Source organism: Rissa tridactyla, chromosome 9 (genome assembly GCF_028500815.1).
Source record: "Rissa tridactyla isolate bRisTri1 chromosome 9, bRisTri1.patW.cur.20221130, whole genome shotgun sequence".
NCBI lineage: Eukaryota > Metazoa > Chordata > Aves > Charadriiformes > Laridae > Rissa > Rissa tridactyla.
Genome location: NC_071474.1, coordinates 26,572,960 through 26,816,752, shown reverse-complemented (window position 1 = coordinate 26,816,752; position 243,793 = coordinate 26,572,960). Strand labels below are relative to the sequence as shown.

At 49.4% G+C, this 243,793-nt stretch overlaps 4 protein-coding genes and 1 pseudogene across 9 annotated transcripts; 2 read left to right on the top strand and 3 right to left on the bottom strand.

Moving 5' to 3' along the window:
* The first annotated feature begins 1,902 nt into the window (after positions 1 to 1,902).
* On the top strand, positions 1,903 to 5,100 carry LOC128914970 (serine protease 23-like; annotated as a pseudogene).
* A 3,821-nt stretch (positions 5,101 to 8,921) lies between these two features.
* On the bottom strand, positions 8,922 to 11,954 carry LOC128914675 (nuclear cap-binding protein subunit 2). Its single transcript, XM_054214052.1, has 4 exons — positions 11,740 to 11,954; positions 11,365 to 11,546; positions 10,403 to 10,541; positions 8,922 to 9,684 (listed from the first exon to the last, which is right to left on the bottom strand). Exons 1-4 carry the CDS (start codon positions 11,824 to 11,826, stop codon positions 9,586 to 9,588), a joined length of 507 nt encoding a protein of 168 aa, XP_054070027.1. The 5' UTR covers positions 11,827 to 11,954; the 3' UTR covers positions 8,922 to 9,585.
* A 63-nt stretch (positions 11,955 to 12,017) lies between these two features.
* Positions 12,018 to 53,927, top strand: TEX11 (testis expressed 11). Its single transcript, XM_054214053.1, has 31 exons — positions 12,018 to 12,178; positions 12,256 to 12,440; positions 14,550 to 14,634; positions 15,798 to 15,877; positions 16,296 to 16,376; positions 16,460 to 16,579; positions 18,056 to 18,136; positions 20,673 to 20,758; positions 22,210 to 22,267; positions 23,767 to 23,862; positions 26,108 to 26,189; positions 27,936 to 28,014; positions 28,757 to 28,908; positions 29,611 to 29,696; positions 30,869 to 31,006; positions 31,781 to 31,883; positions 32,956 to 33,080; positions 33,849 to 33,934; positions 34,581 to 34,634; positions 35,351 to 35,391; positions 36,669 to 36,755; positions 38,131 to 38,201; positions 38,757 to 38,873; positions 39,753 to 39,825; positions 41,295 to 41,444; positions 42,447 to 42,555; positions 43,558 to 43,678; positions 45,417 to 45,581; positions 46,612 to 47,316; positions 47,420 to 47,604; positions 52,942 to 53,927. The coding sequence occupies exons 1-29, from the start codon at positions 12,148 to 12,150 to the stop codon at positions 46,684 to 46,686; spliced, it is 2,817 nt and encodes a 938-aa protein (XP_054070028.1). The 5' UTR covers positions 12,018 to 12,147; the 3' UTR covers positions 46,687 to 47,316; positions 47,420 to 47,604; positions 52,942 to 53,927.
* A 423-nt stretch (positions 53,928 to 54,350) lies between these two features.
* Positions 54,351 to 135,157, bottom strand: DLG3 (discs large MAGUK scaffold protein 3). 6 transcript variants are annotated; one of them, XM_054214047.1, is made up of 25 exons: positions 135,102 to 135,157; positions 132,903 to 133,034; positions 125,251 to 125,399; positions 122,879 to 123,034; positions 94,054 to 94,107; positions 86,462 to 86,512; positions 83,313 to 83,437; positions 82,660 to 82,829; positions 82,153 to 82,289; positions 81,698 to 81,842; positions 81,381 to 81,540; positions 76,642 to 76,798; positions 76,160 to 76,262; positions 70,553 to 70,667; positions 66,796 to 66,972; positions 66,041 to 66,116; positions 65,341 to 65,440; positions 62,443 to 62,484; positions 61,717 to 61,767; positions 60,702 to 60,803; positions 60,371 to 60,543; positions 59,688 to 59,797; positions 58,586 to 58,677; positions 56,715 to 56,844; positions 54,351 to 56,623 (listed from the first exon to the last, which is right to left on the bottom strand). In XM_054214047.1, the coding sequence occupies exons 1-24, from the start codon at positions 135,115 to 135,117 to the stop codon at positions 56,738 to 56,740; spliced, it is 2,700 nt and encodes an 899-aa protein (XP_054070022.1). In that variant the 5' UTR covers positions 135,118 to 135,157; the 3' UTR covers positions 54,351 to 56,623; positions 56,715 to 56,737. The 6 variants fall into 6 exon arrangements, 5 of the variants coding, with proteins under 5 accessions (XP_054070022.1, XP_054070021.1, XP_054070023.1 ...); XR_008468389.1 differs by having other exon boundaries at positions 54,353 to 54,680; positions 54,826 to 56,844; XM_054214046.1 differs by having other exon boundaries at positions 54,353 to 56,844.
* Positions 135,158 to 135,818: 661 nt separating this feature from the next.
* On the bottom strand, positions 135,819 to 152,755 carry GDPD2 (glycerophosphodiester phosphodiesterase domain containing 2). Its single transcript, XM_054214545.1, has 16 exons — positions 152,684 to 152,755; positions 144,330 to 144,472; positions 143,098 to 143,201; positions 142,931 to 143,024; positions 142,665 to 142,724; positions 142,197 to 142,295; positions 141,714 to 141,807; positions 141,115 to 141,260; positions 140,528 to 140,610; positions 139,840 to 139,990; positions 139,070 to 139,285; positions 138,046 to 138,197; positions 137,531 to 137,678; positions 137,230 to 137,312; positions 136,746 to 136,774; positions 135,819 to 136,442 (listed from the first exon to the last, which is right to left on the bottom strand). Exons 2-16 carry the CDS (start codon positions 144,435 to 144,437, stop codon positions 136,390 to 136,392), a joined length of 1,620 nt encoding a protein of 539 aa, XP_054070520.1. The 5' UTR covers positions 144,438 to 144,472; positions 152,684 to 152,755; the 3' UTR covers positions 135,819 to 136,389.
* Between the last annotated feature and the right edge of the window lie 91,038 nt (positions 152,756 to 243,793).

Genomic DNA, 243,793 nt, shown 5'->3' with positions numbered 1-243,793 from the left:
TGGGTGCTCCAGCAGTGCCCTGCAGAGGAAGCGTGGAGGGGAGCTGCTCTGCATCCATGTGAAAAGATGTTGATTTCCCAGATTCTGATCTGGTCTAAATTAGCCCTGATGGATAATTTTGCAAAATAAACTAATTTAGGGCAGATAGATCTGGCGTAGTTCCGGCATCTCTCCCGGCTTACTGGCAGTGGAGCAGGGTCACTGCACGGTCAGCAGCGAGGTCCCCAAGCCATCAACTCCGCTTGGCCTCCGGGCTGGAGCTGCGAGCCTGGCCCCGAGGATGTGCCCAGGGAAAAAGGGGCTGTGGTGCCCGCTCTGGCCCCACGCCGGGCACTGCCTGCCCTGCTGCCCCGGGCTGGGGTGCCCTTCCAGAGCCCCAGGCTCCAGCCCACAGGCGCAGGCACTGGCTCCTTGCAGGTGCTTCCAGCTTTCCCGCTGGTGCTGGTGCCACACTGTGCTGCGCTGGGTCCCACCACCCCGCCCCATGGGCATCTTCTGGCTGGGGGCAGCACATGGGGCCCCGCTGAGCCCTAAGCCTGCAGTCCCCCAGCACCCATGCACCCGGGTTCAGGTGCTGTTGCCCAAGCCTAGGGGCCAATGGGCCTGTGATACGGCTGCAGCCCTCACCCCCTGCCTCAGCACTGCTGCAGCCCCCCCTTTGTGCCTGTGTCCCCGTGCACGTGTGCATGTCCATGCCCATGGCCGTGCGTCTGTTTGTGCCCATGGGTGTGTCCCTGCCTGTCCCCAGGCCATCCCACGGAGCACTGGCATCCCATCCTGGGCACCCATTGGGGCTGGCAGAGCTCCAGACATGGAGCAGGGTGCTGGAAGCCCTGGGCAGCTCCCACCACGGCACCTCCCACCATGGCAGCTGTCTGGCAGCCGCCAACCCGTGCGGGTGCCGTGCGGTGGGTCGGTGTCGTCCCACTGTGGGCGCTGGCAGGAGCACAGCAGTCTCATCCGCCCCGGGGCCCAGGCCGAGTGCTATGCCCTTGGCTGCCTGCCTGGGGGGGGGGGGCCGCCCCAGGCCTGGGTGGCCATCGTGGGGGGACCCTGCCTCCCTCTCCCCACAGCCTCCTTCCGCCCCATCGGGGCTGGCAGAGCTGCCAGGGGTGGCCCCGCGTCCTCCCCCGGGCAGTGCCTCTGCCTTTCCCGCTGCTGCACATCTCGGTGCATCAGTCGGAGTGTGAATAACACCCAACAGGAGCCCCAGCGTGTTGTCAGCACAGCTTTAACTGCTGCCATGCCAGCCTGCGTGCGGCCTGCCGAGATGCTCCGATAGCTCCGTTGTGTGGAGCGGGGCCGTGAGCGAAGAAGCACATTCCTGGGTGTCAGGGGTTGGGGGGCTGCAGGGTGGGCTTTCCCCTCACGTGCCAGTCTGGAAGGGATCGTTTTCTGGTTTGAGAAAAGGCAGCAAAAAGCAGAACCTGGCTTTTCCGCTTTCCAGCCCTGCACACAGCCGACTGTGCTTTGCCCCCCCCAGACCCGCAGTTTCCACCTGAGAGGCAGCAGAGTGGGGCTCCTGGGCGACTCCAGCCCTGCGGCGCGGCTGGCAGAGCCCTGGGGGGAACCAAACAGGCCTGAAGCTGCTCCGGTGCCAGTGCCGGTGCCGCTGCACGGGCAAGAGCGTGGGCAGGAGCACGGGCTGGGCTGGCTCCCGTTTTGGTGCTCTCTTGCTGGATGTAGTGGCCGGGGAAGGGGGAGGCTCGGGAAGGCCTCCTTGGGCTTGGTTTGTGATCTCCCTGTTGCCACCCCCCCCGGATTTAAAGGGGAGACGGAGGGCTGTTGACTCCAGCTGCATTTGGCCCGAGCCGTGCTGAGGGGGCAGGCAGTTGGGGCAGCACTGCAGTGGAGACCTGGCTGCGGCCACCAGCAGACGGCAATGTGCTGTGGCCGTGGGCCATGCCGGGGATGCAGCACTGTGGGACAGGGTGCGATGGTGCAGAGAGCTGGTGGCTCTCACCTCCCTCCCCGCCTGGCTCCAGCCGGTCCCCTGTGGCTTTCATAACCCCACGGACTGCCACGTGTCCTTCAATCCGAGGAGTTAATGCGTGGCCTTCTTCCCTGTCGGACCAGCGAGCAGGTACCGTCAGATCCTCCTCCCTGCAGGTGACGGGCTGGGGGAGCAGAGCTGCAGCAGCTGCCGGGTGGGACGCATCCATCAGTGGGGCGCGAGCCCTGGAATCCGGCGAATCCACCCCGGGGCAGACAGGGTCACTGGCGCAACAGAGCAAACTCATCAGCTCGTGATATTTCTGCAGCGGCGCTGTGTTGTGCTGCAGGGCCTCACCGGCCAGAAGAGCTCCAGGAGATCAAAGCCAGTGCTGGGTGAGATTTCTATCACTCTTTTACTCACCCGACTCCAGGCAGGTCCCAACCCTTCTGCTCTCTGTAGTAACAGCTTAAGCATGCACAACCCAGGAGCTGGCAGGAGGCTGCGTGCATCCGATAATCCTCCCGGCCCCGAGCCGCGGCAGGTGGCCGGGTCTCTAATCGTGCAGGCTTAATGCTCGCCTTGCTCTGCCTTTGCAGGTCTGGCACGATGACTTGCTGCCAGGTGGTTGCTCTTCTCTTACTCTCCTTTCTTCCCAGTACTGGGGGTGCTGGCAGACAAGAGGCTCAACATGAGCGGTCAGTGTGCACTTGCAGCCCAGAAAACCAACCGCATCCTGGGCTGCATCAGTAGAAGCATGGCCAGCAGGGCGAGGGAGGTGATTCTCCCTCTCTACTCCACTCTCGTGAGACCCCACCTAGAGTTCTGCATCCAATTCTGGAGCCCCTACTACAAGAGAGATATGGACGTGCTGGAATGTGTCCAGAGAAGGGCCACGAGGATGATCAGAGGGCTGGAGCACCCCTCCTATGAGGACAGACTGAGGGAGTTGTGGTTGTTCAGACTGGAGAAAAGAAGGCTCCAAGGAGACCTTATAGTGGCCTACCAGCATCTTAAGGGGGCCTACAAGAAAGCTGGGGAGGGACTTTTTAGGATGTCAGGCAATGGTAGAACTAGAGGGAATGGATCAAAACTAGAGATGTGTCGATCCATGCTGGACGTTAGGAAGAAGTTCTTCACCATGAGGGTGGTGAGACGCTGGAACAGGTTGCCCAGAGAGGTGGTGGAAACCCCATCCCTGGAAGTTTTTAAGGCCAGGCTGGATGGGGCTCTGAGCAACCTGATCTAGTGGGAGGTGTCCCTGCCCATGGCAGGGGGTTGGAACTAGATGATCTTTAAGGTCCCTTCCAACCCAAACCATTCTATGATTCTATGATACTGCAGCTGGTGACCTGGTTCCCGCTCTCGTTCCTGGTCCACGCTGCAACTAGCCACAGTGCGGTTCTTGCCACAGCCCATCCCGGAGCTGACAATGGTCTGTGGTGCTGCCTGTGCCCAGCAGGAGGCCACCCTGGTCCCACAGGACCTCAAGGAGTACCTCTCTTACGAGACAGCGTACCCCAGTGGCACCCCCACCCTCACCATGGTGGAAATGAGTCCCCGGGTGGGCAATGCAGAGAGGAGATGGTGGAGGCAGCGTGTGTGACGCAAGCAGCAGATTTATGGTGCAAACAGGTGGTTTTCCATCAGTGGGAGCCACTTCTTGATAAACTACCCCTATTCTGCCACCATCAAGATCTCTGTGGGCTGCATGGGCACGCTGGTGTCTGAGTGGCAGTTCCTCACTGCTGCCCACTGCATTCACAACAGCAAAGACTACGTGAAGGGGGCCAAGAAGATCAAGGTGGGTTTCCTGATGCTGGTGCAGGGTGCTGTCAACAGGACGAGGGTGGGGAGGCTGGCGATGTGCTGGGCTCGGGTGCAGCGCACGCAGGTGCCCATGGGCTGGATCCGAGGCCCCGGCTCGGTCAGCATGGACTATGATTGCACCCATTTGGAGCTGCGTAGGCCATCTCGGCACCTGCACACGAAGCTGGGGACAGCTCTGGCAGCAGAGGAGATCACAGAATCACAGAATGGTTCGGGTTGGAAGGGACCTTAAAGATCATCTAGTTCCATCCCCCTGCCCTGGGCAGGGACACCTCCCACCAGACCAGGCTGCTCCAAGCCCCGTCCAGCCTGGCCTTGAACACCTCCAGGGATGGGGTATCAACAACTCCCCTGGGCAACCTGTTCTGGTGCCTCACCACCCTCACAGCCAAGAATTTCTTCCTGATATCCAATCTAAATCTCCCCTTCTTCAGTTTGAGGCCGTTACCCCCTGTCCTGTCATTACACTCCCTGATCCAGAGTCCCTCCCCATCCTTCCTGTAGGCCCCCTTCAGGGACTGGAAGGGGCTGGAAGGTCTCCCCGGAGACTTCTCTTCTCCAGACTGAACCCCCACAACTCTCTCAGCCTGTCCTCACAGCAGAGGGGCTCCAGCCCTCGGATCTTCATGACCATCCTCTGTCCCCGCTCCAACAGGTCCATGTCCTTCTTGTGCTGAGGGCTCCAGAGCTGGACACAGTACTCCAGGTGGGGTCTCACCAGAGCAGAGCAGAGTGGCAGAATCCCCTCTCTGGATCTGCTGGCCACGCTTCTTTTGATGCAGCCCAGGATGCAGTTGGCTTTCTGGGCTGTGAGTGCACATTGCTGGCTCATGTTGATCTTCTTGTCCACCAGCACCCCCAAGTTCTTCTCATCGGGGCTGCTCTCAAGCCATTCTCCGCCCAACCTGTATTTGTGCCTGGGAGATGTCTGGGAGAAGGATTCATTTCTCAGGGTTTGACAGTGACCAGCCGGGCAAACTGGTCTACTGCTTCTGTGGGGTAGAGGACGAGATGATCCACCTCATTTACCAGTGCTGTGACGCCAGGCCTGGTGCGTCCAGGTGTATGGCAAAGAGTGGGGCCCCATATGACACAAAAGGTAGAGGAAGGTGATCAGGGTCTTCTCAGGGCACCAGTGGCTGGAAGTGGTTGTGGAGCACCACAACTATAATGTTGCTGTTTGTCTGAGCGCTCTAAAGCTTGCTCAGATTTGTTACTGGACGAAAGGGGACTCTAAAAGCTGTCTGAATGAGAACTGCAGCCTGCTTCTTCCCCTCCCCAGTGCAGATGGCTTTGAGTGTGGTGTTCCTGTGCAAGAGCCCAGCCAAAGGGCTTGAGGAAAAGCAGCGTTTCCTGGCAAAGCTGCTCCACTTTATCCTGTTCTCTGTCACGGAGGAAGAGGGTCTCCACAGATCACAAGGGATCCAGCAGAAACCCACTGGAGCCCAAGTCCTGATTCCCTGGGAAGCCTGAAGAGTGGTTTAAGCTCCTTTGGTTGGTGCTGGCATGAACTCAGCATCAGGGTTCTTTACAGAAAGAGCTTGGCTGTGGGCCAGGGAAAGCGGCCTCCGCTTCCAGCATGTCAATGGCCCACGACGTGGGAGAGGCAGCCACATGCTTACTGTTAAGCTGTACCCGATTTCTCTTGGGTCTGGTCAGGTCTCGGTCTGTTGGCTGCGCTGCCCAGCTTGGCATTGCCCCAGCAATGTGAGGACAAAGGGGTTTCTCTCCTAACAGGACCTTTGTGTGCTGATGAAAGGTGTCTGCAAGGCAGCCCTGGAGCCTGAATCTTCTGGGCACAGAGCGTGCCGTGGCCAGGAGCCCGGCCAGGGCAGGAGGGGCTGCTCCGGGGCTCTGGTAGTCACCGTGCTTGGGAACGCTCTTGGCAAGGACACCTCTTCTGATGGATGCAGCATGGTGCCGTGTGGGTACCTACACGTGCCAGCACGGGCTGAGGGCTGGAAGCACCTACTGACTTGTAAACTTTCTCATCTCTCTCTGGTTCTGTTTGGGATTGCTGTAGAAGGAAGGGATCCTGACATTTACGGCAGCTGTAGTATTTAAGGTGGATTCTTTTAGGCAAATACATGTATTTGAATAAAAGTCAGCACAAATCTCTGCAAAGGTTATGTTGAAAGAGGAAGGGGTGCATAGATTGCTAGCTCTGGTTTGGGACTTGCTGAAGGAGACACTCTTCCTCCAGACCGAAGTGAGTGGGACAGGGAGATCTGAGTAGGGCTGAAATCACAGTAACTTGCAAAAATAGGGACTGAGGCCTTCTCCAGTCACAAAACAGCCCAGGCACCTGACTGAAATGAACATATTTACGCACGTTCTGTCACACCCATAGGACCAATGTGTCCAACAGGCCACACCAGGCTCTTCCACTAGCAAACTGAAAACTCACCTTGGGTTTCCCTTCCTCATACACAAGAGATTCCTTTGCTAATCCCAGAGTTTCACAGCTGATACCTCTCCCCATCTTCCTTAAGTTTTCCAAGTTTCCCTGCTGTGTTTGCCCTTTGTAATTCATATTCTCCACACGGGACCCCGCACTGATGCTGCTTTGCCAGGCTGGACAGATGACTGCTTGTATTTTTTGCTCTTGAGTCAATGTCCTGCTCCTCTTCACTGCGTCTCCGGGTCAGCCCGCATCACAGGCTTCTCAACGCTTTGTCATTGCTGAAACCTGCCGAAAGCTAAACATGCAGTTCCTTCCAGACCTGACAGCTGTACAGGCAGAGCGACCTGACTTGCAAAACAAACAGGTAGGAGGCATTTCAACAAACTAAATGTAACACCCCCTCCCGCTCAGTTATCAAGACTTTGGGGTAATGTGAGGATTAAACTAATTGAAATTGTCTGCAGATGGGTGTGCAACAGTTTCCATTATCTCGGATGAGATAATGCATGAAAAATCATGATTACACGTTACTGGGCAGGGATCAACCCCTATTATTTACATAATACAAACCCAATTTACAGACAGAATTTAACTTGTTCAACGGAATTACCTGCCCGATCTGAAAGGTTCTTGGGGACAGATCAGAAAGGGTTTTCATCTCCCCTGGTCCTTTGTTTGGACCCCGAGAACAGGATAGAGAGTATCAGCCATGCTCTTGAAGTGGGAAGAATGCCTGTCATAGGGAATGAGGAGGGACAGAGATTTTCTTCAAAGTTTTGGAGCCGAGAAGACACTCTCTCCACAGTTGGCACAATACATCGCTGCCAAGCTGTTAGGATGCGACGCTGGGGCACTTTCCTCACATGGCCCATGTGCACAGGTCATTCTCTGTCTCTTTGGAGACCTCATCGTCTAGATCACTGTAGATGACTTCCAGCACTGCTAATTCTCTCAGGCACTGGATGCTTCCATCTGCGGTACTCTACGTTCCCGGGCAGTTCACAAGATCTTTCTGGAATGGGTATCTTGCCATCACACTAAAGAGGAGCCATCTCCAGAGACTGCAAATTGCTGCCTCTTCTCCAATTCCTCTCTCAACTCCCCAGTTTCTAGCAAGGGATCCCAGCTGTTGGGTTCCCCTACCTTCCAATTGCTGACTGCCGGCTCTATTATCCCAGCATCAGAGCAGTCGGGCAGCAATCCACTCACCTGGCTGGCGGCTGTCATCTTTCCACACGTCTCGAAGTTCTGATGAGGTCAGAGACTGGGTAGTTTCTGCCACTTGTCTGAATTCTCTCACTCCTTCCTCCAATTTCTTTGCCAAAGGATCAGCTTCTTGATCAAACCCTTCCTCCTCTTCCTCCTCCCTTACTAATCGCTGATATGGACCCGCTCACCTCCTTGTCCACCGTTTCTTTTTCACTACTGGGGCAACTGTTGTTGTTTGGGTCCCTATCTCTACTATCATGTCCTCAGATGTAGCTTGCACCCTAGGCTCAGTCAAGGTGTTCTCAGAGGTGGTCTGGGTCCCTGCTTTAACCACAGATCTCTGATAGGAGTGAACCGTGGCTCGGTAGGCACAGGCCAAGCTGAAACCAGTACTGCTGGTTTTCACTGGGGTAGGCACGGGACCCTTCGATCAGGTGGCGCATCAGTTTGCCAAGGTTACTTGCCTGTTCAGGTGTAAAGTCCCAGGCGATGGAGGTGATAACCGCCCTAGGCACCTGCCCAAATCCTTCCACACGTCCTGCCACCTGGGGACCGGCCACCTCACCCAAAAGCTGTCTTTTACACCAGGGTGACACCAGATTCCACAAACCCCATAACAGTATTAATTAGTAGTATTAAGCAGCTCATGTAAGGATGAACAAAGACCCCAGGAGTCTGCATAATAAACTGACCCACATCAATCCTGGGTAGGAAGAGGGAGATGTATTCCCTGATCCCCTCCACAAGATAGCTCCCGTGGCACAGCAAGGCCACCAAATGCCAGGACAAAGCACACAGCCATTGTTGTACGAGCACGTTCCCAAGCTCGCAAAATAGAGACAAGCAGGGCAGCCAACAAAATCCACCACCCACACAGAACCTTGCTACTTAATAACTACTACAGCTACTCCTACGCTTCATACAAAACTGCCCTTGTCTTGTGCCCCGTGTTGGGCGCCAAAAAGGGCTGTGGTGGGTTGACCCTAACTGGACACCAGGTGCCCACCGAATCGCTCTATCACTGCCCTCCTCAGCAGGACAGAGGGGGAGAAAATAAGATGGAAAAGAACTCCGGTGTCAAGATAAAGGCAGTTTAATAAAGCAAAAGCAAGGCCACACATGAAAGCAAAGGAAGACTAAAGATTTATTCTCTATTTCCCATCAGCAGGTGATGTCCAGCCACTTTCTGGGGAGCAGGGCTTCAGTAGGCATAGCAGTTGCTCCAGAAGACAGACGTCGTAATAATAAAATACTGGTCCCCACCCCGTACCCCAGCTCCTTTCTCTTAGCTTTTATTGCTGAGCAGACGTCATATGGTATGAATATTCCTTTGGTCAGTTTGGGTCAGCTGTCCTGGCTCTGTCCCCTCCCAAGACCTTGCCCACCCCCAGCGTAGTGGGCAAGGGGGGTGAAATGTTGGAGAGACACCCTTGATGCTGTGGGAGCACTTGCTCAGCAGGAGCCACATCACCGGTGTGTTATCCACCACTACCGACACACAGCACAGCACTATGAAAGCTGCTAGGGGGAAAAATAACTCCCATCTCAGCCACACCCAATAAAACTGTTTATTTAAAAAATTAAAAGAAACTTTTAACAAAATCATGCCAAACAGTGAGGATCTGAAGAGACAGGCAGCACTGGGGGCATCATAAAGAGAAATGCTCTGCAGGCCCTGACCAACCCAAGGGCTAGGTGTGCAGACAAGCACCTCCAAGTGGATGCTAAGACCTTGCTCCACTTCTCTCATCCAAACAGCAATACTGCTTTGTAAGCAGATGAGGTTGTAAATTAGAAACCTGAATCTCTTGCGCATCCCCACAAGGTGCCCAGGGCTCTGATGGTGGTAAGCTTTTAAGAAGTTCCATTTGAGAACAGCCATGGCTGCAGCTGCCGCTTAGAGGAAGCCACTTGCTTCGCTGCAACGTGAAGAGTATGTCATAGCAGAAGGTGTGTGTGACATGCTGCATTTCTTCTTACCCATAATCCTGCAGAGCTGTCCATTTTTTTCCCCTTGTTGCCCTGTAACAGCACAGAACATCCTCTCTAGCCCAGAAGGAAGGGGGAATGAATACGTGTATATCCACAGTCTAAGGAGGGTCACCTTTTGCTGGAACTTGGATCTCCCTCCCTACCCCAATCCAAAACGCGAGAACAGAGCTAGCTCTGGAAGGACAGAGTCCTCTACGAGCTAGAAGCCACGAGGCAATTAATAGATCGCGGGCTGATGATTTGCCTTCTGCATCTGAATGATCTTGCCAAAGCCACCTCTTCCCACGTCATAGTCTGTCCGGTACTCATCTCGCACCTGTGACACAGAAGTAACACAGATATTAGTACCCTGCACTGCCTGTCTGCTGCTAGACTTCAGAATCATCATCCCCTCCTTGCTCAGTTGGTGGGGAACTGAAGTTCAGGTCAGAAGCACTTTGACTCGTTTGAAAACTCTTCAAATAATGCTCAAAAAAAGTGGTAATTGTCTTGAAAATGACAAATGAGGATCTATCTGATGGCTGAGGTCTTTTTAGACAAGAAGCAAAGATCTCTAGAGGTCCCTTCCAACCCCTATCATTCTGTGATTCTGTGAAGACCCCAAAAGATTTTCATTCAGCTTTCCAGTCCAGCTTTCCGAATTGCCAGGACTGGCCTCCAGAACGTTTTCCCCCCTCTCCCCTGGAAATCTGCAAAGAAACCCCACCTTCACACCAGGGCAAACTGCTGTGTTATGAGATTGGCCTAGCAGCTACGCTATGCCCCTCCATTCAAATTCTGTACCATTTTAAGAGTTCTAGCTTGGGATACGGAACATTCTGCTTGCATTGCAGGAAGTCTGGAGTCCTGGACAGAAATGGCCTTAGGTTCTATCTCTAGCTTTTAACATCAGGCATCAGTTACCAAAACAACCTGTGAATGGCTAAAGTTCATTATCAGATCTTTACATTATACACATTTTTCTCTATGAGACAAAACTAGCAAAACAGTTTTAGGGGGATCAAATTCAAGGTATAAATTGGTATTGCCTTTACCTGTCCTCCAGTCTTTCCTCTTCCATACTGTCGCCCTTCCTTAAACCCTGCATCCCAGTCAGTTCGAATGATGCGGTCATCTAGCCGTGTGCCGTTGATAAATCGCATTGCATGTTCAGCGTCTGCTCTTGTGTAGTATCTGAAGCATACTATAAGGAGAATTAAGTGTACTATTTTGTTGGGTACGCGGAAAATAAAAGAAAGAACTATTGTATTTGAGAAGCAGAAAAACCCTGCCTTCCAGCCTTTTCTACTCTTCCTGCTCTCCCTACAGGATCAAAAACTGTGCTCATATAAATCCCAGCTAAAACCAGCCGCCACTCAGAAAGGATGCTGAACTTTAATGGTAGTACCTGCACAGACAAGAAGTAGCTTTGGATCACTTATTTCACAAGCAGATGAAACAAACGTGTTAAAGCCTTGCTAAGGGCAAGAAATCTGTAATATGCCTTTTTATACTGCATAAAACTTGACTGAATTTGACCAAGAGGGGCAGGCCTCACAGGAGAGCTTTGCTAAGATAGTTCATGGTACAACTTGTACAAGCGTGTACCCTGTGCTTGGGAATACTGCCATGGCTTATTCAGGTGTAAAATTAAGGTGAGAAAATTAATATGCGCTCTGGCCACGCAAGAGCTCAGACTGACGATTTTAACAGTTCTCATTTTGGTCCTAAAATCATCACAGAAATTAACGTATTAAAGGAGCTCTCTGCCACCTCCAGAAAGTACAGCAGCGGTAGCACATTTCACCTACAGCACCACTGTACAGTCTGTCTCCCAGTTCGGGCGGTGGCGGGGAAGTAGCAAGGTTTGACAGGGGGGTGCCTGGTAGAAAGCACTTGACTGTCACTCCTTTTCAGGTTTTCCACAGCAGTACGGCTAAGCTCGCTGTGCTGAGAGGAACTAGAGGTGGACACCACACACATGGGGCTGGCAGCAGCAGGGAACCAGAAAAGATACTCCACAAAACAGAAGCCACAGGGGGTTTTCTTGATCTTGTCCAGCCCCATGACAATTCTCTTGACGTCTCCGCACTTGGAGAAGAGCTCCTGGATCTGCTCCTCGGTGGTGTAGAAGGACAGGTTGCCGACATACAGCGTCGAGGAGATTTTCAGGGATTTCTCCTGCAGCTGCCTGCTACCCTGCGGGCAGAGAGGAGCGCGCAGCGGGGTGAGCGCGCAAGCGGGCCCCTCCCGCCGCCGCCGAGACGCGCCGCCCTCCCCGCACGGCCCTGCCCCGGCGACAGCCCTCCCTCCCTCCCCTCTGGCGCTGCTCCCGCCCGCCCCGGCCGGGCCCCGCCGCCCCGGGCCCCGCCGCCCCCGGGCCCGTCCGCACCCGGAAGTGCTGGTCGCGATACTGGCTGATCTCGCAGTAGGAGTCGCTGTTGAGCCCGCTCAGGGTGGTGTGGAGCAGCCCCGACATCTCGCCCGCCGCCGGCCGGGCCCCGACCCCGCGATCCTTCCAGAACCGCCGCGGCGCCCACCCGACGGCAAGCTGAGGAGACGATCCGCCGCGCCGCCCGATTGGCCCCGGCGCCTGCCGCTCGGCGCGGGGAGGCGGGGCGGTTGCGCCGAACAGCCAATCGGAGCGCCGAACTGCCGGGAGCGCCGGGTTTGACGCGGCTGTGGCGCCGGGCCCGGCATGCTCTGCGGCGCTACGCGTGCGCGGTGGCGCCTCCCCCCCCGCCCCCCCCCCGTCGGCCGCTCTCCTCACAGCGGGCGGCGCTGAGGGGCGGCCTCAGGCATGGAGGTGGTGCGGCTGGCGGCTGTGGAGGGTACGGCCCGGGTCCCCTCCCGGTGATCGCCTGTCGTTGGGCCGCACCTGACGCTCCCCTCTCGTCCTGTCCCATAGGCCTGGTGCGGGAGCTGCTGAGGGAGGAGGCGCCGTCCCGCATCGCCGCCCTCACCGAGGAGCTTTTCCAGGCGGCGGGGAGCGTCTCCGCCGAGGGCGGCAGCGCGGCCGGGGGGCCCTTCTCCATCCCTCCCGGGGAAACAGAGGGTCCCGGCGCCCCCGAGTGCCTGGCTCCCCTCGCCCAGGTTGGTGGCGGGCGCTGCCGGCGCGGCCTCCAGCCTCGGCCGCCAGCAGAACTGGGATGTGGGCAAAGCCGTTTGGTTTTTTCATCTTTTAACCCAATGGCGTTACCGTCCAAAATAAAGTGGAAAATGTTACATTTAAAAAGGAAATGCACAATGCTGATCCGAAGTGTAAAAGCATGCATTAGAATGGGAAAAGTTCCTGATATCTTAGTGATGTTAAAGTTTTTATTATTTCCATTCTCCGGTAAGCATCTAACTAATTTTAAGTGAATGCAAGCACAGAACGCTGATGCCTTGGGAGTTTGGTAGGGGCTCAGAGGAGAGGTCCGTCTCATCCTGAGCACACATCCCGATAACCATAGCAGATACTTGAGGAAGAAGAAAATAAGCAAGCACGTCATTTAAGTGCCTGGTGAACCCAGGACATAGTATTAGGGTGGGAAGTACTCATTTTATATATTGTGAAAGTGAATTAGGTAGTTGTTTATCATGTTTTTAAATTTAGGTTTTTTTCCTTTCTGTGTATTTCTTCCAGAGGAGTACTTAAGAAGTAGTAAATATCTACTTTAAAAGGCCTTTTTAAAAAAAAAAGTCTGATGAGTGGGTGATTTTTATTTTTTCTTAATTCCATGAATCTGGAATGAAAACAAGACCAGCTGAGATATTGTCCAGCCTTTTCCTCCAAAATTATGTTTTGAAGAGAGATTTAACTCCTAACGATTTGCATGTAAGGAAGACTGATTTTGAAAGTCCTAAGCTTGTGACAAGTGGCAAGATAGGTTGGCAAGTGTCTCAACAGAAAGTATGCTTAGTGTAGTCTGTAAAGAAATACAGGAGCATAAAACCAGTCTCCTTCAGTTCTTCCTGAATCAGTTGGGCTAAATTATTTTTAAAGAACGGAGAAATCCTTATTTTGTAATCTGATCTCTTCAATAAAAGGGGCTGTAAAATGTCTCCTAGTTAGGCAGGAATGTATTTGTAGGCAAGATCTGCCATGGAAACTAGGATCTGAAGTGATGGAAAGGGCAGCCCGTCAAGGTGGGTTGATAAAGGAGCTTATTGCCTTTATGTAGAACTCCATCATCTTTTTAACAAAAGTATATAGTCGGTACCTGTGTTCTTTGTTTGCTAATATCAGAAGTTTCCTGATGTAGGTATTTAAAATAACTAAACTACTTAGTTTTCTTTTTGATAGGCAAAAGCGGTGAAGCCTTACTATAGATATGTTTTAAAACCTGATATAATTCTTACAGCTCTTTTCCAGTTCCTTCAAATTTTTCAACATCTGTTTAAAATGTACATAATGTATTCTGAAAGCTGCCACTGAGTCAGTTGTATTTTTGACATGGTGATGTGCTGTTGCACAAATTCTGTATCTATGAGTGTTTGTGAGGAAACTTCATCCCAGATGGATAGGGTAAGCGAGGTCATGTTTTGCTAAGTCTGGAAAAGGACTTGGTAGAAACACAGGTTAGGACATTTCAGTAATATGACTGATTAATGGGATTTGTTTAGGAACATATTTGAATATTTCCAAAGTCCATCACTTCACTTACAGAATTTGCTGTTATGCATAATTTGAAACTGGAGCTGAAGGCACTGATGGATGATGTGACATGTATTTGCTATTGGTCATATGATTAATTAGTTCGTTTTAGTTTCACGTCATGTCAGCCTGGGATTTACAGTTATGTTCTTTCTTACCTTGCTTCATCTTAGAAGTGCTCTCATGTTTTCAGAAGATGTGAAATAGCGTTTCATGATACTGAATATATCTTGTGAAATATGCTTGTGAAAAGAGTATATGCTTCCTGCCAGCTGCTTATAATTCCTCTGAAATGATGGATCTATAGAAAGAATGATCCATGCTTTTAGGTGAAGAAATGCAGTGTCGTCTGTTCTGCATGCCTGTTTTCAGGTCACTATCCCAAATCTCCTTGTGGGATGATGTCACAGTTTCAAGGAAAACTCCCACCTTTGACTCCAACATAAAAGGAAGTTCCACAAATGTATGGACAAGTCATTACTGTGATACACATGAGATGGTGTAAATTTCAATGTGACCCAAATCCAGGTCAAAATTAAATCTAATGGAATTCTCCTACTCAGGTTGAAGAGAGTGCAGTAAACCTGTGGAACTGGGCTGTGACCAAACACACGGGTTCTGTTGTCAGTGATGAACAAAGAGCTAAGTGTACGTATGTGTTCTGTACCTTCCTAAATGTGTTTTGTGTGCTGTAGTGGAAAAACTCTGCTGACAGGCATATATGTAGTGCTGTGGATTTGTTAGGGTGTAGCCAGAGGAAAATATACAGCTGGGCTTGTATAAACAGCTCAGGAAGGAGCATGCTGGTGTATTAGTGATCTCCTTGTGACGCAGAGTCAGTGTAGGCATTCTTATCACTCCCCCTTTCTGTGCCAGAGCGTCAGGAAAGGGGTGATATGACCAAAGGAAGCTGTAATTTGCCTTCTATGCTATGGTTTTAATTTAAAAATGTATGGAAACAACACAGATGTAAATTTTAGACTGTTGGTTGCTTAATTTATATCAAGTGAGATTGTTTCTTTAATGTAACAATTTTATCAATGTTTACATACAGAAGAACTCTAAATCCTCTTTTTACTTCCCTGCTTTAGCCAGGTACACAGTTGGTGGGTTTGGTTGGAGCCAGCAGCAGGGCTGGGGGAAAGCATAAGTGAGCTTTTGGTCTTTTCCCTCCATCTGTTCTTTATGTGGTTCTGCAGGATTGCAATATCTGACCTACATTTTTGTCTTGAGGGATTATAGTCAAAATTATGTATAATCCGCATCATATAAATTATGTCAGGTAAAGGGAAAAGGGTAAGTTTACACAAAATAAGTAGTAATTGTAGAGCATAATGTTCTCAGATCTTGTATCACAGCTGAAGGGCCAGGGAGAGGCTATTTTAAATACATTAAGTGGTGTCTTTTCCATCCCTGATGTATAAGGAAGGCCTGAAAATATTTTTGCTTTTTACTTTGAAAATGTAAAGATTATTAAACTTAATTTCTCTATTTTGCTGAAGGCTATTTTGAAGCTCTCAAGACATGTTACTGTAAGCACCTGCAACGTAATTAAGTCTTTGAATACCATGTATTTAACTTAAACTCTCTCTAAAGTGCTTAATAGGTATTTTGATGAGAATATTTTTTTTTCTTACCGCCTAAAAAGCAATTTTAAGCAGGTTGGCTAAAATTCAGGCTCCTGAAGTTTTCCCATTTTCTCTCTTGTAATTTAAAGTGGCAAGCAGTCTTTTAGATATGGCAGGGCCTGCCTTTCTAAAAACAAAGAAGAGAAAAGGGAACTTACGAATGTCTGCGCTGTTTTCTTGCAGTACGGTTTGTTGCTTGCAGACTGGTGTGCCTTTGTGAAGGCATCGATCCTCCAGAGGGAACTATTCGAAGACAAATTTTGGTAAGGCTAATGGTGGGTGAGCAACGAAGTACAGTTGATCACCACGGGAAACCTTCAGGCCCTATTAGGGTTGCTTTGGAAAGGCCGGGGAATATACCTGTAGTTCTGAGGAACAGACATGCTGCAGAGCAACCTGTATTATCACAGGGCTACCTTGCTTTATCATATGGTAAGTTGTTATATGAGCAACAAGTTCATTTATTTCAGTATCTTAGAATATTGTGTAGTAAGGCACCATAAGTCTTATGCTGCATTACGTCTTAAGGGCTTCATTCAGATGTGAGGCGCTTGTCACAAATTGAAGAGCTGAAATACCCCTCTCCTACATTAGATATATGCATCAATGAGATGAGATCTAACATTGCCTTTCTTGAAAGTGACTACATTTTCACAAAGCGCTTATGATTTTCTCCTTCAGATGTGTATGAAAACTGGGAAAGGGTGGATAGATATTGGAAAAGCTGATCTTGCTGACGGATTTCTAGAGATTGCCATGAGTGTAAGTCCTTTTCCAGTTTTAATTTCTTACAAATGCGCTTAATTTGTAAGTTCCATGGGTAATGCCTGTGCTTTGTTTTCCAGAGTATAGAAAAACTGTATGCAAAGTTACTTAAGGGGAGCGATGGTGAAGCAGATATTCACGTGCACAAAGCTGATGTGGAGAAGAACCTCTTCAAAGTACTCTCTTATCAGGCGGAATCAGTACGTGTTCTTCACAGTTTTCCTTATAAGTCTCTAGGGTTATAGAGGGAAACTCTGACCCAGTTATTACATGTATGAATGCTTGCTGTTGAAGGCTTGCTGAGGGATATATTTCCTGCACTTAGATGTAAGATAGCAGATCTCGTGTTTGCATTCAGTGTTGCAATCATTTAATGATTTTTAATTTGCCTAATTTATCACAGTCAGTTCTGCTGTGGTGTTTATATCTTCTAGTTCAGATTTGTTGCTCTGTGATTTGGACAGCATGGCTGTTTAGCATACAAACAGCCACCTTTCTGAATCATGAACGTGTCAGTTCCAAAGGTGTCCTGTGCTTGACTGAAGTGGGATAGGAGTGGTGTAGAGCCTGGGTCCCCCAAACTGCATTCGTGTAACGTGTATACGGCAAGACTAGTCACCTTGGAACGCTTATCATACTGTGCTAGTATTTGCAGCTAGGCTGATTGAAAATATATGAGGTAGTATTCATCATGACTGCAGATAGCCAAGGTTTGTGTCTTAACAAGTAAATATTATAAGCCACATGTGCAAAGTCTTTTGTAACTTAAAACTTTCATGGCTCTGCAAACTCATGAACATCATTAAAGCTGTTAATATTATATGCCATCAGAGATCTTTCTATGCATGAATACCTTTTCTTCCATAACCTCGTGCATGCTGCTTTCCACGTATAAAGGCTTTAAACAGTGGGAGAATCAGCATAAAATGACAAGATCTGGAAATAGTGAGTTCCATGACTTTGATATTTTCTTTAAAGTCTCAAACTCTGGCATCATACAGTGAGGTAGGAATCATGGTGATAATTATAAAAAAATACCTAGCTCAATATAAGAGAAGTTTGAAAAAGTGCTAAAGGTTTTCTAGGGGATCAACAACACAAATTACAATAATTCAAAGTATGTAATTTAGAAATTCTAAGTTTTGTGAAGCATTGTTGTACTTGGCTGAAGTTTCTGAGTACTTTATCAATGCTATAGAGTATTATAAACATATGGGTGTAAATATGAAAAAAATGTAGTTGCCTGCATTTGTTGATAACACCACCAACCTCAGTATCTAGAAGGGGAGTACTATCTCCAAAATACTCAAGAGCTTCCCTAAGCAGTGGCCAGAATTTTTAATTTGATCATGGAGACAAAGGATCACCTTAAATTATTGGAGACGTGGTTTAAGATTTGCTGAACTGTTGTATCATCTTAACATCTGAATGAAAAGGCCTCTGGCCTTTTCACACTACCTAAGGACTGCAGTGCTTTTCTGGATGTCTTTATCATCTGGGAATATGTAGAAATATGCAGAATTATTGTAGCACTGTAAGGACAGATATCTAATCCCAAACCTGGCTTTACTGAACATGAAAAAGCCAAGTGCTATTTTAGAGAATCATTCTTTTAATGAATTTTAAAGACATGTTACTCACTAACGGTTTGTTGGCATGCTCTACTGCTTGCTTAGGCAGTTGCTCAAGGGGATTTTCAGAAAGCGGTGATGTGTGTGCAGCGCTGCAAAGATATGTTGATGAAATTACCAAAAGAGGTAAGTGAAATCATCCGTTCTTTATCATTCCAAACTTTGAAAATCTGCTTTCCTCTGTATATGTTAAAGAATGACATATGCCATATAAAATTTTGAAAAGTAGTCTCAACTACGTATCTTTTCTGTGGTTGGTTGCTACTTTGAGATTTTCTCGCTAAAAATTTTGCATTAAATGGCAGTTTTTTTCTTCAAAGTTCATTTTTTCATGCTTCTCAGACGTTAGCATTTGAAATAGAAGGATAAACTCTTCCTAAAGAATAAGCAAGCAAGGCAAAAAGATTTCTAAATTGAATGTACAACCTACTCTTCTACAGAACTAGCTGCGTTTTACGCCTTGATCTTGTATATTGCTTCTTCACTTGTACCTATGTGAAGTTTTGTCTGGAGCCAGATGGGACAAGAGCAGAGCTGAGTTACTAAGTTTTTGATATGCAGGTCTGTCACTACCCTCAGTACTAATCTTCTTCATGAAGCTACAGAGCTATGAATGGAGGCTTCCCGTTGCACTAAACTGTGTTTTTTGTAGTTCTTGTGTCAGAGAAAAATGTCCGGAGAAAACAGACTCTAGCATATGCAGACTAGTTCTTTGTTTGCAAAGATAAAAGTCTAATATGTTTATATGAGAATATACTTCCCCACATTTATTTTCGTTTACTTTAATGTTTTCCCAATATTTAGGAAACATTTTATTCCTTTATCACCTGTGGTACAGGTAGTAAAATTCAAAGGGGTAGATGTGAATTCTGAAATGAAAATACGGGAAATACAGTTGGAGTTTGATTGGGTTTTTAACCAAATAAACTCCAACCAATTTTAAACTGGTTTTTGTGATCTGCTGGCTTTCTTCAGTGCATCCGAGTGCACTGTTGCAGTCAGTTGCAGGGGTCTAGCTTTGATTTGAATCATAAAAGCAGAGCTTCTTGCTGTGAATTGTTGAAGATGCTCACTGGGGACTTTGCACTACTGTTCCTCATTTCATTTTAAATGAATTTCATGCTTTCTGCTTAAACTCCTCCATTAAATAATATTAAACTTCCCATGATAAATGCTCTTCACAAAGCAGGAGCACTGATGCAAACAAGAAGAAGGTTTCTGATCATGAGAGATGCAATTTACTTCTGCTTTAAAGAGTGGTGTTTAAACAGTAAGAAAAAGGAAAGAGCTAGTGGTTGCTGAGTGACTTCAAAACTTCTGGACCACTGGGTAGCCATCAGTCCTTAACTCTTCCAGGCTCCCATTGTACCAGAGAGCACTTGCAGAGTATCACAAGGGGGTTGTTGCGTTATGGTAGTGCGTGGTACCACAGATCGGCTGGAGAGGATTTGCAGCTTGTGGATCATCAGTGGTCTATGAACCATTACCAGTAACTCTTGCCCTACAGGGTGAAATGCCGGAATTGTTCCAAACACTTGTTGTTCAGAGAGGTGCCAGGTTTATGGGGGTATTTTAGTGTTACACTTGACACCTGGAACACAGTCATTCACTGACATAGTATTTTAATTATCCTTTGAAATAATTCTTTCCCAAGCATGCAAGTAGATGAATGGGGTATGCCACAGTATGCCTACAGCATTATGCTAAAAACATGAAACCCTCTCAATACAGTAAACTTTCTGTGCTGGAAAGAAAAAACTCACAAATGAACTTACCAAAAGTAAGGGTTTCACATCTGAGAGTGATTGGGTTTTTTGTTCATGCATACTGAATCTGTGCATTTGCCTCTGGATTGCAATGAGATAAACAATAAATTTGAAGCAAGATGCTGTGCTACCTCTGTCATTCTTGCTTGAGGATTCGAAATCTGTAGTCACTTGCAGAAAACATCATTTATGCTTGGAAAAGAAAGTACTTAAAAGAAAGTTACTGCAGAGGCAAAATGGATGTAAATATTGGCAGCCTGTTAGCATATAAAATGGCTTTTCTGTCTTTTCTTTGGACAACATGTGACAGCTGCAAATCATTTCAAAGGAAAGACAGGTTGTTATGAACAGATGTTGTCAGGACTGACTGATAAAGCAGAAAGCAACAGTGCTCTGAATAACGAAGCATTCAAAAACAGTTTTTTCCTAAAACTTGTAATATGGATCATCCTTTTTTAACCCCAAAGAGACATGCTTGGAAGAAGACTAGCATGGAAGAGGCAATCCTTTTCACTTAAGTATATAAAACTTTTTTTGTCATTTTAAAAAATGAAGTTATAATATTACAGTTTTTCCTCTCAAGTTTTAATTTTTATTGTTTACTTTACACAGTCCTAGTGCTTTCAGTGTGATTTCATGAGGAACTATTCTGCCTCATGTGTTTCAAGAATCCTGCTGGTTTTTTGTGTGTGCTGGTCTGGTTAATGATGCTTTACTTTCTCACACAATTATTATTCCATTTCAGTTGTGTTCAGTATCCCCTTGTGTAAGGTCAGAAGTGATAACAGTGGATATATCTTTAAAGTAAAATGCGTTTTAAAGAACCTGAGACTGCAGTCCATAGGTCTAATGGTGTTTCTACAGAACATTATAGAAGCAGGAGTCTTTTTTTGCAGACCTGTTACCTATCAATTCTCTGTTACAATTTTGGAGTGGAAACCTACGAATGGAAGAGGTATGAACAGAGCTCCTTCTGGCTCAGGTAATGTGCAAAGACAAAATAAAATCCTGCTTTTGAGATGTAAAAATATGTGTGAATGTGAGGGGGGAGCAAGGGAAAGTAGAGGTTTAATTAAAAATGTGAGAATACAAGATTTTAACGGCACCAAATTAGCTGAGCAGATACTTAGTGACTGTTGTACTCTGTAGCCTGCTTTCCACATTGATTTTCATGTCATTAGAATGAAAGCCTTCTTCCCATGGTTCTTGCCAATACTCTCCCTAACGTTCCTTCCAAAGAGGTTACTGTTAGGAAGAGGCTGTTCCCAGTTCTTGTGCCATTCATAAGTGATAGTGAAGGGATATGAAAACTTTGGAAAAGGGTAGATTAATTCCCCTGACCAGTTTTAAATGGATTTGTTTTAAACAGTATTCATAAAGGAGGTGCTTCATTGAGAGCAAGTCATTGGCTGATGAAAGACACAGACATCAAGGTGAAAACGGAATAGTTAGAGATGGTTTGGGTAGGATCCAAATAAGTATTGTGGTACTACTAAGGAAGAAAAAATGTAGGCTATCAGGAAGCATATCCTCTTGCCAAGGTCACAGCCTCAGCTCAGAAAATTTGTTTTTATTTCTTCTCACTCTTTTTAAATAGTCGGAAGAAAATGAATGGCAACATATCAAATTCAAAATAGTTGTGGTCGCATATGTTGTCAAAGTGGATTTGTAGAAATGCTTAAAATTGATTACAGCTGGTGCCTTGGAGATTATTTTGTATTTTATGCTTGAGGAAAATGAAATACTGAGTCCTGATGACAAAATTTGAGGAGGAAATAAACCTTTGCAAAGTGCAAGTAATTATCTGGAGAAGGAGGTGTAGCTCCATCTAGTGGGTTAAGATTTCCCTGTACTGAGACTATATCAGATCAGGAAACAAATGCCCAGTTATCGTTTTTCTTTCTAACAGTTCTTCATTCACAGCATTTGCAATCGAATCTGGTTTTGTGGAATTACTACTGCCTTTTTTCCTAGGTGGTCCTTTGTGTCATCATTTAACTTTTAGAAAAAGAATGGGGAATCATGACTCCCAGTTTCTTTTTATGTCTCTGCTGTTGATTTGCTGTGATCTTGAGACCAGATCATGTATAACTTTTGTGTATGATGATATTATATGTCAGGTGGGAATGAGAACACTTGCTTCTTCAAAACCCCCGTGGTTAAAACTGATAAAGCGTACTGAAATGTTTGACTAGAAGATGTTACAGAAGGTGGTGCAACAGGTTAAAGAAAGTGATTGAGTACAATTTTTAATGTGAGGATTTAGAAAGAAAACAAAATTTTCTGTTGTGAGTACCGAGATTAGTTTGTGTGATTTATAGGTTTCTAACTGGCTAGAAGTGGAAAAGGATAGGAATGTTGCACATATCAGAAGACTGGCTGAATTAATCCTTGTCATTCCATTTAATTCTAACTTTCACTTATCATTGATAGCCAGAGTTATGACATTGGGAAGACGGACATGAAATATTCTGTTGGCAAAGAAATGCAGGTAAGAAATAGAGAAATTGCAGTTTATAAATAGGAGGATTTTGTTAACCTGACTCTACTGTATCATCTGCCTCCGCTGTGCCAAACCTGACCAGTGATTTCTTGGTCTCCACTTTAATACTTTCTGCTACAACGTTTGGCAAAGTTGCAAGTTTAGTCACTATGAGCATCAGTCTGAGTGTTCAGTCACAAATGGGTGTCCCTAAATCACTTTTGAATATAGTATTTCACAGAAATTAAATTGTAGAAAGTAAGGCTGAAGTAGACCCTGAAAGGCCATCTCTTCTTCCTTCCCCCTCTTCTTTCAAGGCATCATTAGTTACATCTCTGTCATTTCTGATAGACGTTCGTCTGTGTCATTCATAAGCCTATTACTCCTTTTACTACCCTCAGTGGATATGGAGATTTTAATCTCTTCCTCGGTGTATGAATTATTTATACATTTGAAGGCCATTGTCATGTATGTCTTTGGCTTGGTGGTTTTTTTTTTTTCCTCTCACTGAAGTTTGTACCTGCTGTTTCTTCGGTTTCTTCTTTCATTCTTTTTTTTCCAGATCTCTGATTTTCCTTGCTACCCTTCTGTTCTCCTCTGAACTCTAGTTGTTCATGTCCTGTGTGAAGCACAGTGCTGAAGACTGGATATGCTTCAGAACTGAGCAGTCACTTTATATATCTGATATTGTTAAAGGAGAAGCCGCTGCCCGAGCATTCATGCACCATTCATGGTGTCACACACACACACTTACTCCTGGGTGTGCTTCCTTCTTCAGGCTCAACCCTAGGTTTCCTGCAGCAGAGTCTCAGGTGTCAGATTTTATAAAATAATTGATTTAATTGAAAGGTCCAGCAGTAGGGTCAGCCCGCTGCCTCCAAAGAGAGGGACCCTGAACAAAGAAATCCCCAGGCACTTATACCCTTGTGATCCACACACCCGCCCCTCACATGCCCTTCATGCGCTGTCCATGTGTCTTTTGGTCTGGGGTCTTCTAGTTGGATTCTTTTTCTGTGTTCAGGCAGGCAGGCTCTTACCTTGTTGATTTGCAGTTTCAGCGAGGGTTGGAGCCTCTCTGTCTCCTGGTTCACGCTCCTCGTGCACATGCACTCACTGGCACAGCAGCGTGACATCAACATCTTTCCCATACTAAGAGACTAAACACAGCACTGTACCAGCTGCTAGGAAAATTACTAAGAAAAATAACTATCGTGGCCTAAAGGTTCAGCAGATCCAGCTACTCATTCTAAGTAAAGCTAGGCAAACAGCACAAGTCACACCATACTATAATCCAAAGTAATTTATTCTGATTAAAATTTACTTATTTTTGCTAAATAACTAATATCCCTCAACAATACCAGGCAGGCATTCTTTTGACTCCAAGAGATATTATTTTTCATTACCTTAGATTTTAAGTCTTTTGTATTCATATGTATGTTCATGTCTGGCTATTTTTCTTTTCTGCTCTTCAGATGGCATTTAAACTTCCAGTTTGTTTTTCTTTCCAGGCTAAAGTGCTGCGATTGTTAGCTACAGCCTATTTTGAGTGGGATTGCAATCTGTATCTTGAGAAGGCATTGAAAGCTATAAGCTTGGCAAATCAGGTAGTAGTGTGTTCCTGTGTTTATGGTGTGTGACAATCAAAACTCAAGCATTTATTAACATAATAATATGGACCACATTAATCACTGGGGTGTTCTCCTTGATATCAGACGGAGGTGTGTTTTCTTTGCTTTGGTTTTCAGACTCCTAAGTATGTTTTGGTGTTCCCAGCTTTTTTATAGAGAAATACTTCTTTGCATGTAGATGTAGAGCTGTCTTGCTATCTATTAATAGTGATGTCCTTTGATAATGATATTGGTGGATGAGAAGCTCAACATGAGCAGGCAATGCACGCTTGCAGCCCAGAAAGCCAACCGCATCCTGGGCTGCATCAAAAGAAGTGTGGCCAGCAGGGCGAGGGAGGTGATTCTGCCCCTCTGCTCTGCTCTGGTGAGACCCCACCTGGAGTACTGTGTCCCCCTCTGGAGCCCTCAGCACAAGAAGGACATGGACCTGTTGGAGCGGGGCCAGAGGAGGCCACGAAGACGATCGGAGGGCTGGAGCCCCTCTGCTGTGAGGACAGGCTGAGAGAGTTGGGGTTGTTCAGCCTGGGGAAGAGAAGGCTCCGGGGAGACCTCTGAGCCCCTTCCAGTCCCTGAAGGGGGCCTACAGGAAGGATGGGGAGGGACTCTGGATCAGGGAGTGTAATGATAGGACATGGGGTAACAGCCTCAAACTGAAGGAGGGGAGATTTAGATTGGATATCAGGAAGAAATTCTTTGCTGTGAGGGTGGTGAGGCACCAGAACAGGTTGCCCAGGGGAGTTGTTGATAGCCCATCCCTGGAGGTGTTCAAAGGCCAGGCTGGATGAGGCTTTGAGCAGCCTGGTCTCTGGTGGGAGGTGTCACTGCCCAGGGCAGGGGGTTGGAATGAGATGATCTTTAAGGTCCCTTCCAACCTGAACCATTCTGTGATTCTGCAATTCTGTGACTAAAATTTCTGTGGCACGCATTCATGAAAACTGTACAGACAGAATAAACTACAGTGTAGTCCATTTGAGATTTATAGCAGCTGGCTTTTTACATATCAGACCTTTTGTCTTGCTTTGGATTATAATGGATATTTCCATACTACATTTTGAGTCCCCATTTCATTATCTGTACAAATATTTGAGCAAGCGCCAAACAGAGTTCAGTTTTGAAAGCTATGTAGCCATGCTACATTGGTCTTATTTCAGGCAATTAATTTCTCTATTGCACTTTACTAACATGACTGTATTTCTTCTGGAACCTGAAAAATGAGCTGTATAAATATACCAGCTACCCTGAAAAAGTTCATATATCTCTAAGCAGTCACCTCAGTGAGGTCCCTTGCACTTGTACAAATTCCATTTCCCATATGAAGACTTGAATTAATTTTGTGCTTCTGTCTTTTCAGGTTAGTTAGAGTAACTTAAATTTGAAAAAATTACATTTGTCTTTGGTTGACCATTTTAAAATTTCCATTATCTGCTTATACAAAACAAGTTTTAAATACAAAATCCTGTTTTAAATGAAAGCTTAAATTCAGTTTTCTACATACTGTTAAAACTTCCAGACAGATGATGATGCACGTGCTCATGAGATCAAGATATAAATGGCAGTGTATTTTAATCATTCAAATAACATGCTGCTACAGTATCTAAGACCTTTGCAGTTTTTATTGTATTTACTTTTGCAAAAGCTTTTGAGGTGGAAAGTGCTTTTATCATAATTTCTGATAACGTATGTTTTGATATTGTATGAGGATATGGAAAAGTAGAAGAAATTTTTTATTCTGGAGTCTGAAATGTGCAGTGTTTTAGCAAGAGCTGTATTAGACAGTCTCTATTATTTCCATTTGCTCCCATTGTTGTTCTCTCCTAAATTTCATATTATTATAAGCTACTCTGAATTCTGCTCATATTAATTCTTGAGTAATCCAGCCAATTCACACACAGAAAAGCAGGAAATGTTTATGTCAATCAGTATTGTTCAGCTTTTATTTTAAAGTATCGGAAATGGGCCACAGCAAAATAAGAATCTTACTTTCATTGTCCTCATGGTCTTTTGGCAATATAAGAATAAATAATAAAGATATACATTTCATTTCAGAAGAAAATATTACCAGTTACCTACCTATTGCTTCAATCATTAAAATGGAACTGAAGAATACAGTGGAGTGTATGTGATTTCCTGATATTTGTCTGTTTATAAATGTGCTGGACTCTCACAGGATCCATATTTGACAAACAGCTGTCCAAATAATGTATTGTTTTTCATCGTGCAGGAGAATTTGCATCCAGCAGGATGTTTTTTGAAAATCAAAATTCTTCTTAAAAGTGGAGCATCAGATGAAGATATCAACTCAGGTACCACAACTCTGAATAGGTTTCATAATGAGGTCATACTACTCCAAGAAGACAGCCTGTGTTGTATATAGAAAAGAAAAAAAATAAATCCCTTTCTTGTGTGCTTTAGAGGAAACTTCATTAGCTAAACGTTGTTCTGGTTTTGGAGTGTGAGACACAGTAGTCAGTGTTCACAGAGGAGTTATCCAGGTACTAATGTAAGTTTGAATTAAGCGTGATTTAATTTTTGTTGAGAATTTAAATAGACTTGCTGGAAACAGGGAAGGGGAAAGACTCTGAAGGCTGTTAGAATGAAGACAGTGAAAGTATAACAAGGTAAAGGTATGGTTTATTTTAGACATATGCCTAAGGTTATTGAAAAAGGGTGAAGGTGGATTGTCTGTTACGCAGTCAGCATAGAAGAAAGGCTTGTGAAACACTGCTGTTCTCTGTGTGTGATTTTGCAGATTTTGGCCAAGAGACATCAAGTGCTGCCCAGTGCGTTGTTATAAACCTGTGTTACCAGAGTTTGTTTAGTTTACCTAGGGCATATAAACTCTTTTCTCCTTATTCCTCAAACTTGTCATTTGAAGAAAATTGATTTTTCCATTGGCATGAGAGGAGAAGAAAGTTTTGGGGGGGACTTTAATATAGAAAGAGTAATGTATCAGGAGAAATTTATTGCCATAACTAATAAAATCTTATGGAAGAGAGGCTTTGTACTTTTCATGGTTGGAAAGCATCAGATGCGTAATGAATGCTCTGAGAAATAAATGTAGGGTGAGATGAGGAATTTCTTGCAGAGAGCTGAATGGTTTGAATGCTGCCAGACTAGCAGGAATGAAAACTCCAGATTGCTCCTGGGAAATTTCAGCCAGCTTTCAAGTGGACAGTTTTTCAAAACTTACCATTGCAATAGTTGGCTTCTGTTCCGCATTTTGAATTGTGAAGCCATAGTGTTGCCTATTAAAACACACTCCGCTTATATTTAGTAGCACCAAGACTCCAGTCAGTTTTTCAAGCAAGTTTATTAGTGAGTGGATGTCTGTCTTTTCTTGTATGGCTGGCGGAAGAGAGTGTTGTGTCTATGCACTGCAGCTTCTTATTCTTCCGAGTGAAGGTTCCTGCTGAGTTGTAGGCATTTGACTAAAATCTTGTATTGTGCAGTTGTACACAGGTGCCTTAGAAATGCTTCCTTTAACAACTGCTCCTTTGTGTTCCTTCTCTGATCTCATCCAAGCTACAAATGTATAAATCTTGTTATTAATCATTCAGCACAGTCTAGCAGTTTTTAAACTTTATCCGAGTGGTCTAAAACTGATGCATGCTTATCATCACCAGTCAGTTCAACAGCTGATGCTAAAAGTATTAGGCTGAAGTACTTCCCATTGGCATGTGATACCACGCACAGCCTGAGCACTGACCTCAGTCTTAAGTGGTTCCTGCTGGATAAGGATGAGACATTTTGATGGAAAGCAGCTCCAGGCAAAAGTTTGTGCTACAAAAGCCTGTGCTGTTCTGTTTAAAGAGACAGAGGGCTAGAATTCCAGGGCTAGTCACCTTTCTGTAGTACTACATTAATGGTACAGTGAAAGGAAAGTCAAAGCACAATAGGCATGTTTTATTCTTCCTTTTGTTCTTTTGTTTTAGAACTATTATATTGCTTTTTGGTTTTATTTCAAAGAAGCTGTAAGAGATAAATGGTAAATTGAGCAGTTAAGTGTCTGAGTTGATTAAATAATCTCACCTGCTTTGTGTTCTGTCTAGCTGTTGCAGAGTTCCTGCACCATGAGATGTCTTTAGACTTTTGTTTGAATACTGCCAAACTGCTGCTGGAGCATGGAAGGTATGAAAGCATCAGTAAGTGGGGTGAGCATAATATTTGGGCTTTATAGGTGTTCTGTTATAAGCAAAGAACATCTATTTTACAATGACGCTTTATTTTAAATAAAAAATCACAGAGATAGGTGAACAGTTTTGAGAGGGAGCCTGTCTTTTCTACAGCAAGGTGATTATGGCAGCAGCAGAACATGGTGTGACATAATGTTGTGTGGCAACTTGCAATACTGTAGCCTTACTTTGGAATGATAATATTCTCCTTATGTAGTTTTAATATATATCTGGAATAATATATATGTAAGTCTGGAATTATCTGACTGAAATCTGTCTTCCATATCAACTAATCAACCCTCAGAATGAAAGAGTTTGGAGTCCTAGAATTGTTTTTATGAAAAGCAGTATAAGGATGAACAAGTTACTGCAAAATAAATCACTGAAATTTCACACTGTTGAATACTGCATCATGATTACCTATGTATATGCTTCTGTCTTGCAGTAAATTCTTACTCTTTTCATTGTGAGGAGTAAGCTCTCTTGTGAAGACTGTGGAACAAGCATGTGCTAATAGGAAGTTACTGATGAATAGATGAAGTGCAGTAAATTCATACCTTGACTCACTCTGTCAGTGTGATTGTGTGCCAGTAGTATAAATGAGAAACATGTTGCACGGTGTGAATATGTTAGTTTTTAGAATGGAAAATTAACACCTCTTCTTGTGCAGCCTCTTAAAAATGCATCTGTGTGAATAGGGAATCAGTTGGTTTTGATTTTCTGAAATCTGTTGCTGAACGATTTGAATCTTCTCCTGACCTTGGAAAAATTACCCTGCTCCACATCGAGTTCCTGTTGCAGAATAAGAGGGAGCTTCTTGCTAAGCAAAAGGTTGAAGAAATTGTTATAGGTCTGTATCCTTCTTTAGCTGCTGTTTACTGAAAGCTGGATTTAGTTGGCTAAAGTCTTGAATTCTGATTTTCACTATTTTGCTTATCTCATCTTCCTTTCTATGTTTCTTTTGCGTGGCAACTCTCAGCTTCCATAATGAATGACAGTCATGGTAAAGCGCAGGGTTAAAGTCACTTGCTAGAACAATTCCTCCTTCTTAGCGTAGACTGATACACGTGGGATTAGAAACATTTATGAGAAGTTCTGCATAATGTTAATACTTTGTCCATCCAGCCCAATATGTTTTTGTTTGTCAGTATTTAAACAGGTTGCATATCCTTATTTGAGCAGCTGAAGAACAGTTTCAGGTCTGTCGCACCTTTAGCACTGTAGTATTTTTTGACTGTCAGATCTGCAGGAAATCAGACCGTATTTTATGTAGCATCAAGCTAGGTGCAAGAGCCACATTTTTGTTGTTTAAGCATGAAAATATTTATTCTCTTACCCACCGTTTTTGGGGCTTTTGTTTGTTTGGGTTTTTTGTTTATTTGTTTGTTTTTTCAGAAGCAGGATATGAAACACTGGGTCCTGGCTGAAACTGTTGTTGTGTTAGTGCTTTTTGATGTAGGCTATGGGATGATCTGTCTCAGATAGTTCTTAAGTGTTTCTCAGTGTTCTTCTTAAAGTTTTTGTAAAGTGATGATTTGCAATATCTTTTCAGGTCATTATACTGGGAAACAGCTGTTGCCTGAAGCCTTGAACCAGCTACACATCATCTTGTGGGACAGAGCTGCCAAACATTATGAGGTTTGGGACCAAACAGTAGCGTTGTTATTTGTATCGGTGAAAATGAAGGTCTGCATTGTCTGACCCCTTTGGTATGTTTGGTTTTGGTCAGAGTGCAAGCTGTTACTAAGACCCCCACACTAGTTTTGTTTTTATCCAGCTGGGTGCTGTTTTCCATTACAACATCAAGTTTCAGGTAGCCTCATCTCAGGGTTTGTACATGGGAACAGTTACGTCCAGAACTGATCAGCCAAGAAACCTGTGCAATCCATCATTCTGGTTCTGTCCTGGAAAGGGTATCAAAAGCCTGAAAATATTCTTTACATTGTGCTGTTTATTTTACAGTTCTTACCATCTGACGGTCAGTTGTTGCTTTAAGGAGCGTGAAGTGTTATCATTTGTACATTGATTTTCTTTTTAGCCTATATATGAAGTAGCTTTGTATGCTTACATTGTATCTTAGTTCATATACGTTTGTACTGTGAGCATATATAAGTTCTGTTATTCAAAACCAGATACCTTTTTATTCTTTCAGTATTTGGAGAAGATGAGCTTATGTTCTACTCTTGTACTTCTGTCATATGCTAGTTTCTTGAAGACATAAAGAAAAACACACGTGCCATTTTATTACCTATCATCTGTGTAGTCAAGAAGGAATTTTGCTAATGACACAGCTTTCTCCCTTCTCATTTTAAAAGAAATTCTCTGTCCAAATTGGAACTATAGTTGGGAGCACCATCTTCAGTGTAGTATCATCAAGACTCAAGTCTAAATGGGATAAACATTTTTGTCTTTTTCTCTTAGTTTCAGTTGCTTTGTATCGTGAAGAGAGAGATTTTTTTGAAATAATGTTTCTGGTTTGTATTTCGTCCTAAGAGTGTCCTTTCTGGGTCAGATGAATGACCCATCTAGTCCAGTGTCCTGTCTTTGCTAATGGCTGTAAGAATAAGAGAAGAGTAGGAGTAGGTAAAGTGTCAGTTCTCCTAATGAATATTACCTGTGTTGTGGGACCAATGATTGCTCTTCTGGGGGAAAGGTTACACTAGAATATACTTGATTATCTGAATCTTTCATATCCTATGACCTTTTTAAAAAAAAAATTGGGGTAAGGTAGGCAGTTTAATCACCCAAATAAGGGTGTGTTTGTTTTTTGGATTTGTTTTAGTTTGGTTTTTGTTTTTTAAATTTCCTAGGCAAAAAGCTACTCTGAAGCTCTTCACTGGTACAATTATTCTGTCAGCTTCTACACGCCTGGGCAGATAGATCAGAACTTAGCTAAGCTGCAGAGGAACATGGCTTCTTGCTATCTTCATCTGAAACAAATTGACAAGGTATAGATAATACATATGTATAAATATTTATTTATTTGCATTGTTTTTATTTTTGTAGCTGTGTCATTGCGACTTAATTTACACTTTTGTGACTGTACCTTTTTTGCTTTGAGAGAGGGAACTGTCTTTGCCTATCTTGCATCATCTGGCAGAGAGATGTCGTTCATCATCTTAGCTGCTGTGGGGCCCTCTTGTATCACCTGTCATTCAAATGGGGGAAACAGTTCACAAGGTGCGTGACCATGCCTCGGTATATTGGATTTCTTCTCAGATTAGAGGTCCTCCTCTCTTCAAGACTGATGAGCCTTGGCAGGAAAAATGTTTGACTTGTCTCACGAGAACTTCCCACAACTGTGTTAGACCTCACCTCTGCAGAGCAGTTTACCTGCTTTACCTGTCTAGGCCTCCTGGTTTGGGGGTGTAAACTTCACAGCGCAAAGTGACAGAAGGGAGTTTAATTTTTCAGCATTCTAAGGGCTTCTCTTGTTTTCTGATTCTGCAGCTCTAATTTTGAGGAATTGGCTTTTTTCTCAGTCTGGTTCTTGTTGGTCTTTAGTGCCATCTTCTGCTCTTGTCACTTTACTTTCCAGGGAAGATGTTGCCAAACCAAACTTCTCCAGTAATTATAATATTATATCTTGAGTAATTATAATGAATATCAAAAATGTAACTATTAACATTTTGTGTATCTTTTTAGCTCTCTTCTATTGCGAATCATATTACTGATTTCAAGATGTCAGTGTACTGATTTCCATTAATCTCTTCTGTGAATAGGCTAAAGAGGCTGTTAAAGAAGCAAAGAGGTGTGATCCAAACAGCATCTTTACTAAATTCAGTGTCTATAAGATTGCAGTGATGGAGAAAGATACTGATAAAGGTAGAACTTAAAAGATAAAGGGTCCACTACAAGGAGCAGCAGTGCTGAATATATTAGAAAATACTATGCGGATTTGGACTGTTCATCTTGAGAAAGACAATAGAGGGAAGCTAGAAGAAGGGTCTGTAACGTCATCGAAACTGTCAGGCTGTAGATTTAAACTGTTAGAGTGGGATGCTTTTTGCACACAATATGTAAAGTGTGGAGTCCTTTGCCATACCTGATATTGTCTGGATGGAACCTCTGGCTAGGACGTCTCTAATCTTCTCATGGGCAGAAGCTATAGTAGCATCTCAGGGTGAGAATCATTGTATACTTACTGTTTCTAATATTCCTTTGTATGCATATACAATATAAAAAAAAGGATACTGAGCTAAATGAACCTTAATGGAACCATTATTGCTGCTCTTAATTTCTCTGGACAAGTAGAAATTACTGAGATGACTTACAGAATGACATATCCCTGTAGACTCTTTCCTCTTTATAATGAGTTCTGCCATTTCGTATTTTAATGAGAATCTTAGCTCAAGTAGTGGAAATTGAGAAATAGACTATACTTACTTAGAATACAGAGTAACATGCAGAGCTTATTTTCCGATGAGTTCTGTGCCAATTAATTGTTCTCTATACATCTTTTTAATGACAGCATAATTTGTTCACATAATATAGAGTGGGAACCACAGCACAGCATGAACATAAAAGCAGCAGCACCCTTAGCATAAGCCAAGATGTGGGAGCTTGGAATCACGCCCAGACAATGTATTAGAGAAAGTCTTCTGTCTTCAGTGACAAATAGTTATTTAGCAGAACAAGATTAAGGACGTGAGATAGGTTTCATTTGTATGGCATCCTTGTTTCCTTAGATTAGTAGCTTGGAAAACCTTTTGGCACCTCTCTAGGAAGAAATGCGTAATTGTGGAAAAGTGCTGGTATGGTCAGGTTTTCTTGTCTTGGTTTTTCATATTAAAAAAAAAAATTATAGCCTTTCATAAGTCGTTTCTAAAGCCTCATTAAAACACCTTCCAATTGCTTCTATAAAAAAATAATTAATGTTTCCCTATGTATATTTCAGCTGTGGAAACAGTTATTGAAATGGGGAAGCTAGCAGAAAAGTCATCTCAACATGAAGACAAGCTGAGAGTGGATGAAAATACAGGCACTAACCTCCTGAGTTTAGCGGCCCATATTGCTTTAGAGGTAGAGCAGATAACATTGTCTTTGCTTTGCTTTATTGATATAAGTAGGATAGCTGTAACCTTTGTAACTTGGCCTACTTTTAAAATTTCTATGTATTTCATGCATTTCTAAGTATTTTGTGCTCCCATGACCAACGTCTCACTCAAATTTGTTATTTAATGCAAAATGGAAATTGATTTCACATAGGGAGCAATTGTATTTTTTTAATATTTCTTTGAGAAAATAAAGGATTCTGAGTTATAAATGTTGGTATCTGTAAATGACATGGTGTATTTCTTTAAAATTCCCCTTATCAAAATGTTACATGTTTTTCTGCCTCTGGGATTTGATCTTTGACGTGCTAGAGGAAACTGTGTACAAAATACACCTAAGTCAACAATGAAAAGCTGAAAAGTCACTTGTCTCTCCTGTTTGCCCTTGATTGGTGACTTGAGTGATGTCTGAACTGGCTGATTACATTGGCATAATTAGAGGAGGCTTTTGGATGCCCTTTAGGGCTTTGTTCATAGCCCCGTAAGGCGCGAAAGCCTTGCCAACCTGTATGTGTCCTGTTCCTGCCGTAGGCTCTTCGTGCATGTATGATCTCTCCTTATGGTTTTCTCTTCGCTCTGAGGCTCTTCTGTGCAGAGTCCTTTGTTCTTTTTCCTGCTAGTACACTGCGCAGTCTTCTGGAATATGCTGTTGCTTTGGTTTTGGTTTTTTTTTTTATTATTTCACAGTAACTGAGGTAGTGCAGTTTATACAAAACATGTTTTAATTTATTTTCAGAATGAACAACAAGTTGTGGCTATCAAAGCTTTGGAGTATTTGTCTGAACATTTACAAGACTGCCAACAATTATTTGCAGCTTTAAAGTGAGTATTCAATATATTTACAAGGAAAGAGAATTTTTTCTGGTTTCTTTTTCAAAAGTAATTTATTATCTTGAGGAAGGTGGAAAATAGAGTAGATGAAAGATTAGCTATCAGTCTTTTTGATGCTGCAGATGTACCTCAAGCCTGAACTCTTAATATCTACAGATGGTCCAAGTCTCTCCCAAGCAAATACTATTAGTTGCTCTGAATTTTATGAGTACATTGTAATTTGGACAGATGACCAACAGCGACTCTAATGAGATTGCCAACAATATATTTGGTGAAAATAGCAGTTCGTTTTTATCCTCTGATGAAGTGGTATCTTCTTATTGAAATATGCCATCATGTTTATAAAAACAAATATTGTGAGACAGATGCATTTATTCCAATATTTGCTTCAAGTTACTTTGTTAAAGAACATCTATTTGCTTAACTATAACGTGATTTAACAAAGTGGTATACAAAATAAGGCGATAGGGTGGGAAGTGGTATAATCTTATTCTCAGTTTGAAACTTTGAATTCTTCTGTGAGTTCCACGGGCTGATAGCATAAGGAAGAAAAGTGGGATCCTTTCTGGGAAATTAGGACGAAGTAAACTTGGAAAAAAATTCTTGTTTCTTCATTGCTTGTTTTCCTCGTATTTAGATGTTTGGTTCGTCTTATGTTGTCAAAGGTCATGGCAGAAAACGAAGAGAAAAGGTAAGTCCATTTGCAAAAGCATTTTCTTATGGTGGATGGGTTGTACAAATGGTGTAATATTTTCTTGCTGGGCTTATTTTCTTGCAGAGTAATCAAGAGATTAGTTTTTGTGCTAGTAAAAAGTCCACCCATATGACTTCCCAACTTAACCTATGGCATCACATAGGAACATCTTTTCTACTTGTATAACCTTTCCTTTAAATATTTGTTCTTTGCCTTCCTCTTTTATTAATGCATGAGACCAGCAGGTATTTTTGATGAGGAATGTGAGCTAAGCAACGTCTTTTAACTTTGACACTAGGGTGTGATATCTTTCAGAAGTTTTGAGTGGGGCCTCCCTTGCTGAAGGCTAGCAACTTTGCAAATGGTGTGTTGGCTTAGAAGTAGAATTGTACTGCTGGATTTTGACTGTCAAGAAAACAACGTAGTGGCAGTGGGGTTTGAAGTTTAACCTGCAGCCCCAACAACTGAGAAAATCTCCTGCTGCACGTCTAGAATGACCTTCACTGCTGCAGATCAGTAAAACTTTTTGTAGGCCTTCAGTATTCCATTGGCATCTTCAAATATTAGGAGTTTCTAATGCCTGAGATGTTCATCAGGGGAAGAATGATTATATCCATAATTACAGAGATCTTGTATTTCAACATAAATAATGTGTTCTGTTGTAAGAAAGTTAAGCAACAGTTTTCTAAAACTTAATTTTTCCATCATTCTAGGGATGAAGATATCAACTCAATGCTGACTTACTTGACCTTGGGTATGCTTTTGTTCTATTTACATTTTCTGTCGTTCTTCCATCTGTGAACTTTTAATGATTTGATTAGGTCCATACCAGCCATACGTTTAGACTCCTTATTTCATTCTAGGTTCCCAACTTCCCACTGAAATCAGTGAAAATTAACACTGGAGATTCAACAGCGTTGTGAAGTTGGATCTCAGTGCTGCAGGTTTTTGCTGTGGAAAGCTTGCACACTAGTGTTGGAAAAACTGTTTCTAGTAAAGCCTGTGCTTGGGACCTTCTCTCAGACAAAGGGGCAGTTTCTTCTAGGGAGTTTCCCTTTAGTCTCTTGTAAGGCCATGCATGCAAACAGCAGATATGTGTGTACGAGCCACAGCAGATATGTGTGTACGAGCCACAGCCTGGGTGGCCTCAAGTGACAGTCTCCTACTCCGACTGCATTGGCAGGAACCAAGTCAGTATCTTTAGTAGCAGGGCTACCACAGGAGGAAGAATTTTGGTTTCGTAAACTGAATTAACAATGTAACTCTCGACTGGCATTAATTAAATGCCAGTGGTGGTCTTTGCTGTTCTAGCTGTTTAAAAGGGAACATTTTTTAAATTAAGTTAATGCGCTTTTTTTTTTTTTTTTTGCTCTGGAAGGCTTAGAAAACTGCAAGAAGTAATAGCAAATTGCTGGAAAGATGGGAGAGACTTGTCAAAATTGGTTCCCACTTTTAAGTTGTGGTGTCCTTTGGAAAAGAATTGTCTTGTTTGCATTGGAAAAGGTCCAGGAGTTTTACAGAAGACTTTTCTCCATCTGAAGAAATACTTATTTTCACTACATGCTTTTTACCCCTCTCTTCCTATCTTGGACAAGAAAGCTAATGAGATCGTAGAACTTTACACTAGCCATTCTTACTGCAACAAGGAGACAAGAATGAAGACTAGAATTAAATTAATTAAAGGTTCCCTGAAGAAAGGCCTCAAACCTGTTATTAAATTAAAAAGCCCTTTTTGGGAAATTAAGTAAAACTCCTCTGCATTAGACTTCCCTGTCAGTAAACTTCGAAGAGGCAGCATTTGTTGGCAGCCTTACATACCTTAGCTAACATGCTGTTTGAGGTGCTTTTTGATGTTTTTTATAAGCCTCTCTGGTCAAGCATATGAGATTTAAGCTGTGAGAATAACTCTTCATCAGGAATTATACGGGACGTTTGGAAACCTCTGTTTTGTAGTGTAGTTATTAGACTTTGAATTGTTTTTATTCTGCTCAGAAAGTGTTACTTACGGATTGAACAACACATTTTCTGCAGCTCACAAGAGACTTGCTGGGTCTTTCACAGAAGAGAAGTTTACAGGGGACATGAGGATCCTTGACGCTCACTGGTTTAGAAAAGTTGGTAGGTTGCACTCTCAGAATGTAAACTGAATCCCCTCCAACTCCAGTTAGACAGACCTTAAGGAAGAAAGAAGTGTTTAAAGATGTAGTGGATTTATAGAATTTGCCACCTTTGGCAGTCGCTGCCTTAACTAGTCTTAAAGTTCTGCGGCACTTTCTGTCTTCTGAAATTATCTGATACGGCTTGTATTTTAAGTCATTTATCAAGAGAAATAATCACACGTGGTCTGTTTGACTGATGGGATAGCCGATACAGTGTTCCCTTCGCCGCAGGAGTAGCTGTATGTGCCCCGAGTCCATTTTTCTCTTAGGTAGCCCTTCACTACCAAGACTGTGTTACAGAAGTAAAATTTAAGATAGGGCAAATAAAAAGAATAATGGTCAATTCAATGTCTGAAAAAAAAGTGCAATAAACCCCCCCCTTATGCTGATCCTGCACATTCTCATGTAGGCAAAATGAGAATTAGGACGTTCAGATGAGTGTACTAGTTTGATTGGTGCAGGAAGAGCTTACCTCTGCCACCCAGATAGAATGTCTTCATTAGTTCCTTAAATCAGCAGTCCTGGAGTTTGCCTTGAACTACAGTGTATGAAATCTAAACAGCCAACATTATCATAAATAAACAAACACATGCTCACAATGCAGCCATGCTCTAACAGAGTAGCCAAGGAGGGAGAGAAGCAGCAGAGGTCAAATACACTAACACGAGTGTGAATGGAATCTGTGGTGACCGCGACCTTTCCAAGGCAGCATTCTCACTTACGGAATAAACAACTTGGAGACTACAAAAACATGCCCCTGAGAATTAACATGAAAGTTAGAATCTGCAAAGTCACTGTAGAATGTAAACAGATGGGTCAGATTCTCATACATATATCACTTGATTGTCTCATGATGGCTCATCCATTTACTAATCAGAATTGTGTGTTTAAATGCCATGTACAGTGGAGAATGTTTCAAAACTTTGTTGGTTTTTTCCCTTTTTTTTAAATTTGCCTTGGCAATATTGTTCAACTCTTTTATTCAGACACTAGTTTTGTTTATTAACATAAGAAAATGCTTCTTCCAATCCATGCCCTTGTGGGTAGGGTGTGTGGCAGAATGGATACTTGGTTATGATGAAATTATTAAGACACAATTTGAAAACATGAATAAGCTATTTTAACAAATCACTAGTAACAGTATTTCTTGCTAAGCTATTTTAACAAATCACTAATAATGGTATTTCTTGCTGTTATTAAATGTGCTGTTGATGATATTTTGATGAAGAAATTGAATTGTGGAATGTGAACTGCCTATTACAAGAGATTAGAGGGGCATACCCATAAGGTTGAAGATTTTTATTCTAGTCTTCGGTTTTTTATGTCTTTGTTAGCTTGGAACTTAGCTGTACAGTTCAGGGACTACCCTGAAAAGATGAGGGATTTTTTTCTCCTGTCTTTCAAGGTACGTACTCTTGCTAATAGTATCTCTGATTGAGGAATATTGTCATCTGTCTAGTTCTGTTAGAAGTTACATCCAAGTATCAGGTGTCTCTGGGGAGACGTGCTTGTATGCTCTGAAGATGGAGCACTTTTGTCAAGAGGAGATTGACTTGTAATATAAAATGTGAGCATTATTGTCATACTTTATATTCTGTTGCTTAAAAACATCGTAAGAAATTTAGACTTCAATGAGAACTTTCTAAAATCAATGGATTCTGATGTTTGGAAACTGTATCATTAATACAGACATGTTAAGTAGTCGAGTCCTAATCTCCATACAGAACTTCTGCCAACACTGACAGTTTTATATGTGTTTGTAGAAAGGGGACTCCAACACTGATTTACACTTTAAGTGATCTTCTTGTGTGATTGTACAAGTAAAATTGCAATATGAATATGTACTATTCATGATTGATTACTAGAAGTGCCATAGAAGAGACTCAGCAATCATCTGTTCATGAGCAAATTGCTTTATATGGGCAGAATTTTCATTACCTTTTCCTATTTTTGGTGTCAGTTGTCCCAGTTTTGTCCTTCTGACAAAGGTGTTCTAATTGCTCAGAAGACATGCCTGCTAATGGCAGCTGCAGTGGATCTGGAAATGGGGAGACAGCAAGTAACACCTTCTAAACAGGTAGGGCATTGCCCTCTTAACTGCTTCTGTATGTATCAGTGTAGCATTTTTTTTCTTTTGATTTTGAAATCTTAGTTGTTTCACTCGGAACAGGATATTGAGAATGTAAGCATGGGAACCTTTCATAGTTAATTAGAATCAATGCATCTGGTGCTTTCCAGACAATTGTAAATGTTGGAGTTCTGTAAATTAGTTCTGTTGACTTCAGTGGATTTTAACAAATTTATATCAGCAAAGGCTCATGGCAGTACCTTCTCTTAGAGGAACTTCAGTCTACCTTACATATTATGTGAGGAGTCTGCTGCTAAGCATTGGCCAGTCAGGCAGGTAATTACTGCATCTTTAAGATTATGCCATTGCTGAAAGTAGTTACCAGTGTGGTTATGATAAAGCTCACCATTTTTTTTTATTCTTTAGGCATACATCCCTTTTTGGGGGTGTTGTACTTACTGTGGTAAGAAGATTAGGGGAAACATACAGTGGTTATGAAGGAAGTACGGAAGTCTGCTGTACAGTGATTGTTGTAGCAACTTGCTTTTGTGGAGAGCAACACACAGCAATTTCTGTTGTGGGATTTAGCGCTTTGTCAGTCTCAAGAGCACTATTTTATGCTTGGGAGCTAAAATAAATGATGTCCCATAGGAATCCATATGGTTCTTTCTAGACCAATGGAACGTTGAATGTGAAGAGGCTTTGTTTGAGATGTGGAGGTCTTTGAAACACAGAGAGGAAAAAAAACCCACCCAAAACCAGTAACTGGTGTAGATGATTCTTAATTTATGTTATAGTTAGGTATAAAGATCCTGTTAGTTGTGACATGTATATTCCTTTTGCTTTTAAAACTATGACAAAAATAACTTCTTAAATTTTGTAAAATAGACGGAGCTTTTGACTCAGGCCCTTCAGCATCTCCAGGTGTGCAAGGAGATATGGAAAGTTCTGAAATTAACAGGTAAGCTACAAAGTGTGTCTTTTCAGCACATGTAATTCTTAGTCACTGTATTCATGAAAAATACAGGGCATATGGAATTTCTGTCTCAGCCGAAGAGTGTTGAAGCAGATATATGGCAATATGATGAAAGAATTGGCAAAGCCAACTACTATTTTTTGTGTGTCATTGCAGGCTTTTTATTGTATATGTGCTGTGAAGTATGGAACCTTTCAGAGTGAATTTGGGTTGATTGTTCTGTCTTAAATGTTGAGAAACTCCAAGCTTTTTGCTCTAGAGTGGAGTCACTCTTGCACTGTTTTAATGGTTTTACTAGCATCTCCCACACAGAAAGTCCTGCTACCATACTTTGAAGTGCCAAAACCCATCCTCTGTTCCCTGACTATTCCGTGTCAATTTAGGTCAGATATTACTGGAGACTGGCGTGCTTTCAGCTGACAGGTGAGATGCTGAGTGCCTGTTAGCCTAAAGGATGCATGCTTCACTTTTTTGGTAGTATATTGGTAGAAAAAATTCCATTAGGCATTCCTTGTACGGCCTGTGGTTTGCTTTCTTTTCAGTTATAGGTTTGGGACACTGTGGAGTTTCCATCATAAGATCCATTAGTATTTAACTTTTGTCAAGAATTTACTTGCTGGTTTTTTCCCTCCTTAGAATTTTCAGAATATTTCAGGTTCATTATATGGCCTGGTTTTGGGATTCTCTTTGCCCTTTTTGCACTGAAGGCAAGATAACTCAGGAAAACTTCTTCCCTTTTAATTTTCCATCCTTAAAATCGCAAGGGGTTGATTATCTCAGGACAGGGACATATTGGAGTTTCTCTTCCAGAGGTTTGCGGAATGGCTGTGGCCTGGTGCTTCCGTTATGACTTCACTAGGCCTTGGCCGATGTGTGCGCAAGTGTGTTGCTCTGGAGGAAGCTGAGAATGTCTTTTAGATGTAAAAACAAAGGTCTTTGTGATAGTTCAGTAAAGGATTGTTTGGCATTTGTATAAGGTTTACACTTTCCTAGCAGTTGTACTGTTCTCCCACCCTTCTTCTGTGTTTAAGGATTTCCTGAGGGCTTTTCAAGAAAGGGGACAAGTTCTATAGAAAAAATTTGAAGCTGATGATAACTTCTTTCATATGCTGACCTTCTGAGTGGTGGCCTTCTGTTACCTTTTTTACCTGTCTATGAAAATGGCTTCCCTAGTAGCTCTTACCGTGCCTAGGAGGGTTGCATGAATGTAGACAATTACAGAGAATCCAGATTTTATTTTTTTGGGGGGGAGGGGAGGCATGATTGTTGGTGGGATTGTGCTTTGGACATCTGAGGTTTCTGTCCAAGACTGCTTCATATTCCCACTTGCGTTAAATCTGAGAGTACCTTAATGGTTTTCCTGACTGTTGGAAGCAAAATTTACACCTTATGGTACGCCACGTGGCTTTAAGACAGTGAATCATTACAGACAGGCAATTCTGTTTCTTCTGTAGGAGATTTTGCTAAAGACCCAACAGAGACATTGCTGCTGCTTTATGAATTTGAAGCAAGATCCAAGCTGAATGATCCAACACTCCACGACCTTATGGAGTCAGTATGGGAGCAACCACAAATAGAGGTCAAGACACTAGAAATCATTGCATGTAAGGACTGCATTTGTACTTTCTTAGTTCTTCAGGTCATGAAAAACAGCCTTTGTTGCTCTTCCTGTTCATTTGGGGTGACGGGGATTATCATATATTGTGCAGCAAGCAGAAAATGGGTCTAACCTTATGTATTTTGTCATGAAACAAAGATGCTTAGGATATCAGCAACATTAGGGGATCTGTGTTTTGAAATCCTGTATTACGTGGATGATGAACCAGAAGTTTGCTACATCCTTCCGTTTCTAGACGCTGAGACATTTGTATAGGTTGTGAGTCTGGAAAAGATTAGTCAGATAAACTTTTACAAGCTCCAAACTGGCAAAGGCCAGAGAATGACCCTAGCTGATTCATGCCCCAATACAGAAGTTTTAGGATGTGGACTTTGGATAGATACGCAGTTTCAACTTAAAGTTAGTGTAGTTAATTTCACACTTCTCTATACTGTACCATACTTTCGTCACAAATTTCTAGTCATACTTTCTTGAGAATCTAGTAGGATCCAAGGAAGATGAGTAAAAGTTAGAACTGCCATGCCAGGTCTTTGGAGGGGATTCTGTAGGATTGCATAAACACCTCCTTGTCTCCCTTGTCTTGAGGGAGTACACACCTCGGCTTGGAAACACCATACTGACATCCCGCTCCTGCCTGATTTTTCCATCCAAACTTTCGTGTTCAAGGAGACAAACAAAATGATACTCTACTTTAGACTCTCCCGCCCAATATTTTTGGTTACTGCCCCAGAAGTAAACAGCAGTGAGAGTACTTGTAAATTATGAAATCTGCTGTGCTTGTGTCTTGTAGTCCTCGTTGATGAGGTGCACAGTGTAGCGAAGCACTAGCTTGTGACCAGCCCGGGCATCGAGGCATGAAGCAAATCTCTTTTCAGTTATTTATCACAAGGGATCTGGCAAAATGCTGTAGTTTATTTTAGTGACTAATGAGATTAAAGTCTGTCTCCAGTCATTTCTTTCTTCTTCTCTATTTTCTTTTGCTTTTAAGCATTAGCAATGGAATCTCCAGCTCGGTATCCTGTACTGTGTAAGAAAGCTCTCAAGGGTGCACTAAACCTTCACAGAAAGCAGACTGTCATTGATGCTGAGAAATTTAGGTTAGTGCTATCACATAGCTTTGCCATGAGCCTGTGACTGGAAATTCTACCAGGGAATAAAGCCTGCAATGTGAAAAAAGTGGATTTTAGCTTATGTGCAAGGTTCTGCTTCTTGCTGGCCAACCAGTGTACCTCTCAAGTATGACTATCTAATGGATGCATTAACTGCAGTTTGTTTAGTTGGCTTATTTTCTGAAACAGTCCTATTTCCAATAAATGGATCTATTGAGGAAGGAAAATGAAAACTGGATCCTGCAGAGGTCTCTGATTGTTTCTTGTGAGGAAGGTGTTCGTTTCAAATGTTACTCTGCAGTAGTGAACTGGGTATTTCAAAGGCAATGAAGTGGAGGGGAATTAAGGGCTGAGAAGAAAGCCATGAGTTGTAGGTTAGTGATATGATGCCATAGTACATATGTGATTTATTTTGCTGGGTAACTGGCGCTCTTAACAGCTTTACCTTATAGAATCTGAAAAACAAGCTGGTGTGTGTCTTCCTCTCTCACTTGTATCCCATAAAGGAATTTTTCCTCCTTTCCAAGTTTCTTGCAGTAACCACTGGGCAAAGGCAAGTGCCTTTGCCTTTCTCACTTCACACTGAGAGAAAGACCTGTTTTCAGAAACCATGTATTTGTCACTGATTTTCTGAGGACCCTGATGGCTTATTTCTTGTTGGTGAAGTTAGAAAAGGTATTTTTTCCTAGAAAATTTTTCCCTAGAAAATATTATGTCTTTTCTTCTGTGATACTTCAGAGCCCAGCCATGAAAATAATGAAGTACTTGTTGCTCTTGGCTCTCTTTTTGCACAGTTTGTATGAATGGGATCTGATACTAGGAAAATGCATGTTCCTGCTATAAGAATATGGGTGTATATGAGTCCACCGAGGTGGACGTGTCTGTCTGACAATCTTAGAGACATAAGTTAGTGTGCTGCTGATACTAAAAAGTAGCTGTTTGTGCACATAGTATTTAATGTTTCCTCTTCTGCTGTGTTTCAATTCTCAGCAAATGCTTACATAGTTTGATTAGTCTTTCTTTGCCAACTGGATTAACGGACTTGGATGCCTGTGTACTGCAGGAAGTGTGGGACTACTTTGAAGATGCTCTGAGCGTAGTCAGCAGCACAGTAAGTTGAACGGGGAAACAAGAGATTGGGAGATGATTCCGAGTACATTAAAAAAAAAATTCTCATCAGAGTGAGAATAGTTAGTAGACTGAACATTATATAGTGGTAGTTATGGAGCACCTAAGACTTCTTCAGTAAACAATGCATAAAAGATATTTATGACTGAGTTATGAATTTCCCTGGATTTTGTAAAGGCTTTTTAGAGACATTTAAGGCCAAATTTTCAGTGCCTACTTTAGAAACATCTTGAGCTAAACCATCCAACTTTCCTCCTGTTTTCTAAATTCTTATGCTGAATATGGATTTTTAAATGCAGTTTACTTTTCCAGATCAGTTTAACGCCAGCTAAAATTTGGATACCAGTCTTGCTTTTTTCTCAGCTCTGTTTTGCTAAATGTATTTGTGAACTTGCTATGTTACTAGTTTTTCCAAATGACCTAGAACTAGATTCCTGTGCTGTCAGTACTTGTGGCACCATGTGCCTTGTTTCTGTGAGGACAGGTATATGGAGAGTAAAATCTTTCTTTCAGTAAGCATTTCTGCTGCTCCTTTTAGGCCTGAAGCATAATGCTGTACAGTGAAGGCAGGTCACAGAATTAGAATTAGAATTTCAGAATGTACAGAATTAGAATTTCATAGGTAGAAATCAGTTAAGGAGTAGTCCTGTTCAGGATTAATGAAACCAATACTATGTTTCATAGCTTCATTCCATTGCATGGCTGTTTCTTTAGTCAGGTTTGAATGTATCTTTTTTTATAAAAGTGTCATAAAGATACGCTGTTGCTGGCTTCCCACAAAAAAAAAAAAAGAAGAATGTTTCCGCATTCATGCCTGTCTTTCACCAACGTTGTCATCTGTAACTTTGACAACATTCTTGTTGAGGGATACGAATGAGATGTTAAGGTGGACTGATACTCGCAACAGCAAAGTTTCACAGTGCTGGAAGGCTTTCTTTTGCAGTCTTGCTCATGGCAGCAGGTACTAATCTCCATGCTAGGAGAAGGACATTGGGGCATCACATCAGTACATTAGCAGTTAGAAAGCTGGTCCACCACTCATGATATATACCTCCTGTTCAGAACTGGATGCTGCAGTTCTGGGCCCTCTTACTTAGGACGAGACACATCTCAAAGAGGGAAAAGAAGTCCTTCCAGCCTCCCCTTAAGGATTTGCATGGCAAATAAATAATTGCTCGTCCTTCCCTTCCCCAACTGAATCAGTGCCCCACCAGGTTCAAAGTATTGTTGGGTATTCTGGCTTCTGTTCTGCAGTTATAAGGGCAGCTTTCACTCTGGCAAGCCATTGCCACAGCGCATAGAGAAATTCTGAAGACGTAAGAACTGTTCTTCTAATCTGTAGCGAGCAACTGCCCTGCTATTCAGTACTGTGGATAAACTGGAAAGTGTCGCGGCAGCAAGTTCAGTCTGTCTGCAGATGGGCTGTTGGAAAGTGTACTTCCACTCTAGCATCATTACCAGTCGCACAGATTTGTATTTTCAGACCTACCAATAGGTAATTGCAATATGATTTACCATGTTGGAAGCTGTTTGACAGTAGTGCTGATGAACTGTGAAGTACAGGATGGCTCTGAAAGAATTGCCCTTTGCTTAGGAAAAAAAAAAAGAAACCCAGCTGCTTTCCCACTCTAAAACTAAACTCTAACGCACTCTTGACTTGTCAGGTTTAAAGTGAAGAATCTATTTTCTGATGAGCTGCTGCTTCTTGTTTGCTACTCCAGGATGCTTACCCAGAGGTGGAGATCCTTTGGTTGATGACAAGAGCGTGGAATACAGGAATATTTCAATATACTGTTGGTAAATATAAGGAAGCTGAGCAGTGGTGTGGATTAGGAATGCGTTTCCTCAATCACTTAGGATCGCTGAAGAAAAGCTACGAAGGCCATGTAAGTGTAAGCAGATGGATTTGAGGATGTGGGATTGGATGTTTGGTCTGAATTTGAGATACGGATCTGGGTGAAAAAAAACTGTAGATGATCTTTAAGGAGTTTCAGGAGAAGCATGGCACCTAAATATTTTGGGGGAGCTTGATGCTAAAGATTTTTCAAAGTAAGGCCAGAAAAGTTTTGATAGCCTTTAGGAAGGGTAATGTAGTGTCCTTTTACTGGAAGGATCATGTAAATGGCTGACTGGAAATAAACTTCTGTTTGTGGCCATGGGAGAACCCTTGTGCCTCGCCTGCTTTCACTGAAATCAAGGTGCTGTACCAGCTTACTTAAATCAGCTGTTGTATGAATACTTTCAAGCTTGGTTTCTAATAGAATCTGCGTTCTTATAAATAGGGTTTAAGCTGATGTGAATAAAATCATTAAAGCCCATCTTTTCCAGTGTAGCGTTGCCACTTGCTGGGAGGGAGAAATTCCAGGGCTAGTACCCCTGTAGAAAGCAACAACACTTTTTCTTGCTCTGTCACAAGCTAGCTTCTCTCTGCAGTTTTTGGCTGTTGCTTCTACCCTGATTGCAACACAGCGCAGCCTGGCTGGGGTATGCAGTTCATCGTGCATTCTCTTGTGTGCGAGCTGGGCAATCAAGAGCTGGTTGCAACTTTTATACCGTTTTAAGTACGTCTGTTAAGACAATAAGAATTGAGATCATGCCCTTCCAACCTCAGCCATTCTGTGATTCTGTGAATAGGTTTATTCACTGATGTAGGGCTCAGCTATAAACTATGCTTTATGTTAGTATAAATAAAACCACCTTTGTTAGGTTGCACTGATTTAATTATTTTTTTCTTAAACCACCGTATTTAATCTGTGCCAAAATCTTTACATCGATCTCAAATTTTAGGTTTAGAAGCTGGTGGTAGTCTCCCACCTATTCCCTTGCTTCTGTTCCCTGTCACTTTGTTGTATTATCTAGTTGAGTGGTACAACTTTATCCGTCCTTCTTGACAACTATAGTGCTTATATTCTCCAGATGATTGGTCTTTATAGTGAGGTTCTGGACAAATTGGACAGAGCAAAAGGGTTTCTTCCAAATGTAGAAGAATAATGACAGCCACGCTGCAAAAAAAGAGGACGGCAGTGTCTCCTGGAAATGTTCTGCTGAATGAAAGAGGCCGTTAGCTCTGCAAAGGCATGTGGACGTGGAAGCAGTAGAAAAGAAACCAGGATCTCCTTCTTGTTGGCAATTAAGTTATGTACTTTTTAGGAAATGTTTATTGAATAAATGCAATTGTTTTCCTCGCAGGAGTAATTTTCGTTCTCTGGAGCTGTATAACAGAAATAAATACTTAATGTTTTCATGAGATGTATCTGCTGTTCTGTAACAGGTTGGTTTGAAACCAGATTTTAGTAGTTTGTGTCAGTGAGAACAATAAAAGTATTCCAAGACCAGGCATCTCCTCTGGATGTCGTAGCTGCCTTGCTACATAAATATTTATCAGATTGTTTAGTTTTCAGTCTGTTTCAGGATGGACAAGAATTCAGAGCTGTTTGCCAGTTTCACAGATGATTTAGAATAAAAAAGAGCAGGTACTGTTTCACTCACAGAAAAAGCTAGTGCTGTTTATAGAGTACTAACTGTAACACACCAGTCACAGTTCAGCATGAAATCCCCTCAAATCCACACAAAACCACAGACTGATAAATGGATGGATCTTACTGCAGCTGGATTGAAAAGGTATCTCCCACCTGAAATTCTGTGGGGATAGTGAGAAGCGGGGAGAGGTGGAGTGGGGTTAAGAAACATAATTACTTCTATGCAACTGTTGCTGTTTCACCAGCAGGTTCAGAAGTGAGAATAAACGTGGCCTGACTGTTGTCTTCTGTACTGTAGCACAGATGTGCTCCGTGACACCTTTTGGTGTCCTAACTCCGGGGGACAAATTGTGGTTGCATTCCGCCTGCATATGAGCACAAGGCCACGCATCTTCCAGCACGCCCAGCCCTTCTCTGGAAGCAAGTGGAGGTGACTGGGGCGGGAGGGAGCAATGGTGCGCTCCAAGCAAGCCCCGCGAGTGCTTGGGGAGCAGTGCTGTGGGTTCTGGCAGAGCCTGTACTTAGTATTGTAGTTTTTCTTTTCAAAAAAAAAAAGGTGCTTGGGCAAAAAGCACAGATTGAGGCTGTCAGTTGCCTGCTTAGAAGATGAGGCAGGTGTCACAGCTGGCAGATGGACACTGATTGCTTTTCAGGAAGCAGGTCCAAGGCAGGTCAAAATATATTGTCTTTCTGGGGACAGACCACATAGACATTCGCATGATCTGTAACTGGGCATACATCCTATAAATGGATTCTTTTGCTGTTTGTTTAAGAGGATATTCAGGCACCCTGGGGAGCACGGTAACAGTCATTTCAAGTCCTCTGGTTTGCTTACTGGAGAGCTAAAAGTGTTCTGCTTATTCTTTACAAACATGACACAGAAGGCAGGGCTGATGGAGAGCAGTATCTTTCAGCTATAAGATCGTCTGGCTTGAGATTAAGTTTTATTTAATTTTGTTTTTAAAATTTAAAAATATACATTTTACTTAGCACCAGAATATTAAAGCCTATTCAGACAGAGGACAGGGCCACTAGCAGCAGGATTGTGGCTATAGAAAAGAAGGAATTGCGTTAGTCGTTGTCCATTCTGAAAGCCTGACACGGTCTGGAGGAAGAATTTGGGAGTGTGCTTAGTGCAGTGGTCGGGGCCAAGCAGTAATTAAAAAATTCAGCTGCAGTGCAGTCTCTATCAATGCTCCATGTCTGTCTTTTTTCGTAATGTGAGTAACCCAAATATTAGTGCTTTCTGCTTTTTTGTGTGCACGAGACACCTCTTTGTGTGCCATGGCTGAAGCTAGAGAGCAGCCCTCAGCTGCCCTGTCCTCGTGTCTGTCGTGCAGCCGGCCGCGGGGTCGCTTCCTGAAGGCAGGCGCACGCAGGCCCATCAGTCAGCCGGGCATTTACAGCTACGTTAAGTAGGGACATAGTGTACTTGATGCTTTGCAGTGTGCACGGAATCATGGAATCACGGAATTTTTCAGAGCTGGAAGGGACCTCTAGAGATCATCTAGTCCAACTCCCCTGCTAAAGCAGGATTGCCCAGAGCACATTACTCAGGACTGCATCCAGGTGGGTCCTGAAAGTCTCCAGAGAAGGGACTCCACAACCTCCCTGGGCAGCCTGTTCCAGTGCTCTGTCACCCTCACCATAAAGAAGTTTTTCCTCATATTTGGTTGGAACTTCCTATGTTCCAGCTCGTGCCCATTACCCCTCGTCCTGTTACTGGGAACCACTGAAAAGAGTCCGGCTCCATCCTCCTTAAACCCACCCTTTAGATACTTGTAAATGTTATTAAGGTCTCCCCTCAGCCTTCTGTTCTCCAGGCTAAAGAGTCCCAGCTGTCTCAGCCTTTCCTCACAAGGGAGATGCTCCAATCCCTCGGTCATCTTTGTTGCCCTACGCTGGACTCTCTCCAGTAGTTCCCTGTCTGTCTTGGACTGGGGAGCCCAGAACTGGACACAGTATTCCAGTTGTGGCCTCACCAAGGCAGAGTAGAGGGGGAGAATGACCTCCCTTGACCTGCTGGCTACACTCCTCCTTATGCAGCCCAGAATTCTGTTGGCCTTCTTGGCCACAAGGGCACATTGCTTGCTCATGGGTAATTTACTGGCTACCCAGATCCCCAGATCCTTTTCTTCAGAGCTGCTTTCCAGTAGGTCCACCCCTAACCTATCCTGGTGCCTAATATTCTTCCTCCCCAGGGTGGAGGGGAGAACAGGGCTCCCTAAAAGGGTGATTTACACTGAAGGTGGCCACCAGGGAAGTATTGGGACTAGTGCCTGTGATGGCATGGTGCTGGTGCTGCCTGAGCCGTGCCCTGCTGGGTTTGAAGCATCCCATTGCTCTTCAGGCTCAGCGAGCCAGAACTGCGTATGGGCACGGACAGGAAGGTGCTTTGTGGAAATAGTCAAGCAGGATGCAAAGATGAAAGCAAAAATAATGGTGTTCAGCTGGAGGTTATGTATGTGTTCTTATTCCTAAGGTCTACCACAGGGCCTTTGTTGGTCGGGCTGGGGTAGTGTTAGTGTGAGCTACTTCCACTGACCCTCAGTGGTGTTTGCTTCTGGCACCCAGATGCATCCCCCGGGCTGCTGGGTGCAGAGGGCTCCTGTGAGACACACAAAGGAGGATGGAGCTGTTTAAATTCTTCACGTAGTGCGCTCAGGGGTAATTTGGATGTCTGCGAGCTGCTGCTTTCAGATCATTAATGCACAATGTGCCGTCTGTTTAACTAAGCAACACCTTTGAACCCATAAAAATCCAGGCCTCAAATGTCACAAAAAATTCTCTTGGAGTCATGGTTTTGGAGCTGTGTGCTGCCTCACATTACTGCAGGGCCTGTCACCCATGGCAGAGGTGTCTTTTGCTGCCTGTAGTACCTCCTTGGTGCCTGCCGGGCCGGCTTTAATTATTGTTCTCAGCTCTGACTTGCACAAACACAAACAGGTAAAGGTGTCACACTGTACCAGAGGAGAAGGGCATGTTTGCCCAGTAAGTGTAGCAGGTAATTACATACCGCCGTAGAAGGCAGCAAGCATTAAAGGTGATTTTTGTCTACAGATGGAATTGTTTGAATTTTTTTCCTTGGAGATGCTCAGTTTGATTTCTTTTATGCTACAGAGTCCAGATCAGATCTGTTACAGACTCTGTTGATCGTACTTCTCGCCTCTTCCCTGCACATTTTTGCATCGTACGTTTTTATTCCAGGCTTAGTATTGACCATAGGTTTTAAGTAGGGCAAGAATTCCTCTCCTAGTTGAATCAGACCTTAATTAGCTGGCTTTCCAGTGACCATTCCCAAGAGGTAGTTTGTGTGCGATCTCTCAGCTTTGCAGGTTGGTAGTGTACTGAGTTTGCTCGTGTAGGTGCGGGCTGGTCCAGTGTTTATTTTACTAGCCTAAATGTTGCTTTATGGTTCAGTAGCCCAGCTGAGGATGACTGTGGGATAGAAATCTTTTTAAGCCAGCAACAGCTGACCTGGGGGAAAAAAAATAAATATATATATATCAGTGCTGCTCATTCCTCCCCCATCTTTGCTTGTATTGATCACTGTTTTGTTGTGGCATGGTTTCAGCTGGGTCTGGGCGCTCACCCTGGGCTGTTGGCAGGTTGCTCCAGAGGGTTGCGTTGCAGCGGAACTGTCTGGTTTTACACCATCGTGGAAGCTGCAGGGTGTGCTGGACACTTGCTCTGTAACTGCAGAGTTCTTCCTTGCTTCCGAGAGCACAAATGGATCCTCTACGGCAGTAGTTTACAAATTTCCCCCCTTTCCCTAGCCCGTATTTTATGCCCTTTTTGCCTAATCTGAGAATTTCCTAACTGTTTGGGAAGCAGCAACAGTCTGGAGGCACAAGGGAACTGCAGTGGCACTTGGAGAACAGGTCCAGGGAGAGGGTATTTTTGCCACTGAGCCACTAGGAACGTGGCTGCAGGGAACCTGCCCAGGAAAAAAAGCCCTTGCTGAGAAGAGTCTGGGTGCGGGACTGGGCAGAGGCCATAGAGCCGGAGCTGCTGAGCCCTTTCTGCCACCTCTCCTCCAGCGGCACCTGCGGTGGGAGCACGGTCTCTCCGGCAGCTTTGCGCTTGGGGTGCGCCTTGGGCTGCCTCCTGCCGTACAGCTTGAGAAGGCCTTCGTTGCTGTTAGCGTGGTCGCAGCACTGAGCGTTCTGGAGAGGCAGGAAGGAAGAGGGGCTGGTCTCGCCATGGGCACTGGGAACTGAAGTGATCAGGGTAATCAGAAATCAAGGTAAATTAGAAGAGGGCTGAAGCTCATTAGAGGATTGGGCAGAAGCTTTTGTCAAGTAGCCAGCAGTTGACCTGGCCGGCAGGGTCGGGGTGGGGGTTTCTGTCCTGCTCTGTGGAGACCCCCCTGCAGTGCTGCCTCCAGCTCTGGGGCATCAACAGCAGAAGGACACGGAGCTGTTGGAGCGGGGCCAGAGGAGGCCACGAAGATGATCAGAGGGCTGGAGCCCCTCTGCTGTGAGGACAGGCTGAGAGAGCTGGGGGGGTTCAGCCTGGGGAAGGGAAGGCTCCAGGGAGACCTTCCAGCCCCTTCCAGTCCCTAAAGGGGCTCCAGGAAAGCTGGGGAGGGACTCTGGATCAGGGAGGGGAGCCATGGGATGAGGGGGGAATGGTTTTACACTGAAAGAGGGGAGATTTAAATTGGATATCAGGAAGAAACTCTTTGCTGTGAGGGTGGTGAGCCACCGGCCCAGGTTGCCCAGAGAAGCTGTGGCTGCCCCATCCCTGGAGGGGTTCAAGGCCAGGCTGGATGGGGCTTGGAGCAACCTGGGCTGGTGGGGGGTGTCCCTGCCCAGGGCTCTAAGGTCCCTTCCAACCCTAACCATTCCATGATTCGATGATTCAGTGAAGTGGTGCACTGGAACTAAGGGAGGAAATATGCCCATTACCCCTGTGGTGAGCCCGGCGTGGCCCCACCATGGCCCTGCCGGTCCCACAGTGCTCCGTGTGCCTGCCCCATTAACAGGTGCCCCACCCAAACAACTTAATGTTTTTCCTTCAGGTTAAAAAAAAACCCTGAAGTCAAACAACATGACCCTCATTTTGGAGGCAGGGGATGTAAATAAACACTAAAGGTCAGGGGGCAACCTAAGGATTCTTCAAGGCAAGAGACACCTTTAACATGATGACAACTTTACCTGCTTCACAGCAGATGATTTAGTGCTGTGATTACAGCTTGAGGAAAGCAGCTCCATGCTGCCAGGCATCATTAGCAAAAAAAGCCGTATCTAAGACAGCTGTCTCCAGGTGCCTGCAAATCAGGCACCAACAGGGAGAAAATTTGAGAGAACTATTAGTAAATTCCTTTAAAACCCCTCTGCCAGTAGCCTCACAGATCCTGTGCTCCTCTGCTTAACAAGGAGCAAGGCAGTTAATTACCCAGAGCTGCAGGCAGAAGCAGACATGTTTCTCTATAGCACAAGCAGCTTATAGTCTAATTTTCCAGAAGTGTCTTAGGGCAGATTAGTTCCATGCCTGTTGCAGGCAGCTGTAGCAGGACATCTTGGGAGGGAAAAGACACACACACACACCCTCCCCCCCCCCCCGCCCCTTCACAGTGAGCCAGGACCACGCTCTGCTATTGTATGGTCCAGAAGGGCTTTGCTAAGGTCCTGGGAGGCAGAGCGATTTGTTCTTAGCCAGAAAAAATAGCTCCTTAAAAAGCTTCAAAAGAGCAAGTTCTTCTTTCCCTTCCTGCTCCCTGCACGCGTGGGTTACTCTCCCCGTGGTTGTCTCCACCTCGCAGGAGCGGCAGGATTTGAGACCAGAACGCCGTGTCCCTGTCCCTGCTGGAACCTTCACGTTTCCCTGTCAGAGCAGGTGAAGACACATCAGGGACTGTCCCAGGAGCCGCGTCTGCAGAGCCACGTGCCGCACTCAGCCTTAGGGGCACTGATGCCGCGGAGGGGACAGAGAAGCCTGGCAGCCACCACGGCAGCCACCACGGCAGCCGTCAACTGACAATGTTCCTGTGGCGCTTTCCATCAACAACTTCATCATTCCACATCTTGGCACCACATAAGGAAACAGTTTGATTTTTTAGGAGAGGTAATGCTAGCAGCGGATCTGCTTAGCAACACATCTTCCAGTGTTTTATGGACAACTACCCACCACAAGACTGTTGATCTGATCAGTTCAAGGAGTTTCTAAACTGTTTTATTTGTCCAATGAGCTTCAGAAACTGTGTCCTGTCTGCAAACTATAGGCCTGTGCTCGCTACAACACCCCCGTTCCCCTGGAATCTCACTTCTCTTGCGTGCAGTTTGAAAGGAAAAAGACATTGAAGATTGAAAAAACAAAACCCTGTCACCTTTCAATTAGCTCAGCTAAATGCCAAAGCAAATTCAGAGAGGAATGTGTAATGATACACCATTAACCACGTCTGTCTTCCAGTGACCGCTCCTCTTCTCTGTACTTAAAGGTACCAGAAAAAGATACGAGTTGTTCTTTACAACTTCTTTCTTCTTCTCTCTGCTGTCTAAACAGCACGTTACGCTGTAAAGAGATGCTCTATATTAACTGGAATATATATTTACTTTGCTGTCTTTATATCCAGTACAGGAACAGTTCTGTAACAGCGTATGAACCCTATCATTTGATCTGCATTTGTAAAGCAAACTCCCCACAATTCAAGTCATGACCCACAATACATTTACGGTGTCGTCAGACCAGTGTCAACCTGTTACAACCACCCAACAAAAAGAGCTTTTCGGTTGTTAGAGCTGTAAATAAGCCCACTTCCTCTTTTTTTTTTTTTTTTTAATTTCCTTTTCGGCAAGTTCTCAGTGGCTACCTTCTACTAAAAAAAGCAATTTTATTTTTTTTTTTTTTTTAAACCACTGTCAACACTTAAGTCTGCTGTGGAGAGACGGTAGCAATAGTTGCTAAGATCAGCACCAAAAAACCTGGCAGACAATGAAGGACTCTACAAGAAGGTCTCAAAGACAGCGTTCTTTGCAACTCTCTGTTTATTAAAAATATATGTCTCCTTGGAAGAAACACTGGTAACCAACTAGTGTTGTCATGATCGATTCGATACTGTCAGCTATGCCATGGAGTACATCAGCTTTTTCTCCATGTGACTTGATAAGAGGGAGACAGGCTATTACCAAAAAAAAAAAAAAAAAGAAAAAAAAAAAGAAGAAGAAAAAAAGAGACAGGAACGGTGTGACTAGTATCTTAAGGACTTTTTGTTTCACTTACTCCACTTCTCCAGGGGCAGTTTCTAGCAGCCGTAGCAGGACCAGCAGGGCAGGGGCTGGCTGCCCAACGGGAACCCATTCCCAAAGTTCGCTCCTTCAGGGTCGCTCCCACTGGCAGCGGGATCCCTCCTGCCCTCCACCGCCCCTGCGGCCGTGTCTCTCCTGTGGCACTGTCCCCCACTGCTCTCTGTCCCAGGAGGCGGCTTGGTCCCCGCAGGGCTCCGTGTGATGCAGGAGGAGTGAAGACAGCTTCTCAGCAGACGGTACTCGTACAGTCTCCCAGCTGTTGTCGTTCACACTGAAAACCGTGGCCCGCGTGCACCGTGCACCGACACACTGATAACCGTGACATTCGGGAAAGGGGACCAGCACCCGTGCCTTCACTTATCTCTATAAAATAGGGTGAGGGAGAACGGGCCAAGACTTACCTGCTGGTGCTCGTGTGATGACCTCCTCTGTTGCTGGTGCTTGGCACTGGGTCTGAGAAACAGCATTTGGCAGTTCTTTGTAAGGTGGGAACGCTCTTCTGCCTGCACTGTGCGTACCCAGCAACACAGCTCCTTCTGAAAGGCTTCCCCCAGGCTCCACGCAAGGCTCTGGTCCCATGGAGGAGCCCCATTCAAGCGCAGAAGCCAAAGTGTCCTTAAAGACAGACCACGTCTCAGCTTAGGGCCAACTGTCTCAGCACCAACTTGAAAAATCCCCGGGGGCAGCAGGCGGGTGCAGCTCCGCATCCCCTGCCCCTGCAAGCACAGGGCACCCAGTTCGGTGTTCTAAGGTGACCTTGAGAGAGGGAGTGGAGCCCCATTTCAGAAAGAGGATTGAGGCAGAGATGTCAAGAGACTGAACCCACGAGACAGACACGCCGAGCCCCAGCGCCCCGAGCGGCAGGCGAGGTCCCCGCTGTGCTGGGACGGCTGCCACCACCACCGCGTTCGGCGTGGAGCAGGGCAGAGAGAGAGGGAGGAAGTTTTTCAATTCTGTTACTGATTTGGAAAAGTGTGAGCGTCCATCCAAGGCACAGCTGGGGGCTTTTCCTGCCCGTGGCTCACGCAGAAGGGAATGCCAGCGTGCTGCCGCGAGCCACAGTGGGTCATTTCCCCTGCACCCACGGGTACAGGGGCAGCCCAGCATCCCAGGTTTTCCATAGCAACACAGGCCAGCGAGTACATTTGTTCCATGTGGCCGGTAGAGTATTTCCTAACTAAACACCGCAGATCTAGATTCTATTTACAATTAAGCCAGCTTAAAAAATAAGTTAAAAAAAAAAAAAAGGATTTTATACCCATTCAGTTCATTATTAACAAGAGAAAAAAATGGAATAATGGGGGAAAAAAAACAAACAAAAAACAAAAAACCAACAACACAGTGACACAATATGGTTTTGGTTTAAAATCAGCTTAAAAAAATAGAACCAAAAGGAAACCTCTCATGCAAACACATAAGGTGGTGTGTAAAACAATGTGCAATTTAATATGTAGCATCATCCATTCTCTTGCTCTGCAGCCTCCTGCTCAGTCTCTGTCTCTCCCAGCCGCGCTCGTGGCGGCTGCTGCTCCTTGCCGTGTTACTCTGGACCCCTGGTCCCTCCTGCGCAGGCAGCGTACCAGTCTCTGCTCTGCCTCGCAGACCCGGGGCGGCGGGCAGGAGGCTGCCCCCACGGGAGACGCTTCCCAAGCACCTGGTACCGTTTTGAGCTCTTCATGCCCAAGTGGACTCCCTACGCCCAGCCGTTGGGACAGAGAAACTGAAAGATCCTTGCAATAATACAATACCTTTTAAGAGAGGTCCCTCAGGTTTCCTAGTCCACATACATATATATATATATAATATATATATAATATCTCTCTCTATATTATATATAAATTACATATACAGATAAATAAAAAGCTTTCTGCTGCCTTTCTGTCGCACTGTTCAGAGCTGCTAGACAGTCACACTTGGAAAAATGCCCCTGGAGCTCTGATACTAGCTCGTGTGCTCAGAGTCCATTGGCTCACTTGTTTCTTACGTTAGTCCTTAGCTGCCTCCTCCCATCTTGATTCTTGGTTTAGTTAATAATAATAATAATAATAATAATAATAAAAAACGACCTTGAACGGGTTCTCATCTGTCTCTAATGGAGCAGTGGGAAGGTCCATGCAGGAACGGTGGGAACAGTCACGTGATGAATGAGTTCATCCCAACAAAAGAAACAGGACTAGAAAAACTCAATTTTGCGACGATCTAAAAAAAGGGGGCAGGAATAGTTTTCATATCCCCCCTCCTTGGGGCAGAGGGCTCGGGTGGGGTGGGACTTCGGAGATCTTCTGCTCACAGGGTAGCAGGTGGGGGACATCTTCAGAGTTTCTCTGGGGACGGGACCCAGATGTAGTGCCCGGACTGGTCCTCAATGATCTGTTTGATTTTGCTGTAAATCTCTTCAAGAGAGTCTCCTTGTACGATGGCTGGAAGAGGAGAGAACAAGCAAGACCATAAGCATCAGGCAGGCACGGTAGGTGCCTTCCCCACCACCGGCTACGGGAAAGGCCTTCAGTCTGCACTGAAGGGGCCGGTGTGGCACGGCCGGCAAATTAATGAATGAGACGACCCATGTCGAAGGAGCTGTAGCAGGCGCGCGATGACACAGAGGGTTAACCCAGTGTGTCCGAGGGGATTAGTGAGAGCTGGCAGAGTTCCTCCCGAGGTGCTGGTCGGGTTCTGCACAGCTAATCAGCTTTGCAAACCCTGTCGCGCCGAGGCCGCGGGCAGCCAGCCCCGCAGCTGCTCTGCCGCCGGGAGGCTGCGGGTGGATGAGCCGGTGCGTGTCGAACGCCTGCCCCAAAGGGCCGGATTCGTCCGTCCCCTCTGGTCGGCTGCAGAGGGCTCCTCGAGTTCGTGCTTCCTCTGCTGGGGGGTGGGAATCCCAGCACTGTCAGCCTCAAAAAGACCAGCTTACGGCCAGCGCTGCCAGCAGTAGCTCTCGCCCAAAGACCAGCGAGGGTCTCGCTGCTTAGTATGGACACAACACAACACAAGGTCCTACATCAGAGGGGGATGATGCACTCGGAGGACCAAAGCTCTCCGGTATTTCAGCCTGCGCCTGCCGCCCAGCCAGGCCCATCCCCCAGCACCTCTCTTCCCTCATTACAAGTTCTGGCACAGAACTCGCTCCAGTGACCGTCTCTTTGCCCATTACCCATTTCTTTCAACAACAGGTTTCAGCCAAGAGCGTTCCTTCCCCAGGTCGACTGCAAACTGGCTGTCCAGGCACACCATGGCATGCCAAGGGTCTGGCAAAACCGTGGCGCGCATCCTTTGCGCTCTTCCTGGAAGAGCGGCCGGCAGCTCTGGGGAAAGCTTTTACCCTGTTTGCGCCCACACATTTGCTCAGCTGAGATCTGTTTGTGGAAAACGTTCCGTTTGGGATTTTTCCCGGTAGCTGTTGGGTGGTAATACAGGATTTGGCAGGGTTACCGCTCCTCAGCTTTTGAAGAAACAGTTACTGCACTGGAAGAAAGATGGAAGACCAGTTTCTCTGCCTCTTCGCCTGCCCGTGATTTTCCGGGATTAATCATGTTACAAACATTAGTTCCTTAATGCACAAGGATGCCTGTGTCATGAGCAGCTCATCTCCGCAGGAGCAAAGTGCCAGGCAGCCCCTGACTGGCTCGGCAGCAAAGACTACTTAGGAAGCCAGCCAAACTTCCAGTCTTTTTTTGGGAGATGTTTTGTAATAACTCCGGACAGTCTCCACCGTTTAGGTCACTGATTTTTTAATCTTCCCTCTTTAAAAATGACTCTCTTCTCTTTTTGACAACGTTCACCTTTCCCGTGTGCAGGGAGTTTTATTTCCTGGAGCCTCGTAGCACTCTGAACCCATGCTGCGCCTACCCTGCCTGGGGATTTTCTTCTTTTTTTTTTTTTTTTCCTTATTTTGTGATTATTAAAGTTGGCGATAAGCTTTCACAAACTCAGAAAATCCTGCCTGACAACTTGTTTCCTTCTCTAGAGCTGGTTTACTCTTATCCCCCGATCTCGGAGCAGTCCCTTTGCAGAGCCCTGCTGGCAAAGTGCCCTTTCTTTTTCGCTTTGATGAAGCTGGACATTTTCCCATGACCCAGCAGTAAGACAGTGCTGGGGGAGAGGTCACAGCTGCCAGCCCCCAGAATAAAAGGAATCGGATACAAGCCTGCTCAGGACACTCACCTGTAAAATACTCTCCAAACTCTTGCTCAAGTTTCATGGCTTTGTCAAAGACCTTGTTGGCCTGTTCATACGTCTGTCTCCGGTTCATCTCCCTGCCGTGTACAAAAAAAAAGAAAAAAACCACAGAAACTCAGCTCTTTTTCTAGGCAATGAACAGAAGGAAAAATATCCCCCGGAGCCGGGGTGCCTGGGAAGCCTCTGCACACTGTGAGTGGAAGCTGCCCAGGACCCAGCTCTCAAAGGCAGGCCCCGTCCCCACTCACTCTTCGCTGCCTCGGCATTTCATCTCAGCTTCCGACAGTTCTCCCCATCGCCACCCCCCCTTCTGCAGAGCACAGCAGGGGACTCGCACCCAGACAATCCTCTGAATTTGCAAGACCGCTGCAGAAGTCTCCCTGCTTTTCCAGAGCCTGTCACCACCCTCCTTGCGTAAGTTCCCTCATCTTCATACAACACCCAAAGAAGCAATTCCACCCCTTCTGGCTTGAGAAGGGCTTTTCCCAGTCCCCTCAGTGCCAGCAGAGTCTCCTCTGATCTGAAAGTCCATCTCTAGCTATCAAATCTCCTCTCAGACCATATTCTGTGCTGCTCGGAGGAGTTGCAAGCTCAGCTTTCACGTCCTTTCCATCCCGCACTGCCCAGGGCCGGGAGCAGCAGGACAAGCAGAAGGTCCCCCTCAGGCACATGGGAAACATCCCCTCTCTCTGCTCCCCGGGGCTGGCCTGGCTCAGCCACCACCCAGCTGCCATCCACCACTGCGAGCGGTCGGCAGCGAGCCTGTTCGGACGCGGGGCCCAGGTGAGCAAGTGACATCAGGCACATTGGGGAGCATTTATAGATTTGCTGTGGATAATCCTCTTTGGGGCAAACTAAGGGCTTCAAGCCAGAGCGATCCACAGGGCCTGGATGCACCATGGCAGCAGATGTGGAGGACACCACTGGGACAGCAGTGGGCCCAGCTCCTCTTGACAAGGGACAAGTTCAGCACCAGCAGCAATCCCCCCTGCTTTCTAAAAAACAGAGGCAGCAGACAGACAGACAACCCCCCGACATGCCAGAGCTGCTCACCCTGGAGAGGCACAGGACATGGCCTTGCACTTACATGAGAGCTTCGATGGATTTTGGTTTGATGAAAATGGCAATGGGATAAAGTTGTGCTTGTTGCAACCTCTTGATAGCATTGCCAGACACGTCCAGGATGCAGTGTTTCCCCTGGAAAGGAGACGATGGGGATCAGACCTACCCACACAGTCTACTCCACGCAGAAAACAGCTTGCTCATACAGATGTGCCGACAAAAGCGAGGAGCCGCAGAGATGAAACACCACTCTGAGACACGAGCCAACTCCCAGTGGCCTTACGTTCCTGCCTGCTTAGGACAGGACAGCAGCAGGGCAAAGGGACTGAATCTTTCTCCGAACACGTGAAACAATTTACGAGCCCTCGCTACGCCCCAGTACTCCTCTGGAGGGAACGCCACTGCCTCGAGAAGGGCAGCCGGGCACTTTGGCCCTGCGAGCTGCTGAGCACGAGGCTGGTGCCGCCACCGCCGGGCTCTCGGGTGGAGTTTGGATGACAGAGAAGCGACACTGAGGTGGAGTAACGCGGCTGGGAAAAGCAGCCATGTGGCTTGGCAGGACTCCGGAGGGAGGAGAGGCTCGAGCCACGCTTGCTTAATGTGGTTACAGCCATTTGTTAACAAAACGGGGCGAGGAGGGGAACTGCCGACCGCGTCTGGGCTCAGGCTGGATGTGCCCCAGTCCCAGGAACGCCACCCAACACTCACCCTCTCCGCCACTGCCCGCACTGACTGAATGCTGGTCCCGTAGAGGTTGTCATTGAACTGCCCAGCCTCTATGAACTTGTTGTCCTGGATGTCCTTCTCCATCTGTTCACGGGATACCACGAAGTGGTAGTCTTGTCCATCCACCTCGTTCTCACGCCGAGGTCTGGTGGTGTCTGGAGGAGAGCGGGCATCGTGAGCAAACCCAGCCAGATGCACCCCACACCTCCTGGGGGGAGAGAACCCACCCGTGCTCCCGGCCCCCTCCCCACCCCTGCGAGTGCAGGGCCACCGCTACCCACAACCAGGGCGCCAAGCGCCAGCCAGGACTTACGTGGCACACAGGAACCAAACTTGTGTGGGAATTCGGAGATGAGATCGTCGTTAATTCGGTCCTTTGTCGGCCCCAGGATGATCACCGGCCTCGCATAGTGAACTGTGAACAAGAGCCACCACCTGAGGCCCTGTCCACACTGCGGGCAGCTGACCCCACTGCGCTTTTGGCATCAACCTGCCCTCTCCCTGCTGGCAGTGGGTGCTCCTGCTCACACAGGCACCCAAAGGTGCTGCCTCCGTGTGAGTTTCTCTCCTCCTGGTCATAGTCAACATCTCCTTCCCATCTGACCCAAGCCATCTGTGCAGCCCCGGGGAAGGTGCTGCGGGTCTCCCGGGTCATGGATCAGCAAAGCTGCTCCCTTGCTTGGGGCAGGAGGCAGAGAACCGGGACAGCTGGGCGAGGGTGCCACGGAGCCGCAGGAGCGATGGGAGCCTAAGAGTCTGATCCAGCTTCTGGCAAGGAGAGACCTCCAAGGCTGGGACTGCTCAGCCTGTGAAGGGTCTGCAGGGTGTTCAAGGCCAGGCTGGACGGGGCTTGGAGCAGCCTGGTCTGGTGGGAGGTGTCCCTGCCCAGGGCAGGGGGCTGGAATCAGACGGTCTTTAATGTCCCTTCCAACCCAAACCGTTCCATGATCTATGACTGAGCTCTGAGCAGGGCTAAGCGCTGAGGGCCAGGGGGGGTTGCTCTGCAGCAGGGACCTGGTGCAAGACAGGGAGGGATAATCCCATCCTCAGCCCAGCTCAGTTTTAGCTCTGGATCTCTCCCTTCGTCTTGCAGACCAGGTCACGAGTCCTTTCTGTTGATTAAACAGGGGCGACCAAGGGCAGGGAAAGCCCCGCGGGCCACCATGCATGCCTGGCTCCCTGCTGCATGCAGCAGGCAAGAAACTCCACTCGTGCTGACCCGGCACGGTGCGGACATGGCAGAGGAGGGGAGGAGGTGGCACCGGTGGCCCTGGCTGTGACAGGCACACAGGTGCCTGCACAGGAGCGGGCTCAGCACCAGGACTTACTTTCTTGCCGCGTCACTGGCTCATACGACAGGATGGTGTCCTCTTGTCCTTCTGCAAGAGAGCCAGGGAAAGGCAGGTGAGCGCTCGCAGCAGCTTCCCAGCCCCTCCACGCCTGGGAGGAGCTGGCTCCTGCGCCTGCCAGCCTCCCGCAGCCCTGGGGACACCTCCAGGCTCCAGTTGACATGGAGCGTGACGGGCATGCAGTTACCAGCCCTTGATCTATGTTAATTATTCACGTCCCAGCTCTAGGTCAAGCCTTCTCCCTCCCTCCCCGGCTCAGGGCCCATTGTCCTCCCCGCGGGGTGGACGGTGGATGTGCTGCAGATACTTAGAAACCTGCCGGGGATAACGGGAGCATGGGCTGCAGCCGGACCCCCATGCTCTTGTACAGGATTAGGCTCCAGGAGCTACCTATGCTACAGACCCAGCCTCTGGCCATTGCTGGCTGCAGCAGGCACCAAGGATGGGGAACCACCATGGGAACCACCACCCAGCCCCGGAGCGGAGCCCTGCAGCCAGGAGAGGGCAGGGGAGCAGGCAGGTTCGCTCCTGCCCCCAGCCCCGAGGAGGGAGCCGGCCGCAGCATCTCGGTGTCACCAGCAGGAAGGACCAGCCTCCGAACAGACCCACCACCGGGACAAGACAAGATGGAGGTGCCAAAATGCGTGCACACATACACACACACAGACGTGCACAGGGGTGGGAGAGCAGGCGAGAGGCACTTACTGGAACTGCTCTCGCTGTCACTGGTGTTTGATGTCACGCCCTCTGCAAAGCAACCAGAGAGACCCCTTCAGAAGGAGCGTGGGCAGAGGGCACAGGGACACCCCGGCTGTCACCAAGCGCTACTGACCCAGGGCAGGGCAACACTGGCCTCCCGAAAAACCCGTGCCCCAGCACCTGCTGGGACGAGCCTGTGCCGCACAGGCAGGGCGGCAGCTCTTGCCCTTTGCTGGGAGACTGGGGACGTGCAGGGGGACGCTCGGCTCCTCCGGGAGAAGGCAGGGATGCCAGGAGGGGGCTGCCTGGCAGGCATGGGCAGGCGATGGGCTTCCCAGGCCGAGGGAGGGGGTGCAGCATGCACACGGGGGGCAAGGGAGGGCACTGCTCCACGCCGGCATGGGGACAGAGGAGCCTACCTCTGGGGAGGGGACTGGGACTCACAGAGACAAGACAGTGACAGGATGGGACAGAGTTCGGGGCTTTGTGTGCTCAGGCTGATCCCAGTGCTGCGACTGCCCCACAGAGGCTTGCTGGCCGCTGCCTGCCCCAGCCTGCCCCGCTCAGGGGGGGTGCAGGGCTCAGTGGGGGACTCGCACCCAGCTGGGAGGGCCGAGGGGCTCCCGCCAGTGATGTTTTGCAGCTCTGGGTACGTGGTGCCCCAGAGGAAGGTGGCAATGCTTCAAAACACTGTCACCGCCTCACTCAGAGGGGACCCGTCACGGTCACAGCCACCTCCCACCTGCACTGGCAGCTGCTCTGAGTCTCCCAGCACTAAACCAGTGGCCAGCCCAGCTGGGAGCAGGAGGAAGAGGAGGATGAGGAGGCACAGCTCGCCCCAGGTACAGCAGGCAGCCCTCAGCCGGGCGCACTTTGGGCACAGCCAGCATCCCCAAGCAAACTCCCCCGTCCGCCCCGCGTGCAGCAGCAGCGGCAGCAGCACCTCAAGCCCAGCAGCCTCCGCTGGCAGCTGCGGCGTTGGCTCCCCGGCAGAGGGGCAGCGCCCAGGGGGCTCCTCCTCCCCCACACCCAAAAAAGCGCAGCTGCTCTGGCCGGGCTCCGGCCGTTCCCCAGGCACCAACCAGGCATGCCAGCGACGGAAAGTGAACGATGCACATCGAAATTCAACTTACTCAGGTTCTTTGCTCCATAATAATCGTCACTTAACCCAGGGAAGTCCTGATTTCACAGACAGCAAGAAGGGGGAGAGGGGGAGAGAAGAGAGCGCGGGAGAGGGCAGTCAGAGGGATGGGGGAGACAGAGCCAGACCAGCATTAGTGACAGGAGTGCAGAATGGCCCAGAGCTGCAACTGCAAGTGAGGTTAAATGTTTTCAGAGCTGACGCCATCAGCCCATTGCCAACGCCTTGCCTTATGCGGCCAGACCCCACCCCCCACTCCTCTCTGCCAAAGAGCCCCTGAGGGCCACCCCGGGTCTGGGGAAGGTGGCCACGGCTGCATCTGCTGGCACTGAGTGATGGCAGCCGCGAGCTGCTGGCAAGTGGGGCCGAGGTGTTTCCCCGCAGTGCCTGGCGGGGTGCGCTGCCAGGGTGCAGCCCTGCCACAGCCTGGCCACTCTGGGGCCAGACGCGGCACAGCCAGCCGGGCACATCTTCCCCCACCTGCATGTTTCAGCTGCCCACAGCCTAGTGTTTGCATGGGCTGTGGAAACGTGGGGGAAGGACCCCCCCCTGCTGCAAGCTGGGGTGACGGTGGCAGAGCAGGGGAGGGAGCTAGCTGCGGGTCCCCGACACAGGCTGGCAAAAGGCATTGCCTGCCCCATCCCCGTGCTGTAGGTCACTGCACTGCAGGGCTGGCCCAGAGCAGCGCCCCAGAGAGCCCTCAGCTCCCGCACGGGGCTGACCGGAGCCCAGCCACGTCCAGGCACCATGAGAGACACCCAAACACACAGACTTCACTGCCACTGCAGGCCAGCGGCTCGCGCTGGCTGCTGAGCTCACTGGGAGCCAACGCCAACCTGGCAGAGGCAGTGGAGGGACGCGGGCAGCCCCCCGAGCAGCCCAGCATCGATCCCCTGCCTCCGCATCAGCCCCAGGAGAGCCACCGCAGGGGAGGGGACACGCTCGCTGCGCTGGCACCGGGCAGAGACAGGGCTCTGCCTTGCCCCCTTCCTTTTCCCAAGGTGTGAGGACCACGGTGCTCTGCCTGGACGCTTCCCATCCAGTGGCTGCAGTTTAGCATCTGGAAGGAGGAGCGGCTGGGTTTGGCAAGCAGCTTTAGTGCTGGCCACGTCAGGATACGGGGCAGCAAGCTGAATGCCCCCCTGCCTTTGCTGGGAGCCCTGTGGGGGCTGCCAGGTGAAAGCTGGGGAGCCCCCGCAAGCCGGCTGGTGCGGTCAGCTACCAAAGACGTGCACTCAGCTGGGCAGCCCCTCCACTAGCGAGGACACGGCTCCCCTGTTGCCCACAGGGTTTATCCCATGGGAAGGGCTCTCAGATGGGAATACAGAGCTGTGTCTAAGGGAGATGGGGAGCGCAGCCGGGACCATCCCAGCCCCTCAGCCCTGACGGGGACAGGAGAAGCTCTGCAGGAGGTGGCCAGCCCCTCGCCTGGAGGGGAACAGCCCGTGGCAGCGGAGGGAGGGAGCAGAGCCCGCAGCAGAGGGGGGAGAGGAGGAGGAAGCAGAGCAGAGGGTCAGGCAGGTGTGAAGCTGGATGAAAGGATGAAGACATTGAAAATGAGAGAGAGAGAAAAAGAGCACCAGCCCGCAGCCGCTGCTTTTGTTTCAAGCTCCGTTTTCTCCCTAGCTGCTGGCACGACTGGAGCAGACCCGAACACGGGCAGACGCCAGGACCCCTGGCCACGGAAACATGCCGAATCTCTCCCCCAGAGGCAGGGGACCTGAGGATCGCACGCTTGCCCTCTCTGGCCAGCTGCTACTTACGTTCCTGTCCGCTGCTCTCCTGGGCCAGGTTCTCTTTGCTCTTGTAAAATGGAAACTTTCGAGAGAGGCGGAAACTCTTTTTACGTTTCGTTTTGATCGACTGAAGAACATGGAGATGGAAGGGAGGACAGAAAAAACAATGGTGTTTAACGCATGTGGGAAAAATTAAAATGAAGAGACAATGAGGAGCTGTGTCAGGGCAGTTACCCTCAAATGAAATCATGGAGATTACATGAACACTGTAATGCAGGAAAAAAATTAAGCATGGAGAAAAACATGTGGTAGGGATGCTGGGAAGCAGACGGGGCAATCGGCAGCTCTGCAGGGGTAGCCAGGCTGTTCTCCCTTCCTTGTCCACGCACTAAGCGCTCCGGGTGAGGGCAGCTACCTTCACCTGCATGAGCTGCCTGCAGCAGCGCCCAACCACGGGCTGCAGTGGGACAGGCTCTGCTCCCCGACCGTTCCAACCAGGGGTCCTTCCCCAGCGCTGTCGCACCATCCCAGGCTCCTCTGCTCACCCTCAGCACAGCCACGGAGGATTCGTGCCGAGCAGACGCGGGCCTGGGGAGGTCCAGTCGTGCTATTCTTTGCTTTGGGATTGCTCCAGCCGCCCCACCGGGAGCTCTGGCTGCCGGGCTCATCCTGCCCCCTGCTAGCTACCGGCTCCAGGCACCCCAGTGAGCCCCGCCTCGGCACTTACCCTGTTGGACTCAATCATGCCAGTCCTGGCGTGGAACTTCACTGTTTTCAACCGCGCTCTCTCCTTCTTTTCCACCCTGATTGGAAGTTAAATGGGAGAAAGAGCTGCTAGTCCCCTACCTGTTCCCTCCGTGCTACCCGCTTGCCTCCCCAGGTGGCTCCGTGCACCCTCAGGTGTTGGCCCCATTGGCAAAGGGCAGCTCCTTCTCAGAGAGGGATGGAGGTGGAGCTGCCTGCCCAGGGTCGGGCCAAGGCCAGCATCTGCAGGAGCAGGAGAGGGGACAAGCCAGCCTTCCTGGGAAAGGAGGGATGGAGGGCAGAGATGGATGGGGCTGGCGCTGCAGACCTGAAGGCAGTTGGCAGCCAGCTCCTCTGCTCCCTGCCACTTCCCATCTTATGGGACCTGGCTTGCAGAGCTGGGCAGGCTGTCAGAGGACACAAGGACAGTGCTGCGACTCTGCTCTCACTTGGAGCCACGGGGACGCCACCCCACGGGGGACCACAGAGGGGGCTGAGTGCTCCCCTCCTCACCTGGAGTATCACCCAGCTTTGGGGAACATCTCTCCAGGCAGACCCGCACACAGCTCCAGCTTGCGACCGGAGCGCCCTTCATGCTGCACAGCCACGGAGGGGTAGGTGGGCTGGGACCACAAGGAGATCCTACCCTGAGCAGACCCCCACGGGCTGCAGGGCTCGCGGGGGCTGGGAAGCTCCAGGAGGCACCACGCGTGACAGCTCCCGCTGACACACACTCACCTTTTCTTGCTGGGGATGACCCCGATCTGCTCGCTCTCGCCATGGGGCGTGACAAGCCTGGCTTGCCACCACTCATCATCGGAGGCGTTGATGACATGCAGGATGTCCCCATAGGAGAAACTGAGCCCCTGGCTGGGCAAGCAACTGTCCCGGGTCCGGTCGTAGTCAAAGAGGGCTCTGCAGAGAAGCAGAGAGAGGAGCGATGCCTTCCCCGTGCACGGCCAGGCAGCGAGGGCAGCAGCGCTGCCGACCTCCCAGGGCACTGCCACCTTCATACCTTAACAGATTTAAACCCAAACTTTGGGGACGCCTCCTGCCGAGGCGAGCAGCACCACGCAGCCACCAGCAACCCCCCCGCCACCAGTGGGCTCAGCGCAAGCCCCAAAGCGCGCAATGCAGGAATGAGTGCTGGGCCAAAACAACTCGCTCTTGACCTTAGCTGCGAGACGCACACCAACCGCAGGCGCAGCGAAGGCGGCTGTGGTTAGCGAGCAGGCGAAGCTCAGGCGGCCCCAAGAAAGCGGCAGCGCAGGAGGCCCCGGGGCTGCTCCCCACCACCCCTCCCCGGCGGCTGCGGGGTCTGGGAGCGGGACCGGGAACATCAGACCCCACTGGTGGGCAGCCGCACTGGCAGGGACCGCGGGGTGCTTTGAGCACACACTGTATTTACCTACAGGCGTAATTTACTCCAGAGTCCGTGAATAAGGAACACCTCTGAGCATATATATCTGTTTCTGCAACTGATCCTTTTCGGACGCCTAAATACTTCCCCTGAGAACAGTTTATTGAGTTAAAAATTATCTTCAATATTAAACTAACCATCTACAGAAAAGATTTTTTTTTTTTTTTTTAAAACTAGAGCAGCACTAGCACCCTTCCTGCACACACTTTATCACAGGCAGCCGCCGCAGCCTGTAGCCACAAGCTGCTCTCAGCGGCTTCACGTGCAACTCGTTCTACTAATGTCATATCTCAAACCGTGCCTGCTCCGATACATCCACTTCGCAACAAGCCAAGCCAAGAGGACAGTGACTAAAAGCCCCACTGCTGGCAGCAGAAGCCCCGCGTTTGCTCCTGGGACATTGGCCCTGCTCGCCCCACGGCCCGACAGAAGCCCAGGCACCACAAACACTGGTTTAATCCTGGCACTGAGGAGCCTTCCTCAAACAGGAGACACCATCTGCCCTGCTCATTAACCCCTGGCACTCAGCTCCGAAGGGGGTCTGATAGCACACGGTGCAAAGAGGACCGTGCGGCAGGTCCCTGTGGGGCAGCAGAGCTGGGAAGGCACTTCTTCAGCCACATCCCTGCTTCGGCGCTGCCTGGGGAGTGCCGGGCGATGAAACCTTTGGAGTCACGTGGGAATGGGTTCAGGCAGCTGATCTCAAATGGGCTCAAGGAGGACTCTTTGGGACGAGACCCAGCACAGCCCTACGTGTCCAGGTACCCCCAGCCACCAGGTCGCTGCCCCGTTCCCAGCTTGCTGGGGGCTGGGGCAGCTCCTGTGCTGGGTCGCTCTGCACCCAAGCGTGGCCTCCAGCACGCTGGAGCCGGCAGCAAAGCACCACAGGGCACTTTGGCCAGAGGCAAGCAACCCTCGCAGGCAGCTCCCGGCCAAAAGATAAGGCTGTGCGCGGCCGGCAGGGACCTGGTCGGGAGCAGAGCCGGAGCCAAGGCCCCAGGGAACTGGTCAGGCCGGTTCCCGAGCCCAGGCGGGTGCGGGTGCCCTGCCCACACCTGCACCCTGCCCTGCAGAGCAGCGCCGGCCCCGCGTTGGCTCCTGCCTCCTCCATCCCACAGCAGGATCTGTGCGAAGGCTGGACTCTTGCAAAGCAGAGGCATGAGGCATTTGCTTCCCCAAGGCATGATGCTGCTGGAGGCCAACCCCTGGCCGTGTCGGCACCCAGGCCCCACCGTGGCTGGCTGCCCCCTGGGGTGCAGGGGACAGGCAGCAGCACGGTCACTCCGCTCTGCCCCCCGCACACGCAGCCAAGAGAGCAGATGGTTTGGCTGGAGGGCAGGGGAGCAGTGCCAGGGACGCAGCACGGCATCCTCCCAGCGCCCAGGCACAACGCCTGCCTGTGCCCCATCACCACCTGGCACGGCCCCGGAGGACTTTGCCCTGCGGCACCGCAGGAACCTGCCTCGCCCCTGCCCGTGCCACACAGCTGCGGCTCCGAAACACATGGCAAGCACCAGCATCCCCAAACGGGCTCCGGCAGGCACTCGGGTGCCCGGCTCTGGCCCCGTGGACAGCACACGGGGTGCAACGCAGCCTCACGGGGCTGACTCAAGCAGTTGGGTAGTAAGTCCTGTAATTGATGTCCTGTCCGTAGCACAGCAGCTCAGCTGGTTTCGGGTAAACTGTGCTCGAAACTACCCCGCCCAGCAGGGCTGGGGCAGCCCGGGCGGCTCTCGCCAGCACGTTTGCGGGGTGCACGGCTGCCAGAGCTGGGGAGCGTCGGGAAGGGCCATGCTGGGGGAAAGCTCTGTCCTGGGATCACCCTCTCAGCTCCCGCCTGGAGCCACCTGGGCATATGAGGGGGGACACAGCACTGCGGAGGCCACCAAAGCCACGTGGAGGGATGCATCAAGAGATGCGAGATGCTACAAGCAGCCTAGAGCTCTCTGACTCGCAGTCATGCCCGATATCTGCAACACTTATCGAGGCAGGGAACAGGAGACTCACAGGCTCAACTCAAGCTGGACCCAGCCTAAACCCTGCACCACTCACGAGGGCGTCCATAGGACAGCAGGGGAGCGAGGACAGGACTAGCAAGATGATGTTTATTCAACAGGGCCTCCAGCTCACTGCAGACCCCATCATGGAGCCCTGAGATGCTAAATCAAGCAAGATGCTGGCAGAATGTCATGGGAAGGGGTGAATTGCAGGAACGCAGAGCTGCAGCTCTCCCCTCCTGCCAGGCCGGGCTTGCACCAGGGCCGGCAACAGCCTGAAGCCCCTCTGCACGGAGCAGCCACGTGGGAGGAGAGGCAGGCTGAGGCTGATGCAGCCTCAAGCCCTTGTCATCCTTCCCACGGTGAAGGAGAAGCACCCCCAGCTCCTGCCAGCCCCTACCCGCAACAGGCTGTGCAGGGCAAGGATTTACAGGATTATTTTAATTGCCAAGTTAAAATTACTCATTAGCTGTCACCCTACTCATGCCGTGGTGGGCAGGAGGTGGCAGGAGGCAGGCAGCGAGCAGGGGCTGCCCCAGCAGAGCTGCATGGCTGCTTAACCCCTGCCTGTCCCTGGACCGAAAGCGCACCAAGGGCTCAGAGCAATAATCCTCCTAAGAGCTCATCTCCCCTCCAGGCAGATCCTGCCGCAGGAATGGCAGGAGGAGACGGGGAGAGCCTGTTAGCAGGGAATGGTTCGAGGAGAGCGCCCTGAACGCTGCCCCGAGCGGAAGCGGTGCTGGATGCCTGACATTTCCCAGTTTCCCAGTGGGTCGGCCTGGCCAGCGGCCGCCTGGGCTCCACAGAGACACCAGCGCTTTCCAAGGCAGAGCAGGCCTTGGAAGAGGCACTTGAGTGCAAAGCACCCAGCCCTGGTAAACCAGCGCAAAAGCACCGCTCTCCCTGCTGCACCCCCCGGGCTTCAGGATGCATTGAATCGATCACACTCCCCTGGCCTCCATAACACCCATCTGCTGGGGTGCTGCATGGCCCAGGCGGCACCGTCCCAGCCTGCGGGGATATACCCATCCCACCCGCAGCCATCCCACCCGCCTGGGACACGGGGGCTGAGCCTTACCGGACATAGAGAGATCTTTTCTCGCTTGTCCGGAGCGAGCCGGAACCGGAGCTCATGCTGCTGTTCATCATCTGCTCTCTCAGGTCATGGATCTTGGACTCGAAGCGGCTGTACTCTGTGGGGAGAGAGGGGTTCAGCGCTGAGAGAGGACACGGCAGCCTGTCCGTGGGGTGTCTCGCCCATGAGCCAGCCCGCTCATCCCCGCACACGAGGGAGGGAGGACAAAGCCGAAGAGGCTGCAGCAGCCTGCGGGACTCCAGGCAGAGCACCCGGAGTAGGCAGAGCACTGTCTGCCCCCAAACCCACCCCAAAGCCCCGCGCAGGCAGCTCGGGAAAGGGCTGCTGAGACCTCCACGACCCAGCTGCAGCCCAGGGAGGGAACAGCTGGGCAGGGCTCAGCAAGCTGATAACCTACAGAGCAGTTGAAAATATGCAGAGAAAAAGAGCCCCTCCAGGAGACTGGCACCCACCCGCCGGAGCCATCAGGGGGTCCCCAACCTACCACTCTGCCAGCAGCGGAGCCCCTCTCCCCTGCAGGCACTGGAAAAGGGGAGGCAAAGCACGGCCCCCACCCATGGAAGGGGAGCAGGGAGGAGGAATTCACCTTTCGCTCCTACATCCCAGCAGCAGAGACCCGCAGGAGGAGCCAGGGGACCCTCCAGAAGCCACTGCCACCTCCCTTCCAGGCGGTGGGACAGGAGCAGCCACCACACCGGCGCCTGCCGCTGCGCCGGCCCGACCTTCAGCTGGGTGTAAAGGTCGGGCTGGCAAGCAGAGGGTGGAGGCACCGGGGAAGGTTTGCTGGTTGACGAGCAAGCACAGCACCGTGGCACCGGGAAGGTGCTGGCACCACCACAGCCCACCAGGAACCCTTGATTTTGTCCCCTGGGCACACCCTGCAGTTAGAACCCCGTGCCCCAGCAACAGGGGACCGGTCTCATCTCTGCTCTAAGACTTGGCTAGAAAGCCTTCTCCACAACCCAGCAGTTTAGATGTGGTTTGGGTGGGGGGGTTTTTTTGTGTGAACTGGAGCTCGGCAGTGGAGGCCAGCGCCCATTGAGGAGCAGAGCCCCCCGGCAGCGCGGGGTCTGCGCAGGCTGTGCCCAGCCCGCGGAGCTGTGCCGTGCCGGGGCAGCGGGAGCAACGCGCTGGGTTTGCCAGCCAGCCCCTCACTGTGCACAGGGAGAGGCGATGCTCGGCGCAGAGGTTGCGGGGTTCTGCAGCTCGGCATTTCCTAGCTCTCCAGCCCCTCACTCCACAGCTGGGCCCACCTGGGCATCCCCCTCCTGCGCCCAGCCGCCACAGATGACACCATTTATACTTAAAGGCAGAAAAAAAGGTGATCTATGCAAAAACCACCAAGCGGCACACAGAAACTCCACGTGAAGCTCCTTCCCCTGCCACGGGACATGACAGGGTGCCACACGCCGGGCAGTGTCAGCTGCTCAATGTGGAGGTCACCAGCCCCCCGCCAACTCCAGCTGCTCTGCGCCGAGGGGCACCCACTGCCCCCGCCTGCCTTCCTGCTAGCGGAGGGAGACGCAGAAGCAAGTGAGGCATGGGTAAGGCTTATTGTACAAGAAAACTGAATTCTGACACCAAAGCAGCGCTTTTGCGCTCCCTGACCTGCACCGGGGTTTTGAGGAGCTCCCGGCAGAGGGAGGTGAGCTTCATCCTGCTCCGCGCCTCTCACCCCACACGGCAAGGGGGGCGAACACCACAGCATCTGCGTGCAGCTTATTCTGCCTCAAGATGCCCATGAGCTCTTATATCCTAGAGAAGCATCTGTCAGGAGTGGGTACAGCTGCTCCGTAAACCCTCTTTGGTACGGAAGGGCTATTTCCCCCGGAAAGCTGCTGAGCTGGGTGCTACAGCCCCTGTCCCCAGTTGAGTCATCCCAAGCCCCACCGGGGGCACAGACTCTCTGCCCACCCCGCACCGAGATGACCACTGCTCCCTGCCACGTGGGCTCGCATCCCTCCCGTGACAGCCTTCTCCCCAGGAAGGCCAGTGTGGAGACCAGGATCGGGCGGGCAACAAAGGGCAAAATCAGGTTTAGCTGCCACTGGCATCAGGGCGGGGATGTCGGGAGGGCAACCTTTGGGTGCCACCACCCTGCCAGCAATCGCGTCCCCTGCGTGCAACCCAAGGGCAGAGCTCTTGAACGCCCCCGCCTCAGCCAGGGCACTCCATGGAAAGGAACTTTCCAAATTTTGCTGGAGCATCTGTGATGCTTGGAGGGCTGGGAAAGGCCTGCTGGCATGACAAGAAGCACGAGCCAGGCTGGATGCAGCAAACTGAAGGACACAGAGGCTGCTCTGGCTACATCCCCTGGAGAGTAAGCCAAATCCTGTCCTAGGAATGGTCTCCCAAGGAGCAACCAACCCGTGCTCACTCTGCCTGCGGGAGGGCACAGGGCGGAGCAGTGGACGGCCCCAGAAGCAAACCCGACACCTCCCTCCCAGCGAGGAGGTAAGGTTACCCCGGGACAGAGCACAGGATGCTCCCAGCTGCCACCAGCCCCCCTTTATTTGGGTGCTGGAGCAGCCTCTGAGACAATTACTGACAGATAATCCCCAGCAAGCAACGCTCCTGCCTTTGCTCCCCAGCTCACGGCTGCCTTGCCTTCCCATCCTGGCGAAACTTGCCCAGGAAGCTTGCCCGTGGTGGGGAGGTGAGCCACAGCTGATCCTCACCTCGCTGGCATTCCCATGGGACCCAGGTGCCGGACGCATTCAGGACACACTTATCAAGACTGAAAAATATGCAACGGGTGACCCGGGGCCTCTTGCCATGAGTGTGCAGGAGGTGCAGGACGTTTGCTATTCCCACTCACCGACTTGACAAACACACCGCTCCAACCTCCAACTGCCTGATCCCGTGCCACGGGACGAGCGCGGCGCCAGCAGCAGGATGCGGCCCTGCACGCCCCAGTCACAGCCTGTTAAGATCAGGCAGGGATCCTGCCTGCGCCGAGGATCCTCGGCGCCGGCACACGCTCACATGGTGCAGGTGCAAATGTACCCAGCGGAGCCAACGGGATGGTGGGTCTGCAGTCAATTTCTGGGCACCAGGAGACAGTGCAAGGGGAGAAAGCGCTGGCAGAGAGGGGAGCTGCATCGGAAAGCAGCCCCCAAGCATGCATAGAGCCTCCTGCACATGCCCTGCTCTGTCTGGCACACAAACCTGCCTGCACAGGGCCAGGCCGGCTCTGCTGGGCCACCAGCAGAGCCCAGGGATACTCATCCACAGGCTCCAGCCCAGGCACCTGCAGAAACTCCCCCCAGCTCTGAGCCCGCACACCTTCCAGCCCCGGGGTTAAAGTACAGACACCTCCTTGTACCCGGCACACGTGAGCGGAGGGGAGGACGGAGGGGAGGACAGCCATGGGGAAAGCTTGGAGGCTTTTAAAAGCAGCCCTGGCACTTCCCTTGGAGCAGCCAGCTCAGAGAAATGCTGTCATGCAAGTTTTTGTATTTTCAGGTGAGGAATACTAAGGCTTTGTTCCATGGGGCGTGAGGAGGGGGAATTGCCAAACCCAAGCACTGGTGATAGCAGCCGGCAAAGGTCAGGGGGAGAAGTGCTCAAAGGGAAGGGGCCTCACAAACAGCTCGGAGGCACCATCACAGGGAGCAGCCTCCTCCTCCTCCTCCACTGCATGCAGCAGTGGTCAGAGGCGCAGTGGCAGCATGGTTGCTCCTCTTTCTATCCTTCCCTGGTTTTTGTCTTTGCTCCTTTCCACTCTTAGTGCCTGGCAGGACCCCAGAGGGAGGGCACCTCGCTCCCCAAGACCCGCGCAAGCAGCCTCTCCGCTCCCTCAGAGCACCTGAGAGGTCAGATGCAGTGCATGCATGCATCCACGGTAAAATCACGGTAAAACCCTGCCCACACTCATGTACAACAGAGAGGTGCCATCCTCCGCCTCTGCTAGTGGGGTAGAACTTCTCAAAGCCCCTTTCCACCAGCATCTCCTCCTTTGGGCATCCTACAATCCAGCTCTCCCGCTTTTTCCACAGCCACGATGCACGCACTTCCCCTCGAGGGGACCCAGCCTCACCCACACGCGGGGTTCATGCCGGGGAGACCTTTCTCCTTGGCTCCCAGGCCTTCAAGCCTCCAGAGCACTGAGGTCAACCCCCGAGATACACCAGTCCATGTTTCACAGCAGCCACGCTGCCTCCCAGGGTGGCTGCAGCCCCTGTGCTGGGTGCCGCTGCCCACACGTGCCAGGAGCCATCACAGACCCGGAAAGCCACCGGCTACAAAGCACTGACATTTCAGCCTCGGTCTAATGGGGTTTCAAAACATTTTGTCCTGTTTGACATTTAGGAACCACTCTGGGTTGGCGTCTTTGCCAAATCTCAAGTGGCAAAGGGAGCCAGAAATACAAGAACATTAAGTGCTTCCTGGAAAGAAAGAGAGAAAGAAAAAAAAAAAAAGCCAAAACAAACAAACCCACAGCACACCCCTGAGCAGCACTAACGGCTCCGCTGGCTTCTGCCATGGGACGGAGGAGGAACAGCGGGGACAGGGACCTGCAGGGCACTGCCTGGTGATGCCACGGAGGTGGCACAAGGCGAGGGGCAGCACGCTGGCATCGGTGGAGAGGACCAGAGCTGCTGTGGCAGAAAACCAGCGGGGCCCAGGACAGTCACTTCCCTCGGGGGACATGAGCTGCCACATCCCGGCACGGTGCCGCTCGTGACACGGACACGGCGCAGCAGCAGCCCCCGCAGCAGCTCCCGGCCCCTCGCCCGCCGGTGGGATGCCCTCCCCGCTGCTCGCCCTGCCAGCCCGGCGAAGGTCTCGGCAGGGAGCTGCCAGGCCCCTTCCCGCTGCCGCCAGCCACCGGCTGGCCCACGCAGGGCCCACCCCCGAGGCGGGACCACTGGCTCCCGGCACCTTTGCCGAGGGAACCAAGGCCGGCGCTAACGAGAGGCGACGGTCGGGGTAGCGCGGCAGGCGGGACGCTCAGAGTCGGGGACGAGCACCCACCCAGCACCGAGGCCCCGGTTCCAGCCCCGCCGGCCCGGTGGCCACAGAGCAGTGCCGGGAACCCACCGCGCTGGGGGTGGGGGGGAAGGGAGCCCCCCAGGACGAGGTGGGGAAGGGAGTTCCCCACGACGAGGGGCGGCCGCCGCACCCGTGAGCCTCGACGGAGCCCCCAGCACGGCCCGCGGGACCCGGCGGAGCTGAGACCCCCGCCGAGCGGGGCCTCGCGCTGACGCCCTCCGGCGAACAGACCTACCTCTCCTCCCCTCCCGCCACCGCAGACGACCCCCCGCCCAGCGAGGTCCCCCGGGGGCCCGGCGGAGCCCCGCTCACCTGCAGGCCGGAGGGGGCGGCGGGCCCCGGCAGCGGCCCCGGCCCGCACACAAAGCCGCGCAGGCACCGCCGGCGGGACGCGGCCGCCCCGCCCCCTACCGCCGCGCCGGCCAATGGGAGCCCGCACCTCCCCCTCCGCTCCCCGCCCCCCGCCAATCGGCGCCTCGCCGGCCGCCCCGCCCCGCCCGCGCGCCAGGCGGCGCCCCGCCCCCCCTCCTCTGCACGCGGCGCCCCGCCCCCGCCCCGCCCCCCGCGCCCGTTCCCGGCTGCCGGCGCCGGTACCTTCGGGCCGGTACTGCGCGATGATGGTCACCGTCTGCCCCGCCCGCTTCAGCGCCGCCGCCGCCTGCTCGTGGGTGGCGTTGCGGAGGTTCACGCCGTTCACCTGCCGGGAGAGAGCGGCTCTGCTGGACCGGACAGACCGCGGCTCGCACCCACGGGCCTGCCCTGCGTCCCGGCCGTCGGCACTGCTGCCCCCGCCCCGGTACCGCGGTACCCACACGCTCAGTGGCTCGTCACCCATGCCCTGTGCTCCCGGTACCACCTCGGTACCGGCAGCTCTAGTGCCAGCATCCCCCGTACCCGCCCCCCGCCGGCCCGGGCACTGGCGCTGTACCGGGGACGGGGACCCGGCCAGCCCTCCCTGCACCGCGGGACAGATCCCGAGAGGCTGCTCCGATCCTGCGCACCCAGGGGCCACGTCCACACTGGGGTCGCAGCCGGATCCCGCCGCAGCGTGCCCGGAGGCAGCCCTTCCCGCTCACCGAGAGGATGCGGTCTCCCCGCCGCAGCTCCCCGCTGAGGTCGGCGGGGCCTCCGGCCAGGATGAAGGACACGAAGATCCCCTCGCCATCTTCCCCCCCGACGATGTTGAAGCCCAGACCAGTGGAGCCTTTGTGCAGGATGATTTTCCGGGGCTCCCTGGAAGGACAGACATCAGGGTGAGGAACAACGGAGACATCAGGGAGACACGGGGACAGGGAGACATCAGGGTGAGGAACACCAAAGCTGGTGACAGGGTTGGCTGTGCCTGGGCTTCCTGGCACGCTGGCGGGGCTGGAGTCACCCCAAAGTGCGACCTGGCGTGACTCAGCCCCCGGCACCGAGGAGGCTGATAAACCGGGAGAGGTGCGGGCAGTTGCACGAGTGACATGAGACGGAGCACGCATGGAGACAGAGCATCCGCTGTGAAATCACGCACAGAAACGTCAGACTGCGAGACGGCACCGGCTGCCGCAAGCCTGGGCACTGAGGATGGCGTGGCCAGGCCAGGAGAGGGGGATGAAGCCCCTCCGTGCCCGTGCAGCACAGTGAGCGTGCCCGCAACCCCAGGCACCCCCACGCCACAGGCCCAGAGCAGATCAAGAGAAATCCTGAATTTTTTGATGATGACTTAATTCTTTTGCAGCTCAAACAATAGGCAGGCAAAGGCAGAAAGACTGCCTGGCATGGCAAAAATCCTGCGTCAATTTTCATCTGGGAAAAAACCCCCAAGTCTGATGGGAACAACGGCAGCTCCCAGCTCAAGTGCTGGATTAAAATAAGGACTAAACGACGCCAGACAATTAGCACAGGCTAGTGACTGTAAGCCAACACGACACGGGGGACCATCAGCACATCCACTGAGGTGACCGGCTGGATCCTGTGTGCTCTGGGGGATACTGCAAGGACTGAAGACCTGCCAGTGAGCTCAGCAGCCTGATCAACCCCGCGCCTGCCAGGGAGCAGAGGAAGATCTCTGGGAAGTGGTAGGAAAGATGCTGGAGCCCCAGGCATGGCACTGGATGATGGCACCTGCGTTGGACCCTAAAATGCTGGCAGACTTGTGCTAAGGGGAGCTTGGGGCACCGGGGTGGCTGGCCCAGCTGGCCCCCCCACGGCTGCCAGTGACAGCCAGGGAAGGAGCGGGGCTCAGGCGGCACGAGCGGAGTGGGGACGCAGAGGAACAAAGTTTGACTGAGCAGGCAGCATGAAGCCCCGCAGCCTGGCAGCATGCTCTCATGCCATTCTTGCAAGAAAACATCTTTTTCAGCCCCCTGGGCATCACTGCCGTCACCAGGGCAGGTGGGGGAATGTTTTGGTGCTTTCACACACCTGCAGGCGGCAGGATTTACCTCTAGGGACACGTGCCAGCACCCCAGGAAAAGTCTCCCACCATCCTTCCCCGTGGGTTAGTCCTGATGGGCTGAATGTCACTTAGTTCCAGGCAACCACCTTATAAGGAGCAACAGGAGCAGCAGACGGACAGACAGAAGTGCAGGATGCCTTGCAAGAACGTCTTGGTTGGCTCCTGCCCTGCCCAGACCCCGGGCTCAGCACAGCCTGACCCTCCTGGCTCTCACAGCCGCTCCTGTCCCCGTCCCCGCGCCTCCCCCCAGGCACAGCAGCATCCCGGTCCCCTACCTCTGGTCATGCTTGCTTCTGTGGCCTCGCCGCTGCCTGGAAGGGGACAGGGATGGCTGTCCCCTGTAGGACATGGATGAGGAGACATTGACGGTGAACATTGTGGTGCGATGGCGGCTGGAAGGTGTGAGGGGCAGGAATGTTCTGAATGCTCTGTGCCGCGGCCGCCCCGTGCTGCCTGTCTCTGCCTCTCCCCGGCTGCGGGGCCAGTGGCTTCCCCAAGACCCACATGCAGGGTTTTTTATGGAAGTGCTGAAAGGATGCAGGCTTCACTCTGCTCAGCCCTACGGACTTAACTCCTTCCTGCCCCTGCAGGCATGGGCAGCACAGCCCCAACCAGGGGGGGACAACCCATGCAACGGCAAATCCACAGCCCAGGTCCCCACGCCTGCAGCTCCACACACACTGTGCATCCCCGCAGCCCCTCGCTTTCAAACGCAGAGGTACGGCAAGCGGTAACTCCAGCTACGCATTTCTGATGGGGCAGAGGCTCAATCTACCTTGCGACCTCCAGACAATACCTGCTTTATCCTTATGGCCTTCAGATGAGTCGGAGCTCTGAGCCAAGCGGGGCTGTAACACAGGGCTGGGATGCACCAGGACCAGGAAGAGACCAGGGAAACACCACAGAAAGGCCATTGGGGTCAAAAGAATCTCAACCCCAAGTATTTGGGATGCCACCAGTGCTTGGCTTAGGGGCGGCTGTGAGGGCGCAGGGAGGGCTGCAGCCATCGGTCCCTCTGCAGCAAAGCTACGCCTAGGGCTAGAGCTGTCCCAGGGGAAGAAATGGGCCAGATTTCTGGTCTGCAAACCCTGTCTCCAACCAGCTGATGAACTTGCTCTGCCACTTGGGTTTTGCTGCTGCCCAAGCCCAAGAGTGCAGGAACTGCCACCCCAAATCATCACGGTGGGGAAGCATCCCCAGCACTCAGCAGGACCAGACGGGTTGGTGGAAGGTAGAGAGACGCTACAGGAACCAAGGATAGGAAATGAAGCCCCAGACAGGTACATTTCAGGTTTCGGTCATGACATGCACTCTCCGCTTTGATCCTCATCCCGGGAGGCAGAGCATGGATCCCGCAGTCAGGATCTGGACCTTGCAGCATTAACACTGGGACCTCGGCACAGAGCGATTGCGGGGATCCTGGGGGCTGTGCGGGGTCTGGGTTGCCATGGAAAACAGATGCTCTGGTCCCCAGCCCTGGGTGCTGCAGGACACGAGGGTCACTGGAACCACATCCACACCTGCAGCAGCACTTGTGCCCGCGGGAAGGGAAGAGGCTTGGTACTGGATCCAGGCCAGGTCCTCTGCTTCTCCTGGGAAATGGCTGGCAGGAGCCTCTGGGGACACAGCTGCTTTTTCAGGGGAGTCGCCGCCTTTCCCCACATCAGTAAGATGCATTTGGACAACACTGGTCCCAGTGCACAATCTTGGGAGATGCATGAGCCGTCAGGCCTGCAGTGATGAAGCTGTCCTGGGGAGGTCGGTGACGCACAGGAGGTTTGCAGGGCTGTTCTGGGATGGATGCTGGCGGTGCTGAGCCCACTGTGGCTGGGGACTGCGACCCAGCCGTGCCAGCCTGTTTGTCGTGGGGCCCTCTGCAAGGCAGCACCATCCTCTAGTGGCCATCACCACGTGCTGCACCAGGGCCACTGCCGGGCCACTGCTGAGCCACCACTGAGCCATCGCTGTGCCATTGCCACTGGGCCGTGTCCAGCCCAGACCAGGCTGGCCCGCAAAAGAGGAGGTCAGTGGGTGTAGGGAGGGAGACCCTGGTGGGACCGGGGTCCCTGGTGAGAGACAGATGGTGTGTTTTCGCAGTGCCGGGACTCAGTCCCTTCTGTGGTGCAACGTAATGGCAGAAAGCACTGCTCCTGCATGTGGCATCATCCCCCAGTGCCCTGATGGCACAGGAGTTGCTGCCCCCGCTGAGAACGCAGCGCTGGGAACGGGCTGTAGAGCCGGCATTGCTGGTGCCGAGACCAGGCAGGAAACACGGGACGTGGCGGAGGCCAGTGCTGCCCAGGTCACGGCGCACAGAGGCACCCGGCTGCGGCCGGGCACCAAGACGTGAGAAACCCCCGTGAAGAAGGGGAGTGCAGCCACTCTCTGGGAGGACAGCGGACCTGACGCCGCATGGCAAGTCAGGGTCTCCCAGTCTGGCACCTACCAGTGCCCGGCAGAACGGGACAAGCCCAGCCAAGGCTATAGCATCTTCCACCGCAAACACAACCCTGAAACCAGCCTGTGACCTCGCTCCTAACCGCAGAGCCAGCCCTAAGCCTAAGAATACAGCCTGAGCCCTACAGCCCCAGCCCTGGGGACACCAAACCCAGAGCAGGCTCAGCACTGGCCCCGAGGCCATGGCAAGCAGAGGGAAATCTGTGAGCCCGGACAAGCAGAGCAGGACCAGCCAGGTCTCGCCCTCCTGTCCTCAGCCTGAAGCTCTGGAGAAGTTTTACGCTGCGTTTAGGCTCTGAGAAACATCTCCTTTGTGCTCCTCTTTTATTTCCTGGGTTCAGGAAAGAAACCTGCTCGTGCAGTGTAAATGATGCTAGTGGGGAAAACGGGGCCGTGCCAGGGCTGTGCAGGAGGCTGTCAAGCCCGGGGCTGGCAGCCCGTGAAATGGCACCCGGGTGCAGGTGGCATGGGATGCTGGAGAGTGTGGGAGGAGGACCCCGACTCCTATCCAGAGCTGTGTCTCGCCCCCCCGGCCCCTCACCCCCAGCACAGCTCCACTCAGGGACAGCCCGCTCGAAGCCTGGCACCGGATGGCACTGCAAGGGCAGGGAACACCAGGGACGGTAAAACAAGTAAGAGAATGAAGCCAAAATGCAGATACGTAAGGCTTGGAGAGGAGCAGGAGGGGGAACGGGGAAGGTGGGGATGCAGCCAGCCAGGGAGCAACACGGCAGGGCTGATCTCAGGGGGAGTGGGCACAGAGCTCACCGCGGGGGCCCCAAGCTTTGCACCATGCACCCCCAAAGGGGTTTTTGGCTGAGACTCTGCACCGACAGCAGCGATGAGGTCAAGCAGCCAGGGAGGGAGAGAGGGAAGGAGAAGCAGCAGGGATTAGGGATGCTCATGCCTGGTACTCACCTTGTGAAGTCCTCATCCCCGATCATGTGCCGAGGGATGGGCGAGTACCGGGATGGAGTCACCTGGGGAGGGACGGGGTAAGCAGGCTTGCTCTCAACGCTGCCCAGGTAGCCCAGACTGGAGTTATGGCTTATGTGGTTGTCAGCCAAGGATGAGAAGGCTGCAGGGAAGGAGAAGGGCATCAGGAGCAGGAATCCATCTGCAACGCGGATGTGGAGACCAGCCCCGTGTTGCCCGCCACCCCAGCACACGCCATCCCCCCCCCGCCAGCCCTGCAGTGCCCAGGCTGCCACGCCAGCGGCCGGCGGCGTACGTACTGCTGGCGTAGTCGGGGGGCGCGTACATGTCGTTGAGGTGGATGTTGCCGGGCTTGGCCACTTTCAGGTACACCATGTCAGAGGTGTTCTTCAGGGCGGCCACCGCCTCCTCGTGCCTCACGTCCTGCAGGTTCGTGTTATTCACCTGCCGGAGGGAAGGGGCTGGGTAACGTGGCTGCAGGCTGGAGGGCAGGGGCTAATGCAGCCCTGCGGGAACAGAGAGGTTTCCGGCGGGGTAGGTGCCACGGTAGCTCTGGAGACAGGGTCCCATCTCCATGGGTCTGGCCCTCCCGCCTGCAGTCGGTGCTGCACCTGCCCGTCCCACAGCACCGTCCCAGCAGGGACCCCAGGGACGGGGCACGGGGCTGCTGGAGGGAGAGGTGCTGGAGTTCAGGATCGGCACCGCAGAGACTGCCCCGCTTCGCTTCATGACCGTCTGCAAGCACGGGGCTTACCGCCAGCAGCCGGTCCCCGATCTGCAGGCGCCCATCCTTCTGGGCAGCGCCGCCCTCGATGATCTTGGTGATGTAGATGCTGTTGTCCCCGGGGATGTGCTGGTTCCCGATGCCCCCCGCGATGCTGAACCCCAGGCCTGAGGGGGAGCGAGAGGGCAGGTGAGGGGTGATGGACGGAGCCCTGGGCTGCCACCACGGCCCCTCTGCAGTCACTGGGCTTCCCACCCTGCCCCAAACCCATCAGGCAGCGGGCCACCCTGCTGCTGTGCGGGGACAGCCCAGCCACCACACACTGCATTGTGGGGCTGTCCCATACCCCGTGCCCCACAGCATCCCACGCTGCCATACCACCCTGTGGCACCCCGCGCTGTGGTGGTGCCACCTCGCATCCCACATTCCCTGTCACGCTGCCTTGCATCCTGTTGCATCCCATGCTGAGGAGTCACCCCACACCATTCCGTGGGACAGCAAGGCACCCCAGTGCTACGAGCAGAGCAAGGGGTTCACCTTTGGGACCCTTCATCAGGTTGACCTCCATGATGGTCTCTGGCGGGGGCTGCCGGCGACGCACCACGAGCCGCACCACGGGGCCCGCTTCCTTCAGGGCCTCCACGGCTTTGCTGTGCACCACCTCGGAGACGTCCACGTCATTCACCCGCAGCACGCAGTCGTTCACCCTGCAGGCACATGGTGGCCCTGAGCTCCCCTGGGGAACCGCCAGCCTGTGCCACCCTCCTCTGGACACCTCTGCCACCCTCCTCCGGCCACGCAGACCCTTGTGCGGAGAAGAGCTGCTCAAGCTGGCCAGATCGTGCCCTGCCGGGGTGAGAGCTGGGTCCCTCCTGAAAGGAGAAGGCAGCGGGGCTGGTCCCCACGCCACGACCCTGGTGAAAACGGGAGATGAGGGGAAAGGCTGGACCCTGCCCCAGGCTGCAGGCGGAAGGATGGGAGCCGGAGCCTGGCGCAGGGAGGGGTGGCTGGTGGCAGGGGACCATGAGCATCCCTGCACTGAGGGGACCTGGCTGTAGGGAGGGGACCACGGGAGGGGAACCAGGGACCATGGCAGGGGAGGGGCGGCAGGAGCTGCCTAGAGGGTCCCTAGGGAGATCCTGGGTGACACCCTGATGGAGCTGCTCCCCTGGCCCCGTACACTCACTCACCCCAGACGGCCGTCCATGGCTGCCGCTCCCCCGGGGATGATTTTGGTGATGAAGATTCCCGGGTCATCTGGAATGTGGGGGTTGTCGATTCCTCCCGCTATGCTGAAGCCGAGGCCAGAATTACCCTGCGGGAAATCAAACACTGTGTCTTTCCCTGGTGGGCAATCGCTTGCCGCCGGCCCTCCCGAAGCAGTTCTCTCCCAGCATGGCTGCCTGGGGCGCAGGAGCCCTTACAGCATCTGTCTCTCCCCAGGGTGCCCGGCTGAGGGGGCAGAGGGATGCGCGGCCGGACGGGAGGCCGGCACTCATCAGCCGAGGCGCTCAGAGCAGCAGCGCGGAGCACCGACCAGATGGAGCGGGAGAGTGGGAGCCGCCGAGGACCTCCCTCACCGCCGCATCTCCACCAAGAGACTCTGAGGCAGGCGGTGAGCTGGGGGACGAGGGGGTGGTCCTTGGCGGAGAAAACCTCCCCTTGCTGGCTGCTGCCCAGGAGGAGACACTGATGCTGCAGCTTGCGCGGAGCAGCGGGGCTTGTGCCAGTCACCAGCATCCCACTCCTGCCCCCCTGCCCACTGCGATGCAGCCCCAGCATGGAGCCAGCCCGGGGGCCGGCAGTGCTGATGCCAAAATTTGCAGGACTGGGTGGAGGGGGCTGTCTGGATAGAGCGGGGTCTTCAGTTCTGCTTCTTCTTCCTCACGGAGATGCTTGGAGCATCACTCGAGCTTTGTCCTGCTCAAGTCTGCCCGAGGAGAATGCAGGGCCGTGCCACATCTCCAGCCCCATCCCGGCAGCATCCCAGGATGAGTGGCCATGGCCCTGCACCGCCTCTCCCCCTTCAGGATCCCCGGTAGTGACACACTCACAGGTGCTGCTTCCAGCTCCGGGCTTGATGCAAGTGGACAATTCCTGCTTTTTCTGCTCTGCCTTGAAAATCAGATGGCTCCTCGCCTTGTTTTCTCATGCGGAAGAGCTGATACTTAGTCACATCCTATCGTGCCCGCCTCTCTCGTACACAAGCGGGCTCGGGCCAAGCACTCTCCTGGCTGCCCACAGCCACAGTGCTCAGCGCTAGGCGATGGGGAGCTCTGCCCTTCAGGGGGAACCCATGGCCAGGAGGGCTCCAGCTCCCCGGGATCCTCTAGCACCAGCAGCAGGCCGGGGCTCACGCTTCTCCCCCGCAATGTGGGCTCAGCATCAGCTCTTGCGGCGACGCGGAGGTCTCTGCTCTGACTTTATGCCATTCATGACCCAGCACGTGGCACCTCCGGGAGCCACTCTCACTACACAATGCTCCCGGATGCTCTCCTGCTGGCTGGGATTTGGCCAGCACGTGACGAGGAGGCGCTCAACGGTGTAAGGTCTGAGGCCGCTCTCCTTTTTTTAAACTGGATTCTGGTTACGCTGTGCCCAGCTCCAAAAAGCTCACTGTCACCGGAGACCCAGCCTGGCCCCAGCAAGGCAGGTTGAGACTGTGCAAAATAGCCTCCAGCCATTCATTGCGCCTGTCTACGGAAGGGTGCGCTCCGATGCTAGTGACAAAACCTGGAAATGATCCGAGAGGTGTTTATTTTTATTTTGATAAGCCTTGAAATGGAAGGGATTTCTTAGCTGGCATCAGGGTTGACGCAGACACGGGGGCAGCTCCTGCTGCGGACACATGTGTGGTGGGTAAACCCAAAGCCACGTTCCTCTGCAGACAGGGTGTCCTCGGTTATTTCCCCCAAAACACTGCTGCATTTGCCCTTGGACAACAAGGACATTGACAGAGCAGCAATTCTGAGGTACGCTGAGGGGTCATCTCTGGGAGCCAGACACCCAGCAAGGGGACAGCCTTGCCTGCACGCGCCAGGGTGCTCCTCCTGCAGTAAGACGGGGCCGTTGGATCCCGCTGGGGACCAGGTGAAGGGGAAGGACCTGGGGAAGGTCCGCACTGGCCCTGGCTGCTAAACACTGAAATTACCTCACGGTTCCACGCTGCTGGAGAGGGAATTTCCGCCTGGGGCTTTGAAATAGGGGCAGCAATGAGTGCTGCCTCTCCGTGCGACCCTGCCAGCTCCCCCCTTGTCCCCGCTGTGGGCTGAGGACAGAGGATGCTCTGAAGAACCCCTGAAAGCAAGGCTTTTGCCTCTAAACTGGGCCCAGAGCAAGAAGCACTCAGCCCAAAAAGGAAGCATCCCCTGGGCTGGTTTCGTCAGGCACGCCGGGGAAGCGGTGGGTGAGGCGGCAGCCCCAGATAACCTTCCGTCCACCCACCTCCATGATGCAGAGCCAAGGGGAGGAGGGAGATGACTAAAGGCAGAGAGGAACAGAAGAACGAGCGATGCGTCTTCCCCTGCGATGCTGGCCAGGCAGCAAGGCCGAGCCGCCCGGCGTGGCAGCGAGAGGAGGCCAGGCGTGCCGTGGGGCAGCCTCCCGCCCCGGCCATCCCCGCTCCGCAGGCTGTGCCCACCTCTCCGAGCAAACCTCGGGCCAGCTTTTCCCACTGCCTCTCCATCCCTCCATCCCTGACAGGGTAAAGCCCTCCCCACCCTGCGCGGTGCCGGATGCTGCCCCAGCTAATTTTAGCCACGGCCGGCGCGGTGCATGCCATCAGCTCTGCGTCGCCAACGGACAAGAAAAGGCTCAAGCAGAAAGTCCCCCCGTTGTGCTCCAGTTTACTAAAAAACCCGTCCTTGCCACTTAGCATCCCCGGGCTGTGTACCCCGGAGTGATGGTGAGTCTGGTGGCAAGGAGGCATCGGTCCCCTGTGCCCGGCTGGGGGTGCGCCCACTCACATGCTTGCACGAGCACCCCCATTTTCCAGCAAAGGCAGTGACAAAGAGCTGCCCCCCCCTGCCAGCTCTGCGCTGGCGGGTTTGTGCGGGCGAGGGTGTGAATGAGGGAGGCGAGGGAGAAGCCTTCCTCCCTCCCTCCCTTCTGGAGGGGTGTGTGGGGAGGGGAGCAGCGAGCCCACCTCTCCCCGCGCTGCGGGGGCTGTGCGGGGAAGGCGAGCGCGACACCCCCAAAAGCCCGTGGAGAGCGCGGGGAGCAGAGACCGATCTCCCGCCGTCAGCTGGCACGGGGATGCGGGGGGTGCCGGCTGCGCCGGTGGGAGGGCGAGTGGGAAGAGGCAGCAAAAGCTGCCGGCGGGTGAGGAGGGAACACTTACCCTTTCCAAGACGATCTCCTCGTATTTGAACATCCCATCGCTGCCGTTCACCTGGGGAGAGGGAGACAGCGCGTTACAGCTCTGTGCCGGTCCGGGGAGGGGGGTGGTGGTTTACTTTTCCCCTCTGATAGCTGTGTGTCAAGAACCCAACCCAAAAGCTGCACCATCACCACTGAAGAAAACCTTAAACGCAATCGCTCGAGCCTGCCCTGGAATTAAACCGTGCGCTGCTTTTCTTTCTGGGCGCGAGCCAAAGCCCGCTGATTTTAATGCACTTCAGCGCAAAGCCTTTATTCTCCCGGCTCATTTCTCCAGCCATGAAAAGGAACACAACTGAAGGCACAAAAAGAAATAACGCCTTTGTTACGCAGCATGTAATTAACCTCGGGAATTCACTGCTGCAGGAAGGAAAGAAAGGGGGTGGGTCCATTTAAAGAAAAAAAATAATGTCTGTACATAATAACATCATGAACACCTTTAACAGCTTATATCTTTTAAATCTTTTAGTAGCACAGCTCTGTTAAGGGGGAATTCAGAATAATTCATTCTACTGAATTAGTTGGGTGCAAAGGAAATGAGATGCGAGTGTGGGGCACAGTAAGAGGGGGAAACATTGTGCTGCCCTCGTATAAAGAACGGTGTAGCCAGTCTCAGTGCTGTACAGCGCCCTGATCCCCGGGCTTGAAAACCTTCCATACCCAGAGTGTCAACCAAAACAAAAGGGATGCAACTGTAGGCTCTGAAGTAAGAAATGGTAAATGTACAGGTCAAAACCTTCCATTTTCCCCATAAGCAACAATGCACAGGAAAATAAGGCAGCAGTTTCCCTCCAAGTCATCAGGATCAGGCCACAAACAGCCACCGAGGTCTAAAATTTAGCAAGATTTGCAAAGCAATTGGCTACTGGAACATCCAGAGCTGTTACGCAGAGCAGCGACGGTTTTGTAGGGGACTGGATTCAACCTCCCTGTCGGAGTTGCTCTGGGCGACACGGAGGGGCCACAGGCGAGTCAGCACGGCACGGCACGGCACGGCACGGCAGAGCCTCTCCCGTCCCACCGCCCCACCTCTGCCTGCAGGCCCTGTTCAGGGTTCCTCATGGGGGTTTTACATCCCCCATTAAATGACGGCTTTCTGTACGCGCTCCATATTCCAAACCGGAGCTGCTGTGGCTTTGTTTGGACGCAGGTCCCCTTCCCCAGCACCAGCACGCCACTCGTGTCCTGCTTGCCCGGGTCCCTGCTATCCACCCCCGTGGAGGCACAGCCTGGCCATCCTCCAAAACCCCACCGTGCTGGGTCATTAGACGGAGGGGACATCAAACCTCATGTATGCTAAAGCCATCATCTGACACCATGGAAGGAAACCCAGCGAGGCAGCGGTGAGGCCCTATTTACAGGTAGGAAGAGCAAAAGGAAGCTTTTCCAGGTGGGAGTAATCAGGTGCCCAGGTGGAAAAGCAGTTCCGCATGCCAGGATCTGGGATGGGGCTGTGCCGCCTGCGACACACGTACCCTCATCCCCTGCCTGGTTCAGCCTTGGTGAGACCAAAGCAATCCCATGCCCTGTTGCAGGTACCGCACTTCAGGAAGGATGAGGTTAGGGAGAGTCCAGAGTGGAAAGACAGAATGGGGGCTCCAGGGAACATGGGCTGAGAGGGTTGACCCTCCTCAGATGTGCTCCGTGCCTGATGCCTCTCAGCCACGGGAAGATTTCAGGGCACAGTTCAGGGTCGGGACATCCAGATGCTCCAATATTAGGATGTTCTGATCCCCCCAGCACATTGGGAGAGGCTTTGGTCAGCTCTTGAACAGGACCCCTCTGCAGGAAAGCACTGGGAGTGGTGGGATTCACCCATAGCAGGATCCTCGACAGCCTCGGAGAGACAGGGACATGTGGTCGGTGCAACCTCCTGCCACAGCATCACCCCGGGCCATGCTCCCGCAGGCAGGGCAGCATCGCTTCCCTCGCCACAGGCTGCCCCTCTGCCATGGGTTGCTTTTCCCCCGCCGCATCCTACTGTACTGACTAATCCTGAGTGGAGCCGACTCGCTGGCCCGTGCCGCCCCCGCAGCCACCCTCGCTCCAGCCTCCGGGCTCATCTCGTCTCCGCAGTTGGTAGCCCGGTGCGTGGGGCGCGTCGTCGCCTCTCCCCGGTTTTCCAGCAACTCGCATTCCTGGCACCCTTCGCTACTACACACATTGTCCTCTCTGCTTTGGCATTCAACACAGTTGCCACACAGCCAGCCATATGCACACCCACGGCCGCAGAGGAACAGCACATACATACCTACAGGATGGGGATGTGCAGAAAACTTTGACAATCTGTGAGCCGCGGAGAGAGCCAGTAGCGCGTCAGCCCCGCCAAGCGAGCGGCCACAGGGCGCAGAGACACCCCGGCAGGCAGCCCCGGCAGACACCCTGCCGCCAGGCAGGGGAGACTGGGGTATCCCCGCTCCCCAAATCTCGGGGCCGCTGACGCTGAGCGGCGCCTTGCAGCACTCCCTGAAAACGAGCGGTGCCGGCGTTCTGCTGGCGCGGCGTGCGCTGGGAGGAGCCTGCTCCGGCCGGGCACCTCAGGGTCAGCTAGGCCCGACCATGAAGTTTCAGCTCCCATTATGTTTCCAAAATCCATGCAACAGAACGCCAGTTAATTGCATAAGGAAGCCAAATGGAGAACTTAATATATACCACGTAACCAAGGGAACAACCCAACAAAGCAAACGTTCCAGCGTCGGAAAATTGAATACCAGTCACTCACTGACGGCAAAACCTCCCCGCGGCACCCACCGGCGCTGCCGCGACCCGGCTCTGCTGCAGCCTGTTCCCCCTCATCTTCGCCAGTGCCCTGCGTGCCTGCCCAGCTCCCCTTTGGGGCCACCTCAGTGCTCCGGGCTCGGCGGGGAGGTGCCCGCTTCCATCACCCTGGGGCAAGGACAGCACCCCCACCCTCCTCCCGTCTCCCCACGTAATGCCTGCAGAGCCGACAGGGGCATTGGGGGCTAATTAGCCCTTCCCAGCATATCCCAATCCTGAGTACCGTCTGATTCCTCATGGAAAAGAGTAAGGGCGTTTTTTTCCAAGCCTTTCCCATGCAGCTAGCCGACCTGAGGGCTCAAGAAGAGGCACCCTTTGCCGGCCTTCACTTCCCTTTCGTGTTTTGAGCAGCAGGGAAACAGTTAGCGATGATGACATTTAAATCATCAACAGAAGGCTGCAGAGTTAACACTCATTTGATAAACAGAAGAGCGCACACCTTCCAGAGCTACTGCAAGCTGTCTGCAGGCTCTGCTGGCCAACACCGCACCAGCGCACGTGGAACCCGCTCTGCAATTTGCTAGAGAGTCAGGATTTGGGTTGGTTTCATTTTTTTTTTTTTTTTTAATAAAAAAAGGAGGCCAAATTTAGAAGACTAAGATGGGGTTCCTCAAACCCAACCCTTATAGCCCATCGGGCTGCGGGAGGAAATAACCTGCAGGGAGGATAACGCTGCCTGCAGCCACTTTCGGAGCAGCATCTAGCCTGTATCTCGTCATTAGGACGCGATGGGGACAGGCAGCAGGACCAGGGGCTGGAGCAGCCGTGTACCGACGTAATGAAGAGTCTGAAGGCTGGGGGGTCAGCCCGTGGCGGTGCCAGCCAGACCCGGAGATGGAGGGCACCTGGCGATGCCCCACGCCCCCCCCAGCGCGGGGGAAGGAGAGCAGCCCGGTGCTGGGGCAGCAGGAGCGATGGGCACGTCCCAGCTGGCGCGGGCACTGGCGGTGCTGGCGAGGGAGAGCTCTCGCTGCCCGCACATGGCAGGGGGCCCAGAGAAAATAGGTCAAGAGCTCCCTCCCTTCACCCCCCGCTACCCAGCCCCGGCATCCATGTGTCCTGCCACAGCACCGAGACCTACTGACTCGCTTCCAGCTAACCCCTGGCCTCAACGCCCTTGCGTGCGTTGCCCACGGGGTTGGCCACACGCACAGAGTAAATAGACGCTGTATTTCTGGTCAGTCTTTTGCCAGAGGGCCAAGCCTGGCGAGCTCGGGCAGAGGGCAGGGGTGTGAAGGCTGACAGCCCTCCCCCCCCACCACAGCTGGGAGGGCTCCGCAGCCACGCTGCCTGCGGGAACTGGCAGCGGGATATGCCACTGCCAGCACCTGGGACCAAAGCGTGAGGCTGGCAGTTTAGTTTTGATTTTTTTTCTATTTTTTTCAGCCTTACGAGTAAATTTTGCCCTGCTCAAAGGCACCAGACCCGTGGTGGCCACCTCTGCTGCCCCCTGACCCTGCAGTGACCGTGGCTGGCAACCCTGGCAGCAGTCAGTGCTGCACATGGAAGTTGCCTCTGCACTCACCAGCGGCAGAGCTTGGGGCTTCCATGGTGCTCACTGGCCAGGATTGGGCCTGGGAAGCACTTGGCTTCCTCGCACCTGGCTTTTAGAGATCAGGGAGGTGGTGGCATCTCACCGCTGGGCAGTGGGGCACCAAAAGAGGGCTCCAAGGATGCAGGCTATGAAACCTTCAACTCCTCGAGGGCTTTGGAGTGACCTTCCCTGCTCACTTTGGGACTGCCTGGCAGCAGTTGCCACGCACCCTGGGCAGCAAGAAGTTGTTTCAGCTTCCGAGAGGCAGCTCTGAAATGCAGAGACCCCCTCCGCCATGGGAACTGGGCTTCTGATGCTCCGTCTCCCTGCTACGGACCTGCTGGGGAAAATACACCAAGGGGTGAAACCCTGAGCGATGACCCGGAGCTGGCACGCGTCATACCCCCTGGCACCCCTCCTTACCCGTCAAGGGATGCCTTTAATATAGCAGGAATTTTATAAGGATTTATTTGGGGTTTTACGCCCTGGGTTTTACAGCTCCCTCCTCCCAAGCCGCAGGCAGCAGAGCTGAGCCCCAGCCCTGGTGGCGAGTGGGACCTGGTGCTGCAGCTCATGCCTTACGGTGCTGCTGGTGCCACATGCTCTTGGGGATGGAGGTGGGTGGACAGAGAGATTGAAATGTGGAGCAGACTTCTTGATAAACAGCCGGGGCCAAATTCAGCCCAGCAGCTAGTCCAATGCAATCAATGGAGCTAGAACAGGAAGGAACTAGACTACATCCATCTGTTTATCATTAAGGAAAGCATTGAATAGTTAAGTAATTAAAGACTGGAAGATGTGACTTTAACCCTTCCAAATACAGACTGTACCATGAGGCTTCAGCTTTTGGGTTTGTGAAAAAAAATGCTTCCAGATTTGCCGTTTTTGGTGTGCTCTTCTGCAGCAAGTCCCTGGTGTGGCTCCTTTGCTGACCTGGGAAACTGCCCGACGGGAGGGTTTGTGGTGTGCTCTCCCCAGAGCCTGAGGAGCCCAGCTCCCCAGAGAAGGAAAGGACGGAGCAGGACTTGTTTCTGTGCTGGTGTGACACGAAGTAGAAGGCAAGAGGGTTCTCAGGCTGGAGGTTGGGAGGAATCGAAGTGAGGTGTCTCCCCTGCCACGGCCACGGGGATGGTGGTCTCCAGCAGATGACAGCCACGACCTGCCCCTTCCTTTTGACCACCGCAGGGCAGTTCCCCCCCACCCTCCTCCTTGGCATGTACTGCTGGGATTGGATGGACGGGGTAGGTGACTGCCACCCCCAGAGTGATGCTGGTGCCTGCCAGGGGTGCAGGGCAGCTCCTGCAACCCAGCCAATCCCACCCCAGGTGCAAGAAGGGAGCTCCCACCCAGCACAGCAAGAAGAAGCTGTGACCAAGGCACAGGGAGAAGGCGCTGACGGGGATGCGGAGCTAACGAGGTGGAGGGAGAAGGCGCGGGAGGGGCATAGAGTTAATGAGCTAGAGTAGGGGTAGGCAGCCAGGAGGAAAGTGGAGTGCACTGTGGTGGGAGGAGGTGGCTGCTGGCCCCATGGGTGGGCTCCCTGCTGCTGGCTTCTGCGGGGCTCGGGAGCCCACCTGGGCTGACAGAGCCTGTCCTTGGCCCTCGGGCTCACCTCTCGCTGCCCTTGGGCACGCAGGCAGGGAGGAGGGACAGGCACGGCTGGAGCCTGGCGAAGGATGTGGTGCTGGTGGCTGCAATGGCGAGCAGGCAATGTCCCCCAAATGGAGGGAGGGTACAAAACAGATGTGAAAGCAGACTTTCCACCCAGGAATACCTCCCTGCCCTGCACACCCCTCATTCGCCCCAGTCCACCCTTGCGGTGTGTCCTTCCTCTCCAGGAGACATTGCCCTTTTTCCAGTTCCCTGTAGAATGGCCCCAGCCGGGTGAGCAAGGAAGAGCGGGCTGCAACACGGCCCTGCCCTGCAGCCGGGGTGCCCAGCACGCTGCCAGAAGCCTCCAACCCCACAAATGCCTTGCCATGCCATGCATTTGGAGAAGGAAACCTTTGGGGACAGCAACTTTCTTCTGCCATGTTCATACAAGGCTGCTGGACCCAGGACCACCATGCTGAGAGAGGCATCATTGCCTTCCTCTCCAGTGCCAGGTGGCTTTGGTTCAGCACTCGAGGCATAATTAAACCATACAGCCAGGGTTGCAGAGGTCTCATCTGGGTGTCCCTTCCTTTCCGTAGCCCTGCCCAACCAGCCCTGCACAGCTCTGGTGCGCACTGACCCCACCACAGGCTGGGGGCTGAGTTCTGCGGTTCTTTACAAGCCAGGTTCAACCACCAGAACTCACCTACAGCCCAAAGCCCACGTGGAGCCCACCGCGACTCCAAAGACAAACCAAGCCCAGCTCCCCGTCCTGGTGCTGCTTCATTAATGTGGAAGGCAGCTGAAATTTGCTGCATCAGAAGAAAACCAGGTGCAAAGCACCCAGCCCTGGCAAGCCGTCAACTGAGCTCCCTTTGGGGAAAAAAAGGGGAGCACCCCACAAGCACGGAGCCAGCGCTGCAGAAATTCATGCTGGCCACCCTGCTCCTTCCTTTCCCCCCCGCTCCCCCCCAGCAGGAATGATTTGCAAATATTCTGGGAAGGGATGCAGCAGCGCACAAACCCTCTCTGCAACAAACCCAGGAGGATTATCTATGGCATTACTATGCCAAGAGTGCCAAATGCACTGTGGCTGCAAACACTCACAGTCACCAAGCACTGCTCAGCTGCTGGCAGCCTTTGCTGGGAGAGAAGCAGCATCTGATGGGTCCTGCTGCCCTGAGGACCAGTGGGTGCGATGTCAGCGAGTGCCTGGCGCGTCCTGCCTCCATCCTGAGGGGCTGGGGCTGACGAAGGAGGCTGAGGTAGCGCAGGAAGGTAACGGATGCCCCAACAGAGCCTTGCAGCCACCGTGCATGGGAAACGGAGGAAATGGCTGTGGGGGTCTCCCTGAACACAGCCAGCCCAGCTCCCCTGATGCCTGCTCACCCCTCTGAGTGCCTCCTGCCTCGTACCCTCCCTGTGCTGGAGTCCCCAGCATCACTTGCTGCTAGCCTTGGCTCTGCTCAGTGTCATCCAGCCCCAGCGAAGTTTGGGGGCAGGATGTGCTGTGGGGACGTGGCACAGGTACCAGGCTCCTCTGCCACCTCACTGGAGCCTCCTTGGGCTGGAGGAGCCTTCCCTGCACCGCTGAGCAGGGAAAACGCACCGCTTGTTCAAAGGAAGCGAAACAAAACCAGGAGACTTACAGAGAGCCCTTGTTCCAGCGAGTCTGTGTTCACGATAATGGGAGCAGGGTTGGCCTGTGAGGAGACAAAAGCGGGATGTCACTGAGCTGAGTGATGAAGCCAGCCCTTCGTGGCGCACTGCTTCTCCCCTGGCTGTGCCACCACAGGCAGAAGAGAGCAATACAGGAAGGGCTCTGCTCTTGTCCCTCCTCCAGGTGCCCAACAGCTCTGAGACAGAAGCAGAGCCACAGCGTGGCCCTGGGCATCTGTCGTCTCCTCAGGCCTGGTGTGCCCCCAACACACCTCATTGTCTTGGCTGCTGGGCAGGAGACAGGGAAGACCGAAAACTCTCCCAGCCTCGGGCCAGAATCCCACCAGCACCAAAAGTTACTTTAAATCCACATTCCTGAGGGATTAGGAAATAGGAGTAAGGAAGGAAGTCTCAGTGAGGGAAGGATATATTGCCAGCAGACCAGCCCCGGGGCCTTCACGCACCTGCCAGCAGCTGCTGCCGCCCCACCTAAGCACGGGGCCACCATGCCCTGGGAGAGGAGGTGGCACCACTTGGTCCCTTACCCTCGCTACCCCTGGGGTAAACCCTCTGCTCGGCAGGCTCTGCTCATCCCCGCCCCCACCACCTGCATCCCCCCTCTCTTGCAGGGCTCCCTCCCCCGGGGTCCCCCTCCTCCCGGGCTGCTCGGTAGCTCGTTGCACCCCGCAGGAGGGAGAGGGGCGCAGAGGGCGAGAGCTGGCAGCAGCAGGCGGGGGGGGGTCCTAAGTGTGGGGGGAGTGGGGGGTGTCTCCCGGGAGAGGGGCCCGGGGGGGCCGGGGGCCGGAGCGGGGCCGGAGCGGCTCCCCCCGCCCGCGGGGTCCCGCCGCGCCGGAGCTGTCCAGCGCCGCAACCTCCTGAAGGAGCCGCGCCCTGTCCCGGACGGCTAAAGGAGGCGGGGGGGGGGCGCGCGGGGGGGGGGGCGCTGGGGGGAGGGCAGGCAGTTGGGGAGGGATCTGTCTCTGAGTGGCAGCGGGAGGGAGAAGGGGCAAAAAGCCAGTGATTTAAGGTTAATCGCAAGACCGACGTTCCTGGCCGGCACGCAACAGCACGTGGTGCAGAACCTGGAAGGTCACGGGTAAATCTGGGGGTAAGTTAGGGGGATTGTCTTTACGAGAAGGAGCCTGAAACGAAGGCAGAATGTGAAGAAAGCTGGCGGGTGGGGGGGGTGAGGTGGGATGCGGGGGGTGATAAAGCAAAAAGCCATAGTTTCTTAACAGTCTTTCAGCTTTAACTGTGCTCTTCTTTCCCTGTGTTGTTCCTGTTAGATGTGGGGGTTTTAGATGGAGTAAGAGGCTGATGGTTGGACTCGATGATCTTAAAGGTCCCTTCCAACTTAGATGACTCTATGATTCTATGATTCTAAGTCAGGATTCACATCATCATTCCAAAGCTCCTGTGGAGGACAACAGCCAGAGCAAGATGGGGAACCGCTGAGAGACATGAGCTACAAGGGGAGGTGAACCTCTGCCTTAAGGCATCAGAAACATCAGAGTCGGGGTCAGCAGCGAGCAAGTCGAGGTGTGGGTTAGTGCAGCAATTAACAGGAACCACTGTCTGTCCAGTAATGTGGGTGGTTGGACTGTCCAGACCAATGGTCTCGGTGAGTCTGATATATTTGCAGGAGCAGACTGCTTCCTCGTTGCCCTCCTCTGGGTGTATATGTCCCCAACAGAGACCAACCTCCTCATATAACCCAGAATGGCAGTCCCCACCATCTCCCGTTTTAGTTGATCGTATTTCTGGACTTTTCACTCTCCTCTTTTCATAGGCGGGAGAGTTAGGGATCAACCAGATTGTGGTTTAAATCATGCTCTGAAAGGTTCTGCTCTCATATGGATGGAGCAGGAGGTAGTTAATTTGATTTATTCAGATGCTTTCTGATCTTTCCTGCAGCTGTAACTATTGGTTACAAAACCATAGTTTTTATGGCAATTAATTCTCTAGCTCAGGCAAATATGACCACTTCCAAGCACTCCTGCCAAATCCCTCCCACACACATAAGAGAATTGCAATTTTCAGGTCCAATGTCTTGGGATCTCCACGGCCCAGAAGCAATGTTAAACTGGGAATATCCCCTCTCTGGCAGTACACAGTCCTTGTATTTAATCCAGATAATTTGTGAGATAGCGTATATTAAACCTGGCACTGGCTTTTATTAGTCCCCAGTGAAATTCTAGGAAGGGATTCCACATTTCAAGGCAAAAAAGAAGCACTTCTACTGCCAGCAATTAACAAACGATGGATGTTTGAACCTTGATATGCCAGAGGCCAGCTCTTATTAGATGAGTTTCCAGGAAGGATGCAGAAGAGGCAGCCTCCGTGAATGTAGCCCATCACGTGCCCCATGATTTATGACATGAATTCAACTCCACAAATGATGCTTTGGAACCCTCCCAGGGAGAAGTGTTCTGTATGATAATGTTATAGAGGATCTTGCAGGTCCAGCCTGAGTCCTCCACTGAGCCCCACTGCAATCAGTCTCTTTGTAGAATTACTAATAGCCCACAAATCACACATCACATTGCCTCGCTCACACACTGGTGAACCCTGAGGACATATTTTGTCTAGCCTGCTCACTGTGCACAGAGCATCCTTCGCAGCCGTTCCACACTAGTGATTTTTACATCTCAAAATACTGCTAGGAGCACAATTTCCCACTCAGGCTCCAGATGGGACCCAGGAGATGCTGAATGTGAGTGGCTGCTTAAAACAAAGTCGCACGTGGTCAGGAGGAATTCAGACCAGGAAATCCCCGCTTGCCTCCTGTGGCCAGCTATTTCAGCTACTACAAGAAAGGTGTTTGGACATTAGCTCTGACTTCCACTTGCAAATATTCCAACATTTGCATCTTGCCTGTTCTCCTGCAGAGTCAGACAAGACCTAAGACTCAGAAATAAGCAGAGGGCCTGAAAATGAAAAGCCTCTGCCTCCCTTCGTCAAGCAGGCACATGTGCCAATCCCTCTGCTAGCCAAGGGAGGAGAGAGAACATCATTTTTCACTGGGCAGCAGGAACATGCTAGTGAATTAACCATGCCCTCAATTCTATAGGGAATGGTAAGTAATTTATGCCCTAAGGAGCAGGGGATTGCTGCATGAGGGGAGGAGAGGGAACAGGGCTGTGCATTCAGGTCACATTCAATGGGGGCTGTCAGATCTCTTCCATCTAAACCACTTCATCACACTGTTATTATTTACCACGGCCTGTTTGTGCTTGGGGGATTTACAAATGGAAAGAGAAGAGGTCCGAGCCCTACGGTGCTCAGCCCATGGCAGCAGGACCACCAAAGCCCAGCGGAGCTGGAGGTGCCCTGAACTCTCTCCATCAGGCAGAGGCGCAGGGGGCTGCTCGGGTCCTTGGGCTCTGGGGCTGAAGGCTGCGGGGAAGGTGGGACTCAAGGAGGACCTTGGGGAGCGAGGCGGGGGGGGGGTCACTACACAGATGCAGAGAGACTGATCTAGGCGCAAAGCCAGCAAGGCAGAGGACAGCTGTTGGGAAAATCTGGGCAGCAACAGGAGTTGAAGGGAATAGCGGTGAAGGAGGATGAGGTTTGAAGGTCACGATTCAAGAGCTCTCTGGTCTCACGGGGGCTGAGAGAAGCAGAGCCTTGCATTCACTTGTGTCGAGGGACCAGCAGCCGAGCACTACCCGACAGTCCTGGTGGCAGCCCCGGCCCAGGTGCTATCAGAGGGAGAGGCAACCTGCCCCCTGCAGCCCCCAGCGAGGGGCTGTCTCCCTGCAGAGGCCCCGGGAGAGCCCAGAGCCCCTCTGGGGGCAGCCGCCTCCGTGGCTAAAGCTGTGGGTCTGCATGCAGGGCAGGAGGGATGTCTCCTCCCTGGCAGCCCGCAGCCCCCCGCAGGCCGGGGCGATTCTGCTGCAGCGTGTGCAGGGAGCAGCAGGAGAGCCGGCGGCGCTCAGACACGCCTCAGGGGCAGGATGCGGCCTTTCAGAAACACCTTTAGATATCACCTCTGGGCAGTCATCTGAGAGGGACCATTGCTGTTTGGGCTGTGTTTCCCACAGGTGACCGCCCTTGGCAGTCAGCACCTGGGGCCAGCCAAGCCCCAAACATCTATAGGTATCACCCTTCCCCTGTTTCTATTGCTGTCATCTGCTGGGGCAGAGGTAGGAATCACAAAACATGCTGGTTCTCCAAAAGTTCCAACCTAAAGAAAAGCTGCAATTAAACAGAGGATGTTCATTATCTTGCTTCCGAGGGCCGAGCCTTGCCCTGCGGCATTTCCTCAAGGACGGCTACCAGGGCTGGCACACGGGAGCCGAGTGGGGAGAATCTGAACTGAAAGTTCAAGATATTCTCTCCAGAACCGAAATCCCGAAGCTTTGCAAGAGCTTCACACCCTCCACAGAGCCGGCACAGGGGTCAGCCCACAGAGGAGGGGAATTATGTACCTCCTCCAGACAAAATAAATGCGCTGCAGGTATCCCAGGCCAACAGCAACTGGATTTTGCCCACGTATAAACCCATTTCTATCTTAGTGAGCAACAGGACTCAAACAGGAGCCTCCAGAGGTAAGAAATACCAAGCCTCATGCACAGAGCTGTTTCTCCGCAGGAGGCTGGTGTGCCCCATGTATCACTGAGGGATGCGCAGAACAGGGTGACTATTTGCGATGCTGGGGTAGTGCCTGAGAAGCAAAGAACTAACTTAACCCCTCTATTTCCACAACTTTCCCTGACTGGATCAGAGTGAAAAGTCAATCTGCTTTTTAATACCTTTTGCTTACACCATCTGAGGTATAATAATAATGCTCAAAAGGAAATGGCTCTGGAGATAAGTGAAATTCAGTCTTTACATCCTTCTAAAAGCTCTCAGGGGCAGAGGCTAAGGGGGGAGATGCCCAACAGAAGCATCTAAACAGGGTGGACACACTGGGCTGCTTGTAGCCCGGCTCCATCTGCTTTGATTTTTCTTTGTTTAAAGGCTGTTAAAACAAGGAGAAGACTGTGCATTTACAGCTCTGAAAGCAGCTGCTCTGTGGCAGGACCCCACAGCGCTGGGTGCTAGCTGTGAAGACACAGGTACCGGCTCAGGGACGCCGAGGAGCGGTGCGATGCTGCCGTAGCAGCGGGGTCGTCTGCGGGATGCCCGGGCACCGACAGGCTCCCGCTGCCGGGGGGAAGTGGGCTCGCACCGAGCGAATGAGGTAATTTCACAGGAGCGAGCCCTGGTCCTGCCGGCGCAGCGCACACGGCGAGCCCGCGCTCAGCGCCGCTCACCCTGATAAGCACCGACACGCTCGTCTGCTTCGCGCCAGACCTCCCTGCCCTTCGCGCAGACGCTGGTTTTCCCAATGCCAGGGCTGCCTCCTGCGCCAACCCAGAGCCCAGCACGCCGCTGCCAAAAACATCACCTCCCAAAGCACCTGAGATGACATGGCACCTCCACAGCAACCTGTGGGCACTTCTGAGGGTGAGGCAGGACAGAAACCCCGCTCCTGAGGCTACGGTGCCCGAGGCGAGGCAGGAGATGAGCCCTGGCCCTGCCTCTGCCGCAGAAGCAGTGTGTGGAACAGGGTGCTGGCATGCTCGCTCCAGGCTGATCCGAGCCACCTCCCGAATGCCTGCATACCCACAGAGCCCTCGGCTTTCACCTGGCCGTGCCCGGGGAAGCCACCTCACACACCTCCCATCAAAGAAACGATGCACAGCACGTCCCTTCCCGGATTGAAGCCTGACTCTCAGCCGGCCCACAAGATGTAGGGCTTTTCCTACATCTCAATACCAAATCCACGCTTTGGCTTTCCTATCCCTTCCCTTCTCAAGGGGAGGGATCTGACACCGCTGCCAGAGGCTGGTCCCCTTCTCACAGCTCCCTGTGCTCACCTCTTGTTGCCTTTGCAGGCTCTTTACCTGGCAGTCGGAGCCGAGGGTGCTCGGGAGCGTCAGAGGGCTGCGGAGCCCAAGGGAGAGCTGCATCCCTCAAGGCTCCCACGGGCTGGGACGGGGAAAGGGAGCAAAAGAAAATGCAGGCTGGAAACTTCTTGGGGGCTGAAGAATTTCACGGCCAGAGATGAGTCTCCCTTCCCTTTTAACCGGGCTGGACAAAATAACTCTCACTGCATTTTTTTCTCACCCACCGCAAGAGAGACTGTTGGCTGGCGCAGTTTGGGCAAGGGCGGGGGTGGAGGGCACACACCACCCGACAGCGTGCCTGCACAAAGGGGAGTGACAGGCTGAGCCCAACCCCGTGCCCTCCTCCTGCACAACTTGAAATGTGGCATAAACGACGTAGGAAATGATGCCGGGGCCAACTATGGAGCTTGTGGGTGCCCGGACCCCCTGTGTCAGTCCCCGCTGGCCAGGCCCTGGCTGCTGCCCGTGCCCCCGTGCTCGGCTCTCGGCCGGCGTGCTGGCCAGTGGGCGAGCGCAGCCCTCCTCTCCGGGATGCTCCTCTGGGCCGTTCCGGTGGCGTGAGCAGGCTCTGGGGCTGCGGTGGCAGAGACCCTGCCCCGCGGCTACGCCTCGGCACCAGCTCAAAGCACCACGGCCATCCGGAAACGGGGAGCGCGGGACTTGAAAGGTCCCTGGTCACAAGGATCTTTGGCAAAGCCTCTGAAGTGCCCAAAGTGTAATGCGAACACAAGCAGTTACTGAGGGTTTATCTTTGTTTTGGTGCTTTTTTTTTTTTTTAAGAGTAAGCTTAAATGGGGACTGAAAAAAGCCTTCACTCAGCGGGGAAGGAAGAAAGCTTCCACAAACAGAAGCTCTGTGGAGTCTAAGTTTCCATTTAGAAACGATTAAGGCCAACGTGTTCATACTTGAAAGTTAGACATCCTGTTCCAGGCTCAGCCCGCTTAAATAAGTGACCCAGTTTGCAGAGGTGCTGGGGTCCGGTAGCTTCCCTCTGACCTGGTGGTACCAAATAAAATTGAGGCAATTCCTTTTTTTTCACAGGAAGAGTTATTATCATCTGAAAGACTCATGTGCTTTCCCCCCCTCCCCCATCCTCTTAGAGAAATACATATGTACTGGGGTAAAAGAAAAAAAAAGAGTGAATAAGGGTGGATGTTAAAATAAAAACTTCTTTGGTCCCTAGGATTCAAATATCCTGTTCTCCAGTAAGTTCCAGTGCACACCTACTTACAAAGTCTTAAGAAACACGTTTCTGTGGGAGAAAAGCAAACCGAGATGCATCAACAGAGCCTCAAACTAAATTCCAATTAATATGAAGGTGACAAGAGGGTATTTAGGGCCTGGTCCAGGGTGCTCTGAAGCACTGCACGCCCCCCGCAATAACTACACCCCCCGAGCAGTCCTTCAGCGAGCCCCATCCAAGCGAGCTTCTGCAGACCAAACTGCGAGCTTCATTTCAAATTCAGGTATTCTGAACTTGTTAAATGCTCGATTAGAAGTTTTTGTCTCCAAGTCCCTGATACACGTTCACAGCATATTGTTGGATTTGCAACCAGGGCCCTTGGGGGATCCCTGTGGCATCCCATCTTTGCATGTGTTAAAACCAGCTGCGAGCATTAGCACAGCCCACTGCACCCGCAGCGCCGGCACGACCTTACAGCGAGGGTTATGCCCATTCCCGAATTGCAGCTGCGATGCTGAGCCGGGGACGCGCCGTCCCTCCTGCCAGCGCGGGGGGTTCGGCATGGCAGGCAGAGCCCCCGCGCCCCAACCACATCGAGCTCCTTGTGCCCCAGCGCAGATCGGTGCCGGACCTGCTCTCCCTGGGGACCCAGAGGCCACCGTCCCCGCTGAGAGCATCCCGCACGGGGCTGTGTGCCACGGGCGCCCAGCACGCAGCCATGGCCGCAGCTGATTATGGCTTGATTAGTCTTAATGACTTCCTCTCTCTAAATGAGCATCCGCAGCTAAGGAAGGAGCGGAAGCTCCTCTCCTCCCATCACGGCATACGACACGCCGAGGAGCTTACCCGAACAAGGCAGCTCACCAGACATGGTGACGGCTTCTGCTTCGTTTCCACCTCCCACCCACCTCCACACCCGGATGGGACCTCTGGTATGGCTGTTCCCTGGGTTTCCCTCTCGTGCAACCCCCCGTGGGACCCCCTCCCTCAAGCACACCCTGAGGATGGCCAGCAGGTCCCGGCACCGGTCAGGACTGGGCTCAGGCAGGTCCCAGCCATGTTAACACCCAAAACCATGGCGGGGCAAGAGCCAGGAGGAAAGCGCAGCTGTGGGGGCACAGGGACCATCCCTCTGGCAGGGGTAAGAACAGGTGCTGCTGTGAGGGAGGCTGAAGGTCTTCCTGCCGTCCCCAGGGTCTTCACGAGGAGCCACCTCTTCCACATCGGCTACATCCCTGCTGAAACCTGCCTGTGCATGGCCCTGCCTGCATCACCAACACACTCTCCTCCCCCTTCTCTGGGCATGTGGCTGGGCCACATCCACCTGGTTTTGGTGGGCACTTTCCTTCTTCCACATGTTACACTGTTGGGGTCTCTCCCACCTATGTAGCTTCAGACGCTGCCTTTACAGCAGCAGCTACATCTCTGCTATGGCCAGTTTGGACACCAGCCCCAGCATCTCTCCCTGTGCTGCTCCCGGGGTCCCCCTGGCAGCTCGACACCCCAAAAGCAGCAGTGGGGTGCAGCTCCGGGACTGGGGTCTGTGCATCTGGGCTGGCCGGCAGGCAGCAGTTGGTAAGCCGGTTGGAGAGGAGCTCAGCTCAAGTCCTTCAAGTCCCCTCTCTAATTCCAACGTTATCCCTTACCGAATTAATGGGATGTGTCAGAAAGGTCAGCAAGCACAAGCACGCAGCCCCTGGCTGAGGGATTCACGTGCTCAAGGGAAGGTGGAAAAGTCTTACAGGTGAATAAAGAAACCAAGGAGACAAATGTCCTCAGCTGTCCACTCCTCTACAAACTCGGTATGTTTTGGGAACGAGCACTGAGAACATCTGATCTTCCTCAGCCCGGTCCAGGGGATGGGTGACAGCAGGACATGGGATGCTCTGGGGTGGGTGAGGGGAACCAGCTCACCCGGCATCTGGGTGTTAAGGCACAAGTTTCCCCAGGAGACGCAGAGGGAAGGGGAATGACTTTATGAAGCATGAACTGGGCCCTGGTTTCAGCTGGGCAGCAGGGAAGAAAAGTCCAGACCGTCAGAAAGACGGGCTGCCTCCCATGTCCACGGGGCAAGGGGCTGAGAGCGGGCGCGAGGCTGGATCCGGGGGGGAGGAGAGCAGCTCAGCGCCTGGTTATAGCAACTCAACTGGGTGATGACGGCAGGATCACCAGACGGAGATGCCCAAGAAACAAGCTGAGAGGTGAAATCAGATGGAAGGGGATATATTAGGAACAGACACGCAAATTTACACATCGTGAGTGAGGAGGTGACAAACAGGTCTGTGGGATGGGAATCAAACTCTCACAACGAGGGAGTGGAGTGACATGAGGAGTGGTGGAGAGGGAAGACCCTCCCGGGACTCCAGCTGGTGGGAGGACATGCTGGAAGAGACGCCGGAGGTGGAGGGAGGGCAGGGGGACCACCAGTGACCACAGAGCAGGGGCCACGCAGACGGACAGGGTCAGGAAGAGACAAGCACCACGTTCGGCAACGGAGCCAGACGCGAAGGGCAAGTTTCACTACAGTTGTATCTACATTTAGGTTGCCAAAAATACCTTTCACAGATTGGCTGCCTTTAATTAAAAGGATGTCTCCTGTGCTCCTGGCACGATACAGAGCTCGTCCTGCCACGCGGGGCTCTGCGGGGGGGCTTTCCCACAGAGCGGCTCCTCTCTGCCCACGTCCCCCTATGCCCTGCCAGCGCTGGGCAGGTCAGGCTGCGGTGGTGCCCCCAAATGCCCCTCCACGGCACAGGAACAGAGCAAAGGAGGAAAACTTCACCCCCTTCCTGTTTTGGCTTCTCTTCTTCCATCCAAAGGCGGAGAACGCTTTCCTCCTCTCTCCTCCTCCACCTTCCAGTGCAAAGATTTAGCTAATTTCTTCTATGAATAGCACAGGAGTAGCCATAGCAACATCACCCTGCCAACCTCACCACCTCCACTGCCTCCGTGTCCCCAGCACCCCGCTCCTCTCACCCTCCCTCGCACCTCCCCAGGGAACATCTGGGGCTTCAGCCATTTCCCACCAAGCAACCGGCCTCTGGCTTCCCGCCTGCCCCCTCGCTGCTCTCCCTCCTGCCCTCCAGCCACACCTGCCCATGGCTCAGACATCAGCCCGGACCCCCACGGCCTCCCCAAGGCTCCTTCCTCCACCCATGTCCCAGGAGTCAGGAGCCCCAAATCCAGCAGCTCAGCGAAGGCGGGTGCTTCCGCCAAAATGTGCCACCCTGTGCTCACCTGCTCCAGGTAATTCCCCAGGGCACAGGAGGAACTGTAACGAGCAATGTTTGTGCATGGAAAAACACTGCCTTCGGTGAAACACTCAGTGCCGAAGACAGGCAGGGAGGACCTGTCCCCCTGCTCCCCCCGCCTGGCCATGAAACACCTCTGCTGGGGGGGCCCACGCAAGCCCGGCGTGCTCCAGGCACTTGCGGGTGGGCAGAGACTCACGGCGATGCTGCTCTAGTCACCCCCCGGCATCCCCCTGACCCCCGAGAGAGAGAGAAAGGGGCTGCAGGCAGGGGGGACAGCAGGACGTCACATCTCTGGCCAAGCAGGGCCAGCAAACGTGGGGCAGCCCCGGGGGCGGAGGGCACTTCCCAACCACATGCCGGGGAACTGCACTGCCCCGCGCCCCTTCCCCAGCCACCAGAGGTGCCAGCCGTCCCCAGCCACCCCCACACACACATGAAAATGCCGGTGAGACCCTTGGAAGCCGCATGGGGGGCCCTGCTTTGGCCCCTGTGCCCGACTCCAGGGACATTGGGGTGAGTTAAGTCCCAGGGCTGGACCGTCCCTTTTGGGAGGGCAAGGTGGCGGCTGGTGCCGGACCCCCAACGCAGGGAGCAGCGGCAGCGAAGGGGCTCGGGCATGGCCGGGCAGCTCAGCGCTCCTCTCCTGAGAGTCCGTGGGCGTCAGTGTGCAGGGAGAGGAGGGGTTTGAGTGTTCTGCTCCTCTAGCGCTGCGCATCAGGGATGCTTCCCTGGATCGCGCTGCCATTCCTCCCCCAAAGCCGGGAGTCCTCCTCTCACCCTAGTCGGGCAGGGGAGGACTCGCATCCCCCACCAGCAAGCAAGGGGGGACAAGGAGGGAGCAGGGACTGCGACAGGAACAATGGAGGACAGCAACGACAGCAAGCACAGGGAGCTGGGACTAATGAGCAGGGGACATGGATAGATAAGGGAGAAGAAATGGAAGAGATCTCAGAGGGGAGAAGAAAAGCAAAGCAAAAAGCAATGAGAAACCCAGAGCTCAGAGATTTCCTCCCTCCCTCCGGTGAGGATTAGGGGTTCTCAGTTACTGGCATTGCCTGAGCAAGCTAATTTGTGTCCTAGAGAAGGGGAGAGGCAGCAGGAGAGAACCGACGGGGCACCGGAGGTGGGAGGAGGTGCGGGTTGACGTTGGGACTGTGCCGTGTGTTGGGCAGCACGTGTGGGCACATCTCACACGCCGCGGAGCTGCGCACAGGGTCTGCGAGTACGCATGATGTCAGAGAACATACACCACCATATGCAACCGCGAGCACGTTTCCGATGTCAGAGCATCCGTGCGCGCAGGCGGTGCGCGCTCCCCTCTGCTCGCGTGAAGAAGCAAAGGGAGGAAAAAAGGCTGAAGTGAGAGGCGGTGAAGCTCCCCGGGAGGTGAACAGATCCCTGCTTTCCCGGGGAAGCCTCCTGGCCCGCACCCCCCTTCCCACCTCTGCTGCTGGAAGTGCTTCCAGGGATAGGGAGCTCATTTAAAGGGGCAGCCCTGAAAAATGGCAGCCCTGCCTCTACCGGAGGCTCTCTAGGATGCTCCTCCTCAGCTCCTGAGAAGGAGACCAGCTTCGCATCCTCAGCATCCAGCCAAATCTACCCAGAGCCTGACATATCCTGGCCTCCCAGAGCCAAACCCATCTGCCTGAGCGCAAGCCGTGCCCAGCGGTGCCCATTTTACCACCTTTTGTCCCTCTGCCCACTACTGGACTGGGAAGAACATGGATTCCTGATGGCTCAGGCACCCTTGAATTAAAAGGGGAGCGTTGCTGAGGTATTTGCTGCAAAGCTTTACTCATTGCATACATTTGCTACACACCAGGGAGCAATGCTGCCTGCTCTGATACAGGCAGCGCACATACCACACACGTCATATTCTACATGCAGACCCCGCTATGCTCACGTAGCCTCACACACTGCCATCCTCTGTCGCTCGCAATGCTGCGAGGAGCTCTTTTTCTTTTTTTTTTTTTTTTGCCCCCCCTTCATCTTCAGACAGGCTAAGGCCAAGCAGAGATTCCCAACACGGACTTTCAGAGCATCCCAAACCCTGGGGCTCCGTGGCAGCACCACAAAGAGACAATGATTTCTCTTCCACCATTGCAAAAACATGAAAGGCTCCCCTGCCCAGCCTGCCATGGCAGCAATGCAGCTGGCATCGCTTCCTTCCCAGCCTGCTTGCAATCGTCTTACCAGGAACCCTGGGCCGGACCTTTCCTGCAAGCAGGAACTGAAAGGAGGGAGCAGACATGCTTCAATTCCCTGCTCCTGCTTGCTGCTCTGGATGGAGGGAAGGAAAGAGATAGCGAAGGAAAGATGGAAGAATGCTTGCCAGGAATCAGCAGGCGAGAGAGAGCCGAGGCTGATTTTGATGCAAAGAGTGGCAGAGAAAGAGACAGAAAGCAAGACCAGGCTGATAGGAAGGTGGCTGGGCTTTTGGGTGCTTTCTGTAAACATCATCTGAGCGTAGCAGCTTTTAATCTAATTATTTCAACCAGAGCCATAGACTGAGACAGTAACGAAGAAAAAAAAAAAAGGGGAAGGGAAGAAGAGGGTTGTGTTTTCCGAGGGGAAAGGAGGAGAGAATTCCCATTGATTCCCATGTGTCTGCCTGCTACAGCGTCTTGAAATAATAATTAGAAGGATCAATAAGAAATAATATGAGGTTTGAAGATAATGAATGAAAAAGGCAGAAGCAGCAAACTGAAATACCTTTCTCTAAAGCAGGGTAAATTCTTTTTCAGGCAGGGTCTAGCCTCCATTTTAATGCTTTGCAAGCAGCTCCAACCATTTTCTAAGCTGGCTTGTGGGTTCAAAACAAGACTGGTCTCTCCATTTAGGGGAGAAAGAGAGACACAGGCTGAGAATGGGTCCTGGAGAACACTAATAAAATGAATGCGTGTGGGAAGAAATGGAGGCAGTGAAATGGGGCAGAAAGCACACAGCATGCCAGCGACCAGAGCAGGGTTACGTAATGATCTCGGGGAGCAGGGACGTAGCAGCGGAGCGAGGAAACCACAACTCGATGGAGAGCGGGTGCCAGTTTGGGAGCGCTGGCAAGCGGCACCGTGAGCCCACGAGGCTGCCCGGCGAGCAGCACGCCCCGCGCCTGCCAAACACAGGCTGACAGGATGCCCTCGACACTGCCGGGGCTTCAGGCAACGGCATCGTAAGCGGCGAGGACCTCGGGTGGGGTGTCCGAAAAGCACCATGCCAGACACCCGCCCTGTGCGGGGTGAGACCCAGCTGGCCCAGCTTGGCCCCGGGGAAGCTGCTCCCATGCAGAGCTCCCACGCTGGGCAGGACCACGGTGGCCAGCCTCAGCAAGGGCGATGCCAACCTGAGCAACGTCGGTGGCCAGCGCAAGCAACGATGATGGCCAACCGCAACAACGCCGGCATCCACCCCGGCCACCCGCGACGCCCCAGGGGTGATGCTGCACCCCGCCACGACCCGGCCACTCTCCCCGGGTGACCCCCCATCAGCTGCCCGCCCCGTCCCGTCACCGGGGAGCCGCTGCCCGGGGCTGGCCCGTACCTGCTCGTACCAGTCGCGGCTCGAACACGTGCACTCGGGCCACCAGCCCGGGCCGCTCCCGTTCACCTTGGGCGCGTTCTTCCCCGCCGGCGGCGGCGGCGGCTTCAGCGCGGCGGGGTCGCGGGCGGGGGGTCCCAGCTTGGCCTTGCCGCGGGCGGCGGGCGCGGCCCCCCCGGGGGCGGGCAGGGTCTGGGAGCCGTACCCGCCGTAGCCGTACTGCTCGTGCTGCCACTCGCCGTAGGAGGGGGGCTCCATGCGCCGCAGGGCCGCCATCCGCGTCACCTCGTAGCACTCGGGGCACTTGCAGCAGTGGTGGTGCTTGTGCATCGCTGCCCTCACACCATAGAGCCGGCAGGGAGGGAGGGAGGGAGGGGGGCGGCGCGGAGGGAGGGATGGAGGGAGGGAAGAAGGGAGGGATGCTCGGGGGGCGGCAGCGGCCCCCGCCCCGCGCAAGGCGCGCCCGCCGCCTCCTCACCCGCCCGCCCGGCGCCCCCGGAGGAGGAGGAGGAGGAGGAGGAGGAGGAGGAGGAGGAGGAGGAGGAAGGAGGAAGGAGGAAGGAGGAAGAAGGAGGCGGGGGGGGGGTGGGTTGGTGGTGGTGGTGGTTTACAGCGCGGTGATCTCCGCGGGGGCGCGCCGCGGCATCGCCCGCAGCGCCGCTCACTCCCGGGGCCGCTGCCGGCGCTGGAAGCGGGGCAGCAGCTCCGCCCGGCTCCGCTGCATAGGGCGGCTCGGCCCGGTACCGCTCGGCCCGGCCCGACTCGAGAGCGCGGCACCTGCGGCGGCGCGAAGCATCCCCCGTCTCCTCCTCCCCCCCCCCCCCCCCCCGCGGCCAATCCGCGCCGGCGGAGCCTCCGCGCCCCGCCCCGCCCGCCGCCGCCGCGCCTGCCCCCGCCCGCCGCCGCCGCTCCCGGGCAGCGGGTCCGCGGGAGCCCCCGCGCCGCCCCCAGCCCCCTGCATCACCGGCTGCCTCCCCCTCTCCCCGGCCCCAGACATGTCGCTCCTCCGGCGGCAGCACGGCTGGGGGCGGCCCTGCCAGCCCTGGGGTTGGCACCAAGAGGTGTTCGCCTCTCATCAGCCGTGAGCTGCACTGGGGTATGAAATCATTTTTTCCAGACCCGGACCATGGTCACTAGCCCGGCAGCAGCATCTCTGTTGCATCCCCGCGTCAGCTCTCACCCTGCCTCGCTTCCCCAGGTTGCCCAGAGAAGCTGTGGCTGCCCCATCCCTGGAGGGGTTCAAGGCCAGGTTGGACGGGGCTTGGAGCAACCTGGTCTGGTGGGAGGTGTCCCTGCCCAGGGCAGGGGGGTTGGAACCAGATGATCTTTAAGGTCACTTCCCACCCAAACCATTCTGTGATTCTATGAAATGTCACCACGCGCTCCAGCACAGCATCCTGGGGTTGCTGCTGTTGCTCCGTGAGCCACGGGTGCATTGGGGGTGTAGAAACCCCAAGGGCTTTTGCTGGGCCTTCCACCTACTGCCGTCAGGGGATGGACGGTACAAGCAGATCGGAGATGCCTGTTGGTGCAGCAGGGCAAGGGCGCTGCTCCCAGTGCAGCTCAGGCAGTCCCTCGCCTCCTGCACGGAAGTGCCAGGCTGGAAGAAGTTCAGAACAGAGTTACCCGGACAAATTGAAGGGTAGAAAGAAAAAAACATTACAGAAAACCACTTCTGACCAGTTAGAACCTGAACCCTCCTAATGCCTAAGGGTTGTAATAAACACTAGGGTGGGCGAGGAATTATTTGAAGAAACGGTACATAAATACGTAGAAGAGAAGAGCAATGAAAGGTATGCAATAGGGCTCCCGCTGGATATGGGTACAGGAATGAGACAGAAGCAGGAGGGGGCCACAAGTTGAGACACAAGACACGGTGGTTCAACGCCCCAGTTCAGGCTGCAAGATCTGCAAGCTCCTACGGGCCTCACGCAGCTGGCGCGACATGGCCCTGCTCACAAGCGGGGCTGTGGGAAGAGGCAGCATGTGACAGCCGGTCAGACGAATGCCCCTGCCCGCTCCTTGTTTCTTTAGCTCTTTAAACCGCAACGCAAAATTATTTCTGTGCTTGACCACCACCAACCGCTCCTGCAGTGTTGGCTCCCAAGTGAAATAGTTGCTTCTGGGCGAAGGGGAGGGGGCAGAAGACACCCCATAATTGGGATCCGCGTTGTCCCCAAGCCCCACGATCCCCACCATGCGGTGCAGAACATGTCCTTTCCAGCCCTGCCTGCGCTTCATTGCCTTTGGGCTGCTCAGGTTACCTCTGTCACAGGATCATGTGTTGCTCCATGCTTAACGCCATGGAGCGGTGCTGCAGCCCAGATACACTACACTGAAGTTTCCCCAGCTGCAGTCACAATGTTCCCGGACAGGCAAGTCTGGAGAGCTTGTCCCCACCATGCTGGCCCGGAGCGGCCGAGCGCCGCATTGCTGCTGAGCCCTCGGAAACAGCTCGGCGGGTGAGCCTCACCCCGCTGCTCCCAGGGTCTCGCTGACCAACAGTCAGTGGTGGGACCCGGGCACGCTGTGGCACTGACCCAACGACCCAGAGATGCCGCAAGATGAAGCCGACGGTGCCCGTAAGAAAGTGCTTCTGCCCTGCAGAGCTCAGAGCCACAGGACACTGCAGACCCCGGGAGCTCACGGAGGCAAGGAAGGATTCGGTGCCTGCATGCAAAGCAAGCTTGTTCAGAGTTATTTTAGTCAATGAAAAACTGTGTTTGCGTGCATGGAAGGAAAGCATGCGGTGTTGGCATCAACAGGGAACTTTATACTTCAGGCTTTAAGAAATTAAGATCATCTCCACTTCTTCTACTGCTCCTTGTGCCATCTCCCAGAGCACACTGTGCTGGCCCCGCAGGAGGACGCTGGGCTGACGAGCCCTGTGCCCGGGGGAGATGCTGCACCTCCTCGACAGCCAGGGTGGACCTGGGGGCTGGGGGACGTCATCTGTGGGGAGAGGGCATCTTGCAGGGTGAGGGCAGAGGAGGGAAGGAGGGGAGGGACTGGGGCAGGAATGAAGCTGAAGTAGGGGGTTGCTGCACCAAAGCAGAGCAATCAGCCTTGTAGAAACAGCCTTGTAGTGGCCAGGTCTCCCACATGAGCATAAAAGGACATGAAGTCCATCTTGGCTACCCACCATCTGCCACCCTGTGGCACCTCTGAGATCTGAGTCACTTCATCAATGAGATGTGCCCAGAACCTGTAACGCAACCGCAACTAATGACCGCTCCAGCCCAGCTGCAAACCTCCCTCCCATTGCCGTCCGCACCCTGGGATGGCACGGCTCGGCTGTAGGGACCGTGCAGCGCAGAGCCCCACTGGCCACCCAGTGAGGGTCCCTCCACTACCAGGAGACCCATGTCTGGAAGAGGTTGATTTGGGTGGGAGGAGAGCACCGGGGATGGGCACATGCAGAGCTTGTAACCGCAACTGCTCGCACCTGCCCGGCTCCAGACACATCTCCTCCTGTCTCGCAGCCCTGTGGTGGGGGCAGGCAGGGACGCGGGCATTCACTTAGGGGGGGAAGTGCAAAAGCAAAGGACAAGACCTATTAGGGAAAAGCACTTTAATAAGGAGCTGAGTGAGCAATTAAGAGAAGCACTTGATTCCTCCCCCCTCAACATGGCAGACTGGAGTGTGTCCTCCACAAGGAAGGTCTCCGGTCCTCTGCCTGCCTGGTCTCCAGCAGCCCCGCAGATGGGGCAGCCATGCATGCAGTGGGCATGCCCACACGGGAAACACCCTCGCTGCCAGCCCTGGAGTGCCAGGATTGCTGCCTCCACCCCACTCCGTTGGCCAGCTTGCAAACTCAGGGATGGCTCCACGATCTAAAACCTTCTGCTGCTTCCCCCACTTTTCTTATCTGCTCGTGCTTCATTGCCACCTGCAAACACAGGGGCCCTGAGCCGCAGCGGCTCTGACAGAATCCTCTCTACCTGCTTGCAGCTCCCCTCCCGAAAACCCCTACGTCCCATTTTAGCTGCCACAAGAGCTGTTTAATTCCTACTCATTTGTAGTGAACTGCATGTGCTGCCTGCTAGCCCCAATTAAAAGGAAAAAATCATAATCCCTGGTTGCTGCCGCCTGCTTGCAATGCTCCCTAACGCTGCGCGGGGCTCAGGACACGTTTTTGAGCTCAAGAGGAAGCCGGGGCCGGCTGGCCAAGGGCATCCGCCTCCTGCACTTCTCTAGCTTGCCTCAGTGAGTAGCGGCATTTTGGCTACTGGGAATAGCACTGCCGAGCCCAAACAGCACGGGCACCTGCACTGGGGTGCCCAGACCTGGGTGTGCCAGAGTCCGGCAGGGCAGGCGCAGCGCCCAGCGCCTTCAGGCAGCTGTGGGCATCTCGCCCCAGTGATGTGGGCATTGAGCAGGGCTAAAGGAGCTGGGAGATGCTTTCCAGGCAGGTGCCTTCATGGAGAGAAGCAATTCAAGGAAACCAAGAGCTCTCTCATCATCTACCCTCTTCCTACCAGAAGCCTGCCCATTTATTTAAATTCTGCCTTGGCAGCTGCTCTTTTTACAGGTGCTAATTTCAGCAAAGTGTCAAGAAATCCCCGGAGATGGTGCTATTTACACGGCACGAAGGCGGCACGGAGCTAGGTTTTATCTGGCGTTGCCGGCATTTCAGCCCCTGTTGTCTCTTCCTTCCTCTCACATGAAGTCCTGCGGGAAGAGGAAGGCAAGTGTGAGGGACCAGGAGCTGGGGGTTCGTTGCACTTACAGCCTTAATAGGAGCAGAAGACCGGGCAGGCTGAAGGCAGCCAGCTCCTTGAGGAGACGACGGTCACACGAGCACCGTCACACTGCTCCTTTCTTTAGCCCGAGCAGGAGCTTGGTCCTGCCAGGGGAACCAAAGCCATGGGTTAGCTCTGAGCCTGGGTGCGGATGGGGAAGGGGTCATCTTTGTAATGCCGGGGGAGGAGGTGGGGGACAGTGTTGCATGGGGGAGGTACCTTACTCAACCGCAATCACCTGCAAAAAGCTACCCCACATCCAAAGCGCAGGGGAAGCGGTGGAGTCTGCAGCCACCCACCTGAGAACGGGGGGCGAGCGGTGCCGGGAGGTAAATGCACGGGGGGAGTGGGCCACGGGGAGATGAGCAGCAAAGGAGGAAACCAACCGAACTCAGCTCAGTCGGCCAGTTGGTTCCTTGGCACTACCACAGACCCCCATCCAGCAGAGATCTGCAATTTGCTGTGTCTGGGGCTTGCCAAATGAAACTCGGAACAGGCGCTCCGCAGAGCCAGCTGTGCAGCCAGCGGGCAAACGGGGCCGGTGGCTCCCGTGAGCGTTGGAGGGTTTGCGCAGTCATGGGTGAGTGGGAAGGGGCAGGATAATGAACATCTCGCACTGAGACTGTTCCTCCCTGGCACCAGCAGCGATTCACGCCAGGAAATGTGCAGCTGGGATAATAATAACCAGGCATACCAAGGGACCGATAGCTCTCAGCACTCTCAGGGCAGTTGCCAAAGAAATTATTCTCCTCCAGGGCAAAACCATTTTCATTCTATTAATGATCCCTGATAAGTTGCCCAGTGCCACTGTGCAGTTCCTGTACCCTCACCTGTGGCAGCAACAGTGCGAGAGTCTTCAATAAACACAAATTTTGCCTTCTGCTTTTGAAATTTTGCTTTCTGCAATTGAAATTACAGCCAACTAAATGTCTTCCATGGCTGCACTGGTTGGGGAGAGGAGCGATGGAGACCTGCGGCAGGTTCCTGCAGCACAGCCCAAGCCCTCCCCCTGTAAAGGAGAGCCTGGAGGCTCTATTTAACAGCAATCAACTGCAGCAGGCTTTATGGATTTCCTGACAGCCTCACAACGCCCACAGCCGCTCTCCCCATCACCCGGCAGAGAGGCTCCTGCCTTGTGCTGGAGCACTTGAAGCATGGGCTGGCCGTGGGCTGCCTTCCCGCGGCACCTCCCAGGGAGCAAGGGGGGAGCTTTGCTGCTGCACGGGCATGGCAATTACAGCACTGCCGTGTCGTGGGGTCTGTTGGTGCCCAGCCCTTGTGTGTGCCTCATTCCCTTTAGAATAAAGCATGTTTCCAGCCTGACGGAGCAGAAGGAAGGTTTGCAAACGTGACCAAGGCATAATGTCACCACCCCAAGCCAGAGTCAAAGCGAGGTATTACAAAGTCTCGTGTCTTCAAGAGAATCGGTTGATATTTTTTTTGGTCCTGTACCTTGATCTCCAGCCCATCGTGCCTAGTATGACCCCACCAGACATTCTGTTTCCCTGCATCTTTCGCTACTCCCAAGCTGGCCCTGGGTGTGCTTACACACTCAGACTTAGCGGCAGCTGAACACACCCTGCTCATGCTGTACAAGGCTGTCAGAGGTCTCCCGGCTGGCCCTGGCCCTACGTCGATGTGTCCTTGGGTACAAATAGCCCCACACGTCAGCTCCCATGAGCTCCCCACCAGGAGCCACCCCTGCAGGAACCAGTCCCATCCTCAGAGGTGGTCAACATATGGCTCTGAAAGTGGTGCTGCAAGGGCTCAGCACCGCTCTGCTCAGATCTGGGCAGTGCAGAGCTGCCCAGAGGGACTTTTCCCCACACCCAGGGCCCAGGGATGCCCTTTCCTCGATTATTCCCACTCTACGTGGTGGACGAGAAGGGGAGTTCTGTGGGTCCGCACTTTCTCTCTTTTGCTTGGCCAGCCCTGCTCCAACCTGCCCCTTCCAGATGGAGCAAAGCCCATTCAGCAGCTCCCGCTGCCCCCAGCCAAGGATACTGGTGCCTCGTCCGGGCCGTGCTGCCCCAGGACACGCTTTCCAGCGTGGGAACCTGCCCGGCCTCGGGGGAGAAAATGAATGCCGGTGTCCCTGGGAGCCCCGGGCACCCGCGGTGGGGCCGGGCCGTGGGCGCCCGGCTGGCCTTGGCCTTCCCTGTCGCCACTGACCTGTCCCCTTTAAGGGAGAAAGTGCTGCTCGGAAATTTCTGAATGGCCGTCCCCGCCCCCGCCCCGCCCGCCGCCCGCTCGGCCAATCAGCGCGCCTGCCGCAGGGCCGCAGCCGGCGCACGGGCCTCTCTTAAAGGCGCAGTGTCCCCACCCGCCCGGCCCCGCCGCCGCCCGTATGCCTGGAGAAGACCCGACCGTTTCGCAAGCCCCGAGGTGACCTTCGAAGCGGGACGCAGGCGTGGGGTGCGGTGGTGTTCCCGAGGCACAGGCACACCCGTGCACACGTGCTCCTCAGGGATCACACACCAGCAACCCAGGCCCTGGGCGATGGGTGACATCGAGGGACGACGTGCCGCTTCCCTCACCCTGGCTTCAGGGCTTGGTTTGGACAAGGACCGGGCATCCACAGGGGCCAGAGCGCACAGCGGGGTTGAGTTTCACCCCGAAGGAAGGCGGGCGGTGAGCTCTGCCACCGAGCCACAGTGCGGTGAGAGCAGGCAGGAGAGCAGTTCCATCACCAGGCTCTGGCTCTGAACCAGAGCGGAACCGCGGGAGAGCTCCCACAGCAGCAGAGCCCCGAAGCTCACAAACCTTTCTGTAAAAACACCCCGTGAGACCCAGCTCTGCAAAACCTACCACCGCACAGAGGGGAAAGCGCTGCGCGGGACGTGCCGAGGGAGCGGGAAGGAACAGTGCAGCAACGGGACCACAACGCGCTCGTGAAGCAGCGGCAGAGCTTGCCCCTGGCTTCAGCAACGAACCCAGCTGGGAGACCAGCCCGGGTCTCCCCTTGCCCCGCAGCACAGTGCCCCCTCGCCTGCTCCACCACAGCTCCTCCCGCAGCCCGCTGTAGCAGGGCTGTGAAATGAGCTGGACTAAAAATACCCCTTAAGAGGCGGGGGACAGCCTGGCAGGACATGGCCACATTTCCTGGACACACGCAGGTGGGAAGCTGGTGGTGAGGCTGGGGAAGCAACTCCGGCCAGGCATGATGCTCTCCATGCTGGTGCTTCGGGCACAGACGCTGGTGTGCCTGAGCGGTGCCAGCCCTGAGAGCTATCTAGGCCACAAACCGCAGGAGGCCTTTGCCTGAGTCTCAATACTTGGAATAATTTTTAGGTGCGGTGCCAGCAAGGCTCCCGCAAGGTGCTTTGTACCTGCGGGCTGCAGAGCTCCAGTGCTTCCTGCAGCAGGGCTTGAGGCTGGCTCGAACTGCTTGCCCTGCTGCAGCCACGCAGGGTCTAACCTCCCCGAGCAGGCAGAGCAAAGCGAGAGGAGGCAGCAGGCAGCAGAGAGCACCTTTCAAAGGGCTCACACTCGGATCCACAAGAGGGATTATTCCCAAACCCGCACTCATCCACTGCCCTCCTTCCCCTGCAATTCCCCTCCCTCCTACCCGTGCTGAGGATAATGGATCTCTCGGCGTAGTTTGATACTGATCCTCCAAATCCTACAGACTAAAAACCTTCACGAGCAGTTATCGTGGCTGCTCTATTTATAACAGTGCCGGTATTGCTTCTGCCACCAGAATCCTGATTTCCGTCCAGCCCGATGCCATTAAGATGCAGCGACGTTCCCCAAGCTCCAGCACTCCAGATAGAAAGCAGCTGGCCTGCCAGGCTCTGCCTTCAAGCTTGGTTTGTTCTTTTAAAAAATGGCAAGGAGAGCCCGTTTGTTCTGCAGTAACGCACCCAGGAGATTTGTCCTCAGCCTCCCGAGATGCTGGGGTGGCTGCGAGGGGGAGCGGACTGTGGATGGGTGGAGGTCGGGGCAGCACAGCCCGTGCTGGGGGCACGGAGGCACTCTGAGAGCCCCTGGTTGGTTGGTGCTACGGGAGATGGGCTCCAGCGCTTCACTTGTGTTGCAGCAGGAATGGGGTCAGTCACCCGACAAGGCAAAGCAGGGAAGGGGGGACCTGAGTGCTGCTCATTTTGGAAACTTGATGAGCAAAGCAGACAGAGCCACTGCGGGGGCAGCGTGGGGGCTGACGGAGCTCCTGGCCAAGGCACCGGTGGGGCTGCCCCCTGCTCAGTCCCCATCCCGCTGAGATGCCTGTGATGGTCTCAGTTCTTGCTTTCAGAGCCACCCGTGAAACCCATCAGCGTGAATCTCCGTGTGCGAGTCGCGCCAGCAGCTCCGCTCCCCTGGGGATGGGCAGACACCTGCACTAGATGGAGGCAAACGAAGCTGGACCATGAATGCGGAGGGAGGATGGATGGACTCCAGGCTTGTCTGGATGACTCTGGAGCGTGGCCCTCTGCAGGACACTCCCCAAAGCCTCCCCCTCGCCACCCCCTTTCCGCCACTGCACGGGGAGCGCTGCACGCACTCGCACCATTACGAAATAACTTCAAAACAGTGACGATGACTTGGATGAACGGACAGACCAACAGCCCTATGTCCGGCAGGGCTTTCTTACGCTGTGCAGCCAGAAAAGCCTTGGGGTCTGCCGAGGATCTTCCTTTTGCCACTGGTTTGAGACAGAAATAGAGTAGGAACAGGTGGCCACGCATGAGCCTTTTGTTTGACAGCCTGGTGGCTCTACTGACTTCTTCATCCTTTGCTGAAGCTGTATATTGAGCTGGGAGAACTGAGGTCTAAGCATCTCCTCGTTCGTCTCCGCAGCAGGAATAGCAAAAGCCTCTAGTAAAGCCCAGGCCGTTCAACCCCAAAACGTCCACTGAAGTGACAGCTCTTACTGACACAGCCTGTGCCGACCCCGCTTTGAGCAGCAGCATCCCTGGGACACGGGCAGGCGGTTGCCCAGCCGAGTATCCCTGCTGCGCAGGGCTGATGTATGGGTCAGTCTGAGCGCGCGGCTGCAGACAGACACCCTCCTGGCTTCAGCGCTTGCGCCTCCAAGCCTGTGTCTGCAATGTTGAAACACAAAACTGTTGGAGAGCATCTGAAGGCAGAGCTCTGAAGTGACCTCCAGGCACAAAGTGGCTCAAGTGACACCAGGGCAACAGCCAGGGCCTCTGGGCTGTGGGTTGCTTCTTTTCTGCTCCGCTTCTCTGAAAATTAAACGTGCTCTCAAAGGTGCGTGGGGATGCAATGAGGAGAGGGGGTCCCTCCGGCAGCTGGTTCTCCTCTGCTGCCATTGCTTAAGCGTTAGCTGCTTCCCAGGATTTTGGGGTCACAGGGCTGCCGCTGACAGGCTCAAGCTGAGATAAAGCAGTGGCCGGTAGCAATGGCTTCGGCTGCCTGCCCAGCCAGCCCACAGCGAGGATACGGGGTGGTGGGGATAGCAGGGCACATGCAACCAAGCAACCACATGGCGGGGCTTCCTGGCGGGGCTGCAGTCATTGTCAGGCATTTGCCTACGTCAGGGACCCACTTCATTTCCCTGACGCTCCTTGCAACAGCAAACGGGTACTTGGTGCTTCCCCTCTCACACACCTCGCAGAGAAAATGAAGAGCGGTGGGGCTGCGGGCCGGGCAGGGGGGAGCGGGGAGCTCGCAGCAGGCATTTCTGCAGCTGCAGCATCCACCACACACCAGTCTCATCCCGATCCGCTGCGGGTGCCCAGAGCCGCTCCCGCCAGGCAAAGGCGCAGAGCACGGGAACGCCCTTCTCTTTGGCCAAAGGCAAATAGGGAAAGAGGAAAAAACACTCGAGAGAAGGACGGGCGAAGCAGACAGCCGGTCGCCACGCTGGCGGCACAGCCTGCCTTTCTCTGCCAGATCCTCTGGGGAGCTCCGCAAACCTTTTTGGCACTTGAGCTGTGGGTTATAGGAGAGAAGGACGCATCTTCTTCAGCAGCCGGTGCAGCAGGGAGGGCACCTAACACCCTGCCAGGGCTTTTCTGTAGAGCTGGGACGCAGGGAGGGATGGGGACATTTCTGGCCTCAGCCCAGCAGGGCTAACACACAGCCTGCGCCTGGCACACTGCGGGCACGCTCAGCAGCACCCCACACACCGGCAGCCTGCAAAAGCAGCAGCACCCTCTGCCAGCGAGGTTGCCTATTCACCGGGCGAGTTCAGCGCAGGCAGGGAATGTCTGTCCTCTGAAGCAGTCCCGCTCGCCCTCTCCATCACGCTAAGACCCGCTGTTGCTCCGTGTCAGCTGCTGGGCTGAGCAAGGACGGGGCCGCGGCGCTGGCGTTGGGCAGCGAAGCAGCGGAACCCTCGCAGGCAGGAGGGAGGAAGGGATGCGGGGGCAGGCGGTCGCGGGAGGGGTGGCACGGCACTGGTGCGGTGACGGGGATGAAGTCAGAGTGGCTGCAGAGCCGTGTCGGGAGGCAGGAGAGGGTGGCAGGGGAAGAGCAGTGCTTCCTCGCAGGCGCAGAGTTTCTGCTCATCAGCGGCATTGTTCCTCTTTCATTTATCTGTACAGCTGGCCGCTCTCTGCTCCCCGCACGGAGGATGAGAACGGCATTTACCAAGGGAAGCAGCCTTCCTGCCAGCCTGTGAGCGCGGGCAAGCAGCACTGGCCACGGGAGCGTCCTCGTGGGTCTTCCCACTGCAGATACGCAAGCCCTGAGCAGCCCTGCTGGGGCAACCGTGGGGCTCGGGGAAAGGTTGAAATGGAGGATTCGGCAAATAAAACACCGCAAACCCCAGAGCTCAGGCAGGATTGTGCCTCTGAGTGCCTCAACAGGGCACTTCAGCTGGCCGAGTCCCTTTGCTCTTGCCCCATTGAGAGCTGAACGTCCACCTGCCCATGGAGGGATGGTTTCAGCCCACTGAGCCTCGCTGTCAGGAAGCACATGTTGCTGCTGGATTTACCGGCCCCACTTCCTTTGCAGTAGCCATTCGCACGCTGCAGGGCTACTCGGCGTGCACACGCATCCTTGCCAGCAGACAGAAAATATCCTGTTCCTGGAAGCATTTCTGCAGAGAGGCAATTTATTTCTCACGTGTCTTCCTGGCTAAAGCAGGTTATGGTGGCTTTTGCTGGGCTCTCGCTGCCGGGAAGGGCTGCAGGCAGTGGGGAGGACAAAGCCGGGACAACAGAAAACTTATTTACATTGACAGCCACGATAAGAGAATTACACTGACTTCAGGCAGGACAAGCCACTTCATCATTTTACCTTTTTATCAGTGGCAGGGTGTCCGCTGGGGCTCTTGTTCTGGGCTGGCAGCACCAGGGGTGCTCTGCCCTGCAGCTGGTGCCTTCCTGCCCTAGCGTTAAACATCACCTATTGTAGAAGCTTCCCCGGTTCTTCCAAGTGACATTTGCCATCTCAAGTGTTTTCCTGAAACCCACTTCGGAAATGCCTGTGGCAAAAAACACACACCGAAGGCTGGGGAGCAAGGCGTCCCTCTGGAGGTGGGCAGGAGCTGGGCGTGGAGGTGTTATCCAGCCCCGATGGCATCCTGCAGGCTGAGGCTGTTGAGAACTGACACTGGAGGTGATGGTGGATGCGAGCGGAGGCGTCCTCAGTGCCTTTGGGCAGGAGCGAGGGATGTGAAGCGGGGCCCGCGCTGCGGTCCGTCGACACAGCCTGCCCCCAGGCACAGCCGATTCTGTGTCCCGGTCCAGATCGCTGTCACGCGGGACAGCTGGAAATGCTCCCGCTCTGCCGGGGCACAGCCTGTGTGCAGCGGTTCAGTGAAGACGACGTCTTGAGGAACAAGCTCACCGTCGTGTCACAGGCCCCCAAATCCCAGCTCAGGGGCTGCTGCAGAGGAGCCTGCAGCACCCCAGCACCGCTAGGTCACGTTTTCCAGGAAAGCTGCTGGGTCTCCACGGAAAGCCGAATTTCAGGCAGGACTACGGGCACGGCTAAGCCCAGCACTGAGCACTACCATCCTGACTGTTTTTCACAGAACCACAGAATGGTTTGGGTTGGAAGGGACCTTAAAGATCATCTCTTTCCAACCCCCCTGCCCTGGGCAGGGACACCTCCCGCTAGACCAGGCTGCTCAAAGCCTCATCCAGCCTGGCCTTGAACACTTCCAGGGATTGACAGCTTCCCTGGGCAACCTGTTCCAGTGCCTCACTACCCTCACAGTAAAGAATTTCTTCCTGATATCCAATCTAAATCTCCCCTCCTTCAGTTTGAGGCCGTTACCCCGTGTCCTGTCATTACACTCCCTGATCCAGAGTCCCTCCCCATCCTTCCTGTAGGCCCCCTTCAGGGACTGGAAGGGGCTCGAAGGTCTCCCTGGAGCGTTCTCTTCTCCAGGCTGAACCCCCCCAACTCTCTCAGCCTGTCCTCACAGCAGAGGGGCTCCAGCCCTCGGATCATCTTCATCGCCCTCCGCTGGCCCTGCTCCAACAGGTCCGTGTCCTTCTTGTGTTGAGGACTCCAGCCTCAATTTTCCCCTCCGGGTCCCTGCTCTGCCTGCAGCCGGGCTGGGAAGTGGCCATCATCTGGGATGGAAGAGGCTGCAGATGAGAGAGCTCTGCCAGAGCCCGGCCCTCCCAGAGCCCTCTCCTGCCCACCCGCGTCCCCTCTCGGGGCAGTGACCCCCACTCCGGGCTGGCAGCTCCGGTCCCCATGGACGGGCGACCCCCAAAGCACCAGTGCCCGGCACCAAGGACCAGCTCAGGACCTGTACCAACACTGGCCAGGAAAGGAGGAGGCTGAAAATAAAAAAAGCTTCAGAAAAGAATGACAGGAATTATTTCAGGGCTAGAACAACCTGCCTCACACTGAGCGAGTGAAGAAGCCAATCTGTTTAGTTTATCTAAGGGAAAGTTAAGAGGGAACTTAGACGCATCTATAAATACCTACATGTTGGGAACATTTCTGATTGCTACAGTCCTTTATCCTAGCAAACAAAGGCAGCAAAATTTCCTGGGGCTGGGAGCTAAAGCGCGAGAAATCCAGGCTAACAGCAAAGTGCAGATTTTTAATGGGAAGGATAAATAACCACCAGGCCAGCAGGGCTAGGGACACAGCAGCTTCCCCATCGCATGAAGTCTGAAAATCAAAGTGAGGGGGCTGCTGCTCAAAGGAGCCATTGCAACTCAGCCCTCAGCCAGACACTCGGGGCTGGACGCAAGAGCCGCTCCACTCCACAGCCTGGGGCAGTTTGGAAGAAAATCCCTTAAAATCTGACTCTTCCCGATTGATCAGGCTCTCGCCCCTCGTGGGTTTTGCCCCGTGACTCCCCCATCCGCGGTCACCATTCCCTCCCACCGGCAAACAGAGACAGGCAGCCCAGCTCATCCTCCTGCCGTGTTCAGAAAACCGCCCTTCCAAAACTGGTAAAGATTTGGTGAATGTTTGAAAACACAGACAGTAGCAAGAAGAAAAGGAGAAATTAAACAGTAAGGGAAAAAAATGGGGTGTTACCCATTTTATTGCAGTCCGGAATAAGAAGGGAAACATTTAAAAAGGAGAGAAAAGAAGCAGAGCAATTCCTGTATTTAAAATATTTTGGAAGAAGACTTTAACTTAGCAAACAAGCATTTTTTCAAACTATGCCAGGGAAAACAACATTTTCATATAATTTTAAATCTGCGGTGAGCTCCATCCATCCCGGTCACTTCATCCCTCCCCAAAGTGCGTTTTGCCCTTTGCTTGTCCCTAAAACTCCCCTCAAATGCGTAGCCCAAACGATGCACTCGCGCCAGGAGGAAGCTGAGATTTATGATGCACATCCAAATAAACGGCATTTCCAGGTAAATAAGACAGCAGAGAAAAAGCTCCCGGTAAGCTGAGAAATGGACCTGCCATTTAAGAGCTCAGAGAAAAAAAATAATACGGAAATCTGCAATGTGGGAGTGTGCCAGCGCTGGGGGCGAGAGGGACAGGGCTGGGAGGATTTCCAGCTCCATGCAGCCTCTTTCTTTCTGCGCCATATCCACCTGCCCTCCCAGCCCCAGGGGGTGACGCTGGGCCATGGGAAATGCTAACGCGAGGGGACGATTTTGGCGTCGTCCAGCCCCCGGCACCGGTGACTGCTAGATTTCCCAGCCTGAGCATCACCATGAGGAAACATCCCTCCCAGGGGAGGAAATTGCCTCCCCGGCGCCGTCCCCACGGTGCTAGGGGCACAGGGCCCCAGTGCTGTCCCCTCGGTGCCAGCCGCCAGCTGGGCTGGCAGGGTGGGACACGGCGTGGGGCGCACGGAGGCTCACCTGGGGCAGGGCGCTGCGGGAGCCGAGCACCAGGCTGCAGACGCTGGCCGGCGCCTCCGTCCTCCGGGCCGTCACCCTCACCAGCCGCGGCGGCGTCCCCGGCGCGCCATCCCCAGCCCCTGCGGGAAGCCTCCGCTCACCATCCCAGGACGGATCCTGAAACGAGACAGGGGGTACATGCGGGTAGGGCAGGCCAGCTGCCTCCAGGGCCCCCCCCCCCACCTCAGCTTCTGGAAGGGCCAAAATGAGCTTCGCCCCATGCAGGGGGCTCATACAGCCTTCGGTGAGCACCCCACTGCCCGTGACAGCCTGCCCTGGCACTGGCCCCTGGGCAGTGGGGTCACAGCGAGGGACGGCAGAGGCTTGCAGGCAGGGCACCCCGGGGCCGTGGCGGGGGCAGCTCCCTGTTGCATTTCATTTTTCAGCAACACAAGATGCCTGAGAAATACATTTTTGGAGAAAGGAGGGATTTGATGTCATCTTGCCCAGGTGGCCAAGAAAGCCAATGCCATCCTGGCTTGTATTAGAAATAGCGTGACCAGCAGAAGTAGGGAGGTGATTGTCCCCCTGTACTCAGCACTGGTGAGGCCACACCTTGGGTATTGCGTCCAGTTTTGGGCACCTCAATGCGACACAGATATCGAGGTGCTGGAGCGAGTGCAGAGGAGGGCAACAAAGCTGGTGAAGGGCCTGGAGAATAAATCCTACAAGGAGCGATTGAAGGAGCTGGGACTGTTGAGTTTGAGGAAGAGGAGGCTGAGGGGAGACCTCATCGCTCTCTACAACTACTTGAAAGGACGTTGCAGAGAGGTTGGTGCTGGTCTCTTCTCACAGGTGATAGAACAAGAGGGAATGGCTTTGAGCTGCCACAGGGTAGGTTTAGAGTGGACATTAGGAAAAAATTCTTCACAGAAGGAGTGGTCAGACACTGGAATAGGCTGCCGGGGGAGGTGGTGGAGTCACCACCCTCGAATGTGTTTAAGAGTCATTTAGATGTGCTGTTGGGGGATATGCGGTCGGGGAGAACTTTGTAGAGTGGGGCTGATGGTTGGACTTGATCCCAAGGGTCTTTTCCAACCTGAATGATTCTGTGATTCTATGGTTCTATGATGGGCTTGGGTTGTGTTCGGTGCGGGGATGCCCCGAGACCGGCTGCTTCGCTCATCCCCCCCGCGTGCAGGGTGCCGGGGGGGGAGCCGGAGCACCCCTCCTGCTGGATGCGCCAGGCCCACCGCTGCTTCCCCACTTGCTTCCACATTGATTTTTACATGTCCTCATTGACTGTCACATCTCCCGGGGGCCACGCAGAGCTTGCTGGCGGGTGGATCGAAGCTACAGGAGACCCAAAAAACCAAAGCGGGATCCCACTGCCCATGGTGTAACATCACTAAAAATATGTTCATAAACACAGACTAGATGTGCAGGTTTGCCTTTAAACAGCGGGACTGTCAATGTGAAGGGGGTCAAAAAAAAAAGATATTAAAATGGTTCCTGAGTCAGAGGGACACAGATATCTCCTGCACTGATGGTGGGCAGCTTTATGCCCCCTGTTCTTGATCATCAGAGTCCTTTGAAGTGTTCCTCCTTAGGTGACATCGTTCAGCTCCATCTTCCCCCTGGGCCACTCAGATTTGGTGTCCCCACAGGTACATGATGGGAAGGCAGTTCAGTCCTTGAGGCAGAAATACGGTGTTTATCTAACAAAATGAGGAATATCTCCAAATTTTTGCATTTCTGCGCAAAAGTCTCCATATCCCCAGTTCAGGGGGATCCCACAGCATCCCTTGGCAGGGCACGAGGCAGTGAGAGGGGGACGGGAAGAGGACCCGCAAAGGCATGAGGCGATTTTATTTACCTTGGTGCCTTTGGGATAGCTAAGGCCCTACTGCTCAATTCCTGCCTCCCCACCTGGTGCCCCATCTTTTAAAAGGCTGTTGAAAATTAAAGGGAATGCAAATAAGAGAGGCAGAAGTTATCCGAGAGCTGGAAAAAAAATCCTGAAAAGGGAAACTTAAAAGACTCAACCTACTTCACTTATCAAAAGCAGCCCGCGAGGTGGCTAGATCAGAGAGCCGAAACGTCTCCGTGGGAGACAGCATCAGACGGGAGCAACTAATCCAGCTGCAACGGCAGAGCAGGAACCAGAGCTGAAGCCGAAGCTATTTGCATTAGGAGTAATTCAATTAACACTTGTGAACCAGAGAAGTTGCCTCATTAATGAGACAAGCTATGACAGAGGAGGTGTGGAAACGCTCTGGGCGTGAGCTGGCCAGGCTGCGGTGGCCAGCAGCCTCCCCGTGCCCCTTGCCTCCCGCTTGGTGCAGGACCGCGCAGGGTCCGGCCCCACGGCATCGTGCCGGAGTGGCTCTTACCTCCGGGAGGTTTTGGGGCTCTTTGGGTGCGACCGCGGAGCCGGGCTCGCTGGCCCCGCGCTGCTGCCTGGCTGTGTCGCGACGTGCGTCCGGGCTGGGAGGCTGCAGGGGTGCAGAGCGCAGCGTGAAATCGTAGAATTCATGGATATCTGCAAAACAGGACGAGAAACATCCACAGGACCGGGGAGGCAGCCCGATGCCAGCGTCCTGCGTGGGATGCAGCACCCGTGCCCGCCCGCTCTGCCCCATCCTAAGTCTGAGCCCTCTGTGAGAGGCTTGTCCCCAGGTGATGGGTGGGACAGGGCTCTGCTGGCTCTGCAATGGCGTGCCTGGCTCAGCGCACAGTGCCCCATGGCTGTGGAAGCCACGGGCCTTTCCACGGAGCAATGACCACTTGCTTGACGGGGACCAAGAGCAAACCGTCTTCTGCAACATCCGTCGTAAACCCGCCCCATCCCGCTCTCCTCCAGGCTGTGCCAGCCCCATGCGTGGTCCCATGTCCCTTCTGCTTGGAGAAGCCTCCCGCACCAGGCAGCCCCTGCCTGCCCCGACGCTGCCAGGCTTTGCCCTCCCCATCGCTGCTCCCCATCGCCCCCGGCCCGCCGAGGGGCTCCCTTCCCACGGGGACAGGCAGAGAGGGCACAGGGCACTGGGACAGCAGGCTCAGGGCGTGCAAGCCTTAAAGCTGATGGCTACAGCTGTGTTATCCCCAGCTGCTTCCCCGATAAATTCCCTCTTCCCACCTGGCACAGTACTACCTGCCACAAGCAGGTGCCAGGTACCCTCACTCTGGGCTCCGAGGACCTGGGTCTCCTGCCGTGAGTCCCAGTGGCTCTGGAGAGAGGTGTGAGACTGGGGTGTCCCGGCCCTCGCTGCTCCAGGGGCAGTTTCAGGGTGACAGTGGGACCTGACGGCAGCTGCTGCTCGGGTGCAGCTCCAGAGGGGCTGTGGGAGCCCAGACCCTCTCCTACCCCTACCAGCAGCATTTTACCCTTTCCCGGTCACACACGGAGGATTGCAGGGAACAGCAGGGCTGCAGTGGGCTTTGCTCCTCCCTAAGGAAGCCCCCACTGCCACGCACCCAGGCAGCTGCGGCCCCCAGCAACCCCCAGCTCATCTCCAGAGCCGGGGCAGACATAGACCCCCAGATCCAGCACCTCTATAGGAGCAACAAAAGCCAATATCCTCACGGCAGAAGCGTTTAATTTCACAAAGGGAACTGTATCAAAAGCGAGAAGCTTTTTTACAAAGAAACTGAAAGGGGTAACAAAGAGGGTAAAACATTTGTGGGAGGCACCGAGCCTATTTAGAGAGACCCCACCGGGACATCAGAGCAAACGCAGGGTGCCTGGCCGGAGGATACTGTGAAGGGAAGAGGGAGGAAAGCAAGGCTGGACCGCAGGGAAGGGAGGCTATTAAAAGCGCGAAGACATTCATCTAAAAAGCTGAAGCTGCGTCCAAATGAGAAAACCAGAAAGGATGGTAAATGCTGCCAGGTTAAAGGTAAAGCTCCAAAAGGTCGGCCAAAAGAGTTTGGTAAACGCCTTGCAAAAGGCATAAAAAAGTAATAAATCCCTTCAAGCACCTGGGAAACAGGAAGCCTGGCGGAGTCGGCTGGCCCAAAAAGTCACGGCAGCATAAATAAGCACTTGGAGTGGGGAAAGCTGCAGCAGGAGCCGGAGTCAATTTTCTGTACCCGCGCCTGCTGCAGCGGAGGCTGGGGAGCCCCTCTCCTGCGAGCAGCCCCGAGGCAAGCGGTGGGCTCAGCTCCGGGGGCCGCGGCCGTGCCCCCGCGCTCCCTGGGATCTCAAGGAAGAGGCGGCTGCGCCAGCCTTTCAATGTGCGATTTCTTACACGAAACTGTGCCACGCCGAGGCACCACGGCGTATTAAATGCCCACTGTATAAAGATTTCCAAAGGAAATCCGGTGAGCGCTGGGCAGCGTAAGCAGGGACAGGCCGAGCACTGCCCGAGGCTATTTCCCAGGGAGGTTTTCACAAAGCAGGGTCGCACCCCCAGGCGTAAGTCCCCATCGTCTCCTGGTGCCTAACCCCATGCCCATGCACTGCAGTGGCACATCTGTGTTGCAGACGGGTCGGGGAGCAGCATCATCCCCCAGGGGCTGCCTGGTGACCTCCCAGCCGTGGGGAAGAAGCTGCTATAAATCCCGGCTGCCAGCAGAATGGCTTTGTGCCCACGGGGGGCCCAGCCAGGCAGCACGGCCACCCTGCTCCGGGGAGCACCGTGCTACTGCCACTGGCATCTATGCCACTTTTGGAGCTGCTGCTTCATGCTGCATCACTGCCAGGCTCTGTCCTGTGCCCTGGGAGAAATGGGGCAACCGGCAACGACGGGAGGAGTGGAAGTCCCCAGATCCAGCCACAGCACCTGGGGCGTCCCCTCTGCAGCCCCCCAGGTGCCGAGCGTCCCCTGGCAGCCCCCGAAGCCCCCCCCAAATCAGACATGAGGTCACAGCAAGCAGTCGTCACACAGCCAGACAAACGGGACTTTGTTTTCGTGCAAAACCATCTCTCCCTCCGGTTATAAAAATAGTCATTGCGTAATGGGATAGCAGGAGCTCCTGGCTGCGCGGATTACACTTGGAACGCACAAAACTTCAGGAAAATGAAAACAAGATTTGAACAGCCCCATTACGGGGGTGCACCGCTGCCGGCATCCCTGTTTGTCACCCATCTGCTGCAAGAACACAGGCTGGGGCAGCCAAGCTGGCAGGGCTGGAGCGGGAAGCTTGTCCTCGGAAGCAGCCGCTCTCCACCTCCAAAACCCTCAGCCCACTTTGGACGCTCGCTGGGACAGGGGATAACTGCTGGCACTGGGGATTAGTGGAGTTTCACAACTGGGGGGTGGGGTTCATGCAGTGAAGGGCTGGCTGTGACAGGAATACATTTTAGGACATACATGCATGTCATAGAATCCCAGAATGGTTTGGGTTGGAAGGGACCTTAAAGATCATCTAGTTCCAGCCCCCCTGCCATGGGCAGGGACACCTCCCACTAGATCAGGTTGCTCAGAGCCCCGTCCAACCTGGCCTTAAAAACTTCCAGGGATGGGGCTTCCACCACTTCTCTGGGCAACCTGTTCCAGTGTCTCACCACCCTCATGGGGAAGAACTTCTTCCTAACGTCCAGTCTGAATCGTCCCATCTCTAGTTTTAATCCATTCCCTCTAGTCCTACCATTGCCCGACACCCTAAAAAGTCCCTCCCCAGCTTTCTTGTAGGCCCCCTTCAGATACTGGTAGGCCACTCTAAGGTCTCCTCCGAGCCTTCTTGTCTCCAGACTGAACAACCCCAACTCTCTCAGTCTTTCCTCATAGGAGAGGTATTAAAGTGGCATTAAAGATCACTTAAATATACGCTGGTTCCTTTCATTTCTTATGGGCATCACAAGTTGCACTCCAGTCTGCCTCACCCATGCGTTTACGAGCAGCGCTACCTGAAAAGCCTCAGTAAGAGAACCTTGCGGTAGCAGAAGGTGGTGCTGCACGTTCTGGCTTACAGCTGCATTTCTGTTTTATGGCAGTGTAACTCCGCTCTGGATCTAATAAGGAAGAGTAACTCAAGATTTACAGAGATTAGAATTTGTCTAACTATTTCCTCCTGGGGTCAATACGTCAAACAGGAGCCATTAAATATTTCTGTAGCACCAGCATCCGAGGGCTAATGCAGTGCCCTTGTGCCAGCCGGTGCATGCACTTCCAGAAAACAACACTTCTTCTCTGACACGTCCACTGCCATCAGCTGCATCACCGCAGAGTCACCCCGGGCAGAAACTCTGGCCTCGCACCAGGCTCCCGGCCCGGGTCCCACTGCTGTGGCTGCCACCGCAGAACTTTCAACCAAGCTACGAGTTTCCATCCGTCCTCAGGGCTGGGAATCCTCCAGATTCCTCCGCTTCTCCACCCTGGCTCCTGCAGCCAGCCAGTGAAGCCGCAGCCGCCACCCCCAGCAGCGCCGAGCTCCCAGATATAGTTTTTCCCCCAGGGAAGCACCGTGGGTCAGCCACAGCCTCCCTCTGCTCCTGCCTCTGCTCCTGCCTCCACGCAGCAGCGCTCTCCGGGAGGAACCTTTTTTGGGATGAAAGGGGCCGTAGGGGACAGGACCTCACTGGGGTCTGCCGGCCGTGGCTCAGGAGAGGAGCGCTGCCCTCGGGGTGCTGGCAGCCGGGGCAGCCGAGCGCACACAGCCCTGCCTGTCCCCAACAGCCACAACGGCCCCTTTCAGCCCTGGCTCCGGGAAGGAAAGGTCAGGGAGCTGCTTCTGCGTGCCAGCCCCGTCCTCCCCGGCGACACAAGACCGGGCCGAGCATCTCCCCGAGGGGGCTCTGGGGGGCAGAGGGAAAGCAGGGCCACCATCGCCCCGGCGGCCCCGAGCCCTGGCTCCTTTCGTCAGGCTGTTTCCCTGCAAGTCACACACTTGGCTCCGCGGCCTCAGACGCAGGGAGAGAGGGGCCAGGAGGAGGGAACCAGCACAGTCTGTTTTCCCTCTGCGCCGCCAAGGAATTTCGTTTGTGCGGACGGAGCAGGGGCTGGCGCATTCCAACACGGAGCAGCTCCCGCGTGGCTGCGCTGTGCCGGGCCAGCCGCTGTGGGCCAGGAGCCGTCCTGGCAGGGTCAGCGTGCCCCGGGGCATAGGCAGCTCCTGGGAGAGGGAGTCGAGTCCACGGAGTCGAGTCCGGCGCGGTGGTCACAAGGATTGAAGGAGCTGTGCTGTGCACGGAGGAGTCTGGCAGAAACCGGTGCACGTGCACAGCAACACTGGGCACATTGACGGCAACAGATACATCCAGCTCTGGACACCGCACAGCTGGGACACTGCTTTATCTGGGATAAAGCAGATCCTCCCCTGGAGCTGGGCAAACCGGGGTGTCTGGAGGCTTCTAAAGTCCATAAAACAGCTTATTCTTTTTTTTAAAAAAAAAAAAAAAAGAATATGGAAAGCCATATCCCTGGCATTTTTCATGTGGACTTTAACTTGGAAAATTCCATGCTGTTTGGCACTTCTGGTAGCTCTACCATGGCATCGTGCAGTTTGGTATTCAAACTCAAGCCCGCCAATGCGCATCTCAGGAGAGCATCACCTGCAGGAGCGTGGGATCTGAGGACAGGGAACTACCACACTCATGCATTCATGTTCCCCAAGGGCTGAAAAAAAGCAGGCCCATGTTGCTGAAAGGCCGCAAGAGGAGGGACCTCTGTGGGCTGAGACCTCTCCGGAGCCAGAAGCACCCGGGCACAGCGAGGGGCAGTGGGCCAGGAGCCTCTGCGCTGGGAGGCACACCCATGGCGCTCCTGCTAATCCTCCTCCCTCGCGTAAACTCTGAACCAGCTCCGTGACTCCGAGCAGACTTCAGACAGACACGCGGCAGCCCCACCGGGAAAAGGTGGGGTGAAAAGTAAATAAAATAGAAACACTCCACCGTCTTCCTGGAGCCGTCACCGCACACCAGCAGGTCTGGACCACGGAGACGGAGCGAGCCTGGTGTGTGCCAGCCGTGCGCAGGCACAGCAAGCACGCAGCCGGACGCGGCATCCCACGTGTCCACACAGGGATGGAGGAATTCACAAACCCACACTCCAGGGGCGGCGGGGGCGGAAGTAATGAATGCAAATTCCTAGTTAGGTAAACAGATCTTAGAGAAAGCTCACTCTGGCACGGGGAACTAATATCCTGTTAAACCAGCTGAAAAGGTCACCAGCAATCAAGCGACACTCCCTCGTGCCAGCGTTGACAGGACACCAAGACAGACAGCTTAAAGCAGGGAGCTGGGAGGTCTGTGCAGCATCTGCGTGCCAGCGTGCAAACTGCGGCCAGCTCGGTGGCGCGGCTGGGCTCTCTCGGCTACACGCTCTCCACAACACTTCTGTGCCGATACGAACAGCCCTGGGCTTTGGGAAAGCTGCTTCGTTGCCTTCGCCGAGCCCCAGGGAGGGCTGGGGGAGCACACAAACGCAGTCAGGGGCGTTGGGCTCTTGTCAGGTTTGCCAAGGCCATCACAGCCCTGCTAGGGATAACTGCCTCCGGCGTGGGGCTAATCGTGGCCCGGGGTCCATTTTGAGAGCAGGTTGTATAAACCAAGAGGCAAGGAAAGAGGTGCACGCTGGTCCCTTCTGCCCACGGCCCCTTGCCCTGTGTCTCTGCTGCTGATGGCACAGACGTCCCAGCACAAGCCCTGCCAGGGCCGAAAGCCTCCAGGTGATGCTCCAACATCAAGAATGAGGAAAGGAGAGAATAAAACAGCTCAGGGCACACCACCTGTCCCATAATTGTATTTCAGTTTGAATGGGTAACCTGAAGCACAGAGGAGCTGCTGGCAACTCAGGGCCCCACGGGGACAGAAATGGGTCTCTGGCTGCAGAGGTGTGAAGAAAGGGTGAGAGCTGCCAAGAGAGAAGACGGATGGCGAGGGGGAGAGGCTGAGACAGCCTTGGGTCAAAACACCAAGAATGAGGCGCAGATCACACATGGAGCTCTGCACCCTGCGGCCCGGGTGCTCCTCTGGTGTGCAGCGCTTCTGGGGTGCTTTCCCTTCCTTCCCAGCAGGGAAACTCGGCTCCTCTCCCGGGACACCCGGGAACAGAAAGGCCGGGGCTGCGTGTGCTCCCCCGCGGCCCACAGCGAGCAAGACTTGAGGAGAGGAGCTGAGCGGGAGCTCCTGCCCCTCTCAGCACGCTGCAGCTTCTGCAAACGGTTCTCCAGGATTACCTCCAAAATTAATTCCCTAAGTGAACCCACACAGCCAGGATCTGGTCTGCTCTGGCAGGGAATGGAGCTGAGCAACTTCAGATTCCAAAACCATCGAATTTTGTTTTTCTAAGAAAAATACTTTGCAAAGAAAGTGCATTTTCAAATGACCTTGTTCAGCGAGACAGTCGTGCCTCTTGCACGGAGAAGCTGCGCGGTCCGGCGAGACTCCAGCTGTGTTTGCCTAAATCCACACGGAGAACTTTACCCTGCGCTCGAAACAGCATTTTCTGGTGCCCAGCCCCAAGACGAGCCTCAGTGTTGAGCCTGTTTCTTGCGTGAAATGAGCCGCTGGCACAGTGTGTTACTCACAAGCGCTCGTGGGTCTACGTGCAAGAAAGGCCAGGATACCCCACCAGGAGCTGGGGACACATGGATTCTCTCTCAAAGACAGAAAAAATTTAGTTTCCTTTTGGGTCAGCAGCAGGAACGGGAAGTAGCAGGTTGTGATGAGGCTGAGGGGCGCAGGGGGGAGTGAGGCCAGTGGCGGGGTGTCCTCGCTACAGCAGCAGAGCTGGAAACCCAGCGGTGGCTGGGGCCACCCCGCACCCGCACTGCGCAGAGGGTGCTCAGGCATCGCAGCGTCCTTTAGCAGGCGCTGGATAGATATGGCACATCCCGATGAAGAAGGCTTTACCCCTCACCCACAATCACCCCACTGCGGAATCCTGTTCACGTCGCAAACACCCAGCAATTGCAGCCCCGACCCCCGTATCTCCTGCCCGAGCCCTGGAGGGGAGAGACAGCCCCAGCTCCCCGGCGCTACCGGCGCCCACGCATTTGCACAGGGAGCACCCAGCCTGGTCAGTGCCCGGCACCGGTGCAGGATCAAGCCCCCAGGAGAACCCACTGACCGCAAAGCACCAGGGACCGCAAGGCCGGGGCTTACCCAGCAGAGCCTGGAAGAGTTCACTTTGAAAGATGTGCGAGACTTTTCCAATGGAGGCTTTTAGCTCCTGTTCCTCCGGAGACCGCAGGGTGCTTTGGTATCTGGTTAGAATTTCCACTGCCCGTTCAGTGTCTGCAAAGACAACACAGAAGAAACAAGGCATTAACACTGAAGGATGGACAGGTATCTTCAGGGAAGGCTTGAGTGCAGCCTTGGAGTGGTGCAAAGGGCTCACCTAAATAATGCCTCAAGTTGCCTTCCAGTTCTGGATTTTTAAGAGTCAGACAGCTGCAAAAGCAGCCTCCTTACACATACCTGGTAGAGCTAACCCTGCCGCAAGGTGCAAGAGGGGCCATGGCAGAGAGACAGGCAGGGGCTGGAGGGGAGGTGGTTCTGCCTGTTGTCCCCACTCAACCCTGAAAATCAGGGGCTAAAGTCAGGTTCACTCACCTCCGAACCCTGTGGCACGGGGCAGCCTGAGCACCTCTGCCGCCTCCCAGGCGGAGAAGCCGCTCAGGAGCTGGACTCGTCCCGGTTGCACAGGGCTATGAGTACTAACGCAGGAGTTGCAGTCTCCCACGCGGGGCCAGATGGCTGCAGCAAAGCTGAGCGTAACCCCACTCATGTAGCACAAGATATTGCAAACAGCTCGGCTACACGGGTGGCAAAACTTGAGTTTCTACAGGGTGAAGCATAAGAATCGCTCCACGCAGCGAGCAGCCTTGGGTCAGCAGGAGACACAGCGGGAAAGGAACATGATGCCTTGGGGGCAGGGAAGGAGGGATGCTGGCCAGGAGGGGAGCTGGAGGCTGCCACGAAGCAATGCTTTGGTTAAAGTCTGGTCTCACCATAGCTGTGAGACAACCTTGGACCTAAAATAATGGAGCTGTGATCTCTCTGTGCCAGGAGACCTCCGTGCTTCTCTGGGCAGACGCCTGGAGCTGCCAGTCCAGCTCCAGCCCCAGAAATGACCCATCTCTCGGGTGGGTGGGGAGCTCCTGTGGACCTTGAGCCTGTCTCAGCCCTATCAGTGAATATTTCCCTTTGTCACCCAGGCGGCCTGCAGACAAAGAGCGTCTGTGTGAGGAGGCGGGGGGAGCCGTCCCGCCACTGTTGGGGACTCATCTTTTAAGCCAGGAACTCATGCAGAAAGGATGACCCTGCTCATCCCAGGGCTCTCGGCAGGGAATTCAGGTCATCGAACAACGGGGCCTGTGTCTGCTCGGGTGTGTGCCACCTGCTGTCCCAGCTCATGCGGCCGGCTCTCCTCCTGGCTCTTCCTTGGCAGAAAGGGGAAGGGGGTCCTGCCTGTGTCACCGGCCCACACCGACTCTTCGTGGGAGCAGAACAGAGAAAGGAGCCTGGGGAAGCGTGAATAGCTCCTGCTTCAGAGCTGGGCTCCAGACTGGCTCCAGGAAAAACAAGGACGTCCCCAAGCTCCACATTTATTGGGCTTTATGGGAATCCCATCCCCGTGTTGTCACTAAGGGCTTCCTTTTCTGCAAGATCAGACTGTGGCTTCAGACACTGCCCAGCAGGGTTGAGTCATCTTCGCCTGGTCATTCCTGACCTTATCAGCAGAAGCTAAAGAAGCAGGTGGAGAACTGGGGCCACCACACCAGGACACAAAGGCTGGGAACCTGGTGTGAACATCCCACCCCAGTCCAGGCTGCACAGAAAGAGGGGCATGCACCCTGCGCTGACGGCCACCAGCACTGGCTGAACAGGGGAGCTCCGGCCCTGGACCACCCAACGCAGGGAAGTGCTGTGCCCCCAGCGCAGGGTAGAGACGGCAGCACACTTCCTGCAGCACCCAAAAAAGAGCACGTGACGTACAGGGCCCATCTCAAGGTACAAGTCCCACTCACAGGAGGTCCTTCCTCACAGGGCCCCCACCCCCACACCTGCCCTCCCCACAAGCACCCGAGGGTGCTGCAAGCGCAGCATCCCATGGCCACCCACTCCGAGCCACGGTGGCGCCAGGAGGTGTCCCGCAGTCCGGCGGGCAGCCGGGGCTCCCGGTCCACAGGTCTCAACCCCGGGGGTGCACCGGACAGGGCGGCCCAACCCGTGGCGGGGAGGGAGGGAAGGATCGCGGGGCACCGGGCGCGACCGCGGTGCCGGTACCGGCAGGGCAGACACTTGTTGAGCGCGGCGGTGCCCGGCGCGGCGGGCAGGGCAGGGCAGGGCGCTCCTTACCTTCCCGGCGGATCATCGCTCCGCTCCGCTCGGTGCCAACCCGCGACCGGCCGAGCCGCCGCCGCCGCCCGCCCCGCCCCGCCCCGGGGAACCGGCCGAGGAGCCGCCCCCGCCCGCCCGCCCCCCGCCGGCGCCGTCTCCGCCTCCGGGAGCGCCTCGCCGCCCCCCGCCGCTCGCAGCCCGCCAGGCTCCCGGGGCGGCTCGGCCTGCGCACCCCTCTCCTCCTCCTCCCCCCGGGAAACCCCGTCCCTCCCCGCTGCGGAGGGCCCGGCCCGGCCCCGCACCGCTTCCCCGCGCCGTCACTAGATGGCACGGGCGCGCCGCCATCCCGCCCGCCCCGGCACCGGCTGGGCTGCGGCTGCCCCAGAGAGCCGGGAGCCGGGGGGAAGGCGGGGGAGAAGGGCTTGCAGGGGAGCGGGAGTCGGGGTAGGGGTGGGGAGCAGTTCTGCCCAGGGCGCCTTCGGGGTCTGTCTACCGCTCCGCTGATTTATTGACATAAATAGGTAGGGACAAGTAAAACGGACCTGATCCCCCTTTCCAAGTTCAAGGCCCTGCTGCGAAGTGACCGACTGCAGAGTCCCACCGCTCCCCTCCCTCGCACACCCCCAAAGCCTGGCAGCAGCAGGAGCGGGACCGTGGTCCTGCCAGCCCCAGGCACCCGCCACCCCCCCAGCTCCCTTTTCCCTGCCCCAGAGCAACAGGCAGTCACTGCTGCATGGGGTGCCAGCACCCTGCCCCACAAGCATGAAGCCAGCAGTAGCAGGGGCAGGACTTGTGTCCAGTGTGGGCGTGGGAAGAGCTCAGCTCCCGCTCCGTGTTGTGAAAAGCCACCTCCGCGCCCCCCTTCCTATTCCTCAAGGCATGGGGCAGGGCAGCAGCACTTTAAACAAGGTTTCCCATGACTGGCTGCAGAGCTGCTGCTGCTGCTGCTGCTGCAGAGGCTGCCCTTCCCCTGCCACCAAACAGCGACTCAAATCCCCCACTAGTGTCCAAACCCCAGGGCAGAGGCCTTAAACCCCAGCACCGCTGGAGAGGTACTCAGCCCAGGAAAACCCTGCAAAGTCTCCAGTTCCTTGCTATCAGCGGCAACTGGAAACCCAGTTCCAGGTCTTCTCGGCTGAGGGCAGTTGTGCACCACGCAAGGAGTCAGGAAGGCTACAAGGGGATGGGAAGCTCAGGAAGGAGTCTGCAAAGGAAAGGAGCCTTGAAGCTGGTCTGAGGATTGCTTCCCACTTGAGCTGTGCAGGGCTCTGGCTGCCCCTCCGCTGGCTGGCACAGGCTGGAGGAGTCACTCTTGCATCAAGCTGTTGATCTTTGTGAGAAGCACATCAGTCTCAGACTCTGAGGAGACAGAGAGAAAAAAAAAAGTCATCACAGGTATCCACCATCCGCATGGACAAGCAGAGTGACCTGAAAAGCAGGTTTGAGGAGACTTGGGGAATGTGGGATTCCCCAGCGCTGTCCCACAGGGCTGTTTGCTAAAGGCAGAACAGGAACTCCCTGGGCTGGGATTCCCTTCCCTCCCCCATCCATCCCAAACCGCTCTGTCATTTTCGGCTGGAGAAAGCCGCCTGCCTGCCAGGGAGCATCCCGTGGGCAGAGCCTGGCTCCGAGGGAGGGGAGCTCACATCTGTGCGCACTCACCCGCTGCCCGTCTTCTCTGTGAGCATTTCCTAGGAGATGGAAGAGGATCAATGTTAGTATGTCAGCCTGGCCTCCCCCTTCCCTCCCCCAAGCTCCCAGCTGGAGGCTGTGGGGCCCCACAGGACACACAGTCCCACAGGGACCTGCTCTCCGTGCCTGAAGCACTGGTAAAGGAGCAGGGCCAAGCCCACCAGCCTCAGCCCACCAAGCCCTGGGGTGCAGAGCGAGCCAGTAAGCGTGAGCTAAGGCATCCAGCAGAGTGAGGAAGGGTCAGGCCAGAGTTTTAGCTGCAGCCTGGTGATAAAAGCTGCCTCCACACACTGCTGTCTCACTTAGCCAGGCAGGAGAGGACCCTCAAAGATCTGAGTCCAGACGGGGGTGGCAGCTGATACAACCAGGTTTGGGTATGTCCCAGCCACCCAGGGCACACTATGGCCTCCCCCAGCAGACCTGCCCCGGGAGGGGGAAAGGCATCAAAACGTACTTCAGCAAGAGGAAGGCCCAGAGGATGACAAGAAGGGACACGCAGTCTACAACAATCCAGATCATGAGGTACGTGCTGCTGGGCTGCAAGGCAACAAGACGAGCCATGAACGCCAGCCAGAGGTGGTGTGCTGGTGGCACAGCCCACCCTTCTGCAGGGTCACACGTTCCCACACCAGCACAGCACTGAGTAAAAGTCACCCTCCAGGCAGCTGGCTGCCCAGGGCTGCTGCAGAAAGTGACCCACAAGTGTCTGGGGCACAGGGCTGTGGGGCAGGGTGAAGGATGGAGGGGTCACTTACGAGCAGCCAGATGGGGTGTTTCATCTCCTTCAGCACCTGGCAGGCGTTGGTGGTGACAGAGCTCACGCCAGAGCACCACAGCACGGAGAAGAGCCAGGGCTGGTTCACCACATACAAGTTGACAGAGATGTTGTCCTGGCGGTACTGCCTGCATAGGGACAGCTGTGGTCAGAGCAGCAGACAGCAGGGTGCCAGCACGCTCAGCATACAGCCAGAGAGGACTGTATATCTGGGATGTCATCCAGCATTTGCAACCACATGGAGCATCTGTCTGCAGAGCCAGACCCAGGGCAGATTTGCTGGCAAGGCAGAGGACTGCAGCCAGTTCCGTCCCCTGCATCAGCCCTGCCTGGTAAGGCATGTTTGTCCGCAAGGCTGGAGCACACAGCCTGCCCTTCCCAGCACCGTGCCAGCACTCAGCATCAGCTGGCCCGCACCTCTGCTGGCCCCTGGGACAGAGCTGGAACAGTGCCCAGGCCCCACAGCTCCCAGGGTCCTGGGCACAGGACTCTCACCTGATCTCCTCAGAGCTCATGTCCTGGTAGGGCAGATTGACATGCAGCAGTGGCTCCTTCTCATTCTGGAGTCTCTTCCGGCCATAGATTTGCTGAACACCTGGGGCTCGCTGTTTGACCTCTTCCCTGAACCCATCCGGCAGCCAGAGGACCTAGGCAAGCGTCAGAGAGCACATGCAGAGGAGAGGTACTCCAGAGAGCTTGCTCCCTTCCAATATTTCCTTGCAGGCCCAGGCACACATGGCCTGCTCAGACAGCTGCTTCCTGCCCCTCTCTCCACACTCGGCTCTTCCATGAGGATCTCTGCCAGGACAGCCTCCTAAAAGCTTGTCCCAGCCAAGAAGTAAGCACAACAGACCCCACTGAGGGGAGAAAGCAGTTCCAGCCTAAGAAAGCTGCAGCAGTTACGTTCTTTCTGGGTCCTTGAAAGGATCAAGCAAGCAGTGCATCCTTTTGGCCCCAAGTCTGCAGCAAGAATGCACCTTCTATCAGCACTACAATACGAGCTTAGCCATTTCCCCTCTTGCTCTTGCATTCCCAAAAAGCCAAGAAGGGAAAGTGATTTGGGGGCTAATTCATCCCCTCAGGGCAGCACATGCCCTGTGCTGCAGAGGTTGGATGAAGTGCAAAGGCAACACAGGCGGTTGCAGCAGGAGTTCAAGAGCTGCAGGGAGAGGTGTGGCACAGCACAGGGAGGTGGAAGCCTGAGCATTGTTTTCCTGATCTTGCTAGCACTGTTGGTCCCCTCCCTAGACTGAGTCACTGTTTACGCACCAGGGTGGCCAGTGCTGGGAAACCGGAGTATTTGGAGGGGTCTGAAGCTGCAGGCATTAACCCCTAATTATTGGCAACTTCTCCCAGCTAGAGAACCTCACGCCTGGACCGCGTTCCCCAGCAGGGATGACGTATGGGGATGTGGTGTATGGAGTGGCAGGGATGCTCAGTGGGGTTGGTGTGGCACCTCCCCACCATGGCAGGGGTGTGACAGCAGGGCCCGGCAGTGGTGGGGCAATGGCCGGCTCACCTGCTGCAGTGGGATGCCTGACTGTAAGATCACTTTCAGGGTGGCATTGACAAAGCTCTGGTAGTCACTGTGGTTCTCGGGCCGGAGGTCGAACATGATGGAGATATTGCTCTGCTTGGCTGCCTCTAGCGCCTGTTCCAGGGATGGGATCCTCTGTTTAGTCACCTGGTAGCGATCGCCAGCAGAAAGACTCTGCACAGTGGGAAAAGGCCTCCGCTGCAAGGGCAAGAGGGAGTTAGTAATCATAGGCAGACCACCTGTAAGCTTCCAGCTCCCAAACTGATCCCTGTCTCTGGCTCCCGGTTTCCTACACCGGCCTGTCCACACGCTCTCCAGTGCAGACAGGCACAGCGATCCTTCCTCTGCACAACCACAGGGCACCTCTACCCTTCTCCCCACTAATAGCACAGTTCAAACAGCCCCAACACCTGTGGGCATTCAGAGCAGCTCAGCAGTCGGTTCGTCACCTCTTGGGAAGAGCTTTGCCACAGCTGCCTCCAAGCCCGGGCAGGCTGTGCACCTCAGAGCAAACGCATGAGACATCTCCTCTCAAACCAGCCTCCTCCGTGACTCAGCTGAGGAGTCAGAACAAACCCCAGCTTCAGGCATAACCGCACCCAAGGGATTCATGCAGGCGTGAAAGTGCTTCTGCACCCTGTCCAGGTGTCTGCCAGGCCCAGCGCTGCAGAGGGAACTTTCTCCAGGGCAGGGCTCATGCTTCACACACAAATGCACCCATCCCCGACCAGCCACCCCAGGGGCATCCTGACCTCCAGGAACCAGCTGCCAGCATCCAACTGCTGGAGGTCTGTCCAGTTGAAGGCGGTGCTGTTCAGGGCAGCCCTCTCGGGGAACACAGCCTGCACATTGGTGGTCCTGGTGAGTTCCTCGTCATGCATGAGGAACGGGACCCCATCAGCACTGGCAAAGGAGCAGAGAGGGAAGCTCTGTGTTGCAAGCTGTTTGTCTGCTAACCCTGCTCTGGCATTTCTGCCCCTTCCCAGACACACTGCTAGGGTAACCCCCACCCTTATGCCTACTTGTGGTCTCCTACACAAAAAGGTGAGTGTCTGGAAAGACCTTGGAGCACCTAGAGAGCAAGTCAGGAACCAAGTAGTTCCTTGCTCACTCCGACAGCTGTCCCCATAGCATGATTGCATGAGATGAACTAGAGCCAGGGTCTTTTCCAGGCAGTGCCCCTTCCCTGATGGTGCCTCCCTCCCAATGGCCTGGAAGGCAACCTGCGTGGGGAGGACAGAAACCCAGAACCTCTCCCAGATCATTGGGACACCAAGCTGGAGCCAGTCCCATACTGGGAAGGTGGGAATGGCAGAACCCTTTGAACAGAGCTACCTCCAAATTCAGGCTATGTCAGTCCTCCAGAATGCCCCATGTGGGAGGTGACGTCCCAGCATACAGAGGTCCCTTCCTCCCTCCAAGTCCCTGCTGCCCCTTTACCTCACCATGACGTCTGTCTCAAAGACTTGCACATCACAGTCCACCGCCTTGTGCAGTGACATGAGGGTGTTTTCGGGGGCCAGCTGGAAAAGGAACAGTGTTAGTGCAGAGGGCACAGGCAGGAAGGGGCAGGCACTCACCCTGCCTGCCTGCACCCAGCAGCTTGGCTCAGCTCTAGGGCAACCACAATGAGACTGGTGACGCTGGTAGGGTCAGGGATGGAAAAGTCTGGGTGCAGACAGCCAGAGCCTGCCCAGTCCTGCTTCTCAGCCCACACCACGCAGCCAGGCTTTCTGCTGAGAGTCACCTGCTCCTCGTCCAGCAGCGCTCAGCAAGCAGCTCTGCCCTGCGGCTGCTGCGCCCACCCTCCTCACCCTGTGCTCACCCATCCTCCAGCCCTGTGCTGCCCTGGCTGCTGTGGGGACCCCTCTCTACTTGGGTCACCAGAGCTCGTCTGGGCCTGCAGCAGCAAGGGTCTGAGATGCCGGTGCCCCACCACCAGGCACAGCCTGGGTTCCGCTGGTGGAGCAGCCTGCCCCATCCACCCTGACCACTGTGCCAGGATGCTGCTGGTGCTGGTCACTTACCATGGGGGCTCCTCGGTGGCCAACTAGGGCTGGCTTGGGAGGCAGCTGGTTCTCCTCCATGATGCAAGGGGAGGTGATTCCCAGAGGAGCCAGATACAGTGCGATCATCACCGCGCAGTACACAAGCAGCAGAAATACTTTGAGACCTGCAGGCAGAGAAGGTAGAGTGGTGAGGTACAGAGGAAGTATTTTGCAGGCTGTTAGGAATAAGCCAAGGCTGCTTCACCTGGCATTCACTTATGGTTGCCCTAGGTCAGGCACTGCATCACCAGCCTCAGGGACACTGCAGATTTATTCTTGGCCCACTGCATGTCCTTACATCCCAACCCAGCACTTCTACAGGACTCAGTCTGCCATCCATAGCCCTGCCATCCACTGCAAAGCAGTGAGGGCTAAAGCCCACCAAGGGCTGGGCATGAGAAGCAGCAACCAAGAGCAGGTATTGCTACTAGACTGAGTCCTGGGGACCTGTTCCCACTGTACTGACTCTCTCTGTGCACCATTGTGCCACCAGTGCTGCTCCATTGAGTGGTAGGAAGCAGGGCACCTCGGCAGGGCACCAGCCGAGGGGGGAGATGGAGACCTTGGAGGGGGATTACCTTTGTTGCGGGTGCGGTAGATGAAGCTGGCCAGGGGCCAGGCAAGGAGCGTCATTCCCCCCACAATTCCAATGTGCAGGAAGGGACCTGTTGCCTGGAGAGGCAAAGGCAGGATGTCAGCCAGCACCAGCCCAGCCCCTGTCCCCAAAATCCACATGCTCCCATGCCAGGGATCTGCCACTGCAGCCAGAACCGCTGGAAGAGCCATAGTGCCAGGGAGGGAAGGACAGGCTCCCCGGGGGGCTGAACAGACTCCTCGCTCTGTTCGGGCCACCATTCATCACTCTGACTGCAGCTGCTCCAGGCAGGACTGCAAGAGCAGGAGGAGCACCTTGCCTGGCCAGGCAGCAGAAGTCAAGGGCAGGGCATTTAACTCCCATGGCACACGGCCATGCTGGGGGTTCCAGTCACCACCCTTCAACTCATCCCCCCAGGCCAGGTACTGGGTACAGCGGGGGAGCCCCTGGTATCGAGGTGACTCACCTGCAGGGAGATACGTGCACTTCTCCACTCCTCCGCCCACTTTATTCCCAGCCCTGTGAAGGCTGCAGCCACCACCAGGGCAGTTAAGATCAGTAGGATCTGTGGGGCAGGGCACAGGGCAGTTAGGGGAGCACACAGCGTCCTGCAGGCCAGCTGGGCAGGGAGAGTCCTCCTCATCCCTTCCTCCTGAGCCCCTGCAAGTCCCGAGACCCCACTTCCCCCATTTGGGTTTGCAGCTGAGCTCTGTACCCCATGCTTTGAGCAGGGGGAATATTCCCATCACAGAGATGTGTGGCTGGGGGACTAATAGCTGCAGCTCAGCTCGGCGGGGACACACAGCCACTCAGTGGGGTCACAGCAGCCATAGGTGGGTCGCAGTAGGTGGCGGCCCAGTAGGTGGGTCGCAGCTTCCCAAGGTGCAAGGGCAGCCAGGGCCAGCACCGTCTCCCTGCACCCCCAGTCTCTCACCTTATGCAGCCAGTGTAGTTTCAAGGGCTGGCCACAGAGCTGCAAGCACAAAGCAAGGACCTATGAGAAGAACAAGGAGATGTCAGAGCTGGGCTGTACCCCACATCTCAGCCCTCTAAGGGCACTGGACTCAGCCACAAGGTCTCTGGCCACGTTCAGGCTGACACAGCTCCAGCAGGGCGAATGCTGCCGGCTCCATGGCAGCCAGCCTGTGCTCAGCACAGCTCTGTACCCCCACCAGCCCAGACAGGATCAGCGGGGCTCACCAGAAGCACAGCCGAGTAGGTGATCAGCGTGGCCGTAGCTATTAGCAGGACCAGGGACCAGTCTAGCCACAACTTCCTCTGCTTGAAGATGAACCTGCCAGCAAAGGGGGTGGTCAAAGGGGCAGGAGGGACATGGGGAGTAAGGCTGGACGTGGGATCTTACTCACTCATTGAAGTTGTGGAAATCATTGAGGATGACGATGGTGAAGTAGAGCCACACCAGTGTGAAGAGGAAGACGCAGAAGAGGAAAAGGAACCAGCTGCAGTCGCACTGAAAGCCAGAGATGACAGCTATGCACACACCTGCAGGGCACCTAGCCCCTGGCCAGGTTGCTGACACCCCTGGGGAGCACCCAGCCTGCAGCAGGGTGCAGCGGGCACTGGCTTCATGGGTCCAGCACCATGCTGTCCCATGGAGAGGGAACAGAGCTCCCCAGGAGAGCTCTCTTGGCTGGACCCATGCTACAGGAAGATGAACCAGCATCTCCTACGACAAGCTAAAAAGCTGCCTATGCCAGGCTGGGGAGGACAGCCCCCGTGGCAGGACTGCCTTCTTTCCCATGCAGCAGCCCCTGGGAGCAGGCTGGGACTTTGGACATGGGAAGGGGCAGGGAGCCGGGTCCTGTTCCCTTCTAGCTGGGTGATCTGTGGGCTGGGCGGAGAGGGGTGCTGTGCCTCAGAGCTGCCATTACAGTGGTGAGCCTGCAGACTGCTCCTGCCTGCCCAGCCAAAGCCACGTCCAGCCTCAGGGTCTCCAGCCCCACGTACACAAGGAGGTGAGGGGTGCCACAGGTGCTGAGCGGGACACTCAGCAGCCCAGACCAGCTTGCACATTCCAGGCAAGATGGAACAAGCAGCGGCACAGCCGCTCCCGTGGGAGTTGAAGACCTCAGAGAATCCCAGGGCCTCACCCCTCCCAGGTTACAAACTGCCAGGGACACCCCCTTCCAGCACCCCATCAGCAGGGGCCGCACCCAAGCCCAGGAACCGTGCCTTCCACGTGCCTTGCCAGGCACTTAGCGCCCTGGGACCTGCCCGCCACACTCAGCCCTCGGGCAGCACAGCATTGGGCTCCAGGCACGTGCAAGCCATGCCGCAGACACATGCTCAACCGGGCAAGGGACAGCCACGGCTCAGCCTCGCTGCTGCTAAAGCGCTGCTCTACCCTTCTCGTCACCCAGCAGTAACAGACAACTCATCCTGTCACTGCTCCAGGCTAGGGCACTCCCTGGACAGAGAGGGTGCCAGGTAGCACCCCAGCTCTCTTGGGGCTCAGGAGCAGCGGCAAGGGGTCAGCAGTCCAATGTCTGGGCTGAGCCCCCCAGCTGGAGCCCTTCCCCACCCCAGCCACCCACGCAGAGGCTGGCCAGCCCCAGCTCAGCATCACCCGTGGTATCACCTTGCTGGTTTTCAGGCCCTTCCTCTTCTTGGGAGTGACCCAGTGGCAGCTGTAGAGGCAGAGCAGGCAGGTGGCACAGGGGTGGCAGCAGCCAGGGGGATCTGCCATAGTGCCAGGCTGTCCCAGGCCAATGGTCAGGCGTCCTGCAGGGGATGCACACAGCATGTTGGCACAGACCTCCCACCCCACTGCCCCATGGGGATGGGGCACTGCAGCATCCTGTGTCCGGGCACCCTGGCAAGTGGCTGCTGCAGAGCCCTGGGACATAGCGGGCTGCTGGCTGTGTCCCCACACAAGGCGCGGTGCCAGGGAAAGCGGGAACACAGGGTGCAGCCCGACCTGTTCCGCAGGCTGCCCTGGGACGGCAACGAGCTGGAGCAGGCCTGGAGCTGGCAGGGAGCAGGGCCTGCTGCTCAGCCAAGGGTTCTGTGCTGCTCCTGGGAGCCAGGAGCATCGTGCAGGCTCCAGGGGATGTCAGTGTCACCAGCCAGCTTGAAACAACCTTGCACCCAGTCTCCTCGGGAGTAACCCGGCTGCAACAGCCATGCTGCAGCCTGGAGCTCCTGCTGTGCAGCCGGGGGCACATGCAACAGCCTGGGAAGTCCCCATCCTCCTCCCTAAGCCCAGGTCCCCACTGAGGTGGCACCATCCTGGCAGCCCTCCAGCTCAGCTCACACAGCAAGGGGTACCCAGGGGGGCTGGAGGAGCTGCAGCTGAACGGGCGCTCCAAGCACTATGGGGGATGGGGGAGAAGCAGCAGTTATCGGGGGGGGGAACCCACTGCTAGAGTCGTGGACACCCAGGCTGCATGCAGGGCTACCACTGAGTTCCTCATGCACTGCGAAGAGGAGAGGGCCAGGATGCTTTGCACTGGTCCCTAGATTCCTGGTGCTCAGCTGGAGGAAGCAGAGAGCCCCAAACAAGGTCTCCCTTTATCCACCTCCAGAAACGCCATGTTTATTACTGCCTGCCTGCTGCAGAGCTGCCCGCCTCCTCATCCCAACCTCCCCAACAGGCCAGGCACCCCACGCAACACTATCACCCCACGAATTAAACCGGACTCATTTCACTGCGATGACTGCGCCAGGCACAAGCAGCCAGCTGACCACATCCTCCCAGCCACATCCTCTCCAATGTTAGGGGCAAGGGTGTGCCTAGCAGAACCACGTTCCATCCTAACCTGGGCCCTGGAGAGGGGGAGCAGAGCTAGCTCAGGCGCTCCCAGTCGCAGACAGCCACACCAGAGCAGCTCTGCCATGCCCTGGCTACAGCCAAGGTCAGCCTGGTGTTCCCCCATGACACAGCAGCACCCCAGCATGGCACCTTGCTCCCAAATACCACCAGTGTGTGGGTCTTCAGGGGTAGTGTGCAGAGTCTCTGCCAGGACCCACAGAGTGGCCACTGGGGCATGCACAGACAGGTACCAACCCAAGAGCGGGACCCCTAACCTGCCCAGCTGGCTTCTCCAGGTTGAGGGAGGTCTGGGGGCTGCCATCAGCAGGTCCAGACAGCCAAGGCACAGGGGATGCTGAGCAGCACAGTGGTGACCAGGTCATCCACTGCCCCCTCCATCTTCTAGGGATCAGATCAGCAGCTGTGATCTGCTCAGTGATCGCAGCGAAGGAGCCAGCCCTAACACAAGAGCAGGAAGCCACGGGACCAGACAGTTTCCCTCCCTGATGCCCAGGGGCTCTGGCTGCAGGCTCATACCCCTGCTGTCACCAGAAGCAGAGGCACCACTTCCACCAGGGAGCAGAGGGTTCAGCCAGCATCCCCCAGGACTTGCCCTGTCCTCGCCTTGCTGCTCACAGGCAGAGCACCGGTACCAGCAGCTGCCAAGGGAAACCCTGCCTGGCTCCCACGCAGCGTGCAAAGTACAGTAGGAGAGGCTGCGGGCATCAGTCGAACTTCAGCACTCAGCTGTTCCGAGAGGCTGTTGCTGCCAGAACTGGAGCTTGGCAGAGCAGCAACACAGGACTGGCCACAAACCTACGCTAGTGGTGCTGCCTGGAGGGTTGAGGGAAAATGTCACCCTGTTCCCCAGCTCAGAGCGGGACTGCAGCAGTGGTGCCAGTAGTTATTGTGCAACACACCTGCACAGGGCGCCGGTCCCAAACAAAGCTGGACTGGGCACGCAGCAGACCCTGCTCAGCTTCTGCTCCAGCTCCAAGGAGGGGCTGGAGGTCCATCAGGGCTGGAAGGAGCCCTCCTTCAGGTCCCACCTTCAGGTCCCATGAAACAACCCCCATGGCACACCCCCAGCCCTAGTGTCGGGGGCACAGGGGCCTTGAAGGTGTGACAAACCTATTGCTACAGTCACCAACACAGCAGTGTGTGCTCACAGCCCCGCAGAGACCTTTGTGCCTCAGGGGTGGTGGTACAGGACAACCAGGTGGCCATGGGCAGGGCAAGAGACCCTTCCCCTTGCGGAGCTGAGCTGGCCCCGGTGCATGCCACCAGGCAGGTCAGCTAGAGGTGACATCCAGCCCCACTGTCCCCTGACCTCACAGGAGGGAGGGCAGAGCTCCTGGATCAGCATGGGGAAGAGGGTGACCCCAAAACAGCCACAGCAGCACAGCCTGGCCCAGACTTCCCACTCCCAGCCTCATGCCCTACGTCTCCCCCATGCAGTCAGCTCTGGGCTCCCTGTCCCTGCTCTCCGGAGCATGGGAACAGCACGGCAGCCCCTTTCCTTCCCCACCTCAGCTGCAGACAGGGCCAGGACGATCACCCCCCCATGCTGCTCTGACAGCTCTCCCACAGTCCCCATGGCACGGGCTGCCACCCCAGGGCAGCGAGCCAAGCGGACAAAATACCTGCTCTCTGCAGACGTCGGGTTCTCTCAGCTGGGACTCCGGCAGGCCAGGTGAGTGCTGGGGCTGGGCTCTCAGCTGGGCGTCCCTACGCAGCAGAGCCCTGCTCTGCTGCTTGCTCACACCCTCCTGGGTGTGTTTGTGGCCCGGCAGGACTGCCCGTGCCGCCTACAGGTCTGCACAGGCTGGCAGAGGCGGGCTGCCCGCAGCAGGCTTTGTGCCCCACCGACCCCGGAGCAGCCTCTGCTCCGTGGCCACTGGGAAAGCAGAGAAGGGGCCCAGGGGGGCGTCACGCGCCACAGCACAGAGGAGTTTGCAGGCAGTCCACGCTCCAGGCAGATTAAGGCTCCGCGTAGAGCTCCAGGAGCAGGGAAGGCAGATGGAGGCAGAGCTTTGTGCATCGCCGGGCCTTCAAGCAAGGGGCTCTGGGACCCCCTCTATCAAAGGCAGACTTTTCCCTTCCTTGCAGAGGAAGCCTGCGACAGATGCATCCCAGGCCACTGCAGCTGGCCCAGGTGACACTCACTGGGGCATGCTTTGAAGGTGGGAGTATAGAGGTGAAGGTGGTTTCTGGTCTTGAGCCAAGAGAAATGCTTCAGAGCCAAGGCATCCAAACTGCTAAAGCAGCAGATGAAAGGAGGGTCCGAGACAGGGCCCTGATGCCACCTGCAGATGGACAGGGTGATGCCCGCATCTCCCCAGCTCCCTCCCTATGGCCCAGCACAACCCCCACCCTCCGCTCCAGGTCTTGGCAGAGGCCCAGCCCCTGGTGAGCCAGGATGCAGGATGGATGCTCGGACCTTTCCGTTTCAGCAACTTGCTCCGTCATTGCCCGGGATCTCATGGGACCTCTGATCTCCTGCCACTTGCAAAGGAGCTGAGAAAGCTGAAGGCATCCTGCAGGGACACCGCAACTGCCAGACTACGCAGAAGCCTCAGCACTCACCCTCGCAGCTGATTCTATTCCGCACCGTTATTAACAGCCTTGGCACAAATCGTTGAATGGCTCCATGAAATGTGCTGATCAGGTCCATCTACGAGGCCTGAGCAGCGGAGGGTGTGGAGCACTGCAGGAGGGGTTGTGTAGTGACACCCACCACTCCGCAGCCCAAGGAGTAAACTGAAAGCATTGCAATGGCCAGGGGTGCCCCTGGGACGAGCTGGCAGCTCTGCACCCCACGCTTTGCCGGCCGCAAGCAGCTCCACACAGACCCACCGCGGGGCCAGGGGCAGAGTGAGCCTGCAGGCGGGGGTCTGCTCAGCCGGACTGTGCCCCAGGAGAGCCCCGGGATGCAGAGGGCCCGTTTTGCTGGATTAAAGATATTCAAGGTTGGGGACGGGGGCTGCGGATTATGGGGAGGTGAAGGAGCGAGCAGAGGGGAGGGGTGAAGGACCACTGCAGCCAACAAACAGCTGAAAAGGGACAACTGAGCATGAATAAAGGGTCGGAGGCGATCCTGGAGGAGGGGAGGCTGCAGCCGAGCTCCCGCAGACCCAGGCGCCGTGGATTTCAGGGGTGCGAGGCACAGCTGACAGGAGAGGCGCCCCTCAGCCGCGGGCAGGCGGAGCAGCGGGACAGGCGGGGATGCCCCCGCGTATCGGCCGCCGTCCGACCGCTCCGGGCCGCTCTCCCTTTCCCTCCCCAAGGCCGAACTGTGACAGCCCGGGCGCTGCGGAGGAAGCGGGACCTGTAGGGACCGCCCCGTCCCACCGCCCGCCAGAGGGCGCTGCCGCCCCGCGCTATGGCCAGCGCCCGCGCACAGGCCGCTGCGGAGAAAGGGAGCTCCAGCGCCGCGGGAAGCCGCAGCCATTCCTAACGCCCGCCGCCTGCCGGCAGAAGGCAGCCATATTGAGCGAGGGCAGCGGCGTCGTGTTGGTGCCTGTAAGGGGCGGGAAGCCATTTTGAGTACTGGCACGTGCGGCTGCCGCCCGAGCCCTTCCCGCTCGCCGCCGCCAGGGGGCGCGCTCGGCCCGCGCTGCCCCAGCCGCCGCCTCAGGGGGGCCCGGGCTCCATGGGGGCCGCAGGGCCGCTCCCCGCCGCCGCCTCAGGGGGGCCGCAGGGCCGCTCCCTGCCGGCAGCTCGCCTGAGAGACTCCTCGGGCTCCCCCTTCCACAGAGGCGGGCCTGGGCCGGGGGCTTGCACAGCCCTGGCCAGGAGCTGCCTGCCGCCTCAGGTGACCCGTGCTCAGATCGCTTTTATGTTGTAAGAGGCCAATGGAGGTGACATGCAGTGACAGCTGGTTCGCTTCTGTCTGCATTTTAGGTGTTCACACAATGGGAGTCAGCAGCTCACCGAGCTGAACCGCTGCTGTGTGATGAGGGACATCTGCCTCCTGCCACCTCACCGGAGTGGCAGGTCCCAGCTGCCCGGGCCTGCTCCAGCACAGGATCCAGATCAGGGTTTCACCAAAAGGAAGGAGCTGAGCTTAGGGATGCATCATGGCCCAGTCCATCAGACTGCCTGAACAGGGGCATCCCAGCCATACCCTGCTCTGCCAGCTCAGATGCCGGTCTGATCTCCAGGAGCCAAGTCACAGTGGAACAGTTAAAGCTGACAACCAGAATGCATGGTCAAGCTATGGTCTACAGCTGTCTCATCATGAAGTCAGACATGCCAGAATTAGTTGGGAAGACGATAGAAAATAGCATCCCTATCAGCAGAGTTGAATCGGCTCACACACAACATCAAGCATTGCATTGCTGTAAGCAAGGTTTGTGCCTTGCCTTCACTTGTGAGCAGTCTCATCTGTAAGTGTGGTTTTTTGTTTTTTAAATTCTGGTAAAGTTATAAAACCAAACGCACAGGGGAATGGTTTAAGCAAGCAAGGAAACTTATGTTAGTATATTATAGTTCAGCTGAAGTTATCCCCCTAGACTTTTGTTTGGGGAGCAGAGAAGGTATTTTCAACATATGAAAGTGACTTAAAGGCTTTATATTAGGTTCTTGTTTGTCAACTGAACTGGTCACAAACCAGTCTTTTCAGATAAAAATGTAAGCCATTGTTTCAGTTACTTCTGTTTTTCACTATCCTCCAGGTAATCTACAAGAAATAAAGCTTTTAAGTTTGACTGTTTTAGGGAATGTTTTCCCTTCATGTAACCTCCCATAGGACTCAAGACCTGAGATAAGCGGGTAAAGCAACACAGGTTTCTGTAACCATTATTTTACTATGTCAACTTGTAATGGACAACAACAGTTCAGTGCATTTCCTCTGCTGTCAAAACTTTAAAAGCCAGTGGCACAGACTGTGCTTCCATCCCAGCTAGTAGCTGACCTACATAAACTGGTAGGCCAAGGCAAAGATCTCTCCATCATGAATCTAAAAATCTCTACTTGCCGATAAACTGCTGTGACATAGAACTTGCTACATTTTTAAGTTATCTTGCATAGGCATATTAAGAAATTAAGTTATCAGAAAGAGCTACTCAGAAGGTAAAATGCCTACTTAAGGGAGGGTATACGGATCATGGCAGTAGTCCCATTGGTTAAGTTTACTTTTTCATAAAGGCCAGAAGCTTATAAGGAATTAAAGTCTGTGGTGAACAAACTTTGGATCAGAGATTTCCGCCCCCCTCCCAGAAGTAGGCTAGTTAAGGAGATCAGGAATGCAGATGGTGAGAGTACTGTTCAGCATGAGAAAAACCACCGTGGAGAGCTGTATTTATTTCAGCTCTTACCACTGAGTTTGTATGATACGAGGCAAATCACTTGTCCCAAACTTTTCATGGGTGGTCCTTATAGTTTTAATTTCCTAAGTACTTGAAAACAGCATGGGGCTGATTTTCAGGAGTGCTAATCATTCATTGTTGTAATTGAGATGAATGATAGGAGCTCTGAGGATCAAATGCTAACGAGTGTTAAGAGTTCAAGCTGCACAGTAACAGCAGATCTTAGATTGGGCACTGCCCCAGTACAGTGTTTAGCCCCACTGTTTTCATAGGAATCTAACACCCCTCACGGGTTTGTGGAGATACATTTATTAACATGCAGAGAACACAGACTTTTACAAGAACACAGTAGGAAAACAGAAGGTAATCTGTTCAGTAAGCATTATACTGTATATATAGAATTAGGAAATTATTTTTTAGGTATGGTGTCATGGTATATCTAAAGTTGATAAGGCAGAGAAGACTCCTTGTGCTCCCTGGGGAAAAAAAAAAAAGAGGAATTCAAACAGGCAAGTCTTGCTTTCATTTGAAAAAAATTAGTTACCAGATTCTGATATTTCTGTCAGATATCTGTCTGGTAAGGTTTACATGCTATACTTCATTCATGATTTCAAGGATTGAAGTAGTTGGTTTTGCTCAGCTGTAGCTGCTTCTTTTTGGAACTTGAACTAGTTCAGAATTTGAAGATGTTTATCATTTCCCATTTCCTAATTGCCTTATTGCATACTTAACTGGAGCCACACAATAACAAACTGAAGCCAAGTCTCAAGTATTACATTTAAGATAAGACAGCAAGGATGCTCACAGGCTATTCTCACATGCAATTTTGCATGTTAAACTACTAAGCAAATATTTTTGGCTTTTGTATCATCTACAAAGGATGCTGACTAGTTTAATTATAGCAGAACTGTTTTTTCTAGTTAGTCTGTTTCCTTTATAGGGATAATTAGCTTTACTGGAAGTTAAGTTGTAGGCATAATTTACTGAGTAGGGCAACACTGATTCTCTGCAGATTTGGTTCCATTTGCTCTGCACTGAAAAACATACTCAAAGAGTATCAGTGGTTTGTGTTATTTTCTGGCCAATATTTGTGTTTTTTCCAGAAAAAAAATAGTATTTCCCTGTCTGCAAGCATAAAACATCTTATCTGCCACTTATTTCTGTTGTTGTACTACAGAAACTTTTGTATTTAGCCTTTTTTTTGTTGTTTACTAACTTTTAGAACATACCATTATTTTTGCACTGGGATAAGCCTCTGCTATAGAGCATTCACTCCTGATGCATCTCTAATTTCTGTTCAGAGTTATAGTTACTGTAGAACAGCATTTTCCACCCCTTTCAGGATATAAAAGCAGCTGCAAGATCACTATGTTAAGACATGCTAAGGAGCACAAAAACCTATTTGTTGCTTGAGCTGCTTTCTGTTCTCATTGTTTCAGAAGCCTTCCATGAAGTTATTACTGCTCACTGATGTTACTGTTAAGCCACATACTTTGTTATAGCATTACTGAGGAGCTAACAGCAGTCTATGTAGGATAAGACTCTGAATGAGCGTTCATGTCAAAAACAAGCTGAAGTACTTGACACAGAAAAGCTCAACTCTCAAACTATAACAAGCGCCTGATCAAATACAGCCCAAGCTCCCAAGCACCTAACTTACAAGTTATCAGATAGCTTCACAGAACTACAGGTACCTTTCCTGTTGCCTAAAGAGAGACAATTCATTTATATTAGACACTTTAATAAAAGCAGCTTTCCCACATGTGTAGCTTGCCTGCATTCCACATTTTACAATTGCTATAAGCTTAAATACTTAAAAAAAAAAAAAACAACAAAAAAACACAAGAAAAGGCCTAAACCTGGCACACTTACCAGACAGAAGCAGTTTCTTGGTTCAAGCTCTTTAGTGTATACAAGCAGCAGCTGTTTACCATTGCCATATTTATAGGACCAGCCTCCAGAGCATTGTGCTGAGGGTAGGTTTATATAAAGGGCCCTTGCTAGGGAGTGGTGAGTAATCTGGTGGGGAGGTGGTGTCTGTGTGACCTTAGGTAGTTGGGATGGAGGTGTGTTGTAGTGAAGCTTGTGTGTAGAGTTATTAACAGAGGAGTAGCTTTTAGTTAAGAAGATAACATATTAGGTCTAGGGTAGTTAGTTTAGCTTTTTTGTTCTCTGTAAGTATTATTTCCTGGCTCTCTTCACATTTGGCTTATTTTCTCGTACCTATTTAAAGCCTTTTCAGTCATAAGTGCCTTTAGGTAAAGGCTCTAACTGAAGTGTTGTAGTAGTTAAAGAAAAAAGTCTTTAGTACCATTTATCATCTGCTTTCTTACTTGATTGTTTATGCTAGCTTTGGCTGGGGTAGAGTTAACTTTTTTCATAGTAGCTAGTATGGGGCTATGTTTTGGATTTGTGTTCAGTATATGTTTTGGATATATATGCTCAGTATACAAATGGAGCTGGCTGGGGGGTACGAACTGGTGCTTGGGAATGGGGTAGGTATTAGTCAGCAGGTGGTAAGCATAGTGTATCAGTTGTCTTGTATATTCTTTTATTGTTGGTGTTATTTTTCTTCCTTTGTCCTATTAAGCTGGTTTTTACCTCAAAAAAAAAAAAAATCCCCACAACCCAAAAAATCTGCTCTACTATTAATGCTCCTGGGCTGTAGGGGGGCAGCCTGCCTTACTGTGGTCTTCACCAGGGGCTGCAGGGGAATCTCTGCTCTGGTGCCTGGAGCATCTCTTCCCCTTCCTTCTCTGACCTGGGTGTCTGAGGAGTTGTTTGGACTTGAGTTCATGTGTGAGTTCCAGCCTGTCCAGTACAGCAGTGGTGCCCTGGCCATTGGCTAGCTCAGCTCCATTGCTGTTATCAAAATGTCCCCAGGAACAGCAGAGTACAATGATAGGCAGTACAGTAAGCAGCAAAAGCAAAAGTGGATGCTAATGACCATAAGACTGTAATTTACAGGAAGGTAAGTAAGCCCCATGGCAAGCATGGGAACCTGACAATTAATAGCTAAACAGCAATAAACTTGATCTAGCACATTCCAATCAAATCTGTTGTTATCTTGAACCCTTTGAGCCCTGTGTTGCGTGCTAGAAAGGACTGTTGTGATTTAACTCCAGCTGGTGACTAAGCACCATGCAGATACTTGCTCACTCTGCTGTGGTGGGATAGGGGAGAAAATCAGAAGAGTACAAGTGAGAAAACTTGTAGGTTGAGATAAAGACAGTTTAATAAGTAAAGTAAAAGCTGTGCGTGCAAGCAAAGCAAAACAAGGAATTCATTCCCTGCTTCCCATTGGCAGGCAGGTGTTCAGCCATCTCCAGGAAAGCAGGGCTCCATCATGCATAACAGTTACTTGGGAAGACAAATGCCATAACTGTGAACATCACCCCCTTCCTTCTTCTTCCCCCAGCTTTATATGCTGAGCATGACATTGCATGGTGTGGAATATCCCTTTGGGCAGCTGGGGTCAGCTGTCCCAGCTGTGTCTCTTCCCAACTTTTTGTGCTGCCCCCCCCCCCCCTCAGTGTGCTCACTGGTGCAAGAAGCATAAAAGGCCTTGACTCTGTGTGAGCTGCTCAGCAATAACAAAAACATCCCTGTATTACCAACACTGTTTCCAGCACAAATCAAAAACATAGCCTTGTGCTAGTTACTGTGAAGAAAATTAACTCTACCCCAACCAAAACCAGCATGCTGTTACAGATACCTACTGTGGGTATCTATAAGGGCTCTGTTTTGGTAACTTCCCATGTGAATTTTCTTCTGAGCCTTTAACTAGTACAAGGAGTTGTGGGGGATTTCTAGCTGGTGGTCCGTATTTTTTTCTCTGTGCTCTCTCAGAGCTACTATGTAATCAGTATCTCTGGGACGTGGTGTCTAGCTGCCTGTGGTTTCTCACCTTCAGTGTTTATGGACAAAATCCTTATGTTTGGGGGAAAAAGTGTCCACCTCTCAGGCTGCAGAAGGCATTTGTAGGGTTGTGAAGGTAACATTTTCTTGACATCACATGTTGGTTGGGGGAAAAAAAAGGCTTTATTTACTTTGAAGTTAGGAAAGTGCAAGTATAACTTTTTTTTTTTTTTGCCTTGCCACCTGTGAGACCTTCTTCTCTGGAACCTAGGCTGGAAGAGACACTTCCTGCATTTTTGGATGGAGCAGTTGACAGCATGGAGAGGCTTGACATTGTGGCTGAGCTGTTCTGATGAAGAGTTGCTTCTAGAAAGTATAGCAGAAAGCTATTTGATTTTTTGTTTTCTGACAATAGAAAACTGAATTTCCTGTGGTGGTGGAGAGGCTCAGCTGTAAGGCAGAACTTCAAAATCTAAAAACCTTAGGCTGCCAAAGCCCATTCTATGCCAGTGCTTTGCCTTCTACCTGAGGGACCTGCTGGAAATGACTGGTTCTGGCAAATTAGAGCTAGGTCTTGTAGCTTGTGCAGCTAAATACTATCCAGAATCAGTGTTTCTCTGCTGGCAATTTGAAGTGGCTGTGCCTGTTTGAACCTTTAGAATAGCTAAATACCTTTTTCAATGACCAAAGAGAATGTACTGTGGGAATGTATTAACAGCTTAAATGACTTGTACTGTAGTATCTTGAATCTGTGTACATATGGACTATCTCTGTTACAGACGCATCCTTAGCTGCTCAGGAAATGATTTTCAAGTAGGCAAGTATGTGATCCCTTCTTTTAAGCTTATTAGCTCCCAGCTTATCTGGAAGCCCACCAGCTTGTTCCTGCTAAGTTTTAATGGATGATTGGAAATGATGCTAGAATGAAAAAAGTCATACTTCTAGGTTGTTCTGCTTTTGAGTCAGTAAAAGCATCACAGATTGAGATGTTACTAAGACCAGATAAATACTAACTTTGGAGGTAGTGGTACTTAAAACAGCATGCGTATATCTTTGGGACTCAGTGGATTCAGGTGTGTAGGATATATAGGCAGGAATATGACACTAATGCCTACCTATAATGAACTTTATGCTAATTTTTTTCCCCTTAGCTACTTCAATAGATTGGAGTATTATAAGCAATTAATTTACCATTTGCATAACTCATCAAGGTGTTCTTTGAGCTTTCTGAAGTATCACTAGCTTTTAGTTGTGCATTGGCTAGCTGTCTGTTTATTAGGTGGTCATTTGTCTAATTGGTTTTACTTTATTTTGTTAGTGTTAATTGATGGCTTACTGTGAATCATCTTGCACCCAAGGCATGAATCTGAAGAACTTCTGGGTGTTTTCCAAACAACTACTCATTGTTCTGCACTTGTACCTCCTCAATGACAGTTGTTACGTTGTCTGGTCCTTTTTTGCCAAGCTTGCCTATATTTCACTCAAATGCAAAGCTCATGCAGTTAACTAGCTTGTGCAGTTAAAGGACATGCCAATTGCCTTCCCCCACAATGTAGCTTATAATAAAATCTTAATTCACTTCTATGCCTTTTGCTAAGTTGTTCTTGAGTTTTGCTGTTAAATTAAGTATTTGATCCTGTGTCCAGAATAGAATGTAATTTTCATTAGGAAATGAAAACAGAGTTGCAATTCTTGTCTCCTATGTTGCAGCAGACATGCACTCACTAAGAACTTCTAGGCAACCCTGTGAATTGCTCACTAGGTAAGACAAACAGAGATCTGATGCCTATTCACAAAACTTACCTTTATTTTAAGAAGGTGCTTGAGTGCTCAGAAGAGGTTCTGTTCTTGTTTGGCAGAACTGCACTGGTCCATGACTTAAAAGTGCACGGTGGGTTTAGAATTTGTGAAGTTCATGAAAAGGGTGCTCTGCCTTCTTGATTGCTGCAGGGTGATGCTGATGTGGGAGGATTTGTTGCTTAAAGTCCTTATCTCCAGCACTGGGAAAAGAAGCACACCTGGAGAAAAGGCTTAAGAGCGAGTCCTGAGAGGACTTTCAATGGTTGAAATGGATATTGAGATGAAAAATGCCACTCTCTAAGTTTGCAGCTGTCATACTTGGAGCTACTGTCGCAGATTGAACCTCATTGCATTAGACATGATACGGCTATAGGATGAAGGTGATTGTTGCCTCAGGTACTTGCACTTGCTTGCCTTGTCAGATACAATTACAGACAGATGGTGATGATGACAAACTGAGAATCTGCATAGCTCAGCATGAAGGGCATTTGTCTTGGCACTCTAGCTGTTTTGTCACTGTCAGGCTTTGTTTCTAGGTTCTGCAGAATTATACAGAAGCTGAGCGAGTGCTGCCTGTATTTGAGATAGTCCCCACATGTGAAGGCTAGCATGGGAGAAAACAAAACATGCTTGTTTGCAAAACAAAAGAAGTGGTGAGGAGAGCATAGGAGAAAACATTCAGGATGACTATGAATGAAACAAGCCCAAAATAGGGATGCAGCAGTGACTGAAGCTTAAGCTGAGAATTCTAGTTGTGTGATAGAATGTTAGGAATAAAACTGCAAAGTGTAGATGGGTATTGCTGGGGCCTTGTGTCCAGACTGAGTTGTATGCGACACTGGCATTCTGCTCCTGAATGCTGTTGGTAGTCAGTGGTTTAAAAAAATAGTGGAAAGCATGCAGAAAGCTTTTGGGGGTACTTTACAATCCTTCTGGGGATTTCTGGAAACCCATCTGTGATCCAGTCTGTGGATAGCAGAGGCTACTGCATGGTTCTCACTACAGTGTAGTCCAAACTGTCCCTCCCATGTTTTGTGGTGTTACAGGGGTTCTTGCTAGGTTCTCCTTATCATCTTTGTTCACTTTTGTGATCATAAATTATGTTTGAACTGGACAGCTGAATAAACTTTGGGGAGTGTTAGAGAGATTAGGCTAAGAATCACTTAAACAGTGCTACCTGCAAGCTCTGACTTACTCCTGTTCTGCTCTGTTGTAGTGCAAATACTTGTGCTAATTTGCACTGTTTTGACAGTCACTTCTGCAGCATATAAACCACTCCTTCAGATGCCTTACAAGTATCCTGACTAGAAATGCTTTAATCTAATAAGAATACTACTTGAGGTTACTGCTACCAGAAATGTGTATTTCCTTGAGTTATTCAATAACTCTATTCTAATGACATCAACAGCTGGACTGCTAAATGCTGTTAATAAAACCTTTTTTTCTAACTACAAGCATGTTATCACATCAGTCCTACTCTAAATATTGAGAAACACAGATTTTGCAAAAACAGTAGCAGGTGAGAAATTACCAGAACTCAACAGCATTATTTGACAGAATGGGTTTTGCTGCAAAAGCTCAAGACAAAGTATTCAATGGTTAAAAATGAGGGACAGAAAAGGCTTTTCAAAAGAGCACTACCTGGCATAGGAACAGTCAACTCACTGGAACAAGAAGGTCAGAGAAGTGAGTGGAAGTGACCAACATCCCATTGCCTAGGCTGCAAGTATCGTTTCTTTGGGCAGCAGTGCTGTCGTGTCCTGGCTGGTAGTGGGGAAAGCTACTTTTTATCTGATTATGGAGCCTTGGAGTAACGTTATGGTCTTAACCTTGATTTAACTGGCATAAATAGCTATGCTGTCCAAAGAAAAAAATCTTAGGACCCTGCACTTAGAAGGAATAAATGATGTAGATATTAGCTGTGCATATCAATGTGAAATGAGAATTTTAGAATTCTTGGAGGAAGGCATTTGAGTTCTTTGGTTAGATTATGGCTAGCTGTACACAGCAGCAGATTCAGCAGGTTAAACCAGCAAGGTCAGCAGATCAGGGAGTGGCTAGAGGCCTGTTCAGTAATCCACAAGTGCAGTGAGGATATAAGTCACTTCAGAAGTAAGAACAACAACACGGTTTACAATGCTAACTTGTAAACAGAAAAGATAGTAACAAAACCAGTGAAGGCTATGCTAAAGAACCAGGGAGAAGAGCACTGGACTTGTCTGAGCTGCTGTAAAAAAAGCAACCTCAGTGTCCATGGTCCAGTGGGTAATCTGTTCTGGTATGACTGCAGGCTGTTTGTCAATGGGTTCATTTGAGTAGCTGATCTTGGTTGTCCTAATCCCATGCTTGTTTTATTCAGTCTTTTGTGTTGACAGGTAGCTGATAGGTCTCTATTCCAGCTGAAGGCTTTGTGCCTAAGCTCCTGGTGGGGCATAGCAAGGCTGCTGTGTATTTGGAAAACTATATAAAGACTTTCTCTAAATTATCTGTTCAGATTTGTAGTGTTTCAAAGTGAAGCTTTTCATATGGCGTAGAGCAATGAATCAATTTTTATTTTTTTTTTAATGACCATCTGTGCAACTCAACTTGCCTCCCCTAACTTTGCTGTCACTGAAATTGCCAAAAGTATGAGAGTCTTGAAGAGCAGGCAAGTTCTATTGCCAACATTAGAAATAAATAACTGTAAGTGCTCTAACAACTGCTAGGCTGTACTAAGCTTCACTGTATAAAAGTAACTGTCCCAGTTGCATCTTTCTTGTTTCTCTAATTAGTTTAAGTGGTAATTAAAAAAAGATTCCATTAAGAATGCCAGATCTCTCATCCTCTCTCTGTGTGTATACACACACATATATAGCGAAGGAAGAAACTGTTTGAAATAAAGCCTTTTCTGCAGCAAATATTTGATTTACCTGGGACAGAGTTTGCCTTGGACTGCCCAGAACAATGGGCTATGCAGCAATGTGATGTTTTTTGCATGTCACATTCTTAGTTTTAAGATTATTTATTTGGCACATTTGCTTGAATCAAGAAAAAATGGGAGTCCCATCCCATCTGCAACGACGCATTAATTTTCAGCATGCTGAAGGCAACTTACTGGTTATATGCAGGTTTCCTTGTACCTCTCTTGTGCTTTGGGAGAGCATGTTGAGTATGAAATTGAGTTAGACTGAATAGTTCCCATCTGAGAGCATCTGTAGCGTTGAAAAGCTGTTGATACTCTTTAAGCTGATATTAACTAATGCAGGAGATGCTAGTGAAAGTGAATGTGTACAGACTTCAAATAACCTGAGCATTTCCTCACTCTACAAAGCTGCTTGTGCACAGAGGTGACCCACTAGGTTTTGCTCCTACCCCAAAGGCACAAAATAGAGACCCAGCATCCTTGGGTTCTCTTCCTTGCTCTGCTCTGCTTTCTGGCAGAGGACATGCAGCTTAGTTTCTCAGTGCCCTCTTGTCCCGGTCCCTGTGGGGACAGGGTTAATTTTCCCCGGGCTCCGGCAGGGACCCAGACATTCCTTCCCCTGTGAGCCATTCCCAGGCTGTAGCCGGGGCTGCCGGGGGAGGGAGCGGGAAGTGGCCTTTTGGGAGCGGGCTGGGGCGTCCCGGGCCCTGTCGGTTAGTGCTGGTACCGTCATCGTGTTTGTCCATTCCACTGTCAGTGTTATTGCTGTTGTTTCCCTGTTCCCTTTGCTGTTCTGTTAAACCACCTTTGTCTCAACCCACGAGTTTTGGCTTTTTCTTCTGATCCTCCCGCACGGCCGTGGGGCGGTGGAGATAGCCGCCGTGTGGTTCTTTGCTGCCGTCTGAGGCTGAACCACGACACCTCCACCTCCGTGGGAAAGGGATTTTACATGGCCTAAGTACTCACCTTCAGACATGGCCAAGTCACTTGCAAAGTGGTTTTCGCTGGATAAGGAACAAAGCTAAAAAAGTGTTGCTTTTCATCTCATGGACTCCATCAAACTAAAAATCTGTCTTTCTCAGCAGAAGTTTCTGCAGTCTGTGAATCCAGCCCTGCACTTTTGAAGTCCAAGCTGCAGGATGTTTTGTGTTAAAATATTCTGCCGCCACAGCGGTCTCTTGCTACAGATGAAAATTTCTGTGCATCATTTTATGGAAGGAGGAGTCTTGACAGGCTTCTTTCATAGGGTTGTTTGTACTATATATGATATACCTATGAAATAGTTTATAATGCTGCCTAAAACTATTTATTAATGTGGCTTTTATGCCCAAGAAGCAAAAATGTGCCAGAATTCTCCAAATAGGTTTAATTCTACTATATTGATGAATACCATATATCTTCTCGATGTATTGTTTACCTTCCCACATCATGCTGGAAACCTGAAATGTTATTTAGTAGGGAATAGTCCCACATGACCTAATAAATAAAAAATAGCAAGGTAATATTTACAGTAAAAGGTTCCAACATGTTTTTCCAAACTGTGTAGAAAAGGCTCTTTAACGCTAAAGTGTATTTCTTCTGGAGAGCAAACTAGTTACTGCCTTGATTTGAAAGTGTCTATATTTAGAGCAGGAAAGAGTCCAATATTCAAATTCTCCCAGAAGCTACTATCAACAAGGTGAAATCCCACTTCTTGTTTTAGTGTTGCCAATTGGCTTGTACTCAGGGGGCATTACACTATGAAAACTTTGTGGCTAGAAATGATGGATGGTTGTGCAGTTGGATAAATCGTTTTCCTTTTGAGCTAAATAAAATGCAGTGGTTGTTAATCGAAACAGCAAATACCTGTATGCTAAATAGGATTCTGTCCCTTCTTTACCTTCTCTTTCCTGATGGGAAAGGTTGGGGGAGAGCAATTAAGTGATATGGACAATTTGGGCAGGCAGAGGTGCAGCAAGTTTTTAGGTTAACCTAATTTTTAGTGGACTTTCCTGTCTTTCAATGTAGTAATAAAATCCTTCAGAACTGGCCAATCTGTTGAACAGTCTGAATCCAGTGGTACAGAGGCATAGCTGGCACTGATAAATGTGCCCCTTCAGCATGAAGGGGAAGTTTCTGTCCCATGGCTGGGGACGATAGTCATCCATTAACTCAAACACAGCAGTAATATCAGTTTGGGCATTCAGGCTCTGCGTACTGATGTGATTTATTCCTCTCTTCTCTCTTCGCTCTTCTCTTCTTTTGTTCTAATCCCTGATCTGAAGTTCAAATTAGTTGATGTGACATCACTGGTAGAGAAATGACTAACATGGAACTAGGACTTCGGTGTTAAGAGTAACATTGGAATAGTGGAAATACAAAAATATTCTATCCATATTTGCTTATAAAATCTTATCTTAAAGAAAAGTGAAATGAAGATCTGTGAATGATTCAATGCCTTGTGTCAGTTGTGATTGTGTGGATTGATTCAAATGATTGAGATAGTTGATTGAAGGCAAAGGAAGAGCTTCAGAACTGAAATTCTTGTAAAATCATGCGGTGTGTTGTTTAGCCTATTCCAAATTTAAGTATTTGAAAAAAATCCTCTGTATATAATTTTTGTCATTTGAGGCAATTTGGTAAACCTCTGATTGAAATACCTCAGCCAGAGCCAGTGCATTCATGCTGTGCATGATCTAGAACACATGATTGTATCCCAGAGGAAAAGCAGTTCTTGATGTGGCTAGAGAGAGCGTGATGGTTCTTGGATGCTAGGAGGTAGACACATACACTGTGGAATTTGCATTTCCAATGTCCCAGGAGTAAAGATAACACTCAACATGAATCCGTTCAGCTGATCAGTTACAGGATTTCAAGTACATGCAAATGTCAGTATTTAGCAATTGCTGTAGTCAGTAAAGTGCCCAAAGGGAGGTGTATAAAATGATCAAAGAGGTTATTTCTGCCTTGACTCCTTTAAGGGTAGGAGGCGCCATGTAAGAGGTGAAGCTATGGAAGGTAGCTACGGCCCTTCTAATTCTGGAGACCAGAGATTAGAGGTTGTACTTGATCTTTGAGTCAGGCTGTGGAGCTTTGCTTATCCGTAATGTTCTGTAGGTTGGCATGTTCAAGGAGTTAAAGATCATAAATATTTAGGTACTGTGACTTACGGGCGATGCTATTTATTTTGAATATGTACTCTTTACAGTATGCCTTATGTAAAGTCCTTTGAAAGGTCATGTAAAATTTATCCAAATTTGAAATAAAGGATTAGGATTCCAAGTGAGGCAAACTGTTGGAAATTCATCTCTGTGTTGGTTATCGCCAGCCAAGTATCTCTTGATGCTTAGAAAAGAAGATATGCTGGGACAGTCTTGAATACAGTTTCCCCCAACTCAGGGAGTGAATCTTTTCCTGTCTCTTTGCCTACTCTGGTTTACTTCTGAGAATTAAATAAAAAATGAAATAAAATATCTCTTTCCCTATCCATTGTGCTCTTGGAGTTCCTTCCTCCTACGTTTCTGAAATGGAAGAGCTAATTGCAAATATACAAAGGAGTGCTGAATCCAGCAAAAAGTTTTGGTTCGGTGTTGGGTGTGTTTGCCAAGGAACCTTTTAACTTCTCAGATCAAGACTCTTGGCTAATGCGCATATTTTTAGGTATTTAGGAGGATTTACTTAAGTAATAATGTATGTTTAACTACTTTGTGCACTATGTAGGTGTTATGTATTATGTTCAATTCTGGACGAGCCTCCCACAATGTTAGTCACTTTGTTAAGAGAGCTAGTTAAAGTTAATGTGACCTTTAATTCTGTGAAATATTTTAATGACTTGTTTCTGAAGGTTTTTTTCCTTTGTGTGAGGCCTAGAAAATTGTGTTGCACTTTCTGGTTCTGTAAAAAAAAAAAAAAGAAAAAAAATCTGGATGGATGTTGTTAATAGGAAGGATTATATCTTATATTTCAGTATTCTTATACCTATGGTTTTGAGATAAGCAGATGGGAGATGTGTCTTGTGAAGAAATAGGGTATAACCAGGGTTACTTCAAAATGTGTGCTGACCTTTTGTTTAATCTGCTATAGCATTGCTGCCAATGAAAGATTGGTAATGTTAATTTATATTGCTGATTGGCTGCAATATTGATACATCTAATCAATAAACTGAGATCATTATAGCCTTTTATTCACATTAAACCACTTAAAATCAGCAATCCATTTTTCTTGCAGGAAGAGCAAAGCTTCTGTGAGCATATTGTGTCTCTATAGGTATGTGGGAAAGAAAATAGAAAAAGCAAAACCTTGAATATTCCTACCATAGGGTCTTGGTCTAAATCTATTGTGGCTTAAGGAGGGGAGGCAGGTAACAGCCTGACTACAAATGCTACGTCAAGTGATTTTTTTGTTTCAAGAAGATAGTTACATTCAGTCACAGAGGGATGAAGCATTTGGAGTGTCTTCCTAAATGGCAGGGGACCTGTAACCCAGATGGTTCTTTCTGGCTCTTTGGTAATTTCCTACCCCAGTGTTTTGTGTTACTGAAGTACCAGAATTGTCCTTTCCTGCTCCCTTTGGAGAAGGGTCTGGCTATCCCTTTTACAGACATTGAAGGGAATCCTATGAGGAGTGCAAATGCAATTCTTGAGAACAAAGGTACTTTTTTGTACAAGAGCATAGGCCATTCCTGGGGATGTTCCAAGTCAAGGGAGTGTTTTTGCCAACCTGTGTTGGCCGTGAACGTATTAATCTTCCCTTGCTGCCTCTTGAAATGTGTGGCATGGATCCTGCTTGTGCCCCAGGCACTTCAAATGTGTTAGGCAGTTGGTTTTCGCCTCTGTGTGTATAAAGTTGTGTGTGTGCTTGAAGGCCAGGGCTCTAAAAAGCAACGATATCTGCAGTCTGAATTTCAGTCTGTTTGAGCATATTGAAAGAAACTCACCTGAGATTAAATGGAATGCGAAATAATGTAATTATTATTTCCATTAAAATGGAAAAGACATGGATTTACTGGTGGTGATCAGAATAAGAACAGTTTCTGATAATAAAAATAAAGTACAGTATTGAGGAAACTTGAACAGATACTTAGTGATGCTTCTGTATGCAATGTGATACGTGCAAAAGAGTTGCCAGGTGGCACGAGACAAACTTGCATAGATCTTAGCAAAATAAATGACACTTCATGCAGTGAAAGTCAACAACAAGCAGAAATACTTCTAATGCATTCTTTTACAGTAACAGAATATTCGTAAACAAATAATAGATTCCAGGCTAATCTGTCACTGCCAGAGGGAGGTGCCAACATCTCAAGTCTTGACAAAACTTTTGTCCTTGGTTATTTAATTTTTCAATTCATCATTAAGCAATAAGAATAATAACTCAAGCCTTTATTTGAAGGAAGTTGGAACTCCAGTCTACTCTACTTGAATAGAAGACCTCTAAACAAATGGATAGAAAAGTTCAGAAACACATAATTGGAAAGAAATGTAAGTAATTTTGGAACGCTGCCAGGTCCTTAAATTAAAGAAATTAAAGAACTAAGACTGATGAGATACTTATTCCCTGAGCGTCCGTAGAGCATCAAAACGCAGATTATATTGATTCTTCTGACTTTGAGAAAACATTTGCGCTTAATGATGAAATTAATTTTTTTTATTCAAAAGTTCTGTACTTCAAGGATCAGCATGCATTATTGCTTGCATTATCGCTTACATTATCACTTGGTTGCACTTGCTTGGAAATTAACAGGATGAAACCATTTAAAATTATACATACTAAGGAGTATACTTGCTCAGTTCAATTATTAATCTGTGAAGGAATAGAGTATTTTATATTAAAAATGATCCTATATCAAATGAATGGTTTTTTTCCCAGAGTGCGTGTGGTAGGCTGGTGAATTCAATAGCATATCGGTGTGGCCTTTTTGAAAGAAATAAGTATGAGTAATTGCAGAGGTATTTGGTAGACTCCTCACATAAGTTACAATCTTCCTACACCTTCCCACCTCATCCCTGCATATGGATGTGTTGTGCCATTGGAATTGGCATGTTGGGCTTGGTGGAAAGCAGCTCTCTACAGAGACACATGTGTCCTGGATGATGCTACTGGAGAAGCTGAAGTTGGGTGAGACTGAAACTGTTCTCCAGAAGGCTGGAGTGGCCTTCATGCAGGAAAGAGCAGGCTCCTGGGGAAAAGTGTAAGAATGAGATGGTTTGGCTGACACTCCAGGGCCAGGGAGGCAGGAGTGGGAGCTCTGAGCCAGGCTCGGAACAATGGAGAGCACTTGCTTTTAGCTCAGATGGACTCTTCAGTCAGCCTTTGGTAGGTCTTGATAATCCTATGTACTTTGAGCACTTCTTCTTAGCAACTTTGTGAGATGCAGTCTCTTCTGACTCATGGAGCATCATCATTGCATTGGGGATCTAACTCTCATACTTCCTAAAAATATCATGGCAGCAAATGCACCTTAGGACCCTTAAATATGAATAATTTTCTAATGGAAGGACCCCCAAAATGGAAATAGATTCTGTGGTAGGGAGCTGCTGTGTTGGAGACGTCATCAGGCAATTTTTCTATTCCAGAGTCTGGTGTCTTAACACCAATTCAGTGTGTGGTCTTTACTGAAAGCAGATAGCTGCCTTTTCCCTGTGTTAAGCAAGTATCTATGCATAAAGACTTCAGGTGAGATAAGCCTCAGCAGCACGTAGTTAAACAAGAGTGCAGGCAATCTAGAGGGTCCTGGACTGCAGAGACCTGCTTGGGAGTACAAGCTACTGCTGGTAGTATGTCTGTACGGGAACTGCAGTGCCAGGGGGTGGCTTTTGGGAAGGATGCTACTAGCAGGTGCAGCCAAGTGTCCTGCTGCAGTGGGCAGATGGTGGTGATTCACTTCACAGCTCGAACTAACCGTTGGGGATGCAGGCATTATCTGGGATTTATGTGCCAGCAAATGACCAAGCATCTGATCTTTAAATCTGTTTAAATACCTAAAGATCAAGTCTCTCTAATAGGATTTTAAAAAAAGCACTTAAGAACAGTGTGAATTTCTTAGTCACTGAAACCAATGAGACCAGTACCTTTTGGTGTCTTAGTACTGTGCTCCTTTCCCATGATCAGTCTTTGAAACAAAGTGTTGTTTCTTGACACTGTTTTCCTTGTCAGGGGCTGTCATTCTTTTTCCTCCCACTAGAATGGTGTGAGTGTGAAAACCCGGTGTGAGTGTGAAAACCCAGAGTGAGCCAGAATGAGGGTACCAGCGGAATGTTGCACTAGTGCCAAGCTAGCTAGCTAGCATTATAGCATCCCTGAAAGTACCAGTGCAGCTCTACAGTGTGCATCCTCCTCTTCTGCATGTGCTGTGCCAGCCAGCACCATAGAAAGATCATGCTTGGCTGGGCTCTTGCATCAGAGCTCTTCCATATGCATGGAAAAGTTTCTCCACTGAATATCTCCACCCACACTACCCAGGAGCTAGCCCCTCTTGTGGAAGCTCACCGTGAGATAGCAAGAGATTGAAGCGGTTTCACACTGTTTCTGGGAAATGAGAAGACACAGGGCCAGAAATGGAAGCTGAAGGGTATGCTGCCTGGAGCGTGGCTGAGTTTTCCTGTTTTGCTCCATTTATCTCCTTGGCTGTCTCTCTTCCACTTTGCTGGTTCCCGTAAGTAGCATGGTCCTAGAAGCACATCCCTAGGAACAAGGCTCTGTAGCTGGGTTCCTTCCCTTTGGGTGAGTAAAGGTCCTTAAGATCATCCAGATCATCCACTAGCGTGGAGACAGCTGCCAGCACTATGTAGTTGCTTTCATACTAAAAGAGCACCTTTCTAATATGTGTATATCTTCTGCACCAAGTAGCAGTGCTTTCTGTAGAGATAGGAGAGTCCTGAGGGTAAGAATAGCTTGCATCTCCTTAAGTTCCCTGTATATCCCTATTCCTTGAGTGTACATAGTAGGCAAATAACCTACACATAAGTTTTCCTGCAACACAGGCCCTATTCCTGGAGCATGTGGTCCGCCTGTCTCTAGGAGAATGACGTAAGTGGATTATTAATGACATAAACTACTTTGAAACTAACTGCGCCCTGAACCCAGTGCAACAGTTGCTGTATTACACTGGGGTCAGAACATCATGGTGAAATACACTGTGTATTAATGTCATGACAGTATAAAGGCTAAAAGTACCTGCAATGTACCAAAGCTCATAAAGAGGCAGCAGAGGAAAGGTAATAAACAGCAAAAGGAGCAGGACCTACTTGTTCCTCTCCTTGGATTTGCTGTCAGGGTTGTGATGAAGCATCAAGGCTGATACTTGCTGTTTTGCCAGAGACATCAGACCCATCTGAGATTCCCCACTGTTTTATTTTCCCTTCTTTTGGCTTTTAGTTGATTTGCCTCTTAACCTTACACATTACACCTGCTATTATGCACCGTTGCTAAACTGCTGTTCAATTTACCTCATTTTCTGCAAAATGTTTTGAATTATGTTGAAATTGTTCAGCAAAACCCCCATGTTGTTTCTTAGCTTTTCAGCAGTGCCAGCTGCTCTCTGGCTTGCAATGGGGAGCCAGATTCAGGGCAGTATTGATATGTTTTTCCCTGTTTCCAAGACAGGGAAGACACAGCCAGGGATTTTAACCTCTGTTCTACTTAGCCATTGTAAAATATCTTAAATAGACAATCTTCAAACACCACTGGTGAGAGTGTCTCAGGAGTTTCCAAATATATGGTTGTCGCAGGAATCTCTTGAGTAAACTGTTGAATAAATTGCCTTCTTACACTGCACTGCTGGACTACTGAATAAAAAAAAGCGTATTGATGTGCTACTTTGATATTTTTATTAGCATTAGCTGGAGATTTGGGAGCATTTACTTATTTGTCCTTCTTTGTACTTTATTGTATGTTTGTACTGCACCATACTGTGGTAATTCAAAAATCCCAAAGTGAGTAAAAAATAATGTACTACTTTTGCTAGCAGAGTCATTGCATTAGGTACTGGACTGCTCCCACCTGAGATGGTGAGTGGCTCTGAGTCAAGAAATGATAATGGAAATTTGATGAAAGGTGCTGAATTTACAGAATTAGTTATATAGTGTTGTAACATCATAATTTACAAGCCAGACTTTTTTCCTCTTGAAACATAGGATAACAAATGGAGAGGTTTTCTTCAGCTCTTCCAACAACAAGTGATTAAATTTACAGAACTGCTTTTACATTTCTCATCCCTAGCTGCTATAATAAAACATTTTATCACTGACTGGGTGGTCCCCCGTGGTACTGAGCTGTATGATAGTTTTGTGCATCAGGCCAGCTATTGTTTTTATTTCAGACTGCGTCTTCCCAAGGTGAGTTGCATGTAAAATTAACAGTTTCTTATCAGGGAATTTTGGAAGATTGCATAGGTTGTTATTTTAGTCCTATGGAGATATATAACTTGGAGTAGCCAGTCTGAGAACATAGTGATGGACTATGATGATCGATCATAGCTCTGCATCAAGCAGTCTGACAGCTGGTAGAGAACATGCGTACCCTGAAAGAGATGCTACTGTATGCCATTAGATTGGGTAAGGAGGGATTTTAAGTGTGCATTTCGGTTGTATTTGAAATGTTGGTGTTACTAGAAGGCGTCTTCCAGAGGTTCAAGATACCCCTCAGGATAAACAAATACTGTCCTATTAATGTTTTTCTTTTTTTTTTTCTCTAAATAAATTCTTGTTAATGAAAACTTCTTCCACGTCATTGCCACATGCAAAAGATGGAGGTTCTGAACTGAGCGTCTAGCAGCTGGTGACAGTGGAGTATTAGCACAGCATGTTCTCATGCCGTGAGAGTCTTGAGGGACTGGCTGCTCACACGATACAGCAGGGAAATGGTGCTTCCTGGGGAGTGCAGGGGAGATGACCATTCTTACACTTGTTTATTCTAGCTTTTTCACTTGTATAAATTCTATTTAATGAAAAAGCTGGAGTGAAGGGTGACTGTAGGAGGAGGTCAAAGCAAGGGCAGTTGTGGCGTGTCTGTACAGCAATCTCTGTAAGCAATTAGTCTATGCTTGACTTCTTCCAACTGCTTTGCTCTAACCTGTAAGCAATGTTTCAGGTGCCTGGTCTGTACCAGGACACCTGAGATCTGGCGTGCCACATCATGCTGTACGGATAGTCATGACTGTAGGACAGAGCTGCTCTCCCTTGAATCCTTGTAGGCACTACTGAACAAGCTCTGCTTCTTACAAGGTAAAATACTACTAAGCGATATCCTGTGTCTGGCTTACAGCTCCATCTGCATGTGAAGTCAGCAGAAACTTTGTGCCTCAGAGGATCTTGTCTCTGAGAAGCAGTGGCTTCTTGCTGTTTGTGTCTGCTTGGTTCCCTACCTAGAGAAACTGAGCACATACCTATTTCTATAAGAAGCATCTGTAAACAAGTAATTCTCACAGTCTTTGCGGAGGGTTGAGAAAGGTGAACAGGATTAAGAGAAACTATGAAACTTTATGAGAAACTTATGAGAAACTTTGAGCAAAGCTTTGGTCCTGAAAAAGAAGAAACAGAAATTTCTTGGAACTGAGATTTTTCAGTTACTTTATTGGGTGCACAATATCTTTCCTGCTAACCTAAGGCAGTAAGGTCTATAACCAGGTTATAAAAATCCTTCTTCCAAACAAAAAGGGAAAAATTAACTAAACCTCAATGAACAACAAAAATCCTCTGCTGTCCTTTAAGGCCTGAGTGCCTTTATGTCACCCTGGAGTCTGTCTGTAGCCAGTCCTTATGACATCTCCTGACTGCTCTGTCTGGCCTCTTGGCTGCTGGAGCGGGCTGGATCCCTGGCTGGTCCCTTGCCCCTCTGCATTGCTATATTACAGAGCAGGGCAGATCCTCTGCCAGCTCTTTTGAGGGTCCCTAAGCCCTTCTGCTCACCTGGGGAACCCAGAGTGGGGTGAGGAACAGAATAGCCTCCTAAGGAACATAACGTTGGTCAAGTCGGAGTGTAGTCCTTGGACTAACCACACTGGGTTATCCTGGTAGACATGTGCCTTCTCGGTGTGAGATGCAGTGCCATGTCCAGGAGCGTGTTTAGGCACCTTGCTGTTATGCACTATGTGGGGGAAAAGTGAGAAAGTTAAGTCAGTCCAGGTGTGTCTTTATCTACACAGTAATCACGTAATCTTCAGAGTTGGAAGGGACCTCTAGAGATCATCTAGTCCAACTCCCCTGCTAGAGCAGGATTGCCTAAAGCACATCCCTCAGGGCTGCATCCAGGCGGGTCTTGAAAATCTCCAGAGAAGGGACTCCACAACCTCCCTGGGCAGCCTGTTCCAGTGCTCTGTCACCCTCACTGTAAAGAAGTTTTTCCGTGTATTTGAACGGAACTTCCTATGTTCCAACTTGTGCCCATTGCCCCTTGTCCTGTCACTGGGAGCCATTGAAAAGAGCCTGGCTCCGTCCTCCATGATGACAGCTTTCTGTTGATTAGTCTGTTCAAAAGTGTGCAGTTCCTAACCTACATTAACTGGGGTCTGAAAAAAAGGGCTAAGGCCAGGGAGGAAAGCAGTTAGCTAATCTATGACTTCAGTGGGAAGTTAAGGGGAAGCTTATGGTTTGGGCACAGCTCTGGGTAGATTCAGTGGAGGCAAACAAATGTTCTCTTTCTGTAGCTAAGGCTAATGTATGTCTCAACAGAAGACATCTCTCACAAAAGATAATATATCTGTCTGGTATAATCATCACTTTTACCAATTACAGCTTGGAACACATTTCTCTTTGGGGACCCAATTCTCTGTGAAAGTTTTTGTACTGCATATCACCTGAAAGATTAATTCTTTTACAATTTTTCATGCAAAGCTTCTAAATCACACAAGCAAAAGCAAAAAAAACGCGGAGCCCAATCAGGTAATTGAAAGAGAAATACAAATGACCCACAGAAATCTCTTGGGAAAATGCTTTGATCCAGTGTGCCAGCTGCTAGTGGATGTGTCAGCTCAGCTTATGTGTGCACTGTGGTTGCAAGGACGTTATGGTGCCAGGAATTAACGTACATCCATACTTGTGAGCATGGCAGAAGAGAGCTGGCTCTGCACAGATAGCGAACCTCTCAATGTCACTTTGTAGTTTTGTCTTTGTTGTAGTACTTTTGCTAGGCCCAGTTAGTGCCTCTTTTTATCATCCTTTTTTCCTATTCTTTTTAAAACATGTGTTGTGTTTCCCCTCCCCTTCCCCCCCCAGTTTTTCACGTTCATTCCAAATTTTCTTCCTCTGCCCGTCTCCTTGATTTCTCCCTCTTGACTTTCTGTGTCACTTTGAGGTTAATTGTTCAGGTGAAGCCAAACTAGCTCCTCTTAGCAGTGTTGGTTATTCAGGTTGGCTCTTTCTGATCCTGAAATGTCTGATGAATCTGCAACTCTGCTTTGGTTTGGTCGTACACCTTCCATTTAGAAAAGCTTCATGTCTAACGCTTCTCAAATTGTATTTTAAAACTTGGGTTTTTAAAAAGATGAAACCACAAACGTATAGTGAATTGGGTAACATGGCTAGGTCACAACCAAACTCTCCCATATCACCAAACAAGAATCAGATTTGTCACTGAATATAAAATGCAAATCCTATAATCTAAGCAAAGTGTCGTTTACAGAATTTAGAGAAGAGGTCCATATGGATGTTCCAACTCAGTGTAGTGACTAACAATGTGGGTTTTTTAATAATCCCACCATTTGTCATAATTCCAAGCAACAGAATTTCTGTTGGCTGACGTGCACATGAGTGGTTTTGCCTTTCAATTACATTTAATTGCTTTATGGGGGTAATTCCTTAGGTAACCTGCATATGTGATTGCACAAAGGGCTGAACAAAGGCTTGGGTACATATTTGGTCCCTACAAGGGAAAATTTTACTACTTTGAGAATTAGAATTTCATACTAAGAATATAGAGGAGAGAAGAATTTGTTTGGAAGGCTTTTCAGGCCTCTAATAAAAACAGTAGGATAGCCAAAACTTCAGACAGAAGCCACCTGATATTATAGGGTTGAGAAGATTGAAGAGACCTTTCTTATCTGTGTCTGTTGGATCAATGATGCAAGCTTCCTAACATTTTGAAGTATAAGAATTTTTTTCATTTCTCACTGTGAATTCTCAGTAGTATATTTTCCTACAGTTCACACTAATAGTTTTTGTTGTCCATGAGTGTGGGCAAGTTCACTGTCAAAGTGAAAATCTTGGCCTTACTGATGTCAGTGAAGAAACTCGTAGCACAGTAAGTGCACCCTGTGCTCTACCTGAATACTTGGATACCTCTCTGATAAAACCCCTCTGTAGTCTGTCTTCAGACTGCATGACTACATGAACTTTTTGTGAGAGAAATACTCAATAGTTGAACAGTTTTGTTGAGATGCAGAAATCACTTGGCACATTTTTGTACTCTTGTTTAAATGGATTCTAGGCTCAGAAATGGTTTCCCACATGGTTGCACGTAGTTAGGTATGAATAGGGCATTTTGTGACTCACTGTAACAGCAAATATGGTGGAGCAACATTGCAGCTGGCAAACTTGTTAGTTAAACATTCAGGGAGCATACTAGGCTATAGTCAAGGACAGAGATGGTGTCAATTTTCCTTTGTAATTAACACATTGTTGTGAAGGTGCTTACTCAGTGCTCAAGTCAATAGCAACTCTCATGTTGGCTGTGACCTCACAGTGAGAGCTTCATGGACAGATCTTCTGCTTACTTGAAGCCTGTTGTAAAATTAGTGATGTATTGATTAAAGCTCTTATTCCTCAAAGCACTTGGGCATGTGCTTTGCAATAGCCATGTGCATAACTCCATTTTTATTTAGGTGCCTGAGGGAGACATTTGAAAAGCAGAGAGTACAGGCTGCTTACCTGTCCTTTATACCTACGGGAACTCCCCAGGTGATGTGCTGAACAGGACAGTGAGGTCTGGGTGCATTTTTCAAGAACAAGGTTTCTTTACTTGCCGTGAAGTGGCTATGCAAGTAAGCAGCTGCAGTCCGTCAGGTTGAGGTATTTCCAGTACATTATACACAAGGATGATAAAGTCTAAACTTTAACAGGTACAGAGAAAGATGACCGAGGGAATGGATTGCCCATTTCCTAAGTGACTGGAAAAGCTTGGCCTGTAAAACTTAGCAAAAAGAAAGGTGAGGAATATAGTTCCTTTCTTTGGTACATCAAGGAGTAAAAGAAAGAAAGAAAAATGTCAAATTAGAAGACGGCGTTTCCACAAATACAGGTGGGTACAAATAAATAAGGCATGATTAAATCTTCTTGCCCTAATAATCACCCTAAAAATAGATTAGCCCAAGAAGTCTGGAAAAGACTTATACTAAAGGCAAGGGTGACACAAATTTTAACTGCTTTTGAGATGGTACTTGGATAGTTCATGAAGATTAGACTATGATATGGTGCCTGCAGTAGTGGGGGCTGATTCTCAAGGTCTGGGAAATTCTGCAGCTCTTTACTGTGACAGCCAGTATCTGTTTGGGATCCATAAGCTAAAATGCTCTCTCTTATTTCTGGATCTTTGGATCAGAGCTGAACTAAACTCTTCAGCTGGGAGAAAAATGTGAAGATTTAAGTGCCTTGCAAATCCTTCAGTTACTATTAAAAGTAAAAGAGGCAGTAAAAGATTATTGTCAACTGCATCTGGACACAGCAACTGTGGGAGATGCTAATATTTTTCTCATTCCCAGTACTTTTTGAAACACCAACACAGAATAACACTACTTGGAGCCGTGTTATTCCTCCCTCATTAAGCGCAGCTGGAACCAGCTGAAGAGTTGCTTTGGAGCCAATAAGGCTTGTTGTGTGATGGCCCTTTCTGAAGTTTTGGCAGAAGAGATACAGATTCTGATATGCTCCCCAGGCTCACACGTGCTCTCTGAGCATCTGACAGCAGCACCGTGTGGGCTGTGAGGACCAAGGGGGATGTGGTGACTTGGCCAGGTGTGCTTACTGCAGCCTCGGGACAACCATGCTGTCATTGATTGTTCAGGGGCTCTGATGTTGCAGATGGCCTATGAGTGAGAGGTTGCCCCCAGAATTTTATGGCTGGATGTTGAAATGATCATAAGAAAAGCATTGGCCCTTGTGCGTGCAGCAAAGGAAGGCCAGGAGTCCAAGGGAAGAAGTACTCCCAGGCTTCGTGTTCATGCTGGTGAGAAATTGGTTCAACGTGCACAGAGGCAAAGGGGAATGGCCCAAGTGCCAACAGTTTTGGATTGGAAATGGCTAATTCTGGATTGGCTATGGCTAATAATGTTTTCTCAGAGCAGTGTGTTAAGGGTGAAAGCTCCAGTAGCTTCTGACCACAAAGTACTGCTCTCCAAGGACGTGGCTTCCTCCACGGAGAGCTGAAATGTTGAAAATTTTAGCTTTCGTCAGCAAGGATGAAGAAACTATACTTAAAAGTGGTTTTGGGTGCTCCCTACCCACCCATTTGTGCATGGCTTTTAGACGAATGAGCACTGATGGGGAGTGTCCTTCGTTGTGGATTTCCTGGTTGGCTCCACAGTGGTCACTGTTTGGCCATGTTTGCCACCGTCTAATAAACTCATTCTTCAGAACACAAAGATTCTCCCTCCTAGCCCAGATCTCTGAATTCCCTTATGTAACAAAAATCAAGCGGGAGCAGAGGTGGCTGAAGACATCAAGCAGAAATTAATCTAAAAGTGAAAGTATTGATCTACAAGCTAGCAAACCTTATACAGGATCCTTCTTGCTAATGACAAAAGCTGTTTGGCCTGATCCTCTGCTCTTAAGTGGAGAAGCACCGTCCTCCTGAAGCGGCTTGCTGTGCTTGAGCTCAGTCGGTGGCTGTCCTGTTGCCTGCAGCGCTGGCAGGAAGGCGGGGGCATGGGAAGATTGCTGTGGTGCACAGCACGGGACGGGGATCATTCGGTAGAAGTTGCCTAGGAGGTGCCAGTGCTTAATGCACTTCCCAGTTACTCTATGGCAAAAAGACAAATCAAAGACTTTGGTTAGCTTAGGTTCCTAATTAAAAAGTGGGAGTTTTAGCGTGGGAAGAGATATAATCAATGTAAAAAGCTAAGAAGTATTCCTCTGGTCCAAGCAGTGACTTCTGCACAGAGTGAATACCAAGAATGTTGAATGCTGGTCTCAGAGGAGAACGTCTTTCAGCTACTTTTGGCCCTGCTCATTTTAGGAGCTGAATTATTTATTTGTTATTGAAGGACTTTGTCATGTTTTAAATCTGCTTACAGGCTTATTTTTGATTCAGTTACTTAATTCTACGCAATTATTGATGGCAGGAAGTTGTTCCCGTCCTTCAAGGGCATGTGTGACATGAAATTTCTGGGTTTTATAGCTCAATTGCATCTTAGCCATTAATTGCGTTAAAACTGCATTTAAATATTTAAAGACCGCAGATCCTACTTTACTAGTGAAATGGTTTTGCTGTCTGCAAACATGCAGGTTCTCTGATTAAAATGATCAGTCTTGTCTTCAAGACTAGAAGCTGCTGCTGTTAAAAAAAAAAAAATTAATTGAATATACATACATATATGCATATACCTCCCCCATTTCGAAGTCAGTCCACCACCATAAAACCTGTTCAAACAGACACAGAGGAAATAAGAATAATATAGTGTTAAATAAAATGTTGCTAACTTAAATTTTCAGGTTCACCCACACAAAATAATTTCTTAATGTATAATATCTGGGCTTATCCCATACGACAGTGTGCTGCTTCTCCCTGAAGGATTGTTGCTTTTTTTCTCACAGTCAGTTTTTTCATGTACTTCAAAAGGGCCCCAAGCTCCCAGGATCTGGCAAGCTTCCAGTAGTGAGGTCTTTTCTGTCTCATTGAATAAAATATATATCTTTTTAGAGATATATTTACTGTTTGTGGCTTTTGCTTCTCATACTATTGCCGTATCAGTAATACTTCAGTAATGCTTCATGTAATAGGAATGTTGTTTCACTCCTGAAACTATTTGGGCTGACACAGTCCTCTCTTGGCAGGTATGTCGCTTGTGTTAAGAACGCCTCAAAAGGCTTTGCCAGGATTTCTGTACAATGCTGAGGACGTGAGCTTTCGTTTTTTCTTCATCCAATTTTTGTTTTCAAATGTGGCTAACATTTTTCTAATGGAAGCGTGTTCATATTGAATTTTGTGCTAAAGAAATCACAGTTTGAAAGCTACAGTGTATTTTTGTGCATTCTAACAACTCCAACTTTCTCACTGAGAAATGGCAGAAAATAATTAGTAATCAGCAGTGGGAGTCTAACGTTATAATTCTACAGCTGTTGTGCAAAATAACTTCGTACGTATCTGGTAAAAACAATTAGTGAAATAACAAGGAATAAAAATTATGCGCCACAATTGCAGAATTTGTGAACAGAACAGTAGGTAGAAAATGATGGATTCGTTTGGTTTGTTGCCACTCATGTAAATGAAAATCTGGAAAACCTGTCAACAAAAGAATTGTGATTATTAGCTTGAAAGTTGTGGCAGACTGAGTATAGTGGGGGAGCTAGCTGATGAAATGCAAGTGGAAAGAACATTTTCATAGGCTTTGTATGAGGTAGGCTGTTTTAGAAGCTTCAAGCCGCTGTACACAGGGCTGGATTTATTTGGTTGAATAGATCCTGATGCTTTGAGCTGCCAGGTATGTGCTGTACAGGGTCCCGCTGTGGTGCTCAGTTATAGCTCCGAGGAATGATATACCCCTTGGGCAGCAGATGGTTCTTTTTCCAACTCTTATTGAACACCTTTTGAGTAAAACAGCTTCAGTAGCAGCATAATGTGGTGCTTTTTGATCAGGGTTGTTATTGCTTAAATAGATTAAGATACTGTACTACAGGGCTCCTAAAAACAGCAGTTCTCTCGTAACTCTAAGCTTGAATATATCGCAGCTCTCTATTTAGTCCTCTAGCTTCATGGGAACCCAGCTGAAACTCTATTTCAACATAGCTGGTGGTAGTTAAAACCATTGCATGTGTCAAAGGAAATGGGATCAACAAATGAAGTGAAAAATATGTCATTTGTAAACAGAATTGTGAAAAAGAACTTGCCTTCTAGCTCATCTGGATTGTGCCATGTGGGACCATATGTCATTTGACCTCTATTTCCTTTGGCTAAGTAGGTTCAGTTGTGATGAAAACAAGTTGAGAAAATGGATTAGATTGCAACACAGCTTCGGTTAGAAAAATCAACAGACTTTTTGGTTATCCTCTGAAACATTCCTGTAATTGTATTTGTGCTTTTTGCAATACGTTCTCTTCTATGGCTACATCTTTCTGCTTTACATACGTGTCAATTTAAGGTTATAGGTGCATATTGGGCTACTGTGTTAAGTAGCTTGGGTTTTGTCTGGGCAAAGTGGTTGAGCCCCATGGTTAGAATCCATGTATTTAGTACTTAGATTATTAAAGATATTTCTGTTATGGGATTTTATGACAAACATATAGTCCTGGAACTGGGGGAAAGCTCATCTTTTATGGAAATGTTGCTTAAAGTGTGTAGCCTGTGATGTGGCTTGTGAGAGGTTACTGAAAATCATGCAAAATTCCTAGAATGCCCCTGACAATTTTGCCTCTGGATAATGAACTGTGTGACATCTCGGCCAGGGTGTGCCCTGATGCATGTCCTGTTCTCCGTGCTTCTGTGTGGGGATCATTCAGTTGTGCTCCTGACAGTTCCTTAATTTAAGCACAAAAATTGTTGACTGCCCAAAGCAATGAGTGTGAAATGTGATGGAGCTGTGGCTTATCTCCTGAACTGTGAGAATAGTAGAAAAACTAGCCAAGCTTTCGTGGGTTTTGCCATTGCATTTTTTTTAACTAAAATGTTCATTTTCTGTCTGTATGTTTTTAACCCTGATCCATTCTACTTTGCTATCAAAGCAATGCTTGTCATAAGAAAATCTGATGCTGTATGAATACAATTTAAGCCTCCCAAAAGGGACTGCATAATTCTGATCTCCTAATGAAGCAGATAAGTCCTTATCAGTTTTGCCTAGTAGGAGAAAAAGTCTTCCCCAGAAGACAAATCTCGTGGTTTTCAGTTGGGGAAAGTACTGTATGAGATGAAAGGATGAAATTCCACAGCCACATCCACAGAGACTGCATCACCTCTGGATGCACTACTTCCTCTCTATTTGGATGAAGGTGCCGGGGGATCTCTCCCTGTTCCTTGGAGCAGAGGAATCGCACAGATTCTGGGGGGCTGAATCCATCTCTTACATGCTGTGCATGAATGTCATTACCTGTCATTAACATCCCACTGATTCTGCACGGAACTGCTGTGTCTGGATAATTATGTTCATGGGACAGAAGCTGTCACCAGTCATAAATACCTGGTGTTTTGGTGAAATAGATAATGCAGGTTCTTACGCATGAACAGCTTAAAGCTGTGTCTGATGCTTACGGGTTGCTTCTTAACTGCTGGGAAGCAATTGAAATATCAACAGAGCTGTTGTTAGTAGTGCTGCCTTGAGTCAGCGTTTGTGAGGCTGTACGAGAAGGTGAAGCGCATTTGTCATCTGCCTTGCTGAAAAGAGTGCCTTTTGAAAAGTAAACAAAGTGGTTTGCAATGCAAGCTGAACTGTGGTCTGAAAGAGTTGTGATGAGCAGCAGAAAGTCCAGCTGGAGGCCCCCCTAGTGGTGTAACCCCAGGGGTCAGTAACAGTAACGGTCAGTAACAGTAGAGTTTAGTATCTTCATTAATGACCTGGACAATATGACAGAGTGCACCCTCAGCAAGCTTGCAAAAGATACAAAATTGAGAGAAGTGGCTGGTACACCAGATGGTCGTGCTGCCATTCAGGCTGACGGGAATCTCACGGAATTCAACAAAGGCAAATGCAAGGTCCTGTACCTGGGCAGGAATAACCCCACGTACTGATACCAGCTGGAAAGTGTCTTTGCAGATAAAGGACCCAGGGCTCCTGGTGGACACCAGGTTGACCATGAGCAAGCAATGTGTCTTTGTGGGAAAGGTGGCCAACAGTCTCCTGGACTGCATTGGGAAGAGTGTTGCCAGCAGACGAGGGGAGGTGACCCTTCCCCTTTACTCAGCCCTGGTGAGGCCGCATTGTGTCCAGCACTGGGCTCCCCAGTACAAGAGAGACATGAACATGCTGGAGTGAGTCCGGTGAAGGGCTATGAAGATGATGAAGGGATTGAAGCATCTGACATACAGGGAGAGGCTGAGAGAGCTGTGACTATTCAGCCTGGAAAAGAGAAGGCTCAGAGTGGTCTTATCCATGTGCATAATAAATGCCTGAAGCGAGGGGAAGTAAAGGTGATGGAGGCAGACTCTTCTCAGTGGTGCCTAGTGGAAGGACAAGAGGCAATAAACACAAATTGGAGTGCAGGAAATTATGTTTAAGCATAAGAATTTTTTTCCTTTTTTTTTTCCGGTGAGGGTAATTGAACACTGGAGCTGGTTGCCCAAAGAGGCTGTGGAGTCTTCATCCTTGGAGGTATTCAAAACCCGCCTGGACAAAGTCATGATCCATCTGCTCTGGATAACCCTGCTCTGTGCGGAGGATCTGGAGGTGCCTGAGCCATTCTGTGCTTCTGTGATCCTCTCTGCCTGGATACAGCCATGTGCCTAAACTCTCCTGAGAAAGGTAGCAGTCGAGTAGGTGCACTACCAGCACTAATAATCCTGTGTTACAGTGAGTAATCATCTCCACTTAGACTTGTAGCCCTTTGTGTTCCTGAGTGACATTAGCCTATTATCCTATTGCTAATCTTTTCCACTTGGTAGGAAGCTGTGAAATTTATTTAATTGGTTACCAGTTAATGAGCATTGCAATTAGAACACTTCTAGCAGAAGGGAGCATAGCTTCGTTACATACAATATATAATTGCAGTGAGCACGCAAAATAAGAATTTCCTTACAGGAAATTTCCTTTCAGCTACAGGGAACTGTAGCTGAAACCTGACCCTTTTGAAGTACTGTATTAATGAATCATGGAATTACATTTATTCTTCTTGCTCTCTTTTAGAATAAAGTAATAAGATATTAAACTGCTGGTTTATACAACCTCCTCTACTTTTTTATTAGTAATCACACATTTTTCTGTGCTCGTGAAGAGTTTTTCAAGGGCTTTGTGGATGGTGAGGAAGCAGCTACCACATGTTCCTGGTCCTCTGGTTGTAATTGTAATTGCCTGTGTGGGAGCACAGACTCTTGGAGCAGGCTGGATGTGATGAATCTGCAGTGCTTTCCACAAGGTGCCTGCCATCTACTGAGGAGCGCAAAGAGGAGCAAGCACTTCTTCACTAATAGGTTATTTCTTATTAACTTAGGCTCAAGTGTTGTGGGAGCACTAGACTAGGTGTGATCTCTTGGATTACTTAAAGCTTCTGCAGAGGCTTGCACCCAGGCTGCCAAGCTGTTTTGTAGAACGTGTATGTTGCTGTATTGAAGCTCTTTGGTCCTCTGGCACCTCCGCTGCAGGTGCCTAGGGGATCTGCAACTTTTAGGCTGAATCTGGTTAGTTTGTGTTTGCATTATTGTCTTTGGTGCTGTTCATTAGCGGAACACTGCTTAACCACTGCATTTACTTTCTGTGTGCTTGTCTCCTGATAAATTTGGAGAGGTAAGTGTGTTGGGTTTACATGGCAAGCTTTTGCTATGCTGAACAGATTGGTGTACACTGTTCCAGAAAGGCTCTTGTGGGGAATCTGTACAAAGGTTGCCTTTAATCCCTCTTCCATTTCTTATTTTGTCTTACAATTTAGTACCTTGCTGTGGCTGGACTAGTGCTCCTGTCATTTCTCCCAAATCATCATTGTACCTGAAGGTGAACCCGCCGTTCAGATCCATTAACATGAGATTTTAACACTTCTGTACTTTCCTCTGCCTTCATCTTTGGGGTTGTGGTGCAGAGATGATCGAGTCCCAGTGCTGAGCCTCATAGGATTTTGAGCTCTGTTTACAGTTGCTCTCCCTTCAGCATTTGTCCGTAGCCTCTGTGTGTGTATTGTCCTCCACTGAAAATAGGACAGGACACAACTCCCAGGGTTTGTGTGCATACATGTGTGCGCACACATATTATCAAGCCGTGACAATGATTTTCGCTGCAGTTGTGAGCCACTGTCGGTGATAATGGCTCTGGTGCCTTTTGCAGTTCTGGGATTTTAACTGAAAAATAAGCCTTTGTTCTTAATGATCATATACATTCCCACTGTGCCTTTCCAGTTGTGTTTTTTTTTTTAATTGCAAATCTGTGTTGTTATTGTATCTTTTCTTTTTAAAAATTTTTTATGCATTGTGTATTGAAAGTGGAAAGTAATTATCAATCTTGGAATTATTATTTTGGCTTTTCCTTATATTTGCATTAACATTATACCTTGGCTCAGGAGCTACTTGTTATTATCTGTCTAGTTTCAGCATAGGATTTGTGGAAAACCTGGTAACTGCATTTTATGGATTTACTCAGCAGTGTGAAGTAACTTCAAATTCTGAGTTCACTGTTCATTTGTTGACCTTTGATTTTTATTTTAAATGAGTCAAGAGTAAAAGAAAAATCTTTCTAGTCTACAATGCTAGGTTTGAATAAAAGAATTCAGATTTAGTATTTAAATGTGCTAGATGGAGTCGTTGTTATTTGTTGTTCTCTAAATTATCTTGGAATTACACGGAAGTAAAATATCTGACTCTCCAATCACTAGTCAGGCATTCACAGTCATCTCTGAGTTACTAATTTTGTCTGGAAATTGCCTCCTCAATCGAGGTTTTTAAGTAATGCTAATGAAATTGTTTTTGCTATGTGCTAAATATCATTACAGATTTGGAGCCTGGGTTGAACTTTCTTTTTTTTTTTCCCCTCATTAAAAAGGACCTTTTCATCTCTCTCAAATGAGGTACATTGACACTACACAAATTACATTGGCTTTTAAAAATGATTTTTTTTAATATTGTGGCTGGATGAAAGGGGTGTTTTACTGCATATAATAAAAAATTGGGAAGTACATCAGATGTACATCTTAAGTGTGTTCAGAAGTTTTCACAGATTCTGTAAGATTACCTGGTTTGTGTATTTTAAGTAAATACATATGCTCACCTTTTTTGGCGGAATTGATTTTAACCCAACTTTTTATGAATCTTTACTGCTATTTTAGCAAAGGCTCAAATAATTGAAAAGTCAGTGAGCTTTAGTTAGTGAAAAAGTTTGCTAAATGCCTCAAAGAGAAGAAAGCTGCCATCCAACTCAGAAAGTTCCAGTAATGGGGATATGAGAGAAAAACTCTTAACATTGAAAAATGTAATGGTAAGCTTATCTAATTAATAACTTCCAAAAAAGTTTTCAATTTGTTTTCAAAAACTTCCAAAAGAAAGGCATTTAGCTATTTTCATATAGTGGCAAATCTTAAACCTAGATTCCTTAGGCAGAGTTTGGTGTGTGGCTGAGTGATGCATCATCTACTGCTACAAAACTATGAAGTCTGTCACCCTGGAGGAGAATTAGGAAATGAGCTTGGTGAAGAAATGTGTGTCACGTCATCTTCATGCTCCTTTGTTTTTGTGCAGGTGTGGACCTGGGCGCTGCTCCAGTGCAGTTCATCTGAGTCGTCTGAATGATCACACAGATGCACAGATGTTACAGCCACCACAAGCACATTCCCTGGGAGAGGATTCAGGGATGAATTAACATGCTCACAAGGTAACTACCATCCCTTCTCACTGCCTTGGAGAATTGGCCTCAGTAGGGCCAGAGTTAACGCTGAGTGTGATCTTCCTTCTAACCAGGGATGTAACCTGGTACTGTCTGATGATACAGTACAGCAGGAAAGCCTGGTTCTGGTCACTCCTTCAGTTGGGATACACATCTTGTTTTATGTCACAAGACTTGGCTATCTGTTCACAGCTGTGTGTGATCTTAGCCTCCAAATTGGACTCCACAGTATTTCTTTCAGTATTGACTGAAGCACAAGGAGGTAAGATGGAGAATGCAGCAGAGAGTAGCCAAATCTGGGAACTAAAATGGAGCAAGGGAAGGGCACTTTGCTAGCTGAATTGTGTTGGGAGCTGAGGCTCCTCCTGTGCTTTTCAACAGCTGGGTGGCAGTATTTCTGCAGCAATTCACCTGTATTGTCAGTTAATTGCTCAAAGATTTTTCTGAGGGATCAGATGTTATGTGCTTATTTCTCTCAGCTGTGATTATCCTTTTTAGAGCAACATAAAACTCACCAGATCTCTTTTGTTACATGTCTGTAATATTGAGTCCTAACAGTGCTACTGCAAATATCAGGAGGTGGAAGATTTCACAAAATGAGCAAGAATTTTTAAAATATAAAACTGTAGTGGAGAGACTTGTCTACTGTCTGTCCTCTGTCTCCTGGCATTCGGTGTCTTCCCTTATGTTCAGAGTGTGTGTTCAGGATTCCCCAACACCAGTGTGGTTCATTTACACGCACCTGTGCAGATGAATTCAAATGAACTGACTGCCTCAAAGATCTGAACAGATATCGTTTCCTCCACTGTATTTCCCATTTAAATAAATGGGAAAATAAATAAATGCCACTGCTCACCTCCAACATTAGCAAATGAAATCTTAACTCTAAGACTGAATTTTGCAAGCTTAAAGTTTAAGCCATTGGATTTTGTTATTACTTGCATCAGAAGGAAAAATGCCTTACCGTTATATTTACTTCGTTGTGAAATTATGATAGGGTAATCACACATCCTTTTTACATCTCTTCAGCTTTTTTGCCCCTTACCATCGGATTTGCTTTTCTGGCTAATTTTTATATGTGTCCTTTGACACATTCCTGTGTTCCTCTGTCCTTTGTGTAACTCATTTTTTGAATGGATGTGGTTTTCTAGCAACATCTTACCAGTGCTGTATACATAACTGCTGCCATTACCCAGCTTTTAAAGGCTATTTTCCATTTCATGAAGGATGCTCCAGACGTACGCTGAGATCCGGCTGAGCCAGTTACTGAGTCTGGGCGCTGTAGTGCTGCCACTATTGCCTGGTGCTTGGCTGTGTTAAAACAGGTTTGGTTGGATTGTGACTATTCAGTAGACAATTCAGATGGTCCTGTATCAGTGACCTGTCTTCATTTATTACCCTACTGAATTTTGTGTTAACTGCAAACTGTATCAGCAAAGATTTTATGTCACTCATAACAATATTGAACAGCACTTGATCAAGCACTGATCTCTGGGACAACCACCAGTGATGTTCACGTTAACTGAAGCTTTTCCATTAGCAACTCAATTAAAGACCTGATACTAAGTCAATTTTTAATCTATTTTATGTATCCTTTTAGTACTACTTGGTATCTTTGTGGAAAATAAAAATCAACCCAAACCTAAAAAACTTGCATTATATGGAATTAAGCCTAACAGCTTGCAGGAATTCAGATATAATATGTCAAAATAGCTACCTTGATCCACCAGATGAGTAATCTTGTCAGCTGTTAACAGGTTTGCTTGAGAAGACTTAGAAAGGCATAGACAGACTATGAAGCCATATTGACTGTCATTAACTGCATTTTAGCTTCTAATTCTTTTTTGTTGTGAAACTCACAGTAACTGTTCTGTGGGAGTAGTATTATGTTATCCAGACCGTAACTCCCTGGGTGTCCGTCTTGCCATTTTTACATCTTGAAACTACCTGGGGAGTCCTTCAAGACTTGTGAGATTCCTCAGTTTATTGGATTTATTAAGCATAGGAGTTTAGAAGGCTTCTCTGTTCATCTAAGCGGTGCTTTACAGATTCATGGATGCAAATCTTTTGGATGCGCCGATTTGAAAATGCACAGTCTACATGGGTTCTTCCTTCTGTTAGAGACAGTAATCTATATTGCGTGTGTGATAGGCAAGGTACATGTGTGTCTGTTTAAAAAAACAACAGGTCACAAGTATCTGCTGTACTTTTCCTTAGTCTGTATCCCTGTTTAGGATTTTACTAACTGCATTTAGCAATAAGCTCTGTCTGACTTCAGATTCCTTTTGTTCTCACTGTATTTTAAAATGCTTTATCTCCCTTAAGTGCACCAGTTTCATTGTTTCTGTTAGCTATTGATATCTTATTGGTTTGCTTTTATTTCCTGTGTCGTTTACATATGTTTGAACTCATAACTTTTATTTGTCACCGTTAGCTTTCCTGTTCCACCACACTTAATGGGTTTTTATGTTTTCTTTGCTGTTTTAACATCCTCTGTCAACAGAAAGATGGAGTTGCTAGTTTCTCTATTTTTACATTGGTGTGTTCATGGCTTTCTGACCCATCTTCTATTTTTGGAGTGTCCTTTTAAGACAAATGAATGACTATTAATGCACTGCAGAAAAATACAGAATATCCACAACAAAACTGCTCAGCTGTCCTAAAAAAATTATTTCTCTTGCACACAGACATGATTTATTTCTCCTTTTACTAACCCAGCAGGCTAGGATTGTGCTTTCAATTAAAATAGCTTAGCTGAAGTAATTAGGATTTGTTGCAATCAGCAAGGATAAACTTGATAAAGAAGGAGACTAAATTATTTCATAGGGTTTTGCCTTGACTGTGTTTTTGTTGGCAAATCTAGCTAAATAGCTTGGAGCCATTATTGCTGAAAAGCCAGTTAGTGGCTTCATCAAGTTACGATTGAATACTGGCACCATTTGTACAATATTTAATATACTACAAAACACTGTCTTCTCTGTGATACACTGGTCATCCCATGGCCGGTGGCTCAATACAGGGTACTTTGAATAATTATTGGATTAAATGTGTGTTCTAGAATGAACCTTTTGCTCTGTTCCCAGGCTGTGAATATGATTCTTTCTTTCTTGGCAAGCTCAAATTTCTGTTGCTTTTTCCTTGTTCCTGCTGGCTGCTCAGGAATGCCCTCTTCTCCAGCTGCTTGCCACACATTCCACTGCAGAGCAGCTTCTCCTCTGTGAAACGGCTAAGCCGTTTAACTCTTCTAGGCTCTCGCCTTTAACTGCAGCAAGGTGCTGGGCATTCCCCATCTGCAGGGCTTGCTGTATCCATAAATACACCCAGCTCTGTGGGCATGGTGGGGCTCCACCAAGGCTGTGTGGTGGCAGCTGTGTGTTTCCCTGAGTGGGCTGTGCGGTGCTACGGGGCAGGATGCAAAATCATGGCATTGCAGGCCATCAGGAAGATGCCTGGCACAGACTTGGAAAAGTCTGTGTGTATTGTGGTGATAGCTTCTGTGGACTCCCATGTACGTAACTGGTTGATGTGGTATAGAATGGGCAAGGGAGTCCTGTGGGAACGCAGGGTGTAGTGGCTAGTCTGCATTTGCAGGCCAGTAGGAACAGATATGCAGTGTGAAACAACTGCTGCTCAGGCCTTGATGTCCATGCTATATGAATTTCAGGTTGGGTTTGGTTTTTTTTTTTTTTTTTTTGGAACTTCAGATTAGCTCTAGCCTGGGTTTGTGTTCCGGCTGGAGTGGATTTCTAGGCTATGTTCAGCTAAAAGGGAGTCGGTTCACATGCTCTGAGATGCCACAGTGTGTACCAGAGCACTCTTAAGTGGGGTTGTTTGTGAGCTTCAGTTCAAAAGTGCACTCCTGAGCCACATGAAGCACAAAGGTGTGCTCAGGAAAGTTCCTTGGCACTGCTGCAGCGTGAGTGATGACTGGGACTAGTTTCTCAGGCTTTAATAGATATCTCTAGTACCCCTGCGTGGCAATTACAGCACAGCACTGAGACTGCTCTGAAGGTTTTTCTACCAGGGCAAGTGAAAACGGAGTTTGTATTTGGTTGTTATTGTTTGAATTCTGTTGTGGTTTAACCCCAGCCAACAACTAGGACCACACAGCCTCTTGCTTATCCCACTATCCTCCCCCAGAAGGGTAGGGAGAAGAGGGAGAAAAGGAGGGGGAAGGGAAAAAACCCCTTGTGGGTTGAGATAAAGACAGTTTAATAGAACAGTAATGATAAAGGAAAATAACAATAATAATAATGTTAAAAGAATATACAAGACACAAGTCACTCTCACCTCATAGTGAATTGGTTGCCCAGCCTGACCAGAGCAGATATTGCGGATTCCCCCTGCCCCTGGCCAAGCCCCATTTCTATACTGAGCGTGATGTCTATGATACGGAATATTCCATTGGCCACTCTATTGTTCTGTCTGTGCTCCTTCCTAGCTTCTATGGGAAGCTGGAAAAAGTCCTTGACTGGTACAAACATGGCTTAGCAACAACTAAAACAATACACTTTATTGACATTCCTTTCACACCAATTCTGAAAACACAGCAACCGCTAGAAAGAAAATTAACTCTCTCTCAGCTGAAACCAGGACAAGTTCATAAAACCAAATTGCAGGACCAGAATGTATTTGGGTGTTGGGTGAATTTTCCTCCAGTTTATAAGTCCATGACATACAAACCCCTAATCTAAGTCCATGACAATTAATCTGCTTAAAAACGTATTTGCTTCATACATGTCTCACATATATATATTATTCTCAGTCCTAATCTTATAGAGCATCATGTCTAATGTTCTGCTTTTATAGTATACCTTACCTCTCAGCCATGCACACGAAGTAATGCATTATTCACAGGTAGAATAATTGTATAAGCATTTATAACTGAGTATGCGACGGACCCTTTACGCAGATGCTATTTCTTGTTTGCTTTTCCATTGTAAATGAGTCCTTGCCTTCAAGAATGTGGGAGACGTGCAAGATGCAGGCAGTGGTAATTATGCAATAAATTGGAGAATAACGAAGGCCTTGGTTTGGGACTGGCTGAGCCCTGTGCTTCATCATCAGCTCCACCACCCTGTTCTAAGTGTACCACGAGACCGGGTTTGGGACAGCATGGTGGGTTAACCACGGCTGGCTGCCAGGCACCGACCCAGCCACTCTCTAGCTCACCCTCATCAACAGGGCTGGGGGAGGAAATAAGATGAAGAAACTCATGGGTTGAGGTAAGGACAGGGAGATCAGTGACAAATTACCATCATGGGCAAAATGGACTTGACTTGGGGAAAATTAATTTAATTTATTGCCAATCAAAAATGGAGTAGGATAGTGAGAAACAAATACAAGCCTAAAACCACCTTCCCACCACGCCCCATATCCTTCCAGGCTCAATTTCACTCCTTCATTCCTGACTCTTCTACCTCCTCCCAACCTCCTGAGTGGTGCAGTGGGATGGGAAAGAGGGTTGTGGTCAGTTCATAACGCTTCATCTCTATTGCTTCTTCCTCCTCATGCCATTCTCCTGCTCCAGCATGAGATCCCTCCCCTGGGATACAGTCCTTCACAAACTTCTCCAACGTGGGTCCTTCCCATGGGCTGCAATTCTTCACGAACTGCTCCAGTGTGGGTCCCTTTCCACAGGGTGTACTCCTTCAGGAACAGACTGCTCCAGCGTGGTTCCTCTCCGTGGGCTGCAGCCCCTGCCAGAAGCCTGCTGCAGTGTGGGCTCTCCACAGCTGCAGCTTCCTTCAGGGCACATCCACCTGCTCCAGCACAGTGGGGCTACAGGGTAGATATCTGCTCCAACGTGGTTTTCCAAGGACCGCAGGGGGACAACCTGCGTCACTGTGGTCTCCTCCATGCACTGCAGTGGCATCCCTGCTCTGGTACCTGAAGCACCTCCTCCCCTCCTTCTGTACTAATCTTGAAGTCTGCAAAGCTCGCTCTCTCACATTTTTTTTCTGCACTCCTCTCTCTCACAGCTGCTGCACAGCATTTTTTACCCTTTCTGAAATCTGTTATCACAGAGGTGCACCAGCTTTGCTGATGGGCTCAGCTTTGGCTAGTGGTGGGTCTGTCTTGGAGCTGACTGGAACTATCTCAAACACGGGGGCAGCCTCTCGTCTCTACTCACACCCTTGCTACCAAAACCTTGCCATGTAAACCCAATGCAGATGAGAAATACCTGTGGTCACTGGAGAAACCCCTTGAGGAAAAGAGCACCTGGCACTTGCATTGATGCAGGCTTTACCATTCTAATCACGTACATCCTCAGGGCTGACTAAACCCATGTGCTTTATAAGCTTTTTGTTTTATTTTTAACACAGTGCTTAAAACCCTCCCTCCCCAATAACATGCCCATGTGGACCTGCCTAAATCTACGTACAAATATTCCTCAAATGAGGCCATGTTTCTCTCTCTCCTGACTCCTTGCAGGGCTTGGTTTGTGAATTCCTAAATCTGATGGGTGGATGGGAAGAATACTGATTTGCATTTAATTGGTTTTTAATCAGCTGGGGATTGGTTGTGCTTACTTGTGATGTTGTCTCACGCTCATAAGGAAAGCAGCTTGTGTCCAGTCTGGGAATTCCTGGTCACTAACATACTGCAGAAGAAAGGATTTGATTTAGTAGGTGCAGTCTCTCTTTTAAGTTAATATTTTGGCATTGTACTACGTGTTGGTTTTGGTGTGTTGTTTTATATAACTGGCTGTGGAACTAGTTAATAACGAAAGAGTTACAGAATGCAAGTGCTGATGGAATTATCCCACTTGGCTAACTTTTAAGAGTCCGTTTAGTTTCTGTAGGCGTGTCAGCTTTGTCAAAATGTTACATCAGGAACTGGTATGTCATTTTTAAATGAGCTTCAATAAAAAATGAAATGAACTTCCAGTTTTTTGCAGTTCATTTGAGAATTTTGCTTGTGCCTAAGATAGCTTTAAATTCCTGTGGGATTTTATAGGGAGAATAGAAAACATGCTTTGCCAGAGAAGACTAAATTCACTGTCTCTGCCAGCATCCCAACTTATTTTCAGATGTTGTGATATATCTTCAATATTAAAAAAATATCATTAACACACTGCTATAGTCATCCCAAACAAGCTCACTTTTTAAGAACTAAACAAATGTGCAGTTGGGGTAGCCTGACCAACATCATTAGGTTGAAAATTTATAAGGCAAAAAAACTTATATTGAAAGAGAAATGCAAAAGAAACAATTAAGGTCAGTGACAGCAAAATTAGGACAGGGAGAAAATAGCTTTACTAAATTTCAACATGGGTTTCAATAATAAAAACTAAGATTAGTTGCTACCTATTTAAATAAAAACTAGGTGCATGGTGCAAATCTTTGTGATTATGTTGGATAGGATGCTCAGCAAGTTGTTGAAATGCTCATTCCCATTGATTGCAAAAGCAGCAATGAAAACAAAAGTAATGAAGTAAGGAATCTCCTGCTGGTAAGGCTCTAACAAAGGTTTCGTTTAATGCAAGAGGTATTTCTGCTTCTTCCTTGATGGAAGTGATGGAATAGATATTGAATATTTTGTTGAAGAATTGGAGGCTGGACCTGTCAACATTCTTAATGGTTTGCAAATGTTTTAAATTAACTACATCACATAATCCTAACCCAAAGTCTTTTATCCAATATAAATAACAGATTCTTCTTTCCCGAAAATGTCCAACAGCTCGACTGTTGTGTACTTCTAAGTCACGTTTCTTATCGTGTTGATATGTCCAGCACCCTTTAAGCAAAGGAAAATCTTCCTGAGGAAAGGGTTTTGAATCAGTGATGCTGTTTTTCCTTTCACAGTTTTGCAGTCATGGATTTTTGAAAGAATTTTAAAGATAAATGTTTTTCGTGTTTAAACTTTGTCCTACTTTTGATGATGCAGCTTTCACTGTTGTCACAGGCTACTTTTCCACTGTCTTCTGTTAGGAGGTATCTCATAGTGAAGCCCTAGGGTTGTCACTGGGCGACACCAGTTCTCAAACTGACCCTTTCAGCTTAACGGGAGATGAGGTGCACTTTAACTTGTCCACTTTCCAAACTTGTCTCAAGTTTCAGACAGCTACAGGATATCCTGACATCGTCATATGATTAGGATTAATTTCAAAGTAGTAAAAGTATGTGGGAGTTCTTCTTGCCGATAATTTAAAAATCAGAGCAGTAAATTTTATTCTAGTGAAGTGGTTACAAATTTAAAGAAAAAAAAAAAAGAAGCCTGAGATAAAAGCAGCATTTCTGCCTGGTATTAAGCTGTTACCTGACATGGTGTTTCTCTGCAGCGTCTCTTGGTGGTATCTCCGTGCTCTGCCTCTGTGGCTCTGCCTTTCACAATGCATTCTGCTCCGGTACCCCTCTCTAATTGCACTTGAACGTTATCAGGACGCTGTTGAGCGCTGAGTCTTCAAAGCAGTATGCAGGGACTTCCACTTCCCTTTAGGTCATGCTAATTAAGTTAGGGAAATTTTATATTGTGCCTTGATTAATTCTGGGAATTTGTACGAATGCAAATGAAACATTGTTTATCTGGGGCTGAGTTGCCTGTTGATATGCAAACGCACTTTGATGTGCTGATTTTCATTACCACGATTACCTTCCTCTTTGGGAAGGCAATTGAATTACGATTCCATCCGACCCCTCCCTGCACAGAAGATGTGACTTCCATTGCTCATGTTTTTCATTGTTTCATAATTTTATACAAATTCCATGTTGTAGCAGTTATCTGAACAATGTTCCTGTTAGTCAGAACATTAGTATTGTTAGTCAGCAATATCAGGAATTCATCTTATTTTCTCCAAGTCTATGATCTATATTGGCAAAACCAATGACCAACATAGTTCTGGATTCTTCTTAAATACAGAGTATGTTTATGTAGCTGAGAAGTTCACCGATGAATCATACTGCATAGTCTTTGCTTATAGTAATATTACTTCTTGGACACCGTTGAGACTAAGGTAACTACGTTTTGCCATGTGCTAAAATGTTCTGAAACAGTAACAAAGTATTAAAATAATAAACTAGAAACGTAGGGAAGAATTCAGTATGCAACAATTTTCGTCAGGTTTATACCTCTGAGGGATACCTCTCCTGGACCAGAGGTCTGCACTTTGCTGGCTGTCTGCACAGCTGTGTTTTATGCAGCTTTCTGCAGCTCCAAGGGAGCATACCCCAAACCATGGCTCTAAGTTCAGAGTATTTTTATTTCTTCGGTCCCCATGGTTGTGCGTAGCTCATGCTTTTTATTACAGACTTACTGGAATGCCGATCTGAATTTTTATTCTGACCTCAGGAAACAGTACTTGAAGATGTCATGTACAGGTTTCATCTGCACTGATTTTAACTGCAATTCTGCTGAACCAGTGTGGCAGGGTTTTTTCCTGATGGCAACTGTCTTTTCATTCATTAAAATACTGCTGTGCCATTTTTGGCCCAATATCCATCTTGCTGCTGTTACGTGAATATGTCTCCTTTCTTTTTTGAAGTCTGCATTTCTTCTACCTTGAACTGTGCTCTGCTGCACTGTTCTGGTGACAGACACAGCTAAGAGGGACACAGATTTTTGCGCTGCCCGTGGGGCACTCTCACCTATTATAGGGGTCTCCCGTTCAGCACTCATTTAAGGCAAAGCCAGTTTAACTTAAACGTCCATGTTTTGCACTGCAGCGAGAAACTGCTGGCCAAGGACAGCACTGCTGCAGCAGAGAAGTGCCTGGCATGGAAGTCTGCGAGCCTTGAAGAGGTGAAATGCTCTTGTACAATGAGCTGAGAGATGGTGGCAAACAAACAGCTCCTCAGGCTGCATAACCATGAATTGAAGCCTTGAGCAGTTCCTTCTGCCGCTGCCTAAGTTACAATGCTGGCTTGAGTGTTGGTGCACTTTCTTCAGCTGCCTAATTGGGTAAAAATTAAGTAGGCGCTTTTAATACAAGTGTACTGATGTGCCCTTAGGTCTTGGCATAGCTAGACAGTAACATGTAGGTTTGTTTAGAAAACCTTTTTAAAATTTTCTGCAGAGCAACTGCTAATGTCAAACCTGAGTGTTTTCTTTCAGGTATTTGCCCTCCCTTTTTTCCTCTGCAGCTGTCATGGTCCCAGGACGTATAGAGATGATCTGTATTCTGCAAGACTTCATCTTGGCTAGTTTGCCTCAATTATGCCTAAGTCTTAACTCATTTTCTATGGGTCTTTGAGAAAAATAGTCTATAGACCTATATTTAGTGAATAAACAGTTTTATAAATGCTATATTTAGCATATATTTGGTTATTTTCATGAGCAAGATGCTGCTGGGAGCTCCTAAGGGATCTGTTTAATGTTTTTTCTAAACAGATAAGACAGATTTGATATATGAAATATACTCACGCATTTGGTTTCTTTGTGGCTGACTTAACTTTGCATGGTGCTTCTGATGGAAACACATATGGAGGACTGTTCATGATGCTGTTTTAATTCTTGGTTTGTCTTTTAGTATATGTTGAGTGTTCTATTATAAGCTACAGAGCTAGATAATGTGTTCAGTGTTGTGGATATAATAAAGAAGGATCTTGTAAAGCTTTTGCCTTCTAATTATATTCAATCTTAGCCCACAATGTGTCCATACATCTCATCCTTATCCTGAAAGACACCCTAAACACTAGAAAGTGCCAAGACAAATTAAAGCACCCTATCTAAGTAAACAACCACATGGCAGAGTCCATATGTTCTAAAATTAGCCTTATCTATGTTTATAACAATATATTACTTCTGCATCTAGAAAGGGAAATCAAACCAATTCCCTTGTGTGGGAAGAATCCTATTGCATATTAATTACTTCCTGTGATATTTTCAGTTTAGTCTTTCGAAGTCATCCCTGGCAGAGGATTTTCTCTAAAATAATAGTACCATAGACTTTAAATGCATACTGCTTTCAGTCTTGCTGATGTACCTTTTAAACTGTCTCTTAAGTTAAAGCACTGCCCCAAAATGAATTCTGCATTTTGTATGAGAGACTGGGATCCAAGCTTTGCATGCTTTATAGAGGTGACCTGCTACGGAGCATTCTTTGTGACATTAGTGATTCCAGATTCATTCCTCTCTGCTGCCCTTCAGTCCTGCTGTGCTCTGTCATTGCTGGTCCCAGACAGGGTTTCCTGCATTTATAGGGGACAAAACTGATGACTAAGGGACCTAAGGCAGAGGTTGATTCTCCTCGTGTCTCTGGGGTTTTGTGGCAAGGCACAGAAAATGATGTCACTCTGCGTTCTGAGGAATATGCTGCGTCTTTGAAGGGTTAGGGCTTAGTTACGCCTGAGACATGGACATTTCCCAGAGGATGAATCTGTGCCAAACCTCACTGATTGCTTCTGGAATCTTCCTCTGTGGGGTTAAGAGCCCAAATTACTGTGCTAGTGCTATATTGATAATAGCAGAAGAAGGCAAAGTTGATGTTTTACAGTGGGAGTGATGGATGTACTTTGATTTGGACTCTAGAAGAACAAAAGTGAACAGTGCTGAGAATTTTAATATTCCTCCTTGAGTGCCAAGAACTTGCGTGCATCTGGACTGATGGTAGCTAGACTGATAGAGAGATGTGGTAGTGGTATAAAGCTCAAGGCACTGGGAAGTATGAACTTGGCTAATTATTTTGACCAGTTTTGGGGTTAGGAAAGCTGTTATGTTTGGGTTTAGTGTGCTTTATTTTTGTTTCCCTAGGTAAGCAATTTTCTGGCTGTAGGACAGACTAATCCACCGAAGAGCAAGTCAAGTCTGGTCAGAACAGCTGATGCCAGTGAACAAGTTGAGCGTTCTGGGCTTTGTAGAGATCTGCCCAATGCACTTAAAAATCTAAACATGTACCTGCCTGTAAGCCTTAGCAAAATGTATGGAAAAATCGTTTGTGACTACTTTCATTTTTCAACCAGTTCTACTGCTGTACCTTCACTGAACAGCATCTACATTTCACAAGCAGGCTTCTTGGTGCCCTGGTGCCCCTTGTCCCGTCTCACATTATTTTCAACTTTTAGGTAGCAAAAGTCTTGAAAGGCTTCAGTTTTTCAAAACACATACACCCTTGAAGTGAAACAGCATATATATCTACTTGGCTGTCTCAGTGAAGTGTTCTCATCCCGAACCGTGACTCGTTGTCACGTTGCTGGCCAAGGTCAGAGAGTAATAACTATTGTGCCAAGGTCTTCCCCCTGGTAGCTCTTAGTTTCGATAGTGAGTCTGAAATTCTGAGCAGATGCAGCTGCTGGGCAGAAATCTAAGTAGCAGGGCAGTGTTTTATGCTGGGAAAACGGGATTCAGAGAAGTGGTTAACTAAAGTCTGCACTTGGAAATAGGAAAGGGAAGGTATTGATTGCAATTTGTCTTCTGATGGCAATTACAAAGCCAAACTGAAAGCTCTGCTCCTTGTCCTGAGCTCCTTGTGTATTTGCTTAAAACTTGTTCTCTCTGAGAAACATTTACATAATGGGTAAGAAAGTGTTACCTTGTGGGACTCCTGCTGTTCTCTGTGCATGGCAGTAGTCCCAGTAGAAGTCTGTTATAAAAGCCTTTAACACCAGTTTTTCTTTAGACTGGAAAATCTAGGCCTGGAAATGTAGTGAAAGAGAAATAAAGCTTGCCGGTCCTAGGTGACAACTTTTGCATTTGGATGAATTACAATTTCTTAACAGTTACTGTCTCAGGTGCACACTTAAGCTTTTCCATAAAAAAATAAGAGTTAGGAGTGATGTCTTAGTTCTCCCATGTATTAATTCAGGGCAAGGGAGGAATAACCAACCCACTGGTGGGTTATTGAGTCTTACTTCTGTAGTAATTCCCGCCTTGCCAAGTCTTTGGAAAGGAATTGAGAGCCCTGTGCTTGGCGGGAGGCAAAAAGGAAAATAACTGCTCTGCTCTCTCAGATAGGTGACACTGTCACGCACAGTGCCATCGCAGGAAGACTGTCTTGGTCGCACTCTGACAGAGCTTCCTTCAGGAGTGTCTACATTTCTAAGATGATGACTGACAGAGAGAGCTACAGGTTTGAACTTCAAGTATATCTTCTAAAAATAAATTGTTTCCGCAAACAAAGTCCTTAAAAAGTTGTAAGACGTGGTGTGTAAACTGACACAGACTCACCGGGATGTCACTGTGAGAGCAGCACAGAGCCACTCTGGTGTACAATTTGCACCCAATGACTTAGATCACGCTGATGTAAACCACAAAAATATTGCTTGAAATAAAGTGGAGCTGTTATTCAAAAAGCAATTAATCCTACAACCAAATACCTCTCAAGATGTCCTTTTGCAAAGCAATGACATAATAGAAAGCAAGAAATACTCACTGGAAAGTTATAAACTTTTGATGTCAGTTTATTTTGAGCATGCATTTCAGCTTCTGCTTAAATGTCTAAAATGAGAGATTGTTTACTTCTATTTGACATACTGTATTTTTCATTTTATGTTTGCTTTGTAGCACAATGTTGTAAATGCAATGAATGACTCAGTCAACCTATACCTGCAAAAAGCTATTTAGCATATTTAATCTCTGTCTGTTCAGAGGTAGCCTAATTTATGTGCTAAAATGCTTGTGGCGTGATACAAATTATGCTAAGAGGTACAGTGGTTGAAGCAGACTAAAAGTTGGTCTGTGTAATGAGCGCCCTGCAGAAAGTCAAAAACTCTGTTTTGTTGAATATTTATGTGATCAGATCAAGATGATTCTTTCCCTACATGCTGCCAGCAGTACATTTGACTTCGTTACTTATGAGGCGATTTTCCAAATGCCCAACAGAGGTGATCAAAACTGAAACCTATCTAGATTTTCACCACCTCGTTCTTCCTGTGTATTTTCTTCCCTAGTTAAAAGTATAGGAACTGTCAGTGCTAGTGGCAACAGTTGTACTTACCACTCTAAAGCCAGCCAGGCAGAACCGAGTTCCTGAGCTTGAGCAGTAGGTGAGTGAAGTATGCAGAGATGCTTCTGGCTCCACCGCTGTTCTGTCGAGAGGGAGTTCCTCTGACCGCTCTATTTCTTCCCCATATTTTAAGTTGCTGCAGCAAAGTGAACACGCTGTTGCTATGTGAGTAAAATCCCCCGAGGACTGGGTTCTCTTGCCTTGCGTCCCTGTTACCTCCTATCAAATGTGCCAGGCAATCGGAGTTTAATCTAAGATTTCTCTCATGTCTTCATCTCCTCATTCCTTAATTGGTCTTGCCTGCCAACTGGATCCTCAGCCACGCTGGCAGCTTGTGTGACATGCATGATTATCCACCAAGAACTAGGTAGAAATTGCCAAATCATTTCATAGAGTTTGCTGATTAGCCACCTGCTTAACATGGCTTTTCTCACAATTGAAATTACTGTGGCGCTGGTGGTAGTATAAAACCTTCTGTGGAATAGTGGAGAACACTGCCAGGACTGCTTAGATTTTATCTGCTGAGCTGTAGATACAGCACTCAACTAAAAAAATACTTGCTTGATGAATAGCACATATATGTTTTTTTGCCACATAATGTTTGCCACTTGTTTATCTTCGGCTGAAAGATGGCAGCAAAATTTGAAGTGGAGAGAAAGAAATGTTTGAATTCAGCCCCAAGTTCTCAAGGCGGTGTAGCTGCTTCTGGGTTTGAATGAGTAATCCCTCTTGATTGACAAGAATTTATGTAGTTATGGAGGAAAAAGCATGTTCACAGTCAAACATAGTATTACAGTGAGCAATGCTCCAACCTCATTTTCTTCTAGTTTATCTACATCCCAAGACAATCCTTGAGGATAATCATCCCAAAGTGTTTGTACACAGTATATTTACAAAAACATAAAATTTTTATGTCTGCACTGAGTAAAGAAACAGATTCTTTTTTATACTATGTGCAAGAACGTTAAGAGAAATACTTGGTTGTAGTAGTCAGTACACCAAAAGATACCATTTTTAAAAATGTTGTGACGATTTGAGAAGCAGATCAGTGGTACCACTCACTCGTTTGTGTCAGGGAATGCAGGTGGGATGAAGATTTGCTGGAACCGGCAGGCTGTAATGGACAGAAGGAACGTCACACGCGGTTGCACCACAGCACACACCTATAGAGCAAAGCACAGGATAGAAGTCGGTTCATTCCTTCTCTAATGGGAGTCTGCTGATGGGTGCACTGGTGTTCGGATGGTTTGGGGTGTTTTTTATTTTTATTTTTTTTTTGTTCACTTCTGAAACTGTTCCTAGAGCCTTTGTCAGACCCGTTAGTGGCTTTAGAAGCTTACGTGCTACTTCCCTGCACTTTAGAGAGCCACAGCGTGTTGTTTGTTCATAATACCTCCTGTCTGCATTCAGGACCCAATGCTGTTATCTCTGAAATCAAAGCGAAAAATTATGTTTACTGTCAAGGAAACAGAATATGATTCTGCTTTGTTTGGTTTTTAGTAATATACAAGGTATAAAGCTAAATGCATATGAAGTATCTTCACATAGGCAAATAAGATTCAAATATAGATCATACTACAAATAGGACAGCTTTGATTATGAGATGAAATACAGGTAATCTCTTTTGGCTTCCTCTGAAAATGAAAATGATTGTTCCCTATTTGAAAGGCGTCAGCTAAAGAGCAACCAGAACAAAAGAATTGTTATTCCTGTCTAAAATAGAGAATTATTGTCAGGCTTTTGGAATCCTGAAATTCTGTTTTATAAAATGGTACAGCTGTGTAGATTATACACTAAGATTCCTGCTTTTTTTTTTTTTAAGGAAAGAATTATTTCCCTGTTTCCTTATCAACTTTTTCTTTTTTACTGACAATAAGTATATTTATTTTGGTTTTGCTTTTTGCCTGTATTGCAGGTGTTAATGGTTTAATTCTGACCTTGCTTAATCTGGTTTTACACCACACTGAGTAGATTTGGTCTCAGTTTACACCTGCGACCAGGAACTCCTTGTTTCTCTGGGTAGGAATGAGTGTGTTGAGATCTGTGGTTGAGCCTATTGAGAAATCTGCGTGCTGAACCAGCCATGAAAGCAGCTGCACCATTCACTCCCCCTAATCTGGGGGTTCACTGAGGCTAGCGAAGGCTTCACAACTTGTTTGAAGGCCAGAAGACTTTCTGACTGAGTGCTGTGGCACACTCACTCTGCGATAGAAGTGCTGCCGATGAACCAGTTTCTCTAACTTGAAAACAAAGCTGAAACATAACCAGTCCACAACTGCATTTTGTTTCCTGATCAAAACTTATTTTGATTGTTTTAAGTGAGCATCTTCTTGTTGGGAATTTGGCTTAAGGTACACAGTGAGTTGTAATTGGGCTCCTTGGGGGAGTCTGATGTTCTACATGTGAATGGTAAAAATATTTTCAGAGCGTGTTTATGCCAGCACTGAAACTTAAATAGTTTATGGAGCCTTGGAAATGGGAGGAAACTACTGACACACGCAGTCATGTTCTCTGGTGCGATATTTCACAGGAAAGCTAGAACTTCTGTTATCCGCTATATGTGAAGTCGTTTAAATGTGGAAGAACTACAACAACCGTGCCTGCAAAACCTCCCTTTAGCTTTATCCAGTTTCAGGAAAGGGAGCATTGCTGCCTGTTCCCACTTTGTGCATTTTGGTTGAAAAGAAAATATTCAGTTAGTCTCCATAAGAGCCCGAAACAGTTTCTGAAAACCTGTAGAAAAGAGAGCAAGACTCATTGCTGCTGACTCTACTGCTGATGCGGCTACAAATTAGTTCTTGAAGTCTTGTTGAGTTGTCTGCAGACTCTTGATGTGCTGTTTGTGTCCCAGTGTTGCAGGCAAGCCTACGTTTCCCTCCCCTTTTTCCTCTGTCCCAGTGTTTGCTGCCCACGTTTAGCCCTTGTGCCTTTTTCTCTAGAGATAAAATTTTACGATTCACGTACTCTTAGTGTGAGCCAAGGACCTTGATAGCCTGTGTTGCAGGTAGGAGTTCAGCCGAATCCTGCCTCCCCTGCTTATAACTGTCAAAAAGATTTTGACTAGCAGAGAATATCTGATCCTCTCAAAAGCCATAAATGCAGGGTATTGTGGGTTTTTCATTACCTTTTAAGAATTATGAGCAACATATGATGTTTTTGTATCTGAAACCTTGCCTGATGATCACTTGCAAACTCAGGTTCTTAGGCACTCATGCTACATTTCTGTGCCAATTTCATCTTCCCTCACATCACTGCCAACTTTTTCTTGATGAGAAAAAGTCCTTTAAAACCTGGCAACAAATCTTCTGTGTTCCTGCTTCTGAGCTTTAATCAAACTCAGAAAGGTAAGCTAGCTTTTTTTTTTTTTAAATTGTGATCCTGGCATTAGTCTGTAAAATTTAACCTGTTTGTTAAGGAGTGGTTTATCTTGAACCTGATCTTTTCCTCCTTGTTTTCTTCCCATGGACCTCTGTTGAGACAAACTATTCTTATGACAAACTATTCTTATAACAAACATCCCATGACTGAGGATAATACAGAGTACACAGGAATTGGTAAAGAATATACCAAAACCTGTCAGTCATCTCAGTCATGCTATAGTGCAGTTTTATGTAGAACAAAACTTTGTCTAGCACCTTAAAATTAATGACTTGCTATTATTCCTTAAATGTGCCTGAGTTTGAGAGTCAGTTCTCTTGTGTAATTTCATGTCATGTGTCAGCGTAACCCTATGAAATCTATGTAGTGTGACATGAACTAAAGACGATGCCTTGAGGAAAAGAAGACAGCATGTTAAATTCAGACCTGGGTGTCTTGACATTGGCAGTTTGGCAGGTCCATAGGAATCTGAATGTCTAGGAAAGTTTCTAGATGTATTTTAGTGTAATCAGTCTAGTTTTATTTCTGAGATGGTAAGTGGAAGTTTGTTATATCAGTTTTGGAAAATTCAAAGATGGAAAATCGATTTCCCCCAGGCATTTCATGAGGGTTAATGAACTATGCTATAAAAAAACAAGGATGGGGTTCACATCCTATGTTAAACCAACATAATAAGGAGAATTTTATTGTAACTGTAAACTTTTGGTAGATGGATTTACCTTAGGACAGGAAATAAACTGATGTGGGGTTACTGATCTTTGTTTGCTAGAAAGGGCCTGCCTGCATGCACTGCAAGACAGGTTCCCAAAGACAAAGCATAGCAAAGTAATTTTGGAGAATGAATTGTTTCATCCATGTAAAGCCTCTTTTAAGCCACTCTTGTGTGGTTTGCTTTCTGTGCCATCTGAAACTTTACAGGCACATTTCCCACCGCTTGCCAGTGTTACTCCATACCTTAGGCTTGCTGTTAGACTGGGTGCACGGCAGTGGCAAGATGGGGAGGCAGTACTGCTGGAGGGTGGGCTGCTGTGGGGACCTGCATTACCAGTGGGGTGTGCACAGGGTGCTGGTGACCTCCTCGTCATCTTAGGAGATGGTCCTCCTGGGGCAGGGTGAGACAGGCTGGAGGTGGCTGCTCCTGCATGATGCTTCCTAGAATTCTGGAAGCCTGTGTTGCTCGGGCTCATGCAGATGTTTCTATCTGGTTCACTTTTCAGGGGATTTACACATTTTTTCAGTTGTGAATTTCATTTCCTCCCCTATCAGTGTAACTTTTCTGTAGAGGATGACAGTGTTTAACCGGGCTTGAAAAGCAAAAGGAAACATACCCTTTTACTGCGTTACAAGCTCATATTACCCTGATGTCACTTGAAATGTTCGTGCCTCTCAATAAAATTTTGATGGATGTCTTTGGATCTCCAATTTAGCAACTTCGCATTAGGTTATTAGTCTTCAGGTTTTGACAGGACTGTGAATATATTTTACAGTTCTCATCTGTACTGAGATCTCTAGGGTCCCACGTAATGTCCACAGGAATCAATAAAAAGACTTTTGTTAATGCTTCCTGTTGGATTTGTATCCCTACATTTGAGCATACACAGATTTTTAGGCCTCATGGTTCCTTGTTTTTAGGATTTTATAATATAGGAGTTGTCACATGAGATAAAAACAAGGTCCCCCTGTCTCTGCACTCTCTCTCTAGTGATAGTCAGGACCAGCTTTTTGAAGGGAGAATGTGAGAAATGTTGATGGAGAAATACAAGAATAGCTTGCCCCAGAGGATTTTGCTTCCTCCTTACATCAGTGAGAAGCTGAATAAAGACTTGAAGCAGGAGAACTTACACTCGTCAAAGTTTTAAATGTTCTTAGTACTAAAAATAAATTTTTCTCATCTAACTGAGGATACTTTTCCATCCACTCTTACCCTGCTGCTAATTAAATCCTCTTCATCTGTCAATAACAGAATGTGAGTTTTTCTTAGTATCCTACATAAAGTGGTTAAATTCTATTTATTTTATACCATGTCTGGAATTGTGCAGCATTTATATCTAACTTGTTTTGTTATGCATACTTTCCTTAATTACTTTTTGGGCTATGTATTTTATTTTTTAATTAGCATATTTTTGAGACTTAGCTTATATTTACAGAACTTTGCAAATCACAACATGTTTCATGCAATCTGTCTCTGCTTCTGCTGCAGAACAGTTACTAATCGGATAAGAGGGCAGCACTTTTAAAGTGGGTGATAAAGTCAGGCTCTTAAATCTATATATAAACAGGTGAATATAGGTTGGCTGGCTTGTAAGATATTTGTACATCCAGAGTGGTAGCTCTGGGTATATGGAGGTTGAAGGACTTCTGGTCCTCCTGTAGATTATGGAGCCTAATTTAGAGCACCAGAAGAAAACTGCCTGCCCTTGGCTTACACATGGCTGAGCTTGAGAAGACAACATTGTGCATTCACACAAGCAACTCAGAGAGAAAACTTGCAGCTCAGTCTGTGTGCCAGTGCAATAGCCCTTGTTCAGGAACATCAACTGATGAATTAGTGTCCTGCATGGAAAAGGAGAAATTTAATTATATGCTGTTTTGTGTTTCCAATAACTGATCTTTGAGAGTGATCTGAATCCCCCATGTCCTTAATGGCTCACTTCACTGATAAACCTAATGAAACCCGACTAAGGTATGATTCACAATTGTAATTTTTATGCAGCAGAGGATGCTGATGGGAACCCAGTGATGGCCCTGAGAAGAAGTAAACAATACATAAGTCACTGTTATGGCCACTGCAGTGTATTTCAACAGGAGTCTCCCTGCTTTCTGTCCCCCAGAGCGCTGTCACTCTGCATAGTTCTGGCAGATGTTCTAGCAATGGGAATGTGCTGCTCGTCCCTTTCCCTCCCTTCTTGCTGCCTGCACACCCCTCCCGGCTTGCACTTACTGCCTGTGCTGCCATCCAGCAAGCTGGAGATGAGCCAGCTTTTGCCCTACTGCAGGCTGTTGTACATTCTGGATATATCCAGGTCTGCTGTGTCTGCTAAGTGCACATCAAAGCAGAATCTTGTGGGTTTTATGTAAATTAAATAATGTGTGTAGATCAAGACTTAAAAAAATAAGTCTTTTTAAATTACATAAGAATTGACCAGACATGGTTGAATTGAAGGTTGGTCTAGCCTACTATCCTGGAGATTTTTTTATGGTATCCAGAAAAGGATGCTTGGGAAAGAGACTAAGAACAGGGCAATGGTGGAGTGAGACTCCCTCAAGGATACCTTCCCTGTCCCTAGAGGTTTGTGGCAACTAAGACTGCTAATTAATGGGTAGCCTCTTATTTCTATTTTGTTGATGTTGTGCTGTGCCCTCCTCTGAGGTTAGAGGTGCGTGGCTTAGCAGGGAACCTCATGATTGAGATTGATTACATGGACATCAGTATACAGGTACTGGTATTTCTTACTATCAAAGGAAGACCCTGTCTGATAAAATAAGGTGTGGTTGTTTGCTTGTTTTACAGAAAATTGATTTCTGCTTCAGAGAAACCTTGGATCATGTATTTTTCAGCTTGTTCAGAACAAATACATCATTATTCTCTTTAATCTTGTTGTCATAGGCTGTGCAATTCAAAAATGTGTGGTATTTTCTAAAGGAAAAAAAAGTTGATCAGAAGAGATGGAGAGTACTGTTACAAGACGGAGAACAATGCTCTGATCATGTTTTGTCTCTTTTCACATTTGGACACTGAATTTACCAGCCACCTGAATTTTTCTTTTTAATCAGAACTAAAGATTTTTTGTTCAATTAAGATAATGTCTTGGAGCTACATGGCTTCAGAAAGGTCATTTTGTAGAGCCTTATGCAGAACAACCCTTGGCTGATTCTCTATTCATTAATTCTGCAGAAGCATATTTTTTAAAGACAGGTCAGAAAACATTTTTACACACTCTCATCACTGTCAGCTTGTGTCCGTAGAGCCACGAGGTCATGGAGTGGGTGGGGAGTGCCCAGTTTCCACTGTCTGTGGCGCGAAGTTGTTCTTCTCTTCTGGTTCCAAATTTGGTTTGCCCATAGTATGCAGCTCCTAGCATTTTCTACATGAAATCTGTGTGGTATGTTCATATTTCTTCTGTTTTCTGCCATGAAAACTTTTCTGGTGAGTCTTGATCATCGCCATTACAAAGGTTTCTCCTTTAGTCCAAGCTTTTTCTGGAGTCCATGTGTGCTTCTGGGTCTCACCCAGCATGCGTTCCTGGATTGTCTCTCACATTACATTACTCCAGTGCCAGCTAATAACCTTCTTCAGCCAAGTTCTGCTTCTCTTCTGCTGATTTTCAGTCAGCTATCATTCCAGCAAAGTCTGAAAAGACTTCTGGATTGATCTGGTTTTTTTGGATTTGCGTAGAATCATAGAAACATGGAATGGTTAGAGTTGGAAGGGACCTTAAAAACCACCTCGTTCCAAGCGCCCTGCCCTGGGCAGGGACACCTCCCACCAGACCAGGTTGCTCCAAGCCCCGTCCAGCCTGGCCTTGAACCCCTCCAGGGATGGGGCATCCACAGCTTCTCTGGGCAACCTGGGCCAGGGGCTCACCACCCTCAGAGTGAAAAATTTCTTCCTAATATCTCATCTAAATCTCCTCTCTCACAGTTTGAAGCCATTATCCCTCATCGTATCACTACATGCCCTTGTAAAAAGTCCCTCCACAGCTTTCTTGCAGGCCACCTTCAGATACTGGAAAGCTACTATAAGGTCTCCCCGTATTTTCTTTCTTCTTTCTGGGCTTACCCTTTACTCTGCTTGTTAAGAAGCTGTAATTCAGTGCCGTGTCCCCACGCAAAGGGTCTCGCTGCTACCCTGGTACGAGTTTCCCACCAGAGGTTTCAGGGGCGGTGATTCCACCCCACTTGCCTTTCCATGCCCAGATTTCATGAAGAGGTTGCTCGATGCCGGGTAACTCGTGGTCCTCCCCGAGGAAGCAGCCAGGGGATGCGAGGCTGGCTCGGGGGTTTATGGCCTCTGAGCATCACCCCCTGCTCTGGGCAGGAGTGCAGTGCCTGAAAGCAGCCCCGGCCTCAGCTGCTGAACCTCCGCTGCCTGCTCATGATTAACCCATGCCAGAGCTGCCAGGTACCTGCAGCACCGCCCCGGGGTAACGCCTGGCTTACAGAAAATGGCAATGCTTGAATGCTTAAGCCGTTGATGTATGGTTTTGGTTTTTTTTTTCCCCTCGTTTCTTCCAATTTCTTTTACAGAAGCACCATCTGACTGCAGGTGAAAGGGGGGTCTTTGTCAGGAGTTATTCTTTCCCTGGCTGTCTGTGGCATTTAAATTTGGAGCGCAGCCCCTTCCAGCCCTAGCTACGAGAGTCCTTTTAGGAAACACTTATCTTTTATTTGCTTTGTCTATATCAAAATTATGATATCTACTGTTTTGTGTAAAGCCATGGAAACCGTTAGACTTAAGAGGGTGAACAAGGGTCAAATATTGGGCCTGTTGCCTTGTCATAAGCAGATTTAAACTTTTTTTTTATTTACTTTTTTTTACTTTATTGGGTTTTTCCACAGGAATGTGAAGCATGCGTTTTGCTTTCGAACTCTATTAGTCAGACCTTTTTCATCATTAGACTAATGCACTTTAGAATTTTATAAGGTAGCAAAATAATGTACGAGCAATTTATTCAGTTATCAAGTTTAACTCTCGTAGGGAATTAATGAGCAAAGCCTTCAGCAGAACTATGAATCTGTTTATTTTTGCAAGATAATAGGAAGAGCAGTCAATGTCTTTTCCATGCCTGAGCAGTTTTGATTAGCAGCTTTCAGATGTGGATTATCTGCACTTGACAATAATGGTTTCTGCCTTTTCACAAACTTTTGCCCAGGTTCATTGGGCCCCACTTCTTTCATCCAAAGCAAGTGGAAATTTTCAAATGCAAAATTGTACGTCAGAGATGAAATCCCTGAGAAAAATGTAATTTTAGCAAGAAGGAAATACCTGTTGTGACAAAAATTGTCAGTAAAACGATATATTGCCGATAAAATTGTGTCGATATGTGAAATAACAGTACACGCTAAAATTTAGTAACACAGCAACTGGTTGATATTCTGTGCTGATCACAAACATTTTTTATATCATCTCCCTTGTTTCATTGTAATGTGAGCATATTTGACTAGACTGCATGTTTTGTTTGTCACATTTATTTACCATTTCTGGCAGCCAAAGATATCAGTGACATTAAACTGACATGGGTAAATCAACAAGAAATATATCACCCTCCAAGCAAATTTACACTCTGTCTAGCACGAAATAAAATCCTCTGAAGTTCTGAGTTGTTAATTCACTTTATTTGCCCCAGAGCTTTAATGCAACTCCTGGTAAACTTACAGGTGGGAAATGATGGACCACTGTAGAATAGCAGGTTTACTTTAATTTCCTGACCTGTTACGCTGATAACTTAGAGCTGTACATCGGGGTCTGCAGCCATTCTGTGGACTGTACGTCCGGCAACTTTTGAACGGAAAATGTTTGCATGAAGAGTTAAAAGCAATTGAAAATTTTACTATATATTAGTGTGTTATCACGAAATTCATTATCCCAGCTTATTCCAGTCAGGAAAAAAATTAAATTTCAAGAAATAAAGATTGCATTAATAAAAGTATTGCCAATAGGTAAAGTGCTGAAAAGTCAAGGCGATTAAGAAGAAACATTGACAAGTAACTTAGTTTTCTGTTTTCCAAATTTTTCTTCTAACTTCTTTCTTAAATAGTTAGACATGGAGAAAAGTTCAGTGGCTATGATGGCATATTTATTTATTTATAGGAAAAAAGGTGTTACATAGAGATATATGAATTTAGCAGCCTCAGAACACTGTGTACACTGTAAAGGTGACACCGGCTTGATGTACTTCAATTTGATATTGCATATGAGAAATTTACCAAGAAATAGTATTTTGGTAGCTTTTTTAGACACCATGATTAAAAAGTTTGAGTTTTTTTTTTTTTTTTTTTAAATCAGTGCATAAAAGCAGTTGATCTCTCCAAAATATGCTTATGGAAAAGAAGAAAGTTTTCCAGTGAAGAAGATGAATTGTTATAGCCCATGGTCTCCTGCCTGGTTAAGGGGAGCCAGCAACAATCTGCTGAGAGAGGCCAGTAGCTTGGTTAATTTGTATCTTCCAGAGTTATTTCTTCTCCATTATTCTTCCAGGGAAACACAAAACACCTAGCACAGGCCTGGGCTTAAGAGTAGTTTGTCCTTCAGTAAAAATAGGAATAAATACACTCCCGCCCCACGTGCCCCCCCGCCCCCTTTTTTTTTTTTAACGTCATTCATAGAATCACAGAATGGTTAGAGTTGGAAGGGACCTTAAAGACCATCTCGTTCCACCCCCCTGCCCTGGGCAGGGACACCTCCCACCAGACCAGACTGCTCCAAGCCCCGTCCAGCCTGACCTTGAACACCTCTAGGGATGGGGCAGCCACAGCTTCTCTGGGCAACCTGGGCCAGGGGCTCACCACCCTCAGAGTGAAAAATTTCTTCCTAATATCTCGTCTAAATCTCCCCTCTTTCAGCTTAAAACCGTTCCCCCTCATCCTGTGGCTCCCCTCCCTGATCCAGAGTCCCTCCCCAGGTTTCCTGGAGCCCCTTTAGGGACTGGAAGGGGCTGGAAGGTCTCCCTGGAGCCTTCTCTTCTCCAGGCTGAACCCCCCCAGCTCTCTCAGCCTGTCCTTACAGCAGAGGGGCTCCAGCCCTCCCAGCATCTCTGTGGCCTCCTCTGGCCCCGCTCCAACAGCTCTGTGTCCTTCTGCTGTTGGTGCCCCAGCGCTGGAGGCAGCACTACAGGGGGGTCTCCCCAGAGCAGAGCAGAGCGGCAGAATCCCCCCCCTCGCCCTGCTGCCCACACTGCTGGGGATGCAGCCCAGGCTGTGGGGGGGTTCTGGGCTGCCAGCGCACATGGCCGGGTCTTGTTGAGCTTCTCATCACCTGACACCCCCAAGTCCTCAGGGCTGCTCTCCATCCATTCTCTGCCCAGCCTGCATTTGTGCGTGGAGATTGCATTCAACAAATAACTGAGAAATACTACATACCAGAATTGTCTGAGAAGAAGCTAGCTAGAATAAATCTGAGGATGAGCATCATGACTGGATGGATAGATGAGGGGAGGGCAGTGGATGTTGCCTACCTTGACTTCAGCAAGGCTTTCAACACGGTCTCCCACAGCATCCTCATAGGGAAGCTTAGGAAGCATGGGTTAGATGAATGGACAGTGGGGTGGACTGAAAACTGGTTGAAAGACAGAGCTCAGGGGGTGGTGATTAGGGGCACAGAGTCTAGTTGGAGGTCAGTGACGAGTGATGTTCCCCAGGGGTCAGTACTGGGCCCAGTCCTCTTCAATATATTCATCAATGACCTGGATGAGGGGACAGAGTGCACCCTCAGCACGTTTGCTGATGACATAAAGCTGGAGGGGGGTGTGTGTGGCTGACACACCAGAAGGCTGTGACACCATCCAGAGAGACCTGGACAGGGTGGAGAGTTGGGTGGAGAGAAACCTTATGAAATTCAAGAAGGGCAAGTGTAGGGTGCTGCCCCTGGGGAGGAATAACCCCCTGCACCAGGACAGGTTGGGGGTGACCTGCTGGAGAGCAGCTCTGTGGAAAGAGACCTGGGAGTCCTGGGGGACAACAGGATGCCCATGGGGCAGCAATGTGCCCTTGTGGCCAAAAAGGCCAATGGCATCCTGGGGGGCATCAAGAAGAGTGTGGCCAGCAGGTGGAGGAAGGTCATCCTCCCCCTCTGCTCTGCCCTGGGGAGGCCACATCTGGAGTGCTGTGTCCAGTGCTGGGCTCCCCGGTTCCAGAAGGACAGGGAACTGCTGGAGTGGGGACAGCAAAGGGCTACCAAGATGCTGAGGGGACTGGAGCTTCTCTCTGCTGAGGAAAGGCTGAGAGCCCTAGGGCTGTTCAGCCTAGAGAAGAGCAGACTGAGAGGGGATCTCATCAATGCTTATCAATATGTAAACGGTGGGTGTCAGGGGGATGGGGCCAGGCTCTTTTCAGTGGTGCCCGGTGACAGGACAAGGGGTAATGGGCACAAACTGGAACATGGAAAATTCCACCTGAACATGAGGAGGAACTTCTTTCCTGTGAGGGTGGCAGAGCCCTGGCACAGGCTGCCCAGAGAGGTGGTGGAGTCTCCGTCTCTGGAGACATTCCAAACCCGCCTGGAGGCGTTCCTGTGCTACCTGCTGTGGGTGACCCTGCTCTGGCAGGGGGTTGGACTGGATCATCTCCAGAGGTCCCTTCCAACCCTACCATTCTGTGACTATGTGATTCCTCTAGCGACGCTGACCCTGTGGGTCCTGAGGGGCTGGTCATGTATAACGCCTTCCTGCAGCCCCCCCCCCAGTTCTGCTTGTGGTCTGCAAGATGTCTTAGAGTCAGCATCTCATCTCCAGTGAACACCTTGCAGGATCTGCAGCCTGGTGAAAGGTGCTGCTTTTCTTTCTGTGACAGCATTATGCATCCTGGGTTTGATTAGCTTCTCCCCACGGGCAGGACGGAGCTGGCAGCTGCTGGGAGCGTGCCATACTGGCAGCTGCATGAGGTGTGTGCTACTTGAACGCACCCCTCCTTTGAGAAGGGGAAGCAGGAGGAGAATGGCTGCTGCTTGGAGAAGCATGGCTGGGATAAAGAACCATTTCCATGTGCCAGCTTCCTTTGGAAGGGGTTTTTCTAAATTTCTCTTTCAAGGGATGAATGAGGTAGGTTTGCGTAATTCACAGCCAGAAGACCAACTCACTTCCAGCATCACCTCTGCGGTGGGAGCTCTCTCCACAGGGCAGTGATTTGATACCTGCTGTGAAACTAGTCAGATGCCTGAGGTGTGGGTTTGGTCAAAGTTTGAAAAAAGATGAGTCTTCTGGTGACCTCCAAGCAAGACTGGAAATGAGGGGAAGGAGTACTGCGGCATGGTTGGACTTGGCCACGCATGGCAGCATCTGTGTTCTGTGTTGTGTCTGCAAGCCCAGACACTCAGCCCATGTTTCTGCAGAGCACAGAGCTCCAGGATTTCTCTCCTTCCATTGCTCCTGGTACAGGGAGGAACTGGAGCCAGAGAAACACCTGCACTGCCTCCAATGAGCCCCGCTTTGTTCTAAAGCACAGTGAGGACAGGGGCATGATTTGGACTTTGGGAAGGAAATCTCACCCCCCATTCTAGCCTTGGCCCATAATGCTACAGAACAGGAATATGGCCTTTTAAACAATTTGGTTTCGTTGAACTGACATTTTTCTACGAAAACTAGAACATTTCTGACTTACTGTAGGTCCCTACTGCAGGCTCGGTTTGCTAACATTGTGCAAAACAAGTAGGAAATGTGATATCTGCTGCAAATGACTTCGCCTCGAATTTAATACAACGTACAGTGACATGAGTTCATCTCTTAATGTGCTCTGCAGTGCTGAAAAACACTTCAGATGCCTGAATATAGCATTGCAGCAAGTTCTGCTGACAAAAACATGTTGCTATTCTCATATTTAATCTAATACTTCCTCTGTGACAGAAGGTTGCTTTTCCAAGCTGTGAATTCTCCTGGTCTGGAAGATACAAAAATAATATTTTCACTGGAATGAGGTCTCCAAGACCTGCAAATAAATCAATCATAAATAGTAATTGGATTTTTGTTCTAATATATTTGATCAATGAAGTGGAAAAAATCACTAAGTTTCTGTTTAGAATAAATCATCTTTTCAAAAGCCTGACCTTTCCGATGAGAAGATATTTTATCCTATCAGAACTTTCTGTGTAGGTGCAGTCCAAGTGTTCTCAATCAATTGCAGTAGGTTTCTAATTTAATAGACCATCGCTGGGTCAATGTCACATTTATAACCATTGTCTGAAGATGTTTCTTCCTCTTGTCATCAGAGGAAGAAGTTAACTTCATAATATTTACATGATTTAACCTTTTAATTTTTGTTGTAGTAACCCTGGACAATTTACTCCGGAAAAATCTGGAAACTATTTTGATTTCTGAGTATGGAGTACAGGACTAGAGTTGAGGAAGTGTTTGAAAATTTCGTGCCAATTGATACAATCTGCCTTGAAGTTTTTGTTTGTTCTAATAGTCTCTTAGTTTGAATAAATTGGCTAAGGCTTTCTGGAGCGTGACTTGGTGGAGTAGCTCCCTCTGCAATGTATCCTGAATTACCGCTGCCCCGGGTGCCCCGGGTGTCCTAAACAGCCCCTAGCAAGCACCTGTGATGCAGTTATAGCCAACTTCTCTGCTTTTGTTCTCCTCGGTATGGGTTTGCTGCATCGTAATCACAGCTGCTCATTCAAGTTCTAGCAACTTGGAATAGCAACGGGAAAATTTCTCACACTGTCTAGTACAGGTCACCGGTGGCTTCCTAATGCCAATAGATTTGTCTTTGGAAAGAGAAACTTCGTACCTATCTTTAATGAATGCTTGCATTACTTTTCCAAATGTAATTTTTTAAAAAAAAACGGAATGTGTTTAACAGTCCTTCCTAGTGTTCTGTGCTGTCAATTACGGGAAAAGCTACGGTTTATCGTAAATCTCCGGAATGTTTAATCATATTCTGTGTTTTTGTTGATGGAGCCCAACCAAGCATGCCGCTGTATACCCCATGGGCATTCCGCGTACCACAAAGCCATGGGAACTTGGTATTACGCCACAGATGAAATACCATGGCCGTCACCAGGCACGCTAGCTCGGGTTAGCGTGGCAAAACATCTTCCAGCTTGGAGCAGGCTCCTGTCTTGCTGATTCAGAGGATGGACGTGGCCCCAAATAGCTTCAGTCTATGTTTGCTATCAAGAAATCTGATTAATTGATGATTTTTTGTGGTAAGAAAATATGAGGGAACAGAAAAGCATGTAAAGATGTGCAACATGTAGGTAGATGGTGTATGAACTGTTTCTACCCCAAGTCAGGGAAAAGCCTTATTTTGGAGCATTTCTGGGTGTAGAATAAAATTGTGGCTATTTATTGCCAGAAAAGCAGACACTATTTGAAATTTAAACCAATTCTTCCCTTTTGTTTGCCAGCCATGCAAATGTCACTGTCAGACCAAGATGCCTCAGTGATGTAGATGGACAAAACCAAATGAAGGAAAACAAACATTCATGTAGCTGGAAGATGTGGAAGTTCCTGACATCCTGTAAGGAGGAGGGAGAGCGTGGTATGAAGTGGGGTGCGATCAGTCCTTGCAGACAGAATCCGCCTAAGAGAGGAATCCCCTGCTGCAGCTGACAAACTGCCACCTCAGTAATTGGGTTCCTAAAAATCTTCCAGGTAATACAATGTGCCAGATTGTTTTAAATTTGGGAAGTTGAGAGTCCTAGTTAATTTATATCTTCTCTTCTCTGTTTCTGAGGACTGTGGGGTCAAAGTACGTAATTTTTGACAGAAGGGGAGAAAAAAACCCAGTAAGATTAATATTCAACACCCATATTCACAGCATTTAATAGCAGACAATAGATGCTACAGGCATGTGTGAGAATGGATGTCAAGGACTCATGAGTTTAAACTCCAGTGGGACCAGGCTTTGTTCAAGCACATGCGTTTGGTTCCGATTTTTCCTCTGAGCTGAAGCCGTTGGGAGCAGACGACAGTGAGGACTGGCAAGTCTCTGCTCTCTCGAATTAGCTCAGAGTGAGGGAGAGCAGCTTCCAGCATCCACCTCTCAAGTTTGCACTGAGAATTTATATAGTCCTGAAGCGTTGTTGGGAAGGCACATAAAGGAAAAATGCTGTTTCTGTTGTGAACAACTGCTTTCAGCAGCAGCTTTCCACCCTAGGTGGTGTTAACGGTGAGGCGGATACTAATTAGGGTGGGGACCACACTGGTGCTGGTCAGGGGAAGTGCCCAAAAAAGCTGCAGCTGGATGGGAGTGAGGTTGCTGGTGGCTCCGTCTGCAGTGTTTGTGAGGGCTCACGGGGTCATGGGTTTGGCCCAACACGGAGGTCTGTGGAGACGGAGACGCGTGCCTCGGGTTTGAAGTTGTGTGGAGAAGGAGCAGGGGCTAAAAGCAAATTTTGGGGGCCTGTTTTGCTGAGGAGCTGTTGAGTTTCTTGTGGATGGGGGAAAAGACTGTGGGTAGTTGAGTGAGCTGCGTGGGCTGAGTTACTACCTTGTTTTTGGGCAGATCTAAGCACTAGTAGAGAACTTGTGTGCTCAAGATCCTGATGTATATCCAAGGAAAGTATTAAAAGCACCTGATATATCCATATTAATTGAAAAGCAGTTTGCATTAACTGTATGTATATGTGATAGGTATTTAGTGAGCTGCTGTATTTCTCATTTAGTTGATTCCAATAAGTTACCAAGTCACTTAAAAGGGTCAGAAAGCAGGGAAGAGCTCATACCTATCTTTTTGGTGCAGACTTCTGCAAGATGAAGCGTAATGATGGTAATTAACTTAAAGTTGCCTGTTCTGCTTTGTTGGAAGGCTGTGCTCTAGGAGAGGCTATTGCACTGTGTGTGTTAATTAATAAATCAGAGCAGAAACAGTTGTACTCTGCAGCTCTATTAAGGAACGTGATTTTATGGTGGACTCAAGATTTGATACCTCTAACAGCTGCTTTTACTTATGTCTTAAAAAAAAGTTGGAAATGAAGTGTGGAATGCCTCATTACTGAGTCCTAATGCATACGGTGCATTATCCTCTTCTGCAAAGTGTGCTGTAGTTGTGATCTCAGTCCCCTGAGCGTGGGCAGGCATCTAGTATGGAGTAAGTGACTCCAAGTTTGTGGAGGAGCGTATCCATAGATGCTCCTTGTCCAAGGTCTGTTGGACCTGCTGCAGTTATGGATCATAGTCCAGATAACTGGGGCAATGTCTCAAATCTGCTGGGGCTGGGAGAAGCAGAGAAGAGAATCCCCAGGGTCTCTAAGAACTAAAGTGTTGATAAGTCAAGAGATACAGTGTGAAATCTTTTTTTTTTTGGGAAGGGATGTGTTCTTTGAGTTTTCCTCAGGCCCTTCTTAGAAAACAAACTGCCTCTACGCAAAAGAGAGGTGGAAAAATGGAAAGCCCCATCTTATTTTCTAGGCTGGCTTTGTCAGCTTTTAAAGCTGCAGTATGTGTATCTATGAGCAATTTTTCTTGTGCAAAATACTGGGTTAAAGGCTGCAGTTTTCCTCTAGGAAACCATGGATGCCTCCTGTGTCTTGCCATAACTGTAGCAGCCAGCTCTGGGCTACGCTTGCCTGCTTGCTCAGAGCTTCAGATACTTCTATCTGAATTAACATTTTTGAGTGAAATATTCTATAAATGGCAGCTTTATGGTCAGCAAGAGCATGGACTGGTCTGCAGGTGTATTAGTCCAGTGCCAGAACTGGGCTGTGGAAGATTTGAAAGCTAAGCATTGCGCTTACCCAGCATGTTTTCATTTTCAATCAATTTGAATATGTGAAACTAGGTATTGCTGTATTGTTTGGTGTTATTTTTTTGTTGTTTGAAAGCAAAGAAGTATATTTTAAATTCTTCGTTGCTTTTTAGTACTTCATGAACTCTGTCTTGTGGTATGCATCTGTCTGCTGTGCTAACTTCTTGCTCCTTTAAAATGTTGAAAGAAAACATTAAGAAAAATGGGAACGTTCTGAAAACTGTGATTCTGCCTTTAATTATTTAAAGGTGGCAAACTTATTAATATGCCCCAGGCATTTGCCGTTGGTAACTGCAAGCTCACTGTAAATCTGTCCGTAGAGTGCCTTATGGGACCCTTCTCCCACTTAAAGTCTAGCGCAGTCTAATTGTGTAGTAGTGATTAGAAAGCAGACAGTGTGAGCTGTGATTCTTTTGATAGAACTTTACATGTTAACTTCATGTCTACCTTCTTAGTCTACTTTACAAACTGAGCTCTATTGTACATGAAAGATGCTTGATTTTTTTAAAAATATATATTTTTCAATATATTTTTTTTCATTTAGTTTCCAGATTTACAAGCCCTAGAGAATTCATTGCTACTCCTTTTAAGCTTTGCTCAGCTCTGTAATAAAGAGGCGGAATGGGGCTTTATGATTGAAGACAACAGTCTTAGCAATAAGACAGTGGAAAGTTTGGGGAGGGGGCGTGGGGGGAGCATCTTTATTTAAAAGCCCTTTAGGTGGAAGGCAGCAGCTGTTCCTTGTCCTCTTAGTGCATTCCCAGTTGCTATAGATCACAAACTCCAGTGGGTACAGCTTTTGCCAAGCCTTTAACCTTGTCCGGTTGTTATAACAACTGCAGCTTGTTAGTACATTGTAATTGCAGCTGTTTCTTTAAAATTATAAAGACAACAGTTCTTTTGCTACAGCACACAAGCAGTAGCATAAGTATATATTTTAATGAACTTAAAATTTCAGTGACATACTAAGCTGAGGTCAAATTCATTCAAATTCCGCTCTTGACTTCAAAAGAAGGACATTGGGTCCCTGGGGTTGTTAGGGATGTGTCGGCACTCCGTGCGCTTTCTATTTCGAATGTCACCGATCCCAGAACGCCTTTGGGATTGTGAGGTCTTGTCTTACACCCACAGTGGCACCATGGAAGGTCCAGGGGAGGCTCAGTGCCGTGTGACCCAGTGGGTGGCCAGGTTTTGCAGTTTGGCCTTGCAGCCGGAAACCGGAGCCTGTTTGTTCTGGTTAGTAGTGCGGCTGGGTTAGCTGTTAACACTGAAGAGTGTTCTCTTGGATTTATAATGAATAATAATATGAAAATGACAGCAGCACCCAAAAAAGCAAACTGAATGCTAGGATTTGTAAGGAAAGGGATAGAAAACGTTACGTATAAAGGTATTGGTGTACCTGCATCTTGAATGGTGTGTGGTATGCTGGTCCCATCATTTAAAGAGGATATCGTAACAAATCTGTCGCCGAAAGGTTTTGTCTTGAGGGAAACAACACCTGCCAGGCTTGAGAAATGACAAGGGAAGAGACATCATGCTGTAATTTTTCCAAGTGTCTTTCTATATGGATCCATGATTTCTATTATCATTGCAGGGACTTCTTAGTTCACTTAGTAACTGTGGTCATGCAAGTATGTACCAGTATGTTCCCAGTCTAAATCTTCCAGGTTGCCTTCCTACTGCAATTTACTTTGCTCCTGTTCTCCAGCCTCAGGATTCCCCTGAAAAAAATATAAATCTATTTCCTCTTTAGCGTTTGTAATCCATTGGTTCAATTCTGCCCTGCTGCATAAATAAATCTCACCCAGGACATTACCTAGAAAGAACTGGCAGGATATACCAGTGGTAAATTAAATGAGCCATTATGTAATTAGTTAAGACATCTTTTGCATCTGATTTATTACACTTTACCAAATGTTAAACTCTTTGGAATGAGACCTTCACTGGAACCAAATGTTGCTCATCAGACATTGCATTTGTTACTTTACATTAAATTTTGAATTTAATGGAATATGGGACTAATGCTCACACAAGTGCTTTTGTTCTATGACCTCCTCGCTTTGGATTACCTTCCTGTATGTGAAAAGGATCTTGCGTCTTTTCACTACCAAATATGTAGCAAGAGCTCTATTGTCTGTTTTATTGTTAGATGGTGTGTTGTATATGATCGATATAAAACCAAATATAGGTTCAAGGGCTGCTGCTTCTGCTATAGAAGAGGGAAGTAAGGGTAGGCAAATATATGCAAGATATGCAAATGCAGAGGAAGTGAAGAATGTTGGAAGAGCTGCGATGGCTCTATGGTAGGCTACAGCATATCGTACAGCTCTTACTGCCAGGGAGCCTGTCTTCCTTCCTGAGATCTTGCTGGCAGCCACCTGTGGTGTTGGTACCTTGCGGTAACCTGAACCAGTTCAAAAAACTCCTGTCTGTAATAGTTCTGAGAAAAATCTGGGAACTCCTTTGGGAAGCTGGCAGCTGCTTTCTGAGCTGCAGACTGGGCTTCAAAGAATTGGCCAGCATGATGAAGCCAATGGGAGACTTGCAGACCGTAAAACTTGCTCAGTCTGGGGTCTGCAAAGCTCTATTAAACCATGTCCTGCTTCATGTATGCTACAGTAAAGAAGAGATTACTGTTGCTTCTATGAAAATGGAGCCATGATATGGGTGTATTGGGAACTCGTCACCAGCTGCGGCAGAACGCAGCTCCCACCTCTGCCCAGTGTGCAGATCTGCTTCTGTGCTGCTTGCAGGGATGTTAGCATCCCTCTTCTCCAGGGGCTGTCTCAGTCTCTGCGTGGGAGTCGCTGCCTTCTTATTTTTGCCTTTGGTGCAGTCCTTTTGTGGTCCATTGTCACATATTTCAGTGTAGATCCAGACACAAAGCCTTCCTGGTAACATGCTGTTGAGGAAAACCCATTTTCAAAGTTGTAGCTATATATCTTACAGCAAATACTGTGATGCAGCAAGCTGCAATTTGTGATTCTTTGGTCGCAGTAATAAGAAAGGAAGAAGTAGCAATAAATGGATGAAGTGGTAATAATCCTGGTTGCCTCCAAAATGAGAAAGAATCTAATTTTTTTTTTTTTTCTCCATTCATGATGTTTTTGTGTCTGGCAGTAAATGGTCACTGCTGGTAATCACACTTCTTACTGTGTATCAGTTATGAGAAACCTGGAGCTGAAAGAAGAGTGATTATCTGGAGCACTGGAGCGACCTGACTGCGTAATGTGATTGCACTCCCGGTTCTCCCTTCTGCAGTCAGAGTTCCTAGATTTGTGTGATGTCTTGAGTTATTACACAGACACTAAAGCATTTTTCTAGAATTTGAAAACCTTTCTCCTTTAGCATGGTTTAGAGGCTTGCAGTGCCCGGGAATGGTTTAGAAATGGTTGCTGGGTGGGCTTTATCTCCTCTAACTTAGACATTTATAAGTGTCACATTTAGAAGTGAAGCCTGCATGTTTTCAATCCCTTTGGAAAAACATATTGAACGATTAATCTCATCATCGTATTTCCTTTTTTGTTTGTTTGTTTAAATATAGATCCACTAGAGCGTGGGATAAATCAGCCCCTGGAGATTTGGTGTTCCCTTTCAGCGAATGTGTTGTTGCACCAGATTCTGTGAATGTAGGATCAGTTACATGTACAATGCTTTCAAGGGGTCTCCATTGGGTAAGCTCTTTATAAACACTAAAGACAACTGCTCCCCTTTGAGAGGGCCTCCTTGCACCGAGTCAGGCAGAAACTCCAGATGCCATCTGTAAACGCTTGTGGGCAATGGAAACCCTTCCAGGCAACACAGAGCTTAGAGGGCTGTAACAAAGTTGGCTCTTGACCCAGCTATGATATATTCACATCGGAGTTTACTGAAGATGGTCTTCGGTTACAGTAATTACTTGTGAAGTTTCTGCTATCAGCTTTTTTGGCTGAAGAGGAAAAGGGAACTCTTATGAAAGACTTGATTTTTTTTTTTTTTTTTTATTCTAGTCCTACTTTGTAATTATTGACAAACTAAATTCCTCTGAAGGGAGGTGGAAGCATTTGACAACAGAGAATGAAATAATGGAAATAAATTTTGATAGTAAACCTTTGTTGCAGTAAAATGCTGCTTTCCAAAGTGTTCTGTAGATTGTGTCTTGAACTGACACATGAAGTGTGCAGTCTGCTGTGACTTAAACTCCTGGACTGTCTTCTAAGTGATGCTGATGGGCAACATGACAGACATACAGAACCAATTTTTCGTACAGAAGTGCTATAAAATGTTCAGAGCTTTGCTGTACTACTCTTTTGCAAAACTCAAAAACAAGTTGCAGGTTGGGCTTTGACCTCTGCATTCCTCGTCCCGAGGTATTCCTCTGCATGCTCCCTTGTGAGAGAGGCACCTGCTGCTCCTGGCATCCCACAGGCTGTAATTTCTTACAGCAAGAGTAAGAAGGAAGAGGAAAGTCCTGCCACTACCACAAACTGTCACTCCTGTGCATGGGGAACTGCTGTGTGTGATGGTTGGAATCCCCTTTTGGTCCGGGTGAGAGCCCTGCATCTGTGGAAAAGATCACAGACAAAATTGATTCTTGGCTTCACCAAACTATTCCTTCTAAATTCTTCCAAGCTGGAAAGCGCAGTTCCTGCTTTGGTGGAAGGAACCTGGAGATGCCTCTTGGACTGAACCAGATTTACAGGGGAAGAGCGGAAAGGACTGTGGAAATAAGCTACAGCAAAAGACAAAAATCCCTACAAGATGTTTGGGCTGGGGCTGGAGCCCTGCCATCTGCAAATATTGACATCTTCACAAATCCAAACAAACCTTTGCTGCCTGAGAAAGAGTCTTTGTTAGCTTCTTCAGTTGGCAGTGGGGGAAAGCTGGGATGTAAACTGTTGTAAGAGCTTTTAAATACAAGGCAGTAGTGCCTGAGAACATTATATCTCAAGGACAAATATTTTCTGCTGTTCATAAGGACCCATCCTGTTAATGTGCAAGGGCAGCAAGAGGAACAACCTTGTTAATTGAAGTTAAGAGTGCAGTTTTGGTGTAGTGAGTGAAAGCAAGAACCATGCAAACAACAGAAACGCAATCCTGTTGAGGAACCCCATGGAGACACAGGATGGATAGAGAGGTATTCGAGCACTGGAGCAAAGCGGAAAAGTAAATGAGGGAAAGAAAACTGGGATCTAAAACCAGGCAGAGAAACACTAAAAAGAAGTATCTGGCTGTGCTTCTCTTCTGCGCTTGCTGCTGCTCTTACCCCTCTTAGTTTGGGGCAAACGAAATTCTTTGGACTGAAAGATTGTGGGGCAGGTGCGGACCCATTGCAGATGCCCCTGTAGGTAATTGTATCTCCTGTAGGTTATGGTGGACACACACCGGTTCTGCCGGAGCAGGCCCTACCCCAGCCCCTGTGAGCCATGCCGGGCTTGGCGCCGGCACACGTCTGCGTGTGCTGGAGATGCTGGTGTGAAGCCCTGGCAGGGTTGGTACCCTGTAGCTGGGGCCGGAGGATGCCCTGTGGCGTAACGGTGCCTGCGGCGGCGGCCACTCCCCAACGTGCAGCTCGAAGCTGCAGGGAAGGCAGTCAGCAGCCGGGGCTGAGTCGTGGCTCCGAGCAGCTCTGCTGCCAGGTAACCTTTCTGGGAACACTTTTTCTGCGCCTGGATTGTGAAAGTTGCTAAAAATTATCATGCCAAAGCTGTAGCCATGATGCACTTCCTGCCTTGATTCCCCCCAGCTCCAGTGGCCTCTCATTTACCTCCTCTTTGCAAACTATAAATCCGCAGCCCTTTTAGAGTGATGATTGCTCGAAATTGCTGTCAGCCAAAAAGCATAGTAGTGATTTCTTCAGAAGGTGAAACCTTTTTTATTAAATAATAGCCCTCAGCTTTCAGATTAGTTTAATTAAACACCACATCCTAAGCCTAATTCAGCTAAAAGCTGTTTCCCAGATGCTATTTAGCTTGAAACTGAAGGCCTATTCTTTTTTTCTGGTTTTCAGAAGAGAAAATTCTATCCTTTATTTCCCAAAAAGCTTGAGGAAGTTCCTGGACTATGTCACCTAGTTCTAAATTTGAAAGTTCAAGCAATTTCATTGCCACTTGAAATGGCAGCCCCTTCTTGAGTGCATCGCACAAGGAGCGTAGTTCCACAAGAAGTCTTGATTATTATATCAAAATGAGTTTGTTTCTTTCAGAAACCCCAATTTGCGCTGATGTCACAAGACAAGATTGTACTCAACCCGGTAACTGATCCAGGTCTGCAGTGGGACTTTCATCTACGTGGATATTAAACTACATCTGCGCCATAGAGCTAGAAAAAAGCACGTTTCTGGCGTTCCCACCGCTTTTTGATTGCTAGTTGGGCAAAGATCTGAAAGTATTTCCATTTCCAGAGTTCTGTTTCTTACCTGTTAATGGAAGCTGGAAAAAAAAGTATGAAGAAAATGACATTTACTCAATTCACTTCTCCAGAAATGGAAAAGAAACATTAACATTAAAATGCATTTAATGTTAGATTCTGTTAGAGCAGGGATTGATCGACTAATCTTTGCAAATGGAAACTGATGGATGAAAGCATCTCTGGAGAAACCTTAGAAGTTTTTGATCAAAAAGGCAGCACTGCTATTCCTCGCCAGGACCCTGGCAAATGGATTTCGGTGGTTTGTGTTTTATAGAGCTGGGATACGTGCTAGCTTGGTGGCTTCCTTTAGAGCATTTTCAGTTCAGCAGTGTTTTAGAAAACCCAGAGAACTTTACAATCAGCACATTTGAAAGCACAGACCTGGAGTTTTTCAGCAAAATGCTTTAAAGCTTTTTTTTTTTTTTTTTAAATATTTTTAGTTAAGATTTGTCCTTATCTAAAGGTCTTTTGCAGAAAAATTCTTTTGCTTACATGAAGTTCCCGTGAAAGCCTGGCAGACTTACTTCAGCTTGGGTAATGGCCTGGGGGTCACAGCTGACACCGCTGTGGGCCAGACCCTGACCCAGCCAAACAGAGTAGGAGCTCTGGAGGCAGCAGAGCTGAGAGCTGAAGGATGCGCCTGTTCCTGGGAAGAGCATGCAGTTTCATTTTCTTGGAAAAGCACCTACAGTTTCCAGAAGAATATTATTCACAATTTTGCTCCTGCAGGAAATAAGGTGTCTTTAAGGCTTTATTCTGATTCAGAATTCTTTTGAAATAACAGAATTGCTCTCAGAAAAGAAGTTACCAGCTTTGTCTAGAAGCCAAATAATATTTGTCTGCATGCTTTATCTCTCCTCTTTTGGAATAGCTTTGAGCTGGGTATATTACTTGATTTTTTAAAATCTTACTATTATATAAAATATTGCCTTAAAAATGAAAACTTTCCAGTAATTCTTTCTAGTCAATACCTTGCTTAGGCTGGCTTCATGCTTCTCGTAGGACATGAGCCTTGTAAAAACTTACGATGCCATGAAAAGCATCTTCATGCTGTTTGGGCTTTGTAGAGGTAGGCCGCTTCAGATATGGTTTGCAGGAGAATTGGTGGAATAAAGGAATGGCTCAATCTTGAGAAAGATTATAAGGGGGGGAAGCACAAGAGGGCCTTTGTCCTGAAAAAAACTCTCTCTGATTTGTTTTGTAAAAAGGAACGCTCTAAATGCAAAAAAAGACGCAGTTCCTTCTATTAATGCACATTTCATTCCTTTGTAACAATTTCCAAGCTGTATTGTTAATGAGGAAAACCAAATCAAAACTCATTCTAGCCTTTGAAATTACTTGACAGTTTTTCCTCTCCTGTTTCCAAGCTTGTATGGGTGGGTTGAATCAGGCTGGTTAGCACTTTCTGTCGTGACTCCGGTGGCTGGAGTCAGCGGCCTGAGCGGGAATACCTTGGGTTTGGGTCCATCTGCTCCCCCTGCCAGTGTCGGTAGCTCACGTATGGCAAAACCAGAGGTGGCGGGGTGGTTGCACAAATTCCCCAGCAGTTCTGCCTGTGTGCAGGGAGTGTGCTGGGGCTTTTTTTGCTTCGCCTGCTTAAGCTCCATCTGTGTTTCCTGTGGGAAATCTGCAGCTGTATGGATGTTTGCAAAGAATTCCTTGGCGGCATGCTGTCAAACACCAGCCAGGGAAAATTACACTTTGGATGAAGGAATGGTCCCATCTCTCTGAAATTACTTGATTTCATGGTGCTGAGTCCCGAAGGAGGAAAATTGGTGGCTAGCGGTGTTTCTGCTTTGGTTTAATTGAAGAGGTTGCTCAAAAAAATCTCGTTTGGGTGTGGTGATTTTTGAATTTAAGCACATCTTTTCCTCTTTCCCAAGTGCATGGGAAGCATTTTGAGTTTAGTGCCAAAATTCATCTTTTTGCTAACGCGCAGACATGCACCCAAAAGTGAGGTTTTTGTTATTCTGAAGGGTAAGGTGAGAGCGTGTTGAACAAAGAGAAACTGTATTTGACTGTGGATGAGTGAATTTGCATTGAAGTTATTGTATGTCTCTGTTCTTAAAACAAATTCCCAGTCTGCAGCCCAAATGTCATGTTGTCAGACTGATACTGGGAAGTGGATTATTTAATGTGATATTCTACTGTCCCTTATCCAATCAAATATGTGGAATTTTGTATTTACTGACTGTCCAGCTTCCCTGGGCTGAAACACCAGAGAAATCAGATTTAAGTATTTGTATGTAATTGTGTTTCTCTTCTGTGTAATGGTGAAGATTAAACGACCATCTTCTATCCCATGGGGGACGCTTCACCCCCTGCCTTTGGGCGGTGGGGAGGATGAGGGGCCCTCTGAGCACCCTCACAATTCTTTCCTATGATAAGAGCAAACGTGGTGTTTGCTTTCAGTCCGTGAAAATCCACGAGTCTTTGAAGTTGTAGTGAACAAAGTACTCGGGGACATCAGGGGTGATTTCGGGACACAGGGGCGTGGGGGGAATCTTTAAACAACATGGAGTTTTGCTGAAAACTCCCCAGTGCTTCAAACGGAGGCTTAAACTGACACCAACTTTTTATCGTGGTATGTCACTTGTTTTCCTTGGTGTGGAAAATATAAAACCAAGGAGGCAAAGCAGGGAGGAAGAAGTACGATGCTAAGTATATTAATACCTACTATAGAAGCAGCTTTCCTTCTTCAGGATTGATTTTGCTGAGAAATAAATGTGAAGCACTTGTGAAATGAGTCATTCAATTTGCCCATGCTAAATTAGTTGGTTAAACTTAGGAAAATGCATTTTACGTTTACTAATGTAACTGCAGCTAGGAAGACTTTTGCTAACGAATTCTCAATGAGACTAATTTGGAAAGCATTTCTGTGTGCGACTTCCATATGCAGCTCTGCTGGGGAGGGAAGACGAAAGCCTGATGGTGCAGGGCCTGCATTGCTTCCTTACGTTTTTGAATGGATTGGGGAATATACTCAACTTTGAATAAAAAATTTCCCAGCTCTGCTGACTAACCCTAATGTGCTTCCAGTAGGCTGCTGCCAAAAGCTGCTCGTTGGGATTATTTAGAGGTGCCTTGCTCACTCTTGCTTCCCAGGCAAAAGTGGCCCCTTGCAGAGGAAGTCAAGGGTAACACAGGGAAGAGTGTGGCCGGTAGGTCGAGGGAGGTCATTCTCCCCCTCTACTCTGCACTGGTGAGGCCACAACTGGAATACTGCATCCAGTTTTGGGCTCCCCAGTTCAAGAGGGACAGGGAACTGCTGGAGCAAGTCCAGCGAAGGGCAACTAAGATGATTGAGGGACTGGAGCATCTCCCTTATGAGGAAAGGCTGAAAGAGCTGGGACTCTAGCCTGGAGAAGGCCGAGGGGAGACTTTATTATGGCATACAAGTATCTAAAGGGTGGGATGAAGGAGGATGGTGCCAGACTCTTTTCAATGGTTCCCAGTAACAGAATGAGGGGCAATGGGCACAAGTTGGAACATGGGAAGTTTCGTTCAAATACATGGAAAAACTTCTTTACGGTTAAGGTGACAGAGCACTGGAACAGGCTGGCCAGGGAGGTTGTGGAGTCCCTTCTCTGGAGATTTTCAAGACTCGCCTGGATGCAGTCCTGAGTGATGTGCTCTGGGCAATCCTGCTCTAGCAGGGGAGTTGGACTAGATGATCTCTAGAGGTCCCTTCCAACTCTGAAGATTCTGTGATTCTATGAACTGTTTATATATAGTTTTATCTCTTCTGTACTAATCATCAGAGTCAAAGAAGCCCTGCCAATAAATGCAGGGAGTATGCAGTCCATTGCTGCAGAAGGTCAAGGTTTTGTTCCTCTTTGCACTTTGGTACTGAAGAACTTTGATAGAGAGGAAAAGATCAAAGGGGGTGATAGTGCTGCTATAGTTTTCTCTTTTTCCTGCTCTGGAAGAAAGGCATCCAAGATGCTTTGGAGTCACAGAGGAAAGGCAATCTGAGCTGATAATTGATTTTTCTAGAGTACAGAAGGCCAAATAGTGACTCATGGACTAAATCCTGTTTGCAAAGCAGCCTTCTGACCTGAGAGAATGACAAATGGCTGTGTGACTTACCAGCTCCTCAGCACAGGGAGCAGCGCCGGGTTCACAGCGCTTCCACTCCCCACATGGGTTGGGCGCAGGCCTGGTTGAGCAGCAGGCTGGCTGGGGGGGCTGATGGCTACCATGGCATGGAGATGAGCTGCGCTGGCATCACGCCAGGTTTTAGTGCAGGTCCTGTAAGGAGCTCACCAATCACCACAATCACTTGTGCGCTCAAGAACAAAATGAATCGAAAAAGTTTATCAAAGTATTATATTTAAAGTGATTGCTCATAAAAAGCACTGACACACAGAAACAGAAGCCACAAAGCTGCTTTCATATCTTTAAAACAGCAACAAGCCCGACATACTGACAACTACAACCATCCCCTGAGCAGGAAGGTCAGAAATAAAACACGCTGCAGGACTTGCGGGTGCCCCCGAGGAGCCTAACACAGAGGGGAGGGAGCGGCAGCAGCAGGTCCCATACAGAAAGCTACTTGAAGCAAGTTGTCTACACGCGCCTGAGCTTCAAGCTCAAACTGTAAGTAACAAAACTAAAATTAGCTCTGTTTGTTATGAATCATTATTGACTAAATGATTTATAGTACAAATAGCTTCTACAAGTGACTGCAAACGCAGGTGGTCTTTCTATTGCCTTTCTCACTGATTGGAATAAGGTCACTTTGACTCCATGTGGCATTGGTTTGGATTAATTTCAAACTTTCCACGGAGTCCTCCATCCTCGAGACACATAGCCTGCTAAGACTTTTGGAGGTGGAATGACTGATAGCAAAGAATAACAAAGTTAATAGCAGCTTTTTCACTTCTATCAACAAAATCACACCCTTCCTTGTTTTCCTGCTTGGCTACTGCATGCAGATGGCATGGGGTCTGGGAGGACAATTTTAGAGCTGATGAACATCTCAAGTAATTATTCTAAACCAGGGTGTTGTTGGTGTGTATCGCTGTGGTTGTTGGGCACACGACAGTGTTCTTGCTGTAGGTAGCAGGGAATCGGTGCACCAGGCTGTCAGTCCCTTCCCACATCTCAGTAGTTCCTCTCTTCTTCAGGCCATTCCGTCTCCCTACCACAGCAGTATTCCATCGGCAGGGGAGTTTGTGTCCCTTTTGGATTTTTCTGCCTAACAAGGGAAAAGGAGTAGGCCCTTATTTTTGCTCCTGACAACAAAATAAAATCAGCATTTTCGAGATGACTGGAAAAAACCGCAATACGCTGTCATAACGGGTTTTTTGCAATGCTCCTGTCAGGTATTGTAGAATCACAATATTTTGTTAGACTATTTCATTTCCAAACTAAAACTTGCTTTTCCAGGTTGGGTTTGCTGTTTGTTATATGAAAAATGCTTATCATCAGTGCACCAAAAAATTCATGTAAGCCATCCAAGGTATCAGAATTTCTAGAAAGGAAAACGATTACTAATTGTGGATTTTTTCCCAACCTACAGAAAAATCTATTTTTGAATGTATTCAACATAATTGCTCATTACATAAGTATGTTAAAATGTACAACACCCTTACCGTGTCGTCTTTCATTGAATGTCATGCTGTGAATTACAAATCTGTTAATGTAGATGTAGAACTTGCACATTCCAAATGCAGAGATCTATTTTCTGTTCCAAGTCTTTTATGAGCCCATCTGTGATTGCCAGTTTGTAAGATGTGGATAGGAGCAATACGCGCTTCCATGCAGGTTGTACATAAACTCTGTACTCTTTCTAACTACTGTAACATGCAGTTTGTCAGCTTTAGAACGCCAACCAATTTTTTTGTCTTAAGTTATGATAATTTATGCAGTATTTATGTACTGAAGCTTTTCCATAACTGCTTTCTGACTAAGAAACCATTAGGAGCCCAAATTATAAAAATCATAATTAACTGGGTATGTGGTAGAGCTGTCTAGCAGCGATCTCTTTATGCAAGAGATGTGGTCTGCCTTACAAATGAGGATTTAATCATCAGCTCTGTACCAGATTAGTAGAGGGCAGAGAATCTATCACTACAGGTTAATCAGGCATAATGGGGGCTTTTTGACAATGGAACTGTCTCAGCAAGGAGTGTAGTGGTGTGCTGCTGAGCGGAGTAAGCCAGCAGAACCCCAGGTGTGAAGCAGAGGAGTCTGGGGTGATGGAGAGCTCTGCAGTTCGCCCCTCCTGTGGATCTGAATGGGCTTGGTGGGCTGCACTGGGAACGCTGCCTCGTGCGACCTACTTGTGCTGCAAGGGTTGTCAAGCCGGTGCCGACATCAAACTGCTCCACAACTAGAACTTGCAGAGAAGATGTGGCATTTGGGCTTTGTCTGTGTGTGTGGTTTTATTTTTATTTCTTTTCTCTTCCTCTGCAAGACAGAATTATTCTGTCCAAGTGAGGCCGATGCTCCCTATGGCTATGGGGGGGCAGTTCAGCAAGGACACAGCTGGGGAAGGCCTGAGGGATTCTGGCAAGCTTAGACCATGTCCTCTTTGAGCCCCTCCATGGGTACAAATGTACTGCTGCTGTCAGCTGGTGTTTATTTTTTGTCTTTTCCGCTTTCGCCAAATGACAAAGTTGCAGTGATCCCATGGATTGTCTTGGATTTCTCAAAGTCAAAGTAGGTGGAGAGTTTTAAAGCAAAGGATGGTTTAGGCCATGTCACTGCTGTTACCCGCAGTCCAGCATTTGTGTGTCTTGGGAAAAACCAAGCCTAAAGCTGTCTGAAATTATGCTGTTTTGTTAGTTTGAGGCTTCCCTTTTTCCTGTAGGATGGAACTGTCTGTGTCAAACAAGGTGTGCAACAGCAGCCACGTTGTAAAACTGGACTAAGCATGACCTGCTGCTCTGGGGGAGAAACTGCTGTTACCTGCTCGGACGCTGGGGACGCTGGCGGTGCTGTGATCTTTTAGGCCTGTGAAGGTTGAATGAGTAAATAACTGTTGAATGGGTAAATAACTCTGGCTGTGCCTGGGCCAGCGGTGAAGAGCAAAGCCCAGCTTTGCCTGAGCTTCCTCAGAAGGGGCGATGAGCAAGACCCATTGAGGGACTCTGTGGAGTGATCGCTGTTTGGGGCACCGGGGAGAAGGGGAAGCAAATCCTGTCTCTGTTGTAAACTTCTCCCGGGCTTTGGGGAAGTCCTTTGTGCTCCAGTTCCTCTGGGACACGACGAGTGTGGGGCCCTGCCATGCACGGACTGCTCAGGTACTCGGTGAGCTGCTGCGGAGCGTAACATCAAACAGCTCTTTGACATGAATGAATCTTTGCCAGGCTCCAGCTGGATTCACTGGCTGGCTTGGCCATGGCTCTGTATGTAGTTGCTCCTAACAGTGTCTTTGCAACGTTGTGAAACCAAAAGTATAATTTTGTATTTTATATATGTGTGTGTATGTATATATTCTATTTTTTTTAATATGTATAAATCTTATATAGAAGGAAAGCTTGCCTGAAGTATTTTCGGGTTTAAAAAAAAAAAAAAAAAATCTCAACAGAAAATGTGACTCTTCTGGGTGTCTCACTGAAATTGAGCGTTTTGTTTTTTAATCGTGTTCCCCCCCCCCCCCCCCCTTTTCATTGTGTGTTCTCTTGCAGTTTGAGTGAGAATCTGTTTCTGGTTGAGCTTTCTGGTGCCCAGGCTTGCAGAGAAGGAGCAGTGCCCAAGGGGCAGACTCTCATTCTGACTTACCAACATGTCCTGAGCGCGATACTTCCTTGTGACAGCCCAGCAAACTGAGTGACCTTCCATAAAATAGATGAAACTCAGGAAACTAAGCATCTTCAGTGCAGCTACATGAAAATATTTGAATTACAAGGACACTTTTTCAGAAAGATGAAGTTGGGTGGTTACAGAACACTTGCTTGACCTGCCAGCTGGCGGAAGAGCTGTCTTTCTTCCCCAGCCTCTCCATCTGAATGCAAGAGGTCTCTTGTTGCCTATCATGATTCTAATTTTGCTGGGGAAAAAAAAGAAAAATCTGTGTCAATGATGCCATAGTCTAAACTATTGTGAACTGTAGGGTTTTTTTTTGAGCATTTCTTGATCAGTGTGGGTTGCCATAGATAATAATAGTATCTTACCACTTTTCCTCTGTGCTGTGCAAGGTTGCTGTCGGATTCTAAAGACTGTCTGGTGCTTGTCAGGGGTTAGCGAAGAAAATTAACTCGGTGCAGGCTAAGTGAAGTAAAAAGCAGCTTAGGATGTATTCTTCTTGAACATTTCAACAACCTTCAGGATTAAAAAGCCTGACCTACCACCCCCTACCTATTCCGGACCATGTCCTGTCTGTCCATCCATCCGGCAGGGGCTCTTCGCATCTGTGGGAGTGGTGTTTGCTTTGCCCTCACCCCCAAAAATTCACAAATGGTTGAAGTGTTGATGGGTTTCTGTCCTTCCTCCTGAGCTCTGCGTTATGGCCTGTCAGTGGGCCTGTCTTCAGAAGCTATTATAAATTCTGCATTTATTTTAGCCTCGTTTCCTAAGGAATTAAATCTTATTCAGGCACATTGTCAGTCTGTCCCTCTGTGTTCCCCTGATCATTTTTTAACCTCTTGTCAGATTTTGGTAAAATCTGTCAGGGAGATAGATCTCTAACTTATGGAATTCCTTCAGATTTTATGAAAGCAGATGTCTAATTAAAGGAAAGCAACCCAGTTAGTGTCCGGAAGGGAAATGTTTCATCATGTGTTTAGCCCTTGAGTTCGTCAGAGAATTTTCGTGAAAGAAATACAAATATCCCAAATATAACAAAGCTTTGGCTTGTGCCGGCGATGTGTTACACATCAGGGAGTCCAACCACAAGGCACAAACCTACTGGCATTGTTGGTCCTGTAGCTCATAGTTTGTTGTTTCCATTAACTATTTTATGAAAACAAAGCAAGCTATTTAGGAAGTTGAGTCAAGATTTGTATTTCCACACCAGCTGTTTCTTTTGGGCCGTTGTTTTTGTATTATTGTAGTAAAAATAAGCTTGTATAAAGAAGTGAGGGAGCTAATGTTGTGAACTGTCTTGTTTGGTTTGGGATGGAGTTTCTTGGTGTGAGTGTGTGTGGAAGGGGGCAGAGAGCTGCTGTCCTGGGCTTGGAGTTGGTCTGGGGGTGAATTCAGCTTTGACCCAGCTTTGAGCAAGAGGTTGGACTAGATGACCTCCCTAAGTCCCTTTTTTTTTTTTTTTTTTTAAATCAATTACTCATTATAATTTCTACCCTCTTGTTACATCCCTCTCTCTTTCTTTTTTTCCCCTTTCTAATGAAAAAATCAACCCGTGATTTTAGTCCACCACCCTCACCCCCCCACCCCCCAGCATCCTCCAGTATCCGTGCTCTGCGGATTACTTCCATCAAGCTCCTGCAGCGAGGCTACTGCAATTTAAAGGCCTTTGAAGCCTCCATAAAATTACAAGATGGCATTTCTGATGCAGTCACAAAGAGACATTATATCTGGCCACAAGCAGCTAGCAGGAAAGAGAACATTTTTTACATTGTTTTATAGCGTGTGGTTCCAGTAGCGATGTTTGAACCCGTTCCCATTATATTTCTGTGACTGCTCTTGTACCAATCAAGCTGCTTTCATCTGGGCCCTGGATAAGGAGGTGTCAAAGATAAATTAGTTCCTGTAATTAGGTGCAGCAGCTGGATGTCTCACCTAGCTGGCAGAACAGTAGCTAACGCATGAGGACTGTGAAAGCGTGTACTAGTCTAAGAAACAAGTTTCTTGCTAGAACTGCAAATTGTTCCCTGGCAGGGAGAGGAGCAGGGCTCCGAGAGGCTACCTCGGCGTGCTTCTGGGGACAGCGTGCCGCACGGCTTGCCGCTGTGCCATTTGGACAAATGAACTGCTCGGAAAAGGGTAAGCTGTGAAGGTGTCTGTGGAGCTGGGATCACAATTTTGCTAATCTAATTTATATTTCTTTGACAGTAGCTATAACATTACATCAGAAGCTGTAACTTTACTTCAGTTTTGGAATCTATAATGGTGATAGGACCAAGATGATGCTCTTCATTGCCACTGAAAGAAAATAAAGTTTTTAGCAGAATTATTATGGTGATTAAATCTCTTTGGGAGACAAGGGGATTTTTAATTGATGAAAAATATCTTATATTATTTCAGAGAAGGGAAACTGAGCATAAGCAGAAGCAGAACATGGAACCCAAAGAAGACTGGGAAATATTGCCTCCCTTATTAAATAATAATTTTTCAATATTTGTTACAGTTGAACTGTATTTTTTGTCATAACTTTTATGACATTAAATGAATCTTAAGCTCTCTTTCCAGGGCTCAGGAGGTGTTCCGCATGTTTGCTTGGAAAAGTATGGTTAAGGTCATTTTAGACTGATATGGAATTAGGGGCACAAAACTGAACCTCTGAAACCATGCAGGTTTTGAAACACATTTCACTATTTTTAAATCTTTTGTCAAATGCTGTGAATGGCTTCTGTGCTTTGCTCTATTAATGAAAAATTAATTACTTGGGATTGTACTGCCATAATGGCTCCAAATTTGACTCTTGGCAGCTCTAGATGATAAAAAAAAAGGTGAAAAAGAGCAAAGAGCCCTAAAAATCTGAAGAGTTTTAAACCCATGTTGCCATGCTATCCTTCATTAAACAAACAGATTTCTAGCCAAAAAAGCAATAAACAGTCCCACTCCTTTTGTTCTCTGTATGTAAATCCAATTACAAAAGACAAACACAGCTTTTTTCTCAGCAGACAGTTATTTAAACAAATATCACCCTGGGGGGGGGGGCCGGGTGGGGAGGGAAATACTTTGACCATTCCCTTGCTGCCTTTACTGGAGAGAGATAAATCCATTAAGAAGCATCTCAAAACCAGGGGACTCTGAAAGGATATTTGTTTTAACCAAAAGTATTCCTTTCAGATGTTTTCAGTTTCATCAAACAATGCTTAATCTACATGTCATAAATATTATAGCTTTTCTTCTTCAGGTCTCAGACAATTGCATTGTCTCTGGAACAATTCAATTCACTTACCCACTGCGGTACCCTAATCTTATACCCCAGAATGCTCCTCAGTGCCCTCTGCTGCCCTGGCAGGTTGGGCGGTTGTTCTGGCTCCTCATGGCTTCTGCCTCACAGAGACTATTTTGAAAGAGGAGGGAAGGAAAAGTGGCACGTTTGTGGCAGGGTTGTTCTGTTTCAGACAGGAAGCAGTACGATTGGGCAGTGAATTTAGAGAAGCGCAGCATTAGCTGTGAGCACATTTCCCAGTGCAGGCTGTGTGTGACAAAGGGCTTCTAGAAAAAAGCAATTGCCTTGCTTTTCTTCATAGCTCCTCCTGCTCTTCGTGGAAGAGCTAGTTTATTTCTTTCTCTGGTTGTCCACTGCGATAGGTAGTGCGAAGTCTCCAAATGAGCTCGCGACAGCTCTGTCTTGGAGAAGCCCTTCTGCCCTGTTCTTTTACCCGCTTGCTTCTTCCACTTATTTGAGCTCAGTTACTGCTTCCACATCTCGTCTTGGTTACCCACCACTGGAGCGTCACTACCTGGTGTTTTCTGCTTCCTCTCTTTCTCTGACTGCCTCAACCTGTGCTGGATTTTGGGCTTCCTGAACATGAACATTATTTTGTCCTGTCTGCATGCTTTTGTTGTGCATGGTTATGTTTTGTATTATAATACAAATAAATAGAATGCTAACAATTACATTGGAAGGAGCCAAAGGAGAAAAAGTTATGACTAGGACTGTTTATTATCCTTCAACTCTGATTTTGGTTCTTTTCTTGACCTGCAGAACTACTTTGCAATTAAAGCAGCTGCTATATTCAAGAAGTGTTTGAATGGAAAATATTTTGGCATATTATGGGGAAAGTGACACAAGTACTGTGAAAGGTTTGATGGTGGTGCTATTCTGCAATGTATTCATGCCTCCAAGGACCATCAATTTCTCTGATAAATGTTGAACAATGAGTCTGTTAGAATGATGTTAGACCGTGAGAGCATGTGCAGTGCTAGCAAAAATATTTTTTCGTACTAGGGTTGATGTCTTCAGAAAGTGTTGATGCGTCTTCTGTTTGCCATACTTCACTGTTCATCATGTGAGTATGCAGAGATTGCATCTAATGTTAAAAGAGACTGTTGAATGTGCAAGGTTTTTTTTAGGCACCTTGAGAAAATTGTTTTCAGAGGTCTCTGCTCCAACTTCCAGCCCCTGCTCCTCCAGGCGTGATGCTTTCAGCTCTGTTCACTATGAATGCGCCCCCTAGTCCCAGCCTTGCCTCTCACTGCCATCAGCAGCCATTGCCAAGCAGCTGCAAGAGAGGAAAGGTGTCGAAGGTGGCCGAGCAAGGCTGGCGCCAGAGAGAAGAGAGAACAGGGACGATAAGCTTAGGAAGTGTGGGTTAGATGAGTGGGCAGTGAGGGGGATGGAGAACTGGCTGGATGGCAGAGCTCAGAGGGTTGTGGTCAGCGGCGCAGTTGGAGGCCTGTAGCTAGCGGTGTTCCCCAGGGGTCAGCACTGGGGCCGGTCTTGTTCAACACACTCATCAACCACCTGGGTGAGGGGACAGAGTGTACCCTATACGGGTACGTATAAGGTACCGTCTATCTACAAGCTCTGAAATTTCCATCTTTAAGAAAGTTTATGACAGGCCATTTCTTCCCACCTAATTTACAATTCTGTTACCTCAAACTACTCGGTTTGCTTCTAACGTTTATGCAAGTCAACAGCACCCAGGAGCCAGAAAGCACTTTATCTTCACTGCGTGCTGTACGGCTGCCTGAGGTACCAGCCAACAGCAACCAGTCACTGCCTGGGGACGAGATTTCACATAATCTTAGAAATGCAGTTTTAAGGCAGCACAGTCTGTGGTTGTGGGGATCTTAAAACTAGCTTTCCTGCAAAAAAAACCCACCTGCAAACTCCTATAGGATTAGGAACTGTATAGAATAACTGGGAAAATGAATTTTCATTATGGATGTGAACTCATTTGTCTAAATAAATGTTAATACCTGGAACTAGAGATGGAGTGTACAGATTTTCTTAATAGGAAAAGAAGATATACAGCCAGTACTGTTGTTCTTAGGGGGCTTTTTTTGTGGAACTTCTTATTAAAATAATTTTACGATGTAAAGCTAATAGCTTCAAACCCACACACCTCTCCCCTCCAACCCATATATTCAATGTCTTCAAAATAACTTCAGTCAAAATTTAGATTCAGAAGTTTTGTGTAGCTTCTCAGAAAATGTTTAAAACGTAGTATCAGCAGATTTTTCTTCCAGAAAATTTCGTGTACACCATAAGGAAAACAGAGCAATTTTTAAAGGGAGCAGTCTGCCAGCTGAGTGGGGGTGGTGTTTGACTCCCCTGACTGTACTCTCTCGCTGGTACTCCCCGCCGTGCTTCTGTGCCCATCTCTTAGACTCCTTGTGTTTTATCTCTCTTTAGTACCTCTGTATTGCCATTCACTGCATCTTTTACGACCCCTTCTCAGACTAAGATTTTTCATAGTTATTTATGTGTCAGCTGAAAAGACCGTACCTACCTCGTGTATGTTGCCTGGATTTGTTGTAATTGATTTAGGTAGGGCTGCACTTGGAGCAGGACGTTACTCCGATATTCATAGATTAATGTGATGTTCTGTTTTCTTCCTCTGTTGCATGATCCTTGGGGAAAGGGCCATGGGTGAGAGCCAACATTTTTTCACTCAAATGTTATGGCCAATTATCTTACCTCTTCTGCAAAGTGATAATACTCCACCTTACACAGATGGAAGTAAGTACCTGTTGGTTTTGCATGACCTGACCTACAGCATCCCTCTGCTGCCACAATTTGTATGTCATTTCACTTGCCTTAAGCTCAAAAATAGAATATTGATGACATAAAAGTAATTTTCAGAGACTGGTGCCCTCAGTGTCAAGCCTTATAACATCATTGCAGTAGTACAGCAAAAAATGGAAACCTGCCAAAGTGAATTCATCGTCTGAATTTTGTTCTTTATATATTAAAACCAAAATCAAATTCTTAATCACTTAACTCAGTTTCTTTCTACCTCTGTAGAATCCGTGTCTGTTCTTTAAACATCCTGATGTAATGGCTTTCAGGGCTATTGGCTTTTTACTTCTGTAGTTCAGTCTCAGGTGAACAGGGAACATGGAGTCCTCTCCAGTCCTTAAAGCAAGACCAACGTTAGAAATGGTTTTCAAAGCTTTGGAATAAAGTCCCCGTTGGTGTATCGCAGAACTCTTGTGAGCGAGGAACCCCTGAGCTGAAAGCATCCGTGGCTCTGGAGCGTGTCTGGTGTTGGATGTGTTGTATAAATATAAACCTTGTGCTAAGCACATTGTCCTTCAGGGATGTGTACAGTGACAAAGGGATGATGCTGTTGGGTTGTTCAGTGCTATACAGAAAAGGTGCACAACAGACGTTTTCTTTATTGTTGTTCAGGTACTGTACTGTACTTTTTCAGCTCAGCTGCAGGCTCTGATATGGCTTTGGACACATTATTTCTTCTGTTCCTTCATGTCCTGCCTGTAATGACAGGGTTATAATTCTTCCTCTGCTTATTTCTCATTCATTTAGTTTGTAAGCTCTCCTGGGAGGTAATGGCTCCTTGCTTTGCATGAATATCCAAAGAGGGTTTTGGTCTCATCTGTGACCCTAGCTGCCATTATCAAGTAGTAAAAACTGCAGTCTATAGCAGGTGCTTTGCTTTATTTATTTTTTTCTTTATTTCTTCATAAAACTTTCCAAAATGTATCAAAGGCTATCAGGAGAATATCAACTGGTTAGTAACTATTAAATATTTGGGGGCTCTTATGGATTCGCTCTTAGTATATATTTTTAAAAGGATTTTTCTGAAACAGTCTGCTGCTTGAGGGAGCTTGGTCGGGAGGTCTGATGCGCTTCATTTGTTGCAGAAGCTGAGGCCAAGAGCTGAAGGTGGTGCCTTTTAGGTCTGGTGCGTGGCAGCTCCGGAGGCTGGATGGGAGGGATCATTTAGCAGAGATTGCTCACAGATGCTACCATAAACGTGGGCTCAATTCAATGCCACAGCAAATTCTGCTGTGCTGACCCACCTAGCTATCCTGAGCTTTGGGGGCAAATGAGAACTGGAGAGGACTTGGCACAGCTCCTGAGGCGTGCAAAATCCCCTGCATGTTGCACCCAAAGCACCACATTAAAAGACTAGTATTAAGGTTCCTAATTCAAGCACTTAAAATTTAGTAAATGCCTCCCCCTTGTGCATGTGCATTAGGATACAGCTTGTATTGTGTGGGCTCCTGCTGTGTTGTGCAGAGGGTGGTGGTTCACTCCTTGCTCAATGAATAACTTCATCTGGGACCAAACTGGGGTTTTGCAGGAGTCTGGGGCTGCCGATCCCGAGTTTCTGTTGTTGCAGGATCTGATGGCACTGATGACTGGGAGTTACGGGAGGAAAAGGGAGGATCTCAAACATCTTCTAATCCGAGTTGCAATTTTTTTAGCTGCCCTGAGTTTGGCATTTGGGGAGCTGACTCTGAGTTTTAAAAATATGGACAGTAAGAAAAATAAAGAGCAAATCTCAGCTCTTTTTTTTCCTTTTTTTTTTTTTTTTTCCTGGTAGTGTATGGTATTTTACAGTGTCTGGGCAGATTACTTCTAAATGTTTATCTGGAACAGTCTTTATCAGAAGGATACTACAAATACCTGTAGAAAGTCCTTGAAACCAAACCATATTAGTTCTGTCAGAACAGCTGTATTTCTAGAATCCCATAAATCTCTTTAATAGCTGTGAATGTTCAAGGCAAGCGTGATGTGAAGACAGACCTAAGCCTGGCAAGATCACCAGAGCCCTCCTGGATCACAGCAGGTACATGTATTTTCAGGGACAGCTGAATACACCCAAACGCTTCTGATATTTAAGAAAACCCATGCTTTTCCACCAAAAGTGTGTGTAAGTAACTCTGGTGACAGTCTTTTAAAACACACTTAGCTAAGAGGGCCCAGGAGTTTCTCAAAACCATTTTGGGGTATAAAAAAAGGTCACTTGGCAAAACCCACCTGCTCCTCACCAGCCACTCTTAGCTGTGGCCTGTGAGATAACCCTCTGTTCCAGCCCCTTTTCCTTTCTTAGTTTTTGTTCTTATAGTTAAATGAAAACTCGGAACTGCTTTTCACTTGCAGAGGAGAAAGAGAGACTAATCTTTTCTGCATGCCCTGCTGTACGGGACTGGGACTCCAGCAACAATCACATAGTTTTACATTTAGGGGAGCTTCCAAGACCTTGGAAATATTTTAAAACTGTCCCCGGGCATCTTCGGCTCCCTCTGGCGCTCGTGGCGATACAGATTCCTGGTAACACAACTACCGAGAAACCTGACTGACACGTTGTGGCACAAATAGCGTTGGAGGCTTTGATTTCTGGATCCGCCCCATCCCCAGTGCTAGGTGATATTTAACTTGACTGCATACGTTTTTAGTGTGTGTGCATGTGTTGTAATGCCATGAAATGGCCTAAAACCAGAAAAATACTTTGTGCTGGTTTTTCTGCAGTGCCTGTGAAAGCTGCTGCTTGTGCTCTGGTCTGGGCTGTACACAGATTTTTATTCCTTTCGCTTACTTGGCTCACCACCATCACTGATCACCGGAGACCCGTGATTCAACTCAGATGCTGAATTCTCTCTACTGGTGCAAAAATCTGATCGTCAATGATAAACTGTCCACACTCATGTCCTGAAGAGACATTTCCATTTACCACATGGAAATGTGCATTATTATTCTGACTAGCATAAAAATAATCTATGGAACTTTAATGCAAACTCATTGTTCGGAGAAAAATCCCTCTACTTGCAGCAGGATGCCAAAACGATAGAGCTGTTAGTTTGTGTAGTCCCCTTCTTTCTCCTTTGCCTGATAGAATCGTCGAAGGTCATGGCTCTGCCCTGTATTCACCATTGCTACTAGTAAATTTTGCGTGAAAGAAAAAAACAAACCCAAACATGTTTGTGTAGAGAATAAGAGTAATATTTTCTTGTTGTTTTTGTCTAGCTGGAGCAATGTATTTCCTGTCCCAACTGTTTGCAAGGAAGAGCACGTTTCATAGAATCATAGAATGGTTTGGGTTGGAAGGGACCTTAAAGATCATTTAGTTCTGACCCCCCTGCCCTGGGCAGGGACACCTCCCACCAGACCAGGCTGCTCAGAGCCCCATCCAGCCTGGCCTTAAAAACTTCCAGGGATGGTGCTTCCACCACCTCTCTGGACAACCTGTTCCTGTTTCCACCATTTGCTCATAATTTCTATTACTTTTATGTGACCTGTTGGCACTTCCAAATGCTTAAAGGTAAGTCAGAGATCTTTGGTTCTCAGGGCTGACATTTCTACATACACACACACAGTCTCAAACTTAGATGTGTTAATAGAAAAATGTGTTCTGAAATATAGACTTTTTGAAGCAGTGCTTTAATGTAGAGAGTATACCTTCAAGTCTTAAATATACTTTGTTTTAAAGACATATTTCATATACCCTTGAAACACTTTTCTTGTATCTGAAAATGTCACCCCAGTCAAAATGAATACAATTTAAATTCCAGAGTACTTAATGTCAGTACATAAATAGAAACTTCCAAACATCATTGTGTTTATATCGATTCCATTTTCCTGAGGATGGCATTCACTGCACTAAAACTCTACAGAAGAAATCAATCATTTTTTGCACTTACAAAGAGTCTTTTTTAATTAGCGTTGCTTTCAACGTGACATTAAGAAAAGACATAGTTTCTTAGCTGCTTTGAAAAAGCTATTGTGTTTTCTCGCTGTGATCTTTTCAGAAAGATCAATTGGGAAGGACAAGAGTTAAATTGAGATACTGAACTTATGAAAATAAGGACAGACTGAAGTGTATCTCTGTGAGCTGCTCCTGTCCCTCGTGTGCACTGAACTCCTACTTTCCTGGAGTGCATAAAACTAGAAAAACACATTAGTGAGCCTGTACACGTGCATGCTTCACGGTCACTTCTAGTGGTGTATCTCATACCTTAAGGGGGAAGGTAGCATTTCATGTAGCTGTTAACTTCTCTAATGTGGAATTGGGATGGCAAGCTGATCAGGGCTATTTTGTGACAGAGTTATCTATTCCTATCCCATCCCCTCCACTTCTTTTTTTTTTCTTTTTTGATTTTTTTTTTTCTCTTCTGTGGGGCATTCAGTCTTTCCAGAGCTAAGGAATTGCATAATTTAGGAAAAAGGAGCCTCGATAAGGAGCTACATCTCTTGGCTGTCTATCAGAAAAGACGCTGCTGTCAGATCTTGTCACTAGATAGGAGGGACATCAGCACAAAAATAAGTCTTTGTACCCCTTTACCTCTGTGTTAAGAAATACTTATGCAAGAATTAAGCTTCCGCTGCAGTGAACAGAGCTGATGTCTCTGTTTCCATTTATTCAAAAGGGCGTTTCTTGTGGTGCTCAAGTCCTTGGGGAGGGCAAGCGAGAGTCCCCAGCAGCCATTCTCCTGTCTCTAGCACCGGACTAGGTACGTTCTTGGGAAAACCCATAATTGCTATGTAAATCATTCTGTTCAGTCCAGTTGCAGTAAGAGGCCTGATGACTTTGTCCTGACCTTTGGTAATCTCAACTCTGTATATGTTTCTGATAAAATAAAGAAAGCTCATTAATAATAACCGTCAGCTCTGAGATTTCATAGCTCACCTTGGCTGAGAACAAGAAACTCCCCAGTTGTTTGAAGGTCTGTAAAAATGATGCGAATTTGTCTGAAAATTCTTTTTCTAAGCACTACAAAATTGCATTACTGTTGCCTTAGAATGAAATCTTTCAAATATATAAGGCATGATCTTAATGGTCCGTGATGTAATTAGGTATCAAAATAATAGAAATAAGTGAATATCACTCCTTCTGGGAATCACTCTTGCTAGAACTGAGTAACTCAAAGCTAGAAGAACAGACTTTACAGTTTCTTTTTAATCATGATCTGTGATGATGATTTAGCATCTTTAGCTTAGATGCTGCAAAATTTAGCTTTCTGCATCCTTTTCAATGACTTTCTTAAACAGTTATCCTAAATTTTACACTCTTAAAAACAGAATTTTTGCTAGTTCATGTATCTTGCTTTTTTGGTAGGCCTATAGCCTTACTTACAATTCCATTATTTTCTGTGATTTTTAAATGTTGTGTGTTCTTTCGCTGGTTTTGCTGCTTCCAGTTTTCTGGTTCCAATATATATGGTTTCCAGTGCTAAATTGATATATATGGGTTGATTGGCATTCAATACTGCAGAGCTAAGTGATAAGTTGCCTGCTTCTAAACTGTAATAACATCCCTTCGATGCCAGCGTGGTGTTTGATAGGGTGAAGCATTGTTCTTCCGTCCTGCGCAACAATGGGAGCTGATACGACAGTTTCTGTCATTTCTGAAATACTATCGATACATTCTGTGAGATCTCCTTCCCTGAAGACACACTAAGATCTATTTCACTGGGCAGCCAGACAGCTGGCTTTTATTTCTGTTCATGGTCTCTACTGTGTAGGTTTTCTAATATAGAATAATATAGATTTCTGATAAATTGTGCAATGACAGCATTTTACTAGTTGGATGCTTTCAGATATAAACAAACCCACCTGTTCTGCTTAAAGCATAAAGGAATTTAATTTTTTTATCAGGAACAGTGTGGCCAGCAGGGCTGGGGCAGTGACCATCCCCCTGTACTCAGCACTGGTGAGGCCCCACCTCGAGCGCTGTGTCCAGTTTTGGGCCCCTCACCACAAGAGAGACACTGAGGGGCTGGAGCGTGTCCAGAGAAGGGCAACGGAGCTGGTGAGGGGTCTGGAGCACAAGCCTTGTGGGGAGCAGCTGAGGGAGCTGGGGGTGTTCCGCCTGGAGAAAAGGGGGCTGAGGGGAGACCTTCTCGCTCTCTGCAACTCCCTGAAAGGAGGGGGTAGCCAGGGGGAATCAGTCTCCTCTCCCAAGGAACAAGCAACAGGACAGGAGAAAACAGCCCCAAGTTGCATCAGGGGAGATTTAGATTGGATATTAGGAAACATTTCTTCACTGAAAGGGTTGTCAAGGATTGGAACAGGCTGCCCAGGGCAGTGGTGGAGTCACCATCCCTGGAGGGATTTGAAAGACGTGTAGACGTGGTGCTGAGGGACATGGGTTAGTGGTGGGCTTGGCAGTTTTAGCTTTATGTTTGGACTCATTCTCAAAAGTGTTTTCCAACTTAAATGATCCTACGATTTATTCTTCAATTTGAGTAAAAGCTTGTTGCTACTATAGAAAAATATATTTTACAGAGTTAAAATAATTTAATTGCAGGCAAATTCTCTGTGGGTTTTTTTTTTGTGTTTGTTTGTCCTTTCGTGTTTGCAGATCCTGTGCTGATTTAATGTTCATCATGCACTGCAGGACAATAAAATATCACATCTCTCTCCCAAATAAAATATGGCGAAGATACATTATTTACCCAAGTCTACTGAAGTTTGTGAGACTGAAATCGCATAAGGAATTCTGTAGCCACATTTTCAACTTTTTTTTGTGAATGTTCATAATTAACTTCTCATCACATGGTTGAAGGATGGAAATGAAGTAATCTTATCTTAGCTGCCAGCATGTGCATCTTACAAACTTTTTTGCCTTCCTGCGAACTCTCTTTAGAACAGATTCCCTTTTTGGTTGCCAGCTCTGACTGCCTCGAGTGCTGTAATCATGGCTCTAAATATTAGAAGTCCACAAGAATCTGTACCACACCTGTGCTCTGATAGCTGACCCCTGGAAGCATGCTTGTAGGGGGCACCAAAATCCTCAGGTGTCACCTGTGGAAATTCGTGGATGTTTCAGATGAGCAGTGGATGCAGTAGCTGATCAAAATCTGTTGTTGATGTTGTTAACCTGGCCTTTTGGAGAGTCAAAGCTCAGTGGTGTGTCCTGAAAAGCTTTACGTATAGGAGAGCTCTGAAAGAGCAGGCAGGAGAGCTGCACCTGCCTGGTGCTGGTTTCCATCCAAATGCCCTCCCAGTGACTCGTGTGGTCCGTAACCCCTCTGGTGCCCCAGATGCCAGGACAGGGAATCCTCTGTTGGACAGGAAGGTCTCAGATCTCTGGAAATGGGTGAACTATGGCAACAGCTGTGTTCTTTGATTAAGATGTTGGGCAATATGAAAGACTGCATAGTAAGAATGGTCTAGATGTGCATGTACTGCTGCTATACGTGAAGATGTGGTAAGGAAAACTCACTTTAAATTAAAATTTAAGTTGTAACATCAAGCTTTAGAACATGCCCGAATCGTTTTGGCTTTTGTTTGCATAAACATTATAATGTACCATTTAACTCAAACCAAAGATCTTTGTTGCTCAATTTGCTTTTTAAAATTTATTTCTTTTTTAACCTTTCCAGTACCATTTTCTTGCAAAGTTGCTGTAGCAGCTTATTTCCCATAAAGAAGATATTTCCAAGATAAGAACTTGGTTCTTTTCGAATAAGATCATCTTGCAGTTCAGCATTTCCTTTGCTACTACAGTTATCAATGAGATGTCTTGTCTCGTTAGCCTAATTAGTGACTTGGTGCTTAATACAGTTTTTTTTCTTGTGGCAGAGAAACAAGAGCTTAGCTTAAAAACTCTCCTGCTCCAGGCTTTGGTAGGCACTGCCATTAATGTTCACTGGGCACTAATTTAGAAAAATCTATTGGAATTGTATGCACTGTGCGCCTGTGAACAGAGCCACTGCTTGGTTTTGCTATTTCTATAGTTTTACTGATGTTGCCGGTGAAAAGTATGTTCACAGGCAGCTCTGCTTCTCCTTTCTGAAAATAACCAGCTGCTTTTCCCCGCTTAGGAGTTGGAACTATTAAACTGCCTTTCTGATAGGATTTCTCAATCTGAGAAGAGCTGTGGTCAATGTGTGTGACCATAAATAAGTGAGGAAAAAACAGGCGGGGGGAGACCGGACTGCGGTTTTATGCTCAAGGCCACGTTTTCATGCTTCTAGATAACAGTTTTGCTTTTCTGTAGCAGTCTTCCAGCTGGGGCTGATTGCGCTGGTGCCTGTTCTCACCGTGTGTCGGGTGGGTGCAGCATCCGGACGCTCCCGGGGTGCTCGCTGCTGGCTGGGCTGCCCCAGACGCGCTGCCAAAAGGTGCGACTGCATTTCTGTTCAGCGTGCTGATTGTTTTAGTCTTGGCACAAAGAGGAAATTCTTGTGGAAAGGCTGCGGCTCGTAGGTGCAAACACTTAGTTTGCTGGAGTCCTGCAAATGATCTGAAACCAGGGTAATTGTACTGACAGATCCTTCTCTTAAAATGTGCAGTAAAGCAAACCGTATCCATTGTTTTACAGTATACTTTTTTCTGACTTTATTTTACATTTGCATTTCTGCTTAAACAGTGTATCATCTGCACACTTTTATTGTCAGAGAGCGGCACTCTCACCGTGTACTTTATGGCAGATACCTGCCTCTGCCTGTTTCAAGACAAAACTCTCCCAGGACCTATGGCATGTCCTGCATTAGCGTTTGTTGCTTAGGGCATATGGGGAGCAGCTGCTGCTCACATGAGAATGGAGGAGAAACAGCCATCTGATGAAACACCACCTCTCATGCCCAATGTGCACGTGCTGCCTGGGGTCGGGTTGTAGCCTGGAGTGTGTTCCTGCACCTAGGGTCCCCCACGGGATATGGGGCAGAGCTGTCCTCGGGCAGCTGTTGTGGTCCTGCATGGCCTTTGAGCTGGGAGGGAACAGGCTGCTGCCAAGG

Excerpts from the sequence above, each read along its gene's own strand:
- GDPD2 (XM_054214545.1), bottom strand. The coding sequence starts at position 144,437 with ATGGCAGATCCCCCTGGCTGCTGCCACCCCTGTGCCACCTGCCTGCTC. Across the intron at positions 142,296-142,664 it reads AACTACACTGGCTGCATAAG|ATCCTACTGATCTTAACTGC; the intron begins GTGAGAGACTGG and ends CCTGCCCCACAG. Across the intron at positions 137,679-138,045 it reads ATGAGCTCTGAGGAGATCAG|GCAGTACCGCCAGGACAACA; the intron begins GTGAGAGTCCTG and ends GTCCCTATGCAG.
- DLG3 (XM_054214047.1), bottom strand. Across the intron at positions 123,035-125,250 it reads AGCCCCAAAACCTCCCGGAG|GATCCGTCCTGGGATGGTGA; the intron begins GTAAGAGCCACT and ends GTCTCGTTTCAG. Across the intron at positions 83,438-86,461 it reads AGGAGATCGTCTTGGAAAGG|GGTAATTCTGGCCTCGGCTT; the intron begins GTAAGTGTTCCC and ends GATTTCCCGCAG.
- LOC128914675 (XM_054214052.1), bottom strand. The coding sequence starts at position 11,826 with ATGTCGGGGCTGCTCCACACCACCCTGAGCGGGCTCAACAGCGACTCC. Across the intron at positions 11,547-11,739 it reads ATCGCGACCAGCACTTCCGG|GGTAGCAGGCAGCTGCAGGA; the intron begins GTGCGGACGGGC and ends CTCTGCCCGCAG. Across the intron at positions 9,685-10,402 it reads GAGGAAAGACTGGAGGACAG|GTGCGAGATGAGTACCGGAC; the intron begins GTAAAGGCAATA and ends TCTGTGTCACAG.
- TEX11 (XM_054214053.1), top strand. The coding sequence starts at position 12,148 with ATGGAGGTGGTGCGGCTGGCGGCTGTGGAGG. Across the intron at positions 26,190-27,935 it reads AGATGAAGATATCAACTCAG|CTGTTGCAGAGTTCCTGCAC; the intron begins GTACCACAACTC and ends TGTTCTGTCTAG. Across the intron at positions 36,756-38,130 it reads TCACTGGTTTAGAAAAGTTG|CTTGGAACTTAGCTGTACAG; the intron begins GTAGGTTGCACT and ends TGTCTTTGTTAG.